Below are 288,358 nucleotides of genomic sequence, written 5' to 3'. Positions count from 1 at the left end.
CCCTATCAGTAGGAAACAGCTTAAATAAATTATGAAATAAACCAGGGTACATACATACAATGGACTATTCTGAAGCATTAAAAGTGATTATGTGCTCAAAACATTAGTCATTAAGGAAATACAAATCAAAACCACAATGAGATGCCACTTCATATCCACTAGGCTAAGTATAATTTAAACAAAGAAAGAAAATGACAAGTGTTAGTGAGGGTGTGGAGAAATTGGAATCCTCATACATTGCTAGTGGGAAGGTAAAATGGTGCAGCCACTGTGGAAAACAGTTTGGCAGTGCCTCAAAAACTTAAACATAGAATAATCATACCACCCAGCAATTCCACTCTTGGTTATATATCCAAATGAATTGAAAACATATGTCTATACAACAACTTGTACATGTACGTTTATAGCAGCATTATTCATAATAACCAAAAAGTGGAAACAATTGGTATATAGATGAATGGGTAAACAAAAGTGGTGTATCCATGCAATGAAACATTATGTAATGATAAAAGGGAATGAAGTACTGATATAACCATAAAAAGGAACAAAGTATTGTGATGGCTAAGGGATGCCCAGACAGTTGGTAAAACATTATTTCTAGATATGTCTGTGGGAGTGTTTCTGGAAGAGAATCAATAGACTGAGAAAGAAGATCTGCCCTCCCCGGTGTGGATGGGCGTCATCCAATCCAATAGAGTCCAATCCACTGAGGGCTCAAATAGAACAAAAAGGCAGAGGAAGGGTAAGAGTTAAACATTGTGTGGTTCTTGTAAAGACTGAGAAAATGTGCATTAAAAGATCCAGATTGAAAAAAAGAGTGAGAGAGAGGGAGAGAGAGATGAGACATTCACCTCTCCTGCCCTACGACATTGGAGCTCTTGGTTCTCCAGCCTTCAGACTCTGGGACTTACATCAACAGACCCAAGTTCTCAGGCTTTTGGCCTCAGACTGGGAGTTACATCACTGACTCCCCTAGTTCTCAGGCCTATGGACTCTGACTGAATTATACCACCAGCTTTCCCGGTTCTGGGTTTCCAAACTGTGGGACTTCTTGGCCTCCATAATTGCATGAGCCAATTCCTATAATGTCTCCTTCTATCTGTATCCCCATCTATCCTACTAGTTCTGTTTCTCTGAGGAACCCTGACTAATACAGGTACTGCTATTGATACTTTTCTCCACATGAGTTACATTCACAGGTTCCTGGTGGACATACCTCTGTGGAGGCACCAATCAACACACTGCAGAAGTGTAGCAAAATATCTCAAAAGAAATCCTTGAAGGGTGTGATTTCAAGCATTATTAGTTTTTCATATACTTAACTGTATTTTTAAAATAAGGAACATGCACTATTTTCCCAAAACCAGTAGAAAAAAAAAGAATTGTTAACAACTAGAGTTTGCTGGGGTGTAGAGAATTGAGATTTTCACGTACCGTTGGTATAATTGTAAATTGGTAGAGCCTTTTAGAGGGCAATTTGACAATTCAATTTCTAGGAATTTATCCTGTGGGAGTAGTTATACCCTTGTGCAAAGTTATATATGCTCAATGATGTCCATTAGAGCATTGTTTGTGATGGCAGAAAAGTTTTAAAAATTACTTTTTGTGGTCTATTTCCCCTAGGCAAAGTTTCCTTATGGACCTAGAGCAAGAGAGTAAATAATTCTATATTACACAGCCATTAAAACTAAAGGAGAGGAGTTGTTTTCTGTATGTATATTGACAAGGATTAATAGCCACAATATATTGTTAAATAAAAATAGCAAGTTAAAAGCACTGTGTATAGTGTGATCTCATTTAAAATTACTGTTTTTATCCACTCCAGAGAAAAATTCCAAAGGATGTATACCAATTGGATAGCAACACTTATCTTTGAGGGATGGTATTACAGAATTTTTACTTCCCATTGTATACATTTCTACATTGTAGGAATATTTTACAATTAGCATCTATTATTTCCATTATAAGAAGGAAAACAATGCAGGTTTGTTAAGGAAGAAAGAAAAATCCCACAGAGAGCAGCCTTGTTCCGGGGCTGGGTCTTGGGCCAAGATTTAGACTCTGCTGCACAGCAGTGGACAGGACCTTACTCAGCTGGAGCTTGTGAATAGCTTGATTGACATTCTTTGCCTGAGCTGGGCTTTCCTGCATCTGGCATGGCTCAGCTGGGAACCCCCTTGAAATTTCCATGAAAGGGCCTCTCCTGCTGTGTGTGTGATATTGACCATTTCTTAGTTTTCTGCACAGAGAGCCAAGAATGCCACCAGCAATGGAATCAAGCTCCACTCAGCTCATTAATTCTTAGCTGTGTGACCTTAAGTAAGTTATTTAACCTCTCTAGGCTGCCTACCTCAAAAGGTCGATTTTGAAAATGAAGTTAAAAAACATGTAAGGTATCTTCATAGATGCTTCAACATAGTAGGTGTGTAATAAATGTCAATTCACACCCCCACCAACTCTGCCACTCAATGGGAGCCCTACCACCCTCTTGGTGGCATTTTATAAATGGGAGAAGGAACAATTTGGGGTTGTCACCACAGTGAAGAGGCTATTGACTTTGACTAGATCTATAGGCAGGGTCCAGGAATGCTAGATGTCCTGGAATACAAGAGACAGTCCAGACAATAAAAAATTATCTAGAATCCTACAAAACATGTCATTGTTCCACAAGGTATTCATATAAGTTAAAAACCTATTTATATTACCTGAGTCTAGAAGCTAATTCTATTTTATATAACAACGCTACATTTCCCAGGGGGAAGATCGTATTTTGTTTTGTTTGGACTTTACCACCGTTTTTGATCACATTCTGACAGTAGCACCACGTATGTATGCTATTTGAATCTCCAAATAAAACACACCTCTAACCATCTGCCTTTATAGTTGTCACAAGTAGGTTTGGTACATAGGTACAACCATCTCACTGTAGTGTTATGTCTTCAATAATGCTCATTCCTACACATTTACATAATGAGATCCATGCTAATCTATTATGAATTATTTTTCTCCTATTTCTCTTTTATATAAGTTTGTATATTCTTTTTAATTTTTTGGGAAACTTTGTGTATATAGGTTACATTATTCTTGGCTTTTACTTTGGAATCATAAAGGTAGCATTACAAAACAGTTAACAGTTATTACAGAAAGAAGACATGACAGAGTCTAGAAGATCATAAACTTTCTCAATTGCAGCCAAAAACCTGGAAGAGAATATCTCTCCTGTGAAGTAGGGTGGGTTCAACAATTGCATGCTTTCAATTGTAGAATAGTGACATTGACAAAAACTCAAGTATCTCACTGCCTGCATTTCCACAGGGCTCAGAAGCATTCAAGATAACAGCCAACCTTGATCCTCTGGAGCCAGAACCAGGGAGGTAACAGGGCCCAGAATAACACTTACGAGAAAAGGTTCTGTCCAGTTCGAGAAATCAAATAATCTTGCTGTCATTTGTCAAACTGGAAGGCAAGAGATATATCATGATCCTGTAGAGGAAGTGAAAGGCAAGAAGCGGAGATGCAAGTACACTAAGAAGGGGCGAGGTGGAGACAGGTGTTGGCAGGTAGTGGACAAAGTAATAAGTTGGATGGGAGTAGGGTGAGGAGTGTGGAACTCTTTTTTGGCCACAGCATCTCTTTAATATGTGGACTGCGCTCCAGCTGGGCTCCTAGATTTGCATGATTCCACTGAACAGTGAATCTGGGTTACATGGTTTCTTAAAGGTGTCATCCAGCCTCTGAAAGACAAGGAATTAACACATCGGACTTCTTCAGTGGGCCAGATGATGGAGGAAAAGCATCAAAAATGGCCAATAAATAAATTACTATTTATATTTTGGAATACTCTGTGTTACTTTTATTTTAGTTTATATCTGCTGGTGATGGAAGTCTTCCTTCACAGAGTCACTGAGGACATCAGCATAGGAAGAACCATGGTAAGCATGGTCTAGGCCTAATAAGGATAAAGTGTACGTTTTGTTTGGAACATGCTGGTTGAAAAGGCCAGTTAGCCCTGCCCCACTGCAGAAACTGTGGGGATCAGGCCAAACCAACTGAAATGTCAGCACAAGTATCAATATTTGCCTCTATTAGTAATGTGAGTACTAAGTTACCAGTCCTCATAATAAATACAGCACAGAGCATGGAGACCATGAGATGGTACTTGTGAAAGCAGTTGTTTTCTTGGAAGTCTTGACTTTGGCGCTGTTAAAAGACAAAGCTAGAAAGCTCAGTCATTATTTGGCCAATAAGATTTATTCATCTTGCTTATATGAAGTAATAGTTAACAGCCCTAATAGTTTTAAATAGCCCCGAACAGTTCTCTGTCTCAGAAAAGTTAGTCAGCTCATATATAGGCAGGTATGATGGTGTCTCAATATTAATTAATTAGTACACAGAACCACAGACAAATCATTTGTTTTCTCCACTTTCTCCACGATGGTTTCTGCACACCAGCTCCTCCACCTTTTACCACTGGTTAACATTGGCCCGGGAGAATCCAAAGTAATACATTCATTGCAGGATTCTTTTCTACATACCTAGATGCCTATGTGGAAAACTTACAAAGAAATACTTATAGAGAATAATAAAGAATAAGCCGATTTCAGGACTCGAGTGGGTGAGATACCTTGAAACTTGGTTTCAGTACTAATTTTAAGAAACAGACAATTGAGAAGCATGGCAAGTTTCTGAACTAAGTAGGGACAATTAAAATGGTGTTTTAACATTTATAGTTATTGTTTAAGGTAAAAGAGGGAGGGGAAAGATTGGAAGGATTTGTGGGAGCTTGCAAGAGGAAGATGTCTGTCTTGATCCATTCAGGCTGCTATACCAAACCACCACAGAGACAGTAGCTTATAAGCAGCAGAAATTTACTCACAGTTCTTGAGGCTGAAGGTCCAAGATCAGCATGATAGGGTGAGGTCCTCTTCCAGGTCCCAGTCTTCTTTCATCTTCCCATAGTGGAGGCGCTAGGGAGCTCTGTGGGATCTCTTCTGTAAGAGCAGTATCCCAATCACGAGGGCTTCACTCTCACTACCTAATCACCTCCCAAGGTCCCCATCTACCGACACCATCACCTTTAGGGATTAGGATTTCAATGTAAGAATTTTGGGAGTACACAGACACTCAAAGCATGGCATTCTGAGTGTGTTTTCTGTCGTGCACTGTATAGCTGTATCATGTAGGTGGAATTATGATCCTGTTACTGTCCTTACTTGAAAATTAAGTTGAAGGAGATGCATATGGGTACCAAGCTGATAAGAGGTAGACTCGTGGTGGCCAGTTTTATGCATCAACTTGACTGGGTGAAGGGGTGCCCAAATTGCTGGTAAAATATCATTTCTGGGTGGGTCTATGAGGTGTTTCCGGTGGAGACTAGCATTTGGTTTGGTAGATTGAGTAAAGAGATCCATTCTCACCAGTGTGGAGGGCATCATTCAATTCATTACGGGTGCAAATGGGACAAAAAGGCAAAGGAAGGGTGAATTCTTTCTCTCCTCTTGAGCAGGGACACCCATCTTTTCCTGCCCTTGGATATTGGAGCTCCTGGCTCTGGGGCCTTCACACTCCAGGACTCACAGCAACAGCCTCCCTGGTTCTCAGGCTTTCAGACTCAGACTGAATTCCACCCCCAGCCTTCCTGGTACGTCTGCCTGCAGATGGCAGATTATGAGACTTGTCAGCCTCCATAGTCACATAAGCCAATTCCTATAATAAATCTCCTCTTCGATCTCTCTCTCTCGATCTATCTATTCGCCCATCTAACATCTACCTATCAATCATCTATCCTGTTGGTTCTGTTTCTCTGGAGATCCCTAACGATCATCATAGCAAATAAAATGGAAAACAGGTGGAGTGTCAGATTTTTTTAGTGCCTGGAAAAAGGGAAAAGAAAAAGTGGCTATAAAAGATGTTTTAGATAAGGTGGGTACTATAATTTGAAGCTATGCCACGTGTGAGAATGAGGAACTGTATGAGAGATGTGAGGAAATAGGTGCTACCACAGAAGAAAAGATTAAACAGCAAGGCCAGTAATTAGCATTAAAGCCAGTAATTAGCATTAAGGTCAGTACAGGGCAACTAAATTTAGAGATGCAAGGCCACTAGTTTTAACCCAGAAGAAATCACTGTTAATCTCAGGTGGATACCCAATTAAAGGATAGTGCAAAAGGAGGGGGAAAATGCTAATAGAAAACAAAGGAATAATGAAATTACAAAGAGAGATAGGGGGTGGGAGAAAGAAAGCAACAACATATGTCTGGACCTCAGAAATATGGAGATTGAAAGATAAATTTGAAAAGCGTGAATGAAAGTCAACGTTCTGGTAGTTTTAGAATTCCTGCTACTTTTTATTGCTCTATGAAGTATGAATTTTGGAGCCTTAAAATTGTTTTGAACATAGCATAATAGATGGGGGAGAGCACGGTTTCAGCGCACAGTGTCTCTGTCTTGTCATGCATCCATGAGAAGGACAAAGGCAGTGCCGGGAACACAGGGGAGCGGGAGATGCCGGTGGATGAAGACGGATACAGTAATGGGAATAACGATTAAAGAAAGAGAGGAAATAAGTGTGGGGAGGGAATAAACATTTATTTCCTGATATGAACCAGATGCTCTAAATACATTATCTCATTCAACCTTCACCACAGCCCCGAGGAGTACCCGTCACCACTACCCTTTTAGGATCGAAGAAGCAGGAGGTTAAGTAACTGGTCCAAGAACATACAGCTACATCGAAGCTGAGACTGTGTTCAGAGTCTCCTATCACAACACTCATCTCCTCGTTACAACAAAAAAAATAAAAAATAAAAGGCATTTGTAGAGTCGAAGAAACAAAAGGAGAAAAACTGAAGCTGAAAATTATTAAGTAGAAAAAGTCCTAGAGAGGTGATGTTAAAAACATTCTCACAAGCCATGGTCAAAGTCAAGTTAAGGGTCACAGTCATGGAACAGTTGTGGAAAATGTCCCTGAACTACTAAGGAAATAGTACCTATTTAAGAAAATGTAATTTCACATATGGAGTGGTGGGAAGAGACTTGGATAATCAACCGAGACATAGTATGAAAATTGTAAATAATGAGGAGACTGTCATGTTTCCTCTGGCAGAAAAATATGGCCAGATTGTGGCAACAGTTCAAGAATTTTATGAAGGAGAGACCCCCCGTGGAGAAGAGTCATCTTTCCTCTCCCTTTCCCCAGTCCCTTCTATGAGCCAGACCTTTCTGAGAAACTCTTGATTTGGGGAAATAAAACCGGCAGGAAATTCAGCGTTTGCTCCTGGCAGCACTGCCTTTCTTTTCAGGCCGCCCCCCTACATTTCCCATTTGATCCATCTATTATAATATGTATCCACATCTCATAGCCTCCATAACTAAAAGAACTACTAGCTATTAGCAAAAAAGTATCTCCTTCACAAGCGATTTTCTTAAATGTCATTACTTTAAGTCCACGTAGAATAAATAAATCAATAAAATGTAAAATGTCTCTTTCCTGGACAAAACATTTCTGAAAATTGTTTATTTCATGAGAAATGCATGACAGATGGTGTGAGGAGTGGTGAGGCATTCAAAACAGTACAAAGTTTCCTACTGTTCTGTCAGATGTTTCCACTCTCTGTTCCATCCATTAAATGCTGACTGACTTTTCCTCCACAAACTTCAGTTTGACTTTTTAAAAACAAATAATGCTTCTGGTATTCATTTAAGATTTTATTACACTGTTACTGGAAACCTCCATCTGAAATGGAACATTCACGTGACACAGAACAAGTGGTTGGAAGCATCCATTCTCACATAAATGTCACAACACAGAGAATATGATGCTCATTGCTCAAGGAGCGTTGATTAAATTATCTATGATCGCCGAAATTATTAGATTCAATGTGTAGCGTGATACATAAGTAGTTGTTAAATTTGTTTAGTTAAAGAAAATTACTGTTAAAATTTTAAACGTCCCATCTGTCAGTAACTGATTTGTTAAAACAATACCATAGAAAATTATGTCACCTCAAGGATAGTTCTATTTGGCTACATTTGGGTAAACGATGACTGGTATTCTCCTTGAGGTCCACTCTACTTTATGGCTGTGAATTGATAAATACATGAAATTGAAGTATTTGCACACCCACTGGCACACATGTGCATACAAACACAACTTCCAACAAGATACTGTTTAAATATGGCCCTACATGACCCAGATGTTCCAAGCCTACTACATGCTTCTCCCTCATTCAGTTTGTTTCATTCATTCTCTCTTTATGAATCTTTCGAAGAACAATTTTGGATTGAAAGGAACAATGAGCTTCTAGAAGAAAACTTGTAGAGATGTGGATGATGATGTTTTCAGTGGGCCTTCCAGATGACAGGTGTGTCACATTTTTGGTCTCCCTGCTGAGTCAGATCCTTTATTGAATCAAGTGACTTGGTGTATGCTGATCTATGGTAGAAACCTAGATTTTTATCACATTTATATAAAAAAGACCATAATCTCTAAAAAGAAACAAGAAAAAAGGAAAGATATTTGGATGAAAGACCCCAATGAAAGGCCAAAAACTTTTCAGCAAAACCATATCTGCTGAAAATTAGAAGAACGTTTTCAGTCATTCTGGAAATAAATTGACTCTACTTGGCAATCTTCACGAAATGGAAAGTACTGCAGCGTCTCCTGCCAGTTTTCTTGTGTGCAACTGACCAGTGCTAAATAAGAAACAAGCCCCAAACTCCTTTGCTTTAATTTTTTGTCTGACCAGCAAACCAGCTTAATGAATTATATCATTTTTATAAAAGATTTGTGAAGTAGATTGCCATCTGTAATTGTTTGTTTTTGAAACACAGCACTCAGTAGCATAATTGGCTAAAATTTCGTTGTTAATAGAATCCTAATGGTAATTACCAACTGAAGAGAAAAAGAAGATATTGAAATCTGAGTAATTTGAAGCCACATTTTTAAAGTGACAGCAAAATAAGTCTGCTATGCTGTCTTGCCTTCTAGGTTTCTTGTCTCCAGAATTCAAATTTGTGACAAGCACAGGTTGGTACTTCAGCCTTTTACAGTTGAGTTTCACTGGAGGATTGATTAATGGAGAGAGAGATCGGGAGAGAGGGACAGAGAGAGAAAGAGGGGCTAACAATGCAAGCATGCTACACATGGCTCAGAACAGATGTCTAAGTCACCTTGTCCTGACTTCCATGGTACATTCCAACCATCTTAGTACAAGAAAGAAAATGTGATTCCTTCTTCTGAGGCTAACTACCTACTTTAGTGCATCCATTAAGACGTATGTATAGAGCATTTATTTGCCAGTAATTACAAAGTGAATGTTAGCCCCAAACAGCAATTTCATTACCAATGGTGAATATCACCACTAAAGAATGGAATTTTTAGGTTCTGGTCCTTTGTTATGATATGAGGATTAAAATAAGATTCTGCTGAGATTAAGTCTCTGTTGGAGGAAGGGAGATAAAACTATCATCAATTCTCTCATGATATTTTTTTGGTCAGACATCCTACTTAGCATTAGGATCTAGCTCAGCCCCTCCATTCCCCATTTCAACCAGATGTTCATCTTAAGTTGCAAAATGTCAGTAAACTAACATACAATCCTTATTTATTTTGCATTAGATCGTGGCTCCCATTGCCCTTAGAATAAAACACAAATGCTTTTCCAGGACGTACGAAGCCTCCCACAATCTGGACTATCTCACTGATTTCATAGCTACTACGCTGCTCCACTATTCTGTAGCCACACTGCTCTTATTTATTTTCCTATAACATTCAAAGTCACTTTTAAACTTAATTTTTAAATTTTTGCAATTCCTGTTCCCTCTATCTGAAATGCTCTCACTCCAATCTCTTTTTTTCTTAACATCTTTATTGGAGTATAATTGCTTTACAATGGTGTGTTAGTTTCTGCTTTATAACAAAGTGAATCAGTTATATATATACATATGTCCCCATACCTCTTCCTTCCTGTGTCTCTCTCTCTCCCACCCTCCCTATCCCACCCCTCTAGGTGGTCACAAAGCACCGAGCTGATCTCCCTGTGCTATGCGGCTGCTTCCCACTAGCTATTTTACATTTGGTAGTGTATATATGTCCATGCCACTCTCTCACTTTGTCCCAGCTTACCCCTCCCCCCTCCCCATATCCTCAAGTCCATTCTCTAGTAGGTCTGTGTCTTTATTCCCTTCTTGCCCCTAGGTTCTTCATGACCATTTTTTTTCTTTTTTTTAGATTCCATATATATGTGTTAGCATACAGTATTATTTTTCTCTTTCTGACTTACTTCACTCTGCATGACAGACACTAGGTCCATCCACCTCACTACAAATAACTCAATTTCGTTTCTTTTATGGCTGAGTAATATTCCATTGTATATATGTGCCACATCTTCTTTATCCATTCATCTGTTGATGGACACTTAGGTTGCTTCCATGTCCTGGCTATTGTAAATAGAGCTGCAATGAACATTTTGGTACCTGAGTGTTTTTTTGTTTGTTTGTTTTTGTGGTACGCGGGCCTCTCACTGCCGCGGCCTCTCCCGTCGCAGAACACAGGCTCCGGACGTGCAGGCTCAGTGGCCATGGCTCACGGGCCCAGCCTCACCGCGGCATGTGGGATCCTCCCTGACCGGGGCACAAACCCGTGTACCCTGCATCGGCAGGTGGGTTCTCAACCACTGCGCCACCAGGGAAGCCCTACCTGACTGTTTTTGAATTATGGTTTTCTCAGGGTATATGCCCAGTAGTGGGATTGCTGGGTCGTATGGTAGTTCTATTTTTAGTTTTTTAAGGAACCTCCATACTGTTCTACATAGTGGCTGTGTCAATTTACATTCCCACCAACAGTGCAAGAGGGTTCCCTTTTCTCCACACCCTCTCCAGCATTTATTGTTTACAGATTTTTTGATGATGGCCATTCTGACTGGTGTGAGATGATATCTCAGTGTAGTTTTGATTTGCATTTCTCTAATGACTAGTGATGTTGAGCTTCCTTTCACGTGTTTGTTGGCGATCGGTATATCTTCTTTCTCACTCCAATCTTCATGGCTGAGCTCAAATGCTGCTTCCTCACACTGACCTATCTTCACCTTCTTAGTTACTGTTACTTCACCTTGCTTTATTTTCTTCATAACAATTATTTTCATTTGAAAAATTTGTGTTCATTTGTTTGCTGGTTTATGGTCTATCTTTTCTGTTGCTAAAATGTAAAGGACAGGAAAGCATAAACCTCACTTCTCTTTTCCATTGCTGTGTCTCCTGTGTCTATGACAATGCCTGCCACCTATTTGGTGAATACATGATTGAATAAAAGAATATGTAGAAAAGATCCTTGATTGAGGTCTCTGTTCACAAGGTCTTCTGGTTATTGGTGCCTCTTCTCCATTTTTCATGACCTGCCAGTCTAAGTTGCTCAGATCTTATTTCCCCAAATTTGAAGGCTCTGATCTGGCTCCACCTCCTGGTGTTTATGTCCTCCTACCTTTGTGCATCCACTTGGCATATGTCCTATGGCTGACTCTAGTACTCCCCATGCCCGATGCCCCTAGCTGGACCCAGATGTAACAACTTAATTTCTTGCCACAGCTTCTGATGCCCAAGGCAGCTGTGGGATAATGGGAAAAAAGCCTGGATCTGAGTCCAATTCTCCTGCTACTCTGTGACCTCTGGGAAAATCATACAAAGTATTAAACCTGATGTGTTTTCTGAGAGGCTAGGTGTGGGCTGTAAGAGGAAGGAAAAAAAGAGACTCTCACGTATTTGACTTGAGTAAACAGAGCTGTGTTTACTAAGATGGAGATGAAAGTTAGAGCAGCAGGCGTGAGATGGAGAAGGTGGGCAGCTCCATGCTGGATGTGTTAATTTCGAGGGTCTAATTAGACATGCAAAGTTAGAGGTCAGGAAGGCACTTTACTATAGATGTCTAGATATTAGGAGAGCAGTCTGGGCTAGAGGTACAATTTTAGAAGAATTAGCGTATTGGCAGTGTTTAATGTTTCAAGATTGGATGAGATCACCTACCGTCACCTACAGCATAGAAAGAAAAGAGAAGTGGCCCAAAGTCTGAGGTCTGGGCATGCAACATTTAGAAGTGGACGAGTGGAAGAGCAACTGGCAAATGAAGGGCAAACAAGGGTGAAGAGAATCCAGGAGAATGTGAAGAAATGATGTAACCTCAATCACATATTTTATATATAACTGAACAGATATTTACTAGGCATATAATCAGTTCAAGTCACTTCAGGGTAACAAAATGAATCAGACTTGCCATGAATCCTGCCTTCAAGGTGATTTCACTCTAGTAGAAGGATAAAGGTCTACAAGTCATTCAAATGCAAGGTAAAGAGTGATAAATGAGTCACAGATAATAGTATAAGATTTTAAAAGTGTGGTAACTAAGTGCAGTGTGGTATCCTGGATTTAATCCTGGAACAGAAAAGCACATCAGTGGAAAAGCCAGTGAAATCTGAATTAACTCTGTGATTTAGTTAACAGTATTGTACTTTTGTTAATTTCCTAGTTTGGACAAATATGCTATTGTTATTTAAGAGTTAACTTTTAGGGAAGCTGAGTCAGTGGCATGCAGAGATTCTCTGTAATGTCTTTGCAACCTTTCTGAAAGTCTAAACTCATTTTTAAAAATTTAAACAGTCTGGAGATTGAGATGAGACAGACCTGGGGAGCGGGAGGTACAAAGGGGAAAACGTCATGGTTTAAAGGGGGTGGGTAGTATTAATACACAAAACTAAAGAGGGGGTGCCTTCTAAGCAGAGGCAAAAACATTTTCAAAAGCAAGGAGGTACAGTTCTGACTAACCATAAGATGTCAAACAGCACAAGCTCCTCGGCTAAGTGGTTCTGAGTGTGGTTTAGAACCACTTCCTTGCTAGACTCAGAAATGGGGGACCAATCACTAGACCTCGGATTTTGCATCATATCCCCAAACTCCTTATCTATTAGACAGTCAACCCAGTTCCCCAAGAGACTATCTGTCCCCATCTAGTGAATCTCAATTTCTTATTTGGCCCGTGATGGCAGATATATAACATATTTTTACAGCTACTTTGATCAAGCTGTTTTGACATGGGACTTTTTGACATCACTTTACCCATGTTACAACTTCAATTCAAATGCTACTTAAAAATGAAGGAGTCTTCCTTTCTTTCTCGTGGACTCTCGAGCATTTTTCTGAAGGAATCGCTTAGTAATTATCGCTTTTTGCCTTAAAACAAACCAGTGCCTGAGAAAAAAGACACTGTACTGCAATGGGGAAGTACTCAGGGTCTGTAGTTGCTGTTCTATTTCCTGCTGCTTACGTGAGGTGTAAACATAATCATCGTCGTCAACTTTTCTGAATGGTTTCCTCACTGTTGGGATGCTAGTAACCTAAGCATTGGGTTGCTGTAAGCATGTCATGAAGTAAAGTCATATAGTCCAGGGCCTGGTATAAAAGAAGTGCTTGATAAATGTTTGATATCATTCTCAAGAAGTTTTTCTCTAAGAGGAGAGATTTTGTCTTATTCATCTTGAAACCCCTAGAACACAGTGTCTTATGACTATCAAGCTGAATCCCCAAGGGAAAAGACAAACAGCCTGTCGAGATACCGTTCAATCCCTCTTGAGAACTGTACTGCATTGCTAGTCTTTAGTGTATAGAAAGTGTAGTGCTTTGTGCTGTAGATATCTTAGCGTTAAAGGGCTCTCATTGTATAAATTTTACATAAAGAAATTAAAGATCAAAGGGGTTAAGTGACTTGCTTAAGAATATACAAGATGGCCAGTAGCCATGTTACTCCTATGAGATAGCTCCTATTTCACAAAAGCTGAGTCAACATATATTATTTAAATATCTACTCTGTGTCAATCACTATCATGAGTACTTTCAAATAAAGATTTTATTCTTAAATATGGTCTTAGAATTTGGATGTTACTTCCTGCACTTCCCCTGACTACTGAATTGTATTTTGGTTGTGAGCAGTCATAGCTGGATGCCCTGACCTAAAAGAGTCCATTTTAATTTGCTGTCTCATCTCATTAAGTTCCTAAAGTCATGTGGCAAGTTTCAGATTACTAACAGACTTCTTTCCTACTAGAGCTCTTTCCTTTACTCATACCTGCTTTCTCTGCTATTCTATGGCCAAGGAACTCACCATAACTCCTGTCACAGCTGATGAGTGATATCATTCAGCTCAAAAACATCCACTTCTTCATTCTAGGTGAAAATGCTACCTAATTCACACAAGATGTAAAGTCACAGTATGTGATGTGTGACAATGTCTGGTAAAAGATCAGCAAATTTCCGTAGTGCTTTTAATGCAAAATTGTGTGATGCTGCACTTCCTTTCTATAATTAGAGGTGGGTATTTGTTACATATATATATATATATATATGTTATATATATGTATGTTTTATATATATATATATAACATCATATTTCTTCTCATTTGTGAACATTAAAACATATTTTAAAAACTCAACATGTTAGCCACAATATTGAAATCATTGGAATGAGTGTCTTTATTTTTCTATCATATTTGTAAATTAACAATATTTTATAAAACCCTATATTTCTATTTATACTTAACATGAAAGTGTGCTTGGGGTTGAGACAGTAAAAATCTGAATATGGTTGAAAGCTATATTAAGGTACTTTTAATTAGTTTTTTCTAAATTATTATAGAATTTAAAACTTGTTGTGTTCATCAAGTTAACTATTAATACACAGTAATATAATAATTGCAGACTTCACCTTTTATATTGTAAGAAATACGTGACTGGTTTGGTGCAAAAGATGTAGAACACAGACCTTTCCTTTCTATGTCAGCAGAGTGATGTTACATGCCCAAGCTCTTCCATTTGATCAAAGCAAAACCTGTTTGCTCAATACCTCCTCTTCCCTCCTGAAGAATTGCTTTTTCTAAGTGAATTTATTACAAATATTTATTTTATGCCTGTTAATAATCTATTTGTCTAGTACTGTGCTTTTGTTTAGCTTACTGGGTCCTCTTATGGATGTTAGGGTGGATGGGTGAATAGAGATTTTTATTGAAATTTGAGCCTTTCTAAGTTTCCTGAGAATGTCCTTTATTACTCTTCTGCATTTTACTCCTTGAGCTGCGGGCAGCTTAAGAAGAAATAACTAAGGATATGAATAGAGTAAGAAAACGTTGTTTTTTAAAACCAGTATTTTTAAATGTATCAATGTCGTCTATTGAATCATACCATGTAAAATTGGTGTCCCAAAATATTGTAATGTAATTTCAAACGAATTGCCCTAATGTAATTTTTTCATAATGGGCCTATATGCAATTGTCTACCTAATCTTTTGTTCCTATAATGATAGGGGAGAAGTTCCACGTTTTCCACAAAGATTCCTTTGACAAAGTTGACTCTTAAAAAGAAGATGCTTTGCCGCATAGCACAGGGAGATCAGCTCGGTGCTTTGTGACCACCTGGAGGGGTGGGATAGGGAGGGTGGGAGAGAGGGAGATGCAAGAGGGAAGAGATGTGGGGATATAAGTATATGTATAACTGATTCACTTTGTTATGAAGCAGAAACTAACACACCATTGTAAAGCAATTATACTCCAATAAAGATGTAAAAAAAAAAAAAAAAAAGATGCTTTCAATAAGCCAATCAATTAAATTCCCCAGGAGGTGAAGACCCTGGCTGCCTCTTACCTTTCCCCTTCCCCACACTAAGAAGGTTTGCCAAGACCAGAGCTGATTCTATTCTGTCTAGTACATATTTATAGTTAGCAAATTCCTTCTAGTTTTATTCCATGAATGAAATTCCATGTCTCTTCATTATGGTGTTTTATAATAATCCCCTCACTCATTGATTCATTTATTTTTCTGGCAAATTTTTATTATCTGGCTAAAATGTGTCAACCACAATATTAGAATTTAGAGATGAAAATATGAATAGGAGAAATTTACAGTCTTCATAGACCAATGGTAATATAGGCTTATAAATCATCAAGATACACTATAACAGATAAAAGTGCTAACTGTATAGAAACACAGAGGAAGAAGTAAGAAACTATAGCTGACTGAACAGAAGTTTCCCAGAAGAGCTGGGTCATAAAAAACTGTGTAGCTGCTCATCGGGTGGAGAGGATGAGGAGGGACACCTAGGGCACAGGCAAGGAGTGGCAGAGCGGGCAAGACAAAAGAAGAATCTAGGCATTTTTCCAAAGAAAACATACAAATGGCCAATAGATACATAAAGAGATGCTCCACATCACTAGTATCACTAATAATCAGGGAAATGCAAAGCAAAACTACAATGAGATAGCACCTCATATGTTAGAATGGCTATTATCAAAAACATAAGAGGGCTTCCCTGGTGGCGCAGTGGTTGACAGTTCGCCTGCCGATGCAGGGGACACGGGTTCGTGCCCCGGTCCGGGAATATCCCACATGCCGCGGAGCAGCTGGGCCCGTGAGCCATGGCCACTGAAAAAATAACATAAGAAATAACAAGGGTTGGCAAGGATGTGGAGGAAAGGGAAGATGTGTGCACTGTTGGTGGGAATATAAATTGGTGCAGCCATTATGGCTTCCCAGTAAGAAGGTTTCTCAAAAAGCTAAAAATAGAACTACCATATAATACAGCAGTCCCACTTCCGGGTATATACCTGAAGGAAACAAGAACACTATCTGCACTCCCATGTTCATTGCCACATTGTTCACAAAGCCAAGACATGGATACAACCTAAGTGTCAATCAATGGATGAGTGGATAAAGAAGTTGTGGCATATATTTATATATACAGTGGGATGTTATTTAGCCATAAAAAGGAACACCTGCCATTTGTGACAACATGGATGGACCTAGAGGACATTATGCTAAGTGAAATCAGTCAGAGAAAGACAAAAACATTTTCACTTATATGTGGAATCTAAAATAAATAGATTAAATAGTTGAAATCATAGAAATAAAGAGTAGGACGGTGGTTGCAAGGGGCTGCAGGCTGGTGGAAATGTGCAATTGTTGGTCCAAGGACACAAGCTCCCAGCTATAAAATGAATAAGTTCTGTGCATCTAATACACAGTGTAGTAACTGTAATTAACAATACTGGTGTAGTAACTGTAATTAACAATCCTGTATCATATATTGGGAGGTTGTTAAGAGAGAAGATCTTAAATATTAATACCACAAAATATCGATAATTATGTGAGGGGATGGAGGTGTTAGCTAACTTTATTATGGTAATCATTTTATAATATATACATGTATCAAATCATGACACTGTACATCATAAACTTACATATGTTATATGTCAATAATGTCTCAATAAAGCTGGAAGATAAAAGAGAGAAGAGTCTAGAAAAATAGAACTCAGCCAGATACTAAAGGGTCTATATCCCAATCATCTTGAGAACAGGGAGGATTTATAACAGGGTTTCAGTCACAGGTTGAAATAAACACTCTTAAAGTCGTAATTGCCTCTACATAATTATACTATTTTATTTTTTCTGGCACAGAATGTTAGGATGTTGTTTAATTTGGCTATTATACCTTTAGGTATGACTTTATTGATATTAGAACACTTAGCAGCCCAAAATGGTACAGAACTATTTCTTGTTTAATTAACTCTTCTCCTCCAAGTCCCTAGTGAGGACTCATAAATTTTACTTCATGATAAAGAAAGCATTCCCTTCTAAGAAAAGAGCCTGGTTATTGGGCCATCAGGATGCAGCCCATCGGGGGACCTTCAAGATGGTGGAGGAGTAAGACGCGGAGATCACCTTCCTCCCCACAAATACATCAGAAATACATCTATATGTGGAACAACTCCTACAGAGCACCTACTGAATGCTGGCAGAAGACCTCACACCTCCCAAAAGGCAAGAAACTCCCCACGTACCTGGGTAGGGCAAAAGAAAAAAAGAAAAAACAGAGACAAAAGGATAGAGATGGGACCTGCACCAGCGGGAGGGAGCTGTGAAGGAGGAAAGGTTTCCTTCCACACACTAGGAAGACCCTTCGCGGGCGGAGACTGCGGGTGGCGGAGGGGGGAGCTTCAGAGCCACAGAGGAGAGCACAGCAACAGGGGTGCGGGGGGCAAAGCGGAGAGATTCCCGCACAGAGGATCGGTTCCGACCAGCACTCACCAGCCCGAGAGGCTTGTCTGGTCCCCCGGCGGGGCGGGCGGGGCTGGGAGCTGAGGCTCGGGCTTTGGTCGGAGCGCAGGCAGAGGACTGGGGTTGGCTACGTGAACACAGCCTGAAGGGGCTAATGCGCCACAGCCAGCCGGGACGGAGTCCGGGAAAAGGTCTGGAGCTGCCGAAGAGGCAAGAGACCATTGTTTCAGGTGCGCGAGGAAAGGGGATTGAGAGCACAGCCTAAACGAGCTCCAGAGACGGGCACGAGCCGCGGCTATCAGCGCAGACCCCAGAGACGGGCATGAGACGCTAAGGCCGCTGCTGCCGCCACCAAGAAGCCTGTGTGCGAGCACAGGTCACTATCCATGCCGCCCCTCCCGGGAGCCTGTGCAGCCCGCCACTGCCAGGGTCCTGTGATCTAGGGACAACTTCCCCGGGAGAACGCACGGCGTGCCTCAGGCTGGTGCAACGTCATGCTGGCCTCTGCTGCCGCAGGCTCGCCCTGCATCCGTACCCCTCCCTCCCCCCCCCTCCCCCCGGTCTGAGTGAGCCAGAGCCTCCGCCTCAGCTGCTCCTTTAATCCCGTTGTGTCTGAGCGAAGAACAGAGGCCTCAGGCGACCTACACGCAGAGGCGGGGCCAAATCCACAGCTGAACCCTGGGAGCTGTGAGAACAAAGAAGAGAAAGGGAAATCTCTCCCAGCAGCCTCAGGAGCAGCGGGTTAAATCTCCACAATCAACTTGATGTACGCTGCACCTGTGGAATACATGAATACACAACGGATCATCCCAAATTGAGGAGGTGGACTTTGGGAACGATATATATATTTTGTTCCCTTCTTCTCTTTTTGTGAGTGTGTATGTTTCTGTGTGTGATTTTGTCTGTATAGCTTTGTTTTTACCATTTGTCCTAGGGTTCTGTCAGTTTTTCTTGTTGTTTTTTTTTTTACTATAGTTTTTAGCCCTTGTAATCATTGCTAAATTTGTTTTTTGGTTTGCTTTCTCTCTCTTCTTTCTTTCTTTTTTTCTTTTTTACTTTTTACTTTTTTACTTTTAATAATTTTTTAAAATTCTAATGACTTTATTTATTTCTTTATTTCAAAATAAATAAATATTTATTTATTTATTTATTCCTATTTCTTCTATTTCTTTCTTCCTTTCTTTTTGTCTCCATTTTCTTCTGAGCTGTGTGGCTGACAGGGTCTTGGTGCTCTGGCTGGGTGTCAGGCCTGTGCCTCAGCAGTGGGAGAGCTGAGTTCAGGACATTGGCGCACCAGAGACCTCCAGGCTCCATGTGCTATCAAATGGCGAAAACTCTCCCAGAGATCTCCGTCTCAACGCTAAGACCCAGCTCCACTCAATGACCAGCAAGCTACAGTGCTGGACACCCTATGCCAAACAACTGGCAAGACAGGAACACAACCCGACCCATTAGCAGAGAGGCTGCCTAAAATCATAATAAGGTCACAGTCACCCTAAAACACACCAATGGACGTGGTCCTGCCCACCAGAAAGACAAGATCCAGCCTCATCCACCAGAAACAGGCACTAGTCCCCTCCATCAGGAAGCCTACACAACCCACTGAACAAACTGTAGCCACTGGAGGCAGACACAAAGAAACAACAGGAACTATGAACCAGCAGCCTGCAAAAAGGAGATCCCAAACACAGTAAGTTAAGCAAAATGAGACAGAGAAACACACAGCAGATGAAGGAGCAAGGTAAAAACCCACCAGACCAAACGAATGAAGAAGAAATAGGCAGTCAACCTGAAAAAGAATGTAATGACAGTAAAAATGAGTAATGACAGTAAAAATGATCCAAAAAAAGAGTAATGACAGTAAAAATGATCCAAAATCTTGGAAATAGAATGGAGAAAATACAAGAAACGTTTAACAAGGACCGAGAAGAACTAAAGAGCAAACAGACAACGATGAACAACACAATAAATGAAATTTAAAATTCTCTATAAGGAATCAATAGCAGAATAACTGAGGCAGAGAACGGATAAGTGACCTGGAAGATAAAATAGAGGAAAAAACTAATGCAGAGCAGATTAAGAAAAAAAATGCAAAGAATTGGGGACAGTCTCAGAGACCTCTGGGACAATATTAAATGCACCAACATTCGAATTATAGGGGTCCCAGAAGAAGAAGAGAAAAAGAAAGGGACTGAGAAAATATTTGAAGAGATTATAGTTGAAAACTTCCCTAATATAGAAAAGGAAATAGTCAAGTCCAGGAAGTGGAGAGAGTCCCATACAGGATAAATCCAAGGAGAAACACACCAAGACACATATTAATCAAACCATCAAAAATTAAATACAAAGAAAAAATATTAAAAGCAGTAAGGGAAAAACAACAAATAACACACAAGGGAACCCCCATAAGGTTAACAGCGGATCTTTCAGCAGAAACTCTGCAAGCCAGAAGGGAGTGGCAGGACATATTTAAAGTGATGAAAAGGAAAATCCTACAACCAAGATTACTCTATCCAGCAAGGATCTCATTCAGATTCGATGGAGAAATTAAAACCTTTACAGACAAGAAAAAGCTAAGTACCACCAAATCAACTCTACAACAAATGCTAAAGGAACTTCTCTAGGCAGGAAACACAAGAGAAGGAAAAGACCTACAATAACAAACCCAAAACAATTAAGAAAACAGTAATAGGAACATAAATATCGATAATTACCTTAAATGTAAATGGATTAAATGCTCCAACCAAAAGATATAGACTGGCTGAATGGACACAAAAACAAGACCCATATATATGCTGTCTAAAAGAGACCCACTTCAGACCTAGGGACACATACAGACTGAAAGTGAGGGGATGGAAAAAGATATTCCATGCAAATGGAAATCAAAAGAAAGCTGGAGTAGCAATTCTCATATCAGACAAAATAGACTTTAAAATAAAGACTATTACAACAGACAAAAAAGGACACTATATAATGATCAAGAGATCAATCCAAGAAGAAGATATAACAATTGTAAATATTTATGCACCCAACATAGGAGCACCTCAATATATAAGGCAAATGCTAACAGCCATAAAAGGGGAAACCGACAATAACACAATCATAGTATGGTACTTTAACATCCCACTTTCACCTATGGACAGAACATCCAAAATGAAAATAAATAAGGAAACAAAAGCTTTAAAAGATACATTAGGGCTTCCCTGGTGGTGCAGTGGTTGCGAGTCTGCCTGCCAGTGCAGGGGACACGGGTTTGAGCCCTGGTCTGGGAAGATCCCACATGCTGTGGAGCAACTAAGCCCGTGTGCCACAACTACTGAGCCTGCGCGTCTGGAGCCTGTGCTCCACAGCAGGGGAGGCCACAATAGTGAGAGGCCCACGCACCGCAGTGAAGAGTGGCCCCCGCTGGCCGCAACTAGAGAAAGCCCTCGCACAGAAACGAAGACCCAACACAGCCAAAAATAAAAATTAATAAAAAAAAAAAAAAAAAAAAAGATACATTAAACAAGATGTGCTTAATTGTTATCTATAGGACATTCCATCCAAAAACAAAGGAATGCACTATTTTCTCAAGTGCTCATGGAACATTCTCCAGGATAGATCATATCTTGGATCACAAATCAAGCCTTGGTAAATTTAAGAAAATTGAAATTACATCAAGTATCTTTTCCGACCACAATGCTATGAGACTAGATATCAGTTACAGGAAAAAAAATCTGTAAAAAATACAAAGACATGGAGACTAAACAATACACTACTTAATAACCAAGAGATTACTGAAGAAATCAAAGAGGACATCAAAAAATACCTAGAAACAAATGACAATGAAAACACGACAACCCAAAACCTATGGGATGCAGCAAAATCAGTTCTAAGAGGGAAGTTTATAGCAATACAATCCTTCAGGAAACAAGAAACACCTCAAATAAACAACCTAACCTTACACCTAAATCAATTAGACAAAGAAGAACCAAAAAACCCCCAAAGTTAGCAGAGGAAAAGAAATCATAAAGATCAGATGAGAAATAAATGAAAAGGGAATGAAGGAAAAAATAGTAAAGATCAATAAAACTAAAAGCTGGTTCTTTGAGAAGGTAAACAAAATTGATAAACCATTAGCCAGGCTCACCAAGAAGAAAAGGGAGAAGACTCAAATCAATAGAATTAGAAATGATAAAGGAGAAGTAACAACTGACACTGGAGAAATACAAAGGATCATGAGAGATTACTGCAAGCAACTGTATGCCAATAAAATGGACAACCTGGAAGAAAAGGACAAATTCTTAGGAAACCACAGCCTTCTGTGACTGAACCAGGAAGAAATACAAAAAATGAACAGACCAATCAGAAGCACTGAAATTGAGACTGTGATTCAAAATCTTCCAACAAACAAGAGCCCAGGACCAGATGGCTTCACAGGCGAATTCTACCAGACATTTAGAGAAGAGCTAACACCTATCCTTCTCAAACTCTTCCAAAATATAGCAGAGGGAGGAACACTCCCAAACTCATTCTACGAGGCCACCATCACCCTGATATGAAAACCAGACAAAGATGTCACAAAGAAAGAAAACTACAGGCCAATATCACTGATGAACATACATGCAAAAATCCTCAATCAAATACTAGCAAACAGAATCCAACAGCACAGTAAAAGGAGCATACACCATGATGAAGTGGGGTTTATCCCAGGAATGCAAGGATTCTTCAGTATACGCAAATCAATCAATCTGATACATCATATTAACAAATTGAAGGAGAAAAACCATATGATAATCTCAATACATGCAGAAAAAGCTTTCAAAAAAATTCAACACCCATTTATGATAAAAACTCTCCAGAAAGTAGGCATAGAGGGAACTTACCTCAACATAATAAAGGCCATATATGACAAACCCACAGCCAACATTGTTCTTAATGGTGAAACACTGAAACCACTTCCACTAAGATCAGGAACAGGACAAGTTTGCCCACTCTCACCACTACTATTCAACATAGTTTTGGAAGTTTTAGCCACAGCAGTCAGAGAAGAAAACGAAATAAAAGGAATCCAAATCAGAAAAGAAGTAAAGCTGTCACTGTTTGCAGATGACATGATACTACACATAGAGATTCCTAAAGATGCTACCAGAAGACTACTAGAGCTAATCAATGAATTTAGTAAAGTAGCAGTATACAAAATTAATGCACAGAAATCTCTGGCATTCCTATACAATAATCATGAAAAATCTGAAAGAGAAATGAAGGAAACACTCCCGTTTACCATTGCAACAAAAAGAATAAAATACCTCGGAATAAACCTACCTAAGGAGACAAAAGACCTGTAGGCAGAATATTATAAGACACTGATGAAAGAAATTAAAGACGATACAAACAGATGGAGGGATATACCGTGTTCTGAGATTGGAAGAATCAACATTGTGAAAATGATTATACTACCCAAAGCAATCCACAGATTCAATGCAATCCCTATTAAGCTACCAATGGCATTTTTCACAGAACAAGAACAAAAAATTTCACAATTTGTATGGAAACACAGAAGACCCCGAATAGCCAAAGCTATCATGAGAAAGAAAAAGGGAGCTGGAGGAATCAGATGCTCTGACTTCAGACTATACTACAAAGCTACAGTAATCAAGACAGTATGGTACTGACACAAAAAGAGAAATTTAGATCAATGGAACAGGATAGAAAGCCCAGAGATAAACCCATGCACGTACAGCCACCTTATTTTGGTAAAGGAGGCAAGAATATACAATGGAGGAAAGACAGCCTTTTCAATAAGTGGTGCTGGGAAAACTGGATCACTACATGTAAAAGAATGATGTTAGAATACTCCCTAACACCATACACAAAACTAAACTCAAAATGGATTAAAGACCTAAATGAAAGACCAGAAACTATCAAACTCTTAGAGGAAAACATAGGCAGAAGACTCTATGACATAAATCACAGCAAGATCCTTTTTTTTTTTTTCGGTTCACGGGCCTCTCACTGTTGTGGCCTCTCCCATTGTGGAGCTCAGGCTCTGGACGCGCAGTATCAGTGGCCATGGCTCACGGGCCTAGCTGCTGCACAGCATGTGGGATCTTCCCAGACCAGGGCACGGACCTGTGTCCCCTGCATCAGCAGGGGGACTCTCAACCACTGTGCCACCAGGGAAGCCCGCAAGATCCTTTTTGACTCACCTCCTAGAATAATGGAAATAAAAACAAAGATAAAGAAATGGAGCCTAATGAAACTTAAAAGCTTTTGCACAGCCAGGGAAACCATAAACAAGATGAAAAGACAACCCTCGGAATGGGAGATAATATTTGCAAATGAAGCAACGGACAAAGGATTAATCTCCAAAATTTACAAGCAGCTCATGCAGCTCAATATCAAAAAAAGCAAACAACCCAATCCAAAAATGGGCAGAAGATGTAAATAGACATTTCTCCAAAGAAGATATACAGATTGCCAACAAACACATGAAAGAATACTCAATGTCACTAATCATTAGAGAAATGCAAATCAAAACAACACTGAGGTATCACCTCACACCAGTCAGAATGGCCATCATCAAAAAATCTACAAACAATAAATGCTGGAGAGGGTGTGGAGAAAAGGGAACCCTCTTGCACTGTTGGTGAGAATGTAAATTGATACATCTATGGAGAACAGTATGGACGTTCCTTTAAAAACTAAAAGTAGAACTACCATATGACCCAGCAATTCCACTACTGGGCATATACCCTGAGAAAACTATAATTCAAAAAGTCATATACCACAATGTTCATTGCAGCTCTATTTACAATAGCCAGGACATGGAAGCAACCTAAGTGTCTGTCAACAGATGAATGGATAAAGAAGATGTGGCACATATATACATTGGAATATTACTCAGCCATAAAAAGAAATGAAATTGAGTTATTTGTAGTGTGCTGGATGGATCTAGAATGTGTCATACAGAGTGAAGTAAGTCAGAAAGAGAAAAATAAATACCGTACGCTAACACATATATATGGAATCAAAAAGTTTCTGAAGAACCTAGTGGCAGGACAGGAATAAAGATGCAGATGTAGAGAATGGACTTGAGGACTCGGGGAGGGGGAAGGGTAAGCTGGGACAAAGTGAGAGAGTGGCATGGACTTATATATATTACCAAATGTAAAATAGATAGCTAGTGGGAAGCAGCCGCATAGCACAGGGAGCTCAGCTCAGTGTTTTGTGACCACCTAGAGGAGTGGGATAGGGAAGATGGGAAGGAGACATAAGAAGGAGGAGATATGGGGATATCTATATATGTATAGCTGATCACTTCGTTATAAAGCAGAAACTAACACATCATTGTAAAGCAATTATACTCCAATAACGGTGTTTTTTTTAAAAAAAGATGCAGCCCACTGTGGTGACACAGTGGTTGAGAGTCTGCCTGCCGATGCGGGGGACACGGGCTCGTGCCCCGGTCCGGGAAGATACCACATGCCACGGAGCGGCTGGGCCCGTGAGCCATGGCCGCTGAGCCTGCGCGTCCGGAGCCTGTGCTCCGCAACGGGAGAGGCCACAACAGTGAGAGGCCCGCGTACGACAAAAAAAAAAAAAAAAAAGTTAACATATGCTTCCTATACAACCAAGAAGTCCCATTTCTAGATATTTACACAAGAGAAATGAAAACACATGTCCACAAAAAGACTTGTACGTTAATGTCCATAGCAACTTTATTTATAATAACCAAAGATGTAATAGCTCAAATGCTCATCAACAAGTGGTGAATGGATAAAGAAATTGTGGCATATGCGTGCAAAGGACTACTACTACAAAAAAAAATAACAAATTACTGACATAGTCAACAATAGGGATGAGTTTCAAAACATTATCCTGAGCAAGAGATGTCAGACACAAAAGAATATACACCAAATGATTCCATTTATATGAGGCCTTAAAATGACACATTCAGTTTAAATGGACAGAGAGCAGATATGACCGCTTGGGGCTGGGAGCATGGCAGCCATTGACTACAAAGGTGCATAAGGGAATTTTTGGGTTTGACAGATGTTCTATGTTTCGATCGTGGTGGTTGTTACATGGCCATCTATATCTCTCAAAACTCACCAAACTGTACTGTTAAAATAGGTACATATTATTGTATATAAATTACTTCTCAAGAAAGGTGATTTTTAAAGCAGAATATCAGTGGCATAATTATATGATGAAATTGAATTCTAACGTAGCACTTATCTTTTAAGGCTTTAAAGTCAGAAGGTCTTGAAGTCAACATTCACTAACCCTGTGATCTTACAGCAAGTGACTTCAACTTTCTTAACTTCTTCCTTATCTTAAAAATATCGATACTGCCTCACAGGATTGTTACTACTAAAAGTACTTCAAATTATATGTAAGATTATTTTTCAACCCATTTTTATGCATTGAAAATAATTCTTTACTTAATTTTCATATAATTTCAGATTTATAAAATAATCATTCTCCATATACCTTCACTCAGATTCCCCAAGAGTTAACATCATGTATAACCAAGAGATAAAAATAAAGAAATTAACATTGGTCAGTACAATCATTGAATCTTACTCACATTTTTATCAGTTATCCTTCGAATGTCATTCTTCTTGTCCAGGATCCAATTCATGATCTCCTGTGACACTTAGTTGCCACATATTCCTAGTTTCCTTTAATCTGGAACTGTCCCTCAATCTTCCTTTGTCTTTCATGCCCTCGACACTTTTTTTTTTTTTTTTTGCGGTACTCGGGCCTCTCACTGTTGTGGCCTCTCCCGTTGCGGAGCACAGGCTCCGGACGCGCAGGCTCCGGATGCGCAGGCTCAGCGGCCATGGCTCACGGGTCCAGCCGCTCCGCGGCATGTGGAATCCTCCCAGACCGGGGCACGAACCCGTGTCCCCTGCATCGGCAGGTGGACTCTCAACCACTGTGCCACCAGAGAAGCCCCCCTCGACACTTTTGAAGAGTGCTGCTCAGTTATTTTTTTTAAATGTTACTAAATCTAGGGTTATCTGATATTTTCTCAAGATTAAACTCAGGTTATTTATTTTGGGTAAAAATTCCACAGAAATGTTATTGTGTCCTCTTCACTGTAACACATCAGCAGACACCTGCTGTTGTTCATCATCTCATTACTGGTAATGTTAACTTTGATTAGTTGGTTAAGATGATATCTTCCCGGTTTCCTCACTGTGGTTACTATTTTCCCATTTCAACCAATAAGTAATTTGTAGAGAGATACTTTGAGACTACATAAATATCCCATTTCTTATCATATTTTTCACCCAGTAATTTTGGCATCTATCGCTGATTCTTGCCTGAAACATTTATTACCGTGTTTGCTGCCAAGTGATGATTTTCTGTTTCCACGCTTCCTTCTCTATTTGTTAGTTGGAACTCTAGCATGAGGAAGAGCTTTCCACTCTCTCCACTTATTTATTTGTTTCAATTATCTATTTACATCAGTATGCATCCATGGCTTGTTATTTTAGCCTATAGATTTTAATCCATTATAATCATTATTAATTCATTCACTTTTCACTCAAATTGTCCCAGATTTGACCATTGAAATTCCATTCAAATTGACTCCTGTATATTTCTGACATTGCCCCATCACTTTTAGGCACCTCCTTGTTTTCTGGTACCACAACATATTTATCTTGCACTTTTTTGGTCTCAGTCCTGGAGCCAGACATTTCTCTATGGAACACTGTCTTCTTTCATTAGGCAATAATTTAACATTCTATTAATGAAAATGAAAACTCATGTTCCACCTCTTTAATCAATCTTAAAATATGAGCCTCAAAAACGGAATGAATAATAGATGGTAGTAGAAAGATGAGAAAATACATGTGGAAGCTTGGGTTTTCATCAAGTGATTGGCTTTAAAATCAAAATTGTTGTTGGCTTTCAGTCTTACCAGTTGAAACATACTTCGGGATTTTACGTACTACCCAACTGATACTGGAGTCAGAAGGTGAGGATGGGTTGGGAAGAGTGTGAAGTGCCATTCAAGATCTTGCTGGTGCTACACAGAACGCCTCAAACATGGTTCATAAGCAGGACTGTGGAGCTAATATTCGAGACATCATAAAATTCTGGGCTCAGAGCACGGCAAAGAGGAACTAAGTTTAGAGGGTCAATGAATGAGCCATTTGTTGTCCCAAATGACTTACTAGTTAGGCAATAACACAAAAAAGCCTGGCTGAGCTCTGGGTGAAGTTCAACAACCTGTCTATGCGGGAATCCCAAAGAGTAACTTCAGTCTCTTCTGCACTGAGAAATGGGATTGAGACCCTAAAAGACATTTTCCGTTGGAATTTCTGGGAAAAAGGGAAATTCAGCCACAATTTTAGAGAAATGACTATCATATGGACCATTTCACTTGGTAGAAGTTTTCAAAATGACTCTCCTGAATTTTTAATCAATCTTCAAACATCATATATCTTTTCAACACAAGAGTGAAAATTAATATGATTAGCATGTAACTGGCATAACGATACTTGAAGAGTAGCCCACATCCTGAAGCTACTCAGGTAAAATTCCAGGCTTTTATAAAAATGGGAAAAAATGCTCAGAAAGTGTACACTGCCACATTTTCCCACCCAAGTTGGCATAAATAGAGAGAGAGAGCGAGCGAGCGCAGAGTCCTGACATTTTTTTCAGGGGTACGTTGTATCCCTTTCTACATTTCCATATCTTTCCTCTAGTCTGTTTTTCTTGAACTACTTTAATTTTTTTTTTTTTTTTTAAAGTAGAGATGGAAGGAATCTCCTCTATCCCCATCCCAGTCAGGTTGGAGTTAATGGAGCCATGCCAGGGACAAAGAACTCACCAGGCCTCTGAATTGTGCTGATAGCAACTCCTTTTAAGTGGAAAAGCCTAAGAAATCTGTAAGGGGACCAAGAGTGTGCTAATGTGGGTCTTTTCCTGGGTTTTTCTCCACGTAGGATGCCATTTTCTGCTTCATAAAGTAGTCATGTGAGCTGCTGTCCCTCATTCCACCTTAGAAGATGGCCTTGAATAGCCTGGAGAAGTCAGGCGGCGAAGGAGTTCCCTCTCTGGAATGTCGAGCAAGTACATTTTTACCTGATGCTGTAACCCTGGATTCATCCTTGGCTCTGAAATCTTCTCCCACGTGGTCTGCAAATCAACTTATCCTCATCCCACTACGCCTGCTTACTCCACGGCCTCATCTGATGATTGTAATGGTAACATCTGTTGCTTATCTGCCTTTTAGGAGTTGTGGAGATGAGTGAGGTAATATGTGTGAAAGTGAAAGGAAAGCACTTCAGCTCACCCTTTGCCAGGGGTAGAGTGTCACTGAACACATCATTTTTCCATAATGCCTCCTGATTTAATAATAGAAGGTGTCCTTTTACATATAGGAAAACATAATTACCAAAGAATGAAGAGACTTAGTGGAAACACAATTGAAGATGCAAATAATCCAAATTTAGGATGCAAATTTCCAAATTTTACAAGGGCTATATTTAAAACACTGTTATCTCCCTACTCCATGGAATACATAAGAAATGTGTATTAACACATGTAAGATCCAGCTTCCTAGTTACACCAAATTGCGGCTTTCTAGACTCTAAAGCGCAAGGCAGAGTATTTCTTCTCATGGTGGAATGCATTTAATTAAGAGTAAGGCTATGGTCAAACCATTTGAAAATAACTTTATTGAATTTACGTTCATATCACAGCCTATTTCTAAGCATGATTAAAATTTTAAAATAATATGCATATTTTCTGGTTTAAAAAGTAATTTTTTTTGTTTTGTACTAATAAACCCCTAAAGAAAGTAAAAAAAAAAGTAATATAGAATCTATGTAAACCTCGAAAATGTAGAAAAAATGTAAAAAATGTGAAGTGTAACACAATAAAAATATAAATTACTGTTAAAGACAACCACTATTATAATTTTGGTTAGTAAATCCCCCTCCAATTTTTTCTTTCTATTTTTTGAGGTGTAATTGACACATGCCATCGTGTAAGTTTAAAGTGTATAGCATGTTGATTTGATACATTTATATATTGCAATATGATTGCCACCCAAAACTTTTCTGTCCATGTATTATAATTATACTTTTAATATTTTACAAATTACATTGTATTATACAATTACATTTATTATATATAATTATATAGATTTATATAATATAATGTATGTGTGTCATATATCAATGTATTATAGAATATTATATATTACTATCTATTATGCACTATTAATATTGTATATCAATAATAATTATTTTATTTAAAATCAGATGGCTCCTAATTTGAAAAAAAACTCCTTCTTACATTTATTATGAAACTTTTCCTGTGAACTTATACAACCTGAGTTTTAATGACTGTGAAATATTCTATTGGATGATTATACCATAATTTATGTAAACATTTCACAATACTTAGGTAAATAACATATTGTTGGGACATGGATTCTTTTTTTTATATTATTAACAGTGGTCAAATTAGTGTTCATATATTTGAATCTTTATGCATATCTGCAATTTTTCCCATAGAATAAATATAAACAGGCGAAATATGTACGTATTCAAGTTCAAAAGTTTTTGTCACATATCTCCATATTGACTGCAGAAAGTTTCCCTCAAGTTACACCCTTCAGGCCCTGTTTCCCTATTTCTTTATTCTAACTATTAGGATTGCATCTGGCTACAGACAACATAAAAATCTGACCACAGTGGTTTTCAAAAGTAAGAGGTCTAATTGTCTCAGGCCACAAAAAGCCAGGAGTCAAGGTCTGCCTGGTACAGGTGCTCAATGATATCATCAGAAAGCCTGTCTTCTTCTGATGTTCAGTTTTGCCAGATTTGGCATTTGGTTTGCATCCCCTGGGTTGAAAGATGGCTGTTGCGCTTACGGGCATGTGTCAGTAATGCTGATTCAAAGAAGGAAGTGCACAAAGCTTTCTCTTTGTGAACCATTATCATTTGTTCAGGAAGGGCCTCCCCAGGGACATCTACCTGCATCCCATCACAGCACACCCCTTGCTACCAGGATAGGTGATTATTTTAGACTTCCTAATTCCTGATTCTATAATAGGGAAAGGTAGGACGAGGGGTTTTGAATATCGTGGAGTAGTCAGACTCAGGGCTTGCAACATATGGTACATCTATTTGAAGTTTTTTAAAACATAATGCTAAAATTACTCTCCCCCCTGAACACTTGAACCAAAATACACATATTTTGATATATGTCTTGTTCATATTTTTTTGCATTTTTTTTTTTTTACTGGAGTATAGTTGCTTTACAATGTTGTGTTACAGTTGTTTCTAACCGTACAGCAAAGTGAATCAGCTATATGTATACACATATCCCCTCTTTTTGGATTTCCTTCCGTTTAGCTCATTGCAGAGCACTGGGTAGAGTTTCCGGTGCTATACAGTAGGTTCCCATTAGTTATGTATTTATACATAGTATCAATAGTGTATATATGTCAATCCCCATCTCCCAATTCATTCCACCCCCCCCGCTTCCCCCTTGGTATCCATACCTTTGTTCTCTACATCTGTGTCTCTATTTCTGCTTTTCTTTTCTTTTTTTTGGCTGTACGCAGGCCTCTCACTGTTGTGGCCTCTCCCGTTGCAGAGCACAGGCTCCGGACGCGCAGGCTCAGCAGCCATGGCCCACGGGCCCAGGCGATCCGCGGCATGTGGGATCTTCCCTGACCGGGGCACGAACCTGTGTCCCCTGCATCAGCAGGCAGACTCTCAACCACTGCGCCACCAGGGAAGCCCTCTGCTGTTCAAATAAGATAATCTATACCATTTTTTTTAGATTCCACATATATGTGTTAGTATATGATATTTTTCTCTCTCTGACTTACTTCACTCTGTATGACAGTCTCTATATACAGTTTAATATCATCTTTCCATTTAATATTATTTCATATGCATTCTCCTCTGCCATTATACTTTTGAAAACGACAAAAAATGGCTGCCTAATATGATGATTTTATTCTTATCTTCCCCAATTTCCCCTAACTTTTTTGCTATCTTGATTAATTCTGTTTTGAACAGCTCTACATGTAATTTTTAGTCTGAATCTTGGATTATTAGAGTTCTATGAATGAGGACTTCTATCTACTTTGATGTTGTGGTCTAGTACTACTTTTTTTAATTAAAATTTTTTTTAAAATTTATTTTTAAATGAACTTTTATTCTAGAATATTTTAGATTTATAGGAAAATTGTAAAGATTGTAAGAAGGTTCCCATAAACCTTGTACCCATTTTCCCCAGCTGTCAACACCTGACATTAGTAGAGTACATTTGTCACAACTAAAGAGTCAGCGTTGGTACATTATTATTTACTAATGTCCACACTTTATTCAGATGTCCTTAGATTCTACCTATTGTCCTTTTTCTGTTCCAGGATCCCATCCAGGATATCACTTATTAACATGTCTCCTAAGGATCCTCCACACTGTGGCACTTTCTCAGACTTGCCTTGCTTTTCACGGTCTTAACAGTTTTGAGGAATACTGGTCAAGTACTTTGTAAAATATCCCTCAAATTGTACTTTTATGATATTTTCCCCATGACTAGACAGGGGTTATGAATTTGGGAGAGGAAGAACACAGAGGTGGAGTATTATTTTTATCATCTCATATCAAAGGTACCTGCTACCAACGTGACTTATCACTAATAATGTTAAGTTTGATCTCTTGGCTGAGGTAGTGTCCTTAAGCCTTCTCCACTGTGGGGGTCACTCTTTCCCCCTCTTTCCATCCTGTACTCTTTGGAAGGGCGCTACTATGAGTAGCCCATACTTAAGGGTTGGACGTTATTCTCCACCTCCTTGAGAAGGCAGTATCTAATGTAAACTGTTTGGAATTCTTCTGCATGTGCAGTTATTTATTCATTCATTTATTTACGCCAGTAAGAAACTCATGGATATTCGTTAAATACTTTGTGTTATAATTCAATACTACATTATATCTTTTCTTGCTCAAATGGTTCCAGCTTTGGCCACTGGGAGCTCTTTCTGTTGGCTCCTGTTTCCCTTTGGCATACTTCCATCTTTGGTTTTGTTGTTGCTGTGGAACACTTCCCTACTTTATGACACTACAAAATGCTTCAGGCTTATCTTGTGTATTGCCTGCTCCAGACCTAGAATCAGTCATTTCTCCAAAAAGCCTGGTTCCTTTTTCTGGAGAATAGAATTAGAAACTAGGATCTGGACACTGGGTTTGTTTAGTACTTTACATCTTGTAATCATGAACATATTTTCTCCAATTTTAATCTTGTTCTCATTATTTATATATTCATTATTTATATATTCTAACCCTATTCTTTGTGTCCTTTTCTTTTTAATTTATTTTTTATTTTTTTATTTTTTGCCATGGCTCACAGGCCCAGCCGCTCCGCGGCATATGGGATCTTCCCGGACCAGGGCACGAACCTGTGTCCCCTGCATCGGCAGGCGGACTCTCAACCACTGTGCCACCAGGGAAGCCCCTGTGTCCTTTTCTTGATAGAAATAAAGCAAGGGTGTTTCCAAACATACGTTAGGTTTCTTCTAATTTTAATATGAGTAAGGGTGATACGTGGATATTTACTTGCTGAGGTCCACCTGAAGTTCCCAGCCTCAGCCTTCTGGTCACCCTTTACAAGCCCTGTGAACTTGCACAGGAGGAAGGAGAAGGTCCGCTCTCTCATTCTGCATCACCTCAGTAAATCCAGCCATAAAAAGGCACTTCTGTTGTAGTTTCTCTTCCTTCACACCTTCCACTAAATACCCCCAAGATTCTGCCTCTGAAAAATAAATTTTATATAGCAAAGTAACAACTGAGCAAAATACACCCTGATTTGAAGCTCCATTTTGTACCATTCCATTTTTAACACCATTTTTGTGAAATGACAAAACAAGAATAACAGATTTAAGAAACATGAGGAGCCCCACTCATTTTTATGCAGGCATTATAGTCATCATACAGTGACAGAGGCCACTGGCATCAGAGCTAAAAGAAGAACAGAGAAGTAGTGTAATGGGGAATCCATCAATCACATTCACAGCAAATTGCATACTAATCATTTATCTATTATTTATCATACAGATAAGTGTATCCTGTCTAGACTGCAGAAGCACTTAAATACAAAGGTGCCAATAATTACAAATAGAGAATAACTTTATTGAATACTAATAGACATTAATTATAAATTAAAACGAATGGAATATAAGGAAAAATACCTTCTAGATTGTGTTTATTGACACAGCCTATTCTATGAAATTGTTCAAGGAATTATGGTTTATGTTAGCTGCTGAATCTGATTTTGGAAATTAGGTGAAAAAAGTACTTGTTCCGATTTTTCAAATAAACATACTTGCTAGAAAAAGGATCCTAAAAATGAGTAGAATTTTAAATTTACATAACCAGTGGTTTTGGTGTTTCCAGATATTTTCATTTGATTTTCAAATTTTTGTTATATCAATTTTATGTCTAATAAAAGAACTAAAGTAAATAGTTTACCTTGGTCAAATTTACCAATCATGACTTGTGTAGTGTTAAACAAGGAAAGATCTCTGTTAAAGACAATCACTATTATAATTCTGGTTAGTAAAAATCACAAAATGTAGTGTAGAATTTAACACATATTTAGATAAAGTCAGGAAATAGCCCCAAATCTTCCTCATTTTTTTTCATTCAAAAACTGAGTTTCCCCTTTTTTGCTTAGCTGTTCAGTTAAAAGAGAATTTCATTTGGACAGTGTGACCAATGGCTCACAGTGGGACAGGGCAGGCAGGAAGGAGCCAGGCCTGACAGAAGGGCCCATTCTGTCCAGTGGGAAAGCTGAGCTGCATCCTAAGGCTTATAGCCTGGGTTCAAGCTCATGGGCATCTACTCAGAGAACATTGAGTACATGGGGGACCCTGGAAATCATTACCTTCATCTAGGGAGTCCTTGGCTCGTGTGTTAGACGCCAGGGTTGAGAGTGGAGATCCACGACACGACACCAGTGTCTCAATGAATGTGCGAGTCCCAGCCGCAGGAGATCCAGCTGTCCACGGATGGAATTGATTTCAGCAACAAGATTCCAGTATCTGGCAGAGCATTTGCCTGGAATAAAACAAGCTCCTCATTTTCTGAGAGTATCCAGATAGGTCATTTAAGAAAGGTCTTGAACTGGATTAAAGCATGAGCCCAACTTTAGAATCAGAGGCACATAGCAAGAGTGGGTTTGGGTACAAGACCACCTTTTAAGAACATGGCACCAAACGGAGGTTGTGACTAGGGCATGAATGCAGAAGTCAAAGTTCAGCTGAAGACATTTCATACTAGATCAAATGAAAAGCAAAGGGGTCTTGGTCTCAGCAAATCAGTTGCTGGAACAGAGCACCATGGAAAGCTTCAGGACTGATCTGGTACCTCAGCAGGAATCTTTAGTATGGGTCAGTTTGATGATGATGGGATTTTAGGTGAAGGCTTCTTTCTGCTGGACCAGAGCAGATTAAATATCGTTGACTCAGGGCTGGAATTGCTCTAGAAAATGGGAAGGCAGGAGGCACAGCTGTGGGGAACTTGGAATTATAGGAAGCTCAAATCTGGAAACTTGACAACTAAAGGTAACGTGACATCCTGAATGGGATCCTGGGACAAAAAAAGATCATAGCTATCTGAATAATGTATGGACTTTAGTTAATTATAATTATCAGTTGTATATTATTAGTTACAAATGTGTCATAAAATGTACAGTGTTAACAGTAAGAGAAACTGGGTCCAGGGTATCTGGCAATCTTTTGTACTATCTATGACTTTTCTTTAAATCTGAAACAATTCAAAAATAAAAGTTTAGTTTAAAAAAATCAAGCTTCTCATCATCTTCCTCTTCTTTTTTCTCTTTTTCTTGTAAACACTTTTCCTGTTCAATGAGAAAACAGCATTTCTGATTTATTTGATCCGGGTGTTTTTGTTATTATACAACTCAAAATGTCTTCCCAGTAACATGACATTTATACATATATTTTGTGTATTTCATGTACAAAAACTGGCCCATTTGCCTATGTACTACTCTCTGTACTGTATCAAGAACAATCATATACTATGACTTTAAGTGTAATAACTCATTTGAAAACATACTTTTGTTAATTTGGAAAAAGCACATTTTAAGAACAGTATTATTGAAAAACAGAATAAACTTTTGCCAATAAAGATTAGATTAAAACTTGAAATCATTCTAAATTTAACTTCCTTCTTTCCTTCATCTCTCGCTTTCCTTTTTCTTTCCTCCTCTGCCTCCTTCTGTTCCTTCCTTTCCTCATTCCCATTTTCTCTATTTTTCATTTTAATAGCTTTGAAGTCCTTACTTAGATAAGTCTTCTTTGGATTCCTCCACATTCTAACATTATTTAGCAACTCCCTGTGGATTAATAACCTGGAATATATATACCATGAAGTATTCTGTTAAAATCTGCAATTATATTTGATAACTATAAACATCTAGTTCAATCCCATCTTTTGATAAAGAACTTGAGATTTAGGATTTGGAGAGGTTGCCCAAGATGAGCTATGTAATTCCACAGATTAATAAATAGCAGAACTGGGCCTGGATCCAGGGGTCTACCTCCCAGTCAAATGCACATTTTACTGCACGGTATTGTCTTCACTCTATAAAAACTACTCTGTTTGCAGAGTTACTCTTGAAATGTCCCTTCCTATAAGGAGAAAAACAAGTTTGTGCCAATAACTATTTGCCTGGACTTTATCATCTATTGTTCAGCAGGATGTTGTGAATCCTTTTACAGCCTAACTTTATTATCTCCCTAAAAGTAAATGCTGAGAAAAATTCATGATTCTCTTACTTAGATGAAAGGGTCAGCTAGTTAATAATTTATAAAATTAATTTACTACTGTATGGATTTCCCTCTCATCTAAACCTTTTTTACAAGTACATGTATGGGCTGAAATTTTAATAGTGTAAAGAGTGGTGTTGTTTTTCAAATTGTCTTACAGTTACACAGCTGTAAAGGAGATGAAATTTGTTAGCCGTGAAGGTGATGCTGTAAAAATATACAGTTACTTGTTCAAAGAGGCATGCTCATTTGTATATTCTGGGCTGTTCTCTATTTTGTAGCTATAGTCTATTTGCTGCAATTTTCTCTGAGGGAATTTCTGCTTCTATCACAAATGGTCTGTGTTCCAGAAGAACGACCCAAGTTAATTTCTAATATTCTTTTTATTCCCTACAAGTCAATGTCCTGCTTCATGAAAGATATGTTTTCATGTCCTGAGGGCAATTCTTTTGCCCAAACTAGCATCTGCCTCAGGTGGTTTTACCTGATATAGCAACTGCTGTCATCTTACTTGTCTTTCAGTGGTGGTGCATGGACCAATGGAAGAGTATTTAGAGATTTTTTTTAATGGCTCTATAGGTCAGATTATTGGTTTGGCAGGCATGGGTTTCTGGTTTTGTTGACGGGGGATCCTACCCTGCTCTAACACTCGAGTTTGGTTAGGGCTAAGTGACTCTCTGGCGCCACACACTGGCATCCTGATCATAGGCAAATCCCTTTGGACTCTCCATCAATCAGTGCAGCAGGTAATACCCAGAAAAATCAGGGGAAGAGCAAGGTAAACATTTCTGCAAAATCTGATTCCAGAGATTTAGGACTAGCCTAAGTAATTTTCTTTCAAAATTTCTTCCCTTCAAGTATTTAAAGTTAGAGCTAAAGCACAAATTTAGCTTTGAGTTCCCATTTGTACCATATATTTCTTAATTTTCATGTTTTTCTGTTTTAGATTTTCTAATTACAAATAACATAAGCATCATTGAACCAAATCATTTAAAAGGAAGAAAACAGCGAGAGTCTCCACCCTATCCCTTAGAGAAAAACACTAATCATACGTAGTATATATCCTTCCAGCTTTTTAACTGTTTATGCAAACATGTATGTAAACATACTACCAAATAATACATCATAGTGTTTGTGTGTGTGTGTGTGATTTGCACTAGCTTTTTAACTTAACAATACACATTGGCCATCTTTCTATATCAATACACAGCATCATCCCACTCTTTTTAATAGCTGTGTAGTATTCCACTCTGTTATATGGAGTTATCACAATTTATTTAACCAGTCCCTCAGTCACGTACCTTTGGATTGCATTTATGTTTTTGCTGAAGGTAACAGCATTATACATATACCTCTGATTACTTGGGACCATATTTCTGTAGGGTAAATTCCTAAAAGAGAAATTACTAAGATGAAATATTATTTCAATTTATACTTTTCCACCAAGAATGTATGAAAACACTTATTTTCTTATGGTTATACCTAATACTTTAAATTTTAATCCTTTTTATTCTTCACCAGTCTAAGTGAAATTTGCTTTCAGAAGTGAGTATCTTTTTAAAAAATGTTTCATGATAATCTGAATTCTTTTATGAATTTATGTTCATATTTTTGGGGTATTTTACATAGTAGTGTTTTCCTTTATCTCACAGATTTGACAATTAAATTTCCCTCCTTTGTCATTTATCTTTGCTTATATAGTCATTTCTGTTCATCTTTTTCTTTATGGTTTCTATCATGCTGTTATTCAGCAAGGTATTCGTCACATAAAAATTATTTTCTTCTGGGACATTTATTATTTTTGTATTATGTTCTAATAAACTACAAGTCTAGATTTCATTAATCTTTTGTATATTTTTCTTGGCTGTTCTAACTTATTTATTCTTTTCCAAGTGAAATTTTAAAATAATTTTTCAAGGTTCTGAAAATGCTACATTTAGTTTTCAATTGTAGTTGCAATAACTTTATTATAATTTATCACTTTATACTCTTTCCCCAATATGGTTATGTTTATTCTTTATTTTGCTTTTTGTATTTCATTAAAGGCTGACGTCTTTCTTGTTGGATTTATTTCTAAGTATGTTTATTAGTGTTGTTAATGAGTCTTCTCTCCTGTTTCATTTTCTAACTTGTTATTGATTTTTGGTATATTACTCTTGAATTGACTGTTTCCCTGTACTTACTTTCTGTTTCTATTAATACATCAAATAATTTTCTTGGTCCTCCTCCAAGAAAAACAGATGTTATATAATTGTCGTTAAGGGATTACAGTACATTTGCTCCCAATATGTATACTTTATTTCTTTTCCTTATATTCCTTCACAGGTTAGAAGTTCCAGAATACTGTTCACTGACAGTGGTATTAGCAGAAAGATTTCTTAAATTTATGACTTCAATGTAATTTTTTTTTCATATTTAATTATTAAGTATTATATTTGTTCTGGATTTCTGAAAAATACTCCTTATCAAGTTAAGAAAGCTTGTTTCTTTCATAGCTCACTAAGAATTTTAATCAGAAGTAATGTTGAGATTTAGGAGATGACCTTTTAGCATCTATTAACATTAAATTTACATATTTCCAACACTGGATACATGACATCACATATTTGTCAAACCCATAGAACTGGACAACACAAAAAGTGATCCCTAATGTAACTATGGACTTTTATTAGTAATAATGATCAATTGTAACAAAAATACCACACTAATGCAAGATATTAATAATAGGGGAAACTGTGTGTGGCATGGAGAGAGGGAATATATGAGAACCCTATACTTTCTGCTCCATTTTTCTATAAACCTGAAACTGCTCTAAAAAATAAAATCTATTAATTTAAACAAAATAAAAAGAAAAGAAAAGATACACTAAAAAAGTCATTTAATTCTCCTCAGCCTCAGTTCCATCATCTATAAAGTGAGAGGCTTAGACTAGTTGATCTCTAACTTTTCATCCAAAAAGAAGATTCTATCATTCTCACTGTCAATATAAAGATGTCTGGCTGCCAATATATATATTTTTTTCTTCCAGTTTTAATGAGATATAATTGGCATACAGCACTGTATAAGTTTAAGGTGTACAGTATAATTATTTGATTTACATGCATCACAAAATGATTATCACAATAAGTTTAGTGAACATCCATCATCTCATATACATACCAAATTAAAGAATTAGAAAAAAAATTTCTTTCTTCTGAACTTAGGGTTTACTCTTTTCACAACTTTCATATATAACATACAGCAGTGTTAATTATATTTGTCATGTTGTACCTCACATCCTCAGTGCTTATCCATCTTATTACTGGAAGTTTCTACGTTTTGACCACCTTCATCCAATTTCCCCTCTCCCACCCCCCACCTCTGGTAACCACAAATCTGATCTCTTTTTCTATGAGTGAGTTTGTTTCTTTGTTTTTGAAGTATAATTGACCTACAACACTATGCTAGTTCCTATTACACAACATAGTGATTCAATATTTCTATACATTTCAAACTGATCACCACAGTAAGTGTAGTTATGATATTACATAGTTATTGACTATATTTCCCACACTGTACATTTCACACCTGTGACTTATTTTGTAATTGGAAGTTTGTACCTCTTAATATCTCTCACCTATTTCTTTCCTCCTCCCCCACCTCTCTCCCCTCTGGCAACCATCTGTTTGTTCACTGTATCTATAACTCTGTTTCTGCTTTGCTATATTTGTTCATTTGATTTGGTTTTTTTCTTTAAATTCCACATATAAGTAATATCATGATTTTTTTTTTCCCTCTGTTTGACTTACTTCACTTAGTATGATAATCTCTAGGTCCATCCATGTTGTCACAAATGGCAAGATTTCATTCTTTTTTATGGCTGAGTAGTATTCCAGATATCTATATCTATATATATAGATAGATATAGATATAGATAGATATATCACATCTTCTTTATCCACTCATCTGTTGATGGATACTTAGGTTGCTTCCATATCCTGAATATTGTAAATAATGCTGCAATGAACACAGAGGTGCATATATCTTTTGTAATTAGTGTTTTTGGTTGTTTTTGGATAAATAGGAGTGGAATTGCTGGATCATATGGTAGTTCTATTTTTAAATTTTTGAGGAATCTCCATATTGTTTTCCATAGTATATATTTTCCAATACTTATGAAGGTAGGAGAAAAGAGTATGTTGAAAAAAAAAATTCATCAGCTTAAGCAAACTGTAAAGGAACATCATTATGCAATTCTGGAAAATAAATGAAACCATATAATTATTGAATGAATCTGGTGATGAAATTGTAGTTTATGTGAAAAGGATAATGGTGAAATGGAGTGTAAGTAGGTATTGGTGAAGCATTCATTTAAAGAAAATAGCTCAAGTTTTTAAAAGATAACTTCAGATGCCTCAGGTGCCGTGAAACTAAATGACATGGTCTATGATAACTAAAAGATTGTCAATCATGGAAGTTTTATGAAAATTATTATAAAATGATTTGTGGCTCAGGGAATTCATATCTAAAATTTTCTCATCCTTATAAATCAGACAATGATGTCCACAAAGATGCTGAGATACAGATGTTGTTTCTGCCTCATATGATACATTTCTGTCAGATATTAGTGTGGGTGGAGCAGGCAGCTGCCTATGAGGGCTGGTGGGAACTGTAACAGATGAGAAAACACAACCCAGAGCACATGGCTCCTCAGTAACAGAAGGGGAATTAAACCTGGGGTGGTGCACTGACTGGCAGTATCCGCAGCTTGGTGTTATAATTAAAACCCCAAAATACATGATTTCATATCCCAGCTCTGCCCTTTGCTGGCGGTGTGACTTTTGGGGCAGTTTACCTAATTTTCTCTCTGTCTCCATTTCCTTTTATGTAAGATGCAGATAATAATAGTAACCATTCTCAGTGAGGATAAGAAGAGCTAATATTTGTAAAGGGCTTAGGTCAAAGCCTGGCCCACAGTAGGTGTTATATGGGTGTTTATTAAATAAAAAATAGATACACTTGAACCCTGGTTTCCTTAGCACTAGCCCACTGTCCTATGACTCAGCACTTTTTTGAAGCCTGCCGGGAAATCACCCCAAGTATCTCCTGGTATCATCATTTAGCTGCGTGTAACAGAACACCCTACTACATTGCTTTCAACAAATAGGGGGTTATTCTCACATCACAAGAAGCCTGGAAGGAGGCCACTGCTGGCATGGGTTCAGCAGGTTATAGATGTTAGGGCAAAGTGCTCTGGGATCCTATGATTCTTTTCTTCATGCTTACAAGGTGACTACTGAAGCTCCAGTCATCCTGTACACAGTGAAACAGGAAAAATAAGGATGGGGGGTAGGGCTATAGGGAGGGGTGTACTAATGGAATACTTCTCAGAAGTCCTTTCAGCAGATTTCGACTTTACACAGAATTGTGGCTTGGCCCAGACACATCACTGCACGCTCCAAACGTCCTTTTGGGTCTGTTATCTTTTTCTGTGTGCAGAGTCCAGCAGGCTTGAGAGGGTTTTTTGGACACCCTGGGTAGGATGTTAACATGGCATTCTTCCAAAGTCCCACCCTGCAGCCTGCTAGCTGACACCAGCATACAGGTGTGGTGGTGGTGTTCTCGTTGTTGTTTTGGCTGACACAATTTTTAAAAATTTGAACTACAATGAGTCTACGTAGGGCATTTGCTCCAGTTTTTCAAAGATTCAATTTTACACTGTTATCTTACATTTAGCTTGACTGAATTATATACATGCCTGGTCTCTGAAGGATTTGGATTTAAGACTTCTGAAATATCTTTAAACTATCTGTTGAACATTTATTTAGAGGCTGAAGGCTGTTGGGAAACAAGACCCCCTGGTGGTAGGGGTCTGCCTCTTCTCTACTCCCCTGAGCAAGTGAGCTCTACTCCCAAACTCCTGTATATGGTCTACTCAGCAAAACAAAAGCTCTGCAATTACCCTGACACCCACTGGGGAGAAGAAATTTAGCGATGATTTACTATTATTCTAGAGCGCATTAGGAGGGCTCTCTCACCAGTCACCCATCCACTGAAGCAGTTTATGAAAACGTTTCCTCCCTGAGAATAATTCTGGTAAGTGGATTACTTTCAATTTGCCACACTTCCAGGGATATTTTGGTGCCATTAAGTGACTGGCACCCCCAGGCCATCTGGCTCTTCTAACACAGCACACTTGTGATGCTTCCAGACAATGCGGACACTGCAAAGGGGGCAGTTTTTGACAAGGAAATAGTGAGTACAGGTAGAATTTGGATCGCCACTAAGCCATCCACGTGGATTGTTCAAAGCCGGAAGATGACATCCTACATCCCGAAGAGGGACTGGCAAAGTGGGCTTTCATTGAGTCTTGCCCAATGTGCTGGGTCTGGATATGTGCACACCGAGAGCATTCCTGGCAGGACAAGTAGCTTTGGCAAAGTTACCGACAGATCTCAAGAGTGAAGGGGATGTTTCAGATCTGTCTGAGATCTAGCCGGTGCCTCATACCAAATCTCAGCACTACTTTTTCTAAAGCTTTTCAGTGACTGTCTAGAATCCTTGGTGTTTAGAAATCTCATAACTTAGGGTTCTTTATATATATATAAAGAACATGTGTCAGATATTAGTTCTATATATATATATATATTTATATTTATTTTTATATATTTATATTTATTTATTTGGTGGCACTCGGTCTTAGTTGCAGCTCGCTGGCTCCTTAGTTGCGGCACATGGGCTCTTTTAGTTGTGGCATGCAAACTCTTAGTTGCAGCATGCATGTGGGATCTAGCTCCCTGGCCAGGGATCGAACCTGGGCCCCCTGCATTGGGAGTGTGGAGTCTTAACCACTGCATCACCAGGGAAGTCCCAGTAGAGTTTTCTATAGCAAATTCAGTCCATTTTTAAACCTGAGAAAACCGTTGCAATCAGCAACATCAGCACAACTGCTAGTCACCGCCGCTCATTTGCCCTGTAAGTAACAACCCTTCCTGGTTAATAGCAAAAAAATCTGGCTAATGAAATGTATTGGCACTATGTTTCATATCTAAAGCAATTAAAAATATCTGTAGTGAGCATCAATTATTGGGAAAAAGAATGATTTTTGCCCACTTTTTAATCTTTCCAACTGCTCTCTAGGGCAAAAGAGCTCTCCTTGGAACCTCAGTCCATAATAAACACATGTGAACAAATACACACATTAGGTTGTAAAAGGATGGTTTCTTAACTGGTTTTTGAGCTACAAATAATCCCTAAAAAGTGGCTTTCTCAACTAAATATGCAGACATTACAGTGTATTTATAGTGATTAAAAACTGGAAACAAACTAAATATCCAAAAATAAAGTTTAAGCAAAATTATGCCCCTATTATGTCATGCTATGCAACAATTAAAAATGATTTTTACAAAGAGTTTTAAATAATAAGGTAACATACTTATTAAATTTAAAGCAAAAAAAATCTGCTTGATGCAAATTGTTACATGGTATGTCACAACTAAGTATATATTGTAAGAAAGACTGGCAGGTATGTGCTAAAATGTTAACAGTGTTTTCTGTGGGTGGTGAGAGTGGGAGTAATTTTTTTTAATGTCCTATTTTAATATCATAAATATGCTGCTTTTATAATAAAGAAAAATGAGCAACCCAAAGGTATCTTTTCTGCGAAACCGAGGGGATTCTTCCCAAGCCCAAACCTCTCAAAGGGACACATCCCATCTTCTACCCTATGGTGCAGACAACTGTGAAGGGGGAAAAAATAATCCTTTCAAATACATTGACACTGTTAGAAAATGCTTATCCAATGTAAACACAGAACCAAAGGAAATGCATAAACATTGAATATTATAAGGATATGCATAAACACAATTCTTCCTCCTGAATTTGTAAGCAAATACCCATGGCTATATGAAGTTGGCTTGTTGGAATACAATGTAAGGGAGACAGAGGGTCCTTGTCATTTCCAAAATTAGTAGGGATTATCATCACCAATATGTTAGATGCTCTCCCGCTTCAAAAAAAAAAGAAAAAGAATGAAGATTCTGTATCAGTTTTTAGAAGTACTTAAGGAAGAATATCTTGAGCCCATATATAGACTAAGAACTATTAACAATAATCAAAGAAACACTAATGTATAATAACTAGAAGCTAAAACACAGTCTTAAACTCTTCCCTTGGGAAACAGGTTTTCATGAAACTCAACTGGACAAGGCTATTCTCCTCCATCCGCACTCATTGTGGGGCAGTATGAAAAAGCTAAAAAAGTGACATGTGGATATTTCTTCTGTACAGTGTACAATGAAAAGCAGTATTCTCTAACTCAAATATGGAATCATGTAAAACTTATCAGTGATTAATGTATTATAGTTCATAAAACAGGATAACCTTCCACAGAGTGAAGTTTTAAGTGCAATGCTGTACTGCAATACTTACACTAAGAAAAACGCAGTCTCTGTGTAGGTTAATATTTTTTTCGCAGAGACATGTGAAACATGACTAAGATGACTAGATATGGTCTAAAAAGCAAAAAGAGCAACCTGGATGTGTTCATAAATAATCAGCAAGATGTTCCAAAAATTGTGGACTGACATTCTCATAAAATATTTGAGTCAATGTTTATGCAAATGTTTCATTAAAAAAAAAAAAAGCCCACAAAACTCATTATCTTATTATGGTTAGCAAATCACAAAATAACAAAAGCAAACCATTAGAATAGGTTCAAAACACTTTTTGGATGGTATAGTTACTTAAAAAGGAACTGAGTACAGAATAAAATTTTAAATGGCTTTATACGAATATGATTATATTTTTCTAGGATGGGATAGGGAGTCTTATTTATGATTTTCTAAATTGTAAGGTAGGAAGGTATATAAAATTTTAAGGATATCACACGAACTCAAAACTTTACTAAGGACTTAGATCTTCAGTAGATCTACTTTTTAATTTTGCAATCTTATGAACCTGTAGCATGGACACACAATTTTTAAAAATGCACCCAACTTTTACATGAAGATAAAACTAGAAATCATCAATAATGAATAGTTTTATGCTGGTAGAATCTTCTTGGAATTATCTTGATTTGGAGGACATTAACTTCTACTGGCATAATTATGAGACCGATTAGAAAATATCTACTGGGCTTCTTTATTTTGGTTAAGAGATTGGTTGGAAAAATTCAGGAGTTGCTACTTTACCTCTTAACACTGCACTCTGCTTTCCCTGCCCCCTCACTCCACATTCTGTGACTCAAGAGACTATTTTCAGAGGACACCTGTTTTAAATGGATCCACAGGAAATACCTATGTTGTCTTTTCATAATCGGACCCTGCATCTCGTTAGCTGAAATGTGATGCTGCCCACAGAATGAAGCAACTTCAGTGTGACAACATTTACTGGAAGGTGGAGGGAATCCAGTTTATATTTATTTTCCTTCCATTAAGCCCTGGTATTGGAGTGTAGGAAAAAATAAATAAGGAAAACGGCAAAACCAGTTTAACCCTCAAAAGATTAGTATTAAATGACACAAACGGGTTTTACATCCAGACTCAGGATGATCTGCTCTTGAACTGAATGTAATCTTGCAGCAGAAACTTACTTGACACTTCTTTCTTTACAACGTTTTATTTATAAACCCCTTGTCCACAGTTCACAGTCGGCCTTGTTATATATTGCTAGGATATTTATAAACCCCCGGTGGAAAAGTGCAGGGCAGCCTACCCACTGGAATAGAATTAATAAGGGGATTTCATAGAGATTAACAGTAGTCTAACACTAAAATTCCAGTTGGGTCCAAAATAAAGCAAGTCACTCGGGGGCCCCGTTTCACGGGTTTGCACCCCCCACGTGCGCGCCTCCACCGGTGCCACTTGGCCAGCAAGTCCCCGAGCTGGACCGTTGGCCCACCCCGGGGTCCGCTCCTTCCGGGCGGGTTGCCCGGCCCCCGCGCCCGCTCACCCTGGGCCGCGCTCCCTCTCCGCCCGGCCGCTGCCTCTGGCCGCGGTCCCCGGAACTCGGCGCGCGCTCCCCGAGCCCCGGTCGTCCTCGGAGGCTGCCCACCCGCTCTCGGGGCTCTGAAGGGCTGCCCCGGGCCGGGTCTCCGGGGCCCGCGAAGGCAGCAGCAGAATGACGTAGATGACGAAAGAGCTGACGCCACGCCGCCCACCCCACAGCCGCCGGTGCCGGCACACACCACACCGCCCCGCCCCGCCCGCCCGCGAGGTTGCCCGCGCGCTCGCGGTCGCGCCGGTCCCGCGGGACACGTCCCGCCAGGGCCCCCGCCCGCCCCGCCCGCGGCCGGAGTTCCCACGGCGCCCGCCAGAGCCCTGAGCCGCCAGTCCTCCTCGTCGCCGAGCCCGTCCGGGCCTTTCGCGAACATGGCGCTTGTCCCTTGCCAGGTGCTGCGGGTGGCCATCCTGCTGTCCTACTGCTCTATCCTGTGCAACTACAAGGCCATCGAAATGCCCTCGCACCAGACCTACGGAGGGAGCTGGAAATTCCTGACTTTCATTGATCTGGTAAGGTCGCTCCCCTCCCCCTCCCCCGTCCTCCCCTCACTCCGAGCCCGGGTGTGTTTGTGGGTGCGCCGGCACCTGCGCGCGTGCTCCAGCATCCACGCCGGTCCTCGCCTCTTCCCCAGTGACTGCGTCTGAAGGCCAGGCTGCCCCCGCAGCAGCACCTTCTGTAGTACCCAACGTTATCTGGTAGCTGGGGCACGAGTGGAGGTGGGGCGCAGCCAGGTGGTGGGCTCTTTGGAGGGGAACACACACCTGCTTCTAAGAGGTGGCACGGGAAGATTCTCAACTTAGCAACTGGATCGAACGACCTTGGTCATGAGCGGCCTCAGACCCGTTCGCCCCCAAGGTGCTTTCCAGAGCACCCACCGTGGGATCAAGTCGCAGCAGCTGAAGGAAACTGGGTATTGTCGAATTACTTGGTGTTTCCTCTGAAAGGACTGTCCTCCTAACAAAGGAAAGAAGGCTCCTCATAAAGAAGAGAAATCGCCTAATAAAGTTGTCTTCTTTGCATCTGTTTTTGCCCATTGTCAGTAATTTACCTCCAACCTTCCCCCACCCCCCAGAAGCGTTAGAAGAGAGAGCTTTTCAACACGCATTCACAGTGGACTTTATACTTTCCCTATCTTCCCGTGTAAAAGTTCGCAATAGTTCGCATAAGCAGCTCCTCTGTTGGCACAATGATGGCCTTGGCAGTTGGAGGGTTTTTGTTGGTTTGTTTTGTTTTTTTTAACAGTTTATCCACTTCTGGCACTGAAAGGGACGGAGAAGTATCACATGAGCATAAAACCCAATAAGGACATGGGGTGGAACCTAGGAACTTCAGGGTGAAAGACTGGCCCAAACATACACTAAAAGATGGGCAAGTATGGACAGAGAATTAAAACAAAAGCGAGGAGTTCTGAGGACTAGAGAAAATGTAGAACCAATTCCTGGATCGCCAGAACTGCCCGTCCAAGGTTATACACAAGGTTGGCTATACAAGCAAGATTGTAATCTCTAATTGTTGACCCTTCATTTTGATGAAGAGAACTTGACACCTGTTTTAAGATACTTCCAAAGGCTTAGGATGCTTCAAAGATATGCAGTCAGCAGGTTTTTGTATAGAAATACCATTTTAAATTTGTATCATGTTAGATACTTTCAGAGAAGAATTTAAGCCCTTTCCCCCAGCACTTTCCAAACTGGGCACCAAGACTGACCAGGGCATAGAGTGTTTCGGGGGTTTCAATTTTCAGTTCCTCATCTTCCAGCTCTTTCTTGAAACTGATCTGTCTCTGAACACGGGTGTTGCCTGCCAGTTCTCCTTTCTTCTGCCCTGTTCATCCAAGGGACAAACACGTGACAAGGCTCTGTGCTGTATTTATCTGTTCCTTTTAGGATTCAGAAGATAGACAGTTGTCACTAGAACTATCTTCATATTTGATTGAAAAACAAAGACTTATCTTGACAGAAAGTCTTCTTGAGTTGATTGGGTCGTCATTGAGGATTGGCTCTACCTTTTATGTTATGTAGCAGACTTCCGGAGACTGAAACCTGCAGGCCTGAAGTTCTGATAAATATGTATCAGAGTGTTAGAAATCATGTCCCCTTTTCAACTGTTCAAACTTATGTTAAAAATATTTAGATGTTATTTAAAAAATATGTGCATAGATTTTCAGAATTCTTTTACTGGCTATGTGAACAAAATTTCTCTTGGATCACTACCTTATCCCATTTCTCCTGATCTCACTTTGAGCTGGCCCATTTGAGTGTTGTCAAGGAACAGCACTGAGCTGAAATACGGATGGAAACCCCACCAGAACCATAGAAACTATGAACAGTTCTCAGAAGCACCTTTGCATTAGATATAGTTTTGGGGGCGCAGGGGAGGGGATTAGCAGGTGAGAGCAGTAGAAATTGAGGGTATTGTTAACCCATGTGCGAAATGACAACTCACATTGGCATTGCTTACTGTGTGTTATAAAACAAGACTCACAAGAAACGATGTACCTCTCATAACCTTTGAGGGACGTGAAACTGTAGTAGAGCCAATCTGACTCGGCTTAAACTGTCAGACACTTTATATTTTAGCATTTAGTGGTTGGACCTGCCTATTTTAAGTAATCATGACAAATATATTTTTGTCTCTTTCATATTTAAATTCAGTTTGTATAGGGCCTTCAGCCAATCATTCAAACTTTTTATCTCTGTGGCTTCTGATTAAAATATAACAAATCTTTAATTGAGGGTTCCTGTGAGAAAATATGTCTAGAATATATTCAAAGAAACACTCGTGCAAAGTGTTATTCTTTTTGTTATTAGAGATTTAGAGTCTTTGGAGCTTAAGCATTGTACAGCTGTTAAAACAACCAGCCTGTGAGTCCCTACTATTGGTATGAAAAGATTAGGCCACTATAATTTACCCATTTAACTTTTCATTTTTCTGTGTTAAAAAAAACTGAATAAATTTTATTACTTAGTGCTTGGGACATTTTTAATGATTCTAAGCTCATTAGAGCAATTTTGCCAGAGGGTTTAGCTTCTCAAAACTTCAGTGAGAAGGCCCTTGTCCTAGCCAACTTGGATCACAGAGAGTCAGGACGTTTATCCTGGTGGCCACAGTCTGATTCCATGATCCATGGCATCAGTGTACCAGAATGTAGCTCAGGAATCTCAGGCGACACGTACCCAGGATCATATGGTTATGTGGCAGGGGCCGTTCCAGCTATATCCATACCTTACTTTGAGTATGAGAGTCATCCCAATAGAATCAGAGCTCATGGTAAAAAGTGAAATGAAAGTTAGTGCATAAGTGAATGAATCTGCATCAGTTGAAGAAAATCCATCAGCTGTGATACTGGTTAAGAAGATACTTGAACATTCGTAACGTTCAGTAACCTTATACTGAACATTATTACTGAACTATTACTGATATATTACTGTTATCAGTAATCTTATACTCTTATTGTTATTCCCCAAGAGCTTCTTTTCCTAGAATTGAAGAACTGTAAAAGAACTAAAAGTGCTTCAGGAAAATTCAAGTAAGTAAATGGAAATGGAATACTGTCTTCACATTATAGGCAGAATAATAGGCTCCCAAAGCATGTCTGCATCCTAATCCCTGGAACCTGTGAGTGTGTTAGGTTACATGGCAAAGTAATTAGAGTTGCTAATCAACTGACCTTCAAATAGGGAGATTTGCTCAGATTATCCATGTTACCCCAAGGTTTCTTAAAAGTGGAGGGAGGCAGGGGAGAAGAGTCAGTTGGAGGAAGATGTAACGGAGGAAGAAAATCCCAGAGAGGTGCAACACGGCTGGCTTTGAAGATGGAGGAAGGGCCCAGGAGTCAAGGAATGTGGGAGGTGTCTCCACGCTGGAAAGGGCGAGGAAATAAATGATCCCTAGAGCCTCCAGAAGGAACATAGCTCTGCTGACACCTTGATTTTAGCCCAGTGAGACCCATTTTGGACTTCTGACCTCCAAAAGTATAAAATAATAAATCTGTTTAAATCACTAAATTTACGCTAATTTGTTGCAGCAGCAATAGAAGACTAGTATACTTGGCTCTAAATCCTGTGACCTAGAAAAGAAACCTTAAATGTTGTTGTACTGATGTGGTGACTCAGCTAGTTCTTTATGTGTATTAGATAACTGGTTAATTTTAGTTTTAACCAGAAACTATGCTGAGGAGACATACATGTGACAACAGGCAATGTGAGAATCTATGAAAATGGAATAACTTTGGAAAAACTAGGCCTTTTCTTTACTGTGAAGTATTTTAGAAATTATCATTGTGAAACATGCCATGCTGGGAGGAATACTCTTAACTGGAAATAAGCTGGAAAGAAAAAACAATTAAACTGACGAATGTTCAAGTATCTTCTTAACCAGTATCACAGCTGATGGATTTTCTTCAAATGATGCAGACTCATTCACTTATGCACTAATCAAATAATTTCCCAAGTTATATAATAATTGTCCCCCAAAATAATAGAAATGAGGAATCAATCAAACCAACATACATAAAGTAAAAGAAAAAAGAAACTGGATGTTGAGGCCTCAAAGTAGTGCTGGAATACATTGGGTGTTAGGAAACATTTGAATAAATGGAACTTTCCAGATGTTCAATGAGTATTCTCTTCTTGTCCTGCTTCCTCCTAAAAACATTTGAAACACTACGGATTTTTTTTTTTTTAAATATATCAACCAGAATTTTATTCAGCTCTATATGGTAGAATGTCTAACACGTGAATAAGAATCAACTTCTTTGAAAAACATGAACTGGACATTTGTTATAAAAAATTAATATTGATTTTGGATTTAAGAAACTGATTTTTAAAGGTTGAAATAGAAATGTGATGATCCCATTTGCTCTAGTTTGTGGTCCTCGCCATTTTGATAGTTACCATGTCTTAGGGCTCCATTATATTCATTATTTCTCCTATACTGACTTTCCATACATGCACAGGCTGAACACCGGTGAGGCCCTACCTCCTCAAAGTGTAGTGTGAGGACCAGCAGTGATCTTATCTGGGGGCCTGGTAGAAATGTGGACCCTCCAGCTCCACCCCAGACCTTCTGAATAAGAATCTACCTGTTAATAAGATCACTAGGTGATTCTTTTTCACATTTTAGTGTGAAAAATGCTGCTCTAGGCCATGCTGTTTTTGTTTTGTAATTTAGCATGGAATAGCTTGTAGGACACAGCCTTCATATATTAATTCTGCCAACTATATTTAAAATATATTTAAACATATTTCAAAATATATTTAATTATGTCACTTTTACTGTGACATAGTTAAAAACATGTTGTAAAAAATTACAACTGTAAAATAAAAGAAAGAGAAAAATATGTATTTGGCACCAAGGGTAAGCTATTTGTTGCAACTGAGAAACAAGTTTGTCTAATCTTTAGGGAAATCAGGTGAAAAAGAATACACATTTGATTGTATTGTCTCTACTGTTGGAATAAAGGAAGCATAACAATTTATCAGGAAAAATACAATTCCTTCCAGGCACTGACTTTGCAAGGTTATTTATCACTCAGCTAGTCATGTAAATGACATCGGGTAGCATAGCAGGTAATGCCTTTGATTGTTTTCTAGCAGATTATCAATAGAAATATTCTTATTGTTGATGTTTTTTATATTATGATTTTATGAAAGCCAAAGGCATGGTCTTCTGTTTTGACTGGGTGAAGGCATTTTTGTAGAGGTTTAAGGTAGTATAATCTGGGTACTTATTTTTGTTATCTAAATCCGTTTTGCAAAAGAATTTTAGAAAACCACAGAGTGAGCAGGATAAATAAGTGTTCAGATGTTGAAAAGCTTGGGGTGTTCAAAGAGCAGGAAATGGTCAAGTACACCTGGAGGATAGATTTTTTGCTTTTAGACACACTAAGAATTTTTGACCTTTAAAAATGTTTCAAAGGGAGAAAAAACTGCATAAGTATACTAAATGATGCATTTGAGTTTGCCATATTTACTTATATACTTACAATAAAATATTCTTGACTCCATTAAGTGCATGGCTTAATTTTAAATAGGAAATAAAATATCTTGAGAAGAGATTCTGCATACTATTATGTAACTATGATACTTAGCTTTGCCAGTCAAAACCGCAGAGTGCCATGTGAAGGCCAGTGGTTCATTGAGTAGTCTGAACAAAATTAGATTGGTTTGTTTTGGTTTGGTTTTTTCTTTTTTTTTTTTTTTGGATATTATACAAAGAGGGTGAAACTGCAAATTTTTTTTCAGTACAATCAGACTTGACCCTAAAATGCACGTAAACTTTAAGGATTAAATAATGCTTTTTCCTAACCTGGGAGAAGAATTTTGAGTATAATACTTTACACAGAGTCCTCTTCCCCCTCTTTGAAAGTGTTTCTTTTGGAGCAAACATAAAATAGGGGCCTGGTTTTGTCAGAGTCGGGGAAATAGTTGATGATATAATCTCTAATTCCCTTTCTTAGTTGCAAATGTTATTGAAATTACAGAGTCATCTGACCGTGTTGAGGTCACTTCTTTTCCCATCTCTGCCATCCCCCATGTCTGGTATAACATTTAACAAAATTGGTAGCTGCTCTTGAGGCTTTCATTTGTTTCTCTGTGTTCCCCTGAAATGTCATATGTTTCTGTGGAAGTGTGAACAATACTACAGTTTTCCATATTGAATCAGATGTTCCTGTGATCCAAGCACACTTGGAAAAATCTTACTGCTTAGGATTCCATAACAACATAGCTTTCTTTTGCGTCTAGCAGCCTGTGGCTAGACAGTTAAAGGGCCCTTGTCTCACCTGCAGGGTATTCCTGCCAGAGGACAGTGAGTACAGACCCCTCTCTGCATGTGAGAGACCCCTGGGTCAGATCCATCGTGGAGGGCAGCAAGGTATGCAATGTTGCTTTGATAGGCTGGATCAAGACAGGCTAATTAGGAATCACCAGAGAAATTGCTTGAATTCACCAAGTGATAAGAATACTGTTATTTTGAATCTTGAGCAAATGGCATGTGTTCATGACAGTGCTTTAGAAGCATGGAATTCTAAAAAGTCAGTGAAAAAAAAAAGTGAAAAAAAAAAAAAAAAGTCAGTGAGACAGTGGTCTAGCCCTTTCAGGTTGACATATTTAGAACTGTCAGGCTGTATTACAACTTAAAATTTTAATTTCAAAAGTAGTACCTAAAATTCCAGAAAATTTGTATAATACTGGAAACCGTAGGGAAGCAAATATATTCCATCTTAAGTGTCCCTAATTTTCAGTGCATCTTAGCATTGAAGTGCTTCAAGATGGTATTTACTTCAGAACTTCATGAACACTCAGAAACACACATAGAGGGAAAGTCCGACTGTGTATATATGCATGTATACATTATATGTATAATGTATGTGTATATATGTGTGTGCACATTTACATATTCAGATTTCAGAAAAATCTGAAATTTTGTGTATGCTGAATAGAAGTTCTTTGTCAAATACGGGATTTGCAAACATTTTCTCCCTGTCTGGGAGTATCTTTACCTTTTGTTGGTATAGACAGGCCCCAATTTACAATGGTTTGACTTTATGATTTTTCGACTTTTTTGTGGTATGAAAGTGATATACATTCAGTAGAAACTGTACTTCCAGTTTTGAATTTTGATCTCTTCCTGGATTAGTGATATGTGGCACAATATGCTCTTGCAATGCTGGGCAGGGCAGTGAGCCCCAGCTCCCAGTCAGCCATGTGATCAGGAGGGTAAGCAACCAATACACCTACATTCTGTTTTTCACTTTCAGTAGAGTATTCAGTAAATTACATGAGACATTCAACACATTATTATAAAATAGGCCTTGGGTTAGATGATTTTGCCCAACTGTAGGCTAATGTAAGTATTTTGAGCACGTTTAAGGCAGGCTAGGCTAAGCTATGATGTTCAGTAGGTTATGTGTTCAGTGCATTTTTGACTTAGGCAATATTTTCACTTTACCATGAGTTTATCAGGATGTGACACTGTGGTAAATTGAGGATGATCTGTAGTATCTTTTGCAGAGCAAAAGTTTATCATTTTGATGACATCCAATTAATTTTTGATTGGTGTGTAGTGCTATCTCATTGGGGTTATAATTTGCATTTCTCAAATGGCTAATAATCTTGAACATCTTTTCATGTCTTACTTGCCGTGTGTATGTCCTCTTCAGTGAAACAAATAGTATTGTTAAATTTTACTTTTTGTTAAATGTTAAATGCATTTGATTTTTGCATATTGACCTTATATCCTATGATTTTGCTAATTCACTTATTCATTCTAGGAGCTTTGTTGTGGATTTCATGGAATTTTCTTTTTTTATATAGACAATCATATCATCTGCTAATAGAGACAGTTTTCTTCCTTTCTAATTGTCATGGTTTTTTTTTTTTTTCATGTGTTGTTGCATTGGTTAAGACTTCTAATATGATACTGAACATAAGTGGTGAGAGTGGATATTCTTGTCATTTCTTTTTCAGGAGGAAACAGTCTTTTGCAAGTAAGTATAATAGTAGCTATAGACTTTTTATGCATATACCCTTTATCAGTTTGAGTACATTTCCTTCTGTTTCTTGTTTACTGAGAAGCTCTTAAAAAAATATCGTAAATGGATGTTGAATTTTGTCAAATGATTTTAACTGCATCTATTGATATGTTCATATGGCTTTTTTTCCCTCTTAATATGGTGAATTACATTGATTGATTTTTGAATATTAAGTCAGTCTTACACTCCTGGGGTGAATGCACTTGGCTGTGGTATATTGTCCTTTTTATATATTGCTTAATTTGATTTGCTAATATTTTGTTGATTTTACCTCTCTGTTAATGAGGAATATTTGTGTGTAGTTTTTTATTTTTCTTCTTTGCCTGACTTTGATATTAGTGTAATGCTAGCCTTATTCCTCCTCAATGTTCTGGAAGAGATTGAGCAGAATTGGTTTTACTTCTTCCTGAAATTTGTGACAGAATTTATAAGTGAAAACCACTGGGCCAGGAGTTTTCTTTGTTGAAAATTCATTTTGGTTGATTTCAAGATATAGGAGTATTCAGCTTATTTCTTTCTTTTTCATTGAGATTTGGTAGTTTATATCTTTCAAAAAGATATAATTTCATCTAATATCAACATTCTTTCCTTATCTTTCTCTTATTGTCTTTAGGGTCTGTGGTGATAATCACATTTCATTCCTGATATTGGGAATCTGTGTCTTATCTCTTTTTTCTTCATCAGTGTGGCTAAGGACTTCTCAATTTTATTTATGTTTTTCAAAGGTCAGCTTTTGGTTTCACTGTTTTTTTCCTATTGTTTTTCTGTTTTCAATTTCATTGATTTCTGTTTTTAAAGTTTATTACTTTCTCCCTTTTGTTTTGGGTTAAACTGGTTCTTCTTTATTAGTTTCTTAACTAATAAATCTGTGGAAACAGATTGTTTATTTATTAAATTGAGTCCTTCCCTTTTAAAACATTTAATACTAAGTACTGCTTTAGTTGCATCTCAAAAGTTTTAATACATTTTATTTTCATTGTCATTCACTTCAAAATATTTTAAAAATTCCTTTGAGTCTTTCTATTTAAAATTATCAAGTCTTTGTTTTTGGAGCAGTTTTAGGTTCACAGCAAAATTGAGGGAAATGTAGAGAGATTTCCTGTATATTCCTTGCCCCCATGAGAGTCTTTCTATTTTACAATGGTTATTTAAACATGTGGGGTTTAATTTACACATTTTTGGCTATATCTGAGATATCTATCATTTGTTTCTAGTTTAAATTCCATTATGATCAGAGATCATTTTCTGCATGATTTCAATTCTTTTAAATTTGTTAAGTTTGTTTTTATGGCTAAAATATGGACTATCATGTTGAATATTTCATGTACACTTGAAAAAAAATGTATTCTTCTCTTGTTAGGTAGAGTGTTCCTTAAATGTCAATTATATTAAGTTAGTGGATAACGTTGATCAGGTCTCCTATATCTTGCTGATTTTCTGTCTGCCTGCTCTCTCATTAACAGAGAGGAGCATTGAAGTCTCTCTGTAATCGTGTAATTGTGTAAAAGTGTAATTATGGGTTTGTCTATTTCTTGTTTCAGTTTTATCAGTTTTACTTCACATATTTTGGGACATATACATTGTTAAGTACATACACATTTAAGAATGCTATATATCTTGATGAATTGTTTGTTTTATGATTATAAATATTCTTCTTTTTCCTTGATAAATTTCCTTGTTCCAAAGTCTGCTTTACTTGATATTAACATAACTTTTCCAGCTTTCTTTTGATTGTATATTTTTTTCATCCTTTTACTTTTATCTTATCTATAGTGTTATATTTAAAGTGGATTGTTTTTTGACATACTGAGTCTTATTTTTAGATTTATTTGATAATCTCTATACTTCAGTAGATACTGTTTACATTTAATTTAATTATTGAAATGGTTGGATTTAGGTCTACCATTTACTATTTGTTTTCTTTTTCTTACCCTTGTTTTGTTCCCTCATTCCCCATTTCCTGCCTTCTTCTGGATTATGTGAGTATTTTTTAGTATTCACTTTAATTTAACTATTGGCTATTTGGATTATCTCTTTGTATCATCATTTTAGTTGCTGTTCTGGGATTATCATATACACACCTCACTTTACACAGTCTAGAGTGAATAGTTTACCACTTCAATTAAAACATACAAACCTTATCAATTTACCCTCCCCACTTTATGTGATAATTGTCATATTAAGTACATCCAAATAACTTGAGAACTCCATAGACAATATTATAAGTTTTGCTATCAAGTCAAATATTTTAAATAACTTCGTAGAGTAAAATAGTCTGTTATATTTACCCAGATATTTACCATTTTTATTGTTCTTCGTTCAGTCCTTGTGTCTATATTTCCCTCTGATATCATTTCCTATAAGCCTGAGAACATTTTTTTAGCATTTCTTTAAGAACAGATCTATTGGCAACAAATTCCTTTAGTTTCCTTAATCAAAGACTTCTGTTTTGCCTTCAGTCCTGAAAGATATTTTCACTGGCTATAAAATTCTGGTTAATAGTTCTTTTATCACTTGAAAGATGTTGTGTCACTGTCATCTGGCCTCTGTGATTTCTGATGAGAAATCTGCAATTATCCAAACCATTGCTCCCTTGAATGTAATGTGTTGTTTTCCTCTGGCTTGCTTTAAGTTTTTTCCCTTTATCTTTAGTTTTGAACAGTTTGATTATGATGTGTCTGGCCCTGTTTTTATGAGTTTATGCTATTAGGGATTTGCTGAACCTCTTGAATCTGCAATCTGATATCTTACACTCAATTTGAGAAGTTTTCAGTCATTGTTTCTTCAGATATTCTTTCTGCACCCATCTATCTCCTTTATCTCTTCTTCTGGGACTCCATTGATATGAATATCAGACCTTTTGATTATTGTCACACAGGTTTCTGAAGACATGGGTTTTTTTTCTTTTTTCAGTCTTTTTTTTCCTCTCTGTTCTTTAGGTTGTATAATTTCTATTGATTTGTCTCCAAATTCACTGACTCTTTCCTTTGTTATCTGCATTCTGCTATTAAGTGCATACAAGGAGTTTTAAAATTTCAGCTTTTGTCTTTTTCAGTTCTAAAATTTCCATTTTCTTCATAGCTTCTACTTCTCAACTAAGCATTTCTTTTATTCTTTTAAACAATGTTCACCTTTTATCTTATGGAGGATCATTGAAGAGCTGTCCTAAAGTCCTTGCCTGATAATTCCAACATCTGGGCCATCTTGGAAGTGGCATTTGTTAATTGTCTTTTTCCTTGAATATTGATCAAATTTCTGGCTCTTTGTATGTCAAGTTATTTTTGAACGTACCCTGAACATTTGGAATATTATGTCGTGAGACTCTGGGTCTTGTTAAAGCCCTTTGGAAAACGTTGACTTGCTTTTCTGTTTGATTGTTTAAGAGGCAATCAATCGAGTAAGTTTCTAACTTCACGTTCTGTCTCATAGTGGTTCTGACGTCAGCTGAATTTTCAAAGATTTTGCAATGCTTTTTGGATCTTACTGGAGCTTACACCAATCAAGGGTTAGTCTAGAACTACGGTAATGTTTTCTATGGTAGTTCAGGTCTTGATGCATTTGCTATGCTTCTTTAGGTTTGTTCTGGGCAGGTCCAAGACTTATGTCAGTTCATAACATAGACTTAGGAGTTGCTTCTTTTCAGCTCTCTTCTCTCCATGATTTCTCCCATACTCTACAGCCCTCAGACACTCTTTCTCTTAGTTTCTCTGGCCAGAAAGATGGAGTTCTCTCAGAATCTGAGCCTCCTATGCTGCCATGCAGTCCTACACAATTGGAACGTCCTTCACAGAGAAGCAGCAAGAGAAAAAATCCTCTGTAAAAAGGCCTTTTCCCAGTTTCTCTGGTTTTTCTTGGGGTTTTAGATACATGTGCTGTTGCCTGTGCAGCTCTGTGACTGGGCCTGGCCTCAGAGCACGGCTGGGAGAGAAATGAAAGGTGAAAAAAAAAGGGATCTCCCCCAAAATCTCCAGCACACAGCAGTCTTTTTCCCATACCTCTGGCAGAGAAGAAGGCATTTCTCCTGGAGTTTTTGCTGTCTGTACTTGCTGCACAATGCCAGAATTCAGCTTGCCCTCAAGTCAATTCTAGGGAAAAAAGGAAAATAAAAATTCATGAATCTCACCCATTATGGATCCTTAATTCAAGTTTTCACTTTAATTCCCAATACACCTGGTATGTGTACTTTTCAAAGTCCTTAGGTGGTGGTTTTTTGTATTCTGTTGTGAGTTTTAGTGGGAATGATAGGCTGCAGTCAGCTTTCTCCATCATGGCTGGCACTGGAAGTAGCTTACATATCATTTTAATACCTATTTTTTCCACCTAGAATATTTTTCCATGCCATTATACATTCTTCCATAACATCATTTTTAATGACTGCATATCCCTTTTTTTTTTTTAAAGAAGATGTTGGGAGTAGGAGTTTATTAATTAATTTATTTATTTTTGCTGTGTTGGGTCTTCATTTCTGTGTGAGGGCTTTCTCTAGTTGTGGCAAGCGGGGGCCACTCTTCATCGCGGTGCGCGGGCCTCTCACTATCGCGGCCTCTCTTGTCGCAGAGCACAGGCTCCGGATGCGCAGGCTCAGTAGTTGTGGCTCACGGGCCTAGTTGCTCCGCGGCATGTGGGATCCTCCCAGACCAGGGCTCGAACCCGTGTCCCCTGCATTAGCAGGCAGATTCTCAACCACTGCACCACCAGGGAAGCCCCTGCATATTCCTTTTTATATGGGTGTTTATATTGATTGTCTTAGTGAACAAATGGATAAATAAATTTTTACACACATCTGTGCTTATTTTCTTAGGATAAATTATTAGAGGCAGAATTGTTATACAAAGTCTTTAAAAGAGTATCTTAAACTTTAAGTCAGTAAATTTACATTCCCTCCAATATTTACAGTGCTTATTTCTCTATATTCCTGCTAACACATTTTTCTATGAATAGAAAAATAATGCCAGTGATCACTCAAGGTGCTTCAACCCCACAGTTTCCTGTCCAGGAGATGCTGTGTAAATATTTCACCACATATGTCATAAATATAAGTGACTAGCTATCTTTGACTGTTTATAAAAGCCAGTGGTATTAGGCACATTTAGTTTGGGCTCATAAATACTTGAGGCAAACATAAATCTTTAAGTGCCTAAAACATCCCAGTTAGGATGGAATTGACATGGCTGAAGTGAGCAAAATAGTTTTCTATGCGCAGTAATCATGGGTTTGCTTGTTCATTCTACTCATCTTGCATTAAAATTGTATGTTAACTGAGTCATGAGTGATTTATTATATCCAATTTGAAAAGTCAACATTAGGAGTCCAAGGAAAGTGTGTCTGCTGTAACATTACGCATCCTTTTCTTTGTAATTACACTTACACATCTTTGCTATTTCTAAAAAGACATATGAACATTAGGTATGCATATAGTATGGGAGAATATCCTCTTCTAAAATATTAAGGCATTTGTTCTGTGCCAGAACAGATCATTTCTGTATCAGCCCAGGTCTTTGCAGAGAAGAGAGATGGCACACTTAATTTCGGTAATTTGAGTGAATTTAGTGAAGGAATGATTTACAAGGGTGGACAGGGTGTAGAGAAGTCACAAGATATAGCACAAAACTTGTGGGCTAGTAACAGTGGCAAGTTACCGCTGTGAGGCCTGAACAGTGACCTTCGGTGCTCATCTGGCATGCAAGGACCCTCAGGGGTTGAGGGAACAAAACAAATACCCCAAGGGTCCTTTCCTTCTTCTGTCTGATTTCCTGCCAGTACTCCTCCTTGGTTAAACCCTACAGGAAGTCAGAGGGTAAGAAAGCCTCTTCATGCAGTGCACAGAGATCTACCAAAGTGAATATAGGAAAATTTATTGAATTTAAATCCCTTACCACAAGCACATTCAGAAATCTCTGGCCAATTTGCAGCCATTTGTATATGATGAAGGAAAATTTTTGTTTCAGAAGGTATTTATAGTTGAATATATAATATAATTCTTAACATACGAGATTTTTAGCAAAATATACTATCAATTTATTGTAGAATTATATGCAACATATTATACCTATTAAATAGAGGCTTTATAGGATAAAAGGTGAGCAGCTGGGTTTAGAAGTCAGATCGAATTTGAATCCCAGCCTTTCCATCTACCAGATCTGACTCTGGGTAAATTTATTACCATCTCTAAAGCCTAATGTTATTATTGCTGTTGTTTTTAATTTGTTAAATGGGAATAATGATAGTATCTATCACATAGAGGTGTGAGGATTAAATGTGATAATGTATATTAATTGTATAACCCAGTGCCTGGCACATATCAAGTAGTTAATAAGTGTTATCTACTATTATTCTAATTGTTACATATATACCTGTCAACAGAGACAAGAACCATGATTTGAGAGGACTGTGGTCATTATAGGATGAAACTAATTTTTAAACTAAGTATAGTGTTCAGAAAGGATAGAGAGTTCAATGATTAAGTGCACAGGCTCTGGAGTAAAATCTCCTGGGTTGGCAGCCTAGTCCTGCCTCTGACTGCTTCCTTGGACAAGCCACTTATCTGCTCTGTGACCTAGTTTCTTCATCTGAAAAGTGAGGATGATAGAAATATGTATATACATAGAAAGGATGAGGGACTTCCCTGGTGGTCCAGTGGTTGAGACTTCACCTTCCAATGCAGGGGGTGCAGGTTCAATCCCTGGTCCGGGAGCTAAGATCCCACATGCCTCAGGGCCAAAAACCAAAACATAAAACAGAAGCAATATTGTAACAAATTCAATAAAGACTTTAAAAGTGGTCCACATCAAAAAATCTTTAAAACAAAATAGAAAGGATGAAATTCACAATAATGTAAGAAATTTAGAATTTACAGTCAACCTGGTTTCAGAATCTGAGAGGATAGTCCCATGAAAGCCAGGGCTAGCGCAACTGTTTCCAGATATGTAACTGATGGCCCTCCATATCTGCTGGTCTAAAATCTGAGATGATAGTACTGAAGCTCTTTTCTTGTTTCTGATTCAGGGATAAAGTGTCTGGAAAGACTTCTTGATTCCAGGGTCGTAGATCTGGGAGGCAGCCAAAGTGTTGCCTAATTGGTGTCTGTAAAACCCAGAAACAACTAGGCAGCAGGGAAGTAGGAAAAGGTCTAACAGAAGTGCATTACATCCTAAGAAATGTAATATATACAAACAAAGTGTTGTAGGTTTCTACTACTAAGCAGTAGTGTACTCTGAAATTTACAGTTTCTTTTTCATGTACTCCATTACTTCAGAGTGATAGAGAACCAACCTATGAGTGGGGCAAAATGCCTTCTCAACAGGGCGAACGCTCATTACCTGGAAAGCTTACAAAATACTACTAAATTGAGCTTCAATTGTACATATAAATTATTATTCATCCATAGTTCTGGGACTAGAGCAGCACTGAAGTAAAAGAGTGACCCCCACATCAATCTACATATCCTATCTGTTGGAAAATACTAGTCTTAGATAAATCTTTTTTTGTTCTGAGCTGAGTAAATAGAATAAAACCCGACTATATGCAACCCTTGAAAATATTTGAATAACAAAGGAAATGGAATATCATCTTAGAAACTCACAAGAAGAGCATGGTAATAAAGATTATTTACACTAGGAAACCAACAAGTTTTAGAAAACTGTTCAGAATTCTCAGATTCATTAGAATGAATGGTATGCGTCCAAGAAACAGAGTACAGTGTTGCAAGTTGAGAATAGAAAAATGAAAAAGCAACAGGATGAGATGAAAAGGAAGGTGGGTGAGAGAAGATTAATTGCAAGACTCTAAAATCCACAATGGGACCAGTAAAAACTAAAATCGATACTGTGGAAAATCAGATCAGTATGATGGAGAACAAGCTAAAAAAATTTTCCTAGAATTCAAAAGATAAAGGAAAAGGAACTAAAATAATGAAAATGAAGCCATGACATAAAGAGAATGGAAATTCAATAACAGTTATTATTTCTGAAAAATAAACCACAGCAGTTAGAATAGAAATAATAATCAAAACAAAACTGAAAAAAATTCCCAGTGCTGGGGGGAAAAGAGTTTTGGGCATATGAATTGAAAAGGTTCATTATCTCTCAGGCAAAATAAATAAGAAATGACACACATCTGGACTCATCCTGGCAAAGTTTGTGATTTTAAATAATTATTAGCTATCATATAAGTCTCCACGCATGAAAAACAAAATAAGACATAAACATAGAGCACTTTAACAAATTACCTGCTAGGGAGCAAATATTACAGTACTGAGTCACCTAAATTTAGTATCTATCATTTAGACTCCGAATTAAAGAAAGTAACAGAGCAACACCTACAGAATTTTGAGGAGAAAATGATGTGATTTAAAATTTTGTATTCAACCAAGTTATCTTTTTGAGTTCAGGTAATTGACATTCATTATCAGTTATGCCAGTTTTCATAGAATCCCACCCCTATTTACCTCTTCTTTTTAAAAAAAATTCTATTTATTACTCCCTTTTTATTGAACAAGCTGAGAGGAATTAAAATGTAAAATTCAAGAATGAAGTAGGCATAATATAAAACTTGTGTTGTCTATGAAAATGATGAATTATAGGGTAAAGTCTAAAGAATCTGTTAGGTTTTTTCAGGTTGCAAGGACCAGTGGAATAGTTAAAAACTAAAATGTCTCTAAGGGAGACTATTGGCCAGACATCTAGCTGAGTTAGTGAGGTCCGAATTATATGTTTTTCTAATGTTGTTTCCTTGATTAAAGTTACACAGAACTAATCTGAACAGATGTTTCCTAGCAGAGATACTACTTTAGTGAGTACATGAGAATTATTTGTAATTAGCACATGAAAGTACTAATCTGAGCAGTGTTGGTTTTGCTGCTTCTGTTGCAGTTTACATGAATTGATATACCAAAACTGGCTAAATCACCTTTCTAAACTGTTAGAATGCTTTTATTATTGGTCAGTTTCAAAGGTAAACTACAGTCATATTTAGGCCAGTCTAAAATTAGAGATCTCTCCTGTCTAGACTGCTCCTCTCTTTGCTCTTAAAATATGATTTCAAATAGCATAGAATTTAAAAAAAGAAGAACCTTGTGTTGTCACTGTAAATAAGACTTAATCTTGAAACCTCACGATATGAATTTCCTTGAACTAAGATTTCACTTATGTGTATACCACCACAGTGCTATAAATGCTATATGATGGTCAATAAATACTATATGATATTACTTGATTAGAAGTTTTCTTGATAACTTCTCTGTCTTCAAAAAAATAATTTAAAAAAGGAATATCCTTCAATCTAGACATGGGTCTCTATCAAATTTAAGTTAGAAATTAATAGGAGTATACCATAGATACAGTAATACAATTACAATTGCTTTATTCCTACTTTACATTTTTACTGAAGGACAACCTAGCATTATCATTTTAAATGAATTTTTCCTTCTAATATCTAAAATTTCTCCATATGTTAACAGAAGTTAAACTCATAACTTGACTGTAATAGACATAATCTGAGCCAATTTCTGTTTGTCACAGAAAGCCATTATGATGTGACCTAATTTGATATTTTAAAAATTGCTACTAAGGACTATAGGCATAAATGGAAAGAGAGCAGCACTGTACCAGGGGATCGAAATTATAAAGGAAAAGTGAGATTTTTTTTTTTCTAGAAGAATGCCTGTCAGATGTAACCTCCCTTGCTTTTTGCTGAAATGGGGATTGCTCTGTTATTTTGTAGAGGGAGAATTTCTCAGAGTTATTCTGCTGTAGCCTCTTTCCCAGTCCTTATGGCCCCCCTCATTTCCTCATTTTTTAAGCATAGATTCCATGGTCCAACATTTTCACACCCTTACACACCATGAACTACCATGTCCTTTTCTGCTTTCAGTCTTATTGACCTAGAGAACCTTTAATTCTGACTAAACCCAACTACTACCTACTCATTCTTGCACCTGAGCAGCTGAGCATGATTAAAGAAAATCATGGAAGCATGCTGTTTGGTCCTCCTTCATATTTATGGCCACAGATATCATGTGGGCCCTCAGTACTGCCCAACAATGCACTACATTTCCCTAATCATTTGAATCTCCTATTTTCACAGCACCTTTTTCATCTGTTTTCCTCTATCCTTAAATCTTGGGCATCCCTTCCCTGATCCTCTCACACAGAGAACAATCTTTACACTGGCCTAAGAGCATAGTGAACATGCTGTTTGTTTCAGTTAGAAGACAAAAGCAATCAGAAGAAACTTCTTCATTCTCCCATCGTCAGATCTGCCAATCTACCTTCATTTGAGCCTGTACTCCATGTTCCCTCCGTTAGGATGGATGAACTGCCCATACTTCTAAGGACTACTCTTCCATGTGTGCGCTAGACTCCAAAACTTCTTGCCTACTTGAGTGTTCCATTACTGAGATTATTTCCTCTCCTTCCTGTATTATACAGTTTCCCACTTCAGCTGCTTCATTTCCATTAATCTGCAAACATACTTTACTATCTCTTATCATGAACAAAATAAAATAAAATTTATCTTGGTCTTGAATCTTTTAGTGCCATCCTATGTCTCTTGTTCTGTTTCCAGCAAAACTCTTTGAAAGAGCTGTTTACACTTCCAGTTTCCACTTCCTCTTCCCCCATTATCTCTTAAACCCACTCCATTCTGATTAAGGTTGCCAGTGACCACCACAATGACAAATATAATGGCCAATTCTGAGTCTTCAGTTAACTTAAACTCTCAGGAACATTTGATCCAGTCAGTCACCTTCTCTTTCTTGAGACACTTTCTTAAAACTTGTTTTCTGGGAAAATATACTCTCCTGACTTTCCACCTACATTTCTGGCTGTTTCTTCTTAGTTTTCCTTTCATAATTCTCTTCCTCTTCTTAACCTTTCAATTTCGAATGCCCCAGAAATCAGTCCTAGATCCTCTTCCCTGTATAGTCCACACTCGCTCCCTTGAGGAACTCATTTAGCATCATGACTTTAAACATATTCTATGTGATGATGATCCTCCAAATTTACATCTCGAGCCCCAGTCTCTCCTGAGCTCCTTATTCTTATATCCAACTGCCTGCTTTGTGTCTCTGCTTAGAGGATTAATATGCATTTCAAACTTATGTTCAAAAACAATTATTGGTTTCACCTTCCAAACTTGTTTTTACCTCATTGTTCTCTATTTCAATAAATATCACCATCATCCAGGACAGCGGTGTTGTACAGATCTAGGTTGCATTGTTCCTCTGAATAAACTGAATTTTTAATTTGCATCTTCTGTGTACTTTCCCCACTGGGATCTCATTTATTCAAAATAGGCTTAAAAGTGTAAACAACTAAGTGTCAGTATCTAGCTCTTGAAATTTTTAACCTAACTGGACAGCTACTATATTAATAATATGATGAAAATGATCAACTAATATCCCTTTGTTAGAGAAATTGCTGTAAATCAGGGAATAACCTTCAAACCAGTCAAAGCACGCACATAACGCACCCAAAAATCTTTTAACCAGTTTTATGTCTTGAAGATATTTTAGCAAAGGATTTTTGATTTTTAAAATACCGGCTTTTACCTAGTGTTTGGGGAAGTAGCAAATATTTTGTAATAACTGTAAATGGAAAGAAGTCTTTAAAAATTGTATAAATAATTTAAAAAATAAATAATGGATAGACATGTCTCAAAAAATGACATACCAATGGCCTACAGCTATATGAAAATGTGCAAAACATCACTAGTCATCAGGGAAATGCAAATCAAGAGCACAACGAAATATCACCTCACACCTGTTAGGATGGATCTTGTTAAAAAGACAAGAGATGACAAGTATTGGCAAGGATGTGGAGAAAAAGGAATGCTCGTACACTGTTGGTGGGAATGTAAATTCGTATAGCCATTATAGAAAGCAGTATGGAGGCTCCTAGAAAAATTAAAGATAGAACTGCCATATGATCCAGCAATGCCACTTCTGGATATATGTCCAAAGGAAACGAATTCACTATCTTGAAGAGATATCTGCATTCCCATCTTCACTGCAGCATTATTCACAGTTGCCAAGATATGAAAACAACCTAAATGTCTGTCAGTGGATGAGCAAATAAAGAAAATGAGACAGACAGATAGATAAATAGATAGAAAGAAACAATGGGATATTTTTCAGCCTTAAGAAAAGAAGGAAATACTACCATTTGCAACAACTGGGATGAACCTGGAGAACACTATGCCAAGTGAAAAAAAGCCAGACACAGAAAGACAAATACTTCATGATCTCAATAATATGGGAAATCTAAAATAGCCAAACTCATAGAAGCAGAGACTAGGAATGGTGCTTGCCAGGAACTGGGAGAAGGGGAAAACAGGAAGATGTTTATCAAAGGATGCAAAATTTCAGTTATGCAAGATGAATAACTTCTGGAGCAGTACTATATTATACACTTGAAATTTGCTAAGAGGGTAGATCTTAGGCATCTTGAAAGAAAGAGAAAGGAAGGGAGGAAGGAAGGAAGAAAAAGAAGGAGGGAAAGAAAATGATATCTATGTGAAGTGATGGATGTGTTAATTAGCTTGATTGTGGTAATCATTTCACAATGTATACATATATCAAAATATCAAATTATAAATCTTAAATATATACAATTTTATTTGTCAATTATACCTCGATAAAGCTGAAAAAATCAGTTTTTACCTAGTGTTTAGGGAAATAACCATAAATCATTTTTTGATTTGACCAAAGATGGCCACATTGTTTTTCACTAAAAAGTGGTAAATATTATGTAGAAAATCTGAAAAAGATTGACAAAAAAATACCTCCTGGAACTAATAAGTGATTATAGCAAGGTTGCAGGATACACTCACTTTCCTGTATACTAGCAGTAAACAAATGAATTTTGAAATTAAAAAAAAAATACCACTTACATTAGGATGCCCCCAAATGGAATACTTAGGTATAAATCTAAAATCATCTGTGGAGTATCTATATGAGAAAAACTACAAAATTCTGATGATGAAACCAAAGAAGAACTAAATAAATGCGGGAGAGATTCTATGTTCATGGATAGGAAGACTCAACATGTCTGTTTCTCCCAACTTGATTTAATGCAATCCCAATCAAAATTCCCAGAAAGTTAGTTTGTGGATATCAAAACACTGATTCTGGCAAAAGACCCAGAAAGCCAACAGAAGATTGAAGAAGAACAAATCTGGGGGGCTGACTCTACCTGACTTCAAGACTTGCTATAAAGCTATAGTAATTAAGGCAGTGTGGCATTGGTGAAAGAACAGATGGACAGATCAGTGGAACAAAATAGAGCCCAGAAATAGACCCAAATAAACACAGACTGATCTTTGACAAAGGAGCAAAGGCAATACAATGGAGTAAAGATAGATAGTCTTTGCTAGAACAACTGGAGGTCTACATGCAAAAAATGAATGAGACATAGACCTTACACTCTACACAAAAATTAACTCAAAATGGATCACAGGCCTAAATGTAAAAAGCTAGACTATAAAACTCCTAGAAGATAGTATAGGAGAAAACCTAGATAACCTTGGGTATGGCAATGACTTTTTAGATACAACAGTAAAGGCATGATCCATGAAAGAAATAATTGATAAGATGGACTTTATTAAAATTAAAAATGTCTGCTCTGCAACAGAAAAGAAGAAGACAGACTGGGAAAAAGTATTTTCAAAAGACATATCTTATAAAGACCTGCTGTCTAAAGTATACAAAGAACTCTTAAACCTCAACAATAAAAAACAACCCAATTAAAAACTGGGCCAAAAACCTTAACAGACACCTCACCAAAGAAGATATATGGATGGAAAATAAGCATATGAAAAGATGCTCCACATCATATGTCATCAGTGAAATAAAAATTAAAACAACGAGATACCACTACACACCTATTACAATGGCCAAAATCCAGAACGCTGATGACACCAAATGTCGACAAGGATGTGAAGCAACAGGATCTCTCATTCATTGCTGGAAAAGGTACAGCCACTTTGGAAGAGAGTCTGGCTATTTCTTACAAAACTAAATATACTCTTACCATATGATCCAGCAGTTGTGCTCCTTGCAACTTATCCAGAATAGTTGAAAACATGTTCACAAATGAACTTGCACATGGATGTTTATCGTGACTTTATTTGTAATTGCGAAAACTTGGAAGCAACCAAGATTTTTTTTGGTAGGTGAATGAATAAATAAACTGTGGTGCATCCAGACAATGGAATATTATTTAGCACTAAGAAGAAATGAGCTATCAAGCCATGAAAAAACATGGAGGAATCTTAAATGTGTGTTACTAAGTGAAAGAAATCAATCTGAAAAGGCTGTATACTGTAGGATTACAACTACAGGACATTGGGAAAAAGACAAAACTATGGATACAATGAAAAGATCAGTGGTTGCCAGGAGTTGAGGGATGGGAGGATGAATAGGCAGAGCATAGAGGAATTTTAAGGCAGTGAAAATACTTTGTATGTGTTACCATAATAATGGATACATGCCATTATACATTTGTCCAAGCCCATAGAATTTACACACCAAGAGTGAACCCTAAGTTAAACTATGGACTTTGGGTGATTATAATGTGTCGATATTGGTTCATCAGGTGTAACAAATTACTGCTCTGATGAGGGATGTTGATAATGTTGGATCTTGTGGAGGAGGGGCAAGGGGTATATAGGAAATCTCTGTACCTTTCCCTCAATTTTGCTGTGAATCTAAAACTGCTCTAAAAAAACAAACAAAACAGAGCTGGAGGAATTAGGCTTCCTGACTTCAGACTATACTACAAAGCCACAGTCATCAAAACAGCATGGTACTGGTACACAAAACTAGAAATATCGATCAATAGAACAGGATAGAAAGCCCAGAAATAAATCCACACACCTATGGGCAATTAATCTACAACAAAGGAGGCAAGACTATACAATGGAGGAAGGACAGACTCTTCAAGAAATAGTGCTGGGAAAACTGGAAAGCTACATATAAAAAAAAAAACGGAATTAGAATATTCTTTAACACCATACACACAAAAAAAACTCAAAATGGATTAAAAACCTAAATGTAAGACTGGATACATTAAAACTCGTAGAGGAAAAACATAGGCAGAACACTCTTCAACATAAATTGCAGCCATATCTTTTTTGAGCTGTTTCCTAGAGTAATGGAAATAAAAACAAACAAGTGAGATATAATTAAACTCAAAAGGTTATTTATTTATTTTGAACTGTGTTGGGTCTTCATCTCTGTGCAAGGGCTTTCTCTAGTTGCGGCGAGCAGGGGCCACTCTTCATTGTGGTGTGTGGGCCTCTCACTATCATGGCATCTCTTGTTGCGGAGCACAGGCTTCAGACGCGCAGGCTCAGTAGTTGTGGCTCACGGGCCCAGTTGCTCCGCAGCATGTGGGATCTTCCCAGACCAGCGCTCGAACCCGTGTCCCCTGCATTGGCAGGCAGATTCTCAACCACTGTGCCACCAGGGAAGCCCCAACTCAAAAGCTTTTGCACAGCAAAGAAAACCATAAACAAAACGAAAAGACAGCCCACAGAATGGGGAAAATATTTGCAAATGATGTGACCAAAAAGGGATTAGTCTCCAAACTTTACAAACAGCTTATGTGGCTCAATATCAAAAATCCAAACAACCCAATCAAAAAATGGGCAGAAGACCTAAAGAGACATTTCTCCAAAGAAGACATGCAGATGGCCAAGAGGCACGTGAAAACATGCTCAGCGTTACTAATTATTAGAGAAATGCAAATCAAAACTGCAAATGAGATCACCTCACAGCAGTCAGAATGACCATCACCAAAAAAATCTGCAAACAATAAATGCTGGAGAGGGTATGGAGAAAAGGTATTCCCACTATGTAGTCCCACTACGTATTCCCACTGTGCTGTTGGTGGGAATGTAAATTGGTAGAGCCACTGTGGAGAACAGTATGGAGATTCCTTAAAAAACTAAAAGTGGAGCAATCATATGATCCAGCAATCCCACTCCTGGGCATATATGCAGAGAAAAACATGGTTCAAAAGGATACATGGACCCCAATGTTCATTGCAGTGCTGTTTACAATAGCCAAGATATGGAAGCAACCTAAGTGTCCATTGACAGATGAATGGATAAAGAAGTTGTGGTACATATATACGATGGAACATTACCCAGCCATTAAAAAGAATGAAATAATGCCATTTGCAGCAACATGGATAGACCTGGAGATTATCTTACTAAGTGAAGTAAGTCAGACAAAGACAAATATCATATATCGCTTATATGTGGAATCTAAAAAAAATGATACAAATGAACTTATTTACAAAACAGAAACAGACTCACAGTGTTAGAGAGCAAACTTATGGTTACCAGCGGGGGAGAGTGAGGGGAGGGATAGATTGGGAGTTTGGGATTGACATGTACACACTGCTGTACTTAAAATATTAGATAACCAACAAGGACCTACTGTATAACACAGGGAACTCTGCTCAATATTCTGTAATAACCTAAATGGAAAAATAATTTGAAAACAAATAGATACATATATATGTTTAACTGAATCAATCACTGTACTGTACGCCCGAAACTAACACAACTTTGTTAATCAACTATATTCCAATATAAAATAAAATTAAAAATAAATTAAGTCCTAATTTTGGGACTTCCTGGCGGTCCAGTGGTTAAGACTCCACGCTTCCACTGCAGGGTGTGTGGGTTCGATCCCTGGTCAGGGAACTAAGATCTCAGATGCCACGCGGTGTGGCCAAAAATAAATAAATAAAGTTCTAATTTTCAAAGAAGTGTAAATATCAAAGAACTAAAAGTGCATCATTAGCTCTTTTTATAGGCTGCTACTACTGTAGAAAAGTTTATTTGCTTTTCAGCCAGAAATATTGCAAAGATCAAAGAGTTTTCTAAGGGATTTCTAACTAACAATAAAAATAGGTACTCTGCATAATCCAGGCTTGCAATGCTCTCTTACGTAGAGGACTCCATATTCCAGGAAAGATAGAGACTTTTCAAAAGTCAATTGTGGAAAAAATGATACACGTAAAATAGTATAATAGATATATGCAAAAGTTATTAAGCATAATTATAAAATTGATTTTGCTGTTGTTGTTTTCCACATCATGTTCCTTTCCCATCCCATATTTCTGCCTCCTGCCTAGAGGTAGCCGCCATCCTGAATTTTGTGTTTATCATTCCCACTTTTAAAAGATAGTGTGTACTCCTAAACTATATATCTTGTTGATTAGTTTTGCTTGCTTAGGGCCTTCATAAAAATGGTATCATTATGGAGGCTTTCTTTATCCAAATAGAAATGGCATGTTTAAGTACGGTAAACTTGACAGTACAATGAGCCATTGTGATATTGTTTACATGCCTGTGTTTCTTATTGCCTCAGTACTGTGTAATTTGGTCTTGCAACTGATTAGCCAGTTAGGAACTGGAAGGGTGATATGTAAATGTTACTGTCTAACTGACAGAATGATTTATTAGATGCGTATATTTGAGGAATTTCACCTGCTTTGTTGTTTGGGAGGCCCAGTGCCAAACTGAAACATGTGTGTCAAGGGCAGAACTGTGGCCAGCTTTTTAAGAAAATTCAGCCAAAGTTGAATTCCATTCAAGTACAATTTTGTTTGTTTGCCAGTGGTGTCATACTGATTTTAAAATGGATTTATCTTTCCTGTAGCTTCGATCAGCAATGTTGAAATTTTCAGCACGCTTGGATATAACCCATGGGTCCTGATGTCACCTACTCATTGACTACACTAGCTTAATTTTTGCCACTGCTCATGCTAGGACTTTCTATTCTTCCAATGTCAGCTGCCAAGTGGAGCCTCTGAACCATAAGATTTCCATAAAGATGTCTTCCCTTTTTGCTTAGAAAACTATGTGTACTATTCATTGACCCAGGTTGTTTACTTTGGTCTCAGAGATGGTTGGCGTTTTGTTTTCATTAAAAATATTCTTTTGAATTCAGTATTTTGTCTCAGTGTGATTTGGATAGAAAATGCTATCAATTATTTTTATAAAGAAAGCAGAAAAAGAAGAAACTTGACAGTTGGCCATAACTTTAATCAAAAAAATAAAAAGGCATTCATTTACTTTAGGAAATAACAGGACTCAATCTTATAAAAATGTGTTAGTTAAAGCTTCCTAATTTTAAAATGGCTTCCTTAATATTCTGATCTTTTTTTTTTTTTTTTTTTTTTTTTGGGGTACGCGGGCCTCTCACTGCTGTGGCCTCTCCCGCTGCAGAGCACAGGCTCCGGACGCACAGGCCCAGCGGCCATGGCTCACGGGCCCAGCCGCTCCGCGACATGTGGGATCCTCACGGACCGGGGCGCGAACCCGTGTCCCCTGCATCGGCAGGCGGACTCCCAACCACTGCGCCACCAGGGAAGCCCAATATTCTGATCTTTTTAACCTTTGTTTTAAAAGGCAAGTGATATATACATACCCCCACAAAGATTTTATAAGATGCTAATGGAGAATAGAATAATATGGTCATACTTAAAGTTTATTACCTTAAATAATTAATTTAAGCTCACTGGTATAAAAGCTTGAATTTTATTTTGTACCATTTTTGTATGCATATCTGAGTTTTTTTTTTTCTTATAACTCCTTTTACTTGTACTGATGTCAAACTGCTTTAAGTAGCAGACATAGGTAAAGTTCATAAAAATGAGATGTCAGGTTGATGGCTTTCATTCTTCAAGTTTCTATTTTAGTGGAATAAGGTGAGAAAATATGGCAGTGAGATGGCACATCTAGAGGCATCTGAACCCAATGCTCAAAAATCCCAGGGAGCACATTCTATCAACTAAAGTACAAGTAGCCCACGAAGGTGGTACATATCAATAATACCCAACATTGTGTGAATTACTCTGTAATCACATTGTTTGCATTCTAGCTTCTTAGTCTAACTTCTAGGGAATTGTTGGTTGGAGGAAAGAGGAGCAAGTTGGAAGCGTTGGGGAGAGGAAGACCATGCTCAAGGGCAAGAATGGAGCCTGGAAAAGAGAGATCTGCAGGGACTGGCATCTGTTGGAGGACACATGAAGGGTGGGGCCTTGAAAATCAGGGAGAAAGAATCCAGAATGGCTTGTCAGACAAGACCACCATAGAAATCATCTACTCTGACTCCTGAATTAATGTCTGAGCAAACATTTTCAGTCAGAAGAATGGCTTACAACATTCAGGAGATATTAAATGGAAATGTCACTATTGCAGGTCTCTGAATTATTTTTATATAAACTCATTTTATTAATTTATTTTTTACTGTGATGGGTCTTCGGCTTTCTTTAGTTGCGTGGAGCGGGGGCTACTCTTCGGTGCGGTGTGCGGGCTTCTCATTGTGGTGGCTTTTCTTGTTGTGGAGCACAGGTTCTAGGCACACGGGCTTCAGTAGCTGTGGCACGCAGACTCAGTAGTTGTGGCTTGCGGGCTCTAGAGCGCAGGCTCAGCAGTTGTGGCGCACGGGCTTAGTTGCTCCGCGGCATGTGGGATCTTCCTGGACCAGGGCTTGAACCCATGTCCCCTGCATTGGCAGGTGGATTCTTAACCACTGTGCCACCAGGGAAGCCCTCTGAATATTTTTTACAGCTCATACACAGAACATACCAAGTGGGAGATTACATTAATTGCTCATCATTGCATTCATTTTAACATTCAGAACTCTGCATGTAAAACTGTCCAGATAAAATAATACTGCTTGATATTATTTTTCATCACCATCATGCATATTTACTTTCTGTTCTAGTTAAGAGATATCTGACTTAATAAAATACAGAAGTTAGTTATGAGCAGAGACAGATGTAGACATGCCAAAGTCGTCATTTATATTTTCATCAAAGCCAAAACCAAAGTAAAACAAAGAAACAAACCCAAAACTCCATATATCTGATTGCCACTTTATTTATTTTTTTATTTTGTATACTTAACATAGGTGTTGAATTTATCTTGACATTGACTTTATCCAATTATTTGTTTTTTGAATTTTATTTTATTTATGTTTTTATATAGCAGGTCCTTATTAGTCATCAATTTTATACACATTAGTGTATACATGTCTGTCCCAATCACCCAATTCATCACACCACAACCTACACACCCCCGCCACTTTCCCCCGTTGGTGTCCATACATTTTTTCTCTACATCTGTGTCTCAATTTCTGCCCTGCAAACCAGTTCAGCTGTACCATTTTTCTAGGTTCCACTTATATGCGTTACTATACGATATTTGTTTTTCTCTTTCTTACTTCACTCTGTATGACAGTCTCTAGATCCATCCACGTCTCTACAAATGACCCAATTTCGTTCCTTTTTATGGCTGTGTAATATTCCATTGTATATATGTACCACATCTTCTTTATCCACTTGTCTGTCGATGGGCATTTAGGTTGCTTCCATGACCTGGCTATTGTAAATAGTGCTGCAATGAACATTGGGGTACTTGTGTCTTTTTGAATTATAGTTTTCTCTGGGTATATGCCCAGTAGTGGGATTACTGGATCATATGGTAATTCTATTTTTAGTTTTTTAAGGAAGCTCCATGCTGTTCTCCATAGTGGCTGTATCAATTTACATTCCCACCAACAGTGCAAGAGGGTTCCCTTTTCTCCACACCCTCTCCAGCATTTATTGTTTGTAGATTTTTTGATGATGGCCATTCTGACTGGTGTGAGGTGATACCTCAGTGTTGTTTTAATTTGCATTTCTCTAATAATTAGTGATGTTGAGCAGCTTTTCATGTGTTTCTTGGCTATCTGTATGTCTTCTTTGGAGAAATGTCTATTTAGGTCTTCTGCCCATTTTTGGATTGGGTTGTTGTTTTTTTAATATTAAGCTGCATGAGCTGTTTATATATTTTGGAGATTAATCCTTTGTCCATTGATTCATTTGCAAATATTTTCTCCCATTCTGAGGGTTGTCTTTTGGTCTTGTTTATGGTTTCCTTTGCTGTGCAAAAGCTTTGAAGTTTCATTAGGTCCCATTAGTTTATTTTTGTTTTTATTTCCATTACTCTAGGAGGTGGATCAAAAAAGATCTTGCTGTGATTTATGTCAAAGAGTGTTCTTCCTATGTTTTCCTCTAAGAGTTTTATAGTGTCTGGTCTTACATTTAGGTCTCTAATCCACTTTGAGTTTATTTTTGTGTATGGTGTTAGGGAGTGTTCTAATTTCATTCTTTTACATGCAGCTATCCAGTTTTCCCAGCACCACTTATTGAAGAGACTGTCTTTTCTCCATTGTATATCCTTGCCTCCTTTGTCATAGATTAGTTGACCATAGGTGTGTGGATTTATCTTTGGGCTTTCTCTCTTGTTCCATTGATCTATGTTTATGTTTTTGTGCCAGTACCATATTGTCTTGATTACTGTAGCTTTGTAGTATAGTCTGAAGTCAGGGAGTCTGATTCCTCCAGCTCCATTTTTTTCCCTCAAGACTGCTTTGGCTATTCGAGGTTTTTTGTGTCTCCATAAAAATTTTAAGATTTTTTGTTCTAGTTCCGTAAAAAACGCCACTGGTAATTTATATAGGAATTGCATGGAATCTGTAGATTGCTTTGGGTAGTATAGTCATTTGCACAATATTGATTCTTCCAATCCAAGAACATGATATATCTCTCCATCTGTTGGTACCGTCTTTAATTTCTTTCATCAGTGTCTTATAGTTTTCTGCATACAGGTCTTTTGTCTCCCTAGGTAGGTTTATTCCTAGGTATTTTATTCATCTTGCTGCAATGGTAAATGGGAGTGTTTCCTTAATTTCTCTTTCAGATTTTTCATCATTAGTATATAGGAATGCCAGAGATGTCTGTGCATTAATTTTGTATCCTGAAACTTTACCAAATTCATTGATTAGCTCTAGTAGTTTTCTAGTGGCATCTTTAGGATTCTCAATGTATAGTGTCATGTCATCTGCGAACAGTGACAGTTTTACTACTTCTTTCCCAATTTGTATTCCTTTTATTTCTTTTTCTTCTCTGATTGCTGTGGCTAGGACTTCCAAAACTATGTTGAATAATAGTGGTGAGAGTGAACATCTTGTCTTGTTCCTGATCTTAGAGGAAGTGCTTTCAGTTTTTCACCATTGAGAATGATGTTTGCTGTGGGTTTGTTGTATATGGCCCTTATTATTTTGAGGTAGGTTCCCTCTATGCCCACTTTCTGGAGAATTTTTATCTTAAATGGGTGTTGAATTTTGTCAAAAGCTTTTTTCTGTATCTATTGAGATAATCATATGGTTTTTGTTCTTCAATTTGTTAATATTGTTTATCACATTGATTGATTTACCTATATTGAAGAATCCTTGCATCCCTGGGATAAATCCCACTTGATCATGGTGTATGATCCTTTTAATGTGTTGTTGGATTCTGTTTGCTAGTATACTGTTGAGGATTTTTGCATCTATATTCATCAGTGATATTGGTCTGTAATTTTTATTTATTTTTTTGGTATTATCTTTGTCTGGTTTTGGTATCAGGGTGACGGTGGCCTGTTAGAATGAGTTAGGGAGTGTTCCTTCCTCCACAATCTTTTGGAAGAGTTTGACAAGGACGGGTGTTAGCTATTCTCTAAATGTTTGATAGAATTCACCTGTGAAGCCATCTGGTCCTGGACTTTTGTTCGTTGGACGATTTTTTTTTTTTTTTTGCGGTACATGGGCCTCTCACTGTTGTGGCCTCTCCCATTGTGGAGCACAGGCTCCAGACACACAGGCTTAGCGGCCATGGCTCACGGGCCCAGCCACTCCATGGCCTGTGGGATCTTCCCAGACTGGGGCACGAACCCGTGTCCTCTGCATTGGCAGGCATACTCTCAACCACTGCACCACCAGGGAAGCCCCCTGTTGGAAGATTTTTAGTCACAGTTTCTATTTCATTACGTGTGATTGGTCTGTTCATATTTTCTATTTCCTCCTGGTTCATTCTTGGAAGATTATACCTTTGTAAGAATTTGACCATTTCTTCCAGGTTGTCCATTTTATTGGCATAGAGTTTCTTGTAGTAGTCTCTTAGAATGCTTTGTATTTCTGCCGTGTCTCTTTTAACTTCTCCTTTTTCATTTCTAATTTTATTGATTTGAGTCGTCTCCCTCTTTTTCTTGATGAGTCTGGCTAATAGCTTATCAATTTTGTTTATCTTCTCAAAGAACCAGCTTTTAGTTTTATTGATCTTTGCTATTGTTTTCTTTGTTTCTATTTCATTTATTTCTGCTCTGATCTTTATGATTTCTTTCCTTCTGCTAACTTTAGCTTTTGTTTGTTCTTCTTTCTCTAGTTCCTTTAGGTGTAAAGTTAAATTGTTTATTAGAAATTTTTCTTGTTTCTTGAGGTAGGCTTGTATACCTATAAACCTCCCTCTTAGAACTGCTTTTGCTGTATCCCATAGGTTTTGGATCATCATGTTTTCATTGTCATTTGTCTCTAGGTTTTTTTTATTTCCTCTTTGATTTCTTCAGTGATATCTTGGTTATTTAGTAAAGTACTCTTTAGCCTCCATGTGTTTGTGTTTTTTACATTTTTTTCCCTGTAATTCATTTCTAATGCCATAGCGTTGTGGTCAGAAAAGATGCTTGATATGATTTCAATTTTCTTAAAATTACTGAGGCTTGATTTGTGACCCAGGATGTGATCTATCCTGGAGAATGTTCCATGTGCACTTGAGAAGAAAGTGTAATCTGCTGTTTTTGGATAGAATGTCCTGTAAATATCAATTAAATCTGTCTGGTCTATTGTGTCATTTAAAGCTTCTGTTTCCTTATTTATTTTCATTTTGGATGATCGGTACATTGGTGTAAGTGAGGTGTTAAAATACCCCACTATTACTGTGTTACTGTCAATTTCCCCTTTTATGGCTGTTAGTATTTGCCTTATGTATTGAGGTGCTCCTATGTTGGGTGCATAAACATTTACAATTGTTATATCTTCTTCTTGTATTGATCCCTTGATCATTATGTAGTGGCCTTCCTTGTCTCTTGTAACATTCTTTATTTTAAAGTCTACTTTATCTGATATGAGTATTGCTACTCCAGCTTTCTTTTGATTTCCATTCACATGGAATATCTTTTTCCATCCCTTCACTTTCAGTCTGTATGTGTCCCTAGGTCTGAAGTGGGTCTATTGTAGACAGCATATAGATGGGTCTTGTTTTTGTATCCATTCAGCAAGCCTGTGTCTTTTGGTTGCAGCATTTAATCCATTCATGTTTAAGGTTATTATCGATATGTGTGTTCCTATGGCCATTTTCTTAATTGTTTTTGGTTTGTTTTTGTAGGTCCTTTTCTTCCCTTGTGTTTCCCACTTAGAGAAGTCCCTTTAGCATTTGTTGTAGAGCTGTTTGGTGGTGCTGAATTCTCTTAGCTTTTGCTTGTCTGTAAAGCTTTTGATTTCTCCATTAAATCTGAATGAGATCCTTGCCAGGTGGAGTAATCTTGGTTGTAGGTTCTTCCCTTCCATCACTTTAAGTATATCATGACACTCCCTTCTGGCTTGTAGAGTTTCTGCTGAGAAATCAGCTGTTAACCTTATGGGAGTTCCCTTGTATGTTATTTGTCATTTTTCCCTTGCTGCTTTCAATAATTTTTCTTTGTCTTTAATCTTTGCCAATTTGATTACTATGTGTCTTGGCGTGTTTCTCCTTGGTTTTATCCTGTATGGGACTCTCTGCACTTCCTGGACTTGGATGGCTATTTCCTTTCCCATGTTAGGGAAGTTTTCGACTATAATCTCTTCAAATATTTTCTCGGGTCCTTTCTCTCTCTCTTCTCCTTCTGGGACCCCTATAATGCAAATGTTGTTGCATTTAATGTTGTCCCAGGGCTCTCTTAGACTGTCTTCATTTCTTTTCATTCTTTTTTCTTTATTCTGTTCCACCATTCTGTCTTCCAGGTCACTTATCTGTTCTTCTGCCTCAGTTATTCTGCTATTGATTTCTTCTACTGTAGTTTTCATTTCAATTATTGTATTGTTCATTTCTGGTTTTTTGTTCTTTAATTCTTCTAGGTTTTTGTTAAACATTTCTTGCATCTTCTCGATCTTTGCCTTCATTTTTTTTCTGAGGTCCTGGATCATCTTCACTATCATTATTCTGAATTCTTTTTCTGGAAGGCTGCCGATCTCCGCTTCATTTAGTTGTTTTTCTGGGGTTTTATGTTGTTCCTTCATCTGGTACATAGCCCTCTGCCTTTTCATCTTGTCTATCTTTCTGTGAATGTGGTTTTTGTTCCACAGGCTACAGGATTGTACTTCTTCTTGCTCCTGCTTTCTGCCCTCTGGTGGATGAGGCTTTCTAAGAGGTTTGTCGCCACTTTATTTTTTTATAATATCCCAGAGTCCTGAAGATTTGTGTACACTTTAGGCACATGTCTAGCATTCAAATGTGACTTAGGCCGTTACCAGTGAATCTGTACTTTTGGAGAGTGTTGCTGGAGTGTACATTTAAAATCAACACAGAGGGGGGCTTCCCTCGTGGTGCAGTGGTTAAGAATCGGCCTGCCAATGCAAGGGACATGGATTCGAGCCCTGGTCTGGGAAGATCCCACATGCTGCGGAGCAACTAAGCCCATGCACCACAACTACTGGGCCTGTGTGCTGCAACTACTGAAGCCCGCACGCCTAGAGCTCGCGCTCAGCGACAAGGGAAGCCACCACAATGAGAAGTCTGTGCACCACAATGCAGAATAGCCCCTGCTCACTGCAACTAGGGAAAGCCCGCGCGCAGCAACGAAGACCCAACGCAGCCAAAAATAAATGAATAAAATAAATTTATTAAAAAAAGTCAACACAGAGGCAATGAACATGGCCATTTTTATTAGTTGACTGACTTACCCCGCAAACACTTCCTGAATACACACTATGTGTTGCTCTGCTAGGTTATAGTGATACAATGGTAAGTAATACCCAGCCCCTGCCTTCAAAAATATTGCAGTCTAATGGGAGTGTCAGACCCAAACACTTATAAAACAATGTGGAAATATCGTGAAAGAGAGATATACAGCATCTTATGAATGATTGAGAGCTCTATTCCTAACAGTCATGTTTGGATTCTAAGGTGACCCTGATTAGCTAAATTAAGTCCACCCACATCAGGAACCACACTGCTTGGTAGAATGTATATACTCATTCTCCCTTTGCCTGGTGAAGTCTATGGCTGTATTTAGAAGTACACTGTTTTAGCACATTGAGCCCTCATTTATAGCACTGATAGGGGAGATATGATAAATACAGAAGTTTTCAAAAATGAGCTACGGAATGTCCTTTTTTCTGATAAGTTCTAACCCAAAATTATCACTAAAGGAGAATTACTATGGCCTTGGAAGGGGTTTGGTCACTAGCCAGGATTCTTATGAATAACTGAGTGAAAATTACTTGCCCCATCAAAATATTTTGCCCTCCTTTTCTGCCCTATGTGGAAGGAATTGACAGTGTTTCTGATTGTTGTTGCTCCTGCTGGTGGTGATGACAGTGGTGGGGAAGATGGAAAGAGATTTCTGTTTTTATTTTCATCAACCCCAGAGGTATTCCTGAGAAGCCATAAGATAAGCAAATGTGGAGGTGTGGGTTGGTCTATGGTGGTTTCTGAGAATCCATTTTTTTGCCTTTCTAGTGCCTCCTTAGGACTTTTTTTTTTTTTAATTTAAGAGTTTTTTCAACTGATCATTCCATGGAAACAGATGAGATTCCAAAATAAAAATGCAAACATCGAAAAGTTATAGTGCTTATAGCCCTGCCATATAAAGGCTTTTGCCTTATATTCCTCTAATCCCTTCACAGTAATAAATGAAGGACTCTGGCCTCTCTTAATACTGTGGGTGGAGCTTCCCTCTGACCTCATTTTAGTGAGAGATTCTTTTCTCCATGAAGGTCTCTGTTTCCATCCTGAAAATGCCATCTGTGCAGAAGGATAGTGGTCCTTTGTCTCAAATGGGCACTCTGTAGTTCTAAAGCCCTTGGAGTGTGTGACATTTGGTTCACCAAAGACCTCTTAGCCTGTACCAGGTGTGAGCTCTTCTGTTTTTGTTTTTCTGTGCTGCATCAGAGAGGAAAACCAGAGAAGCCATAGAAGATCCTGAGTGTGTCCCACAGTTCTAGCTAGTAGGCCTGGAATAAACTCCAGAACTGGGGATGTTTATCCTGGGCAGAAAATGGTATATTAGCAGTTTAGCTCAACTAAGATAGGATTCTCACTGCGCCTCTCAACTCATGGCCGTGTTTCTATATTTTTACAAAATTTTGTTTAAAATAAGAGCCCATGGCACAGACCATAGCAGAATACTGATGGTGTGGTCAAGCTAGGGTAACGTAAGTGGTTAATGAAGCATCTCAAGCTAAGAAAGCCAGATAAACTAAAGGAATTTGACCAATCAAAGAAAGAACTCAAGGCAACACGAAGAGTGAGAGGTACTGAGCATCATTTGAGGGGAAAAGGCAGAGCCCTGTGTGGCATTCAGAAGCGGAACGGGGTGTGAGTCATCTTCAAGGTGAGGCTGCTGATGAAGCAAAGAGGGGTGAGTGAATAGAGCACAGAACTTCAGAGGAAAAACAATCAGGAAGCACAAAGATCTGTTGCGTATTGTAGTTTTAATATCACATCCTTAAGTCTAAATTATTTGCCTAGGAGTTGATAGCTGGAACGATTCCTCAGGTTGATTATAAACACTATGAAGTGTAAGTTTTACTGAGAAAAGAGTGTGGAACAATGTCATTATTCTTTCCACAGCTCCAGAAAAAAAAACTGTGTCCCCAGGCCCCATTCTATCCCTGAATTGGCAACACAAGTGAAATGGATCATTTTCTGTAGGGTAACATGTTCCTGAGTTCTCTGATTTGTTTTTTGAAACTTCAGTAGCCTGGGTTCAGACATAGGGCTTTGCTTTGGAAGTAAAGTAGAACACAAGGACCTTCACACATCTACGCTGCTACTGCCATGCTCCGTCGCAGTAGCTGCCACTCCTGAGATTTTAGTTCTGCGGGCAGCCAGCCTCCAAATGGGGCAGATGGTAGGAACAGGGGACTGGCTTCCGGAAACAGGTGGCAGGAACGGAGGCCATTAAGGAAACGGTAGCTTTTCTACAAGGATTCCCAAAGTCTGGTGAATGAGTACAGTGAAGTTGAATGCCTTTCTTTCTGTACTGTGATGGATTGAGTTATGTTCCCCCCAAATTCTTGTTGAAATCCTAACCTCCAGTACCTGAGAATGAAACCTTATTTAGAAATAGGGTCATGGCAGATGTAATTAGTTAAGATGAGATCATAATGGCATAGCGTGGGCCGCTAATCCAACACGGCTGGCATCCTTATAAAAAGGGAAAGTTTGGCACAGACACACACAGGGAGAGCGCCATGTGAAGAGGAAGGCAGAGATTGGGATGATGCTTCTACAACCAAGGAACGCCAAAGATTACCAGGAAACCACCATAAGCTGGGGAGACGCATGGTACAGTTTTCATCTCACAGCCCTAAGAAGGAACCAATCTGCTGACACCTTGACCTCAGACTTCTAGCCTTCAGGACTGTGAGACAATATATTTTTGCTGTTTAAGCCGTTCAGTTTTGGGTACTAGAAAGTGAATATATGTATTATTGTTTCTTGTCTGTCTCTTCCAATTCACCCTGCATTCAGTGAGGTCAAGGACTATGTCCTGATCATCTCCAAAACCTCATCCCATAAAATGGTGTCTAGCAGCACCATTAGGGGGGCTGAAAATATTTATTGAATAAATAAGTAAATATGCTGTTTTCTACCAGTAGACACTTGGATATCTCTCAATTAGGAAAGCATTTATTCTGTCCTCCCAATTCTCAAACTTCTTCCAGTTTAGTGATTTTTGACCCTGGCTTAGGTTCAGGGTGGCTTCCTCTGATTGCTGCTGCTTCTCCTCAGATCCTACCACTGCCCTTCATTCAGGCATTTCTGTATTTAAAAAGTTAAATATAACAATTTTCATAATATCTGCAGAGAAGTGAAAATTTTATACCACTGTTCTAGGAAAGCCTTCATTTACAATAAAATTTGTATAGGTTGTATCAAACATAACAATTTTCATAGTATCTACAGGCAAGTGAAAACTTTATATCACTTCTAGGAGTGCCTTCCTTTACAATAAAATTTGTACATTCAGATAAGCTTTTTTCTTGAGGGGGGGAAGAAAGCAATTTTTTATTGATGAACAAATAAAGTCAAAGATTCATTTCAGGGGCTTCCCTGGTGGCGCGGTTATTAAGACTCCACCTGCCAATGCAGGGGACACGGGTTTACGCCCTGGTCTGGGAAGATCCCACATGCCACGGAGCAACTAAGCCCGTGCACCACAACTACCGAGCCTGCGCGCCTAGAGCCCGTGCTCCACAACAAGAGAAGCCACAGCAATGAGAAGCCTGTGCACCACCACGAAAAGTAGCCCCTGCTCTCCGCAACTAGATAAAGCCTGCACGCAGCAACAAAGACCCAACACAGTCAAAAATAAATAAATAAAAATTTTTAAAAGATTCATTTCAATATAAAGATGCCTACACATTGTAGAGATGTGTCATGAGTAAATAACCTACGTGGACAATTTATTTAAATGGAGCAAAGTGATAACTTACCTATAACATTGCCATCGACGCAAATATCTATCATCTAGATTGTGGGAACTAACTATACAAAATTCTAGTGATACTGTGAGTGAACTGAGATATTTTCAAACTAGAAGTGAAAATGTGGGGCCTTAAATGTAAACTGGAAAACTTCCTCCCCTCCAAGTGCAAGCAACGAAAACATGCCAACTGGCTGTATGTGGAAACCCCATCATTTGTTCACTTACCATTTAGCCTTTGTTCCAAGTGGCTGAAAAGCAGAGGGGAAAGAGCCTTAGTGAAGACTCTGAAGGGGACAAGACGATTCAGAAGGACACAAGGAAGGGGAGAAGAATTCTGAATCAGAGGTGGAAGGGATATCTTCTGTAGTACTCGTTCTCGGAACCCCTGAGTTACAAGTCTTTTCTCAAAACTTGGAAATCACTAAAGTATCCTTACACCGTGATAACTTGGAAACACTTCTAACAACATCTTTCATGTGTTTTGGTTCCTGTGGTTCTTTGTGTTTGGTTGGTTCTGTTTCTTCTAAAAGAGGGAAACGAAGAACAAACACTTTCATTAAATTCATGGTCTGGTTAAACAGATGATGGACAGCATGGTTTTACAGAAAACTTCCCTCGGAAAATTTATGTGCTTGAATTATTGTTGTTTTAACTGGAGTTACATGTTTTGCATAAATGTTTCGACTTGTCAGAATGGCTGCACAAAAGCTTTCATGCTGAATTACATCTCTCAATTGACAGTTAAGTAGAAAGTATTTTCAGAGTACAGGGAAGATCATATCCTATGTGGTCAGAGGTGACTCCATGGCAGCTTTCTCCTACTGTGTTTACTGTGTGAGATTATTGTAAAATGAGCTGTAGGCTCGAGAGTCGAACCTAGTTTAGGAACCTTCCAGATTTACTCTACTGAAAATGGAAGGTAAGAGTTTTCTGTGAGATTTCCTACCTGCTACATAACATTTAAGAAAAATTTACTCAATTTAAGACAATATCTCGAGAAACCTAAAACCAAGTGAAAAGGCTTGAAAGGGAAGACATCTTCTGACCCTGATGGTCATTCGTGGTGTCTATATGACAGCGCAACAAGCGAAATAGAACTCCTTGCTTTTCCTTTTCCCTGATCTAACCTCTGTTTCTAGGAATACAAAACAAAAGGGCAGTTTGCAGCTCAGGGAATTCTTACTTAACTTCAGCTGGATGGGACCCAGAACCTGGCTCTGGTGTATAAAATTACACTTTTAACTGTACGTGAGGATATTAACGCTTGCCTTTGCCAGTTTCAAACAGACACATACATGTGGTATACACGCAGGTATTTAACTTTCTGAGATATTTACTGTTAGAAATGCCTTTTAAACCCCTGGACTATTAGGTGTATTAGTGTGGAATGCCATGATTCCATACACTTGACCATACCTCCTTACTGTATCCCATTTATTTATAAATTTATTCACTCACTCACTCACTTGTTTATTTTATTTTGTTTATTTATTTATTTATTTTCTAAGCACAACAGATATACTGAGAAGTGCGCAGATCTTACGTGAGTAGCTCAAAAAAATGTTTACAAAGGGAACATAACTGTGTAACCACCACCCAGATCAAGATATCAAACACCAGCACCCCGGAAGCCACCCTTGGCCCCTCCCTGTCATCACCCCCTCAAAGGTGACCACTCTTATGGCCTCTATCAGTATAGACTAGTGCTGCCTGTTCTTGGTTTCTATAAAAATGGAATCATGCATTTGTGCCGGGTTTTTTGGTCCCGCTTCTTTTGCTCAGTATTGTGTCTGTGTGGTTCATCCATGTGTTTGCATGTAGCAGTGATTTCTCCTTTTTCATTGCCGTGTAGGATTCTACTTCGTGTATTTTAAAATTTACTTTCCTTTCTATTGCTGATGCACTTTTGGGTTAGTTTCAGTTTTAAGCTATTAAGAGTAATGCACCTATGAACATGCTGGTGTACGTGTTTGTTGCACGTGTATGTCTGCCTAGGAGTAGAATTGCTAGGTTAATATAGACTACACCTATGTCTAGTTTAGTAGATACTGCCAAATGGTTTTCCAGAGTGGCATTAAAATTTTACCTTCCTGCCAGCAATGTTTAAAAGTTCCAGTTATTCTATATCTTCACCAACAATTTATGGTGCCAATTTTTTAAAATTTATTTTATTTTAATTTAGCTATCTGGGGGTTATACATTAATACTTCATTGCGTTTTAATTTATATTTCTCTAATCACTAATAATGTTAAAATTTTTTATTTGCTTATTGGCCATTTGAATAGCCTCTTGTATGCAGTGCCTGTTAAAGTCCTTTGCCATTTAAAAGAATTTAGATAGTCTTTCTTTTCTGATTTGTAGGAGGCTTTTAAAATACATATATTAATATATATATGTATATATTAATATATGGATAGATGTATATATGTATGTGTATGTGTATTAACATATACATATATATAGTAGTCCTATTTCAGAAGTATATATATATATATATCTTACAAATATATTTTCTTTTAAGATATCTTGTCTTCACTCTTCATGGTGCCTTTAGATCAATTGAAGTTCTTACTTTCAATGAAGCTCAATTTATTAATCTGTTCCATTACTGTACACGCTTTCTTTTGCCCTTTTAAGAAATGGTTATATAACCCAAGATCATGAAGATATTCCCCTGTGCTATATTTCCAGAAGTTTTGTCATTTCACCTTTCACATTTATCACCCATCTGGTAGTGATTTTTGTGTCTGGTGGGAAGTAGGAGTCAAAGATCATTTTCTCTCATATGAATATCTGTTCTTTTGCCCAAAGAATGGCAGTGGCAGCTTTGTTATAGATCAGGTGACTGTTCATGTGTCTGTCTGTGTCTGGATTCTCGTCTGTTCCATTGGTCTATCTATTCTTGCACCAATGCCCCACACTTATAATTACAGTAACTATAAATTAAATCTTGATAGCTGGTAGTGTAAGTTCTCCAACTTTACTCTTCAAGGTTGTTTTTATTCCTCTTGACCTTTTGCATTTCCATTTAATTTTAGAATCAGCTTGCCATTTTTTTTTTTTTTTTTTTTGTGGTACACGGGCCTCTCACTGTTGTGGCCTCTCCCGTTGCGGAGCACAGGCTCCGGACGCGCAGGCTCAGCGGCCATGGCTTACGGGCCCAGCTGCTCTGGGGCATGTGGGATCTTCCCAGACCGGGGCATGAACCCGTGTCCCCTGCATCGGCAGGCAGACTCTCAACCACTGAGCCACAAGGGAAGCCCAGCTTGCCATTTTTTACACACAAAAATTAGGTTATTAATTGAAATAACATTGAATGTTACCCATGTAGGGAGAATTCACATTTTGCATTGTTGTACCTTCCAGGAACATAGTATATTCCTCCATTTCTTTAGGGCTCCTTTAACCTTATCTTAGTAAAGTTTTGTGGTTTTCTATGTGGTGGTCTCACACACCTTTTATTAGCTTTATTCCTAGTTATGTGCCCTCCTTTTGGCTAGAGAGCTGCTTCTAGTTTGTATAGAAGCAAAATCTTCCTTTAGACTCACAAACTTAAGCAAAATGTTATGGAGAAACTATTTTGAAGCTGAAGAGAGGAAGTGCCCTTGTGCCTTGAGGAGGAGGTGGGGGATTTTTTGGTTGGTGGTTTAAGGTAGGTGAGATGCAGTATGTCTTGTCCAGATGGAATCTCTGGAAATCTTAAAAGCAGCAGATGGGTGTGGGAAGAATGACAGAGAATATTGAGAAGCAGACTGACTTACTGTCTTGGGTAATTGCATAGTTGAATGAAGAAACCAATGTGTATTTTAAGTATCTGAACCAAATTCATTGACTTGAAGCAAAGACCCATTCTAAACAAATAAATTATATCCCGGACCTACCTTTCTACATCTTTGACTTACTTCACCAATCGCCAGAGATTAAAAATTTTATAATTAATGATCAAAATATTATCCAGGTGACTAAGTGATAAACTTGTTGGATTTACCATCAAGAGGATTTCCCATTAAATAAAAAAAATCTTCAAAATTTAATAAATCATGCATGAGTCAGTGAGAGCATACTGCTTCAGAGTTTCAGAAGTCTCTTGGAATTCCCTCTAATTACTCTTCTGTTTTTCTTCCCTTCCCCAGACATGCTTTGGGAAAGAATATTTCTTATTCACTGACTTCAGTGTCTCAGCTCCAAATGACTTCTCACACTGGCTCCTGACGTCTGCTGAAGTTGCTCTTCTCATCAAGACACAAAGCCTCCTCATTGTCAGGTTCAGTGGAAACATTTGTACCTCTTCAGCTTCTTTTTAGTATTTGAGGTTATTGAAATACTCCTTCTCCATGGAACTCTTCTGTCATGGCTTCCTTGACGTTCATCATCCTCTCCTGGTCTTTCTCTTCCCTCTCTGACACTCTTCATCAGGCCATTTTCCAGGCTCTCTTTGTCCTGCAAATGTTGGGATTACACACGGCCAGCTTCAGACTCAGTTTTCTCATTGTGAACTCTCATTCTAGTGGAACTCATTCATCTCTGTGGTTTCATCGATCAATCAGCATTCTGATATTTTCAAAGGCTGTCTTGAAATAGCCTATGCCACAAACACCTCTGTCCAGCTGCTGCTCGTTGGATTTCTCCATTTAGTGCCCCAATGACACCTTAAAATTAATGTCAAAAATGGATGCTTTGTAACATGCTCTGCATTTTGGTGAGTGGCACCCTTTACAGTGGGCCTGAAACTGGGAGGTGGTTATGATGACTCTTTCTCCTTTCTCCTCCCATGTCCAGTGACATCATCCTGGCTAGTCTTCCTCCTTAATATCCTCAACGTTCTGCAGTCTCGGTCTTCTTCTCCATATCCACTACTATTTTCCTGTTCCCACATCCCCTCACACCTAGCCTTCCTAAACAGCCCCTGATTGGCTCCTCTGCCTTCAGTATTCTCACACTCCAAGCTGCTCTCTGCTCTCAGGGTGAGCTCTCCGAAATGTGCTGCTCCCCTGTTTAAAACCGTACAGGGCTTCTACTTCTCCTTTGACGTAAAGGCTGAACTCCTCAGCATGGATTTCTAAACCTGCTCCTACTGGAGCCCCTCTCTGCTTCTCTTGTCTCCTCTCTTGATGTTAGTTCTCCAGAACCGCTCGTGGTCCCTTCCGTCACTCTGCTCGCCCTTCAGAAATGCTGCTGCTTCTGCCCAGAACAGGCACAGCCCTCTCCTCATCCGTCGCCCTCCTTCTGGCCTCCTACTCATTCTCCAGAACTCAACGCAGATGGGACACTCTAGTGAGACTCCATCTCATCCTTCCCCACCAGTCTCGATTCCAATGTTATATTGCATCGTGTTTATCTGTTTTGATCCCCCCCCACTCTGAACTTCTTGAAGGCAAGAAACATGCCTTTCATGTTTGTGTTCTCCCTCCACAGTTGCTTTTATAAATAGGCGCTGTGTTAGGCCCTGGGGATGCAAAGATGAATAAGACATCATCTTTGCTCATGGGCTCTCACAATATAGTAGGTGAAACAGAAACATCAACAGGTAATTACTGTGTGATTTGATGAGTGCCGTGTTACAGGTGTTTTTTAAAACAGGGAAGAAGCGGCACCTGATTCCAGGTCTAAGAGAGTTCTATTAAAGTGTATGCAAGGGATCTCTAGAGAAATAATGTGTGGGGAAATAATCCACTGAGTAAAGATCATCTCCAGGAAAATTCCTGGCAACCCTATGACACTGTAGTTGGTGTTACCAGTTGCTCTCCTGAGATTGTCCCTCAGATCTCCAGAGGGAGAGAACTGTATAGGAGTTAAAATATTTACCGTTGATACCAGAACACGTAAATAAACATTATGAGGTTTGGATGGAGAGATATATGCATTAAGCTCTGTTTTGACTAGAGAGATATATATGCATTAAGCTTAGTGGAGACTTGAGAGAATTAGCATCTTATTTTGTGTGCCCAGGAGCTCTCTGACCAAAACCCAACCCTACTTGAGACAAAAGTTCACCCTGACTTTGTAAATGTTTGCCTTTACGATGAATGAGAAGAACCTAAAGCCTTGAAATGTTCAGTCTAGTTCTTTTTTCAGATATAATGTTAAATCCCAGAAAACAATCCAGCAAAGGAGGATCTTCACATTTTGGTTTCCCTCTATCCATATCCAAGGAGAGGACACTTCATGGTTGAGAGTGAGTCCATAGTTGTTCTACTGGGCCTGGAGGGTGGCCAGAGCCTTGTGCAGTTTGGGATGAACTGACACTATAGCGGTCAGAGAAGGAAGCTGAATTCATCTGGACCGAGGTAATCTAGTCTGTATACAGGATTGTCTGTGGTAGGGCCTTGTTCTGATGCCTATATACTTGAGGGACCATGACTGAACTTCAGGAGGTTTGGAGAGTTCCTGAAATTCCACACAAAATTGAGTATGTGTGCTTAGGGGAAGAAAGGCCATAGCTTTCATCATATATTTGAAGTTCTTGTAACTCAGAGAACCGCTGGTCTACACCCTTTGGTTTCTGTTTACTATATTTATTCATCTGCTAATCATGTAGTGAGGATGTAGGTCTCAGGCATTTTGCTCCATTCTGACTTGCTATTTTGATGTGTGTTACAGCAATTCAAGTCAGCAGTCATTGAGAGCCTAGGTTGCAGGCGCTTCCAAGTGCAAGATCTCATTAAATATTCACAGTAAATCTGTGTGTTATATATTCTTATGACCATTTTACAGAAGAGGAAACTGAAGTTCAGAGTGTAAAAAGAACTTTGCTAAGAGCAGCTGAGTACTCAAGCAGGTGAACTGGACCTAAGAATCTAAAGATGAATAGAACATATGCTCCTCTTCAGGAAAAGCTCGGTCTTCTAGGGCAGCCAGACAGAAATGAACACCTAAATACAGTGATGTAACTTCAAGGACAGACCAATATACAATATAAAATCTCAGCACCAAGGTGTATGTCATCTCTCCAGCTGTGCTTTGTCAAGGAGAGAGGAGCGGGTCTTGAAGGATGAGTAATAGTAGACTAGGTGGACTGAAATTAAAATGCATACCAGGTTGATGTAAAAACATTTGCAAAACATAGATGTGAGCTAGTCTTCTGCTTGTGTGAAAATGATAGTGGTTTGGGATGGTGAGCACATAAATAAATATCAGAGCTTTGAAAGAGGTAAGTCGGAGAACCAGATTCTGCCCTGTGTATATCCACATACATTAACAAATCTACCGTTCCTTTCCAGAAAGTAGCCCAGGCTATACAGGTAGCCACAATTTAAAATGCCTTTTTAAGATTTTTTTTCCCCAAGGCTAATTCAGTAGGTGTGTCCCTCGCACTAATAAGTACTGGAACGACTTGTTGATTCTGTGAGTTCTCTTAGGACAGAGACGCACTGTGAACACCTTCTTAACTTGATCTGAATACAAACCAAATCCCAGTCTAACAACTCACCCAGACACACAGGTAATTGTTTCATCTACTTCATAGCCCTGAATAGCAGGAAAGTTCATAGAAAGTACACCTTCAAGCCGAGCTATCAAAACATACCTGTTTTCAAAACTCTTCTAGGGATAGTCAATTTAATGCTTGTTTTTTTCTCCTGAAAAACAGTATAACTAGTTTCAAACAATGCTAGGTAATTCCTAAGGGGAAGTACTGTGAGAACCTTTGACATAATTAGTTTATGCTTTAGCTTGCTGTTTTCATTACAAGTTTTCAACAAGTTCTCAGAAATATGAATGGAAAAATTTCTCTGATTCCACTTTAAAATACGTGGGAAAGAAAATACACAAAGGTGAAAGTGATGGCAGGGAAAGAAAGAGAATACAAGCAAATATGAGGCCAGCACTATTTTTATTACCGATTAGACATAGTGAGTTATAATTTGAATAAAATGTTCAGCTTGTAAGTGTGTATTTTTGCACTTGAAAAAGTCAGTTAAACTGTGATAAGATTTTCAATGGATGTCAGCTTACTGGTAGTCCATCACTAGAACATAGCATCGTGGCATACTATATACCCTTAGAGTATCATGTCCATCGATTGCTTCAAGTATCCTGACTAAAACCTGTATTTTTAGGTCTCTGTTTCTTTGTATGTTTTACAAAAACTTGAGATCATGCTCTATATTGGATATCTTTCTGGGCCTGTATTCCCTCATCTGTAATATCGAGATTATTGGAGTCCCTGGCTCCTGGAGTTATTGTGAGGATTAAATGAGATGGTTAGTAGAGAGCTTAGCTCAGTGCCTGGCACACAGTCAGCATTCAGTTATACTAGTCGTTGCTGTTGCGGTTATGGTTACTTTGTGTGTGATGAGAACTTTTGAGATCCTCCTCTTAGCAACTTTCAAATAAGCAATACAATATCATTAACTATAGTCATCTGTGGTTACTTTTTGTTACTTGTTTTTCACACTTGATTATGTATTTTCACAAGTTGTTAACTATTGTTCAAAGACATGATGTTTCAAGGATATATAAACATCCCACCATTCCTTCAAGTTTTAAATACGTCATTTTGGTCAGTTTAACAATTTCCAGATTGTTAATAGTATAAACTCCAGTGAAATAAACATTCTTGTCTGTAAGTTTTTGTGACCCAGTAAGATGCATTTATAAAAATATTTTAAAGACTTTTGATTCATCTGTTCAAATTACATCCCTGAAAGATTGTACTCATTTAGAACTCCCCATTTCTATTACAGTGTTGAAATAAGAATTAAGTCAATGTAAAAAGAATGTGGAGAAATGTAACAGAAAGCTGTAAGTTTCAGAACCAGAATATTTGCTTTCTTTTATACCTTGGGAGGCAAGGCAAATATAATACCTATTATCTTTCATATTTAAAAGAAGCTTTTGTGTGAGGGCATAAAACATTGTGTAGAAGTCAAGAGGGCTAATTCCAAGACTGACTGATAGCAGAATGTACACAAGCTTGAGGAATTCACTCTACCTCTCATAGTTATATAGTTATAGTTTGTAAAATGGTGATACAATACCTATCTTAAAGGACTCTTGTGGTAGTCAAATAAGATTGTTAAGCACCAGGCAAAGGTCTTGGCACAAAGTAAGCACCTGTGGTTGACCACACTGTTATTGACCAAGGATATAATTTTTGCTGAAGAGCCAGGCTTCGGCCTTCCTCATTTATTGCAACTGTAGATTCGTAAAGTAGCAGGGTTCCCATCAGGTGTCCTGGCTGCCCCGTGAATGAGCAAGGGGCAGAATGCCATGACACCTGTCAGATGTACTGTCAACATTTTCGATGTTCCTGGTTAGGGTTAGCTTAATATGGTTCTCCTTCTTGATTGAGCATACATTTAGCTCCAGCCTTGTTCCAAGCACTGAACCAAGCACTGGTGATTTGAGAATGAATAGAATATAATCTTTGTCCTTGATGGGCTCACAATATAGACAGGAAGTGGTTACCATCTTTTCTGAGTGAACATTTTTTATGTTCTTCTGTTGAGACATGCACTGGTAGATATTTGGGGTTAAAAGCGAGTAATCAGAAAACCAGGCCCACCCCCTGAGATGGTAAGAATGTGGTATTACAAGTTAATTAGCAAGCGTTGGTGGAAAGAGGATGAGCTTTCTATCAAAAGACCTGGGCTCACAGTCAGCCTGCAAAACATACTGGTTGAATGATTCTGAGCAGGCCAGGCCACCGTATTCTAAGCAAGAAGACAAAAAGAGTTAAAATTGGATTAGTCATTCATTCATTTGGCAAGTATTTATTGAGCTCCCGGGGATAACATATACAACAGATCCCAACCTTCAAGGATATCAGATTCTAGGGAGAGAAAGGGGAGGATATAAAAAATGTTTCTTGTAAAGAAAAAGAAAAGGCAGAGAAGAGAGCTAGGCAGTGTCACTGGGGAGGAGGGGTGGACATTTTACAGAGAGTTACAGGGAAGGCCTCACTACAAGCTAATGTTTGAATGAAGACAGTGAGTAAGTAGTTCAAGGAAACAGCAAGTTTAGAGGCTCCAAAGAGGAGAGCACTGGGACTGGAGCAGGGTGAGGGAGGGGGCCGGTGGCAGGAGACAGGGAAGGGCCTTGTGGAACTTGCTATTGAGGACTTTGGCTTTTACTGCACATGAGATAGGAAGCTTTTGAAGGACTTTGAGCAGAGTGACATGATCTGACTTTTCACAACCTCATTCTGGCTGCTGTGGAGGATAGAGTGGAGAAAGGCAGAAAAGCAAGGTGGTCAGATGGGAGCTTTTCCAACAATCTAGGGGAGAGTTGGTGGTGACACGGACCGTGGAGGTAGCACTAGAAGTGGTACAAAGTGTCAGACTCTGGAGATGATTTTTTAAACTAGGGCCATCAGGATTTGCTAATGAATTGCATGAGCAGAGCTTGGGGGCCGCGTTACTATGAAGTCAAAGTTGCCATCCGTGGAGATGAGGATGACTGTGGGAGGAGCATATTTGTGGGGGAACACAAGGAGTTTGATGTTGGACCTGTGAACTTTGAGATGCCTATTTGAAACATTCGAATGAGGATGTTGAATAGATAGTTGGACTTCAAGGGGGAGGTCTGGGCTAGAGATGTAAATGTGGATGGGAATCCTTATCGCAGAGATGGTATTCAAAGTCAGGAGACTGGATCAGATCACCAATGTAGTGAATGTGGCTGGAAAAGAGAAGCAGTGCAATATCTGAGCCCTGGGGTACGCAGAGTTTAGAGGTTGAGATGTTTGGGAGGAACTAGCAAAGAGACTGAGAAGGGGTATCCAGTGGGAAAGGGGGAAAGTCCAACTTGCATAACAACTATATAAAAGCACATTACATGTTGTAGACTACCATATAGATGATCATTATATTACTATAACACGCTTTTGGAAAAATGCAGTATATCATGATTTTGGGTGCAAAATTTGATTGGGGTATATTTCATGTATAGCCTTTACAACCTGTTCAATTGTGGTGACTACCAAACACACACATACACACACACACACACACACACATACATATTTTTTCTAAATGTTGTCCTCATGACATGAAAAATGTAAAGTATTTTCCTATCAGAGATTGATTCAGGCACAAAGATGATTTGGGCATCACTGGAGCTGGTTACCTGCAGCCCTGTGCAGAATGTTTCATTATAGTGTTCAAGTAGAAATAGTCATCTCAATCTCTATATTTACTACGTGATTTGGAAAAACACCAAAGGAATTTGGGTCCACAGAGATTATAATATTACTAAAATAGATGTATACATTATTTACAATATGCTTTCAACATTAAGGTAAGACAGACCTGTTGATTGGACTTAAGACAGGGGCCAATTTTTCTATATAAAAGACACCTTTCAGAAAATGGTTTGTGTAAACATGCTTTTGTCATTATGTATCTGTAGAGAGCCTTTTCACATGTTGACTATATTTATTCAATTTAAAGACCTTAGTTTAGTAGCTTGACACATTATGCTAAGTGAAATATGCCAGTCACAGAAGGACAAATACTGCATGATTCCACGTATACAAGGCATCTAAAATCATCAGATTCATAGAAGAGAGTAGAATGGTGGCTGCTAGGCGGTGGGCAGAGGGGGAAATGAGGAGTTGCTAATCAACGGGTACGAAGTTTCAGTTACGGAAGGTGAATGAATTCTAGAGACCTTTTTTACAACATTGTGCCGATAATTAATAATACTGTGTGGTACACTTAAAATTGGTAAGAGGGTAGGTCTCATGTTCAGTGTTCTTACTACAATAACATAAAAAATAAAAATGAATTAAACAAAGGAATTAACTTAGTGGCGTAACCCCAAGACCTATCATTTATTGCCTTATGATTTGGTAGTGGTAATAAGTAACTAAATCATAATATCCTATTAAGAGTTTTACAACAAAGAGGGAATTGAGAGACCTAAAGAAAAACATTGCCCATGCCACCCCTATATGGAGCTTCGGGAGAGTGTTCCAAAGAAAGAACTTTCATAGTACTTTCTCTCCATCACTTAGTAACACATTTCTAAGCTCACGTCTGGGAGCATTCTGGCTACCAGAGCAACTTAGATTTTTGCCCATATGTGCTCCATTTAAATATCAAACGTCATAAACTCTGCCACATATATCTTTAAATCAAAGGTTTTTGAAGACAAAGCAATTCAAAAGTATGGAATAATTTTCATAATATGCTGCCCTCTCAAATGTGTCCATCTCTAGAGCGATACCTGAGTTATGAGTTAAGTGGAGTAAAATCCACTTCTGCGCATGGGTAACAACCACTAATCCAAAAGCGCACAGGCAGCTGGTCCTGATCATGATGGATGCATATACTGTGGATGGGAGAGCACAGCACTGAAGCACTACGCTTCCTATACTCCCAGAGGAAGGTAGGCTTTGCAAAACTGTGGAGCCTTCACTTAAGATAAAGGGGAAAACAGTTATGTGTTTGCAGTAGCTCATGAACACTTTGGACTCAGTTACCTAAGCGGCTTATCCCTTCTTCCTCCAGTGTTTGGGATTTGAGGCTTCTACCTAGATAAAGAGTCTTGGGCAGAGGCCTTCGTCCCTACCTGTAAACCCTGTTCAGTGCACTGCTTGGTGCGATTAGCACAATCACAGCAGAACAAAGGAAAAGAAGGCCACTAAAAAGAAAGATTTTTCTGATTCTTCATTTGGGGAGATTTCATTCATAATATTTTGTTGTCACAAAAGTATATTCTGTCCTGGGCTCAAAATCAGTAATGGATTTTTTTTTAAATAGCCAAAGCAGATGTTATATATACTATACATAAGCTTCCTCGTGGTCAATCTATAAATTTGACATAATTTGATGAACACCTGTAGATACGATTTTCAATTCAGTTCTAGCATCTGATGTCAGTCACAATAGAAAAGATGGCAGATTAGCTGTTATTTGCCCACCATATTTCTACGTGATTTCTTCTAGTATTTACCAGTTTGAAACATCAACCTTCAACTGCTGCATTCTGATCAAGAGAGTTACTGACTGTAAGTTGAACATCCATGTAATATTAAGAATGAAGCGTATATATATTTTTTCCTTCAGAATGTGTGAGCATACTACACCTTTACATTTTCTATGGACTAAATTTTTGTGTCTCCCTCCCCCGAAATTCATATGTTGAAATCATAACCCTCAAGGTGATGGTATTAAGAGGTGGAATCTTTGGGGTGATTAGGTCATGATAACGGAGCCCTAGTGAATGAGATTAGTGCCCTTATAAAAGAGACCCCACAGAGGTCTCTTGACCCTTCTGCCATGTAAGGACACAGCAAAACCAAATGTAAAATAGATAGCTACTGGGAAGCAGCCACATAGCACAGGGAGATCAGCTCGGTGCTTTGTGACCACCTAGAGGGGTGGGATAGGGAGGGTGGGAGGGAGACGCAGGAGTGAGGAGATTTGGGGATATATATATGTAGAGCTGATTCACTTTGTTATAAAGCAGAAACTAACACACCATTGTAAAGCAATTATACTCCAATAAAGATGTTTAAAAACTAAATAAATAATTATTTTTTAAGAAAATGATCCTGAAAAATTAAAAAAGACAGCCATCTATAAATTTTAGTATGCTTCCTGATATAAAATTTAGTATACTTTCTGATTTCTAACCAACAACAGATTATTTTCAGTTATTTGTTATTCTGGTGAGGAAATTATTGCTAGCTTTCAAAGTTAATGTACCTTATGAAGCAACATAAAATATGCATTTTCTGTTTTCTGAGTTTTTAGAACTCTTAGGCTGTTTCTCCTTGATTTTATACTTTTAAATTTATTTTGATTTCTTAATGGGTGGTATTGAATCAGAATCTGTCAGGAGAAGTTTCCAGATGAATACTGTTTTTAGAAGAAGAACTGTGTATTTTTATTAATACCTGTTGGAACTCCAGAAGATTTTGGATTTTCCTTCATTATCCCATCCACAATAAAAGTGATGAGACTACCTTTACCCCTTTATGGGGTATATTTATTATTTTCTTTTGTTCTGTCCGTGTACAGCCTTGGCTGCTGATGGGTTTTTACTATTTATTAGCTTTTAAACACACACTTTGTATGTTTATGAGAACAGAAATGTGACAAAGTCAAAAGAAGATGTATTACTTTAATGTAACGGAAAGGAAAAATGCCATTGCTTGCATTTCTATTGCTGCAAGGCACTCAGTTGCTATTCACTGTTTTATAAACATATATTTTATATTGATACACTTAATTGATAGGTTTCTAAATTGTCTCTGATATTTTTTTAGAACCTATGCTTCTGCGCATTTTGGTTCCAATTTCTTTTTTAATTTTTCTTTGTCCCAGACGTTTACAATCACATCTGTGTCTGAAGTTCCCTCCTCACGGTACTTTTTTTCTCCTCAACTCCCCTGACTCTTATCATAACCGCCCAGGATCTTCTTGCCACGGCCATCCCTGGGTCTCCTGGTCATTGAGAACAGCTTGACCTCTAGCTCATTCTTGGATCACAGTCTCCCATCATTCAACGTGTTCACTCCTACCAGACCTGTGACTCATCCCCGCCGCCAAAAACTAGCTCATGCTGTATCCCTCCCCTGTTTTTCTCTAACCACGCTAAACCCTGTGATCTAGCGCTTTAGTTATTCAGCTCCGGGCACCCTCACTGCCCTAGCACCTTGTGGGTTTGCCCGGCTGACGCTCATACCCATTAGGTCCGTTTATGTGCCTTGTGGCTGAGGCACTGAGCACGACTGGAAGCAATTGCAGGTACCCCCCGATTTTCCAGAACTCACTGTACACCACTTGGCTTTTATGAAAGTACCTGTTTTCCCTAAGTGAAAGAAATCCATAGAGGACTTTCACTTTTATGGAAAAAAAAAAAAAGATGAAAAGTGGAAAGAACTTTAGCATTTGTTTTACAGTGAGTTATTATAGATGCTCCTGAGCAGTGAGAATGGCATTGCCAAGCTTCTTCCCCTGGAAGTACATTCAGTATCACAGCATCAAGCCACCATAGCTTTGAACTGTGTCTGTGAGCATCTGTGCTTTATGTCAGTTTATTTTGTGCATCTGTTAGCAAGATGTGTCCTAAGGTAATTGCTTCTCTGCTTTACCCTTTTCAGCTTTTGAGAGATTCATACGAACACTCTACTTTCGGAGAGCGGGGGACACCTGTAATAAAACAGTGCAGCTCAGTTGAAATATAGCTGTGTGATCTCCTTCTTTACAGGGCCCCCAGCATTTCCCGGCCATACTTCTACTGGCCCCAAGTCAGGTCCCCTCTCTTCTCCACTCAGCTATCTTTGCCACTGTCGTTAATTCTGTAATTAGTAAATGTGTGTTAATACTACATCCCAGATGTTGTGCCAGTCTCTGGGAATACAACATTGAACTAAAACCTAACCCTGCCGCCATGTGCCTACAAGAAAGTCAGGCATTTATAAAACAGCAGCACTAATGATGATTTCATTACACTTGAATCAAGTGGCAAAAAAAAAAATAAAAGGTGACCTGAAATGCATATTGGGGCTGGGAGAGTGAGACTCTAACTTGCTCTAGGTAGCATTTTATTGTTATTCTTGTCTTGCTTTTCCTTATAGTTTTACCACATGTGTGTCCCTGGTCTAATATTGTGGGGTTTTTTTTTTTCATTTCTTTTAGAACTTTATCTAAATAGTGTGATACTTTTTCAGTCTTTTAAGATTTGCTTTTATTGTTCAGTGTTATGCTTGTGCAATCATCTGTGTTGATATATGTAACTCTAGGTAATTTATTTTCACTGCTGTATTTTATTTTTTTAATACCTCTGTTTATCCATGGTTGAGTCTGTGCACATTTGGGTTGTTTGATTTTTTTTGTCATTATGAACAATTCAGCTATGAATAGGAAAGGTATGATAGAGATGGGTTAATTTTCAATATGCATGCAAATTTTAGCTCTGGTCTTTCACTTCAGCCTTCTCTATCGAACACAAGTACCACAAATTAGAAGCAAATTTGACCACTTGAATGTTGCATCATATTTAAAGTGTTACAGTAATATCTCCATCAGTTTTCCTGATACACTATCTATAGAAGGAGGCATAAAATAATTAAATGACCCAAAGTCAAGAGATAGGTCAGACCGTCTATCTGAATAATTAAAAGCAAATGTCCTTCCCTCATTCTTAGCATTTCATTACAATAACTAGAATATCGTCAGCAACGCTATTAAATATCAGGGAAGTCATGGTGAATTAAATGAGATATCTATTGTCTCTCGGCTCCAAATTCACCCTATAATACCTGCTCTTCCATAACTTTTTAAGCATTTCTCTTTCACATTGAGGCTAATGTTGAGCTTTCTCAGTAAAGGGCACTGAAGGAACATTGCAGGAGGATGGAGCTTCACTTACTGATTCCAGCTGCTGCCCCAGTGGTCAGCTGTGTGGGTAGAAGGACATTTAGTATCGTTCTGGACCAGCCACAGGCAGGGAACGTGCAGTCCCTGCAGCTCTTCCAACAAGAGCACCACCTGCAGGTCTCCTGCCCACAGTGGTCACTCAACTCTTGTGCACCTTCCCATCAGCAGAGGCCCCCTTTACCTGGGAAGGCTGCTCCTTGGTGGAGAATTTCTCCACCATCCAGCTGGCTGCAAACACACCTTCTCTAGTGAGGTCTGAAGCCCATGCTTGGGGAGGGGGCTTCTTCCAAGTTCTTCTTTCCTTGGGTACTCTCCCTGAGCCCTGGGGCACCCTCTAGCATTCTGTTTACATCTAATACTTACTCTCCTATGATAGCCTAATCATTCTTTATATTAAACTTACCCTACTTAAAAAAAGTCAATGAAAAATCTAAAACCTAGCATAAACTTACACATCCAGTGTTCTAAACGTCACCAGTTTGTAAAGTACAAGAAAATCGTGTTACAATTTAGTTATGACTCAAAATTATGTCCATTAAGTTACAGTTGACCCTTGAATAAGGTAGGAGTTAGGGGCGCCGACCCCCATGCAATAGAAACACCCATGTATAACTTTATAGTCAGCCCTTTGTATCCAAGGTTCCTCATCTGTGGATTCACCCAACTAAAGATCATGTAGTATGTAGTATTTACTACTGAAAAAAATCCGTGTATAAATGGACTCGGGCAGTTCAAACCCATGTTGTTCAAGGGTCAACTATTGTAAAGCTATAAGAATAGGTTGTTTCTCAATAGAAGCATAAGGTGATAACTTTGTGACGAAAGTAATGGTCGTATTTACTTTGTTACCTAAGTAATTGAGAACTGTAATGTATTTCTTAGTTTCCTAATAACAGTACCACTTCTAACTTTTAAAAATTTCATACTCATCTGAAGGACAGAAGCATATACCTAAAACTCCATTCTCATTCCATGTTGTTATACTCTAGGTACCAGGAAACATACATAAGACCATTCATAGGTATATGCATCCTCAACTTTACTAGATAATGCCACTATTTTCCAAAGTGATTGAACCAAAATATACTCCCTCTAGCATTGTTCCACATCATCTTCCACAATTGGTATTATCAGACTTTTCTGTATCATTAATGTAATTATAAAAGGTCTTAGGGACCTTTCATTTTTTCTGAGATTTTACATTGGCACTTGAGTTGATTGGTGGTAGGACCCTTCCAGCACTAGCTTCATACTTTCTCAAACTATGAGAACCCTGGGATTTTCTAAATACTCTTAATCTAGAGGCAAAATATTATGGAGTCATAGATGAACTAGTGGAGAATAGAAATGAAAAGAATGGTTCATCTTATACCTTTCAGTCTCTGCACCAGTAAACTTCAAAATGATATATTAAACAAATTAATGTGGTACAACAATGGCCAGTTGGAGTTAAAAATAGAAAATATTATCTGTTAGGGAGTGAGACCTTTCAGAGCCCATCCAGAAGCTTTGTGTGGAAGACCCTGTTTCTGAAGGCAGAAGGCAGCAGGCAGCATCTAGAAACAGGGAACTGCTTTCGTAAGTATTTTAACCATTCAGTTCCCTGCCAAGTATTTATCTACAATTATGCAGACATAGTCTTTATGTAGACTCAACGTTATATCAAAATCAATAGATTCATAAATATTAAAATAGAAACGTCTGTGGACAGGGGCCATGTTTTCCTAATCGACTTTATTAATACAACTTTACCTGCAGACGTATATGCTCTTAATACATATAGTTTAGTTTGTTATATACAGATTGTGCATGGGTTATGATTCTGTGTCAACTTATCACTTAAGATCTGATTTGGTCTTAATTCAGGTCCTTTTTTATTTAGGTTTCAGATTTATCTAACTCTTTAACTAATGATTATGTTTGGCACTTAAATCGTCTTCTGCTGCAGTAAATTGTTACCACAAGTAAAAATTTAGTCAGATAAAATCGATTTCACAGCGTTAGAAAATTTAATGCACTTCAGAACAGATTTGTGTTATTAAAGTTACAACATGTTTTTCTTTAAATAACTGTTCACCACTGTTATTGTGCATTTAGCAAATGCAGGTGCCACTAAGTTAGAGGTTAGACACTTCTAAGTATGTTCACGTTTGCCACACAACGTACAGTCGTTTAATAGTCTGCGTTAGTAGTTTACTAAGTGTTTTGTATGTAGTAATCAATAAATATTTGTTAAATAAATCAATGGTGTGTTTAATTCAGTATTTGAAAGGATTAATACTAATAGTTGAAAAAAATCTTTAAGCCTATAAAAGTTTTGAGTAACTTCTAATGTCAGTGTAGCACTGTGAAAACACCCGAGGGAAATTTTCTGTCGTATTTGCAGATTAGAATGGAATCGCTGGGAAGATCCCTGCAGTGCTGTTGTCAGGATGGTGCTGGAACATGGCATGATTGCACCCATCACTTTGTGAAGCACATCCAAATGTTTTCTTTAGATGACTGTTCTCCTTGCTTAGATATTGAAAATGATTCTGTGATATTGTAACGAATTTTGTGGAAAACCTTTCCTTTCCAAAGCTGCTTATCTAAGTGCATTATTTCTGACTGAAAAGCTTATTTTTCTTTCTGTCTGTCTGAATGGATTGCTAGCCAGTGGTGACTTATGGCTGACCTCATCGATTTTCAGTAATGAGATAGAGCAGTATGAGGTAAATGTCTGTGTACATGGGCAAGGACTCTAAATCACATTCTGAAAACCACGGGCTTGATGATGCAATGAGTCCATCTCCTCAGAAATGTTTGTGGTGAAGATTCCTTGAAAATGCTTGGGCTTAAAGCACATCACTTAAATGGCGCATTTAGAAAAATAAAGTTATAGTCATTAGAGTGAGAGAACCATATTGTCTTGTTCAGGCTAACTCTCTCCAAGGGTAGTAAGGGAAAATTCACCAGGCAGTACATCTGATGGGTATAGTCTAAGTGGATGAAGGAGGCAGAGAGAACTTGTGGTACTTTTAAATGCATTTATTTCTCAACAGAGTAATATTCAAACGTGGAACTGATCATGGCTTCCATGTAACTGATGGACTCTATACTGTAGAATTGCCACAGATGTTCAGATGTCTCAGGCAAGGAAGGCACTGGAAGCAAATGCAAAAGAATCCTTGCAGAATTCAGTCATCTGATTTCACACTGAGTCACTGCCCCTTGGTGTCAAAATACGTTTGGGATTCACTCTTGATCTTGATAATAAGAAGGAGTTGTGCAGTATTAAAAAGTAAAGCATTTGTGGAATGGAGGGGGAGTCCCTTAGAAGATTGTGTGTTATGGTATTGCTATTTTGTAGCTCTTGTATTCTTTCAACGTGGTGCTTAACTCCTTTCAGTCAAATTCACTCTTCACTGAACACACAAATTGCCATGGATTGCTTTTAGGCAAGAACTGCATTGAAATTTTTATGAACTGACAATAAAATAACTGTTTATGCTATACAGTACCACATGATATATGACTGTGTGAGATACAGGAAGGCCTCCAACTCACACCATTTTTCCAAATGTGTTATTCACCCTTCTGCATAGGAGAAATTACACAGATACAAGACATCCATGTATGTTACATGGGCATGCGTCACCTTTCTTTTCTTTTCTTTTCTTTTCTTCCTTCCTCCCTCCCTCCCTCTCTCTCTCTTCCTCTCTCTCTCTCTCTCTTCCTTTCTTTCTATTCTACTATTCTTTCCTAGATTACATGTACATTTACTATACATAATATTGTACACTAATTACAAAAGAGTTTAGATAGATTTTTCATTTCTTCTGTATCATCTCCCCTTGCTCTGTCCTCATACAGAAGACTCCTTTAGGCCTTCCCTTATGACACCTATAAATCTCACTGCCTTTTTCCCATCTGTTCTCTCCACAGTTTTCCTTCATTCCATGATCCACGTCACTCCAATTTCATTGCCACCCCCTCAGAGTTCTGCCTTCTTATTTCCTCTGTCTGCCATGTCTAAAATTAACTTTAAAATAAGCAAAATCTTCAAAACAAACACTGTGGTACTCTTTGCATTAATCTTATGAAAGTACAATATAATCAAAACTCAGTTCATGATAGATACAAGTTACTGGAAATCTTACTCCCAAAGGTCAAGACAGCTGTACTGTCTTTAAAAATTCATACAAATAGTGATTCCATTTCTTACTTAAGGTGCTGCTTTTCTTATTTTGGTGCATCCTTGGTTCTTGCCTGAGTTTGGCCAATTAGGCTGAAATATAAAAATTAACAAGTGAAGTAATGATATAACTTGATATATAGACTGTAGCTTTGGTACAATTACATATAAATGAGGATATCGAAGATGACCTAGTGAAGTGTAATAAAACCCATTCTGGATAAACTATATCATATATGTTTGGGAGTAAATGTTAGAAATTTAATGAATTTGCCCTCTAGTACAAACAGAATTGTAATAGTTTAGTGCATTCCAGAGAAAAAAGGAAAATAATGTTAAATTAATTTAATAAAAACAACTCGTGTAAAAAAGATAAAGCTATGAATGGAATTTTGGTACATTTCCACACTTGTGGAAATGAACCTAAACCTAAAATGACTCAGTAAACAAGTTGTGATTTCTGACAGGGAGAATTGAGGGGGCGGAGAGAAGATGCAGAGCGAATTAAACAGTAGAGAACATTCTAGAGGAGCAAATGCTAGAATGACTCAAAAATATCCTGGGATTTTATTTTTTTTCATTCTGATAGATTTCTATTTATATTTCTTGGAGAGATATGGTACATTTGACCACTTCATTTCTACACATGATGATACAAAGTAATAAGAGCAACCAGCCTGCTAAGAACTCAAAGCCAGATGGTGTATATGTGTCATGCTGGGTTGATGGTTTGGAAATGCCAGCTCTGCAGAATGGCTGGAGCCGAATAATGCTTCAAGGTAATCCTACATAAGATTCACTTGTGCATCTCCATGTGACTTTCACATTCTTAACTTAATGAATTTTAAGTTACAATGGACAACATGATATATATAGGCAATAGAGTAAAATGTCTCTAATGTGATTTGTTAGCTGTCAGCTCAAATCAAATTTTAACAAAGTAGCAGAAATCTAAAATGGTTTAACAGTTCTGGCTAACTGCTTCTTAAACTAGCAAATAACCAAAAGTCAATCCTTGCTTCTCTGCAGGGAATGATGGCCTGTTCCATAATTTTTAGGTATTACATTTTGAGGATTAGCCAGTGTGCGTTAAAAAAACAAAACAAAAACAAACAAACAAAAAGCAACCCTAACAAAACCCAACAATTCTTTCTGTGTCTCCTGATGTTTGGAAATCAGGTGAAAATTGTTTTTGGTACCTCCTTTCTTTGATTTCCACATACTCACTTTGGGGAAGTCTTCCACAGCAGTTCAGGCATGGCGGCCATACTGTGGTCGTGAGCAGGGGAGAGCCAGTGGAGAGACCTACAGACAGTGACAGGGTAGCCACCAGGTAATAGTGAGGGGACTGCTGTGTTAGATGACACCAGTGGATAAAAAGGGTAAGAAAAGGAATCAGCTGTAGAGAAGTATAAGATTTCATAATACCATTAATCTTCTAAATTTGGCAAATGTTGTTTAGACTATTACATTTATATTTGCAGAACTTCTTTTGTTTTTCTCTTCTAGAATATGAGATTGTTTCTCCCCTTTCACTTGCATTTTAAATCTTCATAAAAGTGTCTGTTTCCCAAGAACCAGTGAATCATTTATTTATTTAACAAACACTTATTGAGTAATTTAAACCCTTCTTACATAAGTTTTTGCTTCCTCTGTTTTGAGGCTCAGCTATGGTATTACACATTTAAGATCATTATGCCTTCCTAGTGAATTGATCCCTTTATCATTATGAAATGTTCTTCTTTATTTCTGGTAATATTCTTTATCTTGAAACCTACTTTTTGTTATTAGTATAGCTATTCCATCTTTCTTATGATTAGCATTCGTGTTCATTTACCTTTTAACAAATCTGTACCTTAACACTTGAAGTGCTGTTTGCTTTTTAAATGCAATCTGTCAATCTCTGCCTTTTAATTGGAGAGTTTAAACATTTGTATTTAATGTAATTATAGGTATTGTTGGATTAAAGTCTGATATCTTATTTTTTTCTCTATGTCATCTATTCTTTGTTCCTTTTTCCCAATTTCTGACTTCTTTTGGACTACTTTGATATTGTTAGTATTCCATTTTATTTCCAGTATTGGTTTATTAGCTGTGATAGAAAGAATTTCTAAATTGACCCCCAAAGATATCCCACTATAATCCTGCGAACCTGTCAATGAAAGAGCTATAACTCCTCTGATTACACTATGATATATGCACAGTTGACCTTAAGAAAGAGACATTATCCATGTGGGCCTGATCTTATCACATGAACCCTTAAAATCAGAAAGCTTTTTCAGGCCAGAAGAGGAAAGCAGAAGAGTCAGAGAGATCTGAAGCCTAAAGAGTATTTGATATTCTGTTGTTGGATTTGAATATGGAGGGGGCCATCATACAAAGATTGGAGAGCAGATACAAGGAGCTGAGAGTGACTCTGGCTAAGAACTAACAAGGGAACATGAATGTTAGTTTTATAGTCTAAAAGAACTGGATTCTACCAACAATCAGAATGAGCTTGGAAGTAGAACCTTTCCTTGAACCTTGAAATAAGAGCCCTACTTGGCCAACACTATGAGTTTGGTATTGTGGAACCCTGAGCATAGAAGCCAGACTAATCCACCTGGACTTCTGACCTAAAGAACTGTAACCTAATAAATTGGTGTTTTAAGATGCTAAGTCTGTGGTAATTTGTTTTGCCACACAGACAACCAATACATTAGCTAAAGATCTCCATTTTATTGTTTCAGTGGTTACTCTAGGGTTTACTATATACATCTTTAACTTATCACTGTCTTCTACCAAATAATATTATACCACCTTATTTGTAACTAAGAATTCAACAGCAGTATGCCTTCCATTCCTTTTTGTCTTTTGTACTATTATAGTCATAATTTTATTTCTAACTATGTTTAAGACCTCACAATATATTGTTATATTTTTGCTTTAAATAGTCAATATCTTTTAAAAACTAAAACAAATTAGAAGATAAATCTTTTATAGTTATCCACATATTTACTATTTTAGCAACTGTCACTGCTTAGTGTAGATTTGAAGTTATATTTGGTATCACATTCTCAATTCCTTTTACATTCGTATAGTGAAAGGCTATTGGCAATGAATTCTCTCTGCTTCTATTTGTCTGAAAATGTCTTTCACCTTTGACAGTTTTTCCCCCTTAAGCACTTTAAAGATATCATTTTACTGTTTTCTGGCTTGTGTTGTTTTATACAAGAAGTCTGAGATAATTTTTATCTTTACTTTTCTGTACATGATGTCGTTTTCTGTAGTGACTTTCAAGATTTCCTCTTTTTCACAGATTTTCAGCATTTGATTGCACTTCTGTATACCCAATAATCAACTTAAGAAATAAAATACTGACATTGTTGAGGCCCTTGTGTCCTTTCCTCAATCTTATCCTCCTTGTAGAGGTACCTAAATTTACTGTTATTAATTCCATGTGTTTCTTCATATTTTCCTTCATATACATGCATCTTTAAATTTATCTTTGCATTTTTTGAAATTTATTTTAATGGTGTCAATTCACAGCATTTTTGTTTCCTTTTTTGTTTGTTTAGTGTTTTGTTGTGAGAATGAAAAATTGATGTGTGCTTAGAATTCCATTGTGTGACTATAGCATGATTTATTTATCTAGTCAACTATTAAGAGATATTTAGATTGTGCCATTTTTCTGAAGCAATGAATGTTAAATTTAACTTTCATGTAAATGGGACTTCATAGTGAAGTCACTAGATAAAAGAGTATATGCATCTTTAAATTACTAGATATTGCCAATTGTTCTTCAAAATGGTTTTCCCAATTTGCACTCCCACCATAAGGATTCTGGTTATTCTCCATCCTTATAATACTTGGTACTCTCAGAATTAAATTGTGAGTAGTTACATGGATGAGAAATGCTATCTAAATTTGCATTTCCCTGGTTATCAATCAGGTAGGACACCTTTTAATATGTTCACTGCCAGATTGTCATAGAGATTATTATTCCCCAGTATGGCCACTCCAGTTTCTCAACCCCCATTAGGGTTGACATAAAGATCTAACATCTAAAGTCGTAAGATGTGCTATGGAAAAATTTTCCCAAGTAGGAAATTATTCTCTGAGTCATTCAAATCATTTCTGGTCATCACAGCATGATTCGTGACAACACTTTAATTGTGCCATGCTCAAGGTGGCAGTCTTAACTTCTCCTCTGTTTTTTCTGGTTGTAGAAAAGCAAGAACCCTTAAGTCATTGAAGGCAAAAGATAGGCTAAATTATGAAGAAGAATAGGACATTACTCTGACTAAGAATGACTGATAATAGCAGGATCTGTTGAGTTCAGAAGAGCCTGGTGTATTAGACGTAAAAAATACTGCAGGATTTTTGTTTATTTGACTAAAACTGGTGGTGGAATCTCCATTACTGGGAATTTTCAAAGTGGCTAAGATAAGAGTTTAACCATCTGAGTATGTCAGTGCTTTGCTGAGGGTAACTTTGAGGGTCCTTCTTCCCTTTGTTCTGTGCCTCAGGAAGGAACAGAGCTTTCACAGACTTGTTCCACTGCCAACATGGTAATTCACTAAAAAAATTATTTTGTTATGTTTGCTAAACATAATGAGTAAAGTTGTATCTTTTACAAATAAATCATCAGTAAATTATTTCTTGTAAACGGAATCAGAAAAATTCCCCTGAATCTATTCTTGGTGCTAAATGGATATGACTTTGAGCCTAGGGAATATATTTTCTGCCCTTTCCATAATTTGAATTATCATCTGCCAAGCCGTATTACAGTATGCTGCCTGCCTTCACTCGAGGCTAGGGATCATCAATACTTCTACCCCCACTTTAGGAATTTCACAAATAACCGGGCTCTAGCGTTTCAATGTTCTCTCTCTGTGATAGTCCAAGTAAACATAGCTGATGTCAGTAATTCAATTTGTAATTGATTGGGGAATGTACAAGTGGTTGTTGTACATTATTTGGGAAAATGGTGTGGGTATCTAAGTTTACATTACTTTGGACAGATTTTATTTCATAAAGATTGAAAACCTGAGAAGGGGAGGTCATTTAGTTCAAGTTTGACAACAGAAAATTGCTCCATTTCAGTCCTGCTTATTGCATTCAGTTGATTTCTCTATGACTCAAGGACTAGAAGCTTTCTACCACTTCCTTTGGTAGAAAAAATTTTGACTTTAATAGATTAAATCATAGGAAGGTTTCTTCACATTCACACTAAATTGTCTCGCTTATTATTGATCTTTTTTTAAACTCATTTATTTTATTTATTTATTTTTGGCTGTGTTGGGTCTTCATTGCTGCATACGGGCTTTCTCTAGTTGCAGCGAGCCAGGGCTACTGTTCATTGCGGTACACGGGCTTCTCATTGCGGTGCCTTCTCTTGTGTGGAGCACGGGCTCTAGGTGCATGGGCTTCAGTAGTTGTGGCACGTGAGCTCAATAGTTGTGGCTCGCGGGCGCTAGAGCACAGGCTCAGTAGTTGTGGCGCACCACGGGCTTTGTTGCTCCGCAGCATGTGAGATCTTCCCAGACCAGGGCTCGAACCTGTGTCCCCTGCATTGGCAGGCGGAGTCTTAACCACTGCGCCACCAGGGAAGCCCTGTTGATCTTTTTTAAGTCTTTTTCTTTAAACTTTTTAGATGTTTGTTAAATCACACTAGTCAATATTACTAAACCACAGATGTGATGTTTTAAAATAAGGGACATGTCATTTGAGAACTGATACCGCTTTCTGTCCATGCATGTTTTGCATTTGTCCTTAGGTGTGCAAAAATGGAAGCAGTGTTTTTAAGATGAATTTTCTCACCTATGGTCGCAAGTTGTAAATGTCTGACTCTTTTTCGGTTTGCAGGGCTAATAGCTCTTAAAATGTGCATCTGATCCTCTTCTACCCTGTGTCATGTTGCAAAGGTGTAGCTTGTTTACTGTCCTACAGCTTGAGTTTCTTTCGATCTTATTGACTAATACCAATCGTTGTCTCCCTCCAGGTTATTCAAGCTGTCTTTTTTGGCATCTGTGTGCTGACCGATCTTTCCAGTCTCCTGACTAGAGGAAGTGGGAGCCAAGAACAAGAGAGGCAGCTCAAGAAGCTCATCTCTCTCCGGGACTGGATGCTCGCTGTATTGGCCTTTCCTGTTGGGATTGTGAGTATGATGTACAAAAGCATTTAACCACGAAAGAAACTTGGGTCTTACATCAGACTTCTAAGAGGGAGAAAAGGGCTCATTATAGGCTTCCGTATTGGGGCTGCCATAACAAAGCACCACTGACTGAGTAGCTTAAGCAGCAGAAATTTCTTCTCTCACGGTTCTGGAGGCTGGAAGTCTGAGATCCAGGTGTCTGCAGGCGTGATTGCTTCTGAGGCCTCTCTCCTTGGCTTGTAAAGGGCCTCCTTCTCCTTGTGTCTTCACATGCTTTTGCCTCAGTGTGTATCTCTCTCCCAATCTCCCCTTCTTAAAAGGACCCGAGTCATACTGACCAGAGCTCCTCAATGAACTCATTCAATCTCAATTGCCTCATTAAAGACCCTGCCTCCAAATACGGTCACATTCCGAGACACTAGGAGTTAGGACTTCGACGTGTGAATTTTAGGGGGACACAGTTCAACCCATGGCCGTTTCTTAAGCAGCCCAAACTTGAAATGTATGTTCCGTGGGTCTGTGACCATTCTGGTAGTTTTGAACTTGGGAGAGGAAGTCAGTATTAGCTCATACTTCTTCACTTACCCAGCGGTGCCATTAGCTAATATCACTTAAGTAAATGCTGCTTAACGTTTGGGTCTGTTCTAGCTTCGTTGATTTTCATTGTTTTCAGTTAGATTCCCTCCTTAGCTTAACTTCCTTTACAGATCTGTTAATCATCCATTGTCTGTACATAAACCATGTTTCTTTAAAGGGCTGGGGCCCCATGAGATTCTATAGATTTTAACCTGTGTATAGCCAGGAGAAGAATGAGAGAATGCTTGTAAATTGTGAGAACAATTAAGAGTGTGTTATCTAATTCAAATTCAGAACTTTCATTGGCCACCTGATTTCTGGGAAAAATAGAAACCCATGTACCAAGTCCAAGGTCCTCTGTAGGCAGAGTCAGAAAGTTGTTTTTTAAATCCTTCCAGGACTTCCCTGGTAGCTCAGTGATTAAGAATCTGCCTGCCAATGCAGGGGACACGGGTTCAATCCCAGGTCCGGTAAGATCCCACATACCGCAGGGCAACTAAGCCCGTGCACCACAACTACTGAGCCTGCACTCTGGATCCTGAGCGCCACAACTCCTGAGCCCACGTACCGCAACTACTGAAGCCCATGCACTCTAGGGCCCGTGTGCTGCAACTACTGAGCCCACATGCTGCAGCTACTGAAGCCTGCGTGCCTAGAGTCCATGCTCTACAACAAGAGAAGCCACCAAAATGAGAAGCCTGTGCACTGCAACTAGAGAAAGCCCGCACACAACAAATACCCAACTCAGCCCCCCCCAAAAAAAAACTTTAAAAAAATAAATCCTTCCAATGACTCTTATTTATACCTGGCAGAAACCTCTACGTGCTTGTTCTAAGACCAGTCAGTGGACACCCAGACTATCACTGAATTGCTTTTTCTATGTACTGAGTTGTGTTTTCTCAGATGAAGTAACCCTCAGCTCTTGACAACAGCAGAAGGAGAGTAGTATAATCTGGTCACACTTCTCTCTTCATTCCTCATCCTTACCCTCTGAAAACCTAGATGGATGCTCAGATTGAAGCCATCTACCAAATCTCTCAAACTCTGTTGCTTAACATAACAGAGTTAAATGCTTTACGTAATATATTTGATATTTCCTTCTCTGGACTTGCCTTATAAAATGCAAACACCTTCTATCAGAATACTCATCTGAGAGAAAATTTCCATTGGTATAAACTGTGAAGACTAAACTTTCTGCATGAAAGAATTATCTAGAAAATCCAAGTCTGTATATTTTCTGTTACTTTTTACTGGCTTACTCCCTTGGAATTTTTTTTTTTTCTTCTTTTTTTTTTTTTTTAGTTGCAGCATGCAGGATCTTTTAGTTGTGGCATGCAAACTCTTAGTTGCAGCCTGTGGAATCTAGTTCCCTGACCAGGGATTGAACCTGGGCCCCCTGCATTGGGAGCGTGGAGTCATAGCCACTGGACCACCAGGGAAGTCCCCTTACTCCCTTGGAATTTCCATACGCATGTCACTGACTCTGGAAGTCTTTCTTGGCTAGAAGGAATATAATAATAACACAATACAAAGGTAAATAGGAATACAATATTAACCATTTTTCTTAGCTCTGCCTCCCCTTCTGTGATATGGTGTCAAACTGTGTCTCTGTGAGCTTCAGTTGTATGTCTTGCCACTCTCACCAAAGGCTCATTGCATATGCCCTTTAGACATTTATGACATTACTTTAGCCAAAAACTTTTTGCTCCTGCTTGAGACTTGAGATACTTGTCAGCTTTCAGCATCCTTCCTGAATTCAGCCCGTGTATGTATGCTTCATGGTTTGTAAAAGAATGGGAGCCTCTTTTGTTTGCTTGTTTGTTTGATTACATCTGATATTTTCCTTTGTGACTCACAATTTTTGTTGTTTTCTGTGTGTTTTAGAAGAGGGAAGAGAAGTAATAATGCCTTTAATTTCACCCCCCTTTTTAAGCCAGAAATCATCATATTATATTTTCATCACATAATGTACCTTTCCTAGCTGATGAGCTTCACAGAAGAATTTAAAGAACAAATAATGAATCAGAGATGTGCGGTTTCAGTGATTTCTTTAACTCTTATTTTTCTCTTGCCCACTGGTATTTTATAGTCAATATTTATGTTTTTCATAATTTTCCCTCTTATTATGAGTCATTTTCCCTTTTACAGTCACTGGCCTTTTATTTTTCCTGACCTTTTTGGAACCTCCTCCCCACTCCTTCCTCTCTTTTTCTCTTTCTGTCTCTCTCTTTAATATTAGGAGGAATCCTGGCCCATAATTTCCTTACATTTTCCATTGTTCCTCACTCTGTCATTTGATGTTTTGTATCTGTTTATCTGATTTCTCACTCTAATGCACAGAAATTCATTCTGAGGCAAAAAGCTGTTAATGCCTTCTTCCTAGACCCCATTAATTTTATTGTGAAGTCATATTTACAGAGGATATGAATTTGGTTCTTTATAATCATTTTTATCCAAAATATTTTTTGCATTAAAACATGGAATTTAATGATTTTTGCCTATCTTTCCCCATGGTTATTTCCCAGCTTTCCTTTCCAACGAGCCCTAATGCGGTATGCGGGCCTCTCACTGCTGTGGCCTCTCCCGTTGCGGAGCACAGGCTCCACGGCATGTGGGATCTTCCCGGACCAGGGCACGAACCCACGTCTCCTGCATCAGCAGGCGGACTCTCAACCACTGCGCCACCAGGGAAGCCCGAGCCGTAATCGTTGCTATGACTTCTGTAAATCCTCCATCTCCCCCAGCTGCTCAGTAGGGTCTGGAATTCCATGGTAGTTTTACCACTTAAGATTTCCTTCCTTGTTAGCATATGTACCCTTCCTGAAGCAATGCCATTAGGAATCACCTGAAGTGGTGTCGTCTTTACTCTTCCTGTGGCTCCCGGCCTGGGAGGGAGGTGCCTGGCCCAAAGAGTTCATTATATCAGAAGGACAGGAATAGCAGTAATGCCCAGGACCTGTAGGATCTGTAGTGTAAGAATGCCTATGTGTGCAAATGATTGGTTATAACATTTGTAATTAAACAGCTTGTACCATGTTGGTTGACACAGTCAAGATCCTAAAGGGCAAACTATGCCCAGAGAGCCTGGGGCATGGCTCAAGCGTCCTAAGGAGGAAGGTACAGAGGCTCCACTTAGAAGCCTGTGGTCGGTCCCCAGAGACCTCCAGGCTCTGACTGCCTGGTGACTGCCAACCTCACAGAGGACTTCCTCTGCCATGTTCTCCTGGTTTCCTCAGCTCCACGCCTTCTCTTTGTCAACCACAAGTTTGCGGGGGGCAAAGCAATGTTATTTTTGCTTCCTGGTACAGGGCAAAAAGGCAATGGGCATAAAAAGAGGGCAGAATGGCAGCTGAATGTATCACGTCTGCTCAAAGTTTCCCAAAGAGACCTCTTAGGCCCGAGCTTTTCTGGCACTCCCATTGTCTCTCTCTCTCTCACCTCAGCTGTAACTATGGCAGCAAGAAAGACCTGGTAGGTTATCTAGGATTTGTATTTTCTCCACTAATGCTTCCTCCAGTAACGAGCCGACAGTAATTGCTTTATGTGGGCATGAAGCACTAAATATGGTTTTGTGACCCATGGACCTGATGTGTGTCTACTTCATGTACTCTCTCTCCTCTCTCTCTCAAGGATATATTAAAATAATGAAGCATTCCAATCCAAGATAATTGGGCTAAGGCTTTGTTTCAGCGTAACCTTGAAGAAATCAGGCAGGTCTGCTTGAGTGAACATAGCATGTAGCATCCTGATTTGTGTAGATTCCCGTAAATGCAAAGCTGGCCTTGATTAGTAATGCTAATGGCCGGAAACCACCACCACTCCCAAAGCCTTGCAGCTCATTTTTGCAGGGATAACCCCTGGGAGGCTCTTCTTACCATGTGCAGTTCATTTCTGAACGCTGTCCCCCCCTTTAAAGAAGCATTACAAATAATTCTATGACATTATGTGGTCTGGAAGCACTGAAGTTTATTAGGAGCAATCAAACCAAGAATGTCTTTTGTCTCCTGCGAGTTCCTTGACTTTTGTGCTGGCAGATACTCTTCTAGTTAGGAGACTAAAGCTGAGGCTTTCAACCAAAAAGAGAAAAGGAGAAAGAGTAGCACACAATGAGTATGACGAGTATGAAATTGCCTCTTTCAAAACTCCTAACTGTGTCTCCAACTGCTATCCCAAGCAGCCCATTGAACGACGAAGAGCAATTATATATTTTCCATGAATTCGCGTCTGTGCATCCCGTTCCTCCACAGCTGCTCAGCTTGCGTGACGCACATAATCAGATCTCACCACCTCTCCGGTACACCTTTGTGCCTGGGCTCACTTGGGTTACTCTAGAGCAGATGCTGGGTTGCTGCTTCTCTAACCTCGATGGATGGGTGAAGATGAGGTTGTACCTGTCTCAGTAAAGAAGCAGTGGGTCTGAGAAGGTCCTGGAGATTTGGATCTGTTCTAACCTAGGATGGGATCCAGGGTGTCCTGAGCAAACCAGCATGTGCCGCGATGAACTTTTCTGGAATTTGAGCTTTTCATCTGAGTTGAGTCTCAAAGCTCTTTGTTAACTCTTTCTGGTGTTATAATCACGTTAGGAAACGTGGAAAATGGAGTTTGAAATTTCAAATGCACACTCAAAGCAAACGTATCTAGCAATTATTTTCAGAAGGAGATTCCTCAAAGTCTTCATTTATTGATATACTAGCTAACTCTAAGCCATCCTTCAGAAAAATTTTGTGATACATATAAATTTAGATTGTCATACCTCTACGATTTAAGAAAACATTATTTTCATTTCCGATTTTTAGGGGTAAGAGATTGGCTTAAATGGAAAGCAAACTTAGTAATGAATATTAGTTACTAATATTAATGTCTGTTAATGTAACACACAAAGGAAGGGAATTTGATTCTATTTGAGATTGTAAACAAAAGCAAATGCTTTTCTTTCTGTTTTGATATTAAGGGGAAACTTGGGATTTAATACACTTAATATCTCCTGATCCTCTCTTCATTAAATTTTCACACAGGTACCTAAAATCAAACTCTTTTTTATTTTCTTTAAGCCTTCACTGAGGTTATAAGTTTCTTCAAATGCCCTTTTTCTTTCTCTTCACCTTTGAAGTTAAAAATATAAATATCGGCAAGGTCATATTTTATGGTTAAACCCAGTTCATTTGGGGTTGAGTCAGTCATAGGCTTTTGCCCTGTGCTGAAATGAGTGTGAGCTGAGTTGCCTAAGGGGAGGTTCGGAGATGAGGATTCATTCATTCCTTAGCAAAAGGAGCCTTTACCTCCCATCCCATTCTTCAGTCTTCTGAAAAATGTTCCGAAGACTGTCATAACCTAACCTAGGTGAGTTGTCTTAAACTCACCTTTTTGAATGCCTCTTCAAAAGACCAAGGGCATAATACGACTAGACAGATGTACCCGATAGAGAACCAGGTTGCTTCTTGACCATCTTATGTATTCTTCTCTCCTAAATGAAAACCAAAGATTTTCTGCCTTGGTGAACTATTTAATTCGTACACATTCACACCAACTCAGAGTCGTCAGCTTGCAAGACAAATATCTTCAACACAAAAAATAACCACACTTTGACAGAAATTTTACTGTAGGTGCCTACTTTTAATAACTCTACAATGAAAACCACACATTTATATCCAGAACATTCAAAGGACAGAAGTTCTAGTCAAGTCAGTAGTTATTTGCAGGTACCTGGAGCTTGCTAGCTGTAGCAGGTACTGAGTGCCAGGAGCCATATAGTTGTCACTAAGAACTGATCTTGCCTTTCAGGGTCTCGCAGTTTAGAGAAGGTGACTTTATAAGCCATATCAACAAGTAAATTAAAAGGTAACATGATGAGGGGCTTCCCTGGTGGCGCAGTGGTTGAGAGTCCGCCTGCCGATGCAGGGGACACGGGTTCGTGCCCCGGTCCGGGAAGATCCCGCATGCCGCGGAGCGGCTGGGCCCGTGAGCCATGGCCGCTGAGCCTGCGCGTCCGGAGCCTGTGCTCCGCAGCGGGAGGGGCCACAACAGTGAGAGGCCCGCGTACCGCAAAAAAAAAAAAAAAAAAAAAAAAAAAAAGGTAACATGATGAGTATAACAACGCATGCAGGTACAGAAGTAGCCCATAAGAGGAAAGGATTGGTTTTACGGAGTGGGAGGTCCTGGAAGACTTCCCAGAAGTGATGATATCGGAGCTCTGTTTTGAAGAATAACTAAAACACGTATTGGATGTGTAAGTTAGTGATATTCTCAGCTGCAAGTAACAGAACACCCCCAGATATTCACCTGGCTCACTCTTTCACTTCATTCAGGTCTCTACTCAAATTATTCCACCTCAGGAAATCTTCCATGAATAACCTTTATGAATGAATCAGCCTCCCTCCATCATTCTGTATGCCCTTAACTTACTTTATATTCTCCTTCATTGTTACTGCTACCTGGCACATTTTGTGTTTATTCTTTTATTTCTACTGTATGTCTTCTCTGACTTGACACCTGACCTATAAGGTTAGGGAGATTGTGTGTCTAATTTACTGCTATAACCCAAGCATCAGAAGCAACGTGTAAATAATTCAGTATTTTTTGAGTGAATATCCAACCAACTGTGGCTTAAGCAATAAACAAGAAGCCTATAAGCAGGTAGTTTCCGGGCCGTATTGCTCAGTATTGTCATTTGAGGCTTATGCATTTTCTGTTTTCCACTTTTCTGTCTCCAGAGTCTTGGCTTTTTATCTTTGAACATGCTACCTACAATCTCAAAAGGGTTGATAAACCACCAAACATCATATGCTTTGCACCCATGTTCAAGGCATGGAGAGGAAGACACTCTTAAGGGAGCTCTCCCTAAGGGTTTGTCTCTTCATCATACCAATGAACCTTTCCCAGAAGCTCCATCAGCCAATTTCCCCATGCATCTCATTTGACTGTCACATGGCTAGAACTGGCTGCATGGAATGCTGGGAAAGCAAGTAGGAGACGAAGGGAATGAGGTCACCATGAGGACTTAAATTAATTATGATTTATCCTCATGAGTTAGGCACACTGCTGCCCAAATAAAATCACTAGTTTCAAGAAATATTATAAGTAACAAATTTTGGGAATAATAATTAAATGTAAAGTAAATAAAAACTAATAGAATTTTAGGTTATTTATTGTTTATGTTGATATAAGAAATAGATATTATAAAACTGATGAAACTAATCATAGACATTTTCTATCTTAGCCAAGAAAGGCAAATTTTTTCCATTCATTTTCTGCCAATACCATTTTTGGGTGCATTCTCAGCAGTATTATCATGAACAACTGTCTAAATCTGACATTTGAAGAACTTCTTCTCAAAGAAAATCACATATGTTACACAACTGACTAAATGGCTTATGTTCATTTTCTGAAACTCCATATGAAATTTGTCAGAGGTAGCCCTGCTTTAGTCCAGTAACCGGGTTCAGTGAGTAAAAATCTGCCTTTAATAATAGTCCCCTAGAAATCGTAGAGAATTATCGTGTTCTGTATACCATCTCACAGAGTTCCCACTCTCTCTAGGCAAAAAGGCCACAAATATATCTCAGAAAATGAAGATACCTTCTTCCCATATTTATATACATAAGTAAGATATGTATTTGAAATATGTAATGGAGAAAAAAGTAGACTTGTTAATTAATTCTACTATTAACAATTAACATAAATAATGATAATTCAATAACATTAATAATGTATATGATTCTTATTCTCAAAAATATGACTCCTCCAAGACTTCTCTGGTGACGCAGTGGTTAAGAATCCACCTGCCAATGCAGGGGATGTGGATTCGAGCCCTGGTCTGAGAAGATCCCACATGCCACAGAGAACTAAGCCCGTGAGCCACAACTACTGAGCCTGCGTGCCTAGAGCCCGTGCTCCGCAGCAAGAGAAGCCACCAAAATGAGAAACTCGCGCACCACAATGAAGAGTAGCCCCCGCTCACCGCATCTAGAGAAAGCCCGCATGCAGCAAGGAAGACCCAACACAGCAATAAATAAATAAATAAATTTATTAAAAAAAAAAAACTGACACGCCCCCCCGAAACCAGGACCTTTTGTATGCCCTTGTTTGGGGGACCAAGAACAAGATGCAGTATTAGTTGTTGATTTAAAAAAAAAAAAGAAAAGGAAAGAAAAAAGGAACACTTTCATTTTTTGTCTTCTTTCTCTGCATGTTTCCTTCCCTCCCTATCTCTCTACTTCTGTTTCTGTCTCTCTTTCTCTCTTACCTTTGCCCCACCCCATCCTTCTACCACAAGCATCTCCTTCTTCATAGAAAAATAAACAACAATTTGCTGTATGGGTGTTCCTGAAATTACTACAGTCCCTGTGGGAGTTTTGAGGTAACTCTTACCTGTTTTATCTGGATCAAAATGTGCTGTGTTAAAGCAGCCGATATCAAAAGGAATATTTTCCCCCAAGGAAGGAGCTAGTGGAATTTCCACCTACACAGAATGTATTAACTTTTTGTTGTGCAATTACAATGCTAATGATTTGCTTATTTTACTACAAAGAGCCAGTCCTGGATAGGACTTTCATTCATCATGCCTTTTTGTAACTCTCCTATGAACAGAAGTTGAGGCATGATTCTGGCTTTGGGAGACGTTTTCCCAGAGACACAGGCAGGAAGGCGGGAAGGAGAGAAGACGGGAAGATGAGAGATGGTGAGGGGAGAGAACGTGTGTAGCCACAGTTCACAGGTGGCCCTGTTGCCCTGCCCACTGTTCCTAAGTGCTTGTGAAGAAACTTTTCCAAGAAGTTTCCCTCTTCAGAATGTCCCTTTATCCTGTAGGTTAGGTCTGTGCTTCATTTACATAAGGGAACAAACATACCAGCAGTTTGGGCAGTGGTGGCCAAAGTCTGGTGCAACATAAGGAAAATGAAGGGAGCTGTGTCTCAGAGGGAACCAGAGGAGCCCTTCTGTCCCGATCTGCTTTTATGCTTCAATGAGTTCCCTACCACTTTGTTCGTTATTCACCAAGGGGAAACTGGGGAGGGATGTGAAGTAGGAAAGAATCCTAAGCATAAATTAGTGGTGTGCCAAGGTTGGAAGGCATGAATGGAGAGGAGTCTTCTCTGCGCATTTTTATCACCTCAGCCCACTTAATCCTAAGGAGGGCCCCTCCCCTTTCTTTGCCTTAACAATCAACTACAAAATTAGAATGGCTGCCTTCATACCAACACAAATAACAAAACAGAAAGAGCCTCAGCGCTCCCATGCCTAGAAAATAATACGTAGGAGCCCAGGGGTTTGCTGTCAAAATTAGCAGAGTCAACAAAGGAAAACAGCCCCTACATTCACTAATATGGTAACATTATTGTCTGACTATTCAGAAATTCTACCTGTACCCCCTTCCCTCCCAAATTACTTTAGAGTCCTAAAGAAGATACTACATACGCAGAGGCATTTGCTGTCACCTTTCTTTTTTGTTTCCAGCCTGGGGAAGAGCAGTTCCATTTACACCTTCTGAAACTTCTTGCCGTCTCCCTTCCCATAGTGGCAAAACCCACCAGCACCTCAAGAGCCTGAAAAGTCTATGAATGAGAGCTCGCTCCTACTACATGCTGCTGGGGGTCAGACACCACACTAAGGGCTGTACTCTGTTTCTTTAATCCTCAGAGCCCCCAAAGGTAGGAATGTCCATCACTCCCTCTTCACAGAAGATGCTTCTGTCGTACTGCTAGGCGGACAGGGTTCCCATTTTACAGGTCCCTTGCCTGAGGTCCATGGCTAGGACGTGGTGCGACCTGAGCTTGAACCCAATCATTCTGATAATGGAGTGCTTGCTCTTTGCAAGGACTCTAAACTTTTTGACAAACCAAACCCAGCTTTGCTTTTTTTTTTTTTTTCCAGCTTTGCTTTTCATCATTCAGCTGATAGACACTTTCAGCTATGTACGTGAACTCCGAGCTGACCACAATTTCTCATTTAGGACAATGCATCAAAAATGAGAAAGGGACTTATGCAGAATCTGGCTCAAAAGTCACTGTTTATCTTTTTCCTTGAGGCTGTTTAGCCAAAGCCTGTTCATTTGTGCTTATTATTGTTTCTCTGTGATATATTATTTCATTGGCACCATAGAGCCAGTGGTTTCATACAGTTTTACAGGCCAGTTTACAAAGTACGAATTTTGGCAAGGAGAGAACATCTTCCTGCCTTGTCTTCTTGTTTCAACAATTGGATGCAGATTTAAGCCACCATGGATTTTACCCAATGTACTGGTTTTTAATATGTGAAAATAAGGTATTATCAGTAGAATTAGCTACGTTTTTAAAAAATGGATACTAAATGTATCTAGTATCATCTGTAAATCATCTCTGGGTTTCTAAGAAGGCATAGTTCAGAGCTACACAGTTGCAAAAGAATATTTTTGGCAAGAGATGATCCAGTACATTCTGCATGGGTACCCTAACAAATCAACTGTGCCTACCCAGTGAGATGCCTCACTAAGAATTCCTGAGAGCCGTTTTGTTCTGCTTTATCAAGAGAGAGGTTTCTGTCCAATTTGCTTTTCTTTTAAAATTTATAATTTATCCCCCCCCTCCTGTTTTCGACAAGGATTTGAGGTACATCAGTTAATCAAAGTGGCCCAGCCTCCTGGGCCTCAGCATCATTCAGCAAATGCCGCCTGTAAATAATCTTGCCTATTCGATGTGTCTTCTATATTACGCTGCGGGATACACAGAGGAACTTTCTTGTGTACTTTATCTTGAAAAATGAGGCAAGCCAGGAAAATGGGGAGAAACCTTCGACAGACCTTCTGGCAAATTCATTTAACATTTATTGAATGCTATACACCAGGTACTCTGTTAAATGCTCTCACACGGTTTCACTCACTCTATTAGGGGATCTTATAAAAACAAGAGGCAGTAGGCAACAGGAAGCTCACTCATCCCTACAGACTGTGATGCCAACAAGAGGACTGGGGCACCGAGGAGGGGAAGCTGCTGCCATGCTGGCCATCAGAGCCGCTTCTTGCTTTGCTCAGTCCTATCTAGAGAGTAATGCCTGTCGTATTGGACCCAGTCAGAAATATCTGTTGCTCTGTGCTTGAAGAGTCTCAAGCAAAAATGGAGTAAGGGAGGAGAAAGCAAGCAAGCTCTGGGGGTGGTGGGGATCATCTGTACAAAGTAGATTTTCTTTGGGTCTCCTTGCTCTGTTAGCACAGCTTAAAAACAGATGTTTCTTCCCAATCTTGGCACCTTCCTGAGATGCTTATCCTCAAAGTAATTAGTTTAGCATATCCTCCTGGCTCTTAATTGACGAGAAGGGTTCTTGAACCAAAAAAAAAAAAAAAATCCATAATTGGTCAGCAGTTCTAGAGGGGGCCTAAACAGATGACAGAGAGTTCAGGTAGACCAAATGCCAAGGAAAAAACTCCTGAAGCACTGTCAGGCAGACGGATTGCTGACGCTCGGGCTGCATGCACGCATCTTTGAGCCATTTGGGTTCCAAAGATGACGATTTGCTTTTTGACTCCTTCCACTTTATTTATACAGCATAGATCATCATAGAATGATATAAAGGCAAAAACAAAAATCCACACAAATTTCTACAATAAGCGTTTGTTACTTTTGTAATAGGAAAACCGAACATGTGTTCTCATTTGCAAATGTCTTATTTAGAGATGATCTAAATTTAAAGGGTAAATTTTTCGTAGAGGGAAAAAGAAGGAACACCGCTATGTTGTTGATATGATACTAAAAAACAAACACACCAACTTCTCCAAAAGGTCTTTTCCCATTGCAAACTATGGCTAGAACTGGCTACACTGTTTTCCTAGTTCGTTTATGCGTATAATCTAAAAATTAACAAAACACAGAAAACCTTAGCCTCCTTCCTCTCTTATCCCCATAGCAATTCAAAGGCAGTGAGGTGGCCATTTGTGGGTGTCCCAGCTGCGACAGTATTCAAATGCCATTAAAGCCTGGGACCAAGGACCCAAACATTCAGTTTTGTGAGTCTTTTTTACAGAAATTCTTCTCTCAGTAAATTAACTCATGCTAAGTGATTATAGACTGAAGTATAGCTCAGAAAGATAATTAATTTATAATTACAAAAAAAATGGTCAGGCCAACTGGAGTCTCTGTAAGCTCTTCCTAGAGGCAGAACAACTTTGAAGAAGATAAAGGATAGCCAGAAGAATCCTGGGGGAACTCAAAAGCAAGGCACGGGGCTGGGGGGTGGTAATTGGATGACATTAGTGGCGGGTAGTCAGATTACTATGGTCTGATCCATTCTTTTGCATCCTAAGGATTGACTTGCTAGGTAGATTATAATGCTACCTTGGGTGGCCAGGGGACCCCCTGCTCTATACAAAACTGGAGACACGTTCGTGTTCTTTAATACCAATAAGCCTAACCACTGTGACAACCAGTTTTCTTCTGTTAACATATCCTTCTTGGGTGGCTCTAATCCATTTGTTCAGGCTTCATCTTCCACTGTTACAGTAGTATTCCTGTCAAGCCATTCTGATATTACACCCAAGGCACTGAATATAGGCAATCATTGACACATAGCCACCTAACATAGGATGCTTCTACAAAAGGATGCTCTAATTACTTTCTTAATTAACTTTTATTAGATTAGATTACATTAGATTTTTCTTTATTCTCTGGTGGAACTTTAAATTCAAGTTGCGGTTAGCTGGATGTCTCTCTTATGTACTTATAGCTACCCTGTGAATATTCATTTTAATGTAATCACATTAAATAACTATAGTCCCCTTTTATTAAAAAGAGAGAGAAAGAGACAGCAAGAGTTGGATTATCCAGTGATTTTATGATGACAAAAGATCCAAATCATTTTTCGAAAAAGAAACTTCTGTCAATGCTAATCGACTGGCAGTGGTTTTCTAACATAATAAGATAGTCTTGTGTGAGGTTTCTGGATGTGTTTAATTATTCTATTTATGTCACTTGACAGAGAGTGAGAGAAGCCTTGATCAATTTATTTGGGTGTGGAATTCAGTTTAAAATGGATCAATTTATACACTAATATGCATACAATAAATAACTAAGGAGAACCTACTGTATAGTTCAGGGAACTCTACTCAGTGCTCTGTGGTGACCTAAATGGGAAGGAAATCCAAAAAAGAGGGGATATATGTATACATATGGCTGATTCACTTCATTGTACAGTAGAAACTAACACAACATTGTAAAACAACTATATCCCAATAAAAAAATAAATAAATAGAATGGGTCAGTTTAAAACTTTGAACCCATAAAGGAGAGTCAGTTATTAGAATGCTAAAATGACACATCTTACGGAGTCATCTCACCTGTGTGAGGCGTAAGGTAACCAGATATTGTCAAAAGATCATGAGCCTGGAGACAGACCATTAGTGATCAATCTGTGTCTCACACTCTTTATGGGAAGATTTTTAACTTCTGATTTGATTTCACAATTATAAGGCCATTTGTGTCTTGTCCCTGTTTCTGTAGTTTGGCGGAGGACCAAAAAGCGGAATAAACAGAGTTTCGTCCCTCAGGGCCTCCTCTTTTCCATGCCGTACCCTCTCACAATGCACACCACCTTACTAATCAGGTCCACCGTGTCTGGGATGCTCTCAGCACAGTGTAATAAGCCTTCAAACATCACTCTTCACAAAAGAAGACTGCTGCCATTAGAGGCCGACCCCAGGCAATTTGGGTTCCGTCGGTGGGAAAGAAAAGCAATCTTTAATAAAGGCCATTAGTTTCGTGTTTCAGTCAGTAGTGAAACAGGCCAGGCGGAGATGCCATGAAACGCTGGAAAGAGCCAGAGTCAGGGGGAACCACGTGATTGGTGCGGTTTCAGCCTGTAGGCACAGGGATGACCCAGGGCATGACCCTGGGCAAATAGTCTGCAGACTCTAGGTCACAGGGCCCCAGCCCCACAAGCTGGTATTGTGGGGAAAGGCTTGCATCTCAAAGATGACATGAAAATAAGAGAGGAGCCTGTTAACTAAACTTAGAGTAAGGAAGGGAGCATGTTTCCACGGTGCAAGACAAGCCCCTAGTATCAGTTAGGACCAGCAGATATTCTAAATCAGTACTGCTTCTCTATCCTGTGGATGTGAATTTGCCAGAGGGAAGATGTACCTCGTCAAATCATCCTTGCTGAGGTGCTTGAAATTCTATGAATACACTTTTTACTAATGAAGGCAAGAATGATGCTTCCGCCTTGTTCTATGTTTCATGCTACTGTCCTGTGGTTTTACATGTATGTCATGTTAAGTCCATGATTCTTGGTGATTTTTCTCCATCTCTGACCATTTTCCTTTTCCTTTTTCTAGAATGATTAATCAAAAGTATTTACTCACCAAACATTCATTGAGTTCCTGCTCTATGGAAGCCTTTCTAGAGAACTGAGAAATGAAATAATCTTTGGCATTTGTGAGGTAATAGAAATATATATATATGGGTCTCTGCCCACAGTTCCTGGCACAGAGCTCCTAAAACCCTTGTAGTTCCCTAAGTGATAAGAACACTACTAGCATCTCTTGTTCTAATATTTAGTCCTTGACCCCGTAACTGACACAGGACTCCTGAAACCTTTGTAAGTTGCTAAGTCAAAAGAGCACCAGGAATGTCTTTTGTTCTAATGAGGTGACTCTGGGTGTGTTCCTAGATAGGGGCTGGTCACCAGAAAGACCAAGGCATGCTAGAAGCTTGGAATTTTCAGTCCCACCCTCTCTTCTCTTGAGCAGGGAGAAGGGCTGAAAATGGAGTAAATGATCAATTATGTGTACATGATGAAGCTTCCAAAACTGCCAGTAATATGGCGGTCGGGGGCTTCTGGGTTGGTGAAGACGTGGAGGGAGAGTGGTGAACCCAGACGGGGCACTGAAGCTCCACACCGCTTCCCACATACCTGCCCCACGCATCTCTTCCATCTGGACGTTTATATGTATCCTTTATCATGTCCTTTATAGTAAAGCAGTAAATGTAAGTGTTTCCCTGAGTTAATCGAACCCAAGATGGGGACCGTTGGACCCTCGATCTACAGCCAGTCACGCCAGAAGCACAGGTGACAACCCGGGCTTGCGGCTGGCCTTTGAAGGGTGGAGGGGGCCAGGCTCACGGGACTGAGCCCATAACCCGTGGGATCTGCTGCTATCTCCGGGCAGTAGTATCTGAATTGAGCTTAACTGTAGGACACTCAGCTGGTGTCAGAGAATTGGTTGGGGGGGAAAATAGCCTCCACACAGTTGGGGACCCGACGTGTCAGAAGTGGAGTGTTCTTGGTGAAGGTAAAGAGACGCACAGGAAAGAAAGACATAGTAGGGGAGAACTGGGCTTTTCTCCTACTCAGGAAGGAAAAACCTGAGTTTTTCCTTTATAGCACTTAATTATTCATTCATTCAATTATAATTCTTTCAAAAGTATGAACTACGTGCAAAAAGTGTTTAAGGAGGTTGATGGCAATGGCTCTGGGTTCCCACTGTCTGGCCTCGCATTCTGGCCAGCTTATTTACTTTTTGACTCTGGGAAAATTAAGTTTTCTAAAGCTAAGTTTCTTCATCTATAAAAGTAGAAAAATAATAATAGCTATCTCAGGTAGTTGTGACTCTTAAATAAGATCTTACTCGTGAAGCCTCTGGCCCATATATAGTTGAAACCAAATAGATGTACACCATCCTTCATAAAGTACTAGGAAAGATTACATTCATATAATATTCTAGAAATGACGAAATGTAGGGATGGAGAGCAGATCCATGATTGCCAGGGGTTGAGATTGGGGGAAGGGTGTGATTCTAAAGGAATAACATCAGGTAGTGTCTTTATGGGGCTGGGACTCTTCTGAACGCTGATTGTGGTAGAGGTTACATAAACGGATACACGTGGTAAATTTTTATAGTACAATAACACCCTCTAAAAAAGAATGCATGTAAAAACTGGAAGAAGGTCTGTAGTTTAGTTAATAGTATTATACCAATGCCAGTTATGTGAGATGTTATCATTGGGGAGAGCTGGGTGAAGGGTACACAGGAACTCTCTGTATTGTTTTTCAAGTTCTTGTAAGTCTTAGATTATTTCAAAATGAAGAGTTAAGAAAATTATAAAGCACCAAGAGAGATGTGATGATACAACAGAGAGGGAACAGTCTGATCCTTGCCTCCATGGAGCTTCCATTCCACTGGAAAGAGAAACTATTATTTACACCGTAAATTGTCTAATCCTAATTATACTCAGTGTTAGAAAGGAAAAGCATAATATGCTTTGAGAACCCATGCAGGGAAAGGGGGCCCGAGTCTGGGGCAACTCAGGGGAGGCTTCTTGGAGGTTATGCCATTTCTGAACCATCTGTATGGCAAGGATGAGCTAGGAGGGCTGGTAGAAGGCACTCCAGGCAAAGAGAGCAGCACATGAGGGGAAGGAGGTGGAAGGAGCCCTCCAGCATCTTAGAGGGGCCAGCAGGTTAAAAGGCTTGTAAGAGTCACAGCTAAATGGGCTGCTGTCACAAGAAGAAACCTGTGGTGGGTCAGGGAAGGAAATAATTACTCCGGATAAGAGACTGGGATGGGGGAGGGCAGGAAACAACTGCACAATGAGAGCAGCACTGTTTGAGCTTGGATTTTGAAAAATAATTGTAATGAGTTTTAAGCTATGGTTATAAAAATCACAAAGGAATGGGTACTTGGAGGTGTGTGGTGAGTTTGGAAAACGACACATAGTGTGGTGATTGGGTTCCTGAAAGGAGCTGGCAAGGGACTGCAAAGAGAATTTGGGGCCATATCACAAAGGGAGTTTGGATTTTATTCTGCAAGCAAGGGAGAGCCATTGGAAGCTTTAAACTGGGAAGTTCTTAAATGTTTTTATAACAAACATTTTATAACTCTGAGGCCAAAAGTGGAAATAGAGTTAAGAGGACACTGAAGCCAGTGGGTCTAGACAAGAGGTGACCACAATAGTCCAGGACAGGGACAGGGACATGGTGGCCTGTAGTTGGGGTAAAGGCAGCTGGCGCTGGGAATGATGGAGGAGCCTTTGTGAAAGTCAACTCGACAGGCAGTGGTGACCTCGGATCCAAGAGCTTCACGTCTAGTCATTTATTCCCCTGAGGTTCTCATATAGATGCAAAAAACATTAACATAACGTGTCCATTGCAACGTTATTGGAAATTGTAATAATTGGAACGAACGTACGTATTCATTAGTGACCGCTTAAGTAAATGATGGTGTGTAACATACAGTGGGGTACTATGAAGTGCTTTGGAAGAATGGGGTATCTTTTAAAAATATTTTTAAATTAAAAAATTGCAGAAGACTAGGTATAGTGTGACCTAATTTTGTAAAATATTGTATGGAATGCATCTTACATGCGTGGAAAAAAATCTTGAAGGATATACCTGTCCTTTTGGCAGTGACTCACTACTGCAGGGTGAGATTGCAACTAATTTTTGTACAATTCTTTACGGTGATTGATTTACAACAAATGTTTTCATATTTACACTTTTACATGAATGGCATGGTCTTGGATTGGGGTCCCTGTGAACAGCTCTGAGATGGAGAGTGCGTGCAGGAGGGGGCTCTTGGGAGATATACCTGTTAGGAAGTGAAGAAGACAGCATTGGGTAGAGGGAGAAGATGACCCGCACTGCAGTTGTAACGGGCATCCTGGGAGCTCTTAGAGCAGGGATGACTCTTCAGAGTTGCCTTAAGTTGAGGCAAAGGGGCTGGGTCTTTGCATCCTTGCATCTGTAAGTCATTGGATTTAGACTGTCCCTGGGGTAGGGGCATGGCCTTGAGCAAAGCAGTTCCTTGCAGCTGAGGGCAATTCTAATGAGGGATGCAGCTGACGGTGGCCAGCAACTGATATCCCCAACATCTGCAGGATGGATGCATGGACCCTGAAGAGGGAATCTGGGATAAGTACTACAATATCCACTACAGTTAATTGATATAAGTATAAAATTTATTTTCTGACTTTGCAAAACTTGCTTAATCACCACACATAGCTTTTGTGAATACAAAGATGAAGGGGGAAAAAGGATGATCTCAGTGCGGAACAAAATTCAATGAAATGAAACCTTTTTGATTGAAACAATCTTAGCAGTTAGGAATAGAAAGCAATTGATTTAACCAGATGAAGGGTGCTTTCTCTAGCCTACCCTTTCTTTGAAGGTGGGCCAGGCCCCTCAGGTTCAGGACCCAGTCCCTAGATTTGCATGGGCCCAAGGCCACTGTCATCCATCTCAGTGGCCACAGTTCACAGAACACTCAGATTCTGGTGTTAGCGTTTGCCTCCAGGGCAGTCCCAGTTTCTGTGTTTGCTACTGTTCTGGGTTTTTTTCCTTGTTCGTTTTTGTCTGTATGGGGCTTTTGGTTCCTAGTGATTTCCCTTCCTTTCTTGTCCGCTCAGCAATACATCTGAAAGCATATTTGTCGTAATTTATCTAGCACCTAGTGTTTCACAGCAGGAAGGTTTCTCAGTGTACCTAGTCCACAGGACCATGGAGAGCTAAACCCCCGTCTATACCAAAGGCAGTTTTTCCTTTTACTGCTTATCATGTGACTTTCAGTTTTATGTGGTTTTATTTTTTATACTGTATTTCTTGCCAAAATTCTACCCATTCACTTTTTTTTTTTTTTGCGGTACGTGGGCCTCTCACTGTTGTGGCCCCTCCCGGTGCGGAGCACAGGCTCCGAACGCGCAGGCTCCGGACGCGCAGGCTCAGCGGCCATGGCTCACGGGCTCAGCCGCTCCGCGGCATATGGGATCTTCCCAGACCGGGGCACGAACCCATGTCCCCTGCATCGGCAGGCGGACTCTCAACCACTGCGCCACCAGGGAAGCCCTACCCATTCACTTTTATCTCCTTCTCTCGCTCTAGCTTCTCTTCTTTAAGTCTCAATTTTTCATCTCTGACTGCTTTTCTTTAATGGAGAATTACTTGATCATCAGTTAATTAATCCATTTTCTGTTTTGTATCGTTCAGTTACACCCCCCCCCCCCCCCGCCCGTTTGGTCGTGTTCAGCTTTATCTCGCTCTCTTTTTTGTGGTATCTCTTTTTTTGTGGTAATGTAATGAATACCTTCCATGCTATTTCTTTTTTAATGATTACTCATCCTTAAATTGGTTTGTTCTTTCTGAGCCAGCGATTTGTGAAAGGCTAGAACTAGAGACAGCCTAAGGAACTGAGTGAGGGCAGCTTGAATTTCTGTCTGTTTCCCACCACCGCCCTCCCCTGGAGAATGGTTTCTTTCTGGGTCTGACTCAGTTCTCTCCCTTTAATTCATATTGATCACAGCCCTGTCATATGGTGACAGAAACCTTGGTCATCATCAGGTGAGCAGAAGCGGTCCATTCAGGCTGGTGACCACAGATCCTGTCTTGTTTACCTCACATGCCCACATCCTGCTTCTTGCGGAGATGCCGTGCTTGCCCACTGCCACACTGAACATCATCACCTCTGACACCTGAACGTTTCCCCAGGGCTCCCATACATCTCAGAGCTCTGGTTCCCAGCAAGGGTCACAGAGTGTCCCTTACAGTGTGTCACCTGTAGCGATCTCTCCGTTCTGCTCGCTAGACCAGAGAGCCCTCAGATCTTGTTTCTTACATCAGTGTCTCCCCCTGGCCGTGTTCAAGTTCCCTAACACTTGGCAGCCCGCTGAGAAGAGTGATTATTGGATTAGGGATGTTCCTTGCTTCCATTGGTTTCTTTCTGTTTCTTACTCCCCTTATTCTTGGTTGATTTCAAGAAAGAGAGCCTTTAGTCTTCCATCTTGATCTAGAAATTCAGGGAAGGATTATTTTAAGATGATAGAAGACGTAAACAGGTAAAAGAAGAGCTAACGGATAAAAGACCTGAGAAGGGATGAGCTAAAAGAATAATCTTGGAAGGAAAGGCTTATCTCCTCACAGACAGGAGGACAAAAAATGTGGATAACATAAAAGAGAAATCTTAGGTCAATGGGAAGAAAATTGAAGAAGTAAAGAGGTACTTGCTTCTCTGGTACATGTGGGGTCTGACACATACAAGGAACAGCAATGCACCTTTATTCATTTATTCAGCAAATTTTTTACCAAAAACATGTTATATGCCATTTAGTGGGGAGACAGCAGTAAACGAGACAGAGAAGTCCCTACTTCCTGAGACTTCACTTTCTCATAAAAGAGCCACACAGTGAACAATTGAACAACAAGAAAAAGCCTATTTTCTCTCAGGGTTTCTGATAGAAAATAATGGAACAGTGGTGAGGCTTCCATGCTGTCTAAAGTAGACCTGAAGGAGCAGAGGATCCAGCCACATGAAAATGAGGGAAGGACACTCCGGGCATAGAGTGGAAAATGCTGTGGTTCTGAGGCAGGAAAGTACATGATGAGTTTTAGGAACAATCAAATTGCCAATTGGAGCTTAGGGAGCAAGAAAGAATACGGTACAAGTGAAGGCTGGAAGTACAGGCAGGCATCAAATCATGCGGGCTCCTGTAGGAGTTGGGTTTTTATTCTCACATAATTACTCAGTCAGAAAAGATAATTAAAGACCTAAGTGTGGGTAAATATGGAGAAATTATAAACTCTACCAAAAAGATGAAAGCCATGAGAAAGGTATAACATCAACATGTGCTTTAGAAACTCTAAATGGAGATTCTGGTTTTAAAGTAATTTGAGTAGAATGTACAGCATAAAAAAATATAATGTAACTCACAACCTCATTGTTACAGTAGAGGAATTCTTTGTCACACTTCTAGGAGTGAGTACTAGAAAAAAACTGTACTCTGGAACAAAAGATACTGTAACATTTCAGAGTGCCCTATGCTTCCCTGTGCATTTCTGAAGTTAACGGTGTGGCTGAGGGAAGTCAGCCAGAAGGAGAGCACCTGCAGACTCAGGATCTCCTAGATGTGCAAAGTGGGAAGACAAGGGCCGTGTCAAAATGAGGCATTCACTGTCTGCGTGGAGGCCATCAGAGACAAAGCCAGCTAGAGTCCAGAGCACACAACTTACTCTCATGCTTTGTGCATTTGGAAAGAGAAATCGCAACTGGAAACATGTCTAAATGTTACTTCTCAGCAACAGTATGACCGTGGAAAGAATCGATGGGAAAGAAAATCATGGAAGGGAAATCTAGAAGCAAAGGAGTAGAGCCCAAAAGAGAATTTAAATGTTTTCCAATCAGTAATTAGTAAAGTCTGAGTACTAATAGATTTGTTTTAAAAGGGAAAGCAATTCCATAAACTCAAGTCATGTTGAAGCTGAAAACTTAAAGATGCATTCATTTAGTTCCTCCTTCCCTCCTTCAACAGTGGATGTTTGAGATCACGCTAAATGGCCTTCATAGACCAATCTACAGATAAGTGACATTTTAGCCTCCTTCAGGGTAAATGTCTCTGTGACATCCTTTGCATTCTAATTGGTGTTACTAAACTCCAAGGAATTTCCCACTGATCAGTAAAGCTTTTTCTTAGAATTAAACCAAAGCTGATTAGCTTCAGCTTCTACTGGACTCCATATGAGAGACTCCTTACAAAAAGAGACAAAGTATGAATCCAGTTTTCTTTTGTGTCTATTTCCAATCCTTCCGGGGGGTTCAAATGAGGCCTCAATAACCACTGTAACACAAGCGTTTTGTCTGGGAAGCTTGAAGAACTCGGAAGTGACTGTGCTTCTCCCACTCTCAGTTCAAGTACAGTATTCTGGTCCTGGCAGCACAGAAGCAGCAGGTGTGTGCTGAGGAACAGCTGGCTACCAGTCCTGGCCAGAGAAGACGCTTCTTCACAACAGTAGGACATTTCATTATCACTTAGCCTGTCCAAGAGAACCTATTTTTGTTCATATCCATGCCCTGGTAGTAGAGTTCAAACTTATTTTGGGTTTGCTGATGACCGTACCATCAAGAGGATGTTAGTGCAGGAAGCCAAGAAGCTACCATCTGTGCAGTGTTTTTATCTCAAGAATTGTTTAGAAGGCTGATTACTCGGTTAGCTGTACCTCTTGATCTTCTAGTGTTACACTGAGAAGGGTGACTAACACTTTCTTGAAAATCACTTTGCTTTTAATAACCCATATAATTCTGTCAATCTATGGTAAGGGTCAAATAATTGGCCAAATTGCACTATTAAGTATTGACCCCACAATGCTTTATATGTGGTAGGGACACCATGAATGATCATTCCTGGTGAACAGAAAGTTGCTCTCCAGAGTGATGTGCTGGCAAACTTTAACAACCAGCTCTCTAAGGATAAACTACCTGATTTGTAGCATTTGCTGATTTCCATAGCAGAATATTAAGAACAACTTTATAAACTCAAAAATTTAGATGAAATGGAGAAAATCTATAAAAGGCAAAAATGACTAAAAGTAACTCAAGAAAATATAGAAAACCTGAAACCTCTGTATCTATTAAAGAAATTGAATTCACAATTAAATCTTCTCACAAGAAAACTTGTAAGTCCAGATGATGCCACTGGAGAAGTATATCAAATAGGTAAGGAAGAAATAATACCAACCTTGCACAAAGTCCTTCACAAAATAGAGGAGAGAACACTTCCCACTTTATTTTTTGAGGCCAGCATTATCCTGTAACCAATATTAGAAAATGACGTTATGAGAAAAAACAAAAACTAACTAGACGTTGATATACTTTATGAATAAAGATGGAAAAAACTCCTTAAAATATCAGCAAGTCGAATCCAATAATATATAAAATATTATAAAATAAAAAATTAAAATAATTAAATAAAAAAAGATCATCATAATGACCAGGAATTAAAGGTTGGTTTAACATTAAAAATCAATTGCTGTCATTCATCATATTAACAGAATAAAGGAGAAAAAAATATATGGTCACCTGAAGATATGCAGCAAAGCTATCTGAAAAAATTCAGCACTCATTCATTACATACATAAATTAAGAATAAGAGAGATTTTCCTCAACTTGATAAAAGACACCTAAGAAAGACCTGCAATTAATATTAAACTGAAATGTTGAGAAACTGAACACTTTCCCTAAGTAGGGAAGAAGACAAAGATGCTCACTCTTCATCACTTCTGGTCAACATTGTGCAATAAGAAAAGAAAAAGAACGAAAAGGCACACAAATTGTAAAGAAAGAAGAAAAACTGTCTTCATTTGTAGATTGTGTACATAGAAAAACCAAAAATAATTTATAACATAACCACTCAAATGACTAAGTGAATTTAGCAAAGATACAGGATACCACGTCAATATACAAAAAATCATTTGTGTTTTTATATGCTAGCAAACAAAGAATGTAAAAAAAAAATTTACAATAGCAGAAAAAACATAAAATGCTTAGTGGTAGACTTAAAATATGTGCAAGAGCTGTCACTGAAGACTACGAACATTGAGAAATTAAAGATCTTAATAAATGGAGACATAAATTATGTTCATAGGTTAGAAGACTCAATACTGTTAAGATGTCTTTTCTCCTCATATTGAATATACTGATTCAGTACAGTCATAATCAGAATTCTAGGGGGATGTTTTTGTAGAAATTCACAAGCTGAGATTCTAAAATTTAAATGAAAATGCCAAGGACTTAAAATAGCCAAAACAATATTGGGAAAGAAGAGTAGAAGCATATGGTAAGCAGGAATCTAAGACGGCCCAAAGATTCTGCCCCCTGCTACACAGGCCTGTATAATCCCCTCCCCTTGAGTATGGAAGGGGACTTGTGACTGTGATGGGATGTCGCTGTCATGATTAAATTACACTATGTGGCAAAGGTAAAGGGATTTTACTGATGGCTCCATCCAGGATTGAAACGGTTTCATGCCTGTGTATGGACACCCAGGCCACATGTAAAACTTTGGTTCTCATCCTACAGGAATAAATACCCCTTAACCATCTCTCTGGCCAAGGGATACAAACATTTATTGCACAGTCAGTCTTCCAGGGTCAGACCCGAGAAGGAGACCCACACAGGCCCTGAGGCATAGTTGTGTCTACTTAGGCAGGAAATTCCAGGGTCATGGTTTCCCAGGATGTGGTTTAGAAGGGGAGGGGGTGCAGGCTCTGGGTAGACCAGCCACTTGGACCTGGGATTGCCTCACTCCATGGCGAGGGAGGAGGTTCCAGGTGGCTGGAGCAGAGCCTTCCAAAGCAGGACATCTCAAACGTTTATGTGCATAGGAGTGACCTCAGGATCTTATTAAAATACAGGATCAGAACATGTCAGGCTGGGACCTAGCATTCTGCACATCTAAAAAGCTCTCAGGTGGCGTGGGTGCTGCTGACCCATGGGACCACACTTTGTGTAACAAGACTGTAAAGCATGGAGCCCACCCAGGTCTGAGGGCAGGGAACACTGATAATCAATACACATGAAGTTAATAGTGGAATGAACAAACCCAAATTGCGGATAATTCAAAAATTATTTGTTGTACTTGGAAAGATCCTGACGATAGTTAACCTTAAGCTAGTAATAGATGTTTTTTTCTTTTTTCCTCTTGTGCATTTATCCACTGGGTGAAAATAGTTGCCCCAAAAGCAGGATAAATAACTGGGGACCCTAATCTGGTATTAAAACTACGTGTGTTATCTACAGTTGCCTATTGTAATTATCATTCATTGTGTTTTATGAATCAGTGAATGTTCATAACATCCTGGGTTTTAAGGGTGAATTTTTTTTCGGGCTAAGACTATCCATGTGATAACTGACGTACTTCTAAAAGAACTTTGGAATCCTTCTGATTACTAGCCTTGAGCTATAAACACCAAGAGTTTTATAAAAAGTGGCAATAAAATTTATATTATTAATAAAATGTCAGGGCATGGATGACTTACAAGAAATGAGATAAAATTGTTTCTGTTTAACATTCATGCCACATTTTATCATTCCGTAGTATTTATTATTTTGACACGTAACTCTGAAGAGACTATGAGACCTCCCTCTGGGATGGTTCATTCCCTTTTCTACATGCTACATTTATAGACTATCTACAAAAGCATTCATTTTTTTAAAAAAAATTCTATGGTGAAGTCCTTGGGCCATTCATTTCTTTATTTTATCGGAGCTTCTTCTCTCACCATTAGTTTGAGGAAAGATAAGATAATAAATTGAGTACTCTCCTCGCTTTTTTTGATGATGTTGCTGATGGGTCAAAATAAACCTCTGGAATCCAGATGAATTTATGAATTATTCATAAATTAGGAAATCTTCCTTAACTGTTCGTACACTCTGCTTCTCCGTGTCGCTAAAGCCCCCGCTTAGGCTATATAAATTAATACATTTGCTGGAATTGTGACTTTGGGACATTTTATAGTAGTGATTTCAATGCTGTGAGTGATGAAATAGAAACTTGAGAACGTGAAGATTAATTTAAACCACATGATGGGTTCAAGGAAAATACACTACAGCTTCTTGAATGTGTTCTAACGCTGTACAGTGGGGAATGGGATCCAAAAAACCACCAATGAACTTTTAAACCCTCTTGAGAGGAATCAAACTAACACACTTAGCCCTGGAAGGGAGCTGTTCCAGATGTCAGAGAGGCCATCTCTCTCTCCCTCACAAACAGAGCCCTTCGCCTGAGAGAACACAGTTGGGAGATCAAGGAAAGAGGAGGGACCCCAACAGTTACCACTAATGGGATGAAGTTAGAACAATCTTTGCAGTTATTAGCTGGCTTACTGATTTGTCTTTCATTATAAATTATAGTTTTGTTGGGTTCTTTGAACAATAGATAACCAACAAATTGTATTCTGTGGACAGTTGGTGCCTTTGAAATAAAGGATCTCTTTTTCCCTTCCAGTTCGTTGTAGCGGTGTTCTGGATCATTTATGCCTATGACAGAGAGATGATTTACCCGAAGTTGCTTGATAATTTTATCCCAGGGTGGCTGAATCATGGAATGGTAAGTGGACTAAAACAAATGATTTCCTTTTATTTAAAAAAAAAAATCTACTAAAGAGCTGTTTTCTAATTTAGACTGTCCGCAGAATCTACCTAAATAGCTGTGAATTGAAAATTATAACGAGAGAGTACAGTTAGAGAAGAAAACTGAATATAAATAAAAAATGTCTTCTCATGAAATTGAGTCACCATTAAAACTACATAGTAGATGAATCCACAGTTTATAAGAGGTGTCAGTGGTGTTCGGTATAATACAATTGGCTCACTCCAGGACGGATTTAATTTCTGTGCCATTCAAAGGCTTGTCCCCTGTTGGAGACTAAGGATTGATTCCCACCTGCACCACTATGGACACCCCGTGCCTCCTCCGCTTCCCATCAGTGAGATTGTGTTGAAAGTAACCAGTGTACTTGGAGAATTTCCCCTGGAGGAGAGGCAGGGCTGTTACTTTCCCTGGGAGAGTCACAGGCGTTGGAGGTGTCCTTAGCAGTGGTCGTCCACCTTGTCAGGGTCTGCCCATCCCAGGGTATTTGCCTGCAGCTTCGAGGTCTTTTCCTTCTTCTCAGTCTAATTCTTTCGGATGCTTTAGCAATGATGTTACCTTCACAAGTTTCAGATCAAATACTTTGGCTGGTTTGCACATTGCTTGACAAGATTTGAGGGTATATTTTCTGCAGAGAAATTTTGTGTCATCTTCCCTTTCCATCTCTGGAATTGAGCACTGTTTTAACTTAGTTAACTAATTAACTAAGAAGCCTGCATTTTTTGGTTACATCAATTTTTAGAATGTGTCCCTGGGTGCTCCTAGTGAAAAGGGCAACCCATGACAGAAATTATAGGGGAATGAAGAACTGGAAATCACGCATCTGAGGTCCAAAGCAAGTGTTTCCCTTCTGCCCCCAATTTTGGTATATTTTAAGAAAATGCTGTGTAGTAACAAACAAACATTATTGTACTGAGGGCCATTGATCAAACCTTTTGTAAGCCAACGCCTCAAAAGTAGCACATCTCAGAGAACTGGAATTTTCCTTGAGTCCAATTAGAGCCACACTGTAGAATGATTAACATGGCACCTCAGGTCTAGCTACAAACAAATCTGTTGGGTCTTGTCAATTAAATTTAACCAGAAGCCTGACATGGTTACTCTGCCTCTCTCCAACTTTTTGCTTTTCTTGAATGTGGAAATGCTTTCATAACTCCCAAGTCTTTGCAATCCTCTGCCCCCAATGCCCTTCCCATTCTTCACTGGGAAACTCTTGCTTATCCTGCCAGCTTGTATACTGTCTTCTTCATGGAGCCTTTCCCCACTTTTACAAGCCGAGTTTGCTCTGCTGTTAGCTGTGCTGGCCCCGCACTTTCATTTCTCCATGGTATGTGTCCGCAAAAATGTTATACAGCTAGTGCAAAATGGCAGCCTTCGAATCCTGCGTCTCTGCCCAGCCACCTGGCATATAGGAAGAGCAGTACCTAATCATTAGATTGATGACTAATGCAGTACAGCCAGTCCCCATAATTCTTTGCCAGTCAATACTAATAACTACTATTTTTCGATAACCTACTGTGTGCCAGGCTATGTAATTTAATTTTCATAGTGGCTCTACGAACAAGAAATTATTATCCCTTTTACAGATGTAGAAACTGAGGCTTAGAAGGTTTCTGACACCAGAAGGGCCTTAGCTGAGAACAAATGATTACATCATGTGCTATAGAAGAAGAGTCCTGGGCAATCTGGCCTGTTGTCTACATCCCTAAACTGTACAGTGTTACCTTCTGGTTAGAGAATAAATCACAATCTTTGCAGATCCTGGCACCATCTAATGTTGCGAATGAATGGTTTATTAAGTTTGTATGAAGTTATTAGAACTTCAGCTGGACGCTCCTAATTTTCCCTTGATTCACTTTGATGGGTTAAAATTCTCACTCCTGGAGAAAAACACTACTTAGAAATGCAAGGAGGATTTGAGTGACAGAAATATTTAGGAAAGGGAAAAATAAATTAACGAACATGTCAAGTCCTCTCAGATAATATGAGCTCAATAGGTTTCTTTCCCAATGAATTTTGTCTTAGAAAAGCTGAATGACCATTTCTTGGCTTTTTTTCATGTTCCAATTCATGGTTCCAGAATTACTAGCAAAGAAGTTGCATTTGATGGCTGAGGAATATTTTGCAATATTAAACAATTTACATTACTCTAAATATGTATATGTGAAACTTTAAATACATCATGCATAAAACATGGTGCTGATGCTTTGGATTGGCAATTAAAATATGAACATTCAGTGCTGCAATCATGAATAATTTAATCTTTATAAAAAATGTGTAATATGATTTATGAAACATCAAAAAATTAAATCAGCATTTTCAGCTTCTTAAAAATTGTATTTAATTAATTATAGTTTGTATTTGCCTTTAATTTTAATAGCTACTTCTGAATATCTAATTTTAAAGTATGAAAATAATTCATTAAAATTTTTACATTTATTTAATGTTCATATTTTGATGAAAGCACTCAAGTTGTATACACTTTAATTATAATTAAATTTTATTTTTAATTGATATTTTAGATTAATACTGTCAGTAGAGCTCCAGTTTTGTAAGAATTTCCATTATAAAAACATATTTAGTGAATTTGCTGAAATGAAGGCAAGAAAATAAAATTTGGGGATATTTATATTATACTAAATATTTACATTTGTAATTTATAAATTTTACTACTCATCCAATCATATTTTTTATTTTGTTTTACAAAAATATATCTAAGAATGTAGGAAGATAGAACATATTTTATTTAATACTGTCTAGTTTAATTTGTAACCGTCAAATATTTCTGCAAATGGTTTACGGCTCTCTAGGCCTGCTCACTATCATTGCCTGCTTAGATCTTTATAACTACAAGAATTCCAAGAGAGAATGTACTCTGTTCTTACGTATAGAATCATATTCATTGTTTGAAGAATCTCAACATAATTTCTAGGGATCCAGAGCCCTGAACTGCAGAACTGAGATGCAGTGTATAAGTCTATCATGACACCATTTCAGGAGAATCATCAAGTCAGTCTTGAATTTGCAGCATTCAAACAGGCATAAGAGAAAACTTACAGGGTCTGAAATCCACAGGAGTTTCAATTTTGATTTACACTAAAGTTGCCAAAAGTTAGACATGATTATAACTAAAGGAAAATATCCTATCTCTTTCTTTCCATTGTCTTCCTCTTTTCTCTCAGCAAGCAATCCTAGAATTTATTTGCAGAAGGGAAGAGGAAATGGGTAAATAGAAGGGTAATACACCCTTGCTGTGTAAACACTAGCTTATCTCCAGGCTGCATTAAAATAGCACACACCCACACACCCTCCACACAAAGAATTTTAATTTACCACAACTAAAAATACAAACATATAAAGTATAGCACATTTATTTATTTGTTTGTTTATTTATTTATTTGATTTTGGCTGCATTGGGTCTTCACTGCTGCGCATGGGCTTTCTCTAGTTGCGGAGAGCGGGGGCTACTCTTCATTGCGGTGCACGGGCTTCTCATTGTGGTGGCTTCTCTTGTTGCAGAGCACAGGCTCTAGGCGCAAGAGCTTCAGCAGTTTTGACACGCAGGCTCAGTAGTTGTGGCTCGCGGGCTCTAGAGTTCAGGCTCAGTAGTTGTGGCGCACAGGCTTAGTTGCTCCGTGGCATGTGGGATCTTCCCAGACCAGGGCTCGAAACCCATGTCCCCTGCATTGGCAGGTGGATTCTTAAACACTGCACCACCAGGGAAGCTCCAGTATAGCACATTTAAATGGAGTCAGTTCAATATCCAAAATCAAAAATTGTTCTGTCCTTGCAAACCTATTTATCTTTGTATTCCCAGAAATTCAAACAGCATACCTGCCCATTAGGTATTCACTAAGTGTTGATAATGTAAAGGATGTTTGTGTAGTTGCTTTTGAAACTTAGAAGAATGTCAAGTTTACATTTATTTCTTTCTATCACCTTTTATTCTCAGTCCACTGAGAATCAGACAAAAGAAAAACAGAAGTGATATCAGCAAATGAATCAGAGTTTCCAAAATGTAATGAGAGTGGTCACAGATAGTTGTGGTAGGATTCCGCATGGCTGCCACATATGCGGGCTGAGCTTTGGTTTAATTCAATCTAGCAAACATTTTTTGAAAACCCACCACATGCAAAGCACCCTGGTAGGCACTGTGTAGTTACAGGATGAGAAAAACACATGCAGTTTTAAAGGATGGGAAGGGCATGTTTGAAGTGGATGAAGGTAAGTAAGAAAACAGTTTCCCAGACCAACAGACTGTTCACTCGGGCAAGGAGAAGCACTGTTGTTACTCTGGCTTGTTTCTTAGTTGCAAAAGTAGAACTGTGAACATTTCTCTAATGCTGATTATAATTTTAAAGCATTGTCAATGGAGTAAATACACTTTAAAAGCAATAAGTAAATAAATATTTAAACTCTAGAAAGATTGCAGACTCTCAGCGATGCTATAACAGGAAAAAACCAACAAGACAGTCTCAGCTTATTGAAGACCTAATTAATGTTTATAAAGTGCTTTTGAGAATGCCAAGCATGGCAGAAGGTTAGGATATTATTATTATCCCACAGATCTTTAAGCAGACATGACCTAGATGTTCTTCTAATCACAACAGGAGTTATTCATTCCCCATAGAATTTATCAGGAGACAAAAAAATAAATCCCACCTCTCATCATGCTTGATTTGTCAGTTGTTCTTGTTATATGTAACTGATCCTCAAGAGAACCTTAATTTAGGCAAATGTTTATTCTGTTCAATATTACTTTGACATTTGGTAATTACCAAAGTTTTTGTACATCTGTCTTTCCCAGAAAAGAAGGCATTAAATACTGCTTGGATGATCACTGGTTTTGCAGGAACTCAAATTTGACATTATTCTTTTGGTAAATAATACAACCTATAGAATTTTTCCTTTTCTGGGATAAAAAGATTATGCATTTCATGACCCATGGAGTCTGCCACCCTGATATTGGATCTTTTATAGAATAAGTTGTTGGTTGAAAGAAGACCTTCTTTTTCATATGAAAAAACTACCTTTCTCAATTTTCACAATATATTCAAAAGTAACTAGAAGATATCTGAAAATTTTCAAAAATAAAAGTAAGATTGGAACAGAGGTCAGAAGTTTCTTGGGAACTTCTTTCCAAGGCTCCCAATGGACCTCCCAAAGAAAACAAATAAGACCCCAAAGAACAAGAAGGAGAGCTACATCCACAGTGAGGCAGATACTTTCAGAATTATTGAATACTGTTCTCGTCCGTAAGCTTTTCTCGTGTCAAATTTTACTGATTTTAGCTTCTTCCATTGTGAATTTTCATTTGTGGTCATTAGTTCTACCAAGCCCAATTCTCCTGTGTTAGATATTGCCCGTCTAAAGTTTGACATGAAGATTCAATTATTCTGTCTCTTTTAAATCAGTAATGGATTTTAAGGTATTTTATTTTAGCTTTTGTCAGTTTTCTCTCTTATTTTTTATTTCACCTGGAAATATTGTAAATTGAGAAAATGTATTCTTTTAAATGATGTTTGAGAAACCTTTGAACAAGTTTGTGAGGCAGAGACGAAGAGGGTTTTCTGGTTCCACATATGAGGAGCTTGGAAGTTGCAACTCCATCATAACAGGTAAAAAGCTAAACAGATTAAAAAAATCAACAACTCTTCTTGGATCCATATGAGAAGGGAGAACATAGAGCAAACCACTGCCCCAAGGTTAGAGAGACAGACAAGCAAATACAGAGAATTACAACTAAACTGGAGCAGAGTCTCCTGAGCAGAAACCACTGCGGGAACCAGCACCTGGGGAGGGAAAACTGAATGGTAATTGATGGATTACTGGAGGCTCAGAGAGGACAACCCGAGAGTGAGAAAGTCCAGGGTGGCCCCGGCATAGAGAGGTTCCCACAATATTGTGAGATTTACCTGCAGGAGCTCAACCAGATTCCCACAATAAGTTTCAGAGAAACATCCCCTCATGCTTACAGCAGAGGGAAGAGAAAAGGAACCATTGTGAAATACAATACATCAGAACACTTAGCTCTTAACAAAGCCTGACCTTAATGGAAACTAGTTAACCAGAGTCTAACCTGCTGAGGTATCATGACCTGGGAGGAGGGACATACCCAACTCCAGCTGGCTCTAGCCTTCCTGTCCTACCTGAGGGGGAAAAAAAACCCCAAGAAACACTTGGGAAGTTCATAGTCCAGAGGCACAGTCTCACTAAAAGACTGAGTCCTAATCATAGGACTGTAGAACACTTTTCCTCCTCTGATACCTCACCACCATATTACTAAAGGCCTTTTACAGGAGTTCCTTTTACTCAGTACATCATGTCCGGCTATCAAAAAAAAAATCACAAGGCATACCAAAGACAACAAACACAATTAGAAGAGCAGAACCAGACATGGCTGGGATGTTGGAATTATCAGACTTGGAATTTAGAACAACTATGGTTAATATGCAAAGGGATAAAGTAGGCGTCATGCAAGAACAGATGGGCAATGTAAGCAGAGAGATGAAAATCCTAGGAAAGAACCAAAAAGAAATGCTAGCAATAAAAAACACTGTAACAGAAATAAAGAATGCCTTTGGTGGGTTTATTAGTAGACTAGACACAGCTGAGGAAAGACTCTCTGAGCTAGAAAATATATCAACAGAATCCTCAAAAACTGAAAGGCAAAAAGAACAAAGACTGAAAAAGCAGAATAGACATCCAAAAACTATGGGATAACTACTGAAGGTGTAACAGATGCATGATGGGATTACCAGAAGGAGAAGAAGGAGAAGGAAACAGAAGAAATATGACTGAGAATTTCCCTCAAATTAATTTTAGACCTTAAACCACAAATCCAGGAAGCTCAGCGGACACCAAACAGGATAAATGCCGAAACAAAACAAAACAAACAAAAAACCCTGCGCCTAGGCGTATCACTTTTAAACTACAGAAAATCAAAGGTAAAGAAAAAGTCCTGAAAGAAGCAAGAAAGAAGAGGAGGAGATAGAGAGGCTAGGATGGGGAAGGAGAAAAGATAGGGAGAAGAGAAAAGGAAAGGAGGGAACATCATGGGTGAGAAGAGAAATGGCCACGACAAGGAGGGAGATTGAATAGGAGTTGAGAAAGAGGAAGACCGGGGTGGGGGGTAAGGGAATTAAAAATGTCCTAGGATAAAGAAGACACAATGTCACGGCCAAACCACACAGTTTTGAACACCGTATCTCCTTCATAGCTTCTTGAGCTTTGGGGATTAATTTTTCTCTCTTCAGTGCCTGGCATAGTCCTTGGCATAGTATAGGTACTCAATAATCATTTGACGAATCAGTAGATGTTAGTAGATTGAGCTGGCCTCCTTTCTGTTCTTCGAACACACCAAGCACTCTGCTTGTCTTGGAATGCTCTCCACCAGAGATCTGCTTAACTCACTTCCTCACCCCCCTCAAATCCTTGCTCAATGGCACTTTCTCAGTAAGCCTTATGCTGAGTAGCCTATTAGGCACCGAAGCCACCCCATCCCCCCAGAATCCCCGTACCTTTCTCCTTATCCCCCTCATGGCACTTACTGCCTTTGACATACTATATGCTTTTATTTATATGTTGTGTTCAGAGCTTATTGTCCATCTCCTTCGTCTAGAATTTAATTTCCACAAAGACAGGGATCTTTGTTTTAGTGACTGATTTATCCCTAGCACCTGGAACAGTACCTAATTTATTGCATGAATGAATCGACTTTATCAATATTCTGTGTCCACATTTTCTCTTGTTCTCTTTCACCCCACTCTTTCTCGTTTCCCCTCCATAATTGTTGACAGAGAATGCAACCGCAAACCATTCACTTTTTTCCTAACTTGTATTTTACTTCACTTTTCAAATTCAGCTGCACTGCAGCCAAATCTTGCATGCAGGGCCTGCTGTCCCCCCAAAGGGGCTTATTGGTTGTACATATATTGTTTCTCTTACCTGAAAAGGCCAGAATTGATGTCTGAAGAACACACCATGGGTCCTTGGAACATCTAAGAGCCACGGGCCAGATAAGTAATAGCCTGGATCAAATGTATTGAAAAGCTCTTCCATATATTGATTGCTTTATTTGGGTATTTTTTCTCTAGGGTAATAGCCAGATGGCTTTTTAAAGTAACTTCCTGCCATCACAAATTCCTTTGTAGAACTGATTTTCCATGCAAGGGTAGAATTCAAGGCTAATATTACTTGGCTTATACTCTGCCCTTTTTCTTGCTACATTTAATAGATGAGCAGGCCCAGCAGTAGTGTGAGTTCATCAAAAGGTCTATAAATTATATTCAGATATTTTGGGGTCAGCAAAACCCAAAGAGTGGTTTACTCAAGTTTTCTTACCCCTAATCCTTAAATCCATAGATATTTCAAAGTAAACTTCATTCGTATGTTTCCCATTCATCTGCCCTTAGCTCTTCATAGTTGGGGGACGGGTGGGGACAGGCAGGCAGGTGTTGTCCTGGGAACTGGCTTCCTTCTTCACTACCACAAACAGATCATTCATTAGCCACAGACTTAACTCCTTGGCAGAAGTCCATCCCTATATCCTTTCCAGTTCCCTTTTAATTGAAGTTCCAACCTCAGCAAGCATCAACGATGGCTGCCAAAGAAAGTGAAGTGGGAGAAAAGCTGCATTTTCCGTCACAGAGGCACAGAATGCCAGAATCTTGGACTTGAGAAGCGACTCTAAAGATCATCTGGTCCATACACCATGTGATACTTGAATCACTTGAACAATATAATGGCAAATTCAGTCTCTGCCTGAGCATCCCTGATGATGGAGCTTCAGCAGTAGACCAAGACCATGGGGTCTTCAGCTTAGGAAAGGCTCTCATAAGGAACTGAGCCTTCCGTTCTTTTTAAGTCCAAATCTGCCCAGTCCCTTCATCCATTGTTCAAGATTGAAACACCAGTCCTATTTGTTCTCCTCATGTTCTCTTCCAAAAGGGTCTCGCTCTCCCTCATGACTTCAGTCTCTGCCCTACAAGAGTTATTCCCAAGTCTGTACTTCCTGGTCCAGTGTCTCATAGGGCATCACACTCTGCATTTGACACAAGGACCTTGAGATAAACATATTGAAACAACCTCATTAACCCCTCCTCTAAATCTTGTAACCCCATCTTGCATCTCCATCTCAATCATGGCAAGATTCATCTAAAAGCTCCTTTTCACCAGAACCCCTCAGAGTTAGTTGGCAAGTCATATCGTATATACCTCCAAAGTAGCTGTCGAGTCTGCCCCAGCCTCCTAACCTCCACCGTCCTTGCTTTAGTTCAAGGCTTCATCATCATTCAACTGAACTGAGGAAACAAGCTCAATTCATCTCTCTCCTCCCCACTGTCTCATCGCCAGACCTGTCTCCGCACTGCTGCCTCAGTTACTTTTCTAGAAGAACTGATGCCCCCTTTCTGCATTTCTTTCTCAGACACCACCTATGAGTGAAGTAGTCCAGAGGCTCCTCGGCATCTGAGTAGGTCTTCTCACTGCCCTCATAACACTTTGTTTATACACCTATGTTTTCTCTCATCACATTATTTGGTTACTGTTCAGTTACTTGCTTACTCCTCCAATTGGCTATGAGGCCATAAAGGACAACAAAATTTTTTATCCTTTCCTCCAAAACCTAGCATAGTGTCTGGGATTAAGTGCACGCTCGGTAAACATTTACTGAGGAAATGGTATACACACCCTTCATCACACTGTCTCCCCTGAGCAGGCTTCAGCTTGTCTAGATTTGTTTTCACACTTTCACATGACTTGGCAGGTGCAGTCGTCCTTGCGTGTTAGTGTTGTCCAAGCTTCCATTAACTTTTTCGGCAGTTTCACTGTTCTCTACACTAAAGCTTCCACGTCATTCTTACCTGACCAGTGTGGTTAAGCTAAGATTTAAAGTTGTTATTTTTGTTTTTCCACAAATTGCAGGACCCTAAGACGTATTCCTAGGGAATTCCAGCTTGTTAAATGCAGTGCAAATATGGGATGGGCTCTGGGGAAGCTGCAGGACTAAGAACTTGAGGATCATTGAATGGATATACTGGGGTTTAATAAAATGATGTATTCTTTGTTTTGAATTGCGGTGCCTAAGTTTGTGTCATTGAGTTGAAGCTGCTTTGGAGACAACACTCTGAGTAAAGTCAGTAACAACATAATTGATTTTTCAGAGCAGTAAATTATAACCACGTTGTAACTGTGCGTGGAGAGGATGGTTGATTCCTAAGGTCAAGACAGGTATTTAGATGATGATGACATATGTGGTGGCAGACAGGAAGAGCAGGCAGCAGTAACTGTTACTGAAAATGACGTCCACTTGTCCAAGCTCACCCCGCTGGCGAGGGGACTAGCTGGGAGTAGAATGCTGAGCTGCCTGACCCCACGGCACTTACTCTACCGAGGGCCTCTCTCCATGGAGCTTTAACATCGAGTTAAAGAGATGTCTTTCAACATGAATTGTCGTTATAGCTCACAAACGTATTTCATCAAGACACTGGTAAACATTCTTGGCATTTTAAATTATTTTCCTTCTCATCTAAGCAAGAGTGATTTTTTTCCTATTCTGCCATATCCATATTCAGAGAAGGAGCTTGCACCTAATGATCTAATTAAGGTATGTTTTAACCTAAGTGCAAAGATTAGCCCTGATTGGTGGAAATGTTTCCCTTTAATGCAAACTTTTTCATCCTTATCAGATACATTAATTCATGTGATCTGGTAATAGATCTAATTATCTTATAGGTCCACGTGCTGCTGTCCACATTGCTACTATCTATATGTGTAGGGTAAAAAGATCGATGTTAATAAACATTCCTTTCTATACATCCTTGTTGCCATGACCGCACACACAGCAGAATGTCTTTTTTGCTCTATTCTCTTTCTCACACCAGGTTAACTCAAAAAAAGCCCCTCTGTTTCTGTTTGCCGCACTTCAAATAGATGCAGACCTGTGAGCCACCTAGAAAAGGGAACTGAACCAAGTGACCTCCGTAGTTTTCTCCAGTTTTATTATTCTGTGGAAACAGTTTAGTGTATGTGATTTAAGAGGCGAATCAGAATAGCATTCTCTGCCCAACAGTCTTTCTAAATTTCTCTGCCGAGTTCCACTAGTGGGGAATTTAAAGCTTGTTGTGGGAATTCATGAGATTGTAGCCATGGAAGTACATAGCCCAGTGCCTGCCACATAGTAGGCCAAATAAATGTAAATCCTCTAAAGTAGGACGGGAGAAGATAAGGTAAGGTAAAATAAAATAAAGTAAATCCCTTAGCTAATGATTTCAACTTATCATCATATAGTAAGTGACAAATTAGTGTCAAACTCTGTCTAAAACTTCCAGGGAAGATGCCCTGGTGGAAATCTTGTATTTGTAGCAACACGGAATTTGTATATACTCCTAACCTAAAAAGTTAATGAAATTCCTTAAAAGCTCATATAAAATGTAAAATATTTCTCTTTGGACGTAGACTTCAGATCTTCTTTATTTATTTCTAAGCATTTGCCCTCAGTTGCACTTCTTGAAAAGAACTTTACTTAAACTCAGAATTTGCCGCTAATATTCACACATATGGCAAATATGAACTAATCAGACCACAGATATTTTGCTGCATTCCATGGTGTCTCATTTATTTGTTTAATTTGCAGCTATAGCAACTAAATTCCACCACTTCAGGCTTTCACACAGACCTACAGTCTGATTAGCTTGGTCAAAGTTTGGCACTCAGTACTGTTCTCAATTGAAGACATATGCACAGACTCACTTACCACATTTTTTAACCCGGCTTTCACACTGGGTAGAGATGTAATATTTGCATAAAAATATGAAAAGCCACCGTCTGCAAGGATAGTAGGCAACTAAAAGATGCAGCAACCTTCTTTTCTGTAACATTTCAAATCTTCAAGTTTTCTTGGCATGCTTTTCTCAAGCCCATCTGACTCTGAAGCAGGCTGCCTCTCCACAGAAGGCTCACTCTAGCAATGACTAATGGATTGACCTGGTGCCATGCTACTGCTGCTCTATGCATGCTGCTCTGCACAAGACGAGCATTTGGAAATGACCTTGAAACGAAGTTTTGCCAAGTTAGTGAAATATGGGCCTTCAAGGAGTGCCATTTCACCAGCCACTTCCACAAGGGTATTCATCACATTGTCAAAACTCGGCCCCTTCATTTGGTGTTGGTGTACCATGAGTGTTTAATGTGCACAAAGAATGATGCTCCCTCTTGATTTTATTAGTTGCACTTTGTAACAGGTTGGAAAAATCAGGTAATGGTGAAGATTGGCTTCCCACTGCTGTTCCTCCTAGGTGTTTCCTTTTCAAACTTTTGCTGAAAGAAGGGAAGATGCTCAAAGGATCCAACGGTAAATGGGGAGATGGGAGCTTAAAATGGAGGGTTAGCTGCAAACGGGGGTGAAGATGCAGGTGGTGGATAAAGAAAGGACAGTAGGAAGAAGTAACTCTCTGTGCTTGAAAACTGCCCAGTTGATATGATTCCATTTCATCGGATTTAGACTCCAGGCAGGGAACGATTCTTTTATCTCAGTTTGCGCACCCATATAGTAATCTGTTGCAGTTGTTTAAAAATGTTCAGCGATGTTGACATCAGTTGTTGCTATATGGATTTCCGTTTTACTGAGTGGTGTGTTTTAAGTCAGTGCCCAATGTCTCCTTTTGATTGCACTTCTCATGCTGGCGAAGTTGGCTGACATTTCAGGCTCTGGATAATGAAGCTGTGCTTTAACCTTATTTGGAAGTCAGTGATCAGGCTGCTGGATTGGTATGACTTGGAAAGGTCCCCCTCAGCTTCCCCTCCTGTGACCTCAATTTGACCAACATGGGACAGTTGCGACAGTCCAAGGTCAGGGCAGTCAAGGTGGGCTGTTGGAAGGACATTGGGGAACAAGTCATTTCTCTTAATTCATTCTTAATTCTCTTAATTCTTCATTATTTCTCTGAAGCCAGCTCTCAGATTTTTAGGCAAAATCAGATTCTATGCTTCTTTTTAAAAAAGAAGAAGAAAAGACCATTCAACCCCTCTAGAGTTCCCTGAGGAGACTGTAAAAGACCTCTGGCCAGTCTCATTTTTTTTTTTTTTTTTTTGCGGTACGTGGGCCTCTCACTGTTGTGGCCTCTCCCGTTGCAGAGTACAGGCTCCGGACGCACAGGCTCAGCGGCCATGGCTCACGGGCCCAGCCGCTCCGCGGCATGTGGGATCTTCCCGGACCGGGGCATGAACCTGCGTCCCCTGCATTGGCAGGCGGACTCTCAACCACTGTGCCACCAGGGAAGCCCCAGTCTCATTTTTTAAATGCTGATAATCCTCCCTAAGTAATCCTGGGAAACATACGTCTGTAAGATCAGGACAACACACTGTCAACAGCAACTTCCCAGAACATTCCTTGTTACTTCATCTGGGATTTTTCAATAAGTAATTTGATATTTCTGTGAGTGTAGACTGGACTCACTAAAATGAAGGCATTTTTTCCTTATAAGCTCAAGCCTTCCAGACTCATCATTTTGTAGAGTTACATAAGTAAGCCATACAACTAAGCTAAAAGTCTAAATTTTAGAATATAACTAGTGCAACACACCTTCTACAGTGACTTATGTTAAAACCAGTAATGCATTTGCAAAACAGTTTTTGCATGCAGCAATTTTATATTGAAATCAAGTTTGGTGATTTTTCATTAGATTTTACTAAGTGTCATATGCTAAATTATTTGCTTGTGAATTTTCTTTCTCCCCAGTTGCCTGTATTTGGAAAGTTTGCTTGAATAGTTCTGGCATAGGAAACTCAGAAAGATTCCTTTATCTTATCCTGTTTTCTGTGTCTGTATTTAGGAAGATTTGCTTTAAATTGCAGTTACTACCTTTTTGGGGTTTTTTTCCACTTTTCAGTATTTTAAAATGGAGAACATAATTTGCCAAATAGCCCTCATTCCTAATATAAAGCTCTCTCATATTAACATGACTGATTTTTAGTGTATTTCCTAAAACATCTCTCAACTTCTTAAATGAAGTAGGACTGAAAAAATATGAATAAAAGACTGAAGGAGGAAAGATAAAAGGAGAGGGAAATGCAGCAGGGAACATCACCCATCAGGAACACTGTGGCCTCTGGTATTCAACATCATAGATCACAGACCATAGGGACCGAGAGCCAGAATAAAAAAGAGAGGCCCAGGCCAAAGAGCTTTTGATCACCGAGAATCCTCGTGTCGCTGTTTTGCTGACTTCAGCACACAGCACTGCCTTTCTCCTCCCGATGGTATTTTTCATTTATCTTTCCAGTAAACATCTTAGGTCTGAGGAAGCAGGGAGCTTATCACTATTCAATATAAGTCAGACAACACCTTCACCTTTAATCTATATTCACATTCTCACCATCCTATTTATTAGAATCACATGAGATTACTTATGTGTATGTGAACAGAATGTAAAGCATTTTCTTGTGAAAAATGTATTGATCTATTCTGCATTCCCCCATAGCTCCCTTCAGCTGAACAGGGGCCTTCTCTCCAAAGGTGGGGACTTTCTCAACCTTTATTCTAACATAATGGCACTTGGTCTTCTTTTCTGTTGTGGCTTATCATTGCAAAATCTCTCTCAAATGTTTTCTATGTACCTTCATATATATTTATACTAGAACACACAGTTAAAAGAACTATGATCCTGTATTGGTCAGGGTTCTCCAGAGAAACAGAATCAGTAGGATGTGTGTATATAACAACGAATTGGCTCACGTAACTGTGGAGGGTGAAAAGTCCCAAGATCTGAAGCTGCAAACCCAGGAGAGCCAATTATATAGTTTCAGTCCAAGTCCAAAGGCTTGAGAACCAGAAGAGCTGATAGTGTAGGTTCTAGTCCAAGTCTGAGTCCAAAGGCAGGAGAAAACCAATGTTTCAGCTAGAAGACAGTTAGGCAGAGAGAGCAAATTCTCCCTTCCTCAGCCTTTTATTCTATTTAAGGCCTACAGTAGATTTGGATGTAGCCCATCCCCATTGGGGAGGACAATCTGCTTTACTCAGCCTACTACTCAGCATTTGAATAAATGCTAATCTCATCCAGAAACACCTTCACAGACACACCCAGAGTAATGTTTAACCAAATACTTGGGCACCCCGTGGTCCAGTCAAGTTGACCCATAAAATTAACCATTACAGATCCCCGTTGAAAACTCCTCTTTCCCTTTAAAAACAACTTCACTTTTAGAGGTCTTGAATAATGCTTTCTTTTTTCCATGCTGTTAAAACTGCACTATTGTTTGTCAGCCAGGTTGGCTTAGGTCTCGTGCTCAGAGACCAGCCAATGAATGCTGATCGATTCAGTCTGCGATGGGACCCATGCATCATCTGTATTTTTTTTTAATGCTCCTTCACGTGGTTCTGAAGCACAGTCAAGTTGGAGAGCCCTTGAATTCATGGGTATCTAGGCTTCCTTGGGGTTTGAGGAAAGTGGTTGATGGAAGAACACAAAGAGGGAAGTCACCGTGGTGATGGCTGGAGCTGAGCTGAGTGGAGGACACGGCAAAGAGACAAACCTGGGTAAACATGCATGACCAGGTCAACCTAACCATTATGCATTGGTTACAAGGTGCCCCGGTTTCTACTGGGATAGAATCCGGCACCACCCCCAAGATTCTAAGAAAAATGAATCAATATTAACATTACTTAGAAGATTAAAGGCATAATACATGTGTCAGTTATCATTAATCCTTGAAAATATTTATGGAGTTAAATGGTCTGTAACTAATTAGAGACGGCAGTTAACAGGGGATACGGGTTTTCTCTGAGTTATATGAAACAAAATATAAATCTTTTATATAACTCTATTTCCTACAGAATGGATTTTTACTTGTCAGTGGGATTTTTTCAGTTTTATTTTATTCTCTTGGATTTCACTCCTTTTCCATAAATCCTACAAGGAGAATTACAATGAGGTGAGTCATAGCCTTAACACTTTTTCGGAGCTTCTTCTGCCAGTGCGGCTTAGAATATAGGGAATTTTTTTAAACTGTGTTTGGGAAACATGGGAAGAGAAAAGGAGGGATGGAGGGAGGAAGGAGAAAAGGAAAGGTACAAAATATTTTACTTTAGATTACATTTTTTAACGCCATGGCCTTATGAAGGAGAAACTTTCATAAGATCTATCAGTACATTGTAGACCACCTGAAGTACAAATGGACCAGGTTTCAGAAGTTCATTCATGAGCTAGTCATTTCGAACTGGGAACATATTTTCACACAAAAATTTTGTTCTATAAGTGGTAATTCATTTTCGAGGCTAGCTCATAAACTCTCCGCATTCTGTCTTGAAGCTGATTGTACACTTTCAGTGATAAATAGTACACCGTACTGTTGGAAACACATAGATCTAAAGAACATAAAAGCAATGAAATCAATAGCTGAGTTGCTTAACACTTTTCCCTTGAATGCTGGTACTGGAGGGAAAGCAGATTTAAATGGAGGCGCATGAGGACATTCAGAACATCTAACGTGGATATTTGAGAGCACCTGTCAAGTGAGCAGAAACCGTTCTCTCTTGAGGGTCTCTGCATCCACGTGTACACCTCAAGCTACTCACCAGAAATCAACACGCTTACCATATTAGTGAGTTCTCACTAAAAATGCCTTCTTTCCTCCCTGCAATAAATATTGGTGGAGCACATACTTGTGCAGTGTGCTCCTTACCCCTTATGCCAGAAGAAAAAACAGGAAGTACCTCTCTCCTTGTGGAGCTTGCAATCTAGCGGGAGAGACAATCAAACAAGTTTACAAATAGACAACTTATGATTCATCCATTTTTATGAAGAATCATATATGAGCATTAAAGTCCATACATATTTATTAGGAATAATGACTCATACAGGGTACACCTGGGGGTGGGGGACACAAGTCTTTGTTAAATACTTGCTGTGGCCAGCCACTGACTTGCGCGATCTCATTTCACCCTCAGAGTGACCCTGGGGTCAGGGATCATTATCGCCGTTTCTGAGATTCAGAGAAGTTAATGTGTCAAAGAGGGTAGGACACTGCAGCCTAGCCTGGATGTAAACCAAGCCTGTCTGACTCCAGGCACTTTTCTGTCAATCTCAGCTGCCTGTTCTGCAAAACGACTCTGAAGATATTTCCTATTATTCGACTCAGTATTTTTTTATGTAAGAATCCATGCAATAGTCTCCTCCTAGAATTTAATACTGGAAACAGTGCTGTCTCTCCTGGTGCTTCTCCTTAATGGGAGATATTTCCGCTTCTCCTCTGATGCCACATTTCGTGTTCTCATGCCATAGCCAGCTGGTTTTCTCTCCTTTCCCAGTGTATTTTTTTCATCTGATTCTTTATTTTGTGTTGATTTCCACTGCCCTGAGTGTTTTATATTGCAAGCTGCCTTGTCATTTTGAGAAATGGTTAGAATATACATTACACAAATAGAGAAGAAATAGTTATGACTTCCGGAATTCCTCACTGCTCTGTTTTTGTATCCTCCACATGACCTAGAATAGGGCCTTGCACTTAGGAGTGAGAAATAAGTGTTGACGGATTGTTCTGGTTATTTTAAAGAGGGTGAGGAAGTTGATGGCCCTGGCCATATATGTTAACTTCACCATAAGACTGACTATCCTTTTCCTTAATAGAGATTTATCTCTTGCATTGTCCTGTGTTTGTTACCCGTAAATGGAATATAAAGGACAATGATCACAGCCAGCATATATCACGCTCCCCCCTTCTGCTGTGCTAAGCAGTTTATAGATATTGTATACTTAATCCCAACCCTATCATTATTCCCATTTCACAGAAGGAGAAACTGAGGGCTAGAAAATTTAAGTGGTCAATGGGGAAATAACCTTTTTCCTGGTAATTCAGCAAGAGATGGAAGAAAAGAGTGGGGAAAGAAAAAGGATTATATAAGAGAAATAAATTGCTTCAAGTGTGACCAGTCAAATGCAAAAGAAGACCGGGAAGAATTGCAAGTGATTTAGAAGGGAATTATTCTTCCTACCCATCCCCTGCTCTGTTCACCGAGAGGAGGAAGAAGTCACATGCAAATGGCTATTTTTATATGTGAGACAGTCTGTCATCAGGAGGTCATAACTCAGTGGGAGGCTGATCTTAGAAATGTCTTTAATCCACATATTTATTTGGATAATTTCAAGTTATATAGTTTAATGTATGGCCAGAAACCTAAAGGTCTTCTTTATCCTTCTGGGCTGGCCCTTACTTTCCTGTGGGTCCCCAGCCTGCTGTAACCTCAGGATCCCTGGAGAATCTGGATGCGTGTTCGATTCCTCTACCTCTTGGGTAGTGACCCCAACGCACCTGTGGTCATTACTGCCCCGGGAGCAGTAGCTGAGGTTCTCAGTGCACCTCTGCAGCTCTTCATAGCAGAAGGACAAAGAAACACACTGGCAAGAGGGAGAAGCAGGGCCATCAGGCCTCCCCGAGGGAATTGAGGAACAGTCAGAGTGAGAGATGAACCCATTCAGGGTATTTGCTCAACTGAACACTCTTGTGCTTGGGACTCTTCTGGGTCCTGACTTCGTTCTTCTTGAGAAGGAACAGCCAATCATGGGAGAAAAATTAAAGCTCCAAGAGAGGATGGAGGAGGTGACCACTTTTCAGGAGCTGACATTGGAAGTAGATGCAGTGATTCAGGGAGAATTTCCTTTCAGGCTGAGCTTCGGGAACTCAAAATAATTGGATATTTCTGGAAGTGAAGTCAAAGATATGGGCATAACTGGAGCTTTGGTTAGAGACATAAGCAGGGGCTCAGATCTGGGAAAGCCCTACATACCAAAAACTAGTTTTGGTTTTATATCTTAGGAAACAAGAAGCAGGGCAAAGTTTTGCACGAGGACAATGATTTGATTTACACATGAGAGAGATGGGGAAAAAAAAGGAAGGGTGTCCGAGCTAGAGGAACAGCATATACAAAGGCGGGAAATACCACCATGTGTTGGACAAGCTGTGTGGAGAGTCATCTGAATGCAGAAAAGGTGTGAGGAGTTCGTGGCACTGGGAGGTCACCCAGGACCAGGCCTGGTGAAGAGACTGAACTTGATCCTAATGGCTTTGGGAAGTGGCTGAAGGATTTCAGAGGGAGTGTGGAACCAGACAGTTATTTCCTTCTTCGGGGTTGAGGGAGAAGAATTGACAGGGACAGCCTGCATTTAGGAGGGAGGGGAAGAGGCTGAGGGTGGAGCCTTGGCCAACGCCCACACTTCGGGGAGGAAAAACTGAGAAGGTGTCATCACAGGGGTGGGGGAATAGCTGAGGGAGAAGGGGAAGAGGAACCAAGAGAGGAGAGTGCTTCCTGGATGTTACCGGGCACTTCCAGAGATGACAGGTGGGCAGCATCCTGGGCCACACGGAAGTCTGATCAGACGAGGACAGCAACCCGCACAGGTGCTGACGAGTGGCAAGATGACCACAAGCGGACAAACAGTGGAGAAAAGAGGAGCCTGCCTGAAGAGCAAAAAGCATTTTAAAAAAATCTCATCAATGTGGCATTTCTTTAGATGAGGGAAGATGGATCGCTTCATCTTTCACTTGAGCCAGAAGCAAGGGCAGCTCAGCATTTGAGGGGTAGATAATTCTTCCCTTACTGGTCTCACCTCCTTGTGACCCTCCATTTTCTCCTGGTGAAAGAGGGGCTATTTCTGACACATACCTTCCGCAGGGTCAGTTTTCCCAGCTACATGAAGATGGCCTTTGGTGTTCTTACTACCACTTAATGTACTGTCATCCAGAATTTTTTTCTATGTTGATCTGAATGTTAATCTATACATAATAAGGCTAAATCATAGGAGAATGTGGGAACCACTGATAAAAAGAATTTTCTTGTTTTGTGCATTTCTTGAGGGGTGGAGAAGAGAAACTTTAAAATAATACTTCCAATTTGTGACGTCCCATTTGTCAACACATCAGAAGCCAGAAAAACAGAAACAGAAACATAATTTGATTAATTGGAAAGCTGAATGATTTAGATTATATGTCTTTCTTTAAAATTTTCTGAAATCTGATTTAGATATTTAAGAGCCTTCAGAAACTTCTGTGGGCGTGTCATTAGAGATAAGCCATTTGTTTTGGTGAGGATTCAAAGAGAAATGTATTTTAGAAAATGGATGAAATTGGACCTGACTTAGAGAAGTAGTTCCCTGAAGTTCATTTGAAGACATTGAACTGTGGGCTCCCTGCTTTGACCATTTCTCAAGATATATACGGAGACAGGAACTGGAATGGGGATTTTAGGTTGCTGTGAAGTTGGTGTTAGAATGTGCTAAGCATGCCCATGACATCCTTGGAGGTACGAGAGTACAAATGAGATATAAATGCTTCTCAGTTCTTTCTCATAATTTCTCTAATCTTCTGGCAATAAAAAAAAAAAGAAAAGAAAAAAATTTTCAGGGGTATAAAATGTTATTGAATTTGCAGCCGTTGTCATAGTTACCTGCATAGTTTCATTGCTTTATTAATGTGTAATCCCCTTTATTTCTGGAAATATCATTATAGTGAAACATAATAGTCTGCAGCCTCTTAGCAGGTTTCACCACATATCTCAGAGATTCTGACAGTGGCTGTGATGAATGTGTTTGTGGTTTCTGGGCCACCTGTGTACTGTTGATTCAGTAACTAGGACATCATTGTTTAGGAAAAGACAACTTGAAGTTAAAACTCTGAGAATCCCTTAGAAGTTAAAATGCTTCCCTAAACAAAAGTGCTTATTTTTTCCTAGAGGAAAATGATCCAAGGCTTGAGTCTTTTCCTAACTAAAATAATTTAGGTTTTCTGACATTAAAACTTTTTAAAGTAATTTTTATTACTTACTAAAGTCACTTGGAGGTGATCAGGAAATTTTTTTTCTGATCAACTCTTCAAAATATTATCTTTCCTAAATTTGTTTCGTACATCATAAAAGGTTTTTTGTGAGAAACTGTTAATAGAGATTTTGAGTAAGTTTTTCCAAGTGTATTCTCCCACTACTCAAGTTGAAGCTAAATATTATAGTTCAGTAAATTATCTTTCAGTCTCACTGCTACTTATGGTAGATGCTGCTGGCTGATCCCCAGATTCATTTCTCTTCTTCCTGGGTGCTCAGCTGACTACACTTCCCAGCATCCCTTGCAGTTAGGTCTGACCATAAGACTCATGGGACAGTGGAATGTGGTAGAAGTTATGAAATCATATCAACTTCAAATCAACTTCCAGTTGTGGCCCATAAGTACCTCCCCCTTGACCCTACCATCCCTTGTTACCATGCTGGTTGGTGACTCTGCCAATCTGGACCCTTGAATAACTAGATGGAACAGAGCCTCCCTGCCAACCAGAAACATCTATTGTTATCGAAAGGATTCGAACCCTCTGAGATATGAGGGTTGTGTGCTATATTCAGCTCGTGTTACCCTAACTAATACACTACTAATCAACATTTCTTCTAAGCAGCCATATAATCCTTGGGATAAGGTCCGTGATTTTCATCCACAAATTTTTCCTATAACTTCTTTCAGTCTTTAGAAACAAACTGGCATTGAAAATCCCAGGACCCCTAATCAGTGTCCAGTGATAACTTCGCTGTTTTGAACAAGTGCTGGAGACCTGAATGGCTACAGCTATAGTAGAGAATTGGAAAACATCATTAGATCCTTCTGACCTTCTGACTTATGGCACAGAGAACCAAAAGAAATGGAATTAACCTTTTCTGGATACTTCTATGTGTCAAGTACCATGTTCACTCCTTTAATATACATTATTTATTCGCTGTAATTCATCTTCTAGGGAACACTGTTATTCCCATTTTATAGATTTTTAAAGTGTCATATAGTTTTAATAATTTCTTCATAGTTAGGGAGTAGCATGGGGAGGACTCAAATAAAAGTTTGCCTGGAAAGTGTCCATCGACAGATGAATGGATAAAGAAGATATGGCACATATATACAATGGAATATTACTCAGCCATAAAAAGAAGCGACATTGAGTTATTTGTAGTGAGGTGGATGGACCTAGAGTCTGTCATACAGAGTGAAGTAAGTCAGAAAGAGGAAAACAAATACTATACGCTAACACATATATATGGAATCTTAAAAAAATGGTTCTGAAGGACCTAGGGGCAGGACAGGAATAAAGACACAGATGTAGAGAATGGACTTGAGGACACAGGGAGGGGGAAGGGTAAGCTGTGACAAAATGAGAGAGTGGCATGGACATATATACACTACCAAACGTGAAATAGTTAGCTAGTGGGAAGCAGCCGCATGGCACAGGGAGATCAGCTCGGTGCTTTGTGACCACCTAGAAGGGTGAGATAGGGAGGGCTGGAGGGACACACAAGAGGGAGGAGATATGGGGATATATGTATATGTATAGCCGATTCACTTTGTTATAAAGCAGAAACTAACACACCATTGTAAACCAATTATACTCCAATAAAGATGTTAAAAAAAAAAAGTTTGCCTGGAACAAATCCAGCCACACTGGATTTTCACAGTGTACATTCAGTTAACTAGTGTCAGTCAATCATCATACCTCAAGACAGAGTGATAGCTAGTAATAATTGAAAACACATGCAAAGAGTATTGGATTATCTGTCATGTTGGCAATAGAAACTCTCATTAGATTTTTAGAAAATTATAAGACTGACATTGTTGAGGTTTACCTTCTATCTTAATTAAGATATCAGAACAGCTGTTGTAACAGATACCAAAATAACCATAGTTTAAAAACTGATGGTCTGGAAGTTGGCAGGCCAGCTGTTCCTCATGAGGTCAACCAGCGCCCCGGGCTCTTTCATCTGGTTGCTTTGGGATCCTCTTAAGGTTTTTCTTCATCGGCATCTGTATATAAGCCCTTAAGAAGTGGGTATAAGAGAGGAGAGGGCACACGTCTTTCCAGTTAAAAGTGTGATCCCGAAATGGCACACATCACTTTTGCTCAAAAAGTTGCATGGTCTCGTAGCTATCTAACTGCGACAGAGTCTAGGAAATGTCATCTCTAAGTGCTTAGCCTTGTGCCAGGACTTCTTCTTTCTTCTTATAGAAGAAAGGGACAAGAGGTATGGTGGGACAAATCACAGCTTTGCCCCACCTCCTTTCCCTTCCCATTCTTTGATAAACATGCTAATGAGAAAGATCCAAAGCAGCAGTAGCGGAAAAAGGGAAGGAAATGAATCAAGCAAACTAAGTAATGCAGAAATTGAATATCTCCTTTCTCCTTAACCTCTTCCAGCACATATGCTAAAAGAATCAAGAGTTAGTGCCTTGCACTAAGTTGTTTAAAATAGGCTATAACTATTAAAGCAAGCATTCTCTGAATAAAATGATTGCAACAAATGGAGGACATATGAACAAAGACTAGATATTAAATCATCTTAAGTAATTAGGATTAATTTCGTTAGGTCTGACATGTGGTTGAATTATAAAACAAAACCTCATCTGGTAGAGATATTTCCTGAGGGATATATAAGTGAAATGATATACTGTCTGGAGTTTGCTTTAAAATACTCCAGAAAAAAAAAAAAAAAAGGGAGTAAGGTTGATGAACAGATGAAATTAGATTAGGAAAATGTTATGAGTTGTTGAAACTGGATGATGGGTTCATGGGGGTTCATTATGCTGTTCTTTCGACTTTTATGTATATTTGAAATATTCCATACCATAATACAAAGTTAAATAAATATTTGTTCCAGGAAAGAAAAGCAGTTTTTGGCAGTGCCCTGATATTCATATGAGCTCATTTCTGTACTCCAGTTAAGTACACTCTTAAGTTTCCAGTGAACTATTATTTATATTGCATGCGTACAACTGGAAAAATTCACTTCATCTAAAGAATTCATTAATAATTTGAGCCAATTAAACAAAACTTTGGTGAGTGCCTGCTGCATCTAGTGACGCAAGGGATGCAAAAATGAATACAACAAAGCCCATGAGTTTAAAGTCTAATCAAGCAGATAAGACAGTCTCTCAAATAAATCTAGTTTAAGAGAAGTATACAAGGAGGTTTAAAGGTTAGGAGATCACATCAAATTGGAAGGATTAGCAGAAGTTTCCTGGATCAGGTATGGTAAGCTTTAAAGACAAGGGTAGGCTTTTGGCAGATGGGAATGGTGGAGAGAGTGGTCTGGGCAGGGGACCACCAAGAGAAAGGCTCCAAGCCAGAGACTATGAGTTGGTTCCCTGGTGACAGGAAAGGCAGATACGGTTTTGAGTGTTGAGTATCTGGATGTCCCATTAAAGGAAATCGGGGAGTAAAGAGGACCCAACTGAGAAAATTTCTGTTCTTTATAGAGACCTGTTATCTTTGAGACCCTGGTGAGACCCCAGATGAGATGTCCGTCTCCAAATATGGTGTTGGGGTACAGAGAGGGGTTAGTGTGGGTAGTCAGCTGCATAAATGGGCGGTTGAAACTGTAGTTAGATGATGAATATACTACTGAAGAGAACAGATTTATTTTAAGACTAGTTTTATTAGAGTAGAGCATGGGAATTATGACAACATCATTGTGAAAACTACATAATGGTTTCAGTCGGTATTAAAGACAAAATGAGTCTCTGGTGTGACAAGATCTGTATCTCTCCCACACACACACACCCCGCTGAGTTCTCAGCCTTTCTTACCCTCCCAGAGCCCACCTGTCTCTACTTTATCTCTCCTCTCTCCTTCAGCTTAAGCTTCTCCAAAGAGTTGTCCCCACAGAATGTCTGCATCCCTGACTTCCATTCACCCTTTACCCCACTCTGCATCAGAAGCCTGCTGCATCACTCCACTGAACCTGTGTTCAGTTCAACATGGAGGATTTGCAGTGACCTCTGTGTTGACCAATTCCATTGACGGTTTTTACTCCTCACTTCCCTTGACATTCTGAGCAGTATTTGAGCGAACTGGCCACTCCCTCTTCCTTAAAATACTCTCTTCTTGGCCTCTGGTTTTCTCCGAGCTACTGCTTCTCATTTTCTGTGCAATCTCCTCCTCTCCAGAAGGTTTATGTATTGTGGTGCCTTGGGACCAATGCTGGACTCTCTTTTCTTCCTACAGTGTCTCCTAGAGGGGTTTCCTCCTCTGTTCCATAGTTTCACTTAACAAAAACCAACAAATCTCTCACATGTTTATCTCGTCTGAGTTTTGTATCTACCTAATACCTCCACTCAGATTTCTCATAGGCATTTCATATACAACAGATCCAAACTGAAATTTGGACCCCTCCCTCCCTCCCAAACCTGTTCTCCATCTCAGTAAATAGCACCACCATCTACTTTGCTTTTCAAGCAGGTAAAATGAATCATTTCGTCTGCAAAAGATCCATAGGACAATTCCACTAGGAAGCCCAAGCGACCATCATTTCCTTATGAAATGTCCTTTGATACCCAGACTGTTCCCTAAAGTAGCTAAAGTGTGTAAGCCATAAAAATAAAGCTTTCCCACATAGCTTCATTGTAACCCAGCAGTTTGATTTAGGCACCAATGCTAGCTTTAAATTTAAATTTGTGGTTGACTTTAAGCTGTATATTTTAAAGGATTTTGTGGGCTACTTATACTGGGCAGCCAGGCTCTCCGAGCTGACCTCACTTGGTTACAGTCAGGACTGGTCCCAGGCGGCCCCATAAGTAGATGGGACCCCACAAAGCACCCAAAAGATGCCTTTCTCTCAGCCAGATTAGAAATCCACAGGCTGTGGACCTCTTCATCACCCTTTACTGCCCAGAGTGGTGAAAAACGGTAACTCTAATTCTCTTTTGTGAAGAACTGGGGGCACTTTCCTTTCTATCCCACTAGGTCTCAAGAAGTGGAATTAAAGTCGACTTGTGTTTTATCCTTGCCTTATGAATCTCTGTTCTCTGTGGGAAAGCACAGTGACTTGGAGGAAAGAGAACCTGCTTCTAGTTCCACCTCAGGGACTAGCAAGTTAGCTGTAAAAATCAGTCGAGTACCACCCTCCACGTCCAACACGTAGCAATAAATAACACTTCTTGAGTCTTTACCTTGTGCCAGACACTGTCCTAATGCTTTGCATCTATAAACTCTTCTAATCCTCATAACGACCTATGAATTAATTGTCATTATTATCCTTATTTAATAGATGAGAAAACTGAGGCATAGGAAGTTAGTAAATTGCTCAAAGACACCCAGCTAATGTGAAGCCAGGACTTAAATTCAGGTTATTCGACTCCAGCTTGCACCCCCTTAACCACTCTGTTATACCAAACTGCTTAGAAACTACCTCCGAATTAACGTTTCTTTCGCTCATTGCTATTGTGTCATTGATGTCAGATGCACCATCATTTTAATTTAATAATAGTTTTCAGGAAGAAAGTAAGCACTACCAAATCAAGTGTAATTATAGTAGGACTGTCTTTTCAAATTCTAACCAATGTTTTTTTCTTCTTGGTAATTCCTTTTTTACCTCATACACAAGCTAATTGCAGAAAACAAAGAGGCAAATTCTTGGTGATTGACTTCTAAGATTGGGTCATGCAGTTCATAAAGGAGAGTCTGGAGCCAGGGTTGGGGTTTTGTTTTGTTTTGTTTAATTACTAGGTAGAATTTTTTTAAAGATAAACTTCAAAAAATGTCTTCATGGTTTGCTTTGCATATCAAGAGCCAAAGCCTGACAATTTAGTAGTTGGAGAGAAGGAAGGGTGGTGTCTGAGAAGTTTTGTGTCCCAAAGGAGATAACATTTTAGCTGTTGGCAGGAGAGGAATCTGAAGTTGAGATGCTGAAGGACCCTTAGAAGGTGATCCACACCCAGGGCCTCTGGAGATAGGAGATAACAGAAACCCCAGCGGCACTTGGGGAGATGCCACAGTACAAGAGAGCCGGGTTAGATTCCAACCATCATTCCAGGGGGAGCCACACCTAATAGGATCTCTTGCAGCAGCTTAATGGTGGAGGGGAAGCAGCAGCAGCTGGTTGAGACATCCGCGCAACCTGGAAAGTGTCTTAAAATTCCCTGTGTCTCCAGAGGCTTCCCTGGGAGGGGATCCAAAAGGCCTTGGTGTCCTTCGGAAGGAACACCATCAGCATATTTGATGCGGATTCCATGTTCCAGAGGCTGTGGAAACAGAAGCAACCTCAACAGCAAAAGCATTGTGGGTCGACGTCCCCCCAAAAGATTAGCACCATTGGTTGAAGGGTGGAGGGTTGGGGGGAGCGGAGATTAGCAGGATTGGGGGTGGGTGAGAACTAACGGACCAGATGTCTCTTCCTTGATGCCATGACACAGACGGGCCTTCTTAGAATTTAGATACTACCCCAGGAAAAAGAAAAGGAAGGGCAGAACCCTAATTTGACTCTGTTTAAGTTCTGAATTTGACTGAAATAACTGAACATGATTGAATATCCCTAGAAGTGGCTGTAGTTTTAGAGGCTAAATTTCTCAAGGTCATAAAGATAAGAAAGAACTGCAGCTAGGATTCAACCACTATCTATGCTGTATCATTCTATACTCTACTATCTCCATGTTTCCCATAGCTAAATGGAATGACGTCTCAAGACCCAAGTTCAGTTACATTATAGAAACAAAAAGGGTGATTGTGACATTCACCCTGTGACATTAAGCATCAACTTTAAGATACATACACATTTCAATAACACTAAGATGTCTCTGACTGGAAGAAGTATAAAATATACTCTCTTCTCTCCATCTCTACTGCCACCACCTAATCCATGTGTTACCTGGATGATTGTCCAGTGCCTCCAAAATTGAAGAGATTAGTCTTTTTGTATATAATGAGGAGCAAGAGAACTAGGACCAGTGGATGGAAACTTTAAAGAGACAGAATTCTGTGCAGAGTCAGAGAACTTCCTGTAATCTCAGATATCCAAAGATAGAAGGAGTATCCTTGAGTGGCACCAAGCACCACATCCCTTGAGATGTTAAGAGTATCATCAAGACGCCTACTACTAGGAAGGGACCTTATGGAAGGGAATTCAAGAGAGAACATATGGCTGGTTGATGCAGCCTTTAAGGTACCTTCCAACTTTGGAATCCTGCCATTTTAGAATGGAGACTGTGACTGCCAGATTGCTGTGTATTTAAAGAGTGAAATGAGGACACGGAAGCAGTGGACTAGTCTTTTGAAGCTGTTTACCATCGAGGGAAGCAGAGCTTTATTGTATGATGTGGTAGGGTTGAGGGAAGATTTTAACACTGGAAGAACTGAGCAGATTTCTAGGAGAAGGTAATGAACTGGTAAACATGAGAAATTAAAAGTTAGAGTTCTGTTCCAGCACCTATGGCTAGAAAACACACTACCCCCAAACTTAGTGGCTTTTAGCAGCAACCACTGTGCTATATCTCAGGATTTTGTAGCTCTGGAATTGAGGCAGTGCTCAGCTCAGTGGTTTTTCTGTTCCACCTGGTATCAACAGAGGTCACCCAGTGGTATTCAGCTGGCACAGTCCTGTGCCTTGGTGGGGATGGCTGGAAGGCTGTGTTCAGCTGGGACGGTTGACCAGGGCACCTACATATGGCCTCACCAGTCTCTCAGGCTAGTCCGACTTCTTACGTGGCAGCTCCCAGAGACGTGTTCCAGGAGGTCCAGGCAAACTGCAAGGTTTCTTAAGACCTAGCCTCAGAAGCCTAAAGAATCACTTAGGCCACATCCTATTGGTCAGTCAAGTCCCTAAGGCCAGATCAGGTTCAGGGGGAAAGGAATTTGATGCCACCTCTCAATGAGAGGAGTAGCAAAGGATTTATAGCCATCTTTAATCTCCCATATAGAGAAAATTACTCATATTCTGAACCATGTGGGGAGTTCAAGTTGACAGCAAAGGTAGAAAGATTATACTTAGAATGGTGAGGGGACATGTCTGCCTTGGCAATAAAGACCAGGAAAAAGGGTTCCAGGGAGTGGAGATAGAAATTTCAAGATGAAAACAAGAGAACGTAGAAGGAGTTATTTTCATCGAGTTCAAGTAACCCAAGGCTATCTGGTGGAAGGGGAGTTTCACATAATGGAAATTACACTGCCCACCCACTCTCCATATATTTTACCTCTGGGCTGCCTCCTCCTTCTCATAGTATATCTTCACTGGGCTTTACCAGGCATGCCTCACACAGACTTTTGTCTGAAGTCACTGACTGCAAGATTTGGGGCTTATATTTTCAATGCTCTTCATGCACCCCGTCCAGCACACCAAAGTCTGCTGTGCTCCAGGGCTGTGAGGGAGGTAAATTGGTCTCCCTGGAAAGGGAGCCCATCTGTGGTTTCATCCCCAGTCCATGCTTAAGGGATTGAGCAGACCAGCCGTGAACCAAGGCTGGAGTAGCAAAACATGAACTCTGACTTCTACAAATTATCCAGATAATCTCTTCCAAGCCCCTTCTGGATAAAAAAACTGAGCCACGTGAGGGTGACATTCTGGCAGGTACTCAAAGCAGCCGTGGTCGTGGCTTAGCTCCTGTTGTATGCACAGAGCCGTTGGTTTGGGTTGATTGATGCAGGTCTACTTGTATGTAACCTTTTAATAAGTTTCTCAAGAAGCTTGCTAATTAATTTTAAAGGAATGTTTCTCTTTGGCATCATGTCTCATTCTTTTCACATTATATATTCTGGTGATAAATGATGGATGCATAAATACATTACTTTTGCTCAATCAGTGTTTGCTGTTGTTGATATAAAGTTCACAAATTGGATTTGTTTCAGGATAGCTGAATTTGGAATGTAACATTTTGCCAAGTCAGAAGCTCACTTGCCCAGACAACGCACATGTGGATTTTGCTGTTGTTTTCCTTTGAAAATAGTATATGTCTTTGGTGTCATTGATTAATGTAATATTGCATTAATGTGCTATCACAACACCCTAGGGCATGCATGAGTTCTTTTAGCCAGCAGTAAAGAATTCCCCAAACTGAAGTGTTTAATAAAATACAGATTGCAGGGCAAAAGAAAAAAAAATCAACCTTGAGAATTTATGGATAGCAAAATTGCTTGAGAAATCAACTTTTGGTGGATTCGCCAATGGAAATACACGGCAATTGTTATATAATTTCATTCCTCTAAATCATTAGACATTGTCTGTATCTATTTATTTATTGTATCTGTGTTTTTAAGTGCCCCAGATATCTGACTACATTGTTCCACAACTTCTCTTTTTATTTTTAAGTTTCCACTTGCTCCAGTGTTTGTACAGTCATTATTGTTGGATCCAAAACTTCAGTGAAGGCTGACATAGCCATATGTGCAACATAGCTCAAAATGCAAAAGTTAGAATTGAATTCTTCACCGTCCATTGTAAATAGCTAGCAGGCAACTTTCTTCACTGCAGTGCTGATGTAACTCTGGCATGGGGTCATTCTTTACGTATAATAAGTAACAACTATTTTTTTTCTTTCTCAAGATAGTTTTCAATCTTTAGGCATCATATTTTCTTTTCACAAAAATCTGGAATAATATCTTTTTAAATCAATTAACTGATGTAAAATTTAACTGAATAAGAACACTCTTGATACAATGTCTTCAACTTTGTAAATGAAGACGCTACTGCAGCCTGCTAACAGAGGGCATAAAGCCAACTCTACTCTTTTTTTTATTCCAGGGGTATTGTTGTTTCCCAACATTATTTGATAAGAGAAACACAGGAAAGGTTTTGCTTTTTTAGTGTTAACCTATCTTAGCCTTACAGTAGATGTAAAATACAGAAAGTATCATCTTTCCTTTTAACCCCCTAAAACTCTTAAGATCCACAAGAAAGCAAAAGATGAGAAAACAAACAAAAAAAGTATGGTGCTCCTTAATGGAAAGAAAATTTTTATGTAAGCAAGGTATATGAATCAGCACTTCGATACAGATAATTTACAGCTATGATCATAAGATCAGTAAGCATGCAGAAAACCATCCTACTCTTTGCTAATAGTGCTAATAGAGGCCAATTGAAATGAGGTAGGTCACTGGTCTTAACATGCCGTCAAATCCAACTGCCATTGATGGTCACAGCTGAGATAAAGAAGATGGTATTTCTCTTATATTTGGATACTTTTAGATCTGAACATTTTTCAGTGGATTCTGTAAAATAAATATCAATTAAGATTGACAATTAAAATTTAACATAGGGGATGATATCTCTGTGGTGAGTGGTTATCTGTGTTTAAAAACCGTATGCCAAGGGACAGGGCTCATAATGTCATAAGTAATATAAACCCAGAAGGCGTTGGGACAGGTATCCCCTACCCTGTAAAGTGGTGCAAGGGGGGTGTGGTGGAACTGTCACTCCCTCCCAGATATCATCTCTTTTGTTAATACAGATTTTTTTTCTCTGTTACCCAAATTTTAATGACCTAAGACATAGATTCCATCCCATGACTGTCCTTTCCCTAAAACCACCAGATAGAATGCCTCCCATGTCCCAATTATACAGTCCTCTTGTGTTTTTCTGGTGTTTGTATTCCCATAGTTGCAAATAAAAAGTATATTTTTAGTTTTAGAATTTTCCTTTCCATTAAAAAAAAAAAAAATCCCCGAAGATTTGTGGCACCACTGTTATTTCTGTTAATGTCATTGCTTCCATAGCAGCAAGCTAAGACTTTGTAAGAAACTATGTTTGCACAAAAAAAAAAAAAGAAAAAGAAAAGCAGTTACTTAAGTGAACATTATAGCTACATGTAGCAAAGTTTCAATTTAGATTTCTTGTAACCATTACAACACACACACATACCTTCCAATTTGTGTTATAAACACAGTGTAACTAGCTAGATTCTCCTGTCCAAGGAGCTGAGATGTGACTGGTTCTTTGGCTTTCGGTAGCAGAATGAAAGGTCAGGCAACTCACATTCTGAACCATAGAAAGTGGATTCTTCTCTGTTCTCCATTCCCAGTGGGAGTAGAATATAAAATACATGAGTTTGTACTGATATTTAAGCATTAGGGTGGATTTAAGGAAAATTAAAAATAGAAAACAAAGAAAAAAATTCTGGTTTTCACAGATCATTTTGCTAAGCATAAACCTTACATATTTATTTTGCCTAGAAGGTTTTTTCCTCTCAGACTTTTCAGTTGGTAGAATCGTGTCTTTAATTTAGGAGATTTCAGGTTTGCTTTACCATCTTCTAGGTCACAGATTTCAGTGACTGTTCTATAGAGAAATAAAAATGTCTGTATGAATGATCATATCTAATTCTATCTAACTTGGCATGAGGTAAGACGAGAACATTTAGAGAGACCATGCTAAGAAACGCACTGCTGAGTTTTTATCTTCAGATGAGTTGGGTTGACCTCAAGTGTCCAAATGTGGCTTGGCGTTACCAGTTTTCTCTGAAAAACTAATTCCAAAGTCTTTCTGATAGACATGGCCCGTGTTCAGTTCTACAGCTAAAAGTTAGCTGAGAAGTAATATTAACATTTTTCTGCAACATTTTTCTGCAGCATTTACAAGCAATGCTTTTTACTAAAATAATTCATAGCAACTTTTGGCCACAGAACTCTGTAGCCGTTGTGCAGAAGTGCAAGCAAAGTAACAGCGATGCGCCACTTCCTCCCTTCCTGCTGAGAGCTTACAGTTGCACGGAGAACATAGCCATGAATCCAGAGGAAAATAGATGGATACAAATAAAAGAAGCGAAGTGACACGTATTCAGCCAACTGGGTTATATAATCAGGGGGCAGGAAGGATCATTGATGCATGGTCTTGTTAAATTGTCAAAGCTTAATTCTCATAAGACATTTTGAGGAACGAAGGCTATAATTTAGTGAGGAGGACGAATTGCATGCTTTGGACCAGCAAAATCGTGGCACCCAGCAAAACAGTGGCATCATAATATCAAGCAACACTGCAGAAATTAAAACTTAAACTCACCATATTCATACTGCCTAAAAGCGGACCCTTAAAACTGTCTAATCTCTCAGGCACCAGGCAAAAGTCTTCCTAAGTCATTTGAGATATTTCCCCCCAGCTATTCTGAAATTCAGTTTCCTTATCTGGAACATGTTCTCCTAGGATCTTTTTTATTTTTTCTTTGCAGTGTTTAATCTTTTTTTGGATTTTTTTTTTTACATCTTTATTGGAGTATAATTGCTTTACAGTGGTGTGTTAGTTTCTGCTTTATAACAAAGTGAATCAGTTATACATATACATATGTTCCCATATCTCTTCCCTCTTGCATCTCCCTCCCTCCCACCCTCCCTATCCCACCCCTCCAGGCCGTCACAAAGCACCGAGCTGATCTCCCTGTGCTATGCGGCTGCTTCCCACTAGCTATCTACCTTACGTTTGGTAGTGTATGTATGTCCATGCCTCTCTCTCGCTTTGTCACAGCTTACCCTTCCCCCTCCCCATATCCTCAAGTCCATTCTCTAGTAGGTCTGTGTCTTTATTCCTGTCTTACCCCTAGGTTCTTCATGACATTTTTTTTTCTTAAATTCCATATATATGTGTTAGCATACGGTATTTGTCTTTCTCTTTCTGACTTACTTCACTCTGTATGACAGACTCTAGGTCCATCCACCTCATTACAAATAGCTCAATTTCGTTTCTTTTTATGGCTGAGTAATATTCCATTGTATATACGTGCCACATCTTCTTTATCCATTCATCCCATGATGGACACTTAGGTTGTTTCCATCTCCGGGCTATTGTAAATAGAGCTGCATTGAACATTTTGGTACATGACTCTTTTTGAATATGGTTTTCTCAGGGTATCTAGGATCTTTTTTAAAAACTGCATTTTATAATTCAGGAAAGTGGCCACAGCCAACAGAAATCAAGGTGGTGGAGCTCTCAGGAAGCTGCAAAAAGAAAGGCTGTGGGAGGAGGGGAAGGATGATCACCACCAGGGATCCCACACTAGTGATACTGCAGGGGCCACAGCCCCAAAGGAGAAGCAAGAGAAATGCAGAGGGGGCTTCTCCTCCAGAGCCTGATGCGGCAGGGGCTCCTGAGCCTCTCTCTGTGTTGCGATAACTTTGGGTTAACCCTGAAGGTTGACTGAAACTACCTACCCCTCACCAATTCCGCAATACAGAAAACACAGCTCTCGTTGTGGTCATTTAACAAGAAGCAAACGTATACAGTTCTGATCCATTTACTAAGTATTGAATTTATTAAGCATCTATTCTATGTAGGTATAGAAGAGGATACTAAAATTATAGTCCCTCCTTATATCATTGTGCTAAGCAGATTAATGGACCCCCCAAAAAGTCTATGCCCTAATCCCAGAAACCTGTGAATATGGTAGAGGGGGGAGTTAAGGTTATAGATGGAATGTAGATGGCTAATCAGTTGACTTTAAGATAAAGAGATTATCCTGAATTATCCAGGTGGATGCAAGGGTCCTTTATATGGGAAAGAGGGAGGCAATGTCAGAGAGAGAGATGATTTAAGAAAGGCTTAACTGGCCATCGCTGGTTCTGAAGATGAAGGAAGGGGCCACTAGCCAAGGAATGTGGACCCCCTTCTAGATGCTGGAAAAAGCAAGAGAATGGATTCTCCCCTAGAGCCTTCAGAAAGACAGCAGCCCTGACAACATCTAGATTTTAGCCCATTGAGACTCATGTCAGACTTCTGACCTCCAGAACTGTAAGATAATAAATTTGTGTCATTTTAAGCCACCAAGTTTGTGGCAATTTGTTATAGCAGGCATAGAAAGCTAATGCAATCATGCTGTTGATCTCCTTTATATAGTGTCAGAAATTACCTTTTGCATTTGCTTCTTTGTTTTCTTTGGTCTCCCTTCACGCTCAAGATTGCCCCCTCCAGGAAGGCAGGATCTTGCTTACGTGTTCACTGCTGTACCTAGGAGCTGGGAGCAGAGTTTGGCATACACTGGCGCTCCATAAATGCTTCCTGAGTGTCAAGTGAATGATTGCATACATAAAAGAATTATTAGAAATCATGCCTCTCTCTGGAGCTTCTGCAAGATATATTACATAGGAAATAACCAAGGAAAAACGAAGAGTAGTACAGGATCAGACACCCGAAGGGAGAGTAATTGTGAAGAGCAGAAAATATCAATTACAAAACAAGTAAGATTTAAAACCTCTGTGTGCTTGAGAGAGTCCTATGCTACAGAAGAATGTAAGACTGCAGAAAGAAGTAGCATTTACACAGGAAGAAGGCTAGCAGTGTTCAACCACAGAAAACTGTTAAAGCCCTTTTTGAGGTTGACTAACCATAGTGCCGTAAATCAGTTTTTAGCAGGAGACGATAGAAAATGAAATTAACCTATTGCAATAAATACAGTGAGAAAACTGGACGTGTCAGAGAAACTGGGTAGAACATTTATTGTGAAGTAAAATCAATATGGCAAAAATGTATATCCTGCTAAAACTTTCACTGCTTTTGCCTATAAATATTAACAAACTGCTTTCCACATTTGTTACATCACAAAGAAGAAAAATCTTACATTTTGAAGCTCCCACAAAGTAAAAGCCAAGTTGTTTTATGTGTTTTTCTTCGTTCTTCATTTTCTTCATTGGTGGTTTGCAGGCAGATTTTTTTTTTAATTTTTATTGAAATATAGTTTACTTATAATGTTGTGTTAGTTTCAGGTGTACAGCAGAGTGATTCAGTTATATATATATATATATATTTTTTTTTTTTACTTTCTCTTCCATTATAGGTTATTACAAGACATTGAGTATAGTTCCCTGTGCCATAGAGTAGGTCCTTGTTGTTAATCTATTTTATATATAGTAGTGTGTATATTTTAATCCCAAACTCCTAATCTATCCCCCCCCCCCCACACACACACAGGCAGATTTTTAACCCTATCTTTGTTTGCTTTTTTGATGCTTCGCCCATCGACAAATATTAATTAAGCACTTTGTGCATATTACTTAATTCTACTTATGAGGCAGGTGCCATATATCCCTGTTTTTGTAGATGAGGAAACAGAGTTTTTGTGAGAGTGAAGTGACTTGTCCTGGGTCAGACCGTGAATTAGTGGAAGAATGTGGGTTTCAGCCCAGGCAATGAGACTCCAGCATCCACTCTCTTTGCTTCCCCCCAGCCCATCCCCAACATGAGTTGCTGAGCTGGGTCCTGGGATAGACGGGAGACACATCAGTCCCTGGCCTCATGAGGCTTACACTCTAGGAGGAGAGGCATATCACAAATAAGAATGACACAATGTTCATGGTGCCTGGCACTATGAAGGAGACACAGCACGGGATGCTGAAGAATGAACACCAGGGTAGACTGACCCAGTTCCGAGAGCACCAGGGGCCAGTCACACTGCTCTGTACCAAGAGCAAATGAATATTTGTATGTGAAAAAGTGCCTCGTATGCAAACATTAGGTGAGGTGGAGGCTGATGAGATGTGATCTGAATGATTTTTTTTAATTCCAGCAGTCAGTTAATTTCTATGTTTTTTTTTTTCCTTCTTAGTATGACACCTGCTCTGAATGTCTTTTGTCTAGCCCAGGGCTTCCCAGCCTCAGCAGTATGGAATATTGGAGCCAGATAGTTCTTTATTGCGGGGGAGGGGTGTATTGTAGGACGTTAGCAATGTTTCTGGCCTCCTCCCACTAGCAGTGACCCCTCCCACCCCCAAGCGTGACAACCAAAAATGTCTCCAGACATTGCTGAATGTTCCCTGGAGAGCAAAATCGCCCTGGTTGAGGAGCACCACCCCACTCCCTGATAATTCAAATTCCACCGATCCTTGAAGACCAAGTATCTGGTCTGATGCTTCTGGCTGTTCCCCTCGCCGCCTTCTCTTCTCAGCAACCCTGCACAGTCTTAGAAGCTCAGCCGTTACATTTCTTGTATTCAGCCATCCCCTGGCCTCCACACCGGCCACCTAGGATGGGACGACCGCATCATAGAAGGCAGTCAGTCTGCCCTCAGCTCCCCATTGCTTCACACAAGGCTTGATTTGGGGTTTCCTCCTTACTCTGCCCCACTGACTCTCCCCTCTGCATCCCTGAGCTCTGAAGGTGTGCAGGTTTGGGGGCTTAAGAGCAGAAGAAAAGAGGAAAACTGAGCTTAAAGCAAATGGAAGGAAAGAGGGCAAGGTCAGGTTGGAAGGAACTGTTCAGAAGAGTTAGAGACTGGTTGAGGGTATGGATATGAACAGGGTCTGAGGCATTTCTGAAAGATGCCTTCCAGACAGGTGTGGGGCAAGGGACCGACCAGATAATGAATTCTGATCTGTTGGTGAAAATGTCTCATTACTTTGTAGTTACACCTATTCAGTCCTCAAAACTGCATCATAAAATGAAAGCGTGGTACCGTATGCTGCTGGGCTCTGGAGGAGAGAGGGTGAGCTGTGTGAGTGGAGAAGAGCTTTGGATCTGAATCCCTGTGTTTAGCTCCCATGCGGGCCAAAACTTTAGGGGCTCCTTAATGTAAAGTACCAGCATGGAGAGCAGACAAAGAATAGAAATCAAAGTGAATTTTAAAGGCATATGTGCCCAGCATAACATCTGGTCTTCTAAGACAGCAACTCAAGAAAGCAGAAAGACTTTGCTTTTAAACCAAGAAAAGCAGACTTAATCTGTAAAGCCTAGGCTTCGTGTAGGCGATGTGACGGAGGGGCAAGGGAAAGGAACCTTGAAGCAGCCACCTCTGGATCAACTTGTTAAAAAGGCATTGTGGTCTTAAGTCTAAACAAACAGCAAAATAGACCCCTAAGCATCCCCTCTGAATTCCACACCCCTGAAGCTTTACCTAGAGCTTTTGACTTTTTGCAGGAAAATTACAGTGAAGGTAGATTTTTTTTTTTAATGTGCTCAATATTCTACTATAGTGCCATTTTAAATATAATTTTATGTGTTTAGTTACATTGTTGCTCCATGTTATTAATTAATCTACAAACAGTTTATTGTGGGCTATCAAGTGCCAATTACTGTGCCTAGAGATGGTATAAAGATAAATAAATACCCTGTTGCTGACCTCAAGGATCTTACTGTCTAGTGGAGAAAAAGACAAGGAAACTAACTAGCAATCACAATGCAGGTTTGTTGTTTTGTTTTTTTGTTTTTTTGTGTGTGTGGTACGCGGGCCTCTCACTGTTGTGGCCTCTCCCGTTGCGGAGCACAGGCTCCGGACGCGCAGGCTCAGGGGCCATGGCTCACGGGCCCAACCGCTCCGCGGTATGTGGGATCTTCCCGGACCAGGGCACGAACCCATGTCCCCTGCATCGGCAGGCGGACTCTCAACCACTGCGCCACCAGGGAAGCCCCCACAATGTAGGTTTTTAAGTGTCTTGACAGAGTGTGGATGAGAACAGCTATCTGGAAAGTTCTTTCTGAGAAGACAAAAATATGAGAAAATTTTAAAAATAAATTTTAATTTTGTTGATTCGAGACTTTAAACAAGTCTGTTTTGAGAATCTTTATGGCTCCCCACATAAACGAGGAAAGATGGGCTATAATCAAATAGAAAGTTGGAACCGTAGAGAAACATAGATCTTTCATGAGTGTTTGAATAATTGCCACAGCACTGAACAAAGAATAATAAAATATATGGTTGATTTTTCCTATTAAGAGAATTTGCCAAAACCTAATAAAATACTCTTGGTATCTTGCCTCACAAAGTAACTGAAAGGAAATGCCTCCATGTTTTCCTACATTTAATGCCACTAAGATATGCTACTGCCAAGACATGCAAATAGTACTGCCTGGCCTGGATTTAGGGGTGACAGGTTGAGTCTGGAATGCTTGTTGCTCTCAACATGCAGTAAAAAGAGCACTGGACTTGGGATCAGAAAACCTTACTGCAAGCCCCACTCTGCCACTTACTAGTTGTGGGATTTCAGATAAACCACTTAACCTTTCTGAACCTCAGTTACCTCTTGTGTAAGGTGGGGCTTCACAGGAGGACTGGGAGGATTAAATGAAATACAGGTTATTTTTATTCATCTATCTCTCTATTAATTAGCTTTTGGGTGAATGGATCTTCTCATGCAACAATACAAGATTATACTTTAACTTAAGCATAATTGCAAACATGTAAATGGAAGCCTTCTACTGTCTTCCTATCTCTTCACCCCACCCCAATCTGTCCTTACTATGACCAGAATGATCTTTATGAAACACAGATTGATCATGTCACTTTCCCAAGTGATACCCTTCAGTGCCTACTCAGCACTGTCCAGAGGAAGCCTAGCACCTTGGTGCCAAGATCCCTTCTGTTCTGGGGGTGATGTGTGCCCACCTCCCCGGCTGATCTCTTGTGGCCCCTGACACACCCCGTGCTCAGCCAGGCTATCCAGGCTCGTTCTCTTTCTCCTCCATGTCTTTGCACATGCTGCTCCCTCATATTGGAATGCCCTTGCTCCCACTTCTTCACCAGCAAATTCCTTCCAACTAGTTCTTCAACATTCAGCTCAAGTCTTAAGACCTTCCTATGTGCTTTCCATGGTATGCCAATATCCACCTCCCCAGGAAACTTCTCTCCCTGAAATACCAGTGTCCACAAACTTATCTGTCTCCCTTGCTGACTCAGACTTTTTGAGGGCAGGAACTGTGGGTCATCACACTTTGCCTTTGCCTCATACCATGTGTGGAACATTGCAGGTCCCCAGTAAGCCTTGTTGAATGAATGAATTGATCAAGCACTATGATGAACTAAATGGTTGTATCCTCACCAAATTCATATGTTGAAATTGTAACCCTCCAATGGTATTTGATGCTATTAGCAGTAGAGCCCTTGGAAGGTGATTAGGTCATAAGGGTGGAGCCCTCATGAATGGGATTAGTGCCCTTATAAAAGGGACCCCCAGAATGCCTTCTTGTTCTCTCTCTACCACATGAGAACCCAGTGAGAAGAAGACTGGCTATGAACCAGGAATGGGGTCCTCAACAGACAGAAAATCTTGCCAGCACCTTGATCTTGGACTTCACAGCCTCCGCAACTATGAGAAATAAATGTTTGTTGTTTAAGTCACCACTATAGTCTATGATAGTATTGTTATTTTTGTTATAGCAGCTTGAATGGGCTAAGACAATCACTGACATAATTGGCTAATATACATACCAAATGGTAAACATAAGACAAAACAAGTAGTATTTATGATGTCAGAATACAAATGCTTCATTCTTTAAAAATTTCCACCCTGTAAGGTATAGGGAAAAGGTATGGGTTACCTGTGAATCTACAATTTGTGATTTCACTACATAGTGTTTTATGGCCACGATTGCTACTTGCCTAACTCAGCATCCACACTCTCTTTTCTCCAAAATAATAGACCCTTATTTTTAGCTGGGCACAGGGCCACCAGAAATTTTTAAAAAACAAAACTAAAAAACCTTTATTTCCCAGTCCCCTTTGCAGCTAGACAAGACAAATGGCGAGGTTCTGACAAATAAAATGGAAGGGATAGTGTTTTGGTGGAACTTCCGGGAAGGCTTCTTATTATGAGCTGACTCATCAGGGAGGGGTCCCCCTTTACCTTCTGCTTGCCCTCTTTCTTCTGGCCTGAATTTTAGAAATGGTAATGAGAGTCTCAGAAGCCACTTGGGTCACAAGGTGCTCTTGATGATGAAAGTTAGGATGGCAAAGCAGAAAGGTAGAAGGAGTCCGTTCCCTGATGACACTATTAATCCTCTGTGCTGCTGGCCTCTGGGCTTCTTTACATGAGAGAGAACTAAATTGACACTATAAGACAGTGGTAGGCACACTTTTTCTGTAAAGGGCCAGATAGTAAGTGTTTTAGGCTTTGTGGGCCATATAATCTGTATCACAACTGCTCGACTCTGCTGTTGGAGTGCCAAGGCAGCCACAGACAACACACAAACAGATGAGTGCCTGTCTTCAAATAAAATTCTAATCTACACAAGCAGGTGGCAGGATAGATTGGAGCTTGCTAATCCCTGCTCTAAGGCACTGAGATGTCAAGTCTTTCGGATACGGGTAGCAAATCTAACCCTAATACATCTTGTTGGGTGAGATGAATCTTTTGATTTGGAAGAGAGAAATTGCCAAGACTCTTGTTTCATTTTTAAAAATGTTTTATTTCAGTAGACTCTTTCTCCCTTACCGTCTCCTGATTGAATCATACAAAGTTCTGACATTGCTCTTTCCAGATGCTTTTGATTATTAAGACCAACTGAATTGGACTCGGGTTTTTCTAGGTTTCCCTCAACTTCATTATGTTCAGTTTGGAGGATTCCAGCAGAATATAAATGGACAGGCATCAGGTGTGTGAACAAGGAGAACAGAGGACAAAAGGCAAGGCCTGTAAGAACTGAATGACGAATGCCACGCTGAGCGCTCCTAAAATGTGTTTGAACTATACAACAAAACTTTCAGGCTGACGGGATGACACCTTATTGTAGTCGGTTACCAGGGAGATCGTACAAGCCGAACTGATGTTTAGCAGCAGGACAACAGCTGGTCTTGAAGATTCTTTTGAGCAAAGACTTTGTCTGATGCTCTTAGGATATCTCGGTTTTTCTGGTTTAGCTCATCCTGTGAAAGCAGAAAAATATACTACAGACCAGGAATGGCAAATTGATTTCCCCTTACATGCAAACTCCAACCGATGGGTAGTAGATATCTGGAATATTGAGAAGGATTCTGTGGCTGTATTGTGTTTTAACAGAAGTGGCCTCTGCCTCTTCCCTAACAGTGTTTTGCCCCAGGTGCATGGGTGCAGGAGAGGAGGGGCTCAGACAGGGTCTCTCTCTTGGAATAGACTCAAGGATCATGAAAGCTAGAAGGGAGCCATAGTTTAAACCATCTCTAACCTGGTTCTTTATTTTACAGAGGGTGATATTAAGGCTCAGAAATGTAAAATAACTTTCACAGGGTTACACAACTAATTAGAGGTAAAACCACAATTAAGAGTCAACAGTGCTCTTTCATTATACAATACTACACATATTTAATTAAGATCTTTTTATACTTTTCACTAATTTTTCATAGTTTCTTTCTAACACAAAACTTAAACCAGCTTGTTAGTGAGATCTTGCTTAGTTCCCATGACCACACCTCTAGACCTCTTGTTCCTGGCACTTTACAAGCAGGATCCTTCAGACTCCATTTAGTCCTGTGAGCCCCTGATAGCCTTCCAAAAATGGCTTGTTGTTGTTGTTGGGTTAATGATGATCAGAGTCAGTTTCAGTTGCCTGCATTAAAGAACTATTGTTGATACAGAAATTGATCCTGGGAGCGGGGCTCAGGAAACATATTCAGGAAGTAGGAAGAAATGGGAACTGATTATCTAACCTAGATTAGGTGAGATGCAGAGAAGTCCTAGTTGATAACTAGAATACAATTCTAACAGCTCATGGCAACCAGTGGCAAGTGAATGAATTAAATTCACCTGTGCTCGCCTGGCATCATGGAGAGAAGGCAAGGTTTTGGATTACCACTGTCATAGAAGAGTAGAAAGGATCTGAGGGGTTAAAGAGCCCGGAGGTGAGAAGTAGAATGGCAAGCTCAAATCCAAACATGCTTGGCTCAAGGTAAAGAATAATCCAAGAACTTTCTGATAACCTATATGAGAAAAGAATCTGAAAAAGAATTAATATATGTATATGTATATATATACACTTTGCTGTACACCTGAAACTAATGCAACATTGTAAATTAACTATACTCCAATAAAATTAAAATATTTTTTAAAAAGAGAGAAACCCAAGAACTTTCAATGGCCACGTTTGAAAAAGACTCTTTTATGTAGCCTCGAAACAGTGCTATTTTTTTTAAAAAGCCCACAAAGATTGATGCTGTGGGTATTTTAATCACAGTGTTAGTTGAACTCACAGTGTCTTCAGGTCTCCTGGGAAGAGCAGGGTCCAGGGAACTGGAGCAGTTAATTTAGGGACTGACAATACCTGGGAATCCCCTGTTCCCGTGGGCCTCCATCGCTCTTGAACATGGCTTCTCCTCTTTACACTGCTCCATTGCCTGCAGGAGTTCCTTGCCGGGGGAAACCGCTTTTCCCACCTTGGTTAGGACACCAGAATCTTATCTGTTCTTCACTTTGGAGTGAATTTTAGCCTGTCGTTTTTAGGTAGCAGAATTGTGTAAGCTCATGCTTCAGAGTAACTTTTATTTATGTGAAATTCATAAGGCCTCCATGAGGGAGATTCAATAAATCTGTGGTTTAGAACCCTCATAATTTTTCCACTAAAATAACACAGTTTATTGAACTAACAAATCATTTGTACTAATAATTGCTAAAGATATACAACTAAAAGCAGTTTTTAAATAAATAAAAATTCTTAACTAAGTACTTTTTCTCATTAATCTTCATCTTTATTCAATCACCACCTCATTTTTCTGTGTTTCTCTTCTTGTTTATTATTGTCTTTATTTTAAAGGTACTATAACCACATTAGAGTCAAGAAAAGGAAAACATGATCCATTATTCCATCATTGTTACCGTTTTATTACTTCCTGCTTGGCTCTTTCATTTGCTTTTTCCTCCAAAACATTGTGGTAAATACAATTCTTGTTTACAGCTTTTTAAATTTAATATATCACACACATTTTAATCGCTTAAAGTGTATTTCCATGGCCTCCTTTCCAATGGTTTCACAATATTGAGAAGAGGACAGGCATTAAGTTGTGATTATGAATTATTGAGGGAAGGAATTCTGCTTTATTATACCCAGCTACTTATAGGTATTCAGTTTGCATTTGTTGAATTGAATTGAAATCCCATGCCCATTCTAAGTTTGTAATGTTTTAAACACTATTCCAACAAACACCCTTATGGATATAGCTTTTCACATATTTTTTAAATTTAAGGTAGATTTCCACAAGTGGGATTACTGGTCATGTGGTATGATCATGTTGATGGCTCAATACATATTGCCAAATTGCTTTCCTTTTAGAAGGGCTGTATCGATTTACAACGCCCCCTGCAATGTATGAGATCACCAGTTTCACTATACCCTTGTCATCACTCATGGCATAGGCGTACAGCATCTCATTGTGATTTTATTTTCCCATGTATGTCTTTACTAATTGCATTTTCTTGTTTGTGAATTCACTTACTCGAGCAACTTGAATAAACTCTATATAGAGTGAAGAGGTTAATTTATATTTACTGCTAGTATTGTCCTCATTTGGGATTTTTTTTTTCCATCCAGTTGTGGGATCTTTTGGAACACCTTTACTCTCCTTTGAATAGAAACCTGTTAGCCTTCTTCTGAGATACCTTGAGCTCTGAAAAGTTGCAACCTGTGAGCATGCCCCTGTCACCTTGCTTTCGCCACCAACGTTAACTGACTCTAAGAGGGCAATGTATCCATGACTACTGTCAGCCAACCCAGGAAACAACCTGAATTACCTTTTCCCACATGCTGGTATTGCTTTCCATGGTCAAAAATAGAATATAATATCATACGTTGCCCATTGTTACTATCCTCTTCCAAGTAGGAAATTTGCCTGTATTTGACCCAACTCTCCTGCCCAACTTCGTGTCCTTGAAGGAGGTGTCTGACATATGTCTTTACAAATCTTTGCAGATTTCTGCCTTCCTCTAAACCTGCTTCCAGTGTTTTAAAGTAGCCAGGTTGTCCTCCCGTCCACCAGAACTTGAGTCTAAACAGAACATAAACTGATCCCTCTACCTCGGGTAGTGATTCTTAAAAAATAGGCATCCTGAAGGATCCCTTATTCGTTCTCACTATTTTGCAAACCATGTCTTGTCTTGTTTTCCTAAACATCTGGTGCTCTCTGACCCCTGATTCTGTTTACCCTTTTACCAATTTCAGTTTTAGTTTTTCCTCAGGTAGGAAAGAGGGATTCAGCTTTTTAAAAATCTTGTCAGAAGTTGCTGCTTTAATCCTATTCCCTCAAATTTCACTCCTCAACCCTAACTGACACCTCCTTTGGTTCTGAGGAAACCTCTGTGAACTGCAAGGCACCGAATACAGATCCTGTATTGTTGTTCAAAATTAATTAAATAGAAGTGGTACTTTCCAAAGCATCAGAATTCACATAATTATAGTTAACAACAGAACCTGGATTCAAACTCAGGTTTGGCCTAAGAACAACACTCCCCTGTTTTGTGGCCTCTCTTGGTGGAAACATTTTCAACTCTAATCAGTGCCCCTATCTGTGTGATGGAATGCTAATAAGAAAATGATCACAATGACAATGGAAATTGTTATACCAATAACTGTACACCCTGTGAGTGTTTCCTGGGCCTCCCTCTTCTTGGTCACCCACAAAGCACACACCACCTCAGCCAGCAGCACAGTTGTCATTGGATACCACTAGTTTGTTTTAAAAAGTTCTCTCTTTTATCTTGAGCCAGAGTCTACCTTCATGCAACCTCCACTCACTGATCCTCATTTACTCCTCTGTAACAAAAACAGAACGAATCCTTACTAGTTGCCAGGTTGGACAGGAAGTGGATAGCAGTAGGGCGGACTCTGTCTGGATCTCCCTAGTTTCTTGCCAGTGTGCAAGCACCTGGTATGCCAAGCACTCCCACGTGGGCAATTTACAAGGCAGTTTACCTGCCATGAGTGCTTTATGGAGCAGTATTGTTGTTGTTTCATCTTAATTAATGGTGATATTCTTATCCTCCACCAGGAGATCGGTACATTCTTATTAAGGAAATTGGGTCCTCACCACTGGCTTTGAGTGATTAGTTTTGTCTTTGCAAAGTGCCTTCATATGAAAGAGGTCTTCATACTATGTTCACTTTCCTCTCCAACTTGAATGTGGTTAAAATTGATGAGGAGATGGGCGGTAAACCCTCTGAGCTCTTTGAAACCAGTGCCCAATACAAACCTGTTTAATTCTGTTCTTTTGTGGTCTCTGGCTTCAGCATTTGGCCTTTGAGAGCATTTTGGTCCAAGCTACACTGTGGTCTTTGTGGTCTCCACTGGTGGCAACTGGTTCCCTGGGATATTACCTATGTTTGAATCTGGTATGGCTCATAACTTTCATCTAGATCCAACTTCTTTGGTCTGTTCCACATGAAGAAATAAGGGAAAATGTGATAATAACAGCTAGTATTAGTATGCCCTGTGAGCCAAGAGCTGTTCCAAATCCCTACCTTGGATTATTACATTTAATAGACAATCATATATCCTGGGAAAACAGCCTAGGCTGTGTGCTAAGTGCTTCACATTCATTATTTCATTTCATTCTTCATTTCCATTTCTTACCTTACGGTGTTCTAGCCTCTCCTCAATGACATGATATTAGATGCAATAATCCATGTAAAGTGCTTAGAACAGTGCCTGGCGTAGCTAACACTTGAGAAATGTTTATTATAATTACTTTCTTAATGCTGAATAGATTTAGTATTTTTGGATCTGGACTCACAGTGAAGCACGCATTTTTCTGGCTTAAATCAACACACCAGGGACTCCCCTGCTGGCGCAGTGGTTAAGAATCCGCCTGCCAATGCAGGGGACACAGGTTCGATCCCTGGTCTGGGAAGATCCCACATGCCACGGAGCAACTGAGCCCGTGCGCCACAACTACTGAGCCTGCACTCTAGAGCCCGTGAGCCACAACCACTGAGCCCACACACCGCAACTACTGAAGCCCACGTGCTCTAGGGCCCACATGCCACAACTACTGAAGGCCATGTGCCTAGAGCCCATGCAAGCCCACGCACTGCAACAAAGAGTAGCCCCTGCTCGCCGTAACTAGAGAAAGCCCATGTGCAGCAGTGAAGACCCAACATAGCCAAAAGAAAAAAAAGATCAACACACCATACTACAGTAGACAGGTTAATAAGGTAAAAATAGCAACATGCAACAGGGCAAGAGATCAGGAGTCAGGCATGAGCTGTGCCATTAAATAGACTGAGCACCCAAGCAATGTCCTTGACTCCTGAGAGCTTTGATTTCCTCATCTATACAGGAGATGTATGACCCTGATGATCTGTAAGATCCCTTGACCTCTATAAATCTTCCCCCACATATTTCTTTGTCAAAGTGTGAACTTTACCGTATTGAGGGCTATATTTCTACTGTCTTAGTCCATACACCATGTTAAAGACCCAAAGCACCACACTGGAAAATGCTTCTGGAAATTCTTAGGAAGGAAGGTGAGAAGAGCACACCCTCCAGGACACCTTCTGTCTGCTCCCCCAGCCCTCTCACTAGTAGGCGAAGCCATCAGTAACCAATTGGTTTAGGAGTTGTCAGTGAAAGTGCAGTGTAAAATGCATTATTGGTAGTATTGTTTTTATTTGCTTTTTAAATCAGTTTCTTATAATTCTACTGCATGGAGGTGGTATGTTATAGTAAGAGAAGTGCTGGCCCGGGAATCAAGAGCCTTTGAGTTTAATTCCAACTCCAGCTCTGACACTGTCTGGTCCTCAAGCAAATGACATTTACCTTTCTTGGGCCTTAGTTATTTCAGCTGTCAAAAAGGGCTTGTTAAAAATTTCTTCCAATTCTAAAACTCTGCTACTAAGTTCTTTATGTGAGAACAATACTCAGATGAAATCCTATGGACAGAAAAGCATTTTGTCTCTCCTTTCTCCTTTCTTTGCCAGGCATAATGAGAGTTGGTGTGGAAAAAAAAAAATCTGCTGTGAAAAGGTTCATTCAGCCTTTTCTTAATAGATTGAGTGGTTGGTATTTCTGCTGGCTTCTGAAATACATTACAAATCACAATCTGGAAAAAGTTCCAAAGCAGCTCCAAGCCTTCCTGCTGAATTTGGTTACATCTTTAGGTCTTACTCTGCAGCTCATCCTTAACAACTGACAAAATATTTACTTTGTTCGGTACAGAAAAGGGTAACATTTTCCAAAATATTAAACTAGGTTGGATTCAGAACACAGACAATGAGGCAAAAAGTTGGACCTCTGTTTGAAGCCATGTCATTGAATCATTTTCCAGAGTGCCATGAGAAACAGAGCCTGAGTGCGTGTTTGTGCTCCACGGTAATTCTGAAAAGGACAGAAGCCAGCCAGTCCCTGTCTAGCGTATTCGCTGGTGTGTAGACCAGAGGTTCTCAAAGTGTGGTCCCCGGACCAGCAGCATCGGCATCACCTGGGAACTGGTTAAGGATGCAAACTGTCACAACCCATCCCAGAGCTACAGATGTGGCCCCACAGTCTGTGTGGTAATGAATCCTCCCAGTAAACAATTCCAGGGAAATCTCATGCTAGGAAGAGTCTGAGAACCACTGGTGAGGCCCATGGGGGCTACAGTGCTTATTAACTTTGAATTACAAGTATGAAGCAATGACGAGACTAGTAACTTAAGTTCTCATTAATAAATTTTTCTAATATAAATGAACTGGTATGTAAATTGGAAACCTGGGCGTATTGCCTTTTGAAATGCTCTCCACTCTTTACCTCCACCCCTCTGCTCTCCCCATCGTCCTCTACCCTCTCCCCAGCCCCACTTACAGGTTCGTGACAATAGTGTCTGAGTTTTGCTTGGCTGTTATTTAGGACAGTAAAAAGGCACAGCAGTTCGTTTTAACATACTTGCATGTGGCTAGGGATTTTGATAAGCACTAATTGCACTTTTAAAAACCTCTCATTTGAGGCCTCTCCTAAGATAAAAATGTGGACAAAAATGGAATGACTACAGTTTATCATTTTCTGTTCTATTAAGTAAGTCTTATCGTTAACAAATTACTATTTCTGTAAATTGTGATTTTTTTTTAATTAAATTACTGGAAATTGCTGTAGTTGCCCACTTTAATTAAGAAATAGACTACTGTTTTAATGACCGTATTGTTTCAATAAAATTGCAAATACTTTCTGGGAGAAATGAGGATAATCCTCACAAACACCTCCCTCTTCCACTGCTACCTCACTCACGTGCATTACCTGCCTGGCCGCTGCAGGCGTCTGAGCTGTGACCTTTGTCCTGCAGTCTCATGCTTGGCGATGTCATTCAGTCCCAGGGTCCTGCATCTGTTGATTTGGAAGGCTCACAATCTGTAACTAGAGTGTGATTTTGCTCCCAAATTCCAGCCAACATCTCCAACTGCTTCAGTATCCTTCCAGCACCTTAAGGAAGGAAGGGAGGGAGGGGAGAAAAGAAGGGGAGGGAGAGAGGGAGGGAGAGAGGGAGGGAGGAAGGAAAGAAGAGAGAGAAAGAAAAAAAGAAAGAAAGAAAAAGAAAACAAGGCATAAACTCAGACTGTGCCAAGAACAGCAGGACGTACGTTCATCCCGTGTCATGTATTGGTATGTGTTAGAGTAACATGTAGTACGTCCTCAGTAAATACCAGTTCCCTCTCCTTTCCTTCCCACCATCCCGATGTCTGCCTTCAGTGTTTTCTGGATCGGCCTTTAATTTTCCTTCCTCCTGCCCCCAACGCTATCCTCAGTCCTTGTCACTGGGAGGATAGTAATGCTGTCTTGGTATTTCTCCCCTCTGTTGTATTCTGTGTGCTGCCGCCAGATTAATCTTCTGGAACCACCTCTCTTAAACCATTCTCTGCCTCAAGACCCTTTAAGGACTTCCCATTGCCCACTTAATAGAGGTAAAACTCCCCAGCATGGCATTTAAGAGCCTCCCTGTTTGGGGTCCAATCTATTTGTTCAGACTTCATTTCAAGCACCGTCCTTTATCTATACCAGGTTCTCGGCAAACCCGACCGCTTCCCCAGCTGTCCTGTCTTCCCTTGTGCCTTTGCTTCTGTGCCCCTCCCTGACTGCACATCCTTCGTTTTTGTCCCCACTGTTGAAATCCACTTTGTCTTTAATGCTGAAGGTGACCTCTTAGAAAAAGCCTTCTCCAGGCTGCCCAGTGAGAAGCGCTCCCTTTACCTCCTAAATTCTAAACGTGTCACATTCCTATCCTAGAGCCCTGGATGCTCTCTGTTTTATATTGAAGTCCATCAGGTTTATGTTGTAGGCATCCCACAGTAGGGGGTGGGGGAGGGGAGGCAGCAAATACATCTGGCTCAGGTCTCTTTGCCTTAGATGATCTGCACATAAGAGGAACTCAGTAAATGCTGCTTGAATGAATAAATGACTGAATGAAAGTCACTTTTGCTCTGCCAATAACTAAATACTGCCATTGCCTCCTCAGTTAGCCAAAAGTTCCTTAAACTATATGGCAAAAATTCCCATTGACTTTGCTTTTTTTGAGAACTGGGAGATTAAAACCATCAAGTCTGTAGCAGTAAAGATTCTAAAACTACACATAACTTTCCCTTGACGCTTCACATTGATTCTTTTAGCCTGATTTGCCCAAAAGGAAATTATTTGATATTTTTTTAAAAAAAAATTTTGGCAAAAGAAGCAAATTTTACACATGCATATTGTGAAAGCCAGGTATCTGCTTACAACTTGGACATGGTAAAATACTTAAAATCAATCTCTTTGGCTGCCTCTCTCCAAACTCCAGAATGTCTGGGACAATTTTGTCTAGCTTTTTCCTTGTTCTGTCCCAATTTGAGAAGCAAAGTTATATATATTCTAAGGTAAGGTGGCATTACTATCTCTTTTGGCATACTTGTTTATGTAACTGTTTTATAGTCAATAAAAATATACAGATTTTTTTATGAGTATCTGCAGTTAAAAGAATGGAAACAATAGGTTTTGTCAAAACATTTTTTTTAAATTTTTACTCAGAATCTCTTTAAGAGAAAGTGCCTTGTCTGAAAAGAGATCATTTGGAATGGTGGTAACAGAGGAACTCAGTCATAATTTTCTGAATTCTTCTATTTTGATATTTATCCACTTATTTGACTTACAAAAATGCTCTGGTTTAGTGAAAAAAAGTCACACCTGTACAAGCTTACCTTAAAACGACAGTTCTAGATCCCCTTCTCCATTAACTTTTTAATTCGAGATCATTTTTTTGGATTCAATAATTGCTCAAATAATTCTGCAGACTGCTGTGAATATTTTTACCCAAGACTTTTATCTCAGCATGAGCTTTCAGAAATGAAAATACAGGCAGTTAACTTTCATTGAATTTGAAATGCTTAGGCCTCAGAATTTTTATAATTTTATGAAAATTATAGAGAAACTACTTAACTTAGGTAACCATTAAAAAATTAATGGAATTACAGAGGGGCAGTTAATTTACATTCTGTCTAAGGAAACTCTGGGATGTCAGGACAGGCCACCAAGCATCCTATTTCCAAAGATAACCTAATGCCCTATGGAAAAATAATTAACTGTATGAATTTCTGTCATTGAGTTAAGACTCTTGAACAAAGATAGTAGACTTCTCAGAGGTAGGAGGGTTGTCCCAGAAAGCAAGAATCTTACCTGGAGTCAGTCCGTCAGTCAGCCTGTCAATAAGTGCTTATTTAGTGCCTGCCGTGCACCAGGTACTGGGCTAAGTGCTGGGATACAGAGGGAAGCCAGGCACTGCCCTGCCGCATGGAGCACAGTGTCTAGTGGAAAGGAGCCATCACAGCAGTGCCAATGCCTCTGCCCTGGGCCCTTCCTTCACCCCCATCCAACTCAACTGGCATCAGGAAGAGGGCTTTAGAAAGCAACACTGAGAGGTATCCTACAGGTGTCCTCCAATCTGGGATCTGGAGATTTCTAAATTCTTTGACCTAAGAGATTATGAGACTGGAAAAAAATAAAAAGGCAAAAACTAGACCAACCCTTAGGGCCTAAAATACCTGTATGATGATACAGAGGTCAAGTCCTTCCATTCTACGCCCAAAGAGCTGCGATCTCTCGGTTAAAATCTTTTGGGTAGTTTGGGGCTCCTTTAACAGGTTCTTTAGATGCAGGACCACTCAGCTGCCTTAAGTGATTGGATGCGGGGAGGATGCGGGGTGTGGCCGTTAACTATACGTCGGGCCTCGGGGCAGCTAGGAAGAGCCGGGGCCCCGGAAGAACAGAAGTACATGATTCCTGAATCAGTGGTCTGTATTAATGACCATTCTCCCAGGGCCCACTGCCTCCTCCTTCACCTGTTAGATAGCTATTATTCAGCTTCCTTAAGCTTCTTTGGTTCTATTTCTTCTCTTTTTTATGATTTTCAAACACTTTTAAGCAGTAAAAACCTTTCTTCAAGCAACATCTTAGTCTGAATAGTCTGAATACAGTGGGTGTGGGCTTGGTTCCTCCCTGCGGACCTCTCCTCACCCTTCCGTCCGGCCCTTGTGTTACATCCGCAGACCTCCAGTGACTCCTTGGAATGAGCTCTGAAAACCTTCACTCTCCCCTTTTTGGCTTTCTCATCGCTTACTTTTCCCCATCACCAAATATAACCACTGTAGGCCCTCAAGAGAGAATCTAATGGGCTGTATCTTGACTTTTTGCACTAGGCCTATTTACAGAGCAGACTATTCTAGAATGAAGTGGTCACCCTTGATCCAATCAGTTGAGGCCAAGGTGGGTGTGGGGTTGAGTGGTGCAAAATGTGGCTACATGGGTCTGTCCCTCCAACCGGGGCTGGATAAAATGGTGGCCCTGGGCGGGGACTGTGTGTGTGGCGGGCACCATGACAATGTCTAATGCATGGTGGATGTGGGACCTTGCTGGCACCCAAACCAGCAGAGTATGTAGAAAGACGGAAGCATCAAAGAGACATAGGCCAACACGAAGGAGAGAACAGCTGAGGAGCAGGAGAGAGAATCTGTGCAGCCATTACGGGGATATGAAGCTCCTTTCCTTACACAAATGAGAGAGACTCTGAGTGCTCTGGACTCGGGGGACTGTTGGAAGCTCAAAACCAATAAAGAAATGATTGTCACCAAATTGATGGGTGTAGTCTGGGGAGCAGGGAAAACAAAGGTAACTTTCATCTGCCTCTTTGTGTAGGTGTAGAGCTAGCTTTTTAAAAATGTGTTCTTTCCGTTTCAAGTGTAAAACACCAACTCATTCTCAATTTAAGAGTTCAATTCTTATTCCCGGGAAGTCAAAAGTTGTTTTTGTGACCTCATGAGACATTATTTTGAAGGATGCTTGGCCGAGATCTTTTTAGCTGTTGGATCACACCAACACCGTGGTAGAAACCCAGATGGGAGAAACTGTGATCTTTCCAGCCAGAGGAAACTGAAGGCCCCTACATGGGCCCTGTGCCTCCTGCGGAGGGAAGGCCTGACTCCAGGAATGCCCTTGGACTTGGCAGTGAGGCACCGTGAAGAATGCAGCTCCATTTCCTGCAGTTTGAACAAAGACCTTAAAAACTATGTGTACTTACTACTCACATATGAAGACCTTTGCCTCCAAAAAGTCTGAAGAGACTCAACTTCTAACTCCGGCACAGGCACCAGCTTAAGGTGTAATTGAGCTCCACTTACCTAGCCCCTTGGTGTCTCTTTCTGTGAAAGAAGCGTTCCATAGCTAATATTTCCCAAGTTGGGAATCCCAACAAGGCATTCCCACAACCTAGTGCCAGTTCTGTTCCACCTTCTCTGGGGTTCTATCCCAAACAGATAGGTGGTGCTTGTTGGCAGTTGGAAAAAGATATTGTGTAATACACATTTCACATTTGCAAGTTAATGCCTTAAAATCCACTAGAACACATAGTGGATGCTACAACTCCTGCCGTACGGGGAGACTGCGATGACGTCACTGATTGTGTGTCTCACATGGGCTGGGCAACCATGGCCTGGCCAACTGGTCACTCTTATTTCATCAGATAACACCATCTTTGCAAACCACCCTCCGCAGAAAATGATCAGGCCGATACCATTTAATTTTTTTCCTTAATCCTTTTATAATAATTTCATTGTTTGGTTGCTTCTGGTATTTGGACTCCCAGAAAAATGATTTTTGACTGTAGTCATGGAAGAACTTAGTTGGATTATGTAGTACTATTTCATATTTACAAGGCCTCATTCAGAGGTAGAAACTGACATTACATCAGACTCTACATGACATTTCATGATCTCAGTGTTTATTTTATTTAAAGGTAATTTAAAATGTGGTTCCAAGCTCACATAACTTCTCTTAACTTACTATTGGCTAGAGTTCTCATCCCAACGTCCTTCCTTCTTTTCACCCTCAGATTAGGAGATTGGCTTCTAGAAGTCTACAGGGTCAACCTGATGATGTCACTTCCAGGTTTAAAATCCTTTAAAGGATCCCTGATGTCCACAGCAGTTTCCCAGCGGATGGTATGGATATTCCTAATGATGTGTGAAATTATTTTACGGACATACTGGTGAATGTTTTTACTACTTACATATCTATTTTACTATTTATTAGGAAAAATATAAGTATATATGTTTAAAGTTAAACTGAGGCATATTAAAAAGAGTTTATTTGAGCAAAAATCAATTTGAATTGGGCAGTGCCAAACCAGAAGTGGTTAGAAGCACCACACAGATGGGAGCTGGGGCAAGACTTTTATAGAGAAGACATGGAAACAAAGCAAGGAATTATTTGATGGGCTGTAGCTTAAGCAGTTGCCTTATTTGGGAAAGCCTAGTTGGCTTTGTGATCTGTTGTTCTTAGGTGTTGATTACTTAACCTTGAGGCATTTATAGGCTTAGGTTTTGGCATTAGAACCTCCTCCTCTAATGTCTTCCTTGTTTAATTAATTTTACATATATTAGAGTAAAACTGTAGTATATATTACATAGAAATTATTATATATTAAGAATATATTGTACATTAATAAGAATAGTATACTATCATATTATTGTATTTTAATAAAAGTATGTATATATATCAAACCATTGTTATTACTGCTTAACATGAAAAGTAATGTAAATCAGTCAATATATTATAGAATCCAGTTTAAAAGTACTAAGAAAATAGTAGTCCAGGTTGTTCACAGGTGTGGCAGAGTTCATAAAGATGGGAGGGACTGGCTAAAAGCAGAGGAACATTGAGAAAGTTCAACTCCTTAAGATGTCTCAGCTGTCTATCTTGCCACCCATCATTTCAACCACTCAGAACTATTTGTTGCTCCTTAAATATGCAATAAACTCCCATTCTTGGGTTCTAGTGTTGCATGACCTTGGGAAAGTCATTTAAACTCTTTGGGCCTTAGTTTCCTCATCTAAAAGAGGAATACAAATAAAATGGCCTACACCCAGCATTTTTTTTTTTTTTTTGCGGTACGCAAGCCTTTCACTGTTGTGGCCTCTCCCGTTGCGGAGCACAGGCTCCAGACGCGCAGGCTCAGCGGCCATGGCTCACGGGCCTAGCCGCTCCGCAGCATGTGGGATCTTCCCGGACCGGGGCACGAACCTGCGTCCCCTGCATCGGCAGGCGGACCCTCAACCACTGCGCCACCAGGGAAGCCCAGAGGTTTTTTTTTTTTTTTGAAGAAAGTTACTGGACATAATAGTACTTTGTAAACTATAATAAATTATACAAATATAAGGGATTATAATATTTCATCTTTGTGTCTCTCATAGTGCATAGCAAGTACCCATTGAATATGTGTTAGGGAGTAAATGAATGAAGACCATGAATGCTCAAGTTTGAAATGGCATTTATTTAATTAAGTGAGTATTCATGGAATGACAGGGCCTCATGCAGAAATATTGGAGAAAGCGTTTTTATCTTCAAAGAGTCAATCTAGTGGAGGAGACCAGCACCTTAAAGGGGTGCTTGCAATGTCAGGTATCATGTTAATGTTTTTGTTCTTGTTGTTGTTTTGCGGTACGCGGGCCTCTCACTGCTGTGGCCTCTCCCGTTGCGGAGCACAGGCTCCGGACGCGCAGGCTCAGCGGCCATGGCTCACGGGCCCAGCCGCTCCGCGGCATGTGGGATCTTCCCGGACCGGGGCACGAACCCGTGTCCCCTGCATCGGCAGGCGGACTCTCAACCACTGCGCCACCAGGGAAGCCCCCATGTTAATGTTTTTTTATAATACAGTTTATGAGGAGCATTAATTCAGCTAGGCAAGCTTCCCGGGAGAGGTGATGCTGAAGCTGAGTCTTATAGGGTGAGGAGTTGCATCTTGATGGACAAAGTGAAAAAGGGAATGTGGGCATAGCTGTAGACCAGCATTGCCTAGCAGAAACATCACTCAAGCCACAAATATGAACCAGATTAAACAAAAGGACAAAAAAGCAAGTGAAATCAATTGTAATCATATATTTTATTTAATTCAACAAATCTTAAGTATTATTAGCAGATAACCAATACTTTTAAACTACTGATGAGATATTTTGCATTCTTTATTTCATACTAGGTCTTCGAAATCTGGTGTGTATTTTACACGTAAAGCACAGATCGATTTTAACTACTCACATTCCAAGTGCTCAATAGCAATGTATGGCTAGTGGCTACTATCTTTGGCAGCACAGGCACAGATGATAGAGGAAAAGTCTGGAATATTAAATAAACTGTGAGTGCCTTGATATGCCTTTTGCACAACCTGTGTGTGGATGGTGGGGGATGAAAGGAAGAGGTAGTCAGGCACCAGACCACAAAGGCCTTAGATGCCGAGTCGGGAGAGTCTCAGTTTAATCACGAGGGCATTCAGGAGCCTTTGCTGTCTTGGACAGGTTTTATGTAGATCAAATTTAAGGTTTTGAAAGATTATGCTGGCAACTGTGGGAAAGGTTGCTTGTGGAGGCACAGTGCAAAGAACACTGGTGGTGTTTCCCAGTCGGTTGCGTTTCTCTGCGTTTAATGAAACTTCCATATAAACTCTAGCAATTAGTAGACAGCTGTTCTCCATTTCCAGTATTTTATGAGTTTTTATCACTTTTCTGGACCTTTATGAGAATTTTAAGGGTAAGGTGGAAGAAGAACTGAGACTATCAGGTTGTAAGAGAGAAAATATTGGGCTGAGGCTAAGCAGCTCCTGGTGAATTCATAGACAGACCCTGCCCTGCACCAAAGCTCTTTGTTCAGCCATTGTGCCATTACTAAACACATGTGTGTAGACCACCTGTCCTTAAGGCAAGGTGTATGCATTGAAGGAAATATCTCACCTTCCAACTACTTTCTTTTCCAAGATGTTCCAACCCCTAAATTCTATAATATAGCTTTCCTTTTCGGAGTAAAAATTGATTGTTTTCTAGGTATCTTCTCTAAGAAGGCAAATGTCTTAAATAGGTTACTTATTTTATCACCATAACCTGCTTACAATTTGGTTCCTTGCTTTCCTTTTCCCTTTGCTGCAGAATACAAGGTTTCTGGATTCTTTTTTTTTTTTTTTTAAAGGATTGCCTACCTTACAGGGTGCTTTCTTTTCCTTCCCATCTGCCCTTCCGCCATTTTGTGCCACAGCTCCGTTTCAATTCCATTGGTTTCTAATCTAAAACCAGCACATCAATACATTTTTATGTGTGAAAGGTAGAGCGAATGAACATAGAAACGTAAAATGGTGTTTTTTCAAAATGATATGCTGGCCACGCCCCCTCTTTCTGACGCTCTGGAAGCTCCGCAGCCCATGCTAGTCCCGTGAGCCAAATGATAATAACTAAAGTGTATATGGAGCAGCTTTTTGCAAGAACAGAAGCCAGGAGCAAAGCGAGGTATTGTCCTCACCGATGGGGGTGCTGTCCATGAGTCTCACATCGCCCCCACTTTAAGCACTAGCCAACCCGCCTGTCCCTGGAGCCCAGAATGTGACAAAAGCATGTGAAAGTGGCTGAAGCCTGAGGTGCTTCTGATGTCACCTTAGGGTTTGGACCATAGCAGTGGCTCTACCTGACACTGCAGCCATTTCTCAAATCTTATATTTTCAACCTAAATTTTAAAATCTACAGTTTCTTAAATTTCAACACCAAGTCCTTGGATTACACGACCATGGTTGATTGATTTATTTCGCTCAAATGAAAGACCAGGAAATCCAGGAATGATTGGTAGTTTGATGAGATAATAAAGAGGAAGGGGGTAATGAACCCTGTTTAGGTACTTGGGAAATCGCCTCAGCTTTGCTGGGCCAGTTGTAAATAATTGCTGTTCTGTCTCTATCGTGTCCACAGTTTACTGAGTTAGGAAATCATTAGAAAAGGCTTTCTTTCTTCCTTTCTTTAAAAAAAAAAAAAAGTATCTGCATTTTGAATTAGATGCTTCTGGGAAGCCAGCTCCAGTGCCTGCCTGGCATCTGTCCATGGTGCTCGAGCAGCAGGGATGATGTTCTGAAAACAGCAAAGCCCTCCTAAAACGTACCCCCGCCCAGCCTTGTGGGACTAGGGTGGCCAGGGGGTTAGTCACAGGGAGGAGAGGAAACCTTGGGCTTTGACAGTTTTTCCCACTGTTAAATAAAACACTAGGCAAGTAGCCTTTTTAAAGGTAAAAGCTTTCTTTTTATGATCTCTTCACACATTGTCCTCACTCATAAAAGAAGAAAAAGTAATTATGCTCTGGAAGACTGCATTCGGTCTATTCCTGTTGTTTGTCAATTGTCTTCTTTCATAGGTAGATTAGAGTGATTAGTGTTAATCAGATAAGTATCCTAAGGGGGTTTCCCAAAGAAAAGAGAAAATCCTTGAGATTTTCCCACTTGGTTGGGAGCATCTGATACCTTTCAGGAACTTTGTCTCAAAAGAGAAGAAAAATTGACTGAGCACTGACCTGGAGGTTTTGTCTTTGTATGGGGGGAAAAAGTAATAAAGTTAATTGCTGGAGAAATATAGTAGGAAGGGAAAAAAAGAATGCATCCAACCAGTGTCACCTTGTAGCATCTTCTTTTCTCTTAAGGTAGATTTTTCACATGCTCTTTTTGGATTGGGGTGAGTGAGGATTCCTCAGACAGATCCTGATTAGGATCATTTTATCCAGGAAGAACGGATCTCAATTAGACTCTAGAGCCTAAACCAACACCATTGATAACAGGGTGGAACAGAAATACTTGTACCTTGAATTTAGAAACTGGCCTTTCACAACTGGGGGTGAATATTCTATGATTCATAACATCAGCGAAAACTAATTGGGGGATGAGGATGAAATGAACTTCAATCAGATTGGCTGACAACACAGCAAAGGGATTATTCCATGCTGAGCTCAGATGCACTGCCCTTCCGGGGGGAAAAATATTAATGATTACTCCATGGCCCTGTATGCATGCGTGTATCCATTCACTCATCAGTCATTAACTGAGGGCCCACTAAATGTTAGGTAGGTGGTGTTAGGGATTTTAAAATGACCAATATATGATGCTGACCTTAGAGGGGCTGAAATTCTAGTAGCAGAAGTGGGTTGGGGAATGGCCACAGACAAGGTAAGGCAGTAGAAGGTGTGGAAGGCCGAACTCTGGAAGACAGGCTTTGTCTTCAGATGGAATGCCGTGAGGACTTTATTCTATGCAAGATTTTTTTTTAATAGTGTTTAGTATTTTCTTTTCATCGTTGCATGTCTGCATCAGGGCACATGTTATGTGTTTCTATATTGTTGAAAGAAGAAGAAAATCTACAATTTATTTCGATACTTTTGCACATGGCTTGGCACGTGGCTATATTTTATAAAATAATTGCAGGAAAAATATGTGGGAAATATACGTACCTACAGGACGTTTCTGATTTGAAGCTAAACCTGTGTGTGAGAACGTAAGCATCTCAGATACATTCCTGGAATGAAGAACAGGAGAGTTTTTCTGCTAAATGCTTCCCCCAGACTCTCCATCTTCCTCCCTTCTCCCCTGATACATTTTTATTTTCTTGAACCAGTAAGCCCAAAAAGAGGTGTGAAGTTTTACCTGGCCAGGATAGTTTGGTTTGTTTGATCCTGGGAAGCCTCTGTGGGCTTTACAGGCTGTGAGCTCTTGGGAGTGGAGCGTGTTACGGCTGGTGTCTCTCCTGGTGACCTCCGTGGCCATCTGGGCTGGGACCTGCGTCTGCCCGCTCAGCCCAGCAGGGCAGGACCTTGGCCATGAGTTTGCAGATGCTTCACTCAGACTCCGCTTCCATGACTCACGCCATCTGTTGGCAATTTGTCGTTATTCTGGAGTCAGGGGTTTCAAATGCTTCCGTCCCTGGAGTCCCTCTGTGGAGTGCGCTGACTGCAGTTTTCTGACACCACCTTCCCATTCAGTCTCGGGCCAGACCCCAGCGCTGGGTCAAGCTGCCATGAATGTAATGATAATGTTCTTTGCACTTTCGAGAGCTTCACACCAAGTTCCTGCCCCCTCTTGAGCAACTTACGCATTTCGTGGGACTCGTTTGAAGTTCGGCCAAGCTGGCAGCGTGGGGTTCCATTTTTACAAGCTCTAGAAACAGTAGGCTGCAGTCCTTTGTGTCACCAGGCCATCTGCTTAGCTTTTTCCCCTCTTCAAACTGTAAGTAAAATGAGCTACCTGCACCAGAAATGCACCCCCCCCATTAAAACCCATTTTCATTGTCAACCCAGATGCCACTGCTTTGTCTGTTCTAAACTGCATTCCTTTCTCATACCTCTTTAAGAAATTTTATTTGCACCAAAAGCATAGACAACAATAATAGTGAATATATATTAATTTTTTTCTACATACCAGGCACTGTGCTACATCTTTTATGTTCACACAATTCCATTTTATCCTCAGAAAAAAAACATGAAAGAGGTACTGTTCCTATTCCTGTTTTTGCATGTAAGGAAATTGGGGCTCAGACAGGTGAAGTAACTCACCCATGACTGTTCTGCTAGTTAGTGATGATACCCAAACCTAAACTTCACCACCTGGCTCCTGAATGCAAGAGCTTAACTTTTTGTGTGTACTGCCCCCCTCTTGATATTAATTCTCCAGTGCTTTGGATTTGAATTAGTGCCTTTGACTAATTAATCCCTCACTCCTTAAATACAGCATCACTTCCGTTAGCAATTCCCATTCATTCATCCACCCAACAAATATCAATATTTATTGAGCATCCACTGTGTGCCATGCATTGTACTGGGCCCTGAGGACGCAATTATGAAGAAGTCTTATCTCATGGAGCTTATAACAGAGTTGGGGCTACATTTATTTATTTAACAAACTTTTGTAAGGGACATTGTACACTCACTGTGCTAGAGACCAGGCCTATAAAGTCTAAAACGATACGATCCCTCCACTGTGTGACTCTCAGAGTTATGATTTCCAGTATATCGGGACTCTCAGGGACCTGCAGTTCCAGGATTAGGAATCAGAGGAACTGGGTGCTAGCACCAGTATTTATGATGTATGTTCTGTCCAAATCATTGAACTTCTCCCTCCTTTGGTTTCTTCGTCTACTCTAGAAAAATCATCTCTACTCTAACTGAACTTAGGTTCGCAGGAAGGCTAGGGTTTAGAACTGTGGGGAAAGAGAAAAGAGGAAAGTCTAAGTTCATGAGAAAAGCAGGGAAAAACTTCAAGAAGTGAATTAATCAGAAAGCTTTTGGCTTCAAGTAACAGAAAACATGACCAGTGACTTGGAAAATTAGGAATTTATTTTCTCACATAAAAGAAGTCAAAGGGTAAGTGTTTCTGGTGTTATTCCAGTTGCTCAATGATGCCACCAAGGACCTCGTTTCCTTCTAAGTTTCTGATCTGCCACCCTTACTGTGTGGGCCTTTCGTCTTCAAAGTTCATGCCTCGTGGTTACAGGATGACTCCTATTGTTTCCAGAATTATTTTCTTATAATGGTGTCCAGAGCAGAAAGGAAACCATAGGAGAACAAGGCTTTCTCCCTAGTGTGGCACTTTTTTTGGTGCTTATTCTCAGTTCCTGTACTTATCTCTCCGTGGATCTGTACCAACAGCCAGCATTGGTCCACAGACCACACTCTTAGTGTCTGATTGAAAGGACTTCCATGAGGAGCTAGTTATTCCTCAGGCGGAAATGTTATACATTCCTGTGTGCCCTTCGCTGGCAATGTTCCTCAGATCTCTCTAGATCTTCCTACAAAAACATTGATTGAGCTGATGTTTGCAACGCCGCCTGGAGAACTTCTGTCCATCCTCACAGGGCATGAGAAAAATGATCAGGAAAAACAAAAACAAAACCCCACAACCTCTGCAGTTGATCCTGTGCTGGGCACAGGTAAATGTTAAAGTCACTTTTAGCAGGGTCAGGAGAGCTGCTGAAAGAGACAGGCCCTGGGCGTACTCAGAAACCCTGTTTTAGCCCAGAATTAGTACAAATCCCCCGTGAAGCCCAGCCCTCGTGAATGAGACTGAACCCCATTAGGGTTATGTGGTGCCCTTTTACCCCTCATGCTATACCCCTGACTCAAGCCAAACTTGCTTGATAACTTTTTCCTCAGGTCCAAACTCAAATTTGGCTGTCACCATCTTCCCACTTCTGGGATGGGTTGTTAAAAGACAAACAGAAAGAAAGGAGCCAAGCAAAGAGAGTTTATTCCCATGCAGCCCTGCTCTTAAACCTCCTATCAAAATTTCCACTTTCTATTTTATTTCCTTTTATTTCTGTTTAACAAATATTTTCACAGTGCTTATTGTGTGTCAGGCACTGATCTAAGGAATTTGCACACAAATTCCTCATGACAGTCTTACGAGGTAAGTTCTGTTACCCTCCCTATTTTATAGGTGAGGAAACTAAAGCACAGAACATTTAAGCAATATCTCAAGGTCACACAGCCAGGTTTTTATCTGTGTCAGTGTATCTTCTCATCTGGGGTAGAAAGGGAAGTAGAGGGAAGGGTTTAGAATGAGTGGGAGTAAGAGCAGTGTGAGGAGAATTGAGCCTCAGTCCAGAAGAAACAAGGCTTCTGGCAGGAGAAAGCAGCCACATCTCAGAAATAACAGAAAAGGGATTCTAGTCACCATAAGGGAAAACAAACTTCAGTATGAGTGGCAGGGTTGGGATGTAATAGGAGAAAACAGAACCAAAATCACATGTATATCGTAACCAGACTCACATCAAAGGACATGGTGATGCATCTGTGGCAATAAAATAATGAAATGGCTAAGCTATTTTGAATATTATATGGCAGCTTAGGTATGTAACTTTGTTTAATTCTACAATCCTATGAAAAAAAGTGTTATCCCCGTTTTTCAGATGAAAAAGTTAATAAAGGGAAAAAGAGGTACAATCACTTGCTCATAATCTCACAGCTACTGATTGGCAGAGCCGGAATTTCTATCCAGTTTTATCTTGACTCCAAATCATAGGCAGTTGTTACTCAGCAACGCTGTCAGAGTTAGCGACTCCCATGCCATGGGGGAATGGGATAGGGGAATCCTAAATCTATGTGCCCAGTCACTATGTGTCCAAGAAGTCTCAGAACTATGGCACCCACAGATAAAACTAAACCAGTTATTAGTTTGTTTTCAATTGGAAAAACCCAAGAAAGGTAAACCTAGCCCCCCCCCCCCCCCCGACTAACTAGAAACAGAACACTTCTACTTCCTAGAAGTGGCAATGTCTTAAGCATCTTGCAAGAGGACTATCTCACATGATGGCTGAGACTATGTGCCCCTGACAACCTCACTGAAACTTCAGAGCCGGCGGCGGGGGGTGGGGTGGGGGGATCTGTCTCTTACACAAGGTTGTGTGTGGTCTATGGAAGGTGAAGCGTTACTGAGCCTGACGCTGATCTGATGCCCTGGATGGATGACCCACTGGAGGTTTGGGGTTCTGCCAAGGTTATTTCCATCCTAGATCCACATAGAGTTTGTTGGCAGATAGAGCTGGTTCTTGAGACTAGACCAGAGGGTGTTTTCATTACCCCACGGGACTTGTATAAATTCATTCCCTTCCGTTTACAGTAATCTTTGGTCCAGCTTCTTTTCAGTCGTTGATAAACAATCAGTTGATTGTGTGGGAACATTTGCAGTTGCATATGTAGATGCTAAAGCCTTACTGAGTGCAGAATTGGAATTCTAGCTAGGATATTCGTGGTTTATCTAAAGCAATTCAAGAAGGTAATAAAAGCCAAATAATTCCAGGATGGGTCATCCGGAGTGATATTCTTGGAATGCTAAGTGAAATTGTGAAAATAGCATTGATAGGGATTTCGGAAGAAAGAAAGAGAGAGAGAGGGAGGGAAGGAGGGAGGGAGGGAAGGAAGGAAGGAAAGAAGGAAGGAAGGAAAGAAGGAAGGAAGGAAGGAAAGAAGGAAGGAAGGAAGGAAAGAAGGAAGGAAGGAAGGCAAGAAGAGAGGGAGAGAGAGAGGGAGGGAGGAGGGAAGGAGGGAAGAAAGAAGCTCATGCATTCTTGGAATTGACAAGGTGCTTTCGCATAATTATATACTTGCTTGGTACCCTAGTCTTATCTCTCTTTGGATGACCTCCCAGTTAAAAATAACCAGATAAAGTATCCTAGATTCTAAAATGCCAGGAATCTTTTGACCAGGTGAAGTCTCATCTTTCAAGATATCTGATGTTAAGTCACCCCAGATCAACCTGTACATTTTATTTGGTGACATAGGTATTGTTATAGTATTGCTACAGGACAGTGGAGGAAGGAGACTTTCTATAACTTGTTTAAGAAGACAAATAATTCTATATTGCCACCCAGCTATGGTTCAGAAGTATTGCTCTGGACTACTGCCTTACTATCACTGAGGGTGAAATAGGAAGAGAAATCCCCTGTGGTGTGGGGGGAAAGGAAGATTCAATAGCTGGAGATTTTCTGGAGAGAGTTGAGGTTAAGGGAGGGGAAAAAACAAGTATTTGTAATCTGTTCCTGCCAGACTCATCTGTGACTAGATGTCCATTCAGTTTGAACCAGAAAGCATCCTCCATCTACACCACAGACATTATCAAGCTTCCACCGCTATGGAAAAGCTCTTAGCTCTCCCCACCTGCTCTCAGCACAGACACAGCTAATCAATCACAGCACTCTTCCCTGCCAAGCCAAGATTTGGCATCAAAATCCTTCCTCTCATGTGCCGTGACGGTTAGCACATGAGTTGAAAGCTGTTTACTTTCTCGGTCAGCACTGGTGATGCAAACATGAATAAAACATAGCACCTGACCTCAAACAGCTCAGACTCTTGAGGGAAACATCTAGCAACAGTGACTGACAATATTTTGAGATGAAATGATAGAATTATATATTCAATGGTGTGGCCACACAGAAGGAAAAGTCACTGTCTATTCCTGAAGGAGTTTTTCCCAGAGGAAATGAACATGAAGGAGACTGGAAGGAGGAGAGAGTTCACCTCTTAGTCAAGATGGGATAGGCATGGGGGCTCTGAATAGCTTCATCTGTGACAGTGCTTTCTCAGCCTTAGGTCTGAGTGGGGGGATGGTAAGGCTCTGGGGGCAAGGGGCAGGCCAAAGGTCAAGGGGCTATCTCTCCTTGATCGCCAGGTAAAGATGTTGAGGGTTTTTCTGATAGAAAAATTACCCTTCTGCAGCATGTGGACCCCTTGGGGGCATAAAATTATTACAAGGGCTCCGTGAATTCACAGTGTATTGGGTAGCCTCCAGTAACAGTAAATGTGTCACATGGGTGTGTACTCATAATGTCACTGCTAAGAAGGTACAATGTGCTTGGAGCAGAAGATACAGGGGAAAGAAGACTTTCACCCTCAACAGTTTAACCCGAAGTCCACAAACCAAAGACTGTGGACATAGTGGGGTACCAGCTTGGAGAATCAATTTAATTGTGAAAATGCGCTACCTGTGCAAGCTGGGAAAATGTGAAGAGCTTAGAAGGGTTCTGGGCATCTGCTCAGGTGCTTTTATGGCATTTTACAGGTTAATTCTCCTTTTCTTTGACAACTACATAAATTCAGTTTGGGTTCACAAGCTCATCGCATCTGTTACCCCTGAAGCCTTTTCCTGACAACCCAGAGAACTTGAACCTAGGTTCATTCTCTGAGCAGTCATTATATTTAAATAAATACTCTATAAAGGAAGTAAGCTCAGCCATTAATCTAATAGTTCCACCTTGAAAGAAGAAGCAGTCTGTAACATTGTTATCACTAAATTAGCAGCATTAAGGATCAGCAGCCATTATCATTTTTAGTTGAGCGTCGCACCTCTCAAAGCCCAGTTAATGAACAAGGCTTTTGTGTTTATTCATCAAAATATTAAACACTAGCCAGCCCTCATTACACAAGTTAATATTATAATAATCTCTTACATTTGTATAGGACAGCTCACAAAGCACTTTCTCTGATGTACATGATATCTTTCGAAGCTCACAATAACCATTCAGGGTAGAGGGAAAGGTATTATTAAACCTAGATTAGTGGTAAGTATTGCCATTATCCTAGGTCTGGGATTTTTTGGGAACAAATATCTGTATAAACAGAATGAAACAGAGGATTGAATAATTATCTTCAATGAGAATTTGGGGACAATTAAGTGTACTGGCCCTTTCCCACACCATGCCAGTTAAATCATAGGAGGATCATGCAGGGTTTATAGGATCCCTTTAATACTTTTCAAGGTGAGTAGGCACCCCAAAGATGAACCAAGTGAACCTAATAAAAAATTGGGTCCCCTGGCAACCAGGCAGCATGCAATTTGAGGAATTATCCCAAATTGAAACATTGCTATTAATAGCACATTTTCATAAGTACAGAATGTACTCTGGGAAGCATGAAAAACAAAGTCAAATTTATAAGAAATTGAAGAAAAAGGAAGGAAGTTGAAATGAACAAGACTGAGAAGGAGAAAGGGCTGGGGTGCTAGTTGCCAAGGAAAGAAAAAGGAAGGAAGTTGAAATGAACAAGACTGAGAAGGAGAAAGGGCTGGGGTGCTAGTTGCCAAGGAAAGGTGCAATAGCAGCTATGTCGTCAGTACGATCCATCAAAGAGAAATTGCAGGATTTATTGTCACTTCTTCTAGACAGCATTTTGATATGTGCAACAGCAAAGTGTACTGAAATGGCATCTATTTATACGAAAGTAGTAAAAATATAAAAATAAAAAAAGGGTGTGGGAGAAAAACACAGCTTCCAGAGATTTTCAGTGTGGTAGAGTTTCATGGTGATTTGATTTTTCCCCTGAGGGTTCTACACTAAATTTACTGCTTCTTTCATTTTATTGATACTATAATGGAATTTGATACACTCTAATTCAGAAACTAAAATGTTTATTCATTTCATATGGCAGTACAAAATCCAATCAAGAATAAAGATTGCCCCTCCCAAAGCTAAAATCATACAGTGTTAATCGCTTGGAAAAGAAATAAACAAGCTTGAGATGAGGGTGCTGTACTTTGCTATCAGCCAATGAAGCAGTTTCTAAAGTGGGGCTCTTCTTCCAGATTTTTCCTGCAGAAATATTTGTGTGTTTCTATGCAGGAAGGACAAACACTGGGAACTTGATGGCTGTGGCTCCCATTGATCGATCACTTTGCTCCGGGGCTTGCAAACATCCTCTGTAATCATAGCAATGTAGCCCGTGTATCAACAGTAGTATCTTATGCCGCAGTCTAGCTTATCAGCTAGAAGCGTAGGCTTTCACAAAATACGGGTCTGTGTTCAAGTCACAAAGATTAGGGTTTGAGTCCTGGCTTCTGCTCACTAACTGACTTAACTTAGATAACCCCTGTAAGTTTCATTCAGTTTCCTCATAGAGTTAGTGGGAAATAAATGAGACAATCCATTTGAGCCATTCAACACATAAACAGGCACATAGTACGTGTTCATTTAAAAAATGATTTGTAAGTGTGTGTAAAGTTTATAAAATAATAGCCAACATTTATTGAGCAATTTATATACCTGTCCTAGATATTTTGCATGTCAAAACTTGTGTAATCCTCTCAGCAACTATATGAGGGAATGCAAAAGGTTCAGCCCACAGTGAGAGCCAACTACAAAATTACACAAGACCAGCCTCACTACTGACACCCATTGCAAGTTCAGGAGTTCTTGAAACCATCCTCAGGTTCAAAAATCCACTAGAAGGACTCACAGAACTCACTGAACGCTGCTATGCTCCTGCGTGTGTTTATTATAGGAAAAGGATACAGATAAAATCAGCCAAGGGAACAGGCACAGAGCAGAGTCCTGGACGGATCCACATGTGGAACTTCCAGTTGAACAGCGTTAATTCCTCCTGGTGAGGATGTGCGACCCTGTGCACAGAGTACAGCCAGCCAGGGAAGCTCACCTGAGCTTTTGGTGTCCAGAGTTTTATTGGGGCTCAATCACATACTGCCTGCATGGCTGACCTTCAGTCTCCAGTCCTTCCTGGGGGCAGAACTGCTACCACTTGGCCCAAAGCCCTCATCATAAAATCACATTCTTAGATTGGCTGGTGGCCAAAGTTCCCAGGCAGACAAAGACACTCCCCATCAGGCAGGATATTCCAAGGGTCTAGAGAGCAAGTCCTAGTAGCTAAGAGCAAAGACCAGACTTCTCTTTGGGTAGGTTAATTCTTCATTACGAATATTCCCATCTCATAGAGGAAGAAACTGAAATGCAGAGAGGTTAAAAAACTGGCCTAAATAAATAGCCTTTAAAAAAAAAAAAAAAAAAAAGGCCTAAGAGCTGCTAGCTGTAAGTGGGAGAGCCAGGATTCAAATCTAGGCAGTCTTTCCCTGGAATCTGTAAACATTACCCCTTGCTGTCTGCTGCTGTGTTCATTGAGTCTACGGAGATCAGACTGCTGATAGATAGTAGGATCTGGATTTGAACTTGGGTGGATCTGATTCAAAAGTTCTTGGTCTCTCTGTTTTCCTCTGGCTTTTCCTTGCAAAAACATAAGAACCCAACTGACCAGTGTCTAAGAGACTCTCTGGCTTCTTGTACCCCTGAATGCAGATGAAGTTGCTAGCAACCCTGCCTGGGTTCTTTCTCTGGCACATCGAGCTATGATGAACATCAGTGCCTGGCTCAGAAGGCAAGTGCTCCTTAGTGGTTTCCTGGGACTGTCTTATGACTATTAAGAGTCAGTGGAGGGCTTCCCTGGTGGCACAGTGGTTGAGAGTCCGCCTGCCGATGCAGGGGACACAGGTTCGTGCCCCAGTCTGGGAAGATCCCACGTGCCGTGCAGCGGCTGGGCTCGTGAGCCATGGCCGCTGAGCCTGCGCGTCCGGAGCCTGTGCTCCGCAATGGGAGAGGCCACAACAGTGAGAGGCTCCCGTACTGCAAAAAAAAAAAAAAAGAGTCAGTGGAGTTTTTATGAGCCCTGAAAATAATATTATCTATGAAACTAATAATTCTGTATTATTTCTACAGGAAAAAAAAAAGTGCTACCAGTACTTACCCATATATGCATGTAAGTTTAAGCCAAGGGAAGGTATTTTAGTCATGAGCTGTCAGTGTCTTCATGAAAGCAGGGCTGGAGCTGCCTGTGTACATACCATGCATCACAATGGTACATGTAAGACCATGCTTCCTCACATATTCTTGAAGGCACAGTTTGATGTCTCTAGTACTCTGAAATTTAGGATGTAATTACAGATACCAGGCTAAAGCTTGTAAAACCCTAAACCCCTGTCTCGATTGCTTGTCAGGCCTGGAAGGTTTTGAGGGGAGTAGTGGGAGGGGAACCGTACCCCATCACCCCCAGAGAAGAGCTTTTCTGAGTACACTGCAAACAGAGAGGGATCACTGATGAAAACCAAAGGGGCGAGCATCTCCCACCCACAGATCACACGTGCTGATGTACACGACCCGCTCATCACCAAGCCAGGGGTCAAGTTATGTGAGTTCAGTCGATTGAATTTGAATCAAGGCAAAAAGTAGGTGTAACCCACCCCCGCTTCCTACAGCTCCCATCAGTTAGTTGAATTCCTCATTAATCAGAATCTCCCAGGGTAAGACATCTATTCTCAAAGTTCCACAGAGATTCTGACGCGCAGCAGAGGTCAAGAGCGTAATAGATCTGAAATGATGCCACCACGGAAAAACTTAAATTTGCAAAATATATGAAACAGAACAACCTATCATCTAACATTCATTTTCAGCATCTAAAGCACATTCATTCTTTAAAGGGAAATGAAATAACCAGCCCCCCACTTACATTTAATTTTGGTTTGTCAGAGGGGCTGTTAGTATTAAGTGAAAGTTAAGCACATAATTATATAGTATGCATATTTTTAAAATTAGGGCAAGTGTACCACAAAGTAATTTAATTGTCATTTACAAATACACTGCAGTTTTTAAAGTGTTTTCACACTGGATGTTAATGCCCACAGCTGAAGAAAATCCTAAAGCCACTTCCAGGCATGGGGATGTCCCTTGACTCATGTTTTTTCTTTGGGGACAAAGGGTTGGTTTGAAGCTCTTTCCTCCATGCACAGTCAGTTTCACACTGGCAGAATAATCAGTTATTAACTATTTATTGACACCAGTGGGATGTGCAGGCTGTGTTTCAGGTTCTTTCACTGAAGTACACGTGGATGCAGTAGGAGGGTACACGGTAAAGTGAGGGAAGACCTAAAACCAGCTGGGCAGCCTCGCAGCCGGGCCTCACAGAGAAGCGAACGTAGGTCATTGTTAAGGCCAGGACTGGACAGTAGCTCCTTTCATCTGAAAGTAGTTCTAGACACCCGACAGCAACTCTAATAGCCTCCCAAGTTCAATGCTCAGCTCTTCCATCTCTGTTCCTCCCTCTGGACTTCTCATTCCATAACCAGCTATGGTTTCTGCTGCTGCTGTAGATGACCTTCCCACATCATAGCTTCCGTTTACGCAGACCTTCTACTATCTCATGGCTTCTACTTTCTGCCTTCTTCTTGTGTCTCTTGCTTCAGCCCACCCTACTGTTTGCTGATGCTCTCTGTGTGTCTCCCATTTAAAGCCTCTAAAAGAAAGACTGGGGGCTTCCCTGGTGGCGCAGTGGTTAAGAATCCACCTGCCAATGCAGGGGACACGGGTTCAAGCCCTGGTCCGAGAAGATCCCACATGCCGCAGGGCAGCTAAGCCAGTGCGCCACAACTACTGAGCCTAAACTCTAGAGCCTGCGAGCCACAACTACTGAAGCCCACGCACCTAGAGCCCATGCTCCGCAACAAGAGAAGCCACCACAATGAGAAGTTCACGCACGGCAACGAAGAGTAGACCCTGCTCTCCTCAACTAAAGAAAGCCCGCGTGCAGCAACGAAGACCCAACACAGCCAGATAAATAAATAAAAGAAAGACTGGAATCAGCAGTCAGGATTCCATATGATGCACCTCCATCGAGTACATATCGCAACAAGCAAGTCACCATGAGGGTCACAGACCGCCTGCAGAAGGCTGGCTTTGGATCAACCACTGGTTCTTCATCCAGGTGGCTTCAACCAGGAATGGAGAGTCATGGGATATACAGCATGGCAAGCTATGCATAATAAATCCCTTAGGAAAAGGAAACTGTGAGCATGGCAGGCACCGTGGGGCTTCTCAGAAAGCACTGCAGCTGTCCAGAACAAGGCGAGCCACATCGGCACCGCTGTGGGTTGACGTCTGGCCTGGTCCCCCCTTCAGCCCAGCTGTCTGTGTGCCCTGATCTCAGGCCCAGGGGTTCAGTCGCTCTTCTCCATGAATGCTTTCCCATCCAGGCTGGCTCTCCAACAGGAAGCAGCTCTTTATATTCTTCCTCCCCTACCCTCTGTCCCTGAAGGAACCATGTGGCTTTTTTGTTTCAAATGCTTTCCTGCTAATTACCCTGGTTTGAGTATGGGCTAACTACAGCACCAAACATTAGGGGAGTTATACATCTCAAAGTAGTTCTATGAGTTGTTTAGATTGAAATGTAAAAATTTTTGACCAAAAAAATATGTCCTCATCTTAATTTACAGAACCTGTGAATATTACCTATTATGGGAAAAGAATGACTGTTAACTTAGATGGCAAAATGATGTGATTAGTTAAGGATCTAGAAAGGAGGAGCTTCTCCTGGATCATGAGTGTCGTTATGTGAGAAAGGCAGAGGGAGATTAGACAGAACAGAGGAGGAGAGGAGGCAATCTGACCACGGAGGCAGAGGTTGGAGTGATGCAGCCACAAGCCAGAGAATGTCGGCAGCCTCAAGTTGCTGGAAGACGTAAGGAAGGATTCTCCCCTGGAGACTTTGGAAGCACTGCATCCCTACCGACACTTTAACTTCAGATTTCTAGCCTCTAGGACTGTGAGGGAATAAAATTTTATTGTTTCGTTATCCAATTTATGGTACTCTTTATAGAACCCCTAGGTATGTAACACCTATACTGTCTTAAATGTTCCCTGGAAGTCTCCAGAGTTCTTACATTGAGAGACAACCTACCTGATGCTATTTGTTTGCAAACTAGAGGGGACTGTGGCCTGAGGTAGGTTCAGGGTAACACCATGACTATGTCTGCTGACACAGGTGGTCTGCAAGCTTCATGAGAGTAGAACTGGGCTGCACATTACAGGTGCATGTTTGTTGAATGAATGAATGCATTCTCTGGTTTCCTTCTAATTGTTTTTGTTTTTTGTTTTTGCGGTACGCGGGCCTCTCACTGCTGCGGCCTCTCCCGTTGCGGAGCACAGACTCCGGACACTCAGGCTCAGCAGCCATGGCTCACGGGCCCAGCCGCTCTGCGGCATGTGGGATCCTCCTGGACCGGGGCACGAACCCGTGTCCCCTGCATCGGCAGGCGGACTCTCAACCACTGTGCCACCAGGGAAGCCCTTCTAATTGTTTTTTATTTTCTGGTTCTGTGCACCCAAATGACTCCTCTGGCCTCAGATGGCACTGAACTTGAAAGCTGGGACTTTTCTGTCCTTTTTCTCCATCCTATCCTGGCCCCTGGCTTTTTACAATTCTTTCCACTGTTCTTCCTTTCACCACCTGCATACGCACTCTGGATAAGAAAAGCATTCTGCCCTTCCTTTTGTTCCCTTTAAATCAAGCAAACTGTTGTTTCTGAAATAAACCTCATTACAAACAGACCTTGTTTTATTGCATTTTGCTTCATTGCACTTTGCAGATATAGTTATCTTTTTTACAAATTGAAGGTTTGTGGCAACCCTGCATCTAGCAAGTCTACTGGCTCCATCTTCCTAACAATACTTGCTCACTTTGCGTCTTTGTGTCATGTTTTGGTAATTCTCACAATATTTCAGACTTTTTCATAATTGTTATATTTGTTTTGGTGATCTGCCATCAGTGATCTTTGATGTTACTTTTATGACTCACTGAAGGCTCAGATGATAGCATTTTAGCAATGAAGTATTTTTTAATTAAGATGTGTACATTTTTTAGACATAATGCTATTGTACACTTAATAGACTGCAGTATAGTGTAAACATAACATTAATTTGCACTTGGAAACCAAAAAATTTGTGTGACTCGATTTATTGCAATATTTTCAGTGTGGTCTAGAATCGAGCCTGCAGTATTTCCAAGATACGCCTGTATATCTTCTTTCCATTTCTACTCTCCATCTCCAAAGCTTAATCAAACTCTATCCTCCCCACAGACAGAACCTTCTCCTCCTTGGAATTTTCATGCCACCTTACCCCTTTTCTATGTCACTTATTTCTCTCTTGAAAACCAGATATTTATGTGAATACCATCCTTTCTGCCAGACTTTAGAGTATTCTTACCATCCACTTCATCTTTCTCTTAGTGCATGTTATAGGAACAGCTAACAGTATAGGAGCCCCAAAAATACTGGAGAATTGAATAGACAGAAAATGCGGGAGAATTGGGGACGTTCAACAAGAGAAGAGAAATTTTGTAATAAAATCCTTAATATGCTAAGAAGTTAATAAGGTAAATAAAATTATTTTGAAACAGCATTGAAGGCCCAGTTGAAATGATGGTGGGCTAGTCTGAACTTGGATGGGTAAGGTTGGAATAGTTAGATGAATCTGCACTTGGCTTCCTAGGTTTTTTTCTGTGGCTCTATAACAAATTACTACAGATTTTGCAGCCTAAAACAGCACACATTTATCATCTCACAGTTTCTGAAGTCAGGGCTCCAAACGTGGTTTAGCTGGGTCTTTTGCTACAGGGCCTCTTACAAGATGCAAAGTGTCAGCCAGTGTTGGGGTCTTATTAGAAGGATTGAGTGGGGAAGGATCTCTTTGTAAGTGCACATGGCTGTTGGTAGGATTCAGTTCTTCAAGGGCTGCTGGACTGAGGGCCTCTGTTTCTAGCCATCTGTTGGCCATAGGATGCTCCCTTTAGGTCTTGCTATGTGGGCTTCCCCAGCATAGCTACGTGCCTCATCAAAGCCAGCAAGGGAAGTAGCCTGCTAGCAAAACAGAACGCACAGTCTTGTCTAAACTAATCGTAGAGGTGATATCTTATCAACTTTACCAAATACCATGAGTTAAAAGCAAATCAGTGCCTACCTTCAAACAAAGGCATAGATACCAGGAAGCTGTGTCATTGAAAATACATCTTAGAATTTGTCTGCCATGTCTGGTAGGTACCATAGGCATTCCCTAAGTATTTTTGAAAGGGTCGTGTTCCAAAATTTGTTTCTTGCTTGGTTGGAGCTAAGAATTCAGTAGGATTTCCTTATAAAAACAATGGAGTTAAGTTCCTGGGCTTACTTCCAGGTAAGGGCCATTTTACCCAGAGTAGACCAAGTAGCATGCTAACCAAACTACTCTAACTTACATTTATTTATGCCATTGTTATTCTTTGAGAATATGCTTTCCAAATGTCAAGTTGGGATGCTGGGACAAATTCTCCAATTAACAAATCTTTAGCATAGCCCTGTAGGGAAGTTAGAAGTACTATGCCTCTGCCATCAGGAACTCATTAATTATTTCACACTGTGTGTATGAACAGATGATCCCCAAGCAAAGTATTTATCCATAAGCTGATAATCATTGATGCATTTACTGTGAACTCATTCTCTGAAGTCCTCAATATTTGTACTGAAAATCTGAATGTTTCAACAGGGAGAGCAAATCATTTTCAAAGTCTTTCAGAAAATATAATTCAAGGAACCATTTCAAATCATTTTGAAATTCTTAAGACTAAACATAAACTTCCACCACAGCATCATTGAAGCCCCTATGTTGAAGTTCCTGGTCCCGGTTTGTTTACACTAAATCTCACGGGTTAGTAATGATGCCACCTCCTTTCCCTACAGGTCAATGTGGAAGAATCTCCCCATTAGGCCAGCAGAAGAAATTCTTTTGAATTTTCAGCTTCATCAAAGACTGGCCCTTTCCCTGTTTGAAGTCCTCTCTTGCTTCTTAGCCATTGGGGGTGCTTTGAACTCAGCTCCCACTGACCCTGTTTCCTCTTCAAAGACTTCTTCCCTTCCATGTAGGGAGAAGATGCCTTTTGAAAGTAGTGGGCTCCTGCCTTATGTGAGTCTGTCGGTGTAAGCAGAAATAAACAAAAATAATAATAAGCAGAAGTAACAGGTCTTGGTAATTACAGAGAGATCCAGAGAAAATGGGAAAACGGAAGGCAAGCCACTCTGCAGTATTACTTGGAAGAGAGGGTATTTAACATGCCTTATTCTCCGCTAGCTTGCATGAAGCAGGGGATGGGCATTTAAAGTGGCCCGTCCTTAAGTGGAAATCTCGGCCCAGGTGGACACCCCAGAGATGTTATATGTGGGAAATTTAAACTTAAAACAACTTCAGTTATCTGAGTGAGACTCTTCCCCAGGCACCTAAACAGTTAGACCCTGTCATGAGACAAAGTCCTAGACATCTTGCATCTGTAAACACCATCAGAAGCTGAAAATTCTTGAGAATTTTTCTTTTTCTTAGCTATTGACTCATGAACTCGTGGACTACTTATGGGTTGATTCTATTGTACTTTTTTTTTTCCCCCAGTTTAAGTTGCTAACTTACATATGTACAATTTTAGCTCCAGTGAAGTATTTTCTGTTTTATTTTCTAAGGAAGATGCTACTAGAGTTGTGATAGCTTGTAAGACACTTAAAAGTAGGTCCTTCCCATTCTGGAAGCCTCTGATTATGTGATCTTAGGTAAACTATCAGGTAAGAGCATCAGCCAGCGTGACATAGAAGAGCTCCTTAAATAGCTGCCTGGTACAGAATAGTTCAGATATTAAACAGCGGTGGTCCGTAGTTAGCGGCACTAATCAAACCACACTTTCCTTCATATCTGACAATGGGGTGTATTAATGTGCCAGGGCTGCCATAACAAAATACCATGGACAGGGTAGCTGAAACAACAGAAATTTATTACTCACAGTTCTGGAGTCTGGAAGTCCAAGATCAAGGTGTCGACAGGGTTGGTTTCTCCTGAGGCTTCTCTCCATGGCTTGCAGATGGCCGCCTTCTCACTGTGTCCTCACATGGCTTTTTCTATACATGATCACACCCCTGGTGTCTCTTCCTCTACTTATAAGGACACTAGTCCTATTGCATTAAGGCTCCACCCTTATGATCTCATTTAATCTCAATTACTTCTTTAAAGACGCTATCTTCAAATAGTCACATTGGCGGTTAGCGCTTCAATGTATGAATTTTGGGAGAACATATTTCAGTCCGTAACATGGGGTTACCAATAATGCCCATAGACGGATTGGAGGTCATAAATAGTTTGTGAAAATGTGTGAGTGTGTGCATTTGTGGATTTTTCTGGAGAGAAAGTTCACGCCTTTCATGGGAATTTCAAAGAATGCTAATAGATAGGACACATTGCTTTATATCAACTTCCCTAATTATTCTTCTAGTTGGGATGATATATGCTGATGCTTCACAAAGATTCTGTGATTTTATTAACCCTATTGTTCCGTCCTCTCTAGATTTTGAGATATTCTGTTTGGCTGTGAATCATTACTCTGTCCAAAGATTAGGGAATAGTTGGGGAACGTGTTTTCTTACCCTGCTGAGATGACTAAAATAATGATGTGGCATTTTTTTCATTGATGTCCAGTTTTAGAGTGTTTTCCTTTGTAAATGGTGGCCTAGGTACCTAAGAAAATATGTCGTTTTATAAATCAAATAAATATCTGAGGAAGTTAAAGAGAATAGCAATTAAAAAGCAATTATGAATTTAGGACATAGGAGTAGTACTGCAAAAGTAAATAAAGTTGAACTTCCCAATTATAGGCAGTGTTGTTTATGCCTCTATCATGTGCAGAGGAAAGCACTGAAAACAAGTGTTAGGGAAACGGGCCCTATGATAAAAACCTAAAGAAATTAGAAATTTTTAAATGGAAAATAGAGTATGACTAATACTTCAAAAGTTACCCCTACCCATTACTTTCTCTCCCTCTCTCGTAGGCCTGTACCTTTATTTGGGTCCTATCGTATGCTGATCTCTGGGGCTACTATTTTTATTGCATATATGTGTCACTGACTTTTTACACCAGAACTTAGGATTTTCATTTGCCATCAATAAATTTCATTTTGATAGGTTTAGACATTTTTCTTGCCCAGTTGTTTTTATTTTTTTTAGTTTTGGAAACATTAAATCCATACAAAATCAAAATCTTCCACAGATGCCAAGTGGATAACAATGGAACTTATAGCTGAAAGAGGGAGAGGAAGGGGTCCTGCTGAAATAAAAACATATTATCAATATGGTATTTCCCTAATCCAAAGTCTTCTCTATGTGGAATTCCCAGTCCATCAACTGTCCATAGTAGATTATTTCTTTCTTTGCTTAGCATTCTCTGTATATTAAAATATCAGAGGAAACAAAATTATGTTCCCAGTTTGTTTTTTTTTTAAAAAGACAAAGTCAGCTGGGGCATATTTATTTCCTCTGACTGCAGCCCCTTGTAAAAATGTCAGTAGTGGATGGGAAAATTAAGACAGTGCTCACCTACCTCTCCTCACTTAGGACAGTGACAGTGGAAGGGGATTGGAAATCCTAAATCCTAAAATTGGCTTTGGAAACGTTTTCAATCTTTGATCTCATTTGCTCCTAAAGCATGCAGCTGCAGTCATAGAAACTAAATATGTAAGACATCCTATGACTTTCTGGTGAATGGCTATTTTGGAAAGAATCCTTTCAAAGCCCCCAGGTCATTTTTGCTGAAGTCACTGTGTCAGGATCAAAGACAGCTGGCAGCTCACTGCCTTGATCCATGCCTGATGGCTTTTAGGGAGCACTCCAAGCTCCTGGGGTTCCATCCATTCTGTTCCTGGAGTCAATAACACCTGAATCACTAAAGTAAAATGAAGTTTGATATGTGCTGTTTACTATTAGAGAGAGTTTGAATAGTTGCAATTTTTAAATAAAAAATGTTAAAAGAAAAAATCTTCATTTACTGACCTTCGCAAAGAATTGAGGAAACCTTTTTTTTTAAAAAAAACAAATTAAACCTCTGAAATTAGTACAAATGCAACACTTGAGAGTCTTTGGGGTTTTCCGTGGAAATGCATACTGAATCCCTGCATGTGTGTATGTGTTGAACTGTTACAGTTAAGCATTTATTTTTCTTGTTGTTGTTGTTTTTGTTTTTGCGGTACGCGGGCCTCTCACTGTTGTGGTCTCTCCCGTTGCGGAGCACAGGCTCCGGATGCGCAGGCCCAGCGGCCATGGCTCACGGGCCCAGCTGCTCCGCAGCATGTGGGATCTTCCCGGACCGGGGACCAACCCGTGTCCCCTGCATCGGCAGGCGGACTCTCAACCACTGCGCCACCAGGGAAGCCCAAGCATTTATATTTTTACAGAAAGTTTTATGCTTGCTTTTTTGGTTTTTGTTTGTTTGGTTTTGGTTTAGTTTGGTTTGCTTTGGTTTAGTTTGGTTTGCTTTGGTTTGGTTTAGTTAGGTTGGGTTTTTTGTTTTGTTTTTGTTCTCACATTTTGGCTCAAAATGGCTCGGCAAAGAAATAAAGTTGCAATGTTTTATGTAATTTGCCCCCAAGTCATGCAGAGTTTGTGTCAAAACTAAATTGAGATTTTTTTTTTTCAGCCAGGATTTTTCAATCTGCTTTAACTAGCCAACACACCATCCTCTCTTTCTTAGGGTATCTGGTACGTTCTGATACTGTACTAGGGGCCATGAGGACACAGAAATATAAGTCATGGCCCCTCTCCTCACGTGTGCACACTATGCCTTGACTCGACAAACTCAGTCAGTCCAATAGGCCAGCATAACCTCTTCATGAGTTCTAATTTTTACTTATTCCAAATAATGTCTGTGGAAGATGGAGACTTAGTTCCAAAAGCATGCATTTTGGTGAGAGGCTGAGTTCCCCTTACCGTTCATCACTTCCTGCCAGCCCTCAAGGTTAAGCATACCCACGTGCAGCTGGTGGTGCTTCCTCTTTTGGGATTTTGAAATTTAAGGAGGAAAGGGAAAGAAAACTAATAACTGTTGAATGCCTGTTTATGCTCAGCTGTGGGTTTATATAATTTAATCTTCATGACAATATTATTATCCCCATTTAACAGATGAGGAATAAGAATCAGAAAAGCCAAGCAGATGTCCAAGGTCCTCCAGCTTAGTCCCTGACATCAGCTGTATTTGAATCTAGGTTTCTCCAAAGGCAAAGGGCAGCTGTTTCCCACTAGACTGAACCATTTCTATGCAATTGCTAGAGAATCCCTTAGTTTCCTCACCAGTAAAATAAAGATAAAATCTTCCACCTTGTTTAATATGTAATAAAATAAGAGTATTGAACATGCTGAATAAATTCAAATGAGCTTGTGCTCATTCAGCCTCTTCATGAGTTGGGAACAACCACCGGCAAATTATGACTCAAGTTATCAATAACATTAATGTTCAAGCTTTCTTCTTTACCATTGTTAACATTAAAGAGAGTACTGTCTTCCCTTCTCACCCACACCCTTTTGCAAAACTCATAAAACTTTTGTTTAAAGATTTTTCTTCTCTCAAATGCTTCTTACCTTGCAACCTCTGCTAGCCAATGAAGGTATTTCATAGACTTAATTGGCAGAGAGAATCAAAAAGGGACATGTAAAAAGAATGAGAAAAGAAACCTGTAGAGGGACTGGCATAGCTGAGGCAAAGAGACACTTTGAAAATTATATATGAAAGCTTAAGTTGAAAACAACTTGAGGAACGATGAAGGAAAGGTCTTAAATTCTAGTACCAAGAGTTTAGATTGGATAATATGGGTCATCAGGATCTCCTGCACTTTTGTCTTCTGTCCCCATCAACTACGGACATGGGTTTTACCGAGGTCTCTGTTGATCTCCCTTGACCAGAACATTGGTAGACATTTTTGGTCCTCATTTTGCCTTCTCAGTGCCATTAAATGCAATTGACTGCTCCATCCTTGTATCTTCTTCCCCTTGGCTTCCATGATACATTTTCTGGCTTTCCTTTTCTCTCTCTGGCTACTTCCTCTACTATGCATTGCAGGCTCATCTTCTGCCATCCAGCTTTAAACATGGAGCTCTTCAAGGTTTGTTCTCAGGCCCTCTTCTGGTCTTAATATACACCTTTCTCTTAAGTGAGCTCGTCTACATCACGGCTTCACCTAACTAAGGATTCTTTCCCAAGCTCTAGATCCACATGAACTTGAACATGATAAAGTTTCCTCTCGTCTAACGTGCTCGTAGCCAAAGTTGGGAATGTACACAATGTCTTTTTTGAGCAATCGTTTGGATAATGGACAGGGAACACGAGAAGAGCAATGACATGGCAAAATGGCTGATGGTGAATTTACTTTTGGACTTGCTGCTTTTCAGCTGCCTAAAGTTTCAGTTCAGTAAGATTTGGGTATAGTGACCTGAAGGCCAACTGAACAATTTCTGTAGAATACGTGGGCCAAAGTTGTATTGGAGAAGGGGATAAAGGGAGACAGAGAGGGTCTTCTACTTCTTAAAGACAGCCCTCCCTACCCACTACTTCAGTTCATTATACATAATTGTACTCAGTGTTTATTAAACAGTTGGGATTTACTTCTGTCCTCTGCTTTTCTTTGGGGACCAGTAAACTTAATCCACTCATTCGTTCATTCAGTCATCCATGATCATAGATTACCCACACTGGCCAATTAAGTCTGCTGTATTCTAAGTGCACTCAAAAACCTTTGGGATACTGTGATCACAAGGGAGAATCAAGGAAAGACTATAGCTAGAGCAATTAAACAACGACTAACACAAACGTTTATTGAATGCGTACTCTATGCCAGGTACTGTGATGAATGCTTTCTCTGTGTTGTCAGTTTTACTCCTGCACAGCACAATTCAGTTATTCTCTCTAACCCCCTTTTAGAGATGTGTGAACTGAGGTTTAAATAAGTTAGCTGTCTGTCCCAAGATCACAAAGCTAGTGAACGAAAAGCTAGAATTCCACCCAGGTCTAAATTGAGAGCCCTTCCCTTAACCACTGTTCGTCTTATCCCACACCTGCAAAAGTTTCCAGTTCATTGGTATATTTTGCATAGAGGAGCCTGCCGTTGGCCTCCTTCTTCATTTTGCTCATTAAAGTGAACAAACAAACCAAAAAGCATGCCTTTCTCTTTAACTTCAGCTCTTTAGTTGAAGGGAAAGGGAAGAAAAATTAAAAATGACAGTCCCCTGGAGATGACCTGAGAACCTTATTATCTCCCACACACGGAGGATGCCCTGCAGAGGACGAGGGAAGGAGGAAGGGAAAGCATGGCTTACTCTTCAAGTTGGCATCTTGCAACCCATGCAAGGCTGGATTCTGTGGTGGCGTGTGACTACTGGTGGCCTTGACCTAAACAGACAAGTTTCCCCCTGAAAAGTGGCTTTGTTTAAATGTTTAACAAACCCTTTGTTTAATAGGGGGAAAATAAAGCTATTAAAAAAAAACATAGGCAAATTGGGGCTTCCCTGGTGGCTCAGTGGTTAAGAATCCACCTGCCAATGCAGGGGACACGGGTTCGAGTCCTGGTCCGGGAAGATCCCACATGCCACGGAGCAGCTAAGCCCATGTGCCACAACTACTGAGCCTGCGCTCTAGAGCCTGTGAGCCACAACTACTGAGGCTGAATGCCACAACTACTGAAGCTCACGCTCCTAGAGCCCATGCTCCGAAACAAAGAGAAGCCTCCGCAATGAGAAGCCCGCGCACCGCAACAAAGAGTAGCGCCCGCTCGCCGCAACTAGAGAAAGCCCGCGCACAGCAACGAAGACCTAACGCAGCCAAAAATAAATAAATAAAATAAATACACTTATATTAAAAAAGAAAACATAGGCAAGTTGTAACCCTTACCTTTCCTTCATGTAAAAAATTTTTTAATGCTTGAGTCTCAAGTTTTTCAACACAGCTGGAGAAATAGAATCACCACCAGACTAACCCCACGTGGGTGGAGTTCACAAAAATGGAAAGTTAGAGGAAACCCCATTAACTTAGAGTTAACATTGCCTCATGAAAAGAGAAGAAATCTAGTTCAGGATACCTCCAAGAGAGCAATGAGCTAAACAAACAGCTCTAACCGCACAGTGATTTAAGGAACTTCCTGAAGTTCTTTTCCCTCCTTGCTGTTAGTGCATTAAATTTAAGTTGGCTGGTAATCCTTGGGCTCTGGGAAAATCAAATGGTTAGTTTATGGTCAATTTCTCTCAATGATTATCTTTCAGAAAACGTGTGAGTTGTGAGAGAGAATGGGAGTACTTAATTCATCCTGCTGTTGAAAAATAGAATTGGATGACAGGTCCTAGGTGCTGCTGCTAAGAGGCTTTCAGCAACTGCTGTGCTCAGCCATGGATATTTCAGTGAAATAAATAACTAAAAGCAGTCTAAAAATTTGCAAGAGGAAGTGTTTTCATACTATGGCTTAGCAAAAACTATATTAAATCTACTTGCAAATTTAAACTGCACCAGGGGAAGGGAGATGGGTTTATATAATCCAAGTAGCATAGGAAATATTAAATACTTCATGTTGTTAAAACAGGGTGACGTCATTGGCAAGGCACTTTTTTCTCTAGGAAATTGAAGGCTCCATCCACCAGTAAGAGGCAGGAAGAATTACTCACTGTGGGAAAAAGTCTAACATACTCACAGCCCTGCCTAATGTTTGTGGTGCCTCTGGAAAACAAGAACTGCCCTGTTTTATCTCATCATATTTTCAAGCTGCAAAACAAAAAGAGAAGCAGAGGTAGGGAAACTAAGGAAATTCTGGGAATCCAAGGCCTTCAAATAGAGGACACTGCTGCCAGGAATCACATTAACTTACTACTTGATCATATATGGGTTTCAAGAAACAGGATTCTTGGGCTTCCCTTCCCTGGTGGCACAGAGGTTGAGAGTCCGCCTGCCGATGCAGGGGACACGGGTTCCTGCCCCGGTCCGGGAAGATCCCACATGCCGCGGAGCGGCTGGGCCCGTGAGCCATGGCCGCTGAGCCTACGCATCCGGAGCCTGTACTCTGCAACGGGAGAGGCCACAACAGTGAGAGGCCCGCGTCCCGCAAAAAAAAAAAAAAAAGAAATAGGATTCTTAAGGATTTCTAGAATGAAAGAAGGGATTTTACACAGGATTAAACAAAGATAGAGGCAGCCAATATACATCAAACAGAGCTACAAACTGAGGACTTTTTTTTTCAAAGGTTTACAATCTAGCAAGTGGAAGATCTTAGAAAGACATATAACAATTATGCTGTCCACTCGTTTCCCAGAGGGCCAATCCAGGGATAGAAAGTGAGGTTTACACTTTTCTGCCTAAACATTGTGGTCAATTTTTCAGAAGTTTTCAATGTGCATTGTTACTGCAATCCTTTCTAATATTCTTCCCTTTACATTCCTCCTCAAATAAATCTGCTTAGCCATCCTGAAATATATACACAAAATTAAAAAAAGAGATAAACAGGGGAATACTAATCCAGTTGGCAAGCGAAAGCCACAGGGAATATTTGTTAGGACACTTAGGTCCCAGAGGATCGACTTGAAAATTTGAAACCTAAAACACCATGACCCTTGGCCATGACTGTGTACAAGGGAAATCACACTAGTAACTCTCCTGCACTTGGCCCAACTGTCTTTGACGTTTCTGTTTGTAAAGTCAGTGTTACTTATGGTGACCGGGCATTTTTAAGTGGTCCTCTAGCCAAGGCTCTACAACTTTTATTTGATACATTTTCCTTTTCCTTTTCCTTTTCTGTGTCTTGGTATTTTACTGGGTTTTCTTTCTTACTTGTCACTTACTTAAGCTTCTCCCTCCCCCTCACTCTGTTTTATTTCTGGTATCTGGAACTTGCTCATTTGCCCTTTCTCCGGTTCATCTTCTCAGCTTATACTATAAGCTGCGTCTTGTTTCTTCGTATTTCTTTTGTCTTGTAAATGCTATATTCTAATATTTTCCTATACGTATGCCACATTCTCTTCAGTGTATCCTTTTAAACATTTAAATGAAGTTAACTTTATGATGTGCAAATTAAAGAACATTTGAAAAAATAGAAAAATGTAGAAACAAGAAAGAAGACCCCTCATTGTTCTTCAGACAAAGGAAGTCACTGTTAACACTGGAATGTGTTCTTTTTTGACTATTTTACACAGAAGACTTTTTAAAACTATGTTTGATAGTATAAGTGGTCTTTGATGTCTAAATATGATAATGTTAAGTGTTTTTCTTAATATGTTTTAATGGCTACAAAATTGAGTGGATGTATCTTAGTTTAAAAAACGTTTCCTCATTGTAGATCATTAAGATAATTTTTAATTATTTTACTATTGTAAATAGTGTTAGGGAAAGTATCTTTGTTTACTAAGCCAAGGAAGGGTGTATATTTATTTTGTGTTTATTTGTTTTATTTAGGGTGATTATTATTTCTTTAGCATAGATCCCAGAAGTTCAATTACAGTCTTTGGGAAAGGGTTTGGAGGCCTTGATAAGAAGGTCAATTTGCTTTCAAAACAGTATTTGCAATGTACTCTGGCGTTCATGAGTGTGTGTTTTTCACCTCATTCCTGCAACATTAAGTGTTCTCATTTTAAAAGAAAGGTTTGCTAATATAATATGTGAAAATGGCTTTTCTCTTGAATGAAACTGCTTATTAGTAAGGGTGCATACATTTCCATGAATTTGTTTATTATTAGCCCTTATTCATTAGGTCTTTCACCCCTTCTTTCCCCTTCCATCACCTCGTGCCCACATGCTAATTTCCTATGCTTATCCTTAGTCCCTTCTGCTCGCTTTTTAACCCCCAAAGTTAATTTTGTAATTCTCTTTTGTCTCATGTCCAGTAACTTGTGGGGCAGTGGGACCCAAACTGCGTTTTGAGAGCATTTCTGTGAGTTGTTCTCAGCAGGTGTCTTCAAGGCCCCAAGTTCTTTTTTTGTCCCCCACTGTGAAAAACTGATTGGCAGCTGGTGACGGGCAGGGCACTGGTGCTTGGCACTCACAGGAAGCCTTGCAGGAGGTGCCCAGAGTCACAGTGGAGGAAGTGCGGCCAAGCCAGCCCAAGGTGGGGGACCAGATGTCGCCCGATTATGTTCCATTGAAATCCAAACAAGGCCCCAGATTCAGGATCATTTCCTTGAGACTCCCCAGTTGGAAACTGGCACCGATTCAGAACCTCACAACAGCTGGTCTCCCCATGCTAGGATTTATGTGCCTTGCAGGGAACTTTACCTGTGTGTTATCGATTGATTTCTGTAAAGCAATCAAACAGTGTCTCGAAGACCCAAAGCGTACTGCTCTCTGCCGAAAATAAAAAGAGCCCGTATATCACTGAACACGCGAGCAGTCTTATTACAGGCTTGGGAACGCTGAGAAGGATGCGTTGTCCTTGTTATTTATGCCACCCATATTAACCTTGAGGCTGTATCCTGACACTTGCAGCTTGGCAATGACAATGCTCCACTCTTGTTAGGAGACTAAACCCACCCTTTGGAAATAAATTCTATTATAAGCTTTCAGGGGACACCAGCAGATGAGAAATCGTGCTTATGTTTCTCATCATCCAGTTCATGCTGGGAAATCTGAGAATCTTTCCAAAATCTCCTTACTTGTTATCGTCCAGGTCATTTGCATCTATGCCGTCCACTTTCCTGCTCCCAAGGAAGGTGAGCCGGAAGCCTGACAATTTCCTATTCTGAAGATCAAGGAGGAGAAGCAAACAGAAACCGTCACCCCCAAAGATATTGTAGTTGCTTGTGCTGAGCCGCAGAGGAAGGTTTTAATTTGAAAACAAAACAAGTATTTTTAAGAAAAACTAGAACAAAGAATAGTGAAAGTACATCAATTTATCTAATATTTAGCTAAATACGTATTCCTGACCTAGATCCAGGAACTCTATTTTAAGCATCGCCTTTATAACTGGCTGCTCCTGCTCTTTCCATCACCTGATAAGGTCTGGGTGACTCTCTCTTCCTCTCTCCCTCTCCCTCTGACTGCCTGGCAGTCCTCAACCCAGATTCTCAGACCTCACAGTGAGATTCTGGAGCTAGCCCTCTCCATTAGAAACAAACAAAATAAATTGTTTCCATTCCCCAAAGGAATGTGCTAAAGCCTTTTTTCCTCTTTAACATGGATGCAATTTAAATTTGGCAAGAGCTGGACACAGTATACCTCACTCTGAGGAGAAAGCCTTGTGAGAGAGACCCTTACAGAAAGACCCCTTCATCCTCCCTGTGAACTGTCAGCGACAGAAAGGAAGCAGGTCATGCCCTCAGCATCCACAGGGTTTCTGCAGAATCCTCACCCATTCCCTCATTCCACAAAAATGTCTTCAGTACCTACTATCTGAAAACCCTGTGTGCATGTTCCTCCCCGGCTGTTCCCGCAAGGCTGTGAAGTCAGAGCTTCTTACGGCGTGCATTTCGTTCCTTTCATCTTTTACCACACCAGGGGGGCCCAAATATCATTCAGTGACATTTCTCTTCATTACTCTGATTCAGAATCCTGCTTGTCTGTAACGCGCTCCGTAGGTGAGGAATTAAAGGGAAATAAGGATAGGACACGGCCCATTCGTGGCAGGCATTAAAGGGAAATCACCTGAGATGATCTGTCAAAAATTGATCAAAGACAATAATGTGATCAAGGGCCAACTCAAGCAGAACCGAAGAATATGCACATGACTCAGAAAAGCAGCCCTGGCCCTTGCCGGTGTCCTGCTTCTTCCTCCTTCCCTTCCCTGTTCCTCATCGACGCTGGTAAAACATTTCCTGCTCAAGAATCTAACAGATTCCAACATTTTTGCTCAAACACTGGATGTCATCTTGTTTCCCCTGGACTGGGGCGATCATCTCAGAGGGTCAGACCCCAGGTCAGTTAAGGCCAGAGGAAAGGGTCCTCTGAGGTCATGTTGGAGATGGACTTATTTGTCCTTCCTTAACTCTAAAAACACTTGATATTCTTTTTTTTTTTTTTGAATAGTTATTTTTGAATTTTATTTTATTTTTTTATACAGCAGGTTCTTATTAGTTATCCATTTTATACGTATTAGTGTATACGTGTCAATCCCAATCTCCCAGTTCATCCCGCCACCACCAACACCCCCCACCACTTTCCCCCCTGGTGTCCATTCGTTTGTTCTCTACATCTGTGTCTCTGTTTCTGCCCTGCAAACCGGTTCATCTGTACCATTTTTCGAGGTTCCACATATTTGCATTAATATACGATATTTGTTTTTCTAAAGACACTTGATATTCTTAACGTACCCTAGCCTGTCCTAGTAATCCTTTATTCATTGATCATACTCACAAATTCACCAAAACATTTACTGAATCAGTTTATACTTTGAGTCCGTTCCACTTTCATAACCCCTCCTATGGCACAGCACACAGCTTTTTATATTCCTCAGCTCACTTTATCCCTAGCCCCACTGTTCTGGGAACCGGCTGTCGTGTCCAGTTCACACAACCCACAATGGTTCTCATTTTATACCTTTTGAACAGTCTTTCTCTCATCCATTCTCCCTTCATCCTCTTCAATTCTTAAAACTGAAAAGATTCTCAAGGCTCCAAGTGAGCTCTGACCTCATCCTGCTTCTTTCTTTAGTGGCTCCCATAAAGCTTAGATTCATGACAATCAAAGTGAGAGGAGCATTGGGTCAGGGAGACATTTGGCTGGAGCAAGGGGTTGACCTACAGACAGAAAGTGACGAACAGCCCTTAAAAGTCCACTGTCCACTAATGAGGAAGGTTCCTGGTGAAGTGTCATAAATTCTACTCATCACTATGGACACTGGGGATTTTTCTGTTCACCTAAGATATTCGCAGAATGGTGACCTGCTCCCAAGGGATCAACAAAAGCAGGTGTGGGAAAGAGTCCACAGGCTGTGTGTAAGCTTACAGAATGTATCTCTACCCTTGAGTAGTCTGGAGAGGCTAAGGAAAATGTCTTTGATTTGGCTGAACTACGAGTACAGTGTAGTTAATCCTGTGGATCTCATACTGATCCGAACAAAGCTGGCCAACATATATGTCTTTGATTAATTATATTAAAATGGGGAGAATTAGGACTTGAAATACACGTTTTGGCAAATAAAGTCATTTAAAATATTGGCCTGTGTGTGCAAATAACAAGACATAAGACCGTAAGGAAAACATAAAACTGAAGATCTTTCCTGTGATCTAGATACAGAGCGTGAAGCATTTTTCTTCCTCCAGCAACCCCTCCCAAATGCAGTGTCTCACAAGGGAATATGAGCTTTATGACAGGGGCTTCCTGGTGGTGCAGTGGTTAAGAATCCGCCTGCCAATGCAGGGGACACGGGTTCGAGCCCTGGTCCGGGAAGATCCCACATGCCGCGGAGCAACTAAGCCCGTGAGCCACAACTACTGAGCCTGCGCTCTAGAGCCTGCGTGCCGCAACTGCTGAGCCCACGTGCCACAACTACTGAAGCCCATGTGCCTAGAGCCCGTGCTCCGCAGCAAGAGAAGCCACCGCAATGAGAAGCCTGCACACTGCAACGAAGACACAACACAGCCAAAAATAAAATAAATAAATAATTTTTTTTAAAAAAAGAAGACCTGGGGCTTCCCTGGTGGCGCAGTGGTTGGGAGTCCGCCTGCCGATGCAGGGGACGCGGGTTCGTGCCCCGGTCTGGGAGGATCCCGCATGCCGCGGAGCGGCTGGGCCCGTGAGCCATGGCCGCTGAGCCTGCGCGTCCGGAGCCTGTCCTCCGCAACGGGGGGGGCCACAACAGTGAGAGGCCCGCGTAACGCATAAAAAAAAAAAAAAAAAAAAAAAAAAAAAAGAAGACCTTTACGACATCTGTATGACTGGCATCGTTCCTAGAGCCTCAGGTTCACAGGGATCAAAACTAAGTGGTCTAGCGTGTGCCTTATTCAGCCTCCCTCAGCGGAATACATTGTTCAATAGCTAAAGACTGAAAACCAGTTTTAAAGAACGTGATGTGCCAGCTATGCCTTGGTTAATGAGAAACCCAGTTACACGTCAAGGAGGCTTATTAGTCACTCATGACCATATATAAAATTACGGTAGCTGCCTTTATAGCCCCCAAATTAGGCGGTAGTGAGGAATTTACCATATACTGACCAGTTTCTTGTCTCCTAAAACAGTAAGTCGTACGATGTCAGCATGGTCATAGTCCTGCAGTGCAGTTGTGAGCTGTCAGGCTCCCATCATTGTAACTATTCCCTTGATGAGTTTCACACACAGAGGCTGGAGCTGGCTATGTGATGACCGCGGGTGTGCAGTCATGATGCTGTGATGTGCTAGTCAGGTCCCCTTTGGGGACTGAAGGACTTACTTCCCCAGCAGCTGGGGATGCTGCCTCTTCAGCCCCTCACTGAAGGCCCTCTCCAGGAGCCACTCTCACCTGAACTGAGCTGTCTTGCTAAAGGTCAGGCCCCCTTCCCTGGGGCAGCCCCATTCCATCACTGGTCCATGCTTGATATAAAGACCTGGCCCACTTACCCCAATCTGGGGCAACACTGAACAGCCAGCCCAGCTTCAGAGCTCTTGGTGGGGTCAACTAAGGCCCTTGTTGAGACTGCATCATAGACACACTTCTCCCTCTGCCGTACCGCCCTTCCTTCTTTTCTCCAAACAGGCACTGATCCTCAGACACTCCCTAATAAACCTGAGTCTGCTGGTTCCCATCTCAGAGTCTGCTCCACAGGGAACCTGACCTGCGGTCAACTGTTGCAGACTCTTACAGACGAGGAGCTTGGGGTCCAGAAAGACCCCAGTTGGCTCAAAGTTATGTAGTCAGCTACTGGTGAATGGCTTCCTGGTCCTGTCTTCTCTCCACCTCTCCACAGCGAACAGAGCCTATGTGGTCACTGGAGTCTGGACTCAGTGCTGGCCACATAATCAACAGTGCAGCCTAAGCAAGACGAGAATGTGCAGGGAAATACTGCTTGAACAAAGACCTAGAAGGAGCACTGAACATGTTGTACTGTGCCCAGGGTAATCCGTTTCTTAGAAGCCTTCCTCCACCCAGTACCTACTGTCTGCCCACCCACACGTCGGTAACCACCAACATTGCTTTAGGTAGAAAGTGTGTCCTTTTCTGTTTGCAAAGCCAAATTAAGAGGCGACGGAGAAAAAGTTTTGAGCTTTGAGCTAAATTGCCTCTTTCTCCCTTGACTTTCCCCTGTAATCTTTGGGAGTTTGTGCTGTAAAGGTTCCTTCTGACAGTATTACCTTATGTCATGGAATCACTGTGAAAAAGAGCTAAGTTACAGCTACTTCTGTATGTGTTGAACAGTGCTTCTGCAGAAGCTTGAATTTAATTTAATAGATAATAGAGATGAACTTCAAGATTAAAACTGAAATCTTCCCCACTCCTTGTTTGTCGGTATGTCTGTGTGTGTGCATTTGTGTATGTATACGTATGGGTGTGTGTACGTGTGTGTTTGCACGGGTATATGTGGGTTTATGCGTGTGTGAATGTATGGGTGTGTGTTTGCATGGATGTGGGGGGGGTATGTGCGTGGATATGTGTGTGCTTGCACTGTGTATGTATGCATGCACGTGTATGCATGGATGTGTTTGCATGTGTGTATGTGTGGGTGTGTTTGCATGAATGTGTTTGCATATGCCTTATGGTGTACGCATATGTGTGTTTGCATGTGTGTGTGTGTGCACTGCACATTCTCTACTAACATGATGCCATTGGCAGGGTGCATGTCACTCTCTGGAGACTCACGGCTCTCTGCTTTCGATTACACTCAGTCTAGTCCAAAACCCCTCTGAACTAATCCTAATCAACTTGGAAGCCACCAGTCTCAGGCATGAGGCTGTCAAATGTGAGTGTTTGCAGATGTCAGTGAAGATGGCAGGAATCCAGGAGGACAGATCAAGGCTTAGTCACTGAAAAATGCATGCCAGTGCATCGTAGCTCCAGAGCACCCTCGCAGCCGTAAGAAAAATGTGTCGTGACAATAAATCAATAACCTCTTGGAGATGATTCTTTTCTGAAATATCCCTGATTAATTATGCCAACGCACACTTGGCCACAGTACTTTGCTCCAGCATTAACTTAATGCTTTTTGCGTGAAGCAGGATTATAACTCGTTCTCATAAGTCAAATTTGACATTTCAAATTGGGCTTTAAAGGTTTGGGTTATAGATTTTATAACGTCTTCATGTCAAACATAATTGCTCTTATTGCTGCAATCAATAAACGTTTGCCAGTCAATCAGAATAACATTTATTTTATCATAAACAAGGCTAAATTAAAACCATTTGAAATCATTGTATTTGAAGACTCAGTGAAGAAGGTTCTTTAGGACCATGGAAATCTGCTTGTGTGCTGTGGTGGAAGAGTGCGGGGAAATTACCAAAGTTGATGGAAATGTGTTACTATTCTCTCACTTCAAAAGAATTAATGCCTCTCTACATTTTGTGAACATGTAGCTTTATTTGGGGGACTTAGTCCCAGATGAATATGGTTTGGGGCAAAGTAGTCCCCTTCTTTTCTGTAATAGAAAATTATAATTTTTGTACCTTCAAGATGAAGGTACTTTTTAAGTTATTTATATACAGCATCCAGGAACTTATTTTTTTATTCATCTTAAATTGCCAGGGTTTTTTTTTTTTTTTTAAATAGTAAAACTAATGGAAAATAGGGTTTACCTAAGAGAAAGTCATACTATCATGGTCCTTGAACAAAGGTTTGTTGAGACCCTGTTAAGTTGCCTGCACGGGGAAGAGAGCTGAGTGTACAGCGGTCAGTAAAGCTTGTTTCTTCTCCCTAAAGAAGTGTTCCCCACGCCTCAGGGTCCCCTTCCTTGGTGTTCACTGTAGCATTATGTGGCATATTAATATTCAGTATCTTCACAGCTGCATCGGCCTCGAATAGTGTCCGCATCACTCCTGTTAATAACAGCCCGTTGACCAGAACTCGTCCCAACGGCCCCACCTAGCTGTGAAGGGGCAGAGGTCTGTGAGGGATGATTCTCTGATGAGCAGAAAATGACCTTGCCTTAAGTGTGAACTAAAGAGAAGGTCCCAAATATCAAGGGGATTACAGTCAGAGAGAGGAGCGTGAGCAGAGGCATGGCCCTGGAAAGCCTCTTGGTGGAACGGTGAAGTTGCCAGTACAGAACGGTATGAGATTAGTCTAGAAAAGCAGGCTGAGTCCGATAGATAGTAAGTCTCTGAAGGCGATGCTAAGAAACTTGGATTTTGTTCTGAAGATAGTGAGAATCTTTTAGAGGAGGGAATCAGGTGGTCAGAATAACACTCACAGTGGAGGATGCAGGTGTGCATGCATGAGTGCATTCTATGGAGCTCGAAATAATTTTTGAGAATCGTATGAATAACATTACAATCCTAGTTTCTTATTTTTTCAGTTTCTTTTTTAATTTCAGAGCACTCCTGAGTTCCGTTTTTCTCTACTTGCTCCCTGAACTGGACTGTGTGCTGTAAAGTTTACTGATGACAGGAACGCTTGATTGAATTTCCTTTCCCTTGCCTTCTACTGAGACTGTATCTTCCATTGCTCTTCCTTCCACCCCTCTTCAACCCACCCACTAAATGCTTTCCAAGTACTTTTAAGGAGAGTAGACCAAAGAAAAGACAAGAAACGAACACGAGTAGCATCTCAGAGAGTGCCTGTCTGTGTCAGCGGATTGGGGTTATTCTTACTCCTGCCGCTCTGCCTACCTGAGGCCCTTAGTACCCATGGGACTTATCCCCAAACATGAGCACAAAGCCTGGTCTGACAGTCTGCCTTTTAAACTTGGGTGCAGAGGCCACTCATCTCTCAGCCCCTGAGTCCCCCTGAGGTGAATGGCTGGGTGAGGGAAGGGCCAGGCTCCTTCTCGCAGGCACAGCCATGAGACCAAGAGCTTCCCTTCCCTGTACCCGTCCTTCCATTGACTGTTCCCAATCCTCACGTCTTCCCAAGGGCTTCACAGGTCATAGAGCATCACCGTTAATGGATAAGCTCAGAAGCCAAATTGCCCAAGTCTAAGCCCAAACCCACCACCTTCCAGTTGGTAACCTCAAGCAACTTCTCAACTCTGTGCCTCAGTTTTTGTAAAACAGAATTGATGTCAACAAATGCCTCAGAGGAGCAATGTGAGATGTAAATGACTTTAATCCGCGTAGAGGACTGGCATGCAGTAGATATTAGATGACATTAGTGAGCACTTTGTCTTAAGTGAGAAATATCCCAAAATAAATTATTTTTTGTATATACTGTACAAGCCACTTTTACTATAGAATCTCATACAATCCTCATGCAGCCCTAATGAATTTGGTCTTTTCTGAGCTGAGAGACTCCACGTTTGTATTAGCCTAATTGAAATGCATTCCCAAGAACAGCCAGCCGTCTGTTGGGGCAAGGATCTTTGTCTGCTCTGTTCTGGGATATATTTAAATACCTGAAATCGTGAGTGGCACATGGCAGGAATACAATCAGCGTTTACTGAATGAATGAACAAACAGGCAAGATTGGGGAGCAGTGTGTGTCACAGTAAAAACACAGATTTGTGGTCTGGTAGATCTGAGGTCTGAGGCTGGCTGCCCCGTTTACTAGTTCTACATGACCTCTGACAAGTTAATCCCTCTGTTCCTCCATTTCTTCATTTATAAAATGAAGGTGAAAATACCAATTTCAGGGCTTCCCTGGTGGCACAGTGGTTGAGAGTCCGCCTGCCGATGCAGGGGACATGGGTTCGCGCCCCGGTCAGGGAAGATCCCACATGCTGCGGAGCGGCTGGGCCCGTGAGCCATGGCCGCTGAGCCTGCGCGTCCGGAGCCTGTGCTCCGCAGCGGGAGAGGCCACAACAGTGAGAGGCCCGCGTACCGCAAACAAACAAACAAACAATTTCATTAGAGCTGCTCTAAGAATTAAACATGATGCTGGTGCAAAATGTTTAGCATAAAACTGAGCTTGTTTTAGTAGCTCAGGAAATGGTAGCCATTCTTATCACTGTGTATTTCTGCACATAAATGAATGACGGGGAAAGCAACATACGACACAGAGGGATGAATGAAGTGATTACCGTGTTTACCTATCATATATATGCTTTGCCAGAATTAAGACTAGCTTTCTTTTTTAACCTTTCCCCTATGCTGTTTTCAGTATTATGGTAATTATTAAAGTAAAAGAGAAAAGAGTAGAAACGGGGAAATTGTAGGTAAGCAGGCTGAGGAGAGGTAGGGGAGAGGGGATGCTGAGGAAGACCTAGAAGAAAGTCATGGAGAGAATCAAGTCCGTTTCTTGAGGAAAGAGCGAGAAGGAAGGAAAGGAGGAAGGAGTGAGGAGCATGTCGGTAGATAAATCTCTCCTCTCTGCAGTCCGTCCTCCACCCAGCCTCCAACTTGCTCTTTCTACTATTAATACCCAAATATGTTTCTCCTGTGTCTATATATCTTCAACTCTATGGAGGAGTTTAAGCCTATAGAGCTAGCTCTGCTTCTTACAGGGCAAAGTCCATATACAAGTCTTCCACATATGGCTTCTGCCTACCTCACCTGTCCAGACGTAAGTCTTCATGCTCTTTCATGTCCTACAACGGTGACGGTCCCTCGGTGGTCTGTACTGTGCTCCACACACCATTTCTTCTTCTTGGCCTTGTGAATGAACTTCTTCCTTTACCCTTTCTTCTGCTTGTGAAGCCCTAGTCACACATAAAAACCCGGTTGAAATGTCTCCTGCTGCATGAATCCTTTCCTCAACCCGCCCTAGCAGACCAGATCACTCTGACCATTGCACTGTTGCGAGTCTGCACGTCTGAATGCATCTCATCATATTACAATCACTTGATCATCTGAGGGCAGTAATTCGAGGTGCTCTTCTGTGAGAACCCCAAACGCTAATTGTGATATGTTCACGGAAGAAGTGAATATTAGGTCATTTTCAAGTCGCTGTTACGTTTTAAGGTACAACATGGGTTAATTCTGGACTCACATTCACAAAAAGAAGAATTCCTTTTGTTGGCCCACAGGCTGCTGGGCTGAAAAGAAGGCACCACTCTGGAGCTCCCCAGTAATGCCACAGATGCTTGGCACCTTGTGGATACCTTCATTAGGAAGATTCAGGGAGAGATATTAACTTCTCTCAAGTCATATTAAAAATGCTTTTTAAATGCAAAAATAACAGCCCAGTAAAATGGTGCCACTGTCTTAGCGTAATTGTTTCTGTAATGCATCATTTGCTCTTAATTGCAAGGATATGCATGGCTTGGTTTAATGCGTGGCACTATTTTGTTTATTTGGCCTCATTATTAAAACCATATCCTAAGAGCTGTCGGGGCTAATGTTAGAACTGGATGAGTCCATAAAGCATTCTGGAAATGCCTGGAACATATTGGCGCTTGATAAATATTGGTTCCACCTGAATCTGAGTTTCTGCCCCTGGGTCACTTTTCTAACGTCATTCTGAGATGCCCGTGTAAGCACATCTCAGACGGATTTGACAGCCGGCAGGAATGGGTATCCAACACCACACAGGAAAGGCACAATTTTAAAAGCTCTGGCAGTTTTTGGGGAGATTCTGTGTCATATTGTACCGGCATGACCACATTAAAACCAGCACCTCAGCCCTTAGGAGAGGGAGGCCCGTGACGTGGGAAAGTTCCATTTGACTCCTGGAGACTGGAAACTACTGAGGTTAAAACGGGCAGTTTTCTGTCACTCAAAGCACTAAAATATCCCTACTGTGAAGAGAGTGAGGGAAGGTGGCGAATCCTGAGCTGACCCATCAGTAAAATTAATAACGACAGTTTCTGGTGGCAGGATAAGACATTTGGTCAGGGTTTCAGAGTTAAAAATGTAGGTTTTTTAGAGCCTGCATCAGCTTTGTTTCCAAGCTTCCTGGGATGACATTGCCATGTCCTCACATCCACTGACTCTGAAGTTATGCTTGTTCCAGGGGAAGCCCCACCCCAGCTCTGTGCATGCCCCACCCAACGCTGCTTTTCCCTGCGTTCATCAGACGTTTGCCTTATTTGGAGAGCCCGGAAGATTTGCAAAGCTTAGCATCAGTTAGTGTTTTGTGATTTTTTTTTTTTTGCCAGTCTTTCTCATGTCACCCTTCCTATCGTTTTTAGAACACATTTTGCTAACACGATGGGCTTTATCTTCAAACTTGGAAATTCCTTCTTGCTTTATTACAGCACAAAAATTTCTATTTTAATCCCCTTTTACTCTAGATGTGGTTAAGGGGTGGGGGGGAGCAAAGGAACAAAATATTCATGTTACAATATGAAATTAATAAGAATTATTAATTTTACCTTTCTGTATCCTAGAGCAGTTTTCCGTATTATTTTTATTTATGATATACCTGTCAATTGTTAGGACATCATAAGGACTCTCCCTCACCGCATCCTCTCCAGCAAGTCTGGTCACACCTCTAGCCCTGCCTGCAGGCAAGTACCCACAAGAATGCAGGTGCTCTGAACGTGTACACACACACACACACACACACACACACACACACACGCACACAGCCATCCTTCAACTTTTTATTTACGATCAAAAGTTGTTGTAGGTTAGGGGCTTCCTTGGTGGCACAGTGGTTGAGAGTCTGCCTGCCAATGCAGGGGACACGGGTTCGAGCCCTGGTCCGGGAAGATCCCACATGCCGCAGAGCGGCTGGGCCCGTGAGCCACGGCCGCTGAGCCTGCACGTCCAGAGCCTGTGCTCTGCAGCAACAGAGGCCGCGATAGTGAGATGCCCACGCACCGCGATGAAGAGTGGCCCCCGCTTGCCACAACTGCAGAAAGCCCTCACGCGGAAACGAAGACCCAACACAGACATAAATTAAAAAAATAAAAAAAAAAAAAGTTGTCATAGGATATAAGGAAAACTAGATATCCTGACAACCATAAAGGCAAGAACTGTGGTCTACTGTCATGGGGACCACCATGAGCGCTACTCCACTGGAAGCCAGTAAACCAAATGCCGCAGCACAGGCTCCGGACGCGCAGGCTCAGCGACCATGGCTCACGGGCCCAGCCGCTCCGCGGCACGTGGGATCTTCCCGGACCGGGGCACGAACCTGCATCCCCTGCATCGGCAGGCGGACTCTGAACCACTGCGCCACCAGGGAAGCCCCAATCTCATTTTTAAGGAGCTCACCTGGCAATTTGATGCATCTATTACTTGAGGACATTCCCAGAGGTCTGCCTGCACTCTACAGATGCAAATAAGTGGATATGGGGTTGCCGGCTCTCTCATTATCCAGGTAGGCAGGGGCTGGTCTGGCACACCTCGTGTTCAAAAGCTGCTTTTGCTTCCAAGGAAGAAACAATCCTTTTTGTCTTTTTTTTTTAAATTCATTTTTATTGGCAAATAGTTGATTTACAATGTTGTGTTAGTTTCTGCTGTACAGAAAAGTGAGTCAGTTATACATATACATATATGAACTCTTTTTTAGATTGTATTCCTGTATAGATCATTACAGGATATTGAATAGAGTTCCCTGGGCTATACAGTAGGTCCTTATTAGTTATCTATTTAATATATAGTAGTGTGTATGTGTCAATCCCAATCTCCCAATTTATCCCTCCCCCGCTTCCCCCTTGGTAACCATGTTTGTTTTCTACATCTGTGACTCTATTTCTGTTTTGTAAATAGGTTCATTTGTGCCATTTTTTTAGATTCCACGTATAAGCGATATCATACGATATTTGTCTTTCTCTGTCTGACTTACTTCACTCAGTATGACAATCTCTAGGCCCATCCATGAGGCTGCAAATGGCATTATTTTGTTCTTTTTTATGGCTGAGTAATATTCCATTGTATATATGTACCACATCTTCTTTATCCATTCCTCTGTTGATGGACATTTAGGTTGCTTCCATGTCCTGGCTATTCAAAAGATACATGTATCCCACTGTTCACTGAAACAATTTTTAATCTTTGTTCATATGGTATGGTAGCAGTACTCTTCTATTTAAAAAAAAAAAAAATACTTTGGAGAGAAGGAGAAAGACCAGAGAAATTGCAGGTGAACAGAGTCCTCAAATCTTGTCTAATATTTTTTGTGTTGTACACTCTGACTGCAGCTCTGATGCTAGAGCTCTAAAGTAATCTGGAGTGCTCCCATAATGCATTCGCTCCACTTGCCTGAATCTGTACTGTCACACAGCATATATTTTTATCCTTCTATTTATTCCACAGCAGAGTTTATTATAAAACTTCCCTTTAGTTTATAGGCTACTGAATGCCATCACAGATAATGAAAATATTTTTCCCCATAGCAAGTCCAGATCCTTCTTGTGTCATGTAAATTCATTTCTTTAATCTTGTTAAATACCATTAAGTTCCTCCATCAATACCTAAACTTCCTACTCATCTGTCTTTCCATTTTTCTGGCAAAAGATCACCTGTTCATAAATCAAATAATTTAGCATTTAGAAGGTACAGCTACAATTTACAGATAATCTGTTCCAGTGCATAGGTGTGTCTCTCATTGTATGTGAGATAATTTATGTGGTACAGGCGCCTGGCATTAAATACTATTGAATCACCTGGTGAAACGGTAGTTCTCCCTCAATTATCTTTCAGTCCTTCTGATTTCATTTAGAAGAGTCTGTATTACATTCTAGTATGTCTTTAATGCCCCTCTAATACTGACTAACATCCCTATTTAGCAGGCCTCAGAATCAAACAGGCAAACATGTCTATCAAACATTTATTAAGATCAATTCGTTTTCATTGTATTTGTTTTTGTGGTTATCTTTCTTAATGTGTTCCATTTATGAGAGTTTATAAATCTCATAAGTTTTCCTTTAAATATATTTATTTAAGAAAAAATGTGAATTGACTAAGAAAATAATTTTTGCTTTAAAACTCAAGTAGCATGAGACAGGACTGCATTAGGACTTTTGACTTTAGTAGGCACTTTGCATTTGTGGGTCCCTTCCTCCATATAATATTATTCAGAATGCTATATGCCACAGGAAAGAACTCATTTAGTAAAATACGTTTTTCACAGTGAAAATCTTTTTTTTTTTTTTTTTTTTTTTGTGGTACGCGGACCTCTCACTGTTGTGGCCCCTTCCGTTGTGGAGCACAGGCTCCGGACGTGCAGGCTCAGCGGCCATGGCTCACGGGCCCAGCCGCTCCGCGGCATGTGGGATCTTCCCGGACCGGGGCACGAACCCTTGTCCCTTGCATCGGCAGGCGGACTCTCAACCACTGCGCCACCAGGGAAGCCCGAAAATCTTTTTATTTTGAGGCTCAACCAAAAAATAGTTCTTGTCTGTTGAGAGACATCGTAAGTGATCTTCAGTCATGCACTCCCACAGGTTTTTTGAGTCAAAGATTATTTAACTCTGATATCTTCTAAAGATATAATTCTAATATAGAAAGCAGAGCATGGAATTTGGAGACAGACGGAATTGGTCTTGAACCCTCTCCAGACTTAATAGCTCTGTGATCTTGGGCAAGACAATTACCTTTTATGAGTCCTTATTATCTCATCTGCAGGATGGAGTCGGTAACTCCCACTTAAGATATGGTTTTGAAGATTAAATTATCTCCACCAATATTCATTGAGCCCCTCCTATGTGCCAGGCTCTTTTTTAAGTTCTACAAATACCACAGTGAACAAAACATAAGCTTACCATTCTTGTCCAGCTGATGGTCTTACATGGAGTTGAATATTTCCTTGCTGGTTCTTAAGTCATTGAAGCAGAGTGTTGCCCGGGAGTGGATTAGAACTGAATTTCGTGTACTCCTAGTTCTAAAATAATTATCCCTCTTGCTGCTACAGATTTTGAGTCACAATTAGCTACCAAAGGTTACTTAGAGATTCAGCAAGACCTTTTGTAGATTTTTTTACCGATTCTTTTTTTTTTTTTTTTTTAGTTCATAAAACTTCAGCTACCTTCAGGGAAACATTCGCTATAAATATTTTGCACTATTTTTACCTTTGTTAATATATACTGTTTATCTGTAAACATAATTTGCATTATAAATTTTTAGAAAGGCAGATACACATTCTTCAGTGCCTGTAAATTCTTGATGATAAACTGTTACCCTCATATAACATTTGCTGCTGGCCAGACTGACATAGGCACAGCTAGCCACCAAAAGATCTCTTGTCCTCACTTATGGAACAAGTAGCTCCTTTTTAGTTGTGATGATGCCAGAAATGGAGTGATCTGGAGAGATTTTCATCTTTCAAAGAGATTTTTTTTTTTGCCTGGCGTCACCAAAGCACATCCTAAGCTTTCCAGGTATGACATCTGTTGATCAGCAAGTAGGCTAGGTAAAATAAAGTTAACTGGATAACAAGAATATTCAGGTTAGTTATTTGAACTTATATAACTTTATAGAAAAATGAGTGAATTTTTACTCAGTTTGGAGCAATGGAGGAACAGGTAGAGCTTAGATATTTTTTAATATTAATGGGTCAAAAATAACATCATCAATCTACAACCCACACAGGCTATTAAGAGTCAGCATTATCTTCAGTGTAAACGTTTCACTTGCAGGTGTTTTTCTTCTACAAATGTTTCGATAAGTCTTGGCCTTAGGGCTAACCATATATTTGCATTTTACATGAATGCACTATTGTAAAACTGTTGTTGGCATCTCAAATTGTTGCTGAAATTCCAGGCCAATGTTATCTGAGGTGACTAGATTATAGTGAAAAAACCCAATAAAATAGATCTTTAAAATACATACTGTCTCTGTTTTGTACATTTTGTGTGGTTCCCTTCAGAGCTAATTATACTGTTTTAAAACAATAACAGAGGGCTTCCCTGGTGGCGCAGTGGTTGAGAGTCCGCCTGCCGATGCAGGGGACGCGGGTTTGTGTCCCGGTCCGGGAGGATCCCACATGCCGTGGAGCGGCTGGGCCCGTGAGCCATGGCCACTGAGCCTGCGCGTCCGGAGCCTGTGCTCCGCAGTGGGAGAGGCCACAACAGTGAGAGGCCCGCGTACCGCAAAAAAACAAAAAAAAGAATCAGTTAAATAAATGTTGGTCAGGGAATTCCCTGGCGGTCCAATGATTAGGACCCGGCACTTTCACCGCTGGGGCCCAGGTCCAGCCCCTGGTTGGGGAACTAAGATCCCACAAGCTGCTCGGCCAAAAATAAATAAATAAGTAAATAAATAAATTAAGTAAATGTTGGTACATCTATAAAATGGAGTTTTAAGCAGCTCTGGTCAGCATTTATATTCTAGAAGTATTTCTATAATTGCATATCAAAAAGTCTCATGCTTTAATCCCAAACAAAACTGCATGCACAGTATGATCTTAACTTCTTAGCTGTGTATAAATAATATGCACAAAGAGTGAGGGAAAAGAACGTGTAGCAAAATATTAACAGTCGTAATTTTTATTCCTTTCTTATGTTCCAACTTTTTTTCCCTATATATCTTTCTATAATTTCTATAATTTCCTGTAACGGGCATAAAGAAAATACAATTTTAAACATTAAGATATAGAAGAAAAAGAAGGGGAGCAATTGATAGACTGCACGTTTTCACGTCCATTCTACCTCCTAGGTGAGTCATATACCGCTCTCTGCTGCAGCACTTTTGATAGAAATTTACACTATCCATTCTCCTACTGAAGACAAATAGCTAATTAGGGGTGATGATAAGAACCTGTGTCACCTGGTCTCTGTTCTTTTTCAGCACACGACGGTTTTGCCCTTTATATTAATTGAGATGAGGACATCACACCATGCGTATCCCAGCAGGAGCAGCGGACTGGCCGCCATATGTACCTTCTCTGTTGGCTATATATTATGGTAAGGACAGTGCCTGCTGGGCTTTCTTATTGTATTCGATTTTGCACTGCTAAATTTGAGCACATATTTCATTATGGATATAATCACTAACAGATTCACACTGCGTGCCTCATTTGGTCCAAGACCTGGGCTTTGTCTCATTTCCCCAGATGCTTATATTTTTAGAAAGTATATGCCAAACCTCACACAACAGGAATTTGTTGAACAATTCCATGTAAGCAGTGGTTCTTCCAAGGCTACATTTTTCAACTCTTTTTCAAACTAAATGTTTTTCTTGGACATCAGTTTTATTGCTTAAGGGCTTTTTTGCTTGGGATTTTTTGTTGTTGTTGCTTTTTTTGGGAGTGAGGGAGTTGTAGCAAATGCAAATGAGGACAGAAGAAATGACCTCTTAGAGGAGTGACTTCTATCCTCTAAATGAAACAAGTGAAAATGTACATTTTCCTGAGTCAGTTTAAAACCTTTCCCAGAATTCGCTATTACATATAGCATGCATCTAATGGTTTTGTTTTGAAAAATTGGGGTAAATAAATAGCAGGAAATCTCTACTTGGTCTCTTGGGCATGAATAAGCCCCAAGTGTGAGGTGCCAAATTTATCTGGTAAAAGAATTTTTGCCTGTTGAGTTTACTTCACTTTAATTTCAGTTCTAACCATGTTTTAACATTTCAGAATTATTTATCTTAAGATAATTTCTTATTTCTCTGTATAATTCCAAGTGCTCTTTGATATATTAGCATACACAGAAAAGGTCTCTCCCCTCAGCATTTCCACCTCTTGGGACTCTCTTTTCCTGTGTTCTGGGTCACCATCACCTCCTTTAAGTCTTTAGGACTGAATCACGTTCTTGCAAACCCAGGACTGCACTTAATCCCACCAAAATCCTGGAGCACTTTGGGAGGTCCAGTCCCTGTGGAGCGTTTTGCTCCAGCCAGTCCAGAGATATAAAATAAGGGTCGGTACAGTACTTCACATACTTTGCCTGAATGATCACATAATGCTCCAAATCTGAACAAAAAGGGAATTCGCTTTTAGGAAGCCACGCCCTGTGGCTGGATCTAAGGGGACATCCAGGCTACAGACCCCAGAACAAACACGCGGTCATGTTCAATTCCATCTGCCACTTCATTGATGAGTCACCGACTGTTCACGAGGACTGGGGAACGTTTGTTTTCCTAGTGACTTTTTAGATTTTTTTTTCTACCCAAAACATTAAGTATTGGCTTTCTCTGAAAGAAAAAATTCAAATGATCCGGGCTCACAGGTGAAGTGTGACTGTGAAATTATATCTTAAAAATGAATTCATGTGCTTTATACATAAGAACTTGATGTTCAAATGACTCTTATCTTTCAGAAGAGTCAGGTAGGAAAGCTAACAGTTATTCCAGGGTTGCTACGATGTTTACAACACGTCTGGAACTGCCTATAGATTTAGTTTAAAAATCAAATGCCCAGGCTTCCCTGGTGGCGCAGTGGTTAAGAATCCGCCTGCCAACGCAGGGGACACAGGTTCAAGCCCTCGTCTAGGAAGACCCCATATGCCACGGAGCAACTAAGCCCATGCACCACGACTACTGAGCCTGCGCTCTAGAGCCGGCAAGCCACAATTACTGAGCCCGGTGCCACAACTACTAAAGCCCGCAAACCTAGAGCCCGTGCTCCGCAACAGGAGTAGCCCCCACTCTCCACAACTAGAGAAAGCCCACGCGCAGCAACGAAGACCCAACGCAACCAAAAATAATAAATAAATAATAAATTTTGAAAGTAAAAATAAAATGCCCTTCCCACCTCTCCCCGCAAAACACAGTCTCATTACTTTGCACTCATATTCACTTACCTGTGGGAAGGGAGGACTTTTACTCTGGGAACTCTGGGTGTATTTCTGTGAATTCATTTATATGCCATTAAATTATCTGAATCTTGTAGAGCCCCAGAGATTTTAGGAACTACATACTTTCTGATGGCTTTTCTTCCACTGTGGGTGCAATCAGTCCACATTCCAAAGAGACACGTGGGAAATACCACATAGTCTTCATTGTAGACCCCCAAGATCCCTCATTAAAATGAAGCATTACTCACGCTTTCTGTGCCAAGGGCGGCCTGCCAGCTCTGCACCCTCCCTGAGCAAACCAGTGCTTGTTTGGACACGTATCTGCATTAACCAGCGAATTCTCCCAGCTATGTTCTGAGAAAGCTTTCAAAGTAGACTTTTTCCTTTGGTGTTCTGCCCTAGGCATTCATAGCTATGCCAAGAGCTAAACAATGCCCTTCACACCATGTCACATTATACAAACCCAGGGATTTTAATTGTTATCAAAAAAGTACTGAGTTTTACTCCCTTCCGGACTATCTCAGATGCGACGTACCAGTGACACAACAGCAAAAGGTTCAGGATGTGAAATCTTTACCATACCACATACCAGGGTCGTTCTGGACATTCCAGAACCTTATGCCAAAATGTAAGAAAGCATTCCTCTTGTCACAGGCTAATTATAAAGTAGATCTCCCTTAAAATCCTCTGTGTGGTTGAGCTGAATCTATACCTCCGAGGCTGCTGGCCAGCCTGCCTGTCTGCTTGGCTCTGATTCTAGCTTGCTGCCCATTTTCACAAGTCTCCCTACCCGTCTGAATCTGCTGTCTTCCTAGGTTTGGGTCACGAGAGTTGAGAAAGCGAGGGACACCAGAGCTTTCCCTCATGGACTAGAGCCCACTGAGCTCCCACGCTCGGTGGCTCCACTTCCCAGCCCCCATCTCAGTCCGACCCAAGCTCAGCATCTGAAGTCATCCCAGACCTTCCCTTGCCCACCTCCACCTGTCTTTCCACTTACCCAGGGGTCTGGGGCACAAATATCCCCTGACCATTGATGGGGGGCTCTTAACTCCCTTTCTGTACACGTCTCCTCCACCATCACTCCTCCGTGCATTTCTCTGCACCTTATTTGTGACATTTCCTCCTAATGAGTGAGATGATCCATATTCTATGCAGGACACAACACAGAAGTCCCCTTGGTTTCTAATGCAACAGTAATTATCAGGAATTGTACTGAGTACCATTTTGTCGACTGCTGTGCCAAAAGCGATTTTAAATATTACTGTATTTAGTTCCCCACATAACACTTTGAGATGAGCGTTATCTGGCTCATTTTACAAATAAGGACACCAAAGCTTAGACAGATGATGTGGCTTGCCCAAGGAAAAGACACTATTTTTTGTTGTTGCCAGAACTACGGTTGACCCTTGAATAACGTGGGGCTTAGGGGTGCTGACCCTCGCCGCAGCGGAAAATCCGAGGATAATTTTACAGTCAGCTCCATATACGTGGTTCCTCTGTATCTGTAATTCCTTCATATCTGAGGTTCCACATCCGTGGAGTCAACCACTCTCAGATCATGTGGTAGTGTCGTTAAGTATTTACTGAAAAATATCTGCATCTAAGTGGACCATCGCAGTTCAAACCCATGTCGTGCAAGCCCTGGGGTGTGGCTGCAGAGTCTATACAGTGAACCATATATTCTCTACCCCTTCTTACTGTGTGAAGGGTAACCCTATGGGTGAACAAGTCAAGTGAGCTTTTAGTTTTTGTTTTGAAGCAATACATCAGTAGCAGCCGGGTCTAATCGTTAAGGCCACTTCCTGGGTTTGAATTCCCACTCCCACACTTAACCTTTCTGGGCTTTAACTTATTCGGACATAAAATAGGGACAGGGATAGTACGTACCTCATGGGGTGGTGGTGAGGACTCAGTTTCTCTATGTAGAGCCCATAGAATTATGCCTGGCAGACAGTAAAAGTTTCTGTATTTGCTATTATTATTATTATTTCTACATTTGCAGTTCCGAGAAGTTCCTCAGCAATAGTAGCAAGAGCACATGTTTTCTTCTCAAGGGTCTGAGAATTTTAGATACGATGCTACAAGTCCTGATGCTACAAGTCCTTTCTCTTCCTTTACTCATTCTTGCTCACTTACACACTCTTCACTTTAAGAATCCAAAACAATAAAGGATATAAAAATACAAATTTGTTTTTAAGTTTAAAAGGATCATCAGGAAATCTTGAAGGAGGGGCTGAGTAAAACAAGTGAACTTTAAGATCACGGGATGCCGACTGTTGTCACCCTCCAGTTGACAAATTCTACAAGAGCAGACGTCCTCACTCCACCTGGTGCAGGACTCCTGGTGGCCAATCTGTTCCTTGGATGTGGTGCCTCCTCCCCAGCACCTCACATCCTTGTCTCCCTGCAGTATTCCTGCTGCTGCAGCTCTGCTTTTCAATCTGCAGGGCACACAAACAGGAAACCACTGCAGATCCTAGGAAATTAACATCCCCAGGGATTCAACAGTGGGTCCCCTGTGCGCTGAGGAGTCTTCTTGCTGCCTCTGGCCATCACCCCCTCCCACGGTGGTTCTCATTCAGCCAGAGCCCACCTGAGATCTAAGGGGCCGTGCATAGTACATGCTGACCACTAAATGCAGGGCACAGTCAAAAGAAAGGAGGCATTAGTGAAGTGGAGAAGATGGGTCCTGGAGTGTCTTCTCGTAGATAAACATTTCTTATCACTGCAGTGAGCTTATATAAAGCAAAATAGAAATTTCTGTTGTCTCAGGGCCCTAGTTGTTTTTGATAGATTCCACACTCCAAATCCTACTGCCCCAAATGTGTCCATTGTCCAACTTTCCAACCTAGAAAATAAAACAAAGTAAAATCATAGTGAAGTGTGCTCTTTCTTTTATGATATAAACTTAAATTGTCCAAAATCAGAATTTTATCACCACCAAACTTGATTATGCCTCAGCCGTGCAATTGCAGATTTTTTTTTTGTTTTCTTATTGAAATGTTTCTATATTTCCTCAAATTTTTGCTGGAAACATACATCACTTTTAAACTAGAGAAAAAATTCTTAAAAATAAAAATAAGAGTGTACTCTAATTAAGAAGTCTTGGAAAGAATATTAAGCCATGAACGAGTAAAAATTTTTTGCATAAAATTTGCACCTGTTTCACTAAGAAAATTAAATTTCAGACCACATTAAACTCCTGTTTAATTGGATGTTTCTTCACCAGTTAAACAGATCTGGCCAGCAGATGACCAGCATTTTCTTCTGTTCAACTTGAATCTTGCACTCAACCATAACTGCCTACTCTGTTGACTTTTACATCTGGGATAGTGTGTGAAAGTTTTCCTAATTTCCTGGCATCGGAAAACTGGAACCAAGCTGAAAGAGTGACGTGCTAAGTGCCTCCCATTCTGAAGAGAGATACCTTTCTTGGGTCTTTTTTTTTTTTTTTTTTTTTTTTGGTATGTGGGCCCCTCACTGTTGTGGCCTCTCCCGTTGCGGAGCACAGGCTCCGGACGCGCAGGCCCAGTGGCCATGGCTCACGGGCCCAGCCGCTCCACGGCATGTGGGATCTTCCCGGACCGGGGCACGAACCCGTGTCCCCTGCATCGGCAGGCGGACTCTCAACCACTGCGCCACCAGGGAAGCCCCCTTTAATACTTTTTAACTTCAGTGTGTGATAGGCAGAATAATGATACCCAAAGATGTACACATCCTAATCCCCGGAACCTGTGACTGTGTCACTTCACATGACAAAAGAGACTTTGCGGATGTGATTACATTAAAGATATTGACCTGAGGAGATTAGCCTGAATTATCCTAGGGGGCCCAATCTAATCTTAAAAGGAGAGACCCTTTCCCAGCTGTGGCCAGAGAGAGACATGACTGGGAGAACAGTCAGACAGACGTGCTGTGAAAAGGACTCAAACGACATTTGCTGGCTTTGAAGATGGAGTAAGAAGCTATGAACTAAGGAGTGTGGGCTGTCTTTAGAAGCTACAAAAGTCAAGGAAACAGATTTTCCTCCAGAGCCTCCAGAAAGGCATGCATCCCCACCAACATCTTGATGTTAGTCCCGTGAGACCTGTGTTGGATTTCTAATTAGAAGATAAATTTGTGAATTAGTTTCAAGCCACAGAGCTTGTGGTAATGTGTTACAGTAACAATAGACAACCCATACACTTGAGCAAGTCATTTAGTCTCTGTGGACCTCAGTTTCCCCATCTGAAAAAAAAGAGGGTGATGATACTTAGGCAGGATTGCTGTGAGAATCAGAAAAATGGGTACAAAATGCCTGCCACGTGATTGGCACTCAGTACAGTATCCATTGTTGTTGATCCGTGTTTATGCTAAGAATACTCAGTCCTTAGGGAGCCTGAATGAGCCCCTTTCTGCATGTTTCTTCACTCGTTAACCTGTCATGCTACTCTGGCAGGTAGAGGTCCGTCCATATCCTTGAAGTCAGACAGTCTTTGTTCAGATGCCCTCTTCCTAAGGGCTTTGAGCAAATTACTTATTCTCTCTTAGCCTCATTTTTACCACCTCTAAAATGGGAGGTAACGCCTGCACATTATCTCCCACTAGAGATAATAGATTATTGAACACGTGGGTCACTCAAGAAATGATAGTATCTTGCCTTCCTCCCAGGCGATAAAAATCCTGAGTGCCCAAGTCTCTGTGAAAAGGTCTCATTTCTCTCTCTTCCTCTTTTCCCCACCATCCTTATTTTCATTTTATCCTCAGCTCTTCTTAAGGATTTTGGTCCTACTGGTGGGGTTTGTGTCTCCTTGCTACCTATTAAGAATGCTAAAGAGTGTTCTGAAAATTTCTTATGCTTCTTGTGCTAAGTTATTCCCCAAGCTCGGCTTTTCCCCTGAGATTTGAGAATGTCATTGCCTTCCCATTATTCCAATCTGTTTGTTTCTACAAACACTTTGTGTAGTGGTGGTTACTGTTTTCTTACCCTCTGAGGAGGAGAAGCCTATCTAGACAGTTGAGGACTTGCCGATTAAGAGTGTGGCTTGCACGCGACTCCTCAGAGCGTCCGTTTGGGTGCTGGTTGAATCGGTGTCTTAGATCAGCATCTGCACAGAAGGTTTTTGTGTGTCATCCATCTCAGTTCCCAGTGTTTACTATTCCGAGTTTCATCTTCTCTTACCCCAAACAGCTGGTTCTCAGACATCCTGGGTATACACGAAGAACTAGAATTCCCCATATGCTAGTAACCAGGCCCCTCACCAAGACCATTTTATATGCGCTTATGACCTTTCCCCCACTCCTCACTCAACATCCCTGGCCTCCATCCATCCCAACACTCCTACTTCGTTTCCCTGCCGTCTTCCGGAATCGCCATTTCGATGCTGCTTGTGCCTTTGATGCTATTGGCAATTTTACTTCGTGTTTCTCCAGCCAGCTCTGCCCATCCCCCTCCTCACTGTGCCCTGTCCCCGCTCAGCGGACGGCCTAGTCTTTAACTTCGCAGAGAACGTAAAAAACTCTCTCGGCATCACTTGCTGGCTCTTCACACCCTACCCAAACCTCAGTGCTGGAGTTCTTTGAGTTCAGCACACGGTCTTTCTCTCTTTTTGTCTATTATTTTTAAATTTTTTTTGTGGCAAGAATACTTAACTTGAAATCTACCCTTGTAACCTAGGTCCTCTTTTTTTAGTACCTCTTCTCCCTGGATAAATCCATCGACTCCGTGTTTACAACTATCTCCATCTCAGATCTCCAGCTCGGAGCTCTCTCCTGATGTCCGCTCACAAGCTTCTCACACTTAGCAACTGCAAACCAAATTCATGCGGTGCCTGCTTTCCCAATCACACCCCCAAACCTGTATCCCCTTGGCATTGCCACCCATCCAGTTATTCATGCCAGAAATCTATGGAACCTCTTCAACCCACCTCTCTTGGGCCTATTACAGAAAATCATCCAGCAGTTTCTAGCTTCACCTCTGAAGCACTGTTAGAATCCGTACACTTTGCTCCCTCTCCACCGCCAACACCATGGTCCAAGCTGCAGTCATCCCTCTGCTGAACCACTGCTTAGAGCTGGCATTTCCCCACTGCCACCCCATCTGCATGGAGGACCCCTCAGCTCTTTTTTAAAAATACATATGATCATGCCACGCCCTTGCTCAGAGAATGTGGATGACTTCCCATTGCTTCTAGGGATAAAGTCCAAAATTCCTTTACATGGCTTAGGGAACCTGCATTACGTGACCCCACCGACCTCGCTGGCCTTATCCCCCTCCTCTTCTCCCTTTGCTTATTACAGCCACAGTGACCTTCTCACTGATGGTCAAGAGCTATACGTTCCTTCCAGCTTCAAAGCTTTCACCTGCCCCACACCACCACCCAAACCCCATCTCTCCTCAGTCACATCACCCATAATTATTAGTTACAAATCCTACGCAGCCTTCAGGTAGTAGCTGAAATCTCTTTCTCAGGGAGACCTTCTCTGATTCCCAAGACTTGGGTCAGCCCCTCGGTGGTACACTACTGCAGTCACGTGTTCATTTCCATCTAGGAAGTTACAAACCAGTCGTAGTTATATGGTTATTTGGTTAATTTTTTTTAACATCTTTATTGGAGTATAATTGCTTTACAATGGTGTGTTAGTTTCTGCTGTATAACAAAGTGAATCAGTTATACATATACATATGTTCCCATATCTCTTCCCTCTTGCGTCTCCCTCCCTCCCACCCTCCCTATCCCACCCCTCCAGGCGGTCACAAAGCACCGAGCTGATCTCCCTGTGCTATGCGGCTGCTTCCCACTAGCTATCTATTTTACGTTTGGTAGTGTACATATGTCCATGCCACTCTCTCACTTCATCCTAGCTTACCCTTCCCCTTCCCTGTGTTCTCAAGTCCATTCTCTATGTCTGCGTCTTTATTCCTGTCCTGCCCCTAGGTTCTTCAGAACCATTCTTTTTCTTTTTTAGATTCCATATATACATGTTAGCATACAGTATTTGTTTTTCTCTTTCTGACTTACTTCACTCTGTATGACAGACTCTAGGTCCATCCACCTCACTACAAATAACTCAATTTCGTTTCTTTTTATGGCTAATAGTCCATTGTATATGTGTGCCACATCTTCTTTATCCTTTCAAAGTCTGCCATCCAAATCCCCTCCCCTCACTATCTAGAGGAAGAGAAAGAAAGTTGAAATGATCTTCAAGAAAATAAAAAGAGCGTCTTCGTCTACAGTTTTCTAAGGATTTATACAAATCCATTCTCTTTAGATATCACATCAATCAAATTGTCAGAGAAACCATTCTTAGGATAGATTGCTTAATAAGAGAAATTGTGATAGTATGTGAGTTTTAAATACAAGCAGATAAAGTAAGGAAACAATTTTAAATTATATATGTTTTACACCTACCTTACACTTAGCTCAATAATAACCATGTAAAGTGTTTATGATACTCCTACCATCTACTCCTCTGATGTTGAATTTCAGCTTTATTGCCACTTCTCCTACTTGCCTGGTTCATTTAAGTTGCCAACTGACGTTGATAGACGTGTAGGAGGAAGCTCACAGTCTGTGCACCTTGCCAGAGTGACATCCTATAGGGGATCCTGGGGAGATGACCCAGTTCAGGCAATAAAAAATTCCAGGTAGAGGAAAGATCCACTTATTAGCCAAAGTACAGCCTCTCCATTTCCCTGAGGGGAGCCTTCTCGATGTCTTTGACAATATAAGAGTATTTTGAAGGCTCAGAACACATTCTCTGGTGGCTGCATGGGTGGGATTACATAAACCTCTTTGCCGTGATCCCCGTCCAGCCGTCAGCAGATGGCTTCCACAGCCTGCAATAACTGGGCAGAAGCGTGTTCCCCGGCATTGCATCTCCCACAGCACCCAGCAGTGCTGGGCTCCCAGGAGACACAAAATGAAAACCAACTGAAAATAATTCAGATGAGGAGATATCTGCACCAGAGTTGAGTTTATACCCCAAGAGTCAAAAGAAATTTACAGCCCCAAAGACCTTTTGTTTGAGATATAATGGAAATGGCAAGAGAACTTGGTCTAAAATACCCATGCAAAACTTTGTCTTTATACATTTAAGTAGGCCCATTTCCCTAATAATTTTCAAAGTAGGAGAAGGAACTAGCTTGATTATTATTATCATATTTTAATTCTCCCATATTCTGAAAGAACCAGGTCCATGTAGATTCAGGATGAAATTCCTTAACACTCTCCAGCAGGTATTTATTTATTGAGTCCCTCCCATGCGCCAGGCATGGTGCTAAGTGCAGGAGGTAAACAGTATATAAAGCTATGGCTCTGTCCTCAGGAGCTTACAGTCTGATGGAGGATACAGGGAAATTAAAAAGCAATTACCCTGGGCTTCCCTGGTGGCGCAGTGGTTGGGAGTCCGCCTGCCGATGCAGGGGACACGGGTTTGTGTCCCGGTTCAGGAAGATCCCACATGCCGCGGAGCGGCTAGGCCCGTGAGCCATGGCCGCTGAGCCTGTGCGTCCGGAGCCTGTGCTCCGCAACGGGAGAGGCCACTACAGGGAGAGGCCCGCGTACCGCAAAAAAAAAACCAAAAAAAGCAATTACCCTACAGTTCATAAGTGCTATGTATAAGAGAAGAAATACAGGAGACTCTCAGAGTCCAGAGGTACATTCCCTATCCCAAACTTACGGAGTCATGGAAGGCTTCCCTGAAGAAGTGACATGTAAGCTGGCCCTTGAGGGTGAATAAGAGTTAGCCATATGAAGGTCCAGGGTAAGGGTATCCAGGGCAGAGAAGGGAGATGGCCTGGAGGCAAGAAAGAGCAAATCACAGTGAGGCAGTGAAAGAAGTTTAGTGCACCTGGAACCACTGGCATTTTCCCAACTCCAATCACTACCTCTACTCTTCCTACCGCAACTGCTTTTATTTTACCTCTCCACAACATCCTTCTTTTTTTTTTTTTTGCGGTACGCGGGCCTCTCAATGTTGTGGCCTCTCCCGCCGCGGAGCACGGGCTCCGGACGCGCAGGTTTAGCGGCCATGGCTCACGGGCCCAGCCGCTCCGCGGCATGTGGGATCCTCCCGGACCGGGGCACGAACCCGTGTCCCCCGCATCGGCAGGCGGACTCTCAACCACTGCGCCACCAGGGAAGCCCCATCCTTCTTTGAGTTGGGTTTTTGTTTGTTTGGTTGGTTGATTGATTTGCCTGTTTCCTAAGATGCCAGGCTGTGTGTGGCTGCCCCCTGTCAGCCTCCTTGACAGGCCCCATTCACCTGCTCACTCCCTAACGCTCAAGCCTCTGAGCAAGCTTTCCCCACTGCCTCCCATCCACTTTCTACTTCTTGGCCAAAGATTATTTTAAAATGCAAATCTGATCCTGTCAATGCTCCTGCTCAAAACTCTTCAGTAGTTTTTTTTTTCTTTTTTGGTAGCACTTACTTTTCCTTATACCGTGACGTATCCTTGGGCCATGATAGTCTCACCTGACAGTAGAAAAACAAGATGTTTCAGTCATCCTTAAAAGCTGAGAATTACGTACAAAAATCTTACGTAAATTAAAACCGTGCATAAATCTGCAGGTACAGATACAAATCGTTTTGCGACTATAGTGAGTAATTTAGCCCCATGACATTCTGCTGGGAAAACACTGGATAAGAAAGAAAATGGAGTCTGAAAGCTTGGGTTAGCTATGTTTCTTAGCTGTGATGGAAGACGGCAAGAAAGAAGTCACAATTCATTCATAAATTCTTGCCAGCCTCTAGAGAAATCCAGAAATTGTCATTACTGCGCTGTTCGGATCTGATCAGGCCCCAGCGGGGTGAACAGCTCACAAGAAATTGTCATCAGATCAGGCCAAGTCCCCTCCATAGACACATTACCCTTTGCTTCCCTTGGTTACACAAAATCTTCAGCCAGATACACTAATCTTTAAACCAAATGTATGTACAGAATTTCAGAAAGCATGTTATAAATAGTTAACTTGAGTACAATGTGAAATGGTGCTATTTGCCTGCCTATCAGGCAAGGGCAGGTGTCTTTTTAAAAAAGATATTCGGGGCTTCCCTGGTGGCACAGTGGTTGAGAGTCCGCCTGCCGATGCGGGGGACACGGGTTCGTGCCCCGGTCCGGGAGGATCCCACATGCCGCGGAGTGGCTGGGCCCGTGAGCCATGGCCGCTGAGCCTGCGGGTCCGGAGCCTGTGCTCTGCCACGGGAGAGGCCACAACAGTGAGAGGCCCGTGTACCTCAAGAAAAAAAAAAAAAAAAGACATATTCGGGTAGATGAGTTTAACATAAGATATGTACCTCTGCCAGGACAAACTTGTACTTGTGAACTAACTCGTACAGAAAGTCAGTGTATCTGCCAGCAGTCCATTTAAAAGTGTTTGCGGTGGCCAATGCCGGACTCATCAGAGCCCTGCTTGTGAGTCCACATCAGCTGGAGTAGCCAGAGACCATATTTGCACTCAGAGGAGTGATCATCTTAATTGTCATTGTGGTTGGTTCCAGGGCTGTGCATCCATTTGTGTTCTAAAGTCACTAACACCAAGATACTTGGTGATCCCACCAGACCACACGGTGCACATTGTTGGCATATAGGTCCTTTCCAATATCAGCATCACATCTTTAGGTTGAATTGGAAGCATTCCCATGAATGCCAGGATTCCACGCCCAAGAAGAATGGCTGGAAAGAGCTCCCGGATCTCAGAGCCTCCCACAGCTGGAGAGCCTCAGCTGATGTCGGGGAGCTCCGTTCTCTTCTGCAGGGAGGACAGTAAAGCCGCACTAGCTCCTGTTTGACAACCAGGATGGGGTAGCACCTCTTCTCCTTGATGTCATGTACAATTTCTGCTGTAGTAGTGAAGCTGGAACATCTTTTTCTCGCAAACTTTAGAAATATTCTTCCCGGTACGAGCTAGCTCGGTGCAGAAACAGGATAACATGGAGCATGCGTAACCCTCATAGATGGGCATCGTGTGGGTGACAGCATCACCCCAAGTCTGTACACGCAGCAGTGTGTGACCAGAGGCGCGCAGGGACGGCACAGCTGGAAGAGCAGCATGCACGGCCGGTTACTGAAGGGGTCAAACAGGACCTGTGACAAGTGGCCTTGAGGTTCAAGGGAGCTTCACGAAGGAGAGCATGGTGTTTCCCAGGAGCGGCCGGAATCGCGGCAGTAGGTGCGGTGCCAGATCCCCCAGCTCGGCCAGCAGGAGCAGAGCTACGCTCATCGGCACTCTTCTCTGGCAGACCCCTCTCTCGTTCTGGGTTCACCGTCCGTATGGCTTTCCTCTGCCCCATACCTACCATCACGTCCTCTTATCTTTGGCAATAAATAACAGAAGGAAACCAGGCACAGGGGTTATCGTCCCCAGCAGAGACCCCTTTGCTCGTGCCCGAGCCATCGTTGAGGGAAGGAACAGTGAGTCCTTGATTCTTCCTGTGACCTTCATTTGCTGCACGCATAGATGGAGAAGAACTGGCCGTGAAGCAGTGACGGTACCATTTCACACTGTACTCAGCTATTTATAACATGCTTTCTGAAATTCTGTGCATACATTTGGTTTAAAGTTTAGTACATCCAGTTGGAGGTTTTGTGTAACCAAGGAACGCTAGGGGTAATGTGTCTATGGAAGGGACTTGGCCTGATCTGATGACAATTTCTTGTGAGCTGTTCACCCCTCTGGGGCCTGATCAGATCTGAACAGAGCACTAATGACAATTTTGGGATTTCTCTAGAGGCCCTGTGAGATCCCGCCCCTGCCTACCTGTGCCACCTCCTCTTCCTGTCCTTGCCCTCCCACCCTCCACCCTCCAGCCACACTCCACTTCTTTCCATCCCTCAGAGCCGCCTGTGGTCTTGCTTGCCTAAAGGCATTCACACATGCTCTTCCCTCACTGATCACCTGATTTCCAGCCCAACCCCTTAACCTACTGAGAGGTTATCTACCCGCCCTTGGATTTTTACCTTAAACATCACTTCTTCCAAGAAACCTTCCCTGATTCCTCATCTAGTTTAGGTCTGTACTGCTTCTTCCTTCCTGCTTCTTGTTTATTTGGAATCACTCCTTAGATATCTGGCTTTCCTACTGCATGGGGATGTCCTGAGGGTGGGAGCTAGGCCTCTTCTGTTTTTTCTGTATCCCCACCTCCTAGAATAATGTTTGTGCAAAGCGTTTGTCAAGAGGGAAGAGATATGGGGATATATATATATGTATATGTATAACTGATTCACTTTGTTATAAAGCAGAAACTAACACACCATTGTAAAGCAATTATACTCCAATAAAAATGTTTAAAAAAACCAACAAAAACACAGAAATGAAAGAATGAGGAAAGGCTGTAAGCAAATGTTAAGGTTTGGTGACCACAAGCTGAGTAAGTTATCTCTTGATTTCTGTTTTCATTGTGACATGAAATTGTCTAAATGCAAGGAGAAAGGTGGGTGACAAAGAAGGGTGTTTTTGTTTTGTTTTCTAAAGAAAGAATAATATAATATTACCCTCTTATCCATCACCTAGGTTCAACAATTATCAATATATTGCCAAACATGTTTCATCTACACCTCTACCTTGTTTTTTTATAGAGATATAATTTACATACCATAGAATTCACCCTTTTAAAGTATACAGTCCAGGGGTTTCTAGAATATTCACCAAGTTCAACCAGTACCCTAATTCCAGAACATTTTTATCACCCCCAAAAGAATCCCTGTACCCTTTAAGTAATCACTGTCCCGTCCATCCCCTCTTCCCCCAGAGCCCAGCAATGACTCATCTACTCTCTGTCTATATGCATTTACCTATTCTGGACATTTCATATAAATGGAATCATACAAAATGTGGTCTTTATGCTGCCTTCTTTCACTTGTCACAATGATTTCAAGGCTCATCCATGTTGTAGTACAAATTCATACTTCACACATTTTTATAGCCAAATAATATGTCATTGTATGGATATACCACAATTCTCTTATCCATTTATCAGTTGATGGACATTTTTGGATTATTTCCACTTTTTTGGCTGAAGATGGAAATGTGAAGGTATAAGGTATCCACATAATTAAAGGGAGAAGAGCTAACAGGGAAGCAGAAGGATGTCAGGCCACAGAGAGGACCCATTTGAATTGAGACCAAAAATAACGCTGCACAGGCATGTAACTTTATGGCACACAAAACCCTTTCAACGTGAGCTCTGCCTCTTCTCCAGAACTGCACAAGCCAGTTCTACTAATCTTCTTGTTGTTCCCCAAACCTCCCTTGGTCTCTTCTTACCTCTGACATTTGCATTATTCTCTCCATGGGGACCATTTTCTTCCAGGCTTTACTCCCACATGCAGTCTATCTTTGAGTCTCAGATCAGATGTCACTTCCTACAGGAAACCATCCCTGACACTCTGGGTCTGTGTTAGGTGCCCCTTTCCAGTCCTCCCATGGCATCCCCCCAGTCACTCATCAAAACACTCACAGCACTGCTCTGCAATCTCATCTCTGCACCACTGCCAGGCTGGTGGGCAGTAACTACTACGACATTCTCCATGTGATCCTTAGTGCTTCAGACAATGCCTGGTACATAATCAGGGCTCAGTACATTTTGAAGGAATAAATGAATGAATGAGTGATGCATACTTTCAAAACTGTGAATCCATGAGGGTCAAAGTTGATAAGAACTGGGGTAGGATAGTAATATGGCTGTCTTTCCAACACACTGATGGTTGCAATTCCTCAGAGATAAATTTTCACACCCTTGATAAGTGAGAACTAGAGTGATTAATGTTTTTCAAAACATATTTATTTGTATTTCTGAACAAGTTTTCCATCAAAGTTGGAAATTAATATTTCAGAAATATTAGTTCATCAGTTCTTCCATTTTCTTTCTTTGTCCACATTTGGTATTCCATTCTTGAATGAAGGTCTCTAGAATATAAATCAAAGTGGCAAGAGGCTGTTCACACAGGTGAAAACAGGTAAAGAAGAATAGGGTACTAGTCAGGATTTCAAATATAATCTAGCATTAGAGAGATAGACTCTTAATTGACACTGGAAAGGGTGAAAATGCTTTTTCAAAAGAAAGAAAACTACTAGTGATATACCCGCCATGGGGTACCATCAATTTTGTTAACTCAATTTTTTTTTCCTTTTGTTAACTCAGTTAAAATTTGGGCTATGTATACTCCCCCAAAATATTAAATATTATGGAAAATTAAAAATTTTACTAGCATAGTCAGTTAATAGGGATAGTCCCTGAACTTAACCAAATAAATCCTTCTTTAAAATGTTTATGCATATAAAATTCAGCAACATTTAAAACATTGTATGCTCCAAGCCTTTGAATTAATCTTCCTTTGAGGAAGCCACTGTGTAGAGGAAGCAATATTGGACACATACAAATCAAGTGAGGTTGATCTATTGAAATGTAGCTGGCAACGATCCAGCTTCCTAGTTTGCTTTCAGTAGTTTATTTCTGAATGCATGCATCTTTAAACTATGTAGCTTGTTTTTACAAGAGACAGATAATGGGAGATGGCCTTAAATTGACTCTTGCTTTGCAATCCAAAATATATCTTTTTTTTTTTTAACATCTTTATTGGAGTATAATTGCTTTACAATGGTGTGTTAGTCTCTGCTTTATAACAAAGTGAATCAGTTACACATATACATATGTTCCCATATCTCTTCCCTCTTGTGTCTCCCTCCCTCCCACCCTCCCTATCCCACTCCTCCAGGCGGTCATAAAGCACCGAGCTGATCTCCCTGTGCTATGCGGCTGCTTCCCACTAGCTATCTACCTTACGTTTGGTAGTGTATATACGTCCATGCCTCTCTCTCGCTTTGTCACAGCTTACCCTTCCCCCTCCCCATAGCCTCAAGTCCATTCTCTAGTAGGTCTGTGTGCAAGTTCCCCTGTGTTTATCTAATAATGAGGTTGGACAAGAATAATGCTGCCTCAGATTGCAGTGTCTAAGGCATTCATTAAAGTAAGAATCAGTGCTCTTGCAGAGAAGCTTTATGCCTAATGTTGATCAGCCCTTTATTGTGTGGAGTTTGCATGTATTCAAGTAGCAAGGAGCTCACCACAAAGGCCATCAGGTGGGTTTCCATGGTAGCAGTCCTTCTTTTGTTATTCCCATTTGAAACATAGACAGTATCCAAATACTCACCATGTCACTGCTTAATGAAAAGAAATAGAATATTGGTAATGCCAGTAAAGTCAGGAAGCTGGTCTTTGGGTGCAACACCAAAGGAGGACATGCTGTCCCCTCAGGTTTTCTTTTAAGCAGCTGTCCATGAAGCGGGACTAGTGTCCCTTTGATCTTATATTATGTCCTATTAATGACCTTCAGTGGCCTCATATCATTGCTCTAGGGACAAATAGAGCTAAATGATGACCAGGATAGTGCTGAATCTTCTGAAAGACAAGTTTGTGATTGTAACTAAGAAGAGTGCAATGTGAAACTAGGGAAGAAAAAAATCAGCTGTTTAACATATTAAGGATAACACTGTGGAAAGAAAATTGCTTCTGGATTTTTGTTGTGTTTGTGTAGGTGTTCATCTTTCCTAGTGACTCAACACCTGGATTTGCCCACTGTCTTTGTTGTTTAAAAATAAATGTAACTGGGAAGTGTCATTCCCATTGGTTGTGAATCAGTCATTGGAGTTCACAGCAGCACATGGGAGCTCTATGATGCAGCCTGGCTTGTTCTAACAGAGATCACTGGAGAAGTCAACTGGTACTCAGTCATTCAAATAGAAGAATTTACTAAGGCTTAACATTATTTTTCTATTCAGGCCTCCCAAAACATCATTTCTGCCACTTACTCAGGAGAGAATAAAAACTGTAACTCTTAATTTAATTTACTTTTCTCCTTCCCAGAGACTAGGAGATCTGAAAACATTTATGAACTGGTAAGACTTTAGTGCTTTAATTTTAGCTATTTTAATTCATGAAATCTCCACAGGGCTCTATAGGGCTTTCCCTTGTAGTACTAACCTTCATCATAAATGGCTCAAGTAAGTGTAAAATACGTGGAGGTATGTAAAATTATGCCAGATATTAAATATATTTTAAAATACTTTAAAAAGAAAACTTCAGTGAGATCGAGAGTAGGAATTACTATGGAACTGGATAAGAGTGTGGCTGGTGAGACAGAAATGGAAATGACCCAGGACTGAGATGGAAGAAATTTAAACTGAATCAAGGGTTGAAGATTTCCAGCTTGAAGTTGTTGGGAAGCATCCATTTACCTTTCAGGTGGGGTGGATGATAGAGGAAATGTGGGCTTTCCCAATGAACAGACAAGAATGAGTTCAAGGGAGAGATTCAAAGTCAGCAGGACTAGAAACTGGGGGACTTACTGAATACCAGAAGGAGAAAAGGCTAGGGCAAGCAATTAAGGTCTTGCAATAGAAAAAAATTCTCAGGTCAGTGTTCATTTATCTATAGTTTCCATTGCTTTACTTAGAATTGACTTAGTTTACAAAATGTTGAAAGGAAAAACCAACAACCTAGAATTCTTTATCCAGCAAAATTATCCTCCAAACATGAAGGAAAAATAAAGATTTTCTCAGACAAAAAAAAAAAAAAACTGAGGGAATTCATTGCCTGCAAACCTGTCCTAGAAGAAATGTTAAAAGGTATTCTTTAGGGAGAAAGAAAATCATGAAGGTCAGAAACTTGGATCTACATAAAGAAAGGAATAACAGAAAAAAGAATAAGTAAAGATGAAATAAAATATTTATTTTTCTTACTCTTAATTGATCTATTAGAGAAGTGTTCCTCAGAATTACAATAGTAACAATGTATGTGGATACATGAAATGAATGACAATGAAGTTATAAGGGATGGAAACAAGGAAGTGAGAATACCCTGTATTAGGTATCTGCACTACCTAGGAATCAATATTTGAAAGTGGGCTTACATTAGTTATGAATGTGAAACACTAGAAAAAATTTGCAAAAAGAAGTATAATTGATATTCTGAGAGAGAAGAAAAAATGGAAGCATATAAAATACTAATTAAAACCAGAGAAAATGGAAACAAGGGAGAAGAAAATAAGAAACAAGTACAATGAATAGATACTACAAACAGTTATTAGTCCAACTATATCAATAATCACTTTAAATGTAAATGTTTAAATACATCAATTAAAAGACAACGATAACAGTAACCAAATATGTGTTGCCTACAAGAAACCCACTTTAAATATAAAGACATAGATAGGCCAAGAGTAAAGGGATGGAGAAAGATTTAACAGGCTAATACTAATCAAAATAAAAATGGTTTAGCTATCTTTATTTCAGACAAAGCACACTTCAAAACAAACAAAATTATCACAGATAAGGAGAAGCACTATATAATGATAAAGGGATTTATTCTCCAAGAAGACATAACAACCTTTAATGTGTGCTTCTAACAACAGAACATCAAACCATGTGAGGGGAAAAACTGATAGAACTACAAGAAGACATAGTCAAATCCACTATTATAGTTGGAGATTACAACAACTGTTTTTCAGTAATTGATAGATCAAGCAGGCAAAAAATTAGTAAGGATATAGTTGACCTGAACAGCACCATCAATCAACTTGATCAAATTGACATACATAGAATACTCTATTCAACAAGAGCAGAGTACACATTCTACTCAAGCTCACATGGAACATTCACCAAGACAGATAATATTCTGAGCCAGAAAACACACCTTAAATTTAAAAGTATAGAAATCATACAAAATATGTTCATAGTCCACAATGGAATTAAACTAGAAATTAATAACAGAAAGATACCTAAAAGATCCCAAAATATTTGGAGTTTAAGTAACATGCTAAACTACACAGGTCAAAGAAGAAGTGTCGAGAGAAATTTAAAATGTTTTGAACTGAAAGAGAGTGAAGATACAACTTATCAAAATTTATAGGATTCAGAGAATGCAGTGCTCAGAGGTTAATTCAGAATATTAAATGCATATATTAGAAAAGAAATAGATCTAAAACCAATAACCTAAATTTCCACTTTAAGAGACTAGAGAAAGAAGAGCAATTTAAACCAAAATCAATCAGAAGAAAGAAAATAATAAAAATTATAGATGAAATTGAAAACTGGAAATTGATAAAACCAAAAACTAATTCTTTGAAAAGGTCAGTAAAAGTGATTACGCTCTAGCCAGGTTAACCAGGAAAAGAACAGAGAAGACACACATTACTAATATTAGAAATTTAAGCAGAGTCTCACTACTGATCCCATGGACATTAAAAGAATAATTAAGGAATATTATGAACAACTCTGTGTCCACAAACTTGATAATAACTAGATGAAATGGACCAAATTACCAAAACTCACAGAGGAAAAATAGACAATCTGAATAGGCCTATGTCTACTAGAGAAATTAAATCAATTTTTAGTAACCTTCCAAAACAGAAAGCTTCAGGCCCAGAGGGTTTTACAAGTGAATTCTACCAAATGTTTAAGGAAGAAATGATAACAATTCTTTACAATCTCTTTCAGAAAATAGAAGCAGAGAAAGCACCCTCTAACTCATTTTATGAGGCCATCAACATCAATACTAGAAAAAGACATTACAAGAAGGAAACTTACAGACACATACCTCTCTTGAATATAGATGTAAAACTTCTCAAAAATATTAGCAAATCTAATCCAACAGTGTATAAAAAGTTTTATTCACCAAGACCAAGTGGAATTTATTCCAGGTATGCAAGGCCAGTCAACATTGAAAAATCAATTAATGTAACCCACCACATCAACAGACTAAACAGGAAAAATTGTATGATGATATTAATAGATGCAGAAAAAGAATTCGACAAAGGCCAACACCCACTCATGACTTAAAAAAAAAAAAAGAAAACTCAGCAAAGTATGAATAGAGGAGAACTTTCTGAGGTTGATAAAGAACATCTATCAGGGCTTCCCTGGTGGCGCAGTGGTTGAGAGTCCGCCTGCTGATGCAGGGGACACGGGTTTGTGCCCCAGTCTGGGAGGATCCCACATGCCGCAGAGCGGCTGGGCCCATGAGCCGTGGCCGCTGAGCCTGTGTGTCCGGCGGGAGAGGCCACAACAGTGAGAGGCCTGCGTACCGCAAAAAAAAAAAAAAAAAAAAGAACATCTATCAAAAAAACCCACAGCTAACATCATACTTAATGGTGAAAAACTGGATGCTTTCTCTTTAATGTTGAGAACAAGTCAAGGATGTCCTCTCTAATCATTCCTGAAGTCCTAGTGCATCATTCCTAGCTAGTGCAATAAGACAAGAAAAGAAGATAAAAAATATATATAGGTTAAGGGAAAGAATAAAACTGTTTTTGTTCACAGATGACATGATTGTCCATGTAAACAATCCAAAAGAATTAACAAAAAACTCCTGGAACTAATTAGTCACTGAATACAAGGTCTATTGATTTCCTGTATACTAGCAATGAATAATTGGTATTTGAAATTGAAAACGATACCACTTACACTAGCATCAAAATAGTGAAATACTTAGATAAAAATCTAACAAAATATGTACAAGATTTATATGCAAAACTATAAAACACTTGTGAAAGAAGTAAAAAAGATGTAAATAAGTAAAGGGAGAGTCTGTGTTCATGGATTGGAAGACACAATATTTTTAAGATGTCAGTTCTTACCAGCTTGACCTATAGATTCAACACAAGCCCAATTAAGATCCCAGCAAGTTATTTTGTGGACATAAAAAACTGGATCTAAATTTTATGTTGAAAGGCAAAAGACCGAGAATAGCCAATGCAATACTGAAAAAGAAGAAAATTGGAGAACTGACACCACCTGATGTCAAGACTTACTATAAAGCTACAGTAATCAAGACACTGTGCTCTTAGTGAAAGGATATACACAAAGATCAATGAAACAAAATAGAGCGTGAGCCCAGAGGTAGAAATCTAGTCAACTGATACTTGACAAAGGAGCAAAGGTAATTCAATGAAGAAATGATACCTTTTCAACAAATTGTGCTGAGACAATTAGAAGTCCTTATGAAAAAAACTGAATCTAGACACAAACCTTATACCTTTCACAAAAAATAACTCAAAATGCATCATAAATCTAAATGTAAAACTCAATACCATCAACTCCCATAACAAAACACAAGGAATTTGGGTTTTAGATACAACACCAAAGCATAAGGAAAAATATATTGAAAACGTATTCAGCTTCCCAAAATATGTTACAAATGTATTTGGTGGGCAAAAATTGGAAAAAAAGAGAAAAGAGGTTGTAACAGAGCAGAACCCATATCTTTCATCTTAGCAAGTCAGAAGATAATATCTAAAATTGATAAGTCAAGAAACAGCAATATATGGGTATGTTTAAGAAACATGGGACTAAAGATAAACGAAACAGCTGAAATTGTTGAAATGTGGCTTCCTCTGGAGAACAGGATGGGGCATGGGAAGGAGACTAAGGGCTGCAGTTGGATAGGGCAGAGAGTTTCTGCTTTTTTAACTTCAGCTTTATAGAACTTTTGATGGTTTAATTTGGACAAAAATTAAAATGAAGTTGAAAAATGAACACTACAACTCAACTTAAAAATAGTAATTGACTCTATTACTCCTCCCTCGCGCATAATACTAAGGTGTCATCTAATGTCTGTGTTACTGTTAGACTTGGGACCCTGTCTCAAGGGCAGGGACCACATCTACTTCACATACTGCTATATTCATGTCTGACACATCCAGGCCCTGGTATGTATTTGTTGAATGAAAAGAAATAAAAGAAACATTTAGCAGTTGTAGAAGCAGCACACAGAGGACAAATGTGACAAATAATGCAGAGATGGCCTCACTATATCTTGACACAGGGCACTGGCACAAAGCAGGAGCTCAGGAAATGTCTGGAAATGTTGCTGTTTATTAAAGAAGGTCGGCAATTAGAGAGAGCTTGGATCAAAGAAGATGTAATCATGGCAGGGATAACCCAAACATTGTTTGTAATCCTAAAATAAGAATCTAGGAGAGGGAGGTGCATGACATGTGCTAGAGAGACACTAGAGATCATTTTGGCCAAATATGGAAAATTATGATTTTCAGTTATGGGTATAGCGTGTTCTTCCTCCTCTTTTTCCAGAGGTAGTAGTTTAAACGCATGGCTTTCTCATTCCTGCAGCCAATTCTGATGATTGCTTGGGCCATAACAATCCCTTGCTGACCACACTTCCCACCTCCCTCCAGAAAGAACACATGTTCCCTATGGTGTTCAGAAATGTGTCAACTTGATGTTTGGTACCTGTATGCTTTGAGAAGGTCCGTCCAAATGATTAAAATTAATAAGCAAAACCAGTCATGAATTTTATTAAGGGAAATTTGAATTGAATTCTCTCCAGGGCAACATCACCATAAGACCAGGTAGGCTGTAGAAAGTGGGACCCAAAGGAGGTCAATCATTTGAAACCAGTTTAGACGTGTGCCCGGACATTTGCTGTGGGAAAATATTCTGAGGTAGCTTACTGGCCTGCCTTTGTGGATAAATTACTCTGATATTTGTGATTTAGAATCAGGAAGAAAACACATCCCCTCATTACCTCATTACAGGAATTCATTCTGGGAGGCACACACAATTTGCCTGCATCCCCAGGGATGGGTGGAGGGACTAGTAACCTTGAAAACATCTTTGTGAATGAGAAGTTGGGGAAAATATTCTATATTTCTGCATAAAGAGAAGCATTGGAAAGCTTACTCATTTATTTGGTTTGCTTGCTTTTTTGTCTAACCTAAGTTGACTGTGCTAAGAACTTCACACTATCTAACGACTACACCTCTGAGGGAAGCAGTACTGTTTACATCCTTTACCAAAGGGGAGACCGAGGCTCAAGAAGTTCAATAATACCCAAGGTGACCGGACTACCACGTGGACGATCTGGAAGTTGATCTGAAGTATAAATGGCACAACTACATGAACAGGACCCGCTACATAATTTGTGGGGTCCAGAGCAAAACAAAAGTGTGGAGCCCCTTGTTCAAAAATTGTTATGAATTTCAAGATGCTGACAGCAGAGCATTAAGCCAACTGTGAGGCCCTTCTGAGCACAGGGCCCCATGTGTCTGCACCCATAAACCTTGCTCCATGTATAGATACATCCCAGGTTCTCTAAATTTGGGCTAGCTCTAAGGAGAACATTGAAAAGACTTTGATGAATCTTAAATTATGATTTTACCTTAAAAGACTGTCTTGAAGAATACTCTATTAAACCTGCAGTAAATGAAGAATTATATAATTGTAGCTTCTAAAATTATGTCTGTAACTGAGCTAGAGGATGTTTCAGCACTGCTTCAGATGGGATGCCTCCATCTGGTATTTGCCTGTGAATTAACACTTTAATTCTCTAGCACCACCATACACACCACCAAGGAGAATTTTTTGAGCCCCGTTTTCAGACCCCTGTTCTCTTCTAGACAAATGTCCTTTGTCATATTCCCTGGGACCTACAGCCTTTTCAGTGGGAAACTTGGCACTCCTCCTCAAGGGCACACCTTTGCACCCCGACTGCTGCTTGCTCCCACCTGGCACACAGTGGGGACTCAAGAAGTGTTTGTTGAGTAAATTGGTGAGTACATGAACTCCAGAACACTTCAGGATTCTAGATTCTCAGAAATGTAGAAAGAACCAGTCTCCATGCAATCAATATTCAGGAGATGTCCAAGGGGCCTTTAGATTGGTCCTAAAATGAGACAGTTAGATCTAAAGAGAGGGCTAGGTCTAAAGTCAGCATTTGAGCCAAAGGTCCAAAGTACCCTTGAAAAGTCCTTCAGAAGCATCAGGTGGGAGGTACCATGTGAGACACACAGAATCCACTGGGCAAGAAGCTGATGCACGTCCTTTGTGTAACCCCACCTTGGGGCACAGGCTCATTGCCTGCCAAGCAGAATCGTAAATTCCAGTAGGCTAACTGCACGTATGATGTGACTGTTTCTTAAGAGGTAAGTCAGAGCTTTCTCTGAAGGAAGTGTTTAATCATTTTATCCCTGCAGTCGCCTTTCTCCCCTTGGGAGACATTGTAAAATTCGATTTCTGAGTTTTATAAGAGACTCAGTCTTGTGTTAAAACGTCACCAAAACTGATTTATCTTACATCTTGTAAAATTTCTACATCTCACACATTTTCTACACTGAGCACGAGTTGCTTTTATATTCCGTGGGGAAAAAAAGAAAAAAATTTAAACAGAGATTTCAAAGTTGGATCATACTTTTGGTTCCGAGCACATTAACAGCTGTTCCCATCCACTGTATCTTAGTCTTCAGAGCACGAGGGGAGCCTGGCATACAGGCTAAGAGCGAAACCACTCAGGTGGGTATCTCCGCTTCTCCACTTATTGACCCTCTCAGAGCCTTGGTGTATTCATCTGTAAAATGGTACTAATATAATCCCTTCCCCAAAGATTTGCTCTTGTAAAACACTGAGCACCGTGCCTGTCACTAAGAATTCAATGTCGTTAGCTATTAGCTGCTACTGCATATGAGTCTGTGTCCTGTGTCTTTTGCGCTAATAGCCCAGCTGTCAGATAGCCTAGCTTCTTATCTAAATGTGAATAATAAAATCAGTTTTTCAATCCTCTTTCAAATAAACTAATCTTAAGAACTGAAAGGTTATCTGAGGTAAGATAGGTACATGTGTCTATCTAGGATGAACAAGGGCGACAGAGCCAAAAAAGGGAAGGGTGATATTTCTCCCTTACTACAACTCCTCAAGGGCTCCAGTGACCACCGCAATTCAAGGTCTATATGATAGGATGAAATTTGGCCATGGGACAGAAAGAGCTACTGAGCTTGACAAGGGCAATTTTTCTTTGCTTACTATTTATCTCATATCAGACAAAATAGACTTTAAAATAAAGACTATTACAAGAGACAGAGAAGGACACTACATAATGATCAAGGGATCGATCCAAGAAGATATAACAATTGTAAATATTTATGCACCCAACATAGGAGCACCTCAGTACATAAGACAAATACTAACAGCCATAAAAGGGGAAATCGACAGGAACACAATAATAGTAGGGGACTTTAACACCCCACTTTCACCAATGGACAGATCATCCAAAATGAAAATAAATAAGGAAACACAAGCTTTAAATGATATATTAAACAAGATGGACTTAATTGATATTTATAGGACATTCCATCCAAAAACAACAGAATACACACTTTTCTCAAGTGCTCATGGAACATTCTCCAGGATGGATCATATCTTGGGTCACAAATCAAGCCTTGGTAGATTTAAGAAAATTGAAATCGTATCAAGTATCTTTTCTGACCACAACGCTATGAGACTAGATATCAATTACAGGAAAAGATCTGTAAAAAATATTTATCATTTATACCTAGTCAAACAAAGTAGATTTCAGTGATACACATACCACTTGGAATCTGAAATTTTTCTTGCTTCCACTTTGTAGGTGGGAGGTCAGTTTTCTAATTATTCTCAATTCTCAAAGATACTGTGATAATAGATGCCTACTCTACCCTGGAACCACTTGTCCATTGGCTTCAAGACACTACACTTCTGTCTTTCTTCCATGTTTCTAGCCCATCTTTTTCAGCTTCTTTTTAACCTCATCCTCCTCGAACTACCCCTTAAATCTTGATCGTTTTCAGGGCTCTCTTATGGACATACTTCCTTCATACTGTGTACTCTACCTTAATCTGTTCTGATGGCCTCAACCACCATCTTTTTGCTGGCGAACCCAATATCTGTATTGCCGCATCAGTCCTTTCTCTACAGTCCAAACCCATGTAACTGCCTTCAAGATATCTCCACTTGGATATCTTACAGATGCCTCAAACTCAACGTGTCCAAACTGAATTCATCATCCCCTCAAATCAGCTCTCTGACAGCATTCCCTATCTCAGGAAATGGCAACACTCTCCACCCAGTTAATCAAGCCAGGAATCTATGATTAATCCTTAACTCATCTCAGTTCCCTCATTGCCTAAATCCAATCAATCACCAAGTTCTCTTAATTCCATTTCCTAAATCAGTGCCTTTCAAACTAATTTTACTGTAAATAAATGAAACATCCTTTGCATCATGACCCAACCAGCATGTGCACGCACACACACACACACACACACACACACACACACACACACACACAAAGTGAAACTGAAGTTCTGAAAAAAAAAATTATCATCGTTATATGCAAGGCTTTCTGATATTTTCTATTATGTTTTCTTCTGTTGTTGCTTTTTAAAATGCTAGTAACCAGTGGGTTACTGGCAAGTGTTTAACAACCAGCTCTTCTGGAGGCGAGGCAAGGAGAGCCAGATATGTAGCATTTGGCAGTTTTGGGTATAAATACTCCCACCATGGTTGAATTTAAGCCACCAACTAACAAGCCTGCAAACATCCTAAAGATACCAGCTCTCCTGACCACATGGAGCATGCAACTGCTTGTGACCTAGAGTTTTTGATGGACACTGGTCTAAATAGCTCTACATCTACCAACTAATTTTCATTCCCAATGCTACCATTCTAGACCTGGCCACCACCGTTTCTGATACAATTGTTTTCCAGGTCAATCTGATCTGTTTCATATTTATTTAATACCCTTCAAAGACTTCCTGTTGTCCACACTAGGACAGAGTCTATAATTCTTACCATGGCTTAAAAAGCCACCCACAGTTTGGCACCTGCCTGCACCTCATGCCCTCTCCCTTGATTTCAGTAAGAATGGTTTCCTCTTGAACATCTGGGAATTCACCCTTGCTTTCATGTCTTTGGACATACTGTTCCATTTGACTAGAAAGTTCTTGCCTCCCATCTTTGTTCAACTAACTGTTACTCATCCTTCCCATCACAGCTTAAATGCTACGTTATTCATTTATTCCTTCTCCTGCTATGTAACAGGCATTGTGGTAAGCACTGAGGATACAATGATATGTAGAAATAGACTCAGTCCCTCACCTCACAGAACTTAGATATGCTAGAAGGGGAGAACCATTATGCAAATGAAGATATCATTCAAATTTAAGTACTAATAAAAGAAGAGCTTAAAAAATAAAAGATTCATGGTTCTATAAGAATGTATAAAATCTGACCTACTCTAGCAGATCAGGGAAAACTTTCCAATGTGATGGCTGGTTAGTTATAATAGTTGAGCTAAGCTATAAAATAGAAATATAACTTAATGAGTCTAAGGGGTGGATAACTAACAGCATAGGCAGAAACAGAAGCATGTGTAAATCCACATGGCAGGAAGGAACATGGTAAAATCAAGGAACCAGGAACCAAATGAAAGCCAGTGTAAGAGGAGCAAGGTGGGAGGTGGGGGTATGAGACAGGTAGAAGCCAACTCTATGAAGGGCACTCTAGGCTTCATTAAAAATAGGGGGTCTTTGGGCTTCCCTGGTGGCGCAGTGGTTGAGAGTCCGCCTGCCGATGCAGGGGACACGGGTTCGTGCCCCGGTCCGGGAAGATCCCACATGCCACGGAGCGGCTGGGCCTGTGATCCATGGCCGCTGAGCCTGCGCCTCCGGAGCCTGTGCTCCGCAACGGGAGAGGCCACAACAGTGAGAGGCCCGCGTACTGCAAAAAAAAAAAAAAAAAAAAAAAAAAGGGTCTTTGAAAAAGAGCAATGGAAGGCCAATAACATGTTTGAAGCTGGCATATAATGTGTCAGGTTTCTAGTTTGAAACACTCACGCTGGTGGTTATGAGAATGAACTGGAAGGAGGCAAAAGTAAATGCAGAGACAAACTAGAAACTATTACGCTACTCTTGACAGAGGTGATCACAACACAAATTAAGATGTTGTTCATGGAGATGGGAAAAACTGACTTATTAGAGAGATGTGTGAGATGACCTTAACAAGACAAAGTAATGGACTGAATATATATGTGGTGAAAGAGATGGACACAGCAAAGATGAACCCCAGGCTTGAGTTACAAAACTGAATGAATGATAGTACCATTGAATGAAATGGAATACCAGAGGAGGACCAAGCTTGTTGGAAAAAAGCATGACTTTGGCTGTAGCTGTATGGAGTTTGAGGTACCATTAAGATGTGTAAAATGAGATCTTCTGAGGACTATCTGATCAACTGTTCTGGAACAGAGGAGAAATCTGGATTAGAACATAGATCTGTGGAATATCTGTATAGGTGGTAGACGTGCAGCCTTGAACATGGAAGAACTCATCAACCCAGAAGATATAATATGAGAAGACTGTTTAAAAGCCAGTCCTTAAGGAACTTCAACGTTTAATGGCTGGAGTAAAGGGTGAACTTAGAAAGGAAACCAAGGAGAGTAGCCAACAAGGTAGGAAGAAAACAGGAGAAACTGAGGTCGAAGAGCCAGTATGTTTTGGTGAAGCATAAGAAAAGAAGCCAGGGGCTTCCCTGGTGGCGCAGTGGTTGAGAGTCCGCCTGCCGATGCAGGGGACGCGGGTTCGTGCCCCGGTCTGGGAGGATCCCACATGCCGCGGAGCGGCTGGGCCCGTGAGCCATGGCCGCTGAGCCTGCGCGTCCGGAGCCTGTCCTCCGCAACGGGAGAGGCCGCAACAGTGGGAGGCCCGCGTAACGCATAAAAAAAAAAAAAAAAAAAAAAAAAAAGAAAAGAAGCCAGGCTGTTGGAGGAGGAGTGCAGAGTACAGACCAGGAATCAGTGAGTGTAGACTCACTGGAGAAGTTTGTCTTTGAAGAGAAGGAGACATATAGAGCAGTATTTGTGAAGTTGATGGAAACTTTTTGATTGTGTTTGAATGAAAAGCATTTGAGCATATTCATCAGCTGTGAAAAAACTGGTTTGAAAGGAAGGTGAATACGCAAGAGAAAGAAAGCCTAATGGTAAGTGTAAGGTTCACAAAAAAGCAGAGAATGAGCCCTGTGCCTCCATGACACGCCTACACTTACCCTAATTCTTACTACACTTGTGTTTTCTCTGTGAATATCTGTATTCCTCGTTAGACTGTACTGCGTGAGAACAAGAATCACCCTTGCCTCATTTGCTTCTGTATCCCTAGCGTGCAGCACAGCTCAGACAGGAGGCATTAATAAATTTCATTCTTTTTTTTTTTTTTTTTTGCGGTACGTGGCCCTCTCACTGTTGTGGCCTCTCCCGTTGCGGAGCACAGGCTCCGGACGCGCAGGCCCAGCGGCCACGGCTCACGAGCCCAGCCGCTCCGTGGCATGTGGGATCTTCCCGGACCGGGGCACGAACCCGCGTCCCCTGCATCGGCAGGCGGACTCTCAACCACTGCGCCACCAGGGAAGCCAATAAATTTCATTCTTAATTGCACATCAAGTGAATGAAATTGGAGGTACACTTAATAAAACAGTCAACCCCAGAAGTCTCATAGTACTATAGCATATGCATATATATGTATGCACGTGCACACACACTATGGTTATCAATTTTTTTAGACTAAAATTTAAATTGACATCATTACCTTAAGCATAAGCTGTTTGGGCACTAAGATGAGAAGGTCTTAGAATGAGATAGAAGTTGAAAGTCAACCAAGAACTGAGAACTGTCCACAAATAGACGAGCAAGGCCGTGAGTCATTTTTGTGCAGAAAATTGAGCCCTGATGATATCAAGCAAACACATTGTGAAAGCACACAACCTGTTAAGACAAGTGGGTGCATCACTCACACCAATCCAGGTGAAACCCCACATAACAGGACTTCTATATCTGAGATGGTATGATGACTTAGTCAAACAACTTAGAAAAGAAAAGAAAAGAAAAGCTGCTCTTTGTTTTTGGAGACAATATTAAATGCCTCATATAAAGAAGCAAGTCCATGCAGGAGAAAAGAAATCAGGTGTGCGTTCCTTTCCCAGCTTTGCCATTTTTAAAGACAAGTTCTTTAATCTAGTCTCAGTTTCTTTATCTGTGAAATGGGGATAATCGTACTTCATAGGGTGCTTGAATAAGTTAAGGGGGATTACGTACTCAGAATAGCTATCCACTTCCCTAACCTGAGAATTTTACATTTCCATTGTCAGTTCTGACATATTCTGACTATACTCTATAAACTCTGATTTTTACCTCAGTAGAATGAGGATGACATGCTATATCTGGGATTGCTGAGAAGACTAAATAAGATAATGTGCATGAAGGTCCTTTGTGAAATAAAAAGAACTACTTTTTTAAATTGAAGTACAGTTGACTTACAATATCATATTAGTTTCAGATGTACAACATAGTGATTTGATATTTTTATAGATTATTCTCCATATAAAATCATTATAAAATAGTGGCTATATTCCCTGTGTTGTACATTACATCCTTGTAGCTTATTTTGTACCTAGTAGTTTGTACCTCTTAATCCCCTTCACCTATCTTGCCCCTCCCCTCACACTTCTCCCTTCTGGTAACCACTAGTTTATTCTCTGTATCTGTGAGTCTGTTTCTGTTTTATTATATTAACTCATTTGTTGTATTTTTTAGATTTCACATATAAGTGATAACATGCAGTATTTGTCTTTCTCTAATTTATTTCACTAAGCATAATTCTCTCCAGATCCACCCATGTTGTTGCAATGGCAAAATTTCATTTTTTTATGGCTGAGTAATTTTTCATTGTGTATCTATACCACATCTTTGTCCATTCATCTGTTGATGAACACTTAAGATAGTTTTCATATCTTGGCTACTGCAAATAATGCCACTATGGACACTGGAGTGAATATATCTTTATGAATTAGTGTTTTCATTTTTTTCAGGTATAATCCCAGGAGTGGAATTGCTGGATCATATTGTAGTTCTATTTTTAATTTCTTGTGGAACTGCCATACTGTTTTCCATAGTGGCTGCACCAACTTACATTCCCACCAACGTATATTACGGTTCCCTTTTCGTTACATCTTCACCAACACTTATTATTTCTTGTCTTTTTGAGGATAGCCATTCTGACAAGTATGAGATGATATCTCATTGTGGTTTTGACTTGCATTTCCCTGATGATTAGTGATGTTGAGCACCTCTTCATGTGCCTGTTGGCCATTATACAAAGAACTACTTAAATTAGGGAGCAGCAAACTACAGCCAGTGGGCCATATCCAGCCCACCCACCGGCTGTTTTTATTTTGTTCTTTTATGACCCAGCTAAGAATGGTTTTTACATTATTTAACGATTGGAAAAAATCAAAATAATATGAATATTTCAAGACATGTGAAAATTACATGAAATTCAAATTTCAATGTCTATAAATAAAGTTTTATTGGAACATGACCATATCATTTGTTTACATACAGTCTACAGCTGCTTTTACACTGCAATGGCAGAGCTGAGAGTTGTGACAGAGACAGTAAGGCCTGCAAAACTGAGAATATTTACTATCTGGTCCTTTACAGAAAAGGTTTGCTGACCAAGGACATAGAGGAAGACCTAAAAGACACAAGGGAGCCCTGGGAAAACTGGGGGAGATGGGAGTAAGAAGTAATGTTCTGGGCACAGGAACAAATACAGCATGTTCTGTGTGCTCAAGGAAGAGCAGGAAGTCACTGTGGCTGGAGTGGAGTGAGTGACGGGGAGATTAGTAGGAGAAAAGTCAGAAAAGTGCCCAGCCTGCTTAGGCAGGGCCTTGAAGAACCATCTAGGGACTCTTGCTTATACTCAGTTGAGAGAGAAAAGCTACTTTGAGCAAAGTAGTGGCAAGACCTGACTTTAATTCAGATCAGCCTGGATGCTCCAATGAGAATGGGCTATAACGTAAACTGCAGCAAGGAGAAAACTGAGTCAAGAAGAGATTGCAGTGGTGCCGGTGAGAGGTGATGATGGTTTGAGCCCAGATGGCAGTGGTGGCAATGGTGAGAAGTAGATATTTGGAGTGTATTTGGAAAGTAGAGCCAATAGGATCTAAGGATGGATTGATTGGATGTGGATTTTGAGAAAAAATGTCAAAAATGACCCTATATTTCCTGGCCCAAGCAATTGCTGGAGTAAGGTAGTAGTCATTGATTTGAGAAGGGAAGGATGTGGGAGACATAGGTTTACTTTTGGATGACAGAGGGAGGGGGCAGATATGCAGGAATTAGGATGCAGGAATGGTGAGTACATCATGGAAACGTTAGCTTGGAGATGCATCCTCCAAGGGGAGATGTGCAGTGGACAATTGAGTATGGAACTCTGGAGATCAGGCTAGGCCAAGGTTGGAGATATGAATTTAGGAGTCCTCTACAGATAGATGGGATGTGGCTATGGTTGTTATATCTATTCAGTATTATAAGATGATTCCATACAGACCAAAAGTGCATTGCAAACAACTTCTGAGGAATAGCAGCCTGGCATCAGAGACGTTACCAAAAGCTGCAAAGGAAAGTTTCGTTCAAGTAGAACAAAAGTAAAAAGCCAGGAACAAGTGTAAAAATATAACTAGCATTCATAATTAGAACTACTCCTAATTTGCCTAATTGAGGAAACAGTGTACAGTGAGTCAGATTATAATTTTATACGTTGGTTTGCAAAATCATTTACAGCTCTGTGATATTACATTTTGGGTACATTGCATATTATCTCCATAGAAATTAATAAGCCCTTTGATGGGTGCACAACACCTCCTTACAAGACAAGATTAGGACAAGATTAGGAAAATAAAACTGCCTGTAACATACGGACAAACAAAATATGATGCATCAGAATCCTTTAGGGTAGTTCAACTTAACTTCTGTTGATTCTCACAAATGCTTCAGTTTTTTTGGTTTTTGTTTTTAACTGTGACTAGCTTGGCTTCCTCTTCTGGTAAAAATCTTTTCGTTTGGACAATTAGTCAAGGTGACCTGGATGGGCTTAATGAGTGCCTCACCCCTCTACAGCAGTGTTTCTCAATCTTTCTTTCATTATTGACTCCCTCCACCAAGGAAAATTTTAGATATTTTTTTCCTAATTTCCACCCCATGGAAATGTTTTATTGTCGTAAAATATGCATAGCACAACATAATATTTATCACTTTAAGCATTTATAAGGGTACAATTGAGTGTCATTGAATCCATTCACGTTGTTATATACACATCATCACTATCTATACCCAAAATATTATCATTATCCCCAACTTAAGCTCTGTACCATATACAATCATTCCCTATTCCCCACTCCCCCCAGGCCCTGGTAACCTCTATTATACATTTCATCTCTATGAAGTATTCTAGGTATTCTAGTATCTTATATAACTAGAGTCATATAATATTTGTCCTTCTGTGTCTGGCTTACTTCACTTAGCATTAAGTTTTCAAGGTTCATCCATGTTGTAGCATGTATCAAAATTTCGTTCCTCTTTATGGCTGAATATTATTCCATTGTATGTGTATACGACATTCTGCTCATCCATTTATCAGCTGACAGACACTTGGGATGTTGCGGAGTATCAGAAGCAGATGGCGACAGGCATTGCCGAAGGATGTTTGTAGCAGGGGGTCTGTATTTGTTATATCAGCAGCTTTAAAATCTGACATGAGAGTAACTCCCGTCTCTGTCTCCTTTCGGATTCCACTGCAGGGTGTGTTGGGTGCATCATGTAACGGGGATGTGGGTGTACCCTTTCCTGGAACACATTGGCCCAGGAGCCAGAATCCTCTTCTTTGGGTCTACAACCATCTTAATGAACTTTTTGTACCTGCTGGGAGAAGTTCTGAACAGCTATATCTGGGATACACAGAGAAGTAAGTATTGTTTGGGGGAGCATAAAACAAAAGAATTGCTGCCTAAAAGAGTGTGCGCAGAGATGGATGGAGAATTCCACTGTAGCACAGGATCACTTCTGAAGAGTTTCATTTTTATAACTGCTGGCAGGTACCTGAAAGGTTTATTCCTCACTTTGTCATATTAGCTAGTAAAACATCCAAATCTAAGACAAAAGAAGCATGGCTATAAAATTTTATAGGGAGAATGTAGTGTTAGCAGAGAAAAAAAATTTAGGACGTTCACTCTGATTAACAAAACACTGCCGTAGCTAAAGGGACCCCCGGGGTGAAATAGACAAATTATTAAATGTAACCAAACAGTCTCATTAGAAATCACCCAAATCTCCACTTCTTCCATCATCCTTCGCGTGGGCGCAGCAGCTTGCGAGAGGGCTTGCCACCACTCTGCCAGAACTCTCAACAACACAGAATACCTCTGGCAAGTGTGATGAAGCAGGGACTGTCACATTCAAGACTTGAAGGTGGCAAAGAGGGACGGGCAGTAAAGGGTAATACTTCATTGCTCCAAAAACTCTCTTAACCTATGATTTGATTTCCCTTTTGTTTCTATTTATGGCAGAGCCTCCATCTTGGCAAGGCACGTAATCTTACCCCAGCAGTGCAAAACAAAACTTGTCCAAAGTGGAAACAACGACAGCACCGATATGTAGTGATTTGAGTGCTGCATGAAAATACATCCAAAGGCAAGATGGTTTGGGGATTTTAGAGAGCTCTGGGTATCGCCTCCGATACAGTCACATCATTGTAGACATCACCTGCACATGATCTGTGATTCACAAACATTGAGCACCCTACTTTGTGCCAAATACTATGCCAGGAAGTTGATCTAATTAGACAAATAAAACAGTCATTGCATGTTATTGAATTGGACTTGTTCTGTGCATGGATCTTCTAGGACTGGATGCATCAAGGTGTTAGCCAATGTTAAATGGCCCAGAGGAATTTGAGAGTTTCCTTTCTCAGTAACTGGCTTGATTTTAGGCAGTGGTCTATTAGAAAAAGTGTTAAATATTTTTACCAATTCAGGCTACAGCTTGGGGGACCAGAAATTAGTCTTTTAATAATTTTCTTCTATGTTCAATGGGAATTGTAACCTTTCTCTATTAGATAACTTATAAAAATATTTAGTTAATTTACAAAAATATTTTCAAAACAAAATATAAACTTTTCTCAGCTTCTTGGGAGAAAGGCCATATTTAAATTTAAGCTAATGTGTCCAATCTATGTTATTCAGGAAGTACTTATGACTCCTGTTTCCCCTTGATTAGCTCGATTCCAACGTTCAGTTGGCCGTTGTTCAACTACTTCTAAGAGAAGATTGCCTGAAAACCAGGAGAGAAAAGATCCAGTCTAGATTAATAGAATATTGATTTTTAGCAGGTTTAAGTTAGACATTAAAAATGAATAGTGAAGCTAAGGTTTTTGTTGGTTTTTTTTTTAATGATCTGTCCAATTTAATTTGTGCCATTCTCTTAATAACGTGAGTTAAAGTTGACTAACATTTTGTAACTCATTTCAGATGTAGAGATTAATTTTATCTACATGGCACCATCTGGTTAATTCCCCAGAGGCAGATGTTTTGTGTCAAGTGCATCTTTTTTGTTTATGAGAGTGATTGCAAACTGATGGCCTCCTCCAAATTTTACCTGCCAGAAAGTTTTGTTAGGCCTACATAGGATTTTTGTTTTTGACCCAACATTTTTTTTTTTTTTTAACACAAGTCTATTTATTTATTTATTTTTGGCTGTGTTGGGTCTTTCTGTGCAATGGCTTTCTCTAGTTGCGGCAAGCGGGGGCCACTCTTCATCGTGGTGCGCGGGCCTCTCACTATCGCGGCCTCTCTTGTTGCGGAGCAGAGGCTCCAGACGCGCAGACTCAGTAGTTGCGGCTCACGGGCCTAGTTGCTCCACGGCATGTGGGATCTTCCCAGACCAGGGCTCGAACCCGTGTCCCCTGCGTTAGCAGGCAGATTCTCAACCACTGCACCACCAGGGAAGCCCCCTGAACCAACATTTAAAAATTGGGAGATTTCACATAAAGGCTGGATTTCTCAGCTAATCAAGTATTTTAACGTCTGGCAACACCAAGCCCACTATCCACTTCTGGCAACAATGGATTAGAACTGAGTATCAGTTGCCCCCATTAGATGGCCCTTTAATTTTCCCTAGTTCTCACCAGGCCATTTTGCTCCCTCACAGTGGCTTGGTTCCGTAGGTAGTTGAGTTTGAAACTGTTGATTAAAAGCAGTCGTTTCTGTGTGTGCATGTGTGTGTGTGTGTGTATTAGAAGGAATTGATTACAATCAAGTACAGTATTACAATCCTGAGTACATTTATCATACCCCAAATAAAACCCCCCAAGGAGCAGGAATACCACATTTGAGCCCCCTTCCTTGGATCCATCTTTACAGATTTTTAATGGCTCAGTTTCCTTCCTTTGGTTATGTTGGCTTCAACTTCAAAATAAAAATCACATTATTACAGAATCTTAGAATCAAAAATTAGATTAGAAACCATCTATGCCAATTTTTTTTTTACTAAGAGGCAGCTGAGGCCCAGCAATAAGTGACCCCCCAAAATAAGTGGTTGCAAAGTCAACACCTTCTGACTGATGTTCAATCCTCTGTTATTTCTAGTAAAACATCACCATTGGAAACGCAGACACATGAGAGCTCAGAAATTTTACTCAGAATCATGGATCTAGCTTATAAAATAACAAAACAGATCAGCCTGAGAGGAACTATGAACAAAAAGCCCTTAAAATAGGCTAAATTAACAATGAAGCATTTGCTCTTTTTAAAAGAAAGTAACTCGGACTTCCCTGGTGGTGCAGTGGTTAAGAATCCGCCTGCCAATGCAGGGGACACAGGTTTGAGCCCTGGTCCAGGAAGATCCCACATGCCATGGAGCAAATAAGCCCGTGAGCCGCAACTACCGAACCTGCACTCTAGAGCCCACGGGCCAGAACTACTGAGCCTGTGTGCCCTAGAGCCCACGCACCACAACTACTGAGCCCACGTGCTGCAACTACTGAAGCCCACACACCTAGAGCTCATGCTCTGCAACAAGAGAAGCCACCTCAATGAGAAGCCCACGCACCGCAATGAAGAGTAGCCCCCGCTTGCCACAACTAGAGAAAGCCCGCACACAGCAACGAAGACCCAACGCAGCCAAAATAAATAAATATTTTTTAAAAAAATAAATGGAAGAAAAGAAAAGAAAGTAACTCAAGGTGGCTTTGTGGATGTTACACTGGTTTGCTAGGGAAGCTACAACAAAGGACCACTAAATAGCTTAAACAATAGAAATGTAATGTCCCACAATTCTGGAGGCCTGAAGTCCAAAATCGGGGGTGGGGGGGTTTGGCAGGGTTGGTTGCTTCTGAGGACTGTGAGGGAGGGATCTGTCCCAGGCTTCTCTCCTTGGTTTGTAGATGACCGTCTTCATGTTTACATGGCATGCTCCCCTATACGTGAGGCTACCTCCAAATTTCCCCTTTTTGTAAAGACATCAGCCATACTTGATTAGGGCTCACCCTAATTTTAACTTGGAAAAGACCCTATCCCCAAATACAATCTGAGGTAAGAGGGGCTATGTTTGAAGAGACACAATTCAGCCCATAACATTCTACCTCTGCCCCCCAAAATTCATGTCCTTCATTCATACAAAGTACATTCCCAACAACCCCCAAAGTATTTCCAGCATCAACTTTTATGTCCAAAATCTCATCTTAAATATCATCTAAATCAGGTATGGGTAAGACCCGGGGTATGATTCGTCCTGAGGCAAAATTGCTCTCCAGTTGTGAACCTGTGAAACCAGACAGAAATGTATCTACTTCCAAAACCAGTGGTGCAACAGGCATAGAACATACATTCCCTTTTCCCAAAAAAAGAATCATAGGGAGAAAAGGGTCACAGTTCTCAACCAAGTTTGAAAGCCAGCAGGACAAATTCCAAGTTTAAGGCTTGAGACTAATCCTCTTTGGCTGAATGCCATACCTTCAGGTCTCATCAGGAAGGGGGGTGTGGCCCTGCACTCTTGGCGCTGGGTGGCCGCCCTCGGGGGCCAAGGAGCAGCCAGCCGCTGAGCCACCTTCAGATTCATTCTTCCTTTATTTCAACCTGTCTCTGTCTCTTTCAGTCCAGGCTGGCAGTGTTTCTGCTGGTACAGAATTCTCCCATGTAATTCGTGGGGTTCACGTCATCAGATGAGAGGTCTCCCACAGGTCTTTCCTGGCTTCTACCGAGACGGTCCCTTGGACCCATGAGTCACATGCCTCATCTCTTTAGCAAATGGTTGTGCAGACACACCCTTGGCCTTCTCTCACATTCTGAGGTCCTGGGCATCAGGACTTCAACGCATGAATTTGAGGGAGACATAGTTCAGCCTATAATTGCTGAAATATTCTGTGCTTAAGCTAAAAATTTATTTTAATTCCAGTGTGTCTGACTGGGGTGACCAGTCTTATTAAAGTCAAATTTCAGACGAGGAGAAATGCAAGTGTCCAAAAGTGAAAGGTTGCGGTGAGGGCGGAGAAAGCAGGTAAAAGAGCAGAGGGCGGAGAAAGCAGGTAAAAGAGCAGAAGGGAGAGGAGGTCGGAGCCAGGCTCAAGTGACAGAAACCTCCACCTCTGTTCTCCCCCAGCCTCGCATCCAGCTCATGTCCCACACAGGCCCACGCAGGCCTCCAGGGTTCCAGCGCTGCCCTGCAGCCCCTCTCCCAGCATGGGGGAGCCACACGTGACCGACTCCCTGAGGGTCAATCAGCTCTTCCTCTACGTTTCTGAAAGAGCATCCTGCCTCAGCTTTGTGACAGGTTTCTTTCTGCTAGTGGTGTGGAAATTATACCTCTGGTTCTTCCAAATATTATTTACAGCTGTCTAATTTTTTCCCTCCACCTCAAAGCTGCCAGACTAAAGTAGGTGGGGAGCCATTTTCCCTGTCTGGGTCAATGAACACCCCCTGTTCTCCACCCCCACGTTTTAAGATTCCACTATTGCTGCCAACTCAACCCATCTGCAGGAGAACACTTAGGAGAAAAGAGACTTTGAAAAGAAAAGCAAGCAGTTATTAGCTTCTCCACAGGAGAGGGAACATGGGACGGAGCTGAGACCCAAGTCATGTGTTGCTGTTTGAACAGAATCTATGTTGTGTTTTTCCACCTTTGCCTTGGTTACCCAACAACTAAGCCATGTCCTTCCTTCTCCCCCTCAACCCTATTCCTCCTCCCTTCAGACGTCCTTACTCTTCAATTTGAAGTTTTCCTTAACATGATTTCTGAGAAGTACTTTGGAAAAAATGTTATAGATCTCTGCCAGTTCCTTAGTCATGAAAACCAAACCTAAACGACTGTCTAAGGACACCTGTTCTGAGAATGTTACCCGCCCTCCGCTGCTACCACCCTGATCACACAAACACATGGTGTTAGGAGCTGGGAGCTGGGGGAAGGCGCAGGGGTGTCTCTCCTACTCTAAGCCCTATCGTGACGACCCTCCATGTTTCATTCTACTGCTTTACCACTAGTTCTCTATGGCCTTCTCTATGTTCACCGTTTATTAATTTATTCCATAAAGATTAATTGAACTCCTACTCTCAGACAGACACTGTGTTAGGTGCTTGGGATGTAATCAGGAACAAAACAGTTAAGGGCTCTACCTTCAGAGAATTTGCAACTTATAAGAGAATACCAACAAAACCTGCAATGCAGTATCTGGGGTTCTTTTATTCCAGCAAAAGGCTCTGAGAATTTGGTGTTAGGAGAAGGGTGTTTAAGTAGAAGCAAAAGAAAAAAGAAGTGGGGAGCATTTGCCAGATTTAACTTTAATTTATGAGAATGACTTAAACATTTTCATCTCCGGGAAAATGAAATATCACTAACTATTCATTACAGACAACAGGCAAGGTCTTACCGGTCCGGTACGTATGAGTCTTTCAGGAAGAAAAACATAGTTCTACCAGGCCTGGGTAGAACAGAGGGAGAACTTGAGTTTAAGTACACGTGGGTCTGGAAATAAATAGTTCTTGTGGCTAATAAGCTCTCTATGGGCCTTAAAAACAAAACAAAACAAAAAAGATTTGCTTTTGAAAATCCAGAGTCCTTGCCTTGGGAAGGGACAGGAGTAAAATAAAAATAAATGAGGGCTCTTTGAAACTCATCAGCTCCACACCTCCTGTTGCTAGAAGCTGGTTACAAGGCAGTCCGGTTGGGATTTCTGTGCAAACTCAACGAGTCAAGAACTAACTTGCGTCCCTCACTCCCAGAGGCCTTAAGAGCTGGGTGTGTCTCAGAGAAGTTATGTCCTGATTTGGGGGGAAGGGTAGGGAGGGAGGTCACTGAGGAAGTTTCTGGAGAAAGTTGTAAATGACTTTTCTTCTTAGCCAGGAGAAAAGGGATGGGCATGCAGGGTGGGTGGGGAGAAGTGTGGAGAGATGAGAGTTCTTTTAAAGCAGCTTTGGTAAACCTGCTCCTAGTTTAATCTGATGTCCAAATAAAGAACTTTGCCTGTATTTCTAGGTATGGAAGAAGAGAAAGAGAAGCCTAAATTGGAATGAGATCTAAGTCTAAACGGAAGAGCAGGATGTAGCCACCAATGAAGACTCATTACCCCCGGGCATTGGTAATGCAGGAGAGGAAGCCTGAAAGAAACCAGTGGAATCCGCCTTCACCTCCCTGCCCCAGAAAGAGGGAACACCTTTTATGCAGAAATATATATGTAAGAATAAAATACAGATATTTCCAAAATAACTTGCCCTCAGTTGTGTTTTAAAGAATTCTTTCCAAATTCATTATTGATAATAACATCTTTTTTCTTTTTTTTTTTAACTTCTTCTAATTTTTAAAACTAAAATTGATCATTGGATTTTAATTTTTGCAATTGTAATTTCATTTAATCAAGGAAGAATAGAATCCTATTGTGTTTCTTGTTGAGAAATATGTGAAAGTCAAAGGAGCAGATGTGGAGCATAGCATTCATGTATTTATTTAGTCCTTACAGGAGGCTGAAGAATGTAAGCATAAGCCTGGAGGAAACGAGATGGATGTTCCCTATTGCGATAATGTCAGTTGTCTCAAACAAGGCAATATTAGTAATAATTGCATTGATTTAGTTAAAACCCTGAGTGTATTTGGATCTCATGATTTAATTTTGTGAAATATTTCCTAGATGCAAACTATAACTTTAATAAAGAGCAAGCAACCCCTAGCCTAATGCCTGCATGGTGCATCTCAAACCCCTAACAACACTGGTGTTTCCTTTCTTATTTTTTTTCTATTACCTATTGAAAATGGGTTTACTGAGCCTGGTTCTTGCAATTTCTTTATTTTAAAAATATGTATCTTTTTGATAAATCCAAAAAGAATAATTTTGTTGAAGAGAAAGGCTAACTTACAAAGTCTTTGACCATAATGATTTTTAAATAATACTAATGTCAAATAGGTAGTAGAAAACACATTAAAAATAAATCTTAGGGAAGTATAAGGAAGGAGCGAATAAAAATAAAAGCAGAAATTAAGGCAGCAAGAAAAAAAACAGCAGAATTGATAAATAAATTGATTAATAAATGCAGTACTTCATCTATACAAATAGCATTAAAATATGAAACTACTGATATATTAACTGAAAAGAGAGAAACACAAACCACTTGGCAATACAAGCACAGATGTAAACAAATTTTTAATTATAAAAATATGTCTTATAGCTCTATGACAACAAATTCTTAGAAGCCAAGGAAATTCAAGGAAAATGGATTCAATAAGAATTAGAAAGCTGTAATAGACTGATATTCGTGAAAGCCATTTTTTTTTAACATCTTTATTGGAGTATAATTGCTTTACAATGGTATGTTAGTTTCTGCTGTATAACAAAGTGAATCAGCAATACATAAACATATATCCTCATATCTCCTCCCGCTTGCATCTCTCTCCCACTCTCCCAATCCTACCCCTCTAGGTGGTCACAAAGCTCTGAGCTGATCTCCCTGTGGAAAGCCATTTTTTTTAATGTTCAATTAACTATCTCCAGAAAAGGAGTTGGGTGCAGAGTATTTTATGAGCAAGTTCTTGAAAACTTTCAAGTAACAATTCTCATGTTTATTAAACTGTTCCAAGATTACAGAATGATGAAACACTTCCCAAATTATTTTTCAAAGTTAATAAAATGCTCAAAACAAAGGCAACATGCAAAAAAAAGCTTTTTTACTTGCTTTAGCTAAAATATCAGCAACATAAACCCAACACTATAGAAATCATTTTTCAAAAGTAAGGTTTATTTTAAAAATTCAAGGCTGGCTTAATATTAGGATTTTTGTTAAAAACATTGTCTCAATAGTTCACAAAGAAAAAATCATATGATTCTCTTCACAGTTGCTCTAAGGCATTTGAGAAATTTTAACATTTATTTTTGATAATACCGTTAGTAATATAAAAATATCTCATATCATGAGAAGAAATAATCATCTCAAATACCAAAGGCATTCCCTTTTAAGGTCAGAAACCAGATAAAGATGTCCGTGACAGTGTTACTTATTTTTCTGAGATGTTTGTGTGTTAACATCTAGCATCAAATAAGTTACATTTTGACCTGAAGTGAGAAAGGTCTATGTTTTAAAAAAAAGTTTTATGTAACTATAGAATTGATATTATTAACAGAAAATTAAATGTTGTTTAAAAAAAAAAAGGCAGGAAAGAAGAAAAACCACCATTTAAAGGGAAATTATTTCTCCAGTTGACTGTCAGAATGAAGAAACCTCAAGGAATGGAATATTTTTAAAGACTTCCTGGGACAGTTCATCTGGAGCCCTGTTACTACCCCTCTTCTTTAGCAAATAACACTTTCCTACATTTTGCCACCAAACCAACACCTAAAGGAGTTGACACCTGTGGGGCTTTAGACCTAAGGCTGATTCAACTCACTTGTACTGCAGCACGTTGGATTTATACATCACTGCTAGGTTTGAAATAAGATTATATGATCAGATTTGGGGTTTGGCTTGGTTTTCCCATGGTGGGTCATCTTTGCTTTGGGAACTCCAGGCCCTGAACTCTGGCCACACTTCTGGCAGGACACCCAGGGCTGTCTCGCCAGGGACAGGGAATGTGCTAAGACATGCCCACCCAGCCCAGGTGCTGCCAATGCACCCACTGACCCTTCACAGAAACTCCAGGCTTGTCCTGGAGCAGAATCCATCGGGATGACTCTACTACTTGCTCTATAATCACCGAGTGGTGAGAAAAAAATGACCTGCGGTTTCTCCCTCTGGCTTGGAACCTCTGGCTTAACCCCACCAGTGCTCAAAAGGATGTTCATGCTTTACCCTTTCCTCTACGTGCAAGTGTAAAGACGACTCCATCATCCACATTCAAAATAAAACCAAAATTTTGCTTATCATAGATAAAATACCAGCAACCTAAATCTAATACTATAATAAAATGACAATTTTTCATGACCAAATGACATATATTTTTCTCCTGAGGGACTTTTTAAAAAGACAAATAAAAATGGAAAAATATCCTAAATTCTGGAAAAGAAAACTCCATTCTTAAAGAGGTTATTTCTTCCTCCAAATAATTTATAAGTACTATATAACTCCATTCTAAAATTGCTAAAGTTTTTTTCTTCATTTAACAGAAGAAACAGGTAAAAACAACTGAAAAATCTTGAAAATGACACATAATTCAAGCATACTTGTGCTGTTAAAACATATTATAAAAATGCAATAACTAAAATAGTGTGGTATGGCTCAAGAATAGAGAGAAAAATCAATAAAATAGAAAGCAAACCCAGAAACAGGTCCTAGAATATATATGCATTTAGTAAATAATAAAGATAGCATTTCAAATCAGCAGTGGCATACTAAATGATTGAAAGGTGCTACAACAAATGAATAACTATTTGGTAAAGAAAGAAAAAGCTAGATTCCTCCCTTAAAACACACACACACACACATGCAAAACATACACACATAAAATTTCAGATAGATTAAATAATGAAATGTAAAAAAAAAGTATAAAAAATATAAGAAAATATAGATGAACATCTGGTCCTATAATAGAGATATGGGAAAAGTATGTATATATTATATATAATATGTATAGTTTATAATATAGGTATTAGGAAATTGACTATTATATATAATATATATGAGGAAATTGAATATAACGTATATTAAGAAATTGAATCTTCAGGTCTTGTAGCTGCTATACTGTAGGGTAATTGAGAGAATACCATCTAAGATGCAATCAAGATAATGAGAGCACTATTTCCTTAAATAAGAAACCTGGAGGAGAATTAGCCTGGGATGGGTTTGATAATGAACTTGACTTTGGATTTTTCTGTATGTGGGTCAGGTGCCAATTCAGTGAAGTTGTAGGGACAGAATCTAGATTCCAGAGAATTGAGGAGTCATTGACATTAGTGGATGGTAAAGAAGTAGAGCTAGCAATTACAGAACGCTTTTTTTTTTTTTTTTGACCACACCCCGCGGCATGCAGTATCTTAGTTCCCTGACCAGGCATTGAATCTATGCCCCCTGTGGTGGAAGTGCAGAGTCCAAACCACTGGGCCACCAGGGAATCCCACAGAATGCCATTTTGAAAGCAGAACTTAGACCTGTAGAACACAGTCTGCGAGGGGAATGTGAATCAATTGTGGATATTCCTGGTTTGTGACTATTCTAGGTTAGCCTTAGGAGGAAACACCTCTCCCACTGTCACAGGAAAGAGGAAAGAGACAAAAGTCCTTGGAAGTGAGTTTGCAGGACAAAGGGCAAAGTTCATGCACTTCTTTTTGGTGGCTTTGATGGCTGCAATTTTTTCCTCAAAGAATTGTCTGAAGAGAGTGAGAGAATAGAGAATGGAGTTGGAGTCTATAACATACCCTAAAAGAGTGGCCTAGACTATGAAAATATAGAAAGCTGTCAAGCCTCAAAGATCATGAATTTACCTTGGTGATAACAAGGACCATTTGGGGACTTCCTCCAAGAGACTTCAACAAACCAGGCATCATAAAGAAGTTGAAAGTAGGTGCCACAAAAGAACAAGCAGGTGTGAGCCAAGGGCATTGGCAAGGATGGCTGGAAGGATGAACCACGGGGTCTAGAAGGAACTGAGGAGGAAAGACAGAGGACCAACATTGGGACGTAGTAAAATGGTCCAGAGATTGGCAGTCTCAATAAGGTTGCAGACAGGGAAAGGAGGGCAATAGACAGATAGGAAGTCATGGTCATAACAGTTGTTGGAATTTAATGTTTTACAGGTGCATGAGATCATATGATTTTTTAGTTAATTTGACATGGTAGTAACATCCCCCAAAGATGTCCACATCCTCTAATCGCCAGAGCCTTTGAATATCTTACCTTTCATGGCAAAAGGGACTTAGACATAGAATTGAGGTAAAGATTTTGAGATGTGACGGTTACCCTGGATTATCCAGTGTATCCAGCATAATTACAAAGGTCCCTGTAGGAGGGAGCAGGAGACTCACAGTGATTGCAAGACATGTGACCATGGTAACAGAAGTTGGAGTGACACAAGGAAGAGGCCACAAGCCAAAGATTGCAGGTAGCCTCTAGAGGCTCAAAAAGGCAAGGAAACAGACTCTCCCCCGGAGCCTCAATACTGCCCTTATTAGCACCTTGACTTTTGGACTTCTGACCTCCAGAACTGTTAGGTAATAAATTTGAGTTTTAAACCACTAAGTTTTGATAATTTTTTACAGCAGCAATAAGAAACATATGTTATCATGAAGCATTTTTATATGTTTATGTGGGCTAGACTTGTGCTATGCTAAACACACACACACACCTCTACACACAGAGTAATAGCCACACGGTAATATCTAACTCATATTTGTGACTTTCTAATCATTGAGTGACCAACACTGCTGTCCTTCACTAAGCCAAACCAATTACCCAGTGCTGAAAGCCTGTCAAAGTCACTCAGAATCTAATCTATTGAAATGGAAGTGCTGAGGGTCATTGAAGAAGTCCCCATGGAAACTTCCAAAGACACTTGGATGCCTTGCCTCCTCGTCAACTAAGCAATGAAAATTTTTGAGACAGATAACTCTAATTTCAAGTACAATTCGAAGGATTTTGGAGTAATAACAAATGCCTACGTTAGCTACAGGGAGATTTGCCAGGAAGAGAGGTAGCCATCTTATGTCCAAGCTTTATTGAAAATAAACATTTTCAAAGCCCCAGTCAAATCAACCCATGCAGTAATATTCTCTCAAGGGAATTTTGCAAGCATGTAAAATCAAACACAACGTAAGAGCTTTTATACTGCTATCTCCAGTTTTACATACATGCACAAGCATATTAATAAGTTTGAAAGAATAGTCTAAACATAGATATTTGCAAGAATGGAATTCATTCATTATCAAGTAGCGCTAAATGTTCTGGGCCCTCAACCCTACATCCTACCTGAGCCAGACACCTTATTTCTTCATCCCATTCAGGTTTAATATTTCATCCTGTGCTTTTTGAAATCCAAACTGTCAAAACTTCCCCATCCCCCTCTCTCTCCTCCCTGTGCCTGGGGAAAAAGGGAGGGATTTCTGCTTATAGAGAAAATGACATCAGAGCTGGCAACTCCCTTCTCTGCCTCTCAGTCCGACACCAAGGGGCTGGAAACAAGTGTTGACTCTGGCTTTAGAGTGGGGATGAAACTGTCAGCTCTTTAGGGAGCTCCACGAGGGTCCACCCTCGCACAGTTCCCCTGTCCTCTGCTCCCCTATTTCCAAGGCAACAAGCAATCCACCCCAAGGTCTCTGCTTCTGTCCAGCCCCAGCTACCTTCTCTGACAGGCACTCCTCCATCCCTGCCAAGCCAAGGGTGGGTACCCAGGCTGCTCTGGGGCACCCTCTCTCACAGCTCCAGCAGCAGCGCCAAATGCTCTGTCAGCTCCATGGCACACAACCCTACCCCCAACCCCACAGCTCTTACTGAGGGTGGAGGGAATTGGGGCAACACAGATTTCAACAGAAGAGGGTGGAACAAATAGAAATCTCCCTGCTTTCTGTCTCCCAGGCTCTCCAGCAAGGAAAGAAGGAAGGAAAAGGCATTGTGAATACGTCATGAACCTTCCTTCAGAAGTCTAATACCCTTGTCCCCACTGTGTTCTTTATTCTATAAAGACCAAAGTAGTGGGGTTTAAGAAACTGGTTCTGCTTGAGGCCTTCCGTTAGCACATCTCACAATGTGGGACTGGCATCAAGAAGGCAGTTGTCTGAACTGAAAAGGTGAGACACTTGGCAAGTTTTATCCTGAACCATAATTCTGGTTGGCAGTTCCAGGGAAGCCAAATGTCCTTCATCACCATTTTACCACTCCTTTTACATATATAAATTCTGTAGTATAGTTACCAGTAATTTTGGAATTTTTATATTACAAAATGGTTTTCCAAAGACAGATCCCATAAAAGACTGTACCTCTAAGAAGTGAGTTTTCCACTTAAATTGGCTCAACTGGAGACTATAATCTTGGCACTAGTTAAATTATAATTTAGGAAGTCCCTATATTGATTTCAAAAGTCTAGTTGAAAGTCTGGGTAAAAGTTTCTGAGAACTGAGGGTGGTAGGGATGAGGGGCGGAAGCCCAGTAATAAATAGAGTTTGCCTTTGTGATAGAACCTGGCAATTTGCAGCATGTATTCTGCACTCAAAGCAGAATATTAAGGCAAAGTTGGAAGAAAGTACATTGTGTCCAGGGGACTTCTGCTTCCAGCCATGAAGAAGTGATAACGTCTGGAATTACCTCTCCCGCACTGTAAACTAGAAAAGGTGGTTAAAATATAATAAAAGAACTAATTTTCATACATCGGTCAACAGAGCTGCTGAAGGCTATGATTCCTGAAGAAAGAAAATTAACTATGTGTGCCCTTTCATTGCCTTGGCTTTCTGCCTGGAGGCGATTCCCAGATCATAGCACCGGGAGGGGAATCTCAGACAAAGCCCTGGGGGATCTCACTGAGTTAAGGAGCCCAGAGTTCAGAGATCCTGAGGTGGTAGAATTTGTGGAGAGAGTACTGGAACGTAAGGGAGCTCTGAAGAGGAGGGGCTCCAAAAATCTGCATAGAGTTCCTTCTCTTTGGCTGAATATCAGTCTTCACATGAATAGGATGAAGCTCTACAGTTTGAGGAAAAGGACAATTGCTGAGGGTCTATAAACTGAATAAATCCAAGAGCCCATTTAAGGCCAGGAATAATTCGTGTTCCCACTAGCCAGAGTAAAGAGACCTCATTGAACAGAAAGGGCATGAAGGGTCAGGTGTGAGTCACTGTTCTTGAGTAAATGTTACTCAAGTCCCACTCTTCAAAGCATTAAAAGTAGCTTCAAAATTATTAAACTGATCTTCAGAAACTAACTGCCTGAGAGAAAAAAGAACACTACCCTTTAAGGAAGAACAAAACAAAACAAAAATCCAACACTCAAGACCAAATTTATCATGC

General features: G+C 40.1%; 1 protein-coding gene and 1 long non-coding RNA gene across 7 annotated transcripts; one reads left to right on the top strand and one right to left on the bottom strand.

The window, feature by feature from the left end:
• Window positions 1-47,071: 47,071 nt before the first annotated feature.
• On the top strand, window positions 47,072-281,113 carry AIG1 (androgen induced 1). 6 transcript variants are annotated; one of them, XR_004352526.1, is made up of 7 exons: window positions 47,105-47,391; window positions 111,473-111,628; window positions 137,926-138,027; window positions 239,324-239,439; window positions 273,705-273,868; window positions 274,470-274,593; window positions 280,426-281,113. XR_004352526.1 is itself a non-coding variant. In XM_032651161.1 (6 exons), exons 1-6 carry the CDS (start codon window positions 47,251-47,253, stop codon window positions 280,461-280,463), a joined length of 717 nt encoding a protein of 238 aa, XP_032507052.1. In that variant the 5' UTR covers window positions 47,072-47,250; the 3' UTR covers window positions 280,464-281,113. The 6 variants fall into 6 exon arrangements, 4 of the variants coding, with proteins under 4 accessions (XP_032507052.1, XP_032507051.1, XP_032507054.1 ...); XM_032651161.1 differs by lacking the exon at window positions 274,470-274,593 and having other exon boundaries at window positions 47,072-47,391; XM_032651160.1 differs by lacking the exon at window positions 280,426-281,113 and having other exon boundaries at window positions 47,101-47,391; window positions 274,470-275,667.
• LOC116763440 lies at window positions 255,012-260,241 on the bottom strand. The gene is made up of 2 exons (XR_004352528.1): window positions 256,317-260,241; window positions 255,012-255,158 (listed from the first exon to the last, which is right to left on the bottom strand). It is a non-coding gene; the product is annotated as an uncharacterized LOC116763440 (long non-coding RNA).
• Window positions 281,114-288,358: the final 7,245 nt, after the last annotated feature.

The sequence above is a fragment of the Phocoena sinus genome, chromosome 12 (assembly GCF_008692025.1).
Source record: "Phocoena sinus isolate mPhoSin1 chromosome 12, mPhoSin1.pri, whole genome shotgun sequence".
In the NCBI taxonomy this organism is placed as follows: Eukaryota; Metazoa; Chordata; class Mammalia; order Artiodactyla; family Phocoenidae; genus Phocoena; species Phocoena sinus.
This window is presented reverse-complemented; position numbering and strand designations above follow the sequence as displayed.

What these genes read in the sequence shown, in the direction of transcription:
- AIG1 (XM_032651161.1), top strand. Translation starts at nt 47,251, where the DNA reads ATGGCGCTTGTCCCTTGCCAGGTGCTGCGGGTGGCCATCCTGCTGTCC. An exon ending in TGGCCTTTCCTGTTGGGATT is followed by an intron (nt 111,629 to 137,925) that starts GTGAGTATGATG and finishes TTTCCCTTCCAG; the next exon opens with TTCGTTGTAGCGGTGTTCTG. An exon ending in TCTGTTGGCTATATATTATG is followed by an intron (nt 239,440 to 273,704) that starts GTAAGGACAGTG and finishes ATTCCACTGCAG; the next exon opens with GGTGTGTTGGGTGCATCATG.